Source organism: Chelmon rostratus, chromosome 4 (genome assembly GCF_017976325.1).
Source record: "Chelmon rostratus isolate fCheRos1 chromosome 4, fCheRos1.pri, whole genome shotgun sequence".
Classification (NCBI taxonomy): domain Eukaryota; kingdom Metazoa; phylum Chordata; class Actinopteri; order Chaetodontiformes; family Chaetodontidae; genus Chelmon; species Chelmon rostratus.
Genome location: NC_055661.1, coordinates 12,205,051 through 12,421,003, shown reverse-complemented (window position 1 = coordinate 12,421,003; position 215,953 = coordinate 12,205,051). Strand labels below are relative to the sequence as shown.

Below are 215,953 nucleotides of genomic sequence, written 5' to 3'. Positions count from 1 at the left end.
ATATTACAGCTGAATAGTTTCCTGTTCCCTGTCCACTTGTTGCATATGGCTGGGTAATAGGACACCACAGCATGCATTTGTTTCTCTGCAGGAGTGGCAACAGTAGCAACATCATCATGTTCCACAGCACAGAGTTTTCCATGGTGATGCATTGTAGCATTTTTCACCTGCCTCAGAAGATGTCTACATTAGCCAAAGAGTAACAGTAATGTAAGGAGAACAGGAGAAAACCAGAGGTATCCAGCATGACTGCAGAAGTAAAAACAATGATCCAAGCCCGTCCTGTGGGCAAAGAGTTTCTCCGGTCTACCAACATCCCATTTCTGGACAGCAGTCCAGATGCTTTCTCAACCTGTTTCCGGGAGGACTTTCAGCCTTTTCCTTCCAAAAAGGCAGAACCTAGTCAACCCACCCAAGCTCAGGTGGACCACACGGAGTTGAGACACATCGAGGAATACCTGACAGAGGCAATGTTGTCATACCAACGTCACCCATTGCCACAGGTGACCCACACCCCACGCTGGACCATGCTTTCCACCAACTTCAAGATGCATACTGACACACGGGAAGTTGCTTTCCTCACCACCCACTCCCAGAAATTCCAGCCCCAGCCCTTCCAGCCCCCTCCAGCTCCCATCCGACAGACACTGGACATCAAGAAGATCCAGCATGAGGAAAAGCTCCCAGAAAGCACCAGCAAAGCCTCCTTCATCCCACACCGTGGTTGTCCTGTTGTAAAAGCCACGGTTAAACATTTAGGTTAGTGACAACATTCTTATTCTTGTTGTGATTCTTTATCCAAGTGAAACAATGAAAACATCTTTAGATTGTGGGTTCAGTGTTCAGCCATAGCCTATTTGATCAATGTTAAAATCCATCGTATTCGATTAGAAATTAACTCTCTAAGTGGGTGAACACCATCAGCCTATCAAACATCATCTCCTTGTAATGAATAACAGCGAAGGAATCTGTGTGAAGCTGAAGCTGAATGTGTGGTGGTAATTTCTTTTTTCTGTTGAAGAGGGCTTTCCCACAATCAAAGGGGACGAGCAGGATCACAGTTTTGTCTCCCAGTACAACAACACTTTCCAGGGAGCCTGGAGCAGCGCTGCTCAATCAGTGGAAAAGGTAATAGAGCTGCAGCAGCAGCAGCTGTTGGTCATGAGCTATTAGGATCAAAGAAGGGTTTTATTCCAACCAGACACTACATGGCCTGAATGAAAACCTGCAGACTCTTAAGGAAAACGGTTTCCATGAGACTTGCACACTGATTTATCCAGTGGAAAAAAAAGAAAAAAGAAAATCTCACAATACCATCCTGTTCATTACTTAGTACTGGAAGCCATTTCAACCACTGCCTTAGCTCCGATACAATAACTGGGAGCTTGAAAACTGCACCAGAAAGTCTAAATGTACTGAACAGTGGTGAAAAATAGTACAGTACAATTATTCAAATGTTGTACTGAAGTCCATTTTTCAGATAATTATAGATTAGACTGTTCTTGAGTATTTCCATTATCTCTTGCTTTGAAGATGTTGCACTCTGTACTCCACTACAGCTACAGTATAGTCACGTATTAATTTGAAGATTAAGATTTTACATTCAATATCAGTTTAGTAAATATCAGCTATTTTTACAGATTCAGCTATGCAGGAGTGTACAACCGTAAAGCAAGCCAAAGTCAAACTAGACTGAAAAAAGACCAACTTAAAAAATGACTACAATTGGCAACATACACACACAAGGGAGAAGGTTTAGGAACTACCTAAACTGATCTTTAATCTGCTTTAAAAAGTAGAGTTAAACTGTCTTTAATCAGTAGTTCCAAAAAAAGGCATTTCCTTCTAAGTAGACAGATGCAAGCTTAAGCACCATATGCTCAGCTGTGTGCGTGCTAGGGGAAGTCACTATGACCTGCAATACCAGCACCGTCAGCTTTAAGTACACACAAGAGCAACAAGGGCATTGACCTTTTCATGAAGCTTTCCATGAAATGGCTGTTATCAGCACAAGAACGTGACTGTTTTCATCATCTTTCCACAGCACACCTCCTCAGTGGCTATGGGCGATCCTGAGAGGATCGTAGAAAGAGGGACGACCCACGCTGCGTCATTCAAACGGCCCACTGTCTGCAGGTCTGCAGCTTTTCTGATGGACCTGGTCTCCTTTCAGGTCTCTTTTCAGACATGTTGGATCACTGCATGTTTTGACTCCAGATGTCAGGAGGTTTAAGGTGTCTTGGATGCAAAAGCTGATGTTTGATTGACTCAGAGCCCTCAAAAATCCAAATTACGAAGACGCCCAAAATAATAAATTGCAGAAATTTCATTTATCACTCAGTCAGATTAGTCAGATTATCTGGTGTTGAGTTTATCCCCACACTAAAATAATCAAAGCATTATCTGTGTTTGTCATGCAGGCCACCTGTGGTGAAAGAGCACCTGAAGCTCAGCCTTGGTAATTTCTCTGAGGACTCGTGGACGTCCACATCCAGAGAAGCCTTTTGTTATCGCAAACTGGGTGAGTGTTTTCTGTTGCTAACTAACAATTCAAATTTAGCAGTTCTATTTGTTATGGTGAAGATGTCTTCGTTTAGTAACAGCACATGGTTTAAGCAAACTAAGCAGCTGCATCGGGCCTTCAAATACCAAGAAGGGAACATGCAAATAATAATAATAATAATAATAATAAACCTTATTTGTATAGCACCTTTCATACAGGGATTGCAGCTCAAAGTGCTTTACAAAAAAGAAATCACAGGCACCAAGTGAGTGCTTTACATAAAAGAGACAGAATGGACATAAAAATAGATAAAAGATGAATTTTAAAAAAGGAGAATAAAATATAAAATCATATGTTAGTTTTCTGTCATCTTTACATAAATGATCTCATGTTTCTCTTGCACTGTTTCCTGTATTTGAGGAAACTTGACTGAGCGGATATTGTTTAGTGCTAATTCTACTGAACAGTGTTCTTTTCCATATATAAACATTAGCAATAAAGTCCTCAATCTTACCTTTGTTCACACACAATCAAACACTGCTTTATGAATCTATCTTTGTTTATCCTGCCTGGGTCAGTCTGGATCTGTCTATGTGGTTTATTTCCCAGGAGGTCCAGTTGTTCTGACAAGGAGGAACCCAAATTCCAGTTCCTTACCCAAGGGGGACACTGATAGGAGGCGCAACAAAGAGAGGATGTCGGTCACCACCAACAGAACCTCCTTTTCTGATGTGAGATAACAGACCTCCTACTTAGTTCATTTTTTTGTATTGATAATATTACTGCTACATAAAGTCTAATAACTCAGAAAACTGAACATTTTCCACTTGGAGTTCGTCATGTTAAAAGATCTTACTGTGTCGTATCGCAGCTAAACCACACAGAGCGTCCAGTGCATGTGTCCGAACCTGAGCTGATCACCAGGAGCCATGTACAATTCAGCCCGCCCCGTCTGTCAGGCCTGTACTACACAACCACAGCCAGAGAACACCACAGCAAACAGGATGGAGAGCCAGCCAGACCGGCCATGCAGCTACCAAGCAACATACTGAGTGGACCAGGTGATGCTTTGGTCGTGTTTGTGTGTTTAAAGGGAGGTGCGTGTAGATGTTAAACATGTTTAATCTGTTTGGCAGAACATGGGCTGAGCCTCAGCACCACCAGGACTGACTACCTTCCTTTGGAGACCTGCAGACAGAAAGCTTGTCTGTCACAGCAGAGGGTGAGAGATAAATAAATGTAGATGAACATAAACATAAATCAAAAAACTCCCCACTCACTTGTATAATCCAGAATCGGGTCAATATAGCCCAGATGCAGTACTGGTGTCATTTTAACCAATACACAGTAAACAGTTGTACTGGGGTGTTGTGCTGGTGCTGTATTCACACCAAATTGGGTAAAATTTTAACCCACTGTTTTTTAGTGTATATTGCAACATTGTCTGTCTCTCTGTCTGTTGATCAACTAGAGCTTTGTCAGGTTTCCACTGGCCCATCAGCACTTCAGCACCACCTACAGTGAAGACTACATGGCCAAACCTTTGATCTTGCAGCGTCCTGGCTGCAGCCAGCTCTGCACTCATTTTACCATGCAGTGACCGAGAAACACAACTTGGTCACTTGCTCTTCTGTTCTTGTTGTTCTTTTCAAGCTCTTACTAAATGATATAGTCAACTGTATCGTCTGAGCAAGCTCAATATTGCACTTTTCAAAATGAGCACATGTGAGCAATTGATGTACAGGCAATAAAATGCACAAGAAAATTAATTTGCGGCTTCACGCTGAAGGTCAGACCAAGTTCTGCTCAAAAGGTAGCTGTTATAACCAAATATGTTGTCTCAAAGTGATGCAAAGAATTTTTTTTTGTGTGACTGGTTTTAGGAAAAAAAAAGGATTGAAAAAAAATCCTTTGTGAGAAAAGGAGTGAAAGTGATATGAAGATTAATGACTATCACTAGAATTAAACAGGTTTCTCACTGAACTCTGAGCTGAGTTAAATCTTTCCTAGGTTTCCCAGATTTTTTTTCAACAACCACAGCAAGAGAGGTGTAATGTTTTTCTATTCATGTGCAGAACTTTAAGCCTGATCCTCAGTCTGCCAGCTTATAAGAACTTTTGAGCATGCATCCAACTAAAGCCATTCTGTCACATCCTCCCTCAGTGCCGAGTGTTTTTCACTGTACTGCATAAGAATGCTCCTAATCTTACTGGGCTGATAAATAAACGTTTACCCAGATCAGTGCAGGGGGCATCAGAGCGTGAAATGCTGAAGCGGTGTGCAGCTTTGGCAGTTAGGTGGCTTAAACATGAACCATAGCCTCGTCTGTCGTATTTAGGCCAAGGAGGGAAGAAATCGTGGGCTTAACTGCGCTGCTTCCACCGTGTTTACAGTGTCAACGCTCACTGCTAAGAAGAAGGTTAGCATTCCCTCCTTCAAGCCCGATTGACCCCAGAACTCCGTAAAAACAACCTATGTTGTAGCAATAACACAGCCTTGACCCTGATATGCAGGCTCTGCTGATTAAAAAAAAAAATCGTTGGCAGGCAAGCCGATGTAAATGAACTGAATCTGGAGTTCACCAACCAGGCGAAAAGCCAGAAGTCCAGGTATGGGTCCAAGGTTAATAATAGTTTAAGCTCCAGAATAGACTAGACAGCTCTCTTTTGATTTGTCCTCTCTGTTGCACCAAGATGCATGCCAAATACACATTAATTTTCATTTAAGACCACCATAAGACCTTGGAATGTATGAAACATTCAGAAAAATTTATAGAATTTGGAGCCTTTTTGTGCAACTGGTCATTTAAAATTGTGAGTATTAGTGAACACTTCTGGATCACACCTATAACCTTTCTAATTTGAATGATATTCTTATATACATTTGAGCACAATACATATAAGAGCAATGTCGCATGTGAGTGATGCAACCTGATAAGATGTTTATTTCTGACTGAATTCTCCAAGTGCTTTGATTTATTCACCATATGGAATTTGATTCTATGAATTGGTAAACTCCTGGTTTTACAGTTTTACAAAGACAACTGCTTCAGTGATGTGATCATGTCATGTTCGGCCAGCCAACATGTGACATAGTGATCATGTGATGGACTGTCTGACAAGTGAGGGCATATGACACAAAAAACCCAAACAGAAAAAAACAGGTTATACTGAGGTAATTCAGAAATCTCTTCCAAAAATGTTTTTTATTAGTTTTCATTTTAGTTTACTTAATTCTTCCGTTTGGTTACATGCTTTTTGTACTACTTTCTGATATACTATTTTTACATAATATCTCACCATACTTGTATGTTCTGTACCTGTTCTTGTTCTATGTGTAGTTATGATATAGAATAAGGAACGAGATTAAATTACTTCATAGGCATTGACCGTTTTTAACTGAAAACAAACGCTGCCTTCAAAATAAAAGCCTACGTTCAACGTCAAAAATCGAGTTAACGGTCAAATTCAAGTATTTTATGTGTCCTCATGTTGGACATCCTTCCACAATGGCGTATTTTTTTAAGATCCTGTTCACACACAGATCTACACCCAAACAATTAATAAACGGAGATGTGAAACACGGCACACGTAGTTTAAATTTGAAAGGTAAGGCCGGAAATGGAAGTTGTTGTTCTGCGTCACTTGACGTACAGCCAGTCCACGCTGTCCTCCTCCTCCTCAGCCCTTTTAAAGTGGGCGGGCGTGACTCGCATGTGCTCTTCATCATTGGTGTATAACAGTGAGCTGCTGTGTCTCTGGGCGTCGAGAGCTGCCGCCGTTTATAAAGTCTGTGCTTCCATTCAACGTCCAGTCAGCGTAAACACGCAGTTCGCTTCCTCTGCCGCACGCTTCGCCTTTGAGAAGACCGCTGTTCGCTCCCTTCCTGCCGGTGAGTTTGAGACCTGTAAACGTGAGCTCAACGCTCACAACTGTATTTAGAAAACGTAGTGCCGCTTCTCAATCCTGATTGGCTGATTGGCTCGTGAAATTCACCATAAGCAAGCATAACGGAAAACAACCACCGAGCAATGCTGTAGCAGAGGTATCCAGCTGCTATCACAATATTACTTCAATGATGTAGACTTAAGGTAAAATATGAATTATTTGCTGTTAATTGACGTCATGTCTGTATGAATATTTGTCTGCGCTTTCAGATATTCTTAACATTCACACAGAAATTGTTTAACGACCATGAAAATAAATAAATAGAAGTTTGTCTGAATATTAAAGTTGTACAAAACACGGTAAACTACACTGGACTTCTTCAATAACCAGGTTGTTTAGCAGTGTTGAAGCTTGATGTTACTAAAGACTTCGGAAAACGCGTTTATAAACAAAAGCAAACTGCAGAGCAGTGACTACTCTCAGGGCTGGCCTTGGCATGTCAGGGACCCTAAGTAGAACCACCCAACCCCACCCCGAAAATAAGATCTCTGAGAGAAAATAGCAAAAACTAACATTACAGTCTGTTTAATGGAATATGCATAATGAAAACCACTCCAATAGCAGTGCAACATAGTATTTAAAAAGTGAATACAGGACCTTGGCTTGATTTGGGGTCCCCTCCTTTCCACAGGAGCCCGAGATGCATAAATCATGCCTCTAACTGGCTCTGGTTATTTGCAGTGTGGTTTTTGCAGCACCTGAAAACCAGTCTACACACACTTCTAACATTACTGTAAGCCACAGGTTAGTGTTTAGCCATCAGCACTGTCAAAATGTGTGCTTTCATTTACTCTAACTGTCTTCACTCATAGCGATGACGGTCAGCTCCATAAAGTCTTTCTCACTGGAGCTGGATGGTCCGGCTGATGCAGCGTTCACCGGAGGGGAGGTGGTGTCCGGCCAGGTGGTGCTGGAGCTCCGGAGGGACACCAGAGTGCACTCCATGAAGGTGCAGGGAAGAGGGGTGGCCACAGCACACTGGCTGGAGAACCGGGGCATGAACTCTGTCTACAACGACTACACCTCCAAGATCACATACTTCAGGAAGAGACAGCATCTGATCCGAGGTCAGTGGTGAAAGCTTCAGATGGCGTTAGTAACCTGGATGGTTAATATTCAGTACATTTACTCTGTTTATTTATCATGCTGGTTGTAGAATAATCACAAGTGAACCCCAGGTGAATTATAATTGGTGAGGCTTCTTCTAACAAGTAACCAACTAGTCTTTTTTCCATTTTAAATGTACCATTTGGTTTGTTTTCATGCTTTTGTTGCTGAAATACGCAATAATTCTGCATAATAAAATTTGCATATAAGGTTTTGCATGTAATATGTCATTCATTTTTCACCATAAACCATGTTAGTAGTAATTTAGCAACATTAATGTATTTTAGTAGTGCCTGTTCAGGAAAGAGAGCCAAACAGGTCCAGTGAAAGAATTTGTGCTGACTTTGTTGCAGTTTTTGCATTTTCTTTTGTTCCCTTGCGTATCTGTATAATATCCTTGCAAGATACCATCCATCGTCGTAGCGTTGCTGTGATATACATAGTAACTGTATTTCAGCATGTATTGCAGCTGGTGGGTGAAAAGGTTCTCTCTCTCATCTGAATAATGCGGTGTAAAGACTGCTGTCACGTGCCAGCTGGTGGCCACTGTGTCTTATAGTTGCTGCAGTTTGCAAAATGAAGCCACCTGGGCCAAATGTGTTGCATGGAAACCTGGGAGAAAGGTCGACACCGGCTTGTCCAGATACATCTGCCAGATAACATAAACCTAACATTAAACACAAATCCATTAGTGCTGCGTCCAAATAAACACAACCGGTTTACTGAGTCCTATGTTGTACAGGACAAAATGCTGTACTGTGTGAAAATTCCCCCCGGTGTGAAAGGCACCAGGCAGCTTAAAAATCAGAAAGGCAGAAAATATAGGCCATAGTGACTGAGTAAATAAACTGTAGACAGTGGTTAATGTTTCATTCAATTCTCCCCATCTGGTCAGACAGGTAAATATGAATGGACACGAGTCCACGTCTCCAACTAGGGGCAAAATTTGTGTTGTTGCCTCAGAAGCCAAACAAGTAGTTGAATGTAGGATATCATTACAAACAGTTTGCACAGCGCACTGTGGTTAAAGGTACACTAGGCAGGTTTTGTATGTTAATATCTTGCCTAAACACTGTGACGACCAAAAAGGTAACACATCACACATTAACTGAGGTGCATCAGTTTATGTAGGTCAACTTATTGTTCAAGCATTATTGTTGCTCAGTTCAGATGCTTCTCATTCAGCTGCAGACCGTTTCTTTTGCATCTCTCATTCTTTTGAAATAAAGCACAGAGGAGGGCGATATGACAAATATATAGTTTAAGGTGATTTCTATTTGTTATCCTTCAGAAGTTTCACGATAGCGCTGGGCGTATTAGGCCATTGCATTCCAGTTTTTAAATGGTGATACTGGATTTTTAGATGATTTTTGCATAATTTTCATTAAATAATTTGATGTGTATATCATTTTACATGCTTTTGTTCTGTTTTTTTTTTTTTTTTTTTTTTTTTTCCATTAACGATGTCTCACTTCCAGAAAATGTATTATGCCACATTAATACATATGGCTTTAGGAAATATAAACTCTTATGTCACCACACAGGACTTCTCAATCAGGCAATTAAATTCAAATGATTTCATCAATTTGGAGATACAATAAAAATGGTTTGATTAATGCATCTTTAACTTCAGGTGGCTACTAAATATTGATACAAATAAGATATGATAGGATTCCACACAGCCATTGAAAATATACAAACAACAAAACCATAATTCACAAGGAGTAACGAAACTGAAGATAAATATTTAGAATTAAATCAGTAATATCAAATAAAATCACAACGGGAAACAAAATCAAAACTATATGGTATAGAAATGTTTCAGTTATAAAATGGTATAAATGTTATGTTACAGATTTCACCAGTACAACAGAGGTCATTGTGCTTTTTCATCCCTCACCCAAAAATATCCATACAACTGAAACATAACTGAATCCAAACAGCAGTTTCATTTTCTGGATTGTGGACTATTACTGGCACCAGCAGAGGCTAAGATGCTGCCAGTACCTGGCTGGTTTGACCTGCAAAAATCTTGTAGACCCCTGTAATTTGCAGAATCTGTCCAGGAAACAACAGTGCTAATAGTTTTTGCAAAGCTTCAACCCTCTCATATGCATCTCAAATCCTCTCAGAACACAGTCGGTTTTCTGGACCTGGTAAACGACGGGCCAAAGCAGTAGATAGAAATGTGAAAAAGTAGATATGATGATGTTGTGTTTGGTTCTGTTTACTCTGGACCAGAAATGAAGAGAAAGTGAAAGACAGAGGAGGAAGGAAGGAAGGAGGAAGGGGTGGGGGCCGTTTGAAAAATGCAGCTTGCTGTTGCCTGGGCAACCAGGAAAACAACACGTGGCTCCCCCGGCGCCCGCCCTCCTCCAGCACAACACAGCCTGCTGCTGCAGCAGCTGCTGCTGCTGCTCTCCATTCATTGTACAATATGGTGTCAGCTCTCCATAAAAAATATTTTTTGACTGATTGTTTTTCCTTTAAAGGCACAGATGCATCTGAGAGTTTCAGTGAAGAGGAGATGTTCCAGTTTTAGGTGCTGAAAGCTTTTGAAAAAGAGTTGCACATTCTAAAGGCCTTGTGGGCCTTCAACGTAAATATTTGCTCTGCGATGTTGTGCACTCAGCAGCTCTTTAGGTCAACAAACAGAAACTCACCCAGGATAAATACATCTGCTTTAGTCTGCAGCACAGTAAACATGTTGGCAGGCACGAGGGTTTATCAGGACCATCGTTCTGTGCAGGGGACCCCATGTTCATCTTATCAGCACTGAGGCAGTGAGCCCCCGTAGAGCTGGGCTGCTTCTGCTGCTGGTCACCAGCAGGTGGCGTGCTGGGCTTTATGTCACACGAGGCCAGAGCTTCCTGGATGCATGTTGAGCAAAAACTGACAAATTGATGCACCGTCCTGCGAAATATGTCAGAGTTCTGCTGCTAGTTAGGACTTTTCATATTTTCGTTTGACTTATTAACTGATTATACTGGAAGAAAGATGCAGGAAAACTCACTAGTACTTTCTGTCTTTATCTTAACATGCAAGGAGTAAAATAAAAACAGTGAGGGAAGACTCAGTTGGAAAGCCCCTCCTGAAGCCCAGTTTTGCTTTATTATTCTGGGGGCACCGTCTATCCAGAGCTCTACAACTGTTCCCAGACATCTCAGTCCAGTTCAGGCTGTATGCATGCATCCCGGGCGTCCTGCAGCTGTGCACACTGCCTCAACATCGCCAGTCGGTGGCGCTGGAGAGCTAACTAGTCATCCCAGGGAACAAAGGCGTAAACAACTTTGTTTTTCTCAGACCAGACTTGATTTTTGCCTGAGACCTGAGAGCTTTTGCATTGAATGAAGAGACTAACACAGCTCAGAAAGTTTTTGTTTAGTTTATTGATTACTGCAGAGTTCAGAAGAAAGGTCTATCTTGTTCAGAATCTGCTTTGTTTGCAAATGTTGGAAATGGATTTGGTGTTTTGGGAAAAAGCTGCATGAGTGCCATATTTCATGCATGTGATCTAGTTGGTGCAAGTTTTTCTACAGTCGGGGACATGTAGTTTTCCTGTGTGCTGCTATCGACGGTAGAACTACTGTTGTTGTTTTTCATGAGGGGATTTGGTGGCACAAGTTGCATGCTTTTGTGCATAGCTGTGTGTTTTCCATGTGTGCAGCAGCCCAGGCTGTGTTACGGTATGTTCAAAGCGACATGGAAGAAGTGAAGTAAACAGCTCTGGTCCAGAGTCAAACTATTTCCCTGTGAGCTGCGCTGGGCGGATCTCTGCCAGACGGAGGCATGCTCAGTAAGCCTGTTTTCTTCTAAGAACCTGTAACCATCAATCATCGCCTGGCCCTGTTTTCCTCACTGCTGCTGCCTCCACACCCAGCGTGCATGTTTATTATGTTGCCTTCACGCTGAGTCCGGAAATATGGCAGTTGTGAAAAGAGCAGCACACAAGTAACCCAACTAAACTGAACCGAGGAAGTGGGAATTTTACATGACATCCAAAAATTGTCAAGACGTGGCTCTCAGCTGTGTGACTGTCGAGTTGCGGTCATGAAACTTCATCTTTATGGTGGTTTTCATTTTTGGTCATGCTGGCATCATTAGGTGGTTTTGTTCTCAGTCTTTGGGCTTGTTCTGGTGATTTTGGAGCTGTTGTCTCCTCCTACAGCAAGATAACAGTATGAACCTCGACCTAAGAATACAGAACAACGGCGATAATTGAAGGTTGATCAGTAAAGGAAGTAAGACATTTTCCTCCTTTGTACAATGATTCTTAAAACATCTCATTTTGTAGGCCTATTATTGGTGCCAATCCTGGGTGTTTGTTATTTGTAAACATGAATAACCTTCTTCTGTTCACCGTTTAAAAACTTTCCGTATAAGTTTTATTTTCATTTTGAGCCACTCAAGTAGCGAAATGCAGCCACATTTCTTATTCACAACTTCAGTACTGACAAGTCTGCGCCATGACGGAGCACCTGAAGGCAGCAACACCAGCCTTCTGCGCTCTCCCGAGGCCTTACGTAATAAACCCAGAAATCCCGCCCACTTCCTCAGCCTCCAAATAGGTCCGCAGTCCGGCGGAGATCAACAGTTTGGTCTTTAAACAAGTGAGCTGAAGACGTCCAAAGATCCTCTTCAGCAAACTTCACATCCTGCAGAGTAACAATAGAGGAAACGCTCTTTTTTCAGAGGACTCGCACAACCTGCAAATAAAATGATTTTCGACAAGTTGAAAAAGTTTGACATCGTCTTCGACTCTCCGGAGGTGGACTGTCCTCCGGTGTTCAGCAGCGGGGACGTGGTGTCCGGCCGGGTGGTGCTGGACCTGTCCGGGGAGAGTCGGGTGGACTCCCTGAAGCTCCATGCCGAGGGATTCGCTAAAGTGCACTGGACCGAGTCCCGGTCCGCCGGCTCCAGCACCGCATACACGCAGAACTACAGCGACGAGGTGGAGTACCTGAACCGGAGAGAGGTGCTGCTGCAGGCAGGTCAGTCCGCTGTGCAGGCTCGGTGATGGGGGAGAAACCAGAGGGTGCAGCATGTGCGTGCAAACTTGTGAAACTGAGCTAGTGTCGCATCAAAACCGGCGTCGACTCGCGGAGCAGATGCCCAGAAACAATAATGAAAGTGGTTTATATGTCTGGGGACACTGGGCTGGTTGTTTGTCTGCAGACTGGGAACAGCGTTGTTTTCATAAGCTGGTCAGCGAGTTAAAAGCTTTTTCTGGTTGCATTAATGCCCACCAACTTGGTTTTGCAAGGGAGTTGTTGTTTTTCTTGATTTATCCACTTGTTGCTACTGTAGACAGTTGCCTGAATCATCTAAAGTTCTGTGGACGGGGCAAATGTCAAACTTAAGCTTGCATGATATATTTGGGAGATAGTTGTTAACTTGTTGTTTGGTTACTCAACTTAAAAATGTCAAACTAAACACCCGGATCCACACTGCTCAAAACAAGCAAGTGATTAAGCTCTTACAGGACCCTGTTTTTTGTTTCCTCTCTCACATGAGGCTGTATGAAAGTCTATATAGAAGCGTAAAAACCCTCACTGTGTAGGAAGAGAGCAAAACATGCTGCAACATCTGTCTCTGCGCTCCTTTCTCATTGTGAAAACATCTGTTGAAAGAAACTACTGACTTTAGACTTTACTTATTCGAAGAAAGTCAGGGTTGTTTTCCCCCCTCAGCTGCGTGGGAGAGCCTCGGGTTTTTCTCTCCATTCATTGGGCACAGGGTTGTTTTGGTTTCAAATTCACAGCCGGGGCTTCAGCAGTTTTATGATGATTTCCTGCAGAGTTCAGTCTCACTGCTCGATTCTGTATTCTACAAAAATATCCTGTCATGTTGAGGAACTCGTGTGGCTTTTTTGCACATACAGCAGGAAGCTCACAGCAACCCACTTGACCCATTATGAGGATTTGACAGTGACAGTATTGTTATTTAAATCAAGTTGGAGCTTCCGGCTAACAAAGGGACACAAAACACATTGAGGCTGTTAAACGCAAACACGTGTTCGTGGACCTGTGCAGCAAGAGGGGGAAAAAAACAGAGCAGTCGAGACGTGCTGTGTAATACAGCTCGAGGAAAACATGTTCTCAGGCAGCACAATGGAGCAGGAACCGCCCCTCTGAGCAAGCACAGGAGCCATGTGATTGCAGAGACAGACAGAGAGATTTCTATTTCAACAAGAGTCATGCTTAAAAGATCTGTTCGCACCCTCTTGCTAAGTCAACTTTATTCATCTGGATTTCTAAAGGTCTCTTGTGTTTGTTTTGTTTTTATAGTTTGAGCTAATTGTGCAGGCTTAGCACAGTTTTATCTTCTTTTGCTTCTTCTTAAGAAGTCATTTGCTGCCATTCTTTTTTGTGTGAATCACCTCCCACATAATCAAATCGCTAGAGATAAACGTTATGAAACTTTTATTATTGTTTTATGTCTGTCTTATATTGCTTTATGCGGTTCTTGCTGATCATCACCTGAAACCAAGTGACTGAGCTGTAACTCTAGTTCATCTGTTTTTTCTCTCCTCTCCTCAGATAATGGTGAAGTGACCGTCCTTCCTGCTGGCAGACATGAATTTCCATTCAGCTTCCAGCTGCCTGAGGAGACGCTGGTCACCTCCTTCGAGGGGAAACACGGCAGCATCCGTTACTGGGTCAAAGTGAAGCTACACAGGCCTTGGGCCACCGTCAAGAAGATCAAGAGAGAGTTCACAGTCATCGAGCCCATCGACATCAACACACCGGCCTTACTGGTGAGCATGCGGGCCCTCACGTTTCATGTGTCCTGACAGGCTTCATGAGTTTCTGGGTGTTTTGAGGCACTTGGCTCATTTGGTTTCATGACTCCCAGGCGCCACAGGCTGGAACGAAGGACAAGATGGCACGGGCGTGGTACCGCAACTTTGGGCAGGTGTCTGTGACTGCAAAGATCGACCGCAAAGGCTACACACCAGGTGAGAGCTCCCACCTGAAACAACTCCTCCTAAAAACGGCGTTTGTAGCCCACTTTAGAAGTGTCTGTAATTGCTAACGTACGTTCCCTCTCCGCAGGTGAGGTGATACCCGTCTTTGCGGAGTTCGACAACTCTACCTCCAGATCAGTGGTGCCCAAAGCCTACATCATTCAGACACAGACATTCATCGCCCGCGGCACCAAGAAGCAGAAGCGCTCGGTGGTGGGCACGCTGTGCGGGGACATTGTGGGCACCAGATGCAGGGAGACGTGGCACGGTCGCGCCATCAAGATCCCACCTGTGGGTCCTTCCATCCTGCAGTGCCGCATCATCAAAGTGGAGTACATGCTCAAGGTGAGCTCGGCCGACAGCTGCTTTATTTCTCAGAAATTCAGATGCCGCTTCCCACGCCACCGAGACGTCACTCACACTTCCCCTTTTTTTTTCTCTTCCGCCAGGTTTGCGTTGACGTTCCCGGGACGTCCAAACTGTGCCTGGAGCTGCCGCTAGTCATAGGCACCATCCCCCTCCATCCCTTCGGCAGCCGGACCTCCAGCGTCAGCAGCCAGTACAGCGTCAACCTGGAGTGGCTGCGCATGGCCATCCCCGAGCAGCCTGAGCGTAAGTGTCCTCAAATACTGCAGTGAGTGACAGACAGACATGTGCAGCTCTGGATTTGGACAGATAGTTATTAAGACATGGACAGAAACAGCTTGTTTTCCACACATTTAATTGAGCATCTATAAGCCATAGTCGGTGTTTAAGGATGTTTGCACGCTTAAGGCAAATCCTTGCCAGTGATTTTGATTCATAAGACCAGACAAATAGTCAAACAGACTGAAAAACAGGCTCGAGGGGCTTTACAGGTTTAACAGTGGGATTTCCTCATAGAGTCTTTGTCACTTATTGTCACTAAATATTGATAAATTGCTCCGGTTGGCTTTCAGAGAGCTTCTACAACCTCCATCAGTTGTTCTCCCTTTTATTTCCATGATCACTGTCTGGCAAAATATCACTGGGTCAGATGCCAACACGTATAAACAAAACAAAGGTTTCGTTTCAGCAGGGACTCGTGTTGGATCAAGTCAGTGTTTGTTAGTGCAAAAAGGCAGAAAGTGTTATGTGGAGTTTTTCAAGAGTTTTAACTGCAGTGATGACTCAGCGGCTTAGTGTTTGGACCTGTGCTGTTCTGTTGAGTCAGACCAGGGCACTAATCCTGCCTCTCTCCCTGCAGCTCCTCCAGATTACAGCTCCGTGGTGACGGAGGAGGAGGCCGAGCAGCGCAACAATGCGGTGGTCCAGCAGCCCGCCGAAGACCTGAGTGGGATCCTGGAGCGCCCCCTCATGGCTTTTGTCCAAGAGTTTCGCTTCCGACCTCCGCCGGTATACAGCGAGGTGAGTCACCAAATGCTGGAAACTACACACACTGTTTCGTTTGATTGGCATATGTAAAAGTTTAGAGAGAGGTTTTTTTTTTTGAGTAGATGAATTTTAAACTTCTTTCCCTTCCAAAGAAACTCTTGAGAACACAGCTGAATTGTCTTACAGTAACCGCATGAAAACAAATCAGTGGATGTAGGCTCAATATATCATAGCGCTGGATGTTTTGCTGAGAGAAAGATGAAAATATCAGCTTGCTTAACCTTCATCCTCTCTTTCCATTTCCTGCCTACAGATTGACCCCAACCCTCAGCCCTTCAACATGAGACCTCGCTGCATGACGTGTTGAACCACGAGCCCCGCCTGAGCGTCAAGCGACTTAAATTAATGAAACGAATCAAGAGATTTGTCTTCTCCTGGTTTACCTCTCTCTGACACATGGCGCCTGGTCCCATCAAGTGTCGTGGTGGGGGACTGGAGCGCCACGGAGAGGTCAGGAGACGGAGCTCACAGGAACTGGATGCCAGTGGAGGCCACTTTGTTTCCAGTCCATAAAGCAAAGTGGACGCTTTCCTGTTCTGTCGTGAAGAAAGCAAGCCATCAGTTCCTGTCCTCCCCATGTGATCTTTGGCTCCTGGTGACACGAGCTGCAAATACCTCCCAGTCAAGGATTCCCTCATGTGAAGCGAATTTTGACAGAGTCGTCAGAGTTGCACCTGGTGGTCTGATATTTGAAAAACACAACGCTTTTGATAAGTCGGCATATGATCTTAGAAGCACATTGTCAACTTTGAGTGGCGTAAAGAGAGAAGTGCAATTATTATCCTCGATTGCCAGCTCCCCCTGTACTGGCAGCGCAGTAGATTTTAACAACCTACATTGCTATGCATAGTGTGCCTGTGATGATTTCTACTGTTACTCAAGCACATACTGTATCTGAAGGTGGAGCAGACAAGTCAAGTAAGCAGACGTAGATGTATTTTATGCATGCAGGTCACAATATGTAAAAAGGGAAAAATGTGTATGCCTTAATTATCTGCCGTTGAAGATTGCATGAGAGTTTCAGGGAGTCGTTCTCTCATAGAGATGAATAGAGCTGAATGTATTCTGAAAGAACTTTACAACAAAAATGGTTGAATTGTATGTGGGCGTTTTCCAAGAGAAACGTTGTGTAAATGCAAGGCTTAAGGCACTGAAGTGTCAGATAGCTGTGGTCGTTGATCTTAGCACGGTGATTAAACAGGATGAGCAGTTTGTGTATAAAGCTGAACAAGGCTCGTAGATTAGCTCTCCCAGCTGCTAAACAAAAGGAGTAGGAGGAGGAGGAGGAGAAGTCTGAGCCATGTGGCCTGAAGCTTTTGATGGGAGCCAGATGCCCCGGTGCCGTGGGGCGCTCTGTGAAGCTCAACCCGAACACACTGCTCAGCGTTCAAGTCGAGCCTCAAGCTGGAGATGCCACTGAAATACACGGACGAAAATCCATTCCAAAAAACTGACTCGAGGATTTGTCCTCAACTTCCAAAAAGACTGTTCGGAGTAAGAAAGAAGTCTTCAGGGTCAGCTGTGCGACTTTGGTGGCACGCACTGAAAATAACGAATGTATTTTTATACAAATGCAATTGTTGGTTCACAATCTTGCCAAAGTTTTGTAATTGTTTTTTCTAATAAAAAAAAAAAAACTCAAAAGGATGTTTGTCTTCGGTGTATCCTTCGAACCTTGGCTGGCATGTAAGCTGCACACTTTGTTAGGGAACTGTCAGAGGGCCTCTGTGTAGCACGTTGCTTACCGCTGGAATGGTACATCATGTTCAGCACTATGAGTCAAAACTATATTATTGCCAAGGGCAGGGTTCAGCGGAAAAACAAGCAACACTCAGAGGATCAAAACCGTAATTACAAACTGAAGTTTCGCCAGTGACAGCTATAATATTGTGCACTTCCGTAATCCAGTTTATCGGGGCTTCTCATTCGCTGCTCAGCGGTTATTGCTTGTCCTCACCACTACGTTATCTGTCACAGTGAGTTCAGCTGATATATGGAGCTCATCTGGTGTCCTCTGGTACAGTTTGTACTTTGCTTGCATGAATATGCAACAAGGCCCCCCGGTTATTTTTTTTTTTTTTTTATTTTTTTGCCACATGTAAACACAACACATAGGAACAAACAAGCAGTTCAGTGAATTCAACAAAGAGCTACACAAAGATATAAACATGGCTGAAGGCCAGGCTGAGGAAGGAGGCGTTCAGGGCAGTGCTGAGGAGGGACGAGCACCCAGTGAGAAACTTTTATACTCAAAATACTTTCTGTCAGAATGTCAGACCAAATTCATTTCAAATGAAACCAGATAACAATGTCGGAATATTTTCTCTAATAGTTAGTAAAATAACGAATCCAGTAATTCATCAAGCCTTATTATAAGAAGTTCCAGCTTCTTCAGTGTGAGGATTTATTGTTTCTCTGTTTTAAAACTGAAAACCTTTGGATTTAGAACTGTACATCAAACAAAACAAGCAGTTCTATAGAGCGATCACTTAATTAAGAAGAATCAGAAAAATGAACGGAAGTAAACATTTGGACCAGCCTTAATTAAAAAAAGGCTTCCCTCTTGCCTCTCACCACAGGAGGCTCAGAGGTCAGAGCAGCAAATACAGAGGTGTTGATATATTTGTGTGTGTGTGTGTGTATGTACTGTAAGTAGAGGGTGCTCATTCTGTTCAGCTAACCTGTGCGCACGAACATACTGACACCTGACGGGACTCTTTCAGTACCTGATTAGGACTTGGAGGAGTTGCAGTGATGTGGCATCATCTCACAGGAGCTGTCACATTCAAGTCTCTCTTTATTCATGAAAACAGTTTCTATCAGTGGATTTAAAAACAGGAAGGGTTTTTCTGCCGGCCTCTGGCTCAGACACAGCGAGGGAACACAGTCTGAGCTCAGCTTTCAGCAGGTGGACGTGAACACTCAGTACACCTGATCCAGGAATCAGATCTGAGTGGACAGACACCTCAGCAGGGAGGCAGGCTTGAACCTGGCCACTCTGATGGAGCTTCAGCTACAAACCCTAACCCCATTAAAATTACAACTTTCAGTTTCCCTCTCATCATATAGACAAAAACAGACCAAAGCTGTCACAAGTGCAGAAAAGTTTTTTTTTACTAATTAAGTCTTTGTTCATTTATGATAATCACATTCTGCAAAGCATATTTTTTTAGTATAATGTTAGTTACTACATAGATTTTGACGATTACTTGGCAAAACTGCCAAAAGTTTAGATTTCAGACATGGCAATAGACCTTCAATAAAAATAATACAGAATTAAAGCCGACGTGGTGCTGGAAAAAATGCAATGATGCCAAACTCTAGCAGGAAAAACAGTCGTAAAAACAGTTTACAATGTCTTTACCATCCCAGAACACACATCGAAACATAATGTTCCTGAAATTCTGTGACCATAACACCTTAGCTTTCCTTTTGACAGTAGTCCTCTTTAACAACTGGTTTAACCCCCTAAACACAGACAGCGAATCATAAGAAACAGACAAGGCTTCAGTTCAGTCTTTTAACGATTAAATTCAGTTGTTTTCTTTTACCAGACAAAGACTAGATTTAGACCATATGATGTCAAGGTGGCTTTCAAATATGAACAACCTGCTCCTCGGTAAATGTAAAGCAAAACTGCATGAATGCCACAAGACTCAATCAGTGTAAACCTATTATATCCAGTTAACAAACAAAATATCCAATTGTATTTCTATCTGACAGGAGTGAGGGTGACCATCCAGCCGTCTGACACCCCGAAGTGTTCCCGGTGGTCACTGCAGTGACCTTACAGTGACCCTGTGTGTTTTCTGTGGAGGGAACAGACGTGGTGACAGAAGTGAACACAACGTTGCATCAGGTTGTCTGCCATCCCGCAATATCCACCGTGTTCCTGTAATCCTTGTTTGCGTGATGCCTCTAATTGCTGTTCTGAGTTAAAATGACTCACTTCATCTTTTAAATATTGTGTAACTTTGGTTTCTGCTATACTCAAACCGGTCCGTCCGGTTTGGTGTGTGAAATAAAAGCTCAGTTATTATGTTTGTGCGTATTCATCTAAATGGTGTGGTGTAATTCTGTGTTTTCTTGGTGTTTTTTATTTCTATAATCGTGTATTGGAGCAGACAGTCCGGTTCCAGCAGAGGCCTGCATGCAGGCTGTATAGAAAAGTGGCCTCGATGCTCACATGTACTTTTATATACACCTGCTACTTCTCTCAGATATAATTCACAAAAGCAAACTCTGGTCACATTAAAAACGAAAAACAAACACATTATACACATTCTACATATTACAAGAATGTGACTTCACTGTTACTGTAAGCTACATTACAAAATTTCCATATGAGGCTCATTAAGTTTCATTGAATATAATCATGCAATTATAATTTCCAAACAACTACGGATCCAGTCTAGAGAGCTCCTAAAAGAGACAGAGAAAGCTACCCAACAGTATACACAATTAGAGCTGAATGGATTCACTGGTGAGTTGATTAGGCAACTCTTCATGGTTCCAGCTTCTCAAATGTGAGGATTTGCTGCCTTTTCCTGGTAATTATTTTAAGGATTTCATTAAACGAGCAGTCACTTTGAGCTTTGGATAATAGTGTTGGCCATTTTCTGAAGAATGACAAACCAAACAAAATATCACTATTACCCAAGATAATCAAAATAATCAGCAACAATGAAAATAATCATTAGTTTCAGCCTTACATAAAACAGTTAAAAACAGTAAAATGCTGTTTTTACATTAATGCTTGAGTAATAATAATTTAACAGTCACAGGGGCCATTTTTGAGTACTTTTTTTTTATATTTGAAGCACATTTGTCTCACATGCTTTTAGACACTTTCAGTGTAACCTGCATACCTGCAGTCATGCCTCTGGGTGTTTTTTGGCCCAGATTCAAAGTCCGCATGTTCAACAGGTCTTTCAGCACATCTGTTTTCTTGACCTGATTAAGTAAAAAAATGTTACAAGTGCAATTCAAGAGTATAACAGAGATGGTGAATTTTCTCTTGTATTTAAGTACAATACGGACAACAACCGACAATGAAGGAAGAACCTTAGAACGCAGTTTCTCATTCAGAGTTTCAGAGTGAAGGACAAATAGAAAGACATAGACTACAGAATTATGAGGTGAGTTTAAATGTTTTTAAAATCTAGACATATGATTGCTGCAACTCTTAGGTTGCTTCAACAACAACAAAATCTGAGGAACTTTGAAGAAAAATTCAGATAGCGACGTGTTCCCAGAAAAAACGTACAGCCTGTTGGTTTCCCCCTCCTACAAATGTACAGAAGAAGCTCAACTTGACAAAAACTGCTTTAGACCACCAGTGATTATTTCCTCTAAGTCTTTGTTCACTACTAAATTAGGTTAACATAATCACATGAGCCAAAGAGAGACAAAGTGTTTCCTTTACAAAATGTTTGGGACAAGCTGTAACTGGCGCAGTGGCAGCGTATCCCCAATCCCTAATTACGTTTCTGAGGAGCAGTGAATTACATGGTGGCTGCATGACACAAACTGCAAATGAACAAGTCTCTGGATGTGAAGTGTGTGTTTGTGCTACCACTGTGTCACAGAAACATTTAGGAACAGCTCTCTTGGTGAAATATTTCACAGGTTCGGTGTAGCTCTTGGAGACATGTCAAAAGTAGGTGACCTGCAAAGGTGTCACAGAAAAGACATTTTATTCCTAGTTTGTGGTGGAGGAGGTATTCAGATCCTTTACTTAAGTAAAAGTACTAAAATTAAGTAAAAGTTTAGTACTAGTACTTAAGCAACAAAGTAAATACCCTCAGCTACATGTAAAAGCCCTGCACTGAAATGCTACAATAATCAGAAAAATGTCCCCTGTGACAACCTTATTATCACTAATGCAGTCATCTAAGAGCAGGGCTTTATACACACACACATAAAGTGTGTGTGTGTGTGTGTGTGTGTGTGTGTGTGTGTGTGTGTGCGTGTGTGTGTGTATATATATATACACACACACACATACACTATTATTATTTATGTCGTTTCAGTTGTAACTGTATCAGAATTGGCTTACATTCTCAAAAAATCACAAGACCTGAGGGAACGGTGGCAGACAAACCAAAAATAAGTACGACTTGCTTTTCTCCCAGCACCCAGGCATCTGAATGGGAGCACTTATCACAGGCTTGTTTTGAAAATTCACTCTGAGAAAAAGACTGTTGCATGTTGCTTACTTGGAAAATACACTATATGGTCAAAAGTATGTGGACACCCTCATACCTGGAGCGTTTGCTCCCAGTCACAAGAGCATTAGTGAGGTCAGGCACTGATGCCTCAGTCTAGTTCATCTCAAAGGTGTTGTATGGGGTTAAAGTCAGGGCTCTGTGCAGGCCAGTCAAGTTCTGCCACAACAAACAAAGAAAACTATTTCTTTACGGACCTCACTTTGTGCACAGAGGCATTGTCATGTTGGAACAGAAAAGGAACTTTCCCAGACTGTTGCCACAAAGCTGTAATCACACAAGAATATCATTGTATGCTGTAGTGTTGAAATGTGAATTCTACAACTGGAACCAAATGGAACAAACCATGACAAAAGAGTCCCTGACCTAGACTACATGAAAGTGTGTGCACAGGGGTGGCACACAGTCTTGGCTATATATTTTCCAGCATAACCTAATAAAGTCTTGTTTTTCTCATAACCAGCTATGCTACAGAAAATGTAGAAAACAGCTTCTGAGCAGCTGAAAGTTTTTTTTTCTCACTCTTGACAGACCTGTTGTTGAGCTAAGCTATGCTAAATGCATAGTAGGGGAAATATACAGCGACCTGGATGCACTCAGCAGTCACTAGCTGTCGCACCTATGCTGCATGTCTGGATGAGGGATTCCTCACGTGGCTCCCTTCCTGAGGTTTGTGGAGTTTTTAATGATCTAAACTGAGGATCTAATGACAGAGGTTATTGTATAAGTGTGTGATTTTGGCCTTTCTAAACCTGACTTGTATTAACCAGCTGTACATTGAAATTTCTTCATACTTGAGCAGAGTGTGTGTGTAGGTGTGTGTGTGTGTGTGTGTGTGTGTGTGTGTGTGTGTGTGTGTGTGTGAGCGTGTGTGAGTCATTATGAGCTGCCAGAGTTGTCCAGACATTGTTGACTGTCTGTTAAAGGCCTTGGTTGATCACACCACCACACACACACACATGCACACACTTAGAGACACACACAGAAACACTCAGGCCCTAATGGTCATTTCCAGCCCCGCCCTCTCAGTCACAACCGATCACAAGTCATCGCAGCCAGCGGCACCAACCAACCCATCTGCGAATATTAACTCACCTCACCTTTGTGGGCCAATGGGCAGTTGGGATCCAAATCCTGTTTACTTCATGTGTAGAGCACATTAAAGCTGAGGGAGTTTAAGACTTAATGACAACATATTGAGTTTCATGCACTGCAAGACATGTAGTCAAAGTGACAGCCTAAGCAGCTCAAAAAATTAGGTCCAGATGAAGATGAAAGTTCAATTATGTAATAAATAAGTTGTTTTTTAATTAATATTAATACTTTTTTTTGATAGTATGAACATTGATTCGCTGTCACGGTACTATGGGTGCAATCTGGTGACTCATACATACAATCAGCTGATGCGTTGTTTCACATGAATGAAGAAGTTTCTGGACAGGTTGTGTTGTAAATGACAAAGACGTCAAACTATGTTCCTGTTTTTAAGGGGTCAAATTGTGTCCAAGCATCCTCTGCAAAAAATAAACCTTTAACACCTTCCATGTGTCTCTAGTGTACACTGTAAAAAGCCTCCTGAACCATGAGCAAGTGAAATCACAGACTCACACACCTCTTTCCGTCTGGCAGCCATCGTTACCATTGCTCATCACGATCCAGGATCTAGTTGGGAGTTTTTGCTGACTCTCCATGGTCTGGCTGACATTGGTGTTGTCATCAGTGTTACAAGGGGAGATCAGCGACGACTTAACTGGACTAAACCGTCTTTACCAAAAACTGGAGAATCAGCACAACTAGTTCTTCAAAATTATGACCAAGAACACAAAAAGCGGTGTAGTCAGTATTCTGTGTAACTGTGCCATGAACTTCCCTCATTGTGACAGCAAAGATGAGTCACTGAGTCGCTTGATGATGAAAAAAGTCAAAAAGGCTAATTTGGTAACACTAATTCTCTAATGCGATTTGCATCTTATTAGAACAGAGATAACATATAATAATATAACAGGGTGCACATGGGCCTTGAAAAGTCTTGGAAGTCTGTAGAAGTTTGTGTCTGTGAAAGTAAATGAGTGGATTTACAGTCACTTAAATAGCATTACAATATGAATCTGATTTCCCCACTTGGGCTCTCATTCTACATTGCAGTACTTCTCATCCTGAGGAAAACCCAGTGACTGATGGTAGTAAAGTCATTTTCAAAAGGACAGAATCAAGTAAAGCCTGAGGCCTCATGCAGACTGTGGCCTTCAGTTTTACGTTGACAGGACAGGACATACAATATGTGCAGTGAAATACAGAGTAGAAAAAAATATGCATAGGATAGAAGGATAAAAAGTGAAAGATAAAAAATGTATGCAATAAACTGGTACCATTGGTATGTAACAGTAGTTTTCAGTGCATTCAGTCTCCTCATTGTGTCAACAACACAGTTGTCCACATGACAATGAAAAATATGACCCCACTTATTCAGTAGTAGTAGTATTAGTTCAATAGTTATCAGACCCTAATGATGCTCTGTAGAAACCTGGGAGCGTTACTCTCCACAGGCCCAGAAGAAGACAGGATGTTTTGCTGATTTTCTACACACTACATTTTTAAATGTGTATCTATTACTAGATGTTTTTTTTAACCCTGTCTGTAGTGCACTTGGAGTTACATTGCTTTGAGACACTGTGGTAGCCAAACAGTCAGCAGACCAAGGGCCCTTAAATATCACACTTCCTCTTTCGGGCCTTCTTGTAACAGAGCTGTTGAGCTGTGTAATGCTGTAATGTGCTAGAGTGGCATCAGTCAGCCTTATCAGGACACATTTTGCGTCATTGTTTCCTGTTTCTTCTGCAAATATAAGTGAATACAAAGAGAACACAATCAGGATAAGACTGAGAAGAGAAGACTTGTCAAGGTTGCCGGGAGGAAGTCAGTCGTTCTGACTTGCTTTCCTTCTTACTTTTGCAATCATTAAATCAGAATTGGCTTACATTCCCAAAAAATCACAACAAGACCTGAGGGAACGGTGGCAGACAAACCAAAAATAAGTACTTGCTTTTCTCCCAGCACTCGGGCGTCTGAATGGGAGCACTTATCACAGGCTTGTTTTGGAGACATCATAAGGCTTTGTTCTGTGCTGTGTTTGAAGGGAATGCAGGGTGTTTGTTGGGTGCTTGAGTGTGTAGATCCATCCATGGCCAAATGCAACATGTTTTGTCTTTAGGGCCCAAGAATTGGCTTCAGTCTCTGTTCTGTGCAAAGTTTTTGCATGTCTTGGAGGTTTTCCTTGCATGGGTCTGAGTAATATAAAACACTGTTCAAACAAAACAGGTTTTTCCTGTTAAAAGTTAACAAGCCGACTAACTTAAAGCAAAGAAGTAACCAACAAGCTATTGCAAATGGCTAGAAAGTGTTGAATGATTCATCCTGAGGGGGGCATGGAAGCGTGTGCCGAATTTCATGGGAACAAACTAAATGAATGAAAGGATGATTGAGATTCTAGTCTCATAAGATATTTTTCATATCCTTGAATAAGATGTGTTGATTTTGTTGATTATTGTTTTTTAAAAAGCGTGTCCAGCACATCTCAACACGTATGCTCAAAACCTCTCAGTTCTGTGTCTCATAATTGAACCGTGTGTCATGAATTAATCCTCAGAAGTCAACATCAAGATGATAATCTGACCCGTTAAGTGTCTCTTCCGACCATGTGATGCCCGCATGCCTGGGCGTACGCGCTGTCACATCAGGATGTCCACGTTGGTTTACATCAATGCTTTGTTGATGCTAAAGAGATGTGGTGGGGGGTGATCAGCTTGCAGCCCCTGCCCCCTTTCAAGGCTTCATGGATATCAGTGTAACTTCAGAGCAGACAGCAGAGAGCTGCACGCCATGCTGCTCTCCAGAATATTCAGGAAGGGGAGAAACACCATGTAAGAACAAATATCATCCCAAACAACATGCAAAAAAGAGCAGCTTTGTTTATGTCTGCTCCTCCCTCGGTTGTAATTCAGGGCTCCACAAAATCTGCTTGTTGCTTTGTGTTGCTTATGATCTGTCTCTCTTTGTTTCAGGCCTCTGTGGTGCTCTTTGTCCGTGGATCTTCCTCAGCACAATGGAGGCTCCACACGGAGCCCAAAATGCATGATGTGATGAATTTTAACAAATAAGTCAATCCTCAGTATCTTGAGGTGCCGTCACCGCAAGCCACGGTGTGATTCTATGAGACATGAAACAGAAGGTGAGCTCAGAGCCTAAAGTATGTGAAAATCAACACCTGCTAACACTAGTAACACTGACATTTGAGAAGGTTTTCATGTCTTAGTTTTTACCCATACTCAGCCATGGAAATTACTGCAGCGCTGCTGCTCCATCTATGAGGAGGATCATTTATCCATTGTTATTTACTTCTGGTGTCCATTTGTCAGAGAGCAGAATAAATTTATTAAAATCTGGTTTGAGATTAAGGCCTTTACATCTGCAGGTTTAATTAACAAACATATACAGACAAATTATTAACAGAATTGATTGCAATAGATCATTTATAACAATGAAGATGAAAAATGAGATAGAAATTATATATCTGTAAGGCCTATTTATGCTCATAAGGTATGGTCCTAATATATTATTAGTGCATTATAGGTCATTATGAGACTCAGTGTGATGCACAATAGACATTGTAGCAACATAAAGTGTCCTGAACACAACTTTAAACTAAGGGAAGAAAAACTGCTGAGTTTTCAGCTTTGTGACAAATGCATTTTTCAGATAGTTTTTAGATTGTGGTTACCTGTTCAAACACACAGCGAACTGGTCAGATAGTGTGAATATATTCCCTCTGTGTTACATGCGTAGAAGGCATATGCAAGCCATTTCCCCTCCCATGCGACGTGCACGTGGCCGAGTTGTTTGGTTGGGAGAGCTGGCTGCCAGCCAGGTCTGCAGGGAGAAACTCTCTCCTTCGTAATGTGACAAACATGAAAGCAGCGTTCAGGAATGTATTTTTCTTGGAAAGAGCGTAAGATTAGCACATAGCGCTCTCTCTCAGAGAGCGGAGCAGAAAAACAATGGTGGGGGTAAGCTGATGAGACGAGTAAGTTTTGACTTGAACGTATTGCCCAATCGTCTTGCTTTCCATGGCAAAAAGAACACAATGTCCCATGAATGCAAGACAATACGGTCGTAAATACTCTTAAAGCATGTAGGGGTTGTGGCCGAGCTCAGTGTCATATATTCTGGATAATGTTGAAATGCATAGGAGGCGGAGACTTGAGCTAAATTAAGGCCTCCAAAAGCAGTAAATCCTTTGTAGTGTCTTTGCCCATTTTCATGCCGCCACATGTTGCACAGTTACTTTCACATTTTGTATGTAAAGTTGTCTGAAAGCAACTGAGCAAGCAAGGATCTTTGCTTCTGCACACCTTGAGAGGGAGGTTTGTAAATAAACACTATTAGCTGGATGGTATTTCGAATACCATCAGAGTCAAGTGTCAAACCTTGTGACGCCAAACAGCAGCTGAAACACGCAACCAATAATTAATCAAATTTCCGCTTCTGTATCAAGCTGGCCTCCTTCCTTCAGGAGGGGAGAGGTTTGTTTTCACACAGCACAGACTGGATGTGTCATCTGAGATGTGTGGAAGAAGATTAATAACTGAAATCAGATCAATTATCATCATTTCAGCCTGTCTGTGTCTGTGCCAGCTGCTGGTCTGAGTTGTTGTGACTGCTCTGATTCTTTTGAATGTGGGCTTCAGGTATTGTTGGGGTCTCTGACATCAACACTGCCGTATTCAGCAGTACCTGTATCAGCTTGTTAAAGTTCTCCCTCCTCTTTACATGACTGCTCCTCAGAAGTGAGACAACCAAAGTAATCAAATGCAGGCAGCGTGCAATGGTTTCTGTGTGCAATTATTTTGTCTATTTGATGCATTAAAAATAAAAACGTGTACGGATAATTGGAACAATGTGTGTAAATCCGTTAAACTTGTCCTCCCTTGATGAAATAAAGCTGTTGTGGTCAGAACATTCAGCAGAGTATGTGGAAAGGCTGGCATTAGCTAGCGGCAATGAGCCAAAACTGTACATCAACTGAATTAGGAACTGAAAAGTTACGTCTGGAAAAAGCTGAAACAGAAATAGCTCAGAAACCTAAACAGAAAATAAACTGAAGATAAGATTTAATACTCAAATACTCCAGGAAGTAAAACAATTCTTCTGTCGAAGTGGAAGTAAAACCCAAATATAATTGCCGTCTGAACTGATGGTTGTTTCACTTTTCTTACTCGCTGCTATGGCAATTATAGCATCAGCGCTGGCAGAAACAAAGGAGGAGCCAATTTTACTTCTATAAGATATCAGTCAAAATGTAAAGACTATAGGTACACAGCCCTTTAAATAGCAGCCAATCAGAGCTCTCCCCTGTGGAGCCACACACACACTGGTGGCTTAAAGGTTCGCAGTTTGTAAAGTTTGTCCTGAAACAATCATCAGGTGCCTGTGTGTACATTCGAACATTGTTTGCATGCTGTAATCATTCCTCCTGTTCCTGGCTGTCGCATCAGGCCACTCTCTCTCTCTGACCCTTGACCTCCTCACTTCTGGTTCCCTGCACTGCAGATTTACTGTAGGAAGCGAAGCTTACTGTACTCCTGCGCACGCTGCCAGTGGCTCAGCGGGTGTAAGCTAAATGCCTAAAATGTAAATATTATTGTGAGAGTAATTTGATTCGGCCTGTCTAGGACTTGTTGTTGCCCCTCCATGAGAGACTCCTTGTTTGGAGTGATCCGATCTGCTGAGGGGAGGTGTAACTCCCTGCAGGGAAAGACGACGGGCTGTGGTTGGTTGAGACATTAGGGGTCGATGTTAAGCTGCTCTGCCTGTAGTCAACATGAGCTGATTGAGAGGACAGCCACAAGGAAAAGAAAAATGAATGACTTTAAAGTGTGTAAGTGGAAAAAGAAAGGCTTGCTATTGTTGATTGTTATCTGGCTCAAATACTGGGGGTGGGGGCACATCAGTTGTGGTTTTCTTGTCACATGTTAATAGGGAGTGTTGGGGTAACGTGTAACAAAGTCATGCATGAGAGTACTCAGATTACTTTTTTGTTATAATGAGTTCTCTAACAAGTTATTTTCTCTAAGAATATAAACTCATCTAACTTAAGTGTCTAGACTATTCATGCTTTGTTTAACGGGTGTCAGGGACTTTCACGCGTCTGTAGCTTATGGAGAGAAGAAAGTTTTTGCTTTTGTCTGTGCATAATCAATGAACCACAGCCCTGTTTCACTTTAGTTGGATGGTTTGATTTCATATAAGAGGAGACCGACTGAGATGCTGACCTATAAATGTTTATTTTTGTGACCACAATGGTAAATGGAGCTAACGTTGTACCACTTGGCTTCTACATTATGTATGTTAAATGCTGTATGTGCGAAGGAACAATATATTTTAGCAATTATTTCCTTGCTTAAACAGTCAAGGTTGGAAATGATTAGATAATTATGCTATCGGGTTATTAGCAAAGAAAACTGCAACACTTTACATTAATTTCCTCTATTTGGCAGTTCTAAAAAGTATATAAATATGTAATAAACAGTTTATCATGCACTAGAATGTATTTGTCAACAACTATAACTCCTCTTGGGCAGCCATAAGTGTAGGCTAGTGTATTAACAGATAATGAATGACAATATAGTAAAACACAGGTGTAATAACGTAAAATAGAAGAGAGCTTCATAAGAGAAGTTACTACAATTATTGGCAAATACTGAACTTAAAAATGTCCTCATATTTACTAACAACTACATGACAGTGTGTTATAAACTACTTATTACAAGTTTGTCGGGGGACTATTTGTCTCACTCTAAGTACAGCATGTTCATTGAGATGGTCCTGGTCACTATGGTATCCCACAGGGGTCAATTTGGGGTCAACTTGATTTTGTTGTTTTGTGAGTTCTGCAGGTTACATAACACGTCCGACAAAGTGAAGGGAGAAATGAATCTCCTTGTGGGTTTTTTTTTTTTTTATCATGCTCACTTCTCACAGCTCATCCTCTTGTGGTCGTCCCTCGGGAGGAAGTGCTAGCCTTTCTGACGTCAGGCTTTATGGGTAAGTAAAACAAAGACTAACCAAGGGAAGAGCCCCCATGTAAACAGAGCTGTGTCCACTGTCAATAAGATTTAGATTAAGAGACAAACATGGGCTAAGATCAGGTTTGGATATTTGGGAAAAGAAGACGAATGGGAGGAATAGCATGAGATTTAGTGTTGTTTCTTTTCCCATAAGAACTAGTGTTTAAATGGAAATGGTGGAAAATCTTCCTTTTATATCAAATGCACCCGTAAAGTCATGTTTAAATGAAGCAATGAAGCCAAAGATCTGGGTGAGCTGCCTTGCTCACAAGCACTGATACTGAAGTCACTGAAGGACTGAGGAAAGCTAGTTATCGGTGAATTATTTCAAAACAGGCCAAAGAGGTCAGAGTCATGCAGGTCCAGTCATTCTTATGCATTAATTACAGATTGCATAACCTACAGTTTCCCTCTCATATATGTTTACTTCATACTCTAAAAACCTTTGAACTATCCAGGTGTTGCACAATTTGTCTGCTAATTTTTCAAGAAATTTTGCTATGTAAGATTTTAGGTTCTGCCAGTATTAAATTTGTAACAGACCCGTAAACAGGAAATGTGAAACAGCACAAACTGAATACCACCAGTTCTACTAACTCAAAACAAAACTCAAACTCGAAACAGAAGAGCTGAAGATAAACGTAGCTGGCTCGTCGCTCGTCTGACCTACTCTCTCCACAGTCTTCATCTGACTGTGTCTGCTGTTATGTGAACTTCTTCTTCAGAGTCATGTCTCCTCCACATGATCCCAATGCGCGGTGCACTTTATATATTTTTAGACAACACTAATTCTAGAAAGAGTTTAGGATGTTCTGGTTGCAAACATTTACTTTGTTGTCTATATTCCCAAAGGCTGTGAACCGCATAATGTTTTCAGACATAACTTACAGTGGTCTTGAATTGATAATACTGTTTGTTGTTGAGAGCGAAAAGTGGAAATGTATTGACTTGCAGATAAAAGTGAATAGTTCCAGGAAACAGTGACTGTGCTCCTGTGAGCAGCCTCCTCTGGATTAGGCTCAGGTTGACTCGACTGGTTATCAGTCAGTGAACAATGCAGTTGTCTCAGGTTTATGTTTTCTGTACGGGATGCACAGTGTAAACAAAGTGTGATGCTATGTGTGGTGTCTATGCTCTAGTTTTAATGCCAGATGATGCTACTGTCCCTCCCCTGTGTCTCCTTACTGTGTCCTTTCCCACAGAAAACTTATTTACAGCAGCACTGACCTAAAGCTCAGAGAAGCAGGTTCATATTTGGAAAGTTGCCGGTTTAAATTCAGACTTGCTGGAGAATCTATGCAGGGAAAGTTGATGAGCCACACTCTCAGTCCTTAGTGCCTTTTCAAATTTTGGATCATGCAACAGTTTAGCAGGAATATTGTCATTTTGGAATAAAGGCAAAGCGTGGAATATCTTCTGCATGTTAATATTCCAGGTTTTTGCCTTTATTGTGAAAAAGACTCCACTAATATTCCTGTGCATACTCCGATTAATGAGCACAGCTCCCCTCTTTCATTTGTTCAGCCGCCCTCTTGAAAAGGTTGGCATTGAGATATTGGCGCATATTCAAAAACCTGTTGATATGGAAGTCTTTTATAATGTTTCAAAGTAGCTGAGTTTCTCCTGCAGACCAGAAATCTGGGCATGTCTTTTGTGCGTCTCTACCCCAGCCATGCAAACTGTTGGCTAGTTGGTTTGTTTACAACACACAAAGCTGAACGTAAACAGGCAATGAATGCATTGCATATGAGCTTATCCCACATGTATTAACAGGAACATTTCCAGTCTGAATAACTAATATTAAAATCTGAATATTGTAATACTCAGAATAATAGTGGAATATTAGTGTGAATGAAAACATAATAAACCTTAGTGCTTTCAGGTATAAAGCATAACATGCTTTTTTTAAAGATTTTTTGGGACGTTTCTGCAGCAGCATTGAACCCAGGCCACTGCATTCTGGCCTTAATACATGCTGCACTCTAAGCCTTGTCTTAATTGTATTTCCTTGTCACTGGGTCTCGTTGTGCCTTGTGGGGCATCGTAGCTGCTGTATGGACATTAGGAAGGGTATAAAGGGGTTTTCTGTCCTGACTCACCTTAGACGTAAACAAACGGAGAGGCAGTAAACAGCTGTGGCAGCCTGTGAGGTGTTGGATACTCATCTCCCTCATGCCTCAGAAAACTCATACGTGGCCAAAACAGCAGTGAAAGTAGTGAAACTCATCTTGAGTAACTGACTCATGTTGGTGGTCTTTGCTATTTTCCCAAGGAGGAAGTAAGTAGGAAACTTGTTTAGCTTTAATCAGCAGTTTTTCTTCCCAAAGGATGCACTTAAGGAGGGATTGAATCCCATCATTTCTGCCTACGAGACAGATCAAACTTCTTCTAATTTCTGCCACTTTTCTCAACACTGACAGACATCCACCACCCAGTTCAGAACCAGAAGTTCAAAAGTGACTTTCTGTGATGTGACTGTTTAAAACGTCTCACAGTGGATGCTATGGCACTAAAGGAGGCAGTATATTTAAAACAAAAGTAGCAACACGGTCTGACAATGAAATCTGACAACCACAACAGCTCATTCTGAAGAACTGTGTGATATGTGTCTAATCAAGATATTGGCATTGGACATACCATGCAAGTGAAAACACATCTTTCATTCTTACGACAAACAGCACATCACATGAGGTCTTGTCAAAGTCATTCCACTAAGGTTTTCAAAAGGTTCATAACATGAAAATATGGTAATTTAAGCAAAAATCACATTACTTAAAATGATAGTTTACTCTTATTTAGCAGTATTTCATTGGTTAAACTTCCATATTTTTTGCAGTGTGTGTTTGTTTTGTGACCTCAGGCAGTTTTGGTATGTGGAGCTCCGGGAGAGCAGAGCACAAAGGTGTGCTGTGCTTCTCCCATTGGCTCATGTGGGATGAGGTGGTGTGATTGGGCAAGCGGGGGTGGGTTTGGTGGTTGCACCCCTGACTCATTACTCAGTATTTATGTGTGCACGTGCAGCTGTGCACTGGCTCGCGTGCATCCTGGCGTAAGTTCACTGTGTCACCAGCTGTGTGAGGTTCAGTGTGCAGACATGTTGCCAGGTCAAGGCTGTCCACACAAGGTGTTTTATTAAGAGTGTGAACAAAGCTTATTCGCTGAAAGTTTCCCTGTTTTCCTGCCATGTGAATCAGGCCTGTGTGAACTGCACAAATCTGCACAGAGAAGCATTGTTTAACTTCCTTTTTGGACAAATGGATGATAGAGGTGTGGATCCAGCCTGTTCAGGTCAGTTCTGGGAAAAAGACTCATGAATTTGTGGTTCAAAAGTGCATTTCTGCACTCTAGATGACATTTTGACTGAAGCATAAGATATTCCTGACCTCCTTTTAGCTCAGTCCTGTTTCCTCTGACTCTTCTTGTGATGCTTTTTAAATGTTCATGTTTTCATGGATGCAAAGGTCATGGCAGTGTTTTCATCATTTTGTAAACTGGGCTGCCGATTTATATTACAATAGCCTTGCTCACACAGCTAGTTGAAGGTGAGAATGTTGCACCTATATAAAAGGTACAAACATGGAATGGGGGGCATTGTTCAGTGAAGGTAGTAACAGAGCAAAATCACTGTTTGTGTAAAAAGAGTGAGCTGCGACATCCCAGGACAGGGGTGTGTCGCTTTGATGACATGTTATGTGTGCGACCCACCGCCGGGGGGTTAAAAAGCAGCTGTCAGCAGTGAGCAGCTCATTCAAAGAAGGCAGTTGTTATTGTTTAGAAAGCGCAGCATGATGCGTATGTCATATGTCATACTGTACGGCGACACCGATGTCTTGCACGTCACACCCGTCACGCTTCTTGTTCTTCTGGAAAGCCGGCATGCAATCTAAAATCCCACACTGGGACGACATTGTGCCGCCGTTGTTTGGTTCTGCATTAAAAAGGAGAGCCGGCATAATGAAGGGTCTTTGTTGCAACAGTATTGCGGGTTCTCTGTGTAAAAAGGACTTGTAATAAAAGACCTTTAATGGTCACTGAGCCCTGCCCTTTGTGCTTTTTTAATGTTAGCATAATGTAGCTGTTACGCAACAACTGTACACGACCTTAAATCCATTAAGCCATTTTCACTGACCTCGGTTTTTGTATGCACTATCTCAGGTGCTTTCCACCTTGTGGGAGGCATGCAGGGTATAAACTCAGCTGTGCGGCGCAATAAAGTTGACTGGTGTGTGAAATTTAAACAGCATGTGCAGAGAAGAGAAACAAAGAAAGAGATAAAGAAAGAGAAAGCAGAGGATTTAAATGGTCCTGGCATCACGTACAAGCCCTGAAATACGTCCTGTGTTGTTTTTTTTTAATTTCCAAACCACAGACTGTATTTTTAGTCTTTGGGTGAACAGAGACGGTGCGTGCTGTGACCTGACTCCGACTGATCATCGGCAGCTTCAACATGTGAGTTCAGGAGGGTAAATGCTTTGTTTGCTGTACATTTTGTTCTGTTCTATAACCAAATCTTCTCCTGAGAAGAGGAAGTAAACACACGCTTTGCCAGTTTTACCACATCCGCTGAAATGAAATTGTCATGAAGAGGTGATAACAGACAGGATTCAGATTTCTACCTAATCAACAGCTGTCTGTCATTCCTTTTCATAAAGCACTAGTATTACATATCAGTGCCAGGACTGGAAAACACTGCTACAATGCAAAATGTCATGTCAATGTACTGTTAACTGCAGAAACAGTAGCTCTGTCTTGTTGAAATGTTCTCAAAATAACTCCAATCTATAAAGCTGCTTCAATCAATGTTTTTAGTAAGCGGCAACCTCCAGGGTTAAAAAATGAAGCCGCATGCTGCCAAAAACTGCAGTTCCTCGAATGGCCACTCGGGGCTGCCTCCAAAACCAAGTCAATCCCCATAGACCTCCATATCAAAATGTCCAACTTTGCAGCAGAAATAAACATGTTTACGGTCTTGGTCTCTTAGCTAATTTGCCAGTTTATGACAACTGCATGGGGGGGGATTTCTATATTACTCACTCAAGTTATAGTTGAAGGCTCAACGGTATGCATAATTATGGGCATGGCCGCCATGGGTGATGGCTAGCTGCTAGGTTTTTTTGTAATATTAGACATATTTTGCATCTGTTGTCTATAACCTCTGACCTTTGACAACCCCAGCCTCAAGTGCTTTTAATGACATAGACATCTTAAATATCATTTGTTGGCATGTTTACCTTACATTTAAAGCACCTCAGTCCAGACGTGAAACCAAACATGTGACTCCACTCAAACACCCATTCATCAAAACAATAGTGATCTCCATAGGGAGACGGAGGAGGCTGTGGATGCTGCTCGTACCAGCTCCTAAGATTTATTGGGCGTCTCCTACATAAAACACAAGCTCAAAATAGATGCCAGATGATTTTCTACATAGCAAAACTGTCCTCTCGGGGCAGTGGAACATATGTGACATGTTATGTCTTCTTACATTTAGTAATATGAGAGGGAGAATAAGATGCAAATGAGAAGCCTGCTTTATGCTTGATTTAAAGAGAAAACAAGAGACCAACACGAGAAGCTTGAAAGTGCTCAACTATATTTTTTCCATTTATGTGGAATACAGACTGGTTCCATTATCCCAAATCAGTAGAAAGTACGATGCTTCAAGTTTCTTTCATGCCTGCTCTGAAAACAAAAACCCTTGCTGACATGAAAGCAAAACTTGATATCAGTGAAGCAAACATCTGTGTTTGGGCCTTAACGCTCTGCAATTACAACTTGTGAAAAGTGAAACTAAAAGTAGTCACTGTTCTCCAGGCTGTTGATAAAGATAAGATAATCCCATGTCTGCAAGTTCATGCAGTGCTGTCAAGGAAGGTGTGTTTTGACAAAAATAGACTGTTGTGATGCAAACTATCCTGACCGGAAGACACTGCAGGCGGACTTTGTGTGAAAGAGATGATACGTCTCCAGCCCTAATAAAACCTATCCATAAATCTGCTCCAGATCACAAATTAAATCTCTAAAGTGTCATTGTGCCAGACAGGACATGTTTAAACAGATTAGCACCTTGACTCTGACTAAGGGAAGATTTGCTGTTGTTCAGCTGGCAAAACTAATGTGAGTGTAAACACAACTTGGGGCAGTTTTTAGTGTCAGCTCACTGTACTTAGACCTCTGTATGAGGGCAGACTATTCTTTGTTTTCATTTACATCTGAGGTATTTAGTTGAGTGCAAAATTAAATGAGCTTCTAGTTCTACGTCTCAAGCAGTCACAGGCAGTGTCAGTACATTGGGAAAGACATCAGTGCCTCCACAGACACTTCTTTTTAATTTAAAGTGATTAAAAGACGGATGGATGGTTGCAGTATAGTTTGTCCATCATTTGATTGCCTCAAAATATGCACAGATTATTGGGACATTACAGCTTGTCATTAAAAGGCTGCAATATCTCTCCGTGGCTGAGGGCTGCTGCTGTAAACAAGTGGCTGTAAAATGACTCTGCACTGCTCCTCCCGCGTCACCAGTGGTGTCAACATCACCTTTGATCCTGATCACTAATGAAAGAACAGACAAAGAACACCTGCCAGCTTGCTTGTGACAGAATGATGGTTTAAAGGCAGCTTTTCAACACACTAACTGTAGATACTACGTCTCCACCTCAGGGCTCCAACCACTCATTTGTTTTAGTACATTTAGTAGATTGGATAACTTGAATCATTTGGGTCAGGTGATTGTTTACATCATCATTTTACAGGGTTTACTGAGTCAAATTAAACCTATATCTTCAGCCACAATACAAGCATGGCTCTAGATATGCCAATTTGGATCTGTTGGTTGGTCCGCCACTTTGGTCCAGATTGATGCACTGCCCCGAAAGTTTGTACAGACATTCATGGTCCCCAGAAGATGAATCCGTCAGACTTTCATCATCCCCTTATTTTTGCTCTCGTGTTACCGGACCCCTGATGGTTTACCTGGTGCTATCAGCAGGTCAAAGTTGCCATCTATCCCCTGAAATATCTCAACATCTATTAAGTGCATTGGCACAAGCTTTTTTAGACAATGTGTCCTAATGACTTTGATGGTCCCCTGACTTTTCATCTGGGGCCTCTATGAGGTCGGTGCTTTGGTGATTTTTGCTTTTGGGGATTTCTCATGTAGTGCTGTCATCGGGTCAAAAAAGTTGTCCAATGCTTTTTTACCTGACACTTTCAAAAGTCATTCCCATCAGCCTCATCTGCGCTTTGTGTTTAGTGCCAATTAGCATGCTAACACACCATGGTTAACACATACGCTAAACATCAGCACATTAGGGTTGTCATCATGAGCGTGTTAGCATGCTGATGTTAGCATTCAGCTCCAGCCTGTCCCAGCAGCTAGTGTGGCTGCAGAGTGTTGTTGGAGCAGCACTTTGCTTTTACTAACTACTGCTCATACTTACTGCTGCCCTTTCTCTATTTTCTTTATCTCTTCATCCACATGAAGCCTCCGCGCTGAGAGAGCAACAACAACTGGCTGCGATATCACGACCGGAGGAGTGGGTTGTTTTTGTTCGGCTCATCCCCCCGGAGAGGCTACAGTGTCACAGGTTTGCGCAGTTGTTATTGAAGAACCAGCGCAGCAACCTCAGACTGGGAAACAGTTCATGAGGTTGTTTTTATGCTTTAGGAAAATCCTGTCGGCCTCGGTTACCAATGCCAGCTGAATTTAAATTTCTATGTACACAAAAACAAGTTTATGTTGAAGCAACCAGAAAGAAACACAAGAAGAGGGGATGGCACATCATCATCATCATTATCAGGCATAATGGGCATATTATCCAAATAGTTATGATTTAGATTATTATTATTGTTGTTGTTACCAGTGATCATGAATAGTTAACTCTTCCCTTTACACAAAATAAAGCACCTCACGATTTCTGTTCATAAGATTACAATATTTTGATATATTAGTAGATTTTAGAATATCATCAATAACTGGTTAACATCAGTTATTTTTTTTGCAGATGCTTGTGATGTTATTTGGTATTTTTGCCACACTTTCTAGCGTCGTGATTGATTTTCCCCTCAGTGTTTTTGCTGTTGGCACGTGCTGAGGAGCCGATTCCCTCGAGCACACCCTCAGACTTTTGGAGAGTGGATGTGACTTTGTGGAATTATAGCCTGTTTGCGAACGATAGAGGGGGTTACACAGAGGACAGCCTCCCTCCTCGCTCATGACCACAACCCTTTGGGCCCGAACCACCGCCCTCTTCCCCTTTCCAACCCTCCAGCCCACCACCACCACCCCCACCCACAGTCTCACAGCAGACTGCTACTTCAGAGGAAGTCCTGCTGGTAACGTGTCGAAGGGCAACAAAACAGGCTTTTCTCTCAGCTGGTGAGCATGAATGTGAGGCCCCTCATCCTCACCCCTCTGCGTCTCCCCAGCTATTCCTCGATCCCCCTGCCTCAATCTCTCCCCGTTTGTTTTTCATTGAAAGGAAAGCTGAAACCTGTCTGGTTTGTTTTTCTCCTCCTCTTGGCCAAGTGCCTGCTTTTAAAGCCCAGGTGTTGGCGAACAGGGAGTCATCTTTCAGAAAAACACGAGGTAGATCGCTGGGTCACCAGGGTGGAGGGAGTAAGTGCAGGGAGGCTGACGCTGCTGGATTTTGACGTCTAATGTTTGGATGTTTTCATCTTTCAAACCGGTCGGACTGTCTGTCAGCTGCCAGTCAAACAGTGAAAAACACATTCTTCTTTGCTGACTTTATTTGTCAGGACAGTTTGTTTTTCACAATCCTCTCATGACAGGGAACTTTTTCTAAAAATAAGACAGGAACATTTGTCCTACAGGGTCCTCTGAAAGAAACTACCTCAAAGTTAACATAGGACATTTTCTGGATAGCATTTTTTCTAACAAGATAGAAAACCTTTCTCCCACCGTATACTATACCTCATCTTGTTGTTCAAAAACTGACAATTTAAATCAAGAAAAGATATGACAAGTGCAGCTAATAGTTAATTTTATTATCTTTTTTCCTCGATTGATCAATAATTTTGTCTGTCTGTCAGAAAATAGTTAAAAACGGCCATTACAATTTTCTAAAGCCGCAGGGGACACCTGCACATTTCTTGTTTTGTCCGACCTGTCATTGATATAAAACAGAGAAAAGCATGTCCATCAACGAATAAATGAATTGACGAATCATTTCAGCTTTACATACTACAAGATACTGTTTTCTTTCTTTTTTTTAGATCGTCTTTGTCATGACTTTGTTTAGGCACATGGCAGACTACACTGTCAGTTTTCACTGACTTGTGTGATGTTTGTAGGTGATCAAAGGTGTCAGGGACTAACTTCAGTGTTTTACCTGACATTACCAATGACATAAAACAAGCATTTGTGGCACCTGATGCTCTTTACTGTTCCGTTCACCCCAGTCTGTCATGCTGGGCTCTTATCAGTCTAATATGCAGCCTGATTCCACATTAAGATCCTCTTAGGATCTTTTCTTCCCACTTGAGTGGGAACATTTTGCCTTGCAGTGTGGGATTTATTTGGTGTGTGTTAACAGGATTAGTATGTTTTAACTCAACAGGCATAGATTTTCACCTGAGGTGAATTTTTTTTTCACCTTGAAAAAGCTTGTCATGTTACATGACAAGATTTTTTTGTCATGTAACATGAAGTAGAATGTTTTCCAACATACACACTTTCTTTTAAATGAGCTGCACTTTGCCTTTACATGAAAGGGAGGCGTTTCCTATAATGTTGTAGGGAACTGTTACTGCTGACATAACAAAGAACTGTTCTCTTACATTAACCCGTATGATTCATATTTTCATAAACATTTTCCCAAAACACCCCAGTGGACTTTTGTGTGTTGTGAAGTAAATACCTGCAATTAAAGCATAACCACATGACACCAGAGTTAGACATTAGAGGAACAGGCAGGTCAGGAAGGGTTTCCCAATATTTCAGGAACCAGTTGAATATCTTGATACTTGGATGACGTCCCTGTTAAAGCATCACGTGTTGTAGGAGTTCCCCTTTGATTTCAGCCAGACAAGCAATATTACTGTCATGTTACCTCATGAGGACTGTGTGTGGTCTGTAAAATGAAACAGAAAATAAAGCTACATGTTAAAGTTTGATGGTTTTGCACTCTGTTGCCAGAGTAAGTCGTATTATTTAGAGTCTTTTACAATAACTGGAATAGTTACACATGCAGAAATATAAAGAAACTACAAACACAGATACTGTACTTTCAGCTGAGGACTTAAAGAAGTGACACAACTGTCACAGTGGCTCAGTGTCTTTGACAGTCTGGATCTTCTCCTCTGGAAAGAAAAAGCTCAGCAGGGAATCTTTTAGGGAAACAGAACTGGGAAAACAGATTCAACCCCTGTTGTACCCCTCTGACATCCATCCACCAGAACCCCTTGGGAAAACCCAGAGCCTCCTCCTCCTCCTCTCTGCTCCTACAGCCAAAAGCCCAGCTGGAGAGTCATAAGGTCAGTCATCTGATTTAATAGCCGGCCCAGGTCACATAAACACACAACACTGGGAAAACGAACAGCAGAAGTTGACGTGGATGTCCTGAAGATTGTTATGAAGCTGAATTTACTCATTTTTGGCAGCAAAAATATATTTTTTTATCCTGAAGCAGGAGCCACAGAAACAACAGCTTCAATAGATGTAGTTCACAAATGTAATCGATCCATCAGAACAAACCATGCTGGAACAAACCATGCTGGATAAAAACAGATAATTATTTTGACCTCTTTTTACTGCATTACAATATAATTTGAACTCTTAAAATAAAGTCAGTTCATGGATTTCAAGGATTCAACATTTGTAGAAAACATTTTCACTTTATTTTGATTTTTCTTGGCCTTATTGTCAATAGTATGGACAGCCATACAGGTGATTAAACTTGTTTCACCACTGTCTCACTGTGTAGTGACAAATAGAGGGAGTGGACCAAAACACAAGTACACCTGACGATGCTATTATAGCTGAGCTGTAAGTACTAGCCCTGTCTCCTAGAGATTACGTTTACATGTTACTAAACTCTTATGTGCTGACTAACATAATCACTGCCTGGATTATATTCACATGCAACCTTTTTTCTGGAGTAAATGAAGTGCTTAATAAAGAAGTGGATATCACAAAGGAAATGTATTGCCAATTAACATTTAACTGATGCATTTGCTGTTAACATTTTTAACAAGTTGCCAGATATGTATATTAAGATTTTCTCATTAGGTTAATGGAAAACGTAATCTGCATTACTTTTCTTTTAAAGGGCATTTATCATTGCAAATTAATTGCATACAGATATAATTTCTAGGAGACAGGGCGGACTATAACAGTGTGAATCTCATCATTTTTATTGAGATTGTGTCAGTGAGGTTTTTCTTAAACACACATACCTCTCATTCCACGCTGTTGCAAAATCCATAGTTTCGCAAAAGCAGCCACATTTTCGCAGGATGAGCACTATGTGTTTTGCAAATATGTCTTAAACCAGCAAAATTACTAAAATGCAAACATACATTACTCTTTATTCATTCTCTCACTCTGTCTCTATTGTTGTTATGCATCACTGACTCTTTCCTGTCCTCATAGTATTCATCCTAAAGCTGCAGCCAACCTGCAGGGTTTCATAGAGTCATGCAGGCCTGCATCTGGCCTACATTACACTGTGACCACACCATGCTCATTTTCTTGTCCATCAAACATACAGCAATGCTTACAATGCAGAGTTTTGCAAAACAACTGCTAGGGATTATGTAAGAAGCCTCTGGTCACGCATTACTTTAACCCAAGACAGAGAATAACACTGTGCTGATGGTGGAGAAATAGCAGGGGTGGAGGAGAAGAAAGTGATGGAAAAAGTAGTGAAAATGAGAAAAATAGAAAGAGAAGGGGAAGAGAAGATTAAGAAGAACAGAAAAAGAGGGTCAAAGACGATTGTGTTTGAGAGAAAGTTGGAAAGACGTAGAAAGAGAGAGAGTGATGGAAAGATGGAGTGAAAGAAGGGGCGTGTAAACTAATAAGAAGGCTAAATAACAGAGGCAAAGATTGTGAAAGCAAAGAAGACAGAGAGAGAAAATCTATGGAACTAACTCAGAAGAGAAGAAAGAGTAAAATGCTAAAAAGATTGAGTGACCAGAGGTAAGTTTGTTTAATACACCTGTTTTTCCTTATCAGAGTGTCTGTCAGTTTGTGAACGTATCTTGTGACGAAAGCATGGGCAGGTGATGCCATCTGTGGGACTGAAGCACAACAGATAAGGGCTCCCTGTACCTGAACCAGGAATGCGCCTGACACAGAGGGCCTATTGTGGGTTCATATCTGATCTGAAATCATCAAACTGCAACCGAATAGAAAAACAGACTGCCTCTTGGACGGTGGAGGAATGAAACAAACAGTGAGAGCGCAGTGAGAACACGAAGTGCCAGACTGCGCTCTGACAGGTGGATTAGCCGTAAGAACATCCGGTAAACAAAACCATGCAGGTTAGCCACTGCTGCACGTTCAAGGCCTGCAGAACAGCAATCCATGCTGTGTAAAAGGATGATAGAGCATGATACATAAAAAACACATATGAAAAGCTGGTTCAAACAGCAGAAATCTGATCAGTCTTTGCAAGACTGAAGCTGAATTTTTGTATTGACTGAGGTCAAATCTGACTAATAAAAATATGTTGAGATGGAAATCTTCAGATCTGAGACTGTTTTCACTTTTCAAACAACTTTTCAAACCTTTAAAATCTACTTTTAGCTTTGAAATGTCAGTTTTGATTCCATGATTTCGGACAAATTTCCCTTCTCCAAACAGAGATATCTGTCCTGGATCAACCGGAACATGTCGGTGATGCCGTCAACACACACTGGATGCTTGGTGAGCGGACGGTGAGCCAGGTGCAACAAACAATCCAATTTGTGAAGAAGTCACACACCAAGCTTTCACACTGATGTCTGAGGTGGTGAGCCCACTGTCATGCTTTAGGTGACATGGACACAGGTGAGTTCTCCTGGGCCTGCAGTAAGTCACCTCAGATGCAATATGTCCTATAAGCAGAAAAGTGCACATATTGCATTTTATAGCACATTCAAACACACACACACACACATACACACACACACACACACACACACACACACACACACACACACACAGACACACATAAGTTCAAATGCATGCTGTAATGTGCTGTAATTTGATAGGCATCAAATGAACACGTAACACACCAACACATGCGCTGTACAACCCACTAATAAATACAGCAAACTCAGTGGCAACTGCTCATCTGAATACCAGGCATACACAAGGGTACACACACACACACACACACAGGCTTCCTCTGTGCAGGACCAGCTGTGTTAAGGCTCCAGACATTTAAGCGTAATAACATATGGAGGATGTGCGTGCCTAGCTGTGTGCCAATATGTGCGTGTGTGTATGTGTATGTGTGAGAGAGAGAGACAGTGTGTGTGTGTGTGTGTGAGCTGCGTTCAGTCAGCGTGCACACAAACTGTCACTGTTGTTCATCCTACTTGTCATTGCGTGTGTGTGGAAAGTTGAGTCCCGGGGCAGTACGAGCAGGGGAAGATGAGACTGTGCCAGAATTTGCTTTTTTGCAAAGACACAAGCAAACACTGGATCGACTGCAATAACATGAATGGAACAGGAACGATGAAAACTGAGGAAAACAAAGATTCTGAAATTAAGAAACTTTGCTACACTTCAACAGTAAACACAATAAATAGAATAGAGTACAAGCCGTGTACAGTCATTAGCTCAATCCAACACAAAGCCTAAAGGTGTGTTTCTAGGGTGTGTAACTGTGTTGAGTGTGCAAAGCTCAGCAAACCTCACACAACGAAAAAAAGTTGCATTCTAAAGACGCCTTCCTGCAGCAGTCAGCAACGAAACTAAAAGCTCTGACCTTTGACCTCTTTACTGCAGACTGTGTGCAATACTTGTGATGAAGACGTTTACAGTGATCCTACAGTCTTAACCTAGAAATCAGTTAAAAAAGAGCATCAAGAGGCTTAAATGTCAATAACTTATTTAATTTCTGGAGCCAATAGACAGTGACACTGTGCATATTGTCTACATGTTATCTCTGTGTAGTCTAATTAGAAAAGATTTTATCTCTATTTAGCAAACTTGCGGGACAGACTTGTCCTGATGGGCCTTGATATGACTCTGATGCACATTTAAACAGCAGCAATTTCACATACAGTACGTGTTTCTGTCAGACTCTTGTATCACGCTCTCACTTTCACTCTTCACCACAGCTCATATTATTGACAACAATTTAATACTGTGCATGTTGTCTTTCTTTTCCTCCTGATGCTACTGTTCTTGCACTCTGTAATCTAACTTTGCAATTTGCATTTAGCACAAATTAGCACTGACACTCTTCCATTTGTTTTGTTTTGTGCTCTTTCTATTTGTTAATCTTATTGCTTATATTAGCCATATTATATATTATGCTCCTCAAGTTTCTCTGTGGATATTACCCGTTGAGATTGTGAAAACACACATGACAAAAAATAAACTGTCGTGTGTTTTCACCAGGCTGACATGTTCAAACACGAAGCTGCGAAACTTTGCAAGGCACAGGAGAAATTCACTTTCAGCACCAGCTTCAACAACAAAGAGGAAGTGAAACTAAAAACTTTCTGTGTGTGTGGTGGTGTGTGTGTGTGTGTGTGTGAGGACACAGACAGCTGGGAACATCAGGCCCTGCCCATCCTCACCCTACTCTCATTGGCTGTGCTGTTGTCAAGCGCATTTAATAAGAAAACAAGTTGCTGCTCAGCCAATCAGGGCAGACGTAGAATTTCCCCATCTTATCTGTGGTGACATCGCATGGCCCTTTAAACGTTAGACCGCAGACAGAGTTTAAATGGCCTGATGAGACGGAACACGCCTAGAAAACAACATTCATGTTTTAAGTTTATTTAATGACACATTGTGGCATGTTTCACCATAAGGCATTTGGCATTATTAATATGTTTTTAAATGTATATAGCTCTCAAAGGAGCTTTTCATGTGTGTCTGTTGGCTCTTTAAGACACTCATTCATGATTCAATGGCTAGAGAGGGCCAATAAAAATCCAGTATTTTATTAAAAGTGGAGAAGAGGGTGAGAAAAACTATCCATTCGCTCGTTATGATTCTGGATCTGATAGTCTACTATATGTATGAACACTGATGCACAGCATACTCCATCTTGTTGTGTTCTGCACCCAGTTGTGTAAATGTTTTACAGATTTTTGGATTAAAGCGAGACATGATTGGTCAACGCCGTCCTGGGGCACCAATAGGAATTCTAATCTTCCATAAAAAGATCTTAAAAACAGCTCTAAAGCAAACTCTCACATGTGGCATGAGGCAGGAGCCCTCTGAACAGTCTGCCTCCTCTTATCGTTTGAGGTTAATATAAAGTTATGTTATCTATGTAGCACGACTAGCACTATTTTTATGTCCCTAACTGTAAATATATTCAAGAGTCAAACTGGTGAATAGTGGTTGTGCAATCCCCTGTAACTTCTATTCATCAGTTTTCAGGGTAGGTGGTTTTGTTTTAATTCACAATAAGACTACAGTGGTCTTGGATCAGTTTAGTGAGTGTGTCTCTACTTTTGTTATGTCAAAATATGAATAAAAACACACAAACTGGGTCAGCACTTTATAGTTTGCACTATAAAATGAAAATTAAACGTAGCTTTTTATCACAGTAATGACCAAGCTGGAAATCATCCTCTGCATTTAAACAATCCTAATTATTTTGTAGCTGTCGGCAGCCGCAGTGCAGTTTTTAAGAGACCGTTCGGGGCCAGTTACTTGGCAGGCAATGAGAATGGCAGGAGAATTCCAAATAGCCAACATACATGTCTGGTAAAAATGCAGAGACGTGAACATGAGGAGAATTTGCTGTACACAGAAAAGAGCAGGGCTGAGATTTGAGTTACGAGACGACACTGCTAAGCCGTGAGCCAGTGTGCAAAAATAGTCAAAATCTCTCTGATTAATTACTCTAAACAGATCGAGGCACGTTATAAAAGATTGCAGACTCTGCGTCACACCAGTGAAACCACATCTCCTACAAACTGTGTTTGCCAGAGGTGGAATCCAGGTGAGGGGGCAGATACTTTGTTTTTGGCCTTTCAGAGGGGAAACTCTGGGCCGTCCAGGCACTGGGTGAGAGGGCGCAGCCAAGTGGATGACCGGTCAGGAGGACCAACTCTGCAGCCTCTATTTGTCTGACGGGCTTCTGTTCCAAAATGCTATTTATATCCACTCAGGAAAAAGAGATGATAGCTGGGATTTATCATAACATTAGTACAATTCATTGACAGATAATTTGAAATTGACAGTTTTTCAAAGTTGACAAGTTGAGTCTATGGCTCTGGGGCGATTTGTTAAATCTGTGCACCTGAAGAGATAAGAACAATGTCAATTTTCAACAGATCAGTTCGTATTGAACATTCGCTGAAAGGACCTGCGTGTTTTCTGCAGGTGGAGATAAAATCAGCTGCACACGCCCCCACACAAACCCACTGTGATGTACGTCACACACAGGGAGAGGAGAAAACTGTTTCCTGTGTTCTTCGGCTCTGAGCATGTGACCGATGAGCTCGTCTGGAACAGGCCCCTCCCCCACGCTGCCTCCACACTGTATATAGACTTCTGTACTCCACATGAAAACATGCCGACTTGTGCCATTTGTTTTTCTCTGTCACTCTACACTTTACTGATGCTTGTGATTTGTTTGTGAGCTTGCGTGAACACAGATGGATGTGTTTTGATGTGCGTGTGAAACGAAAACAGTAGGTGAGGCAAATATTGATTTACTTTGGAGTTATAGTTTCTAATGAGGCCTGTAGCATTTGTTTGTATTACTGGGTTTGCGGGGACCACAAATATAGGGAGGGGCTGCAAATTGCTTCGGCATTGTTGATCAGCCCCTGCATCAGAGCAGTGGCTCTGCAAACTTAGGTCATAGCAGTGCAAGTGCCCAGTCATTCCAGAAAGTGGCACAACAAAATTAATTCATGCTGGAACCTAGATGACATGGTGATGACTCCTGGGTCATGTGACACAGCTAATACAAAGCCTTCTTCCACTCTAAACTCTCCATTTGTCTCTGTTTCCTCAAAGGTCAAGACAATTTGTAATTTGTCAATGTTGGAAAAGTTTTGTGTTGATTCCTTTCCAGTGAACTGACTGCAATCTGAAATTTAGATCATATAAATGCTGATGTAGCAAACTGAGCCAAAAAACATAATTGTTAAGTAGCCATCAAACTATGCACATTTTTTGCTAAATTATTTCCCTGCACGGGCAGAGAACTGCTTTTAAATGAATGCAACTTGGGACCAGTGTAATGTATAATTCATATGACCTTTGAATAGACAGAGATAGCAGTATAACGATCTGCACCGACCCTTCAATCCTGTGTAAATATAAGACAGATATGAAAGCTGATAGCAGTGGTCTAATTCACTCTGTGACACTGGGAACTAAATATCTCCTTAAACTCACGAGTTTGCAAAACCAGATTAAAAATCCATTTTCATTATGCCACAATGTCATGTGGTGAAGATATGGTCAAACTTAACCTTCAACATGCTCTCCTACAGTAAAAGCCAACAACACTTTTCATAAAAAGGGGTTGAGACTGGTGCAAATACATGAAAAGTGCATGCTGTGCAGCTTGAATTTTTACATTGTGACAGCATCTGTGCTAATTTGAGGAGGTTTTCTCACATTTTCCCTTTTAAACTCCAGAAAAAGTGGCAAGCTAAAAGAGTGTCCTTGAGCGAGTGGGAAATTGGCTCACCGAAATACCTCTCAGCTCCCCAACAACAGGAAAAGGCCTTGTAAACTTGAACCACTCTTGGCTAAACTTTGTGTTTGCTCCCAGAGAAACACGTTCTCTCACCGAGGCTAAAAACATTTTACCGTCGTTAATAGATGCCATTGTACTCACCAGCCTTACATCCAACAAACAGATGTTTTAGTTGCAGGAAAATCTGTCCCTGACACAACCATGACCAACCCCACAACAGATGGTTCATTAACCAGAGAAAACACACCTCTGTGTTTGTGTGGCAATGCAAACTGCTTGCTGAAGAGATCATCTTCTTAATGCAGAAACTAGGTGGGATTAGATTTTTTCATCCTGTTTCAAAGGACTGGTACCTAACAGCTATACATCATACTTTCTGCGACGGTATATATGCAGCTAAAGATAGTCCCGTCTCAGAGCGTGACTGGGGGACAGAAGAGGAAGTGTGTACACATGTGAGCGTGCAAGAGTAGTTTTCTCCCTTTGTGCGTACCAGTTTGAGTTTTAGACCTCCACAGGTAGAACTGAGGATATTTTGACAGTCTTTACAAAAGGGAATTATAGTATAAAGTCTTGTGTCTCTTCAAATTATATTAGAAATATTGTAAGAGGTTAGAATTAGAATTACATTCTATCAAAATTTCCGACTATAAACTGCTAGAAGTTACAATTTGTTAAGACTTAGGGGCACAGTAAGATTAGAGCTATGATCTTTAGGTTCGGCATGAAGGGGTGAGAGTGAGTCTTGCTGTTCATATCATGTAAGGGAACTGACTTTAAAAAATAATGAAAAGCATCAAACAAAGTATTGACAATTAAATAGTCAAGCTTCTAATCAAACAGCTGAATGCTCTTTAGACTGCGCTGTGGTCCATCCAATGTCAGAGAACGATGTTAAGTTGTGGGTTAGATATCACAGAGAGAATACAGACAATGGCTAGCCCTCATAAGTACGCTAATCCTGATATGTGTGTGTGTGCCTGTGTGTATGCACATATGGGAGGAAGAAGTCAGAGGAAGGAGGAGGCGGGGGTGATGTAGCTCCCAGCACTGGCTCACGCCGGTTTGCGCTGCTTCTCGCTGGCCCAGCCCCACAGCGAGGTTGCGAGGTTAGCGGAGAGGCGAATGGATTTGGGGTGGGGAGGTGGGTTAGAGAGGGGGGTAATTTAGCGCCCAGACTGCCCTTTGCAGCACTGAGGGCTGTAGCTGGGGCACCCGCTGGCATGCCAGGCAGATATCTCTACGTAGAGAATGCATGGAGCGGCCATCACCCATGTGAGGTGATGTGATGAATCAAGGCTATGACACTCAGACGTGTCATATAGATACTGGTTTGTGCATCACACTGTGCAACGGAGGCACATAAAGACTGTTCTCACGTGCACAAACATACACGTGCCCTGAAAACTTACTGTCACTGTGTGGTAATTTTTTTTATGGATTTCCCCTTTTCATGCAGACTTGAACTGACTTTAACACAGATGAAGCAGAACTGAAAGTTAAATGACTGTGACTTCTGATGAGTCAAGATCAGTCACTATTACAAAACTATAACAACGTCAAACAACAAATTCAGCTTAGATAAGACAAATAAAAGTATGATGAGCCTGTTTTCGGCCCTTCTTTAAGGAAAATTTTGTGTCCCAAATTACCCGACAAACTCCAATACAGACCTTTTAACATGCAGTACAGCACATGTATATAATCAGTGGAAAAAGAGTGATTATTTTCAGAAGCTACGATAAGAAACTCAATATACCCAATCTTTATTTTTCATGTGTGTATGTGCACTTGTCGCAGTGAGTTGAACTGACTGACACGACGGGTCACCAGCGGCAGCAGTTGCTTCTGCGTTTGGTCATTTTTATGAGAGCAGGGCAGAGACTCGAGTGTGTTTGTTCACACTGTCCTTTGAGACTGCAGAACAATCCTGCGCATATCCAGCAGTTTTGTTTACTTCTGCAGTCCATTTGTCTGTCCAAGAGAGAAGAAGGATGTCTGAACTCTGCTGGCACCATGTAACAACATTGACATGCCTAAAAATGTCAGTGACCAATGATACTCTTGCTCATATTAAACTGCTTCTTCACATGTCTGATTGCCAGGGAGGATAACCTTGGACTGCCCATTGTGCTAAGTTTAAGTTGCAGCAGCATTTGTTTTGACTTCCTTCTTCCTGCCTAAAAGTCTGTCTCTGTCTTGGCAGGACGACAGGTTTTCTGTCTAACGAACGGGCTGCTTCTGAGGTCTTCAGGCTTTACTTTACAAGCTCTGGTTCAAATGTAATTGCGCAGCTTAAACAAGCCAAGAGCAAAAAATGCAACAAAGAGATTTGCACAATGAAGCTGGCCAACAAAAACCAGGTGCAGGTGGTGTCTCACCTTAAGGCTCCATTTAAATACAAACAGAACATCTGTAATCTGATCATAAATGGTCCTGTCAGGCTTTGGATTGGAGGTCAGTAGTTCAACTTTAATGGCTGTTGACTCCCTGGTAGTGAATTTACACAGTTTTTATATTCTGTAGGCCTTCTTCTGCTAGTTTCTTGTGTAGCAAATCAAGATCCATCTAAAGAAACACAGTATTCTAACCGTTACTAGATAGAACCTTTCTTTTAAAGTCTGCCAGCTGAAAATGCCACTGAGCACTGGCAGATACAGCAAAAATACAGCACACAGAAAAATGCACTTTCAGTGGATACATCAATATCACTATTCACTGGAAAAAGAATGTCTTCCGCAAGATTTTCTAGCTCTCAAATCAATAAAATGCAGCTGGACTTATGCAATGGAAAAACTAAGTAGTACCGCCTCGCCTCTGTCCAGGTGGAACTGATTTTCAGCTGTGGCAGATGGAGAAATTTTGCCCAAGTATGCTTTACTTGGATTATAACGCATGTTTTTCCAATCAATGAGGTGGTGAGGATTTAGATTTGGAGAGGAGACAATGGCTCAGAATTTGTGCCTTTGGCCTTTCCTTTAAACAGTATTTATCCACGAGCTCTCGCATGGCAATGCCTTGCTCCATATCTGTACACTTCCACACATTCAAACCAGCTAAGCCTTTCCTAAGTTTTCTACTATTGGCAACTCAGCTTCGTATTGAGATGTCTTAGTCAAGGGCAGCTTGACTGTCGCTGTTGATGGATGTAAGAGGTTGATTTATCACCACTCAACTGTGAGCTACCACCTTTAACAAACTTGCTGCTCAAGTTGAGTCTGACAATGAATTTATCAGTCTTCACCACATGCATCACATACATCAGCCAAATCAGCCAACTGTTTTCATGCCATTCATGTATGTACGACTTTAGCAGGAACGTCCAGAGAAGGTCTCTAATGTGCGTGATACAGGGCCCGAAATGCACAAGCTCGATAAAATCCTGAAAACTTTTTTCATTCATTGGAATGAACTGGGTTTTGTGAAATGTACACACTGGACTGTGTAAGAGCCGCACAGGATTAAACTTCTGTGGCACTTTCAGTGAAAGCAGATGATCTGGGCTGCTGCAGCAGTATATAGCTGCCTTTGGTCATGCGTTATAAAACCTGTGAGTCAGCACAGAGCAGTTACTATCTCACACCGCAGTGGATTGATGACCGCTCAGCATGTAGTGAGGCTCCAGGCAGAGTTATGGGGTGAGGTCAGAGGTCAGGAGTCTGACCTGCAGAACTGCCTCCTCCCCTCTTTCAAACATCCAATGAGAGCCTCTTGCTGTGTTTGAAGAAAACACTGCATCATATCTGAACAGGCGAACAAAATTATTATAAATCTAAAAAAAGATCAGACTTGTTTGCTTCATCTGTCTAACCCCAACCACTAAAATGGAAACCGAGGTGAAGCGCAGTCAATGTGTGTGTGCAGTGATCCCGTGTTTGCTCTGATGAGTGAGGATTACCGGGAATTTATTGTGTATTAATAGAACATGTGTGATCTCCAGTGAAGACAGCAGCCAGCATTAGTTGGTCCAGCAAAGTAAGTTTAGGACTTGGCAGCTGGCTGAGTCCAGGAATAGTGTCAGTTCTCATGAGCTCTGTGACCGACAGCCAGCTTTACATCAGGCTGAGCTGGTCCCAGAGACGAGACACCGCTGCCACTGACCCCACTGCCCTCTCTTATCAAGGTTTTATAATGACTCTCACCTACTAAAAAAACAGACCAAATGTCGGTGCAACCGCGAGGCCGCAGCCCTCCTGACATTTCTTTGCAGTCTTTTCTGTATTCCTCCCATGATTAATTCCAAGCCGATCAATATTTTTTCTTTTCGTTTTCTTGGGTTCTTTCCAACTCAAGAAACCAACTTGTTTGTGTCTTGTTTTTCCCGAGACCCCTCCCAAACCAGTCATTGCATTTATATCCTATATTCCCATTGTTAAGAACGTTCTCATCATCTTCATCACCTTCTTCTTCTCCTCATCACCACCATCATTCAAGGCCTAAACGAACTCAGCAGGGCCGGTCAGACTTGGTGTTAAAGGTTAGGTTAGAATTAGGTTTAAGTCAGGGTAAGGGTTTGGCTTTTTTTGTGATTAGGGATTAATATTTTTCCTGAAAATTAGACACAAATTAGACAGAAGCACACCATCCTGGGAATGTTAGGAACTGCTCTTGTTCAACACCACATGCAAAAAGAAGAAATATGCGTAAACCTGTGGGTTCCCAACCCGACCGCTTTATTGTATTATTTGGTGGTATTAATAATTATGAAGGCAGCACTATTTTTGTCAGTCAACACTAGAATGAACATAATCTGAACTCGTTTGCAGTTTGAACTTCGCTGTAGCTGCGAGGAACATGAAATGCCATGTTGATATTGCTGTGATCTGTCGGCTGAGGACAGAAGTGATACTTGACAGTTCTTCTGTGTATAGGCCGAAACAAAGAACGATTTGTTACAGCGAGCAGTTTTTTCAAAGATATTCTGTTAGGCTGAGATGGAGTCCATGTAGTTTCTTTTTTTTTTAATGGTGCAGGTCCATGTGTACTGAAAGAGTACAATGTCCCGGACAAATGGGAGAAATTTTGGTCAAATATAGTACACGCTACACATCAACACATTTCATCTTTATAGCATCAGCATATAGATCTACAACTTATAGCCACAAAGAGTTGCCTGAACAGATTGTTCTAACAGAAGTATGTGTGGATGCCCACTAATGCCAAGCATGTCTGCCTGATAATCAACACACCCAAATCTGTCTCTGGCTGACAGTCTCCTGATGTCTTATGTAACGTGCAGGGGAACACCTGCACGTCCTGGAACATCCTGGATGACCACCGCTGCCCCTGCCCGCTCTCTGCTGTGGATCTTCTTACACTTCGGGGGAATGTGTATCCAAATTGTTCCTGGTGACAACAAGCGCATGACGGAGCGCTAAAAGAAAATGTTCAGCCAGTCTGAGTCAGAGGAAAGACGAGGAGGAGGAGGAGGAGGATGGAGGGAAGTTAGGAGGGGTATATAGCCCCGAGAGTCAGCCTACGCTGGTTCAGACCGGTTCCTGCCCCCTTCCCCTTCTCCTCTCTTCTTTCTTCTCCTCCTCCTTTCCTCTAGTATACTCTACTCATCTCACTGCCTCTCCTGCTTTTTCTTCCTTTCTTCTTGGGTCTTATTTATGTTTTTCTCCCTAGCTTCATCCTCTTATTTTCCACTTCTTTCCTGCTTTCTTATTCCCTCTTTTCTTCTTTTCCTCTAATTGTTTGCCTGCAAGTTATCTCACAGCTCCATGGGTATGCACTGCTAAAACCAAAATTACCTTGATATGGGTTGAAAGTGTAAAATCCAGTTAACGTTTTGTCTTCATTTTTATCAGGACCATTAGTGACACTGTTTCTGGTATACAATCATGAGTTGGAGAGAGTGAAAGAAGCCATAGAGAAAATAAAAGTGCGATGAGAAATGCGTGTGTGCATGAGAGAGAAACAAGATGGAAAGATGTTGTCCTTCGCATGCCCCTTAATGCCAGTGAACTCTTTGCATATATTGGCAAACATCACAAAGTATGAACATGAAAACACGTCATGACATACTCTGCTGCAGTGCCCTCAGTTAAAATCACCTAAGGTTTAAACAGCACACTGAGGGGTGGGTCAGATTTACACTGCAAGCTGTTGATATTCTAAACAGACATAGATGGACTTGGTTTCTCAGCAAAACTGCAGACTCTTGTTTTTCCTGCAGGGTTTGCTAACCCAGAGGAGGCAGGAGATGTAAACACTGCAAGGCTGAACAATGTTTCCTCCTCCAGGCTGACGGCCAGACGGATTAGAGACTGTCAGCAGTGAGATCTGATGCAAAGCAACAGTTCAGCCAGCTGGAGTGAAACAATGATGGACGATTCTTGAACCGTAGATGTAGTTTTGCATGTCCTGTTTTCAATGTTTTTCAATGATTTTACAGACGTGCAGCACAGAGAAAAAGGAGACTACATAAATGGCAACAGAACTCATTCAGACAAACATAAAGGATTATATTTTGCTCCATAAAGAAGCTGAAGTAGACGGTGAAATGAATGCACACCTCCTAACAGCGACAAATCCTTTCTTGCCCAGTTATCTTTGGCTATATGCTTAACAAAAAAAACAATACAAAAGTTGTTTTTACAAAATCTCGGAGTGACCATTGAGAGAAAAAAACAAATATCGAGACCATGTTTTACTGCATCAAAGTGCTCGAAATGCTGCTACCCATACATCTCTAAAACACTTATTGTCTATGAGTTTGCTCTTCTACACCCTAAGTTAGTCATGTTCACGCCTTAAGCCCTAATATGCCTTCAGAGAGGAAGGCTGGTATGAGCTATAACTGTTGGACAAGTTGTAAGAAAATGGACCAAGGTTTCTGGGAAACTGTTCATGCATGGTGGGCAGACTGAGTGTTGATAGCCTGCGTGGTGTGGTATGTAAAGTTGGTTCATTTTAGGGAAGAATTAATGTCATGATTTGATTTTTGATTTGATTGTGTCAAAGTATGTACACTTATCTCGTGCGCAGGAATTAACCAAAATGTGGGACCGAATTGTATCACGTACTCATGCAAAAGCATTTCAAGCCCTCGATGTAGTAAGACGTGGCCTTAACATAGATTTTTTTTCTGTCTATGGCCACTCTGGGGCTCCATGTGTATAGAGGGTTATTTGTAGGATCCCCATGCCAAAGTCCCATGCACAAACAAGCAGCTCTGGTGACAGGGTGACATTTGATAGCTTGACTTACTAATTAAGGCTAGTTCACAGTCTGTGTGAGGTACAAGCCAGATTCACTGAGCGTGTTGACCAGCAAATACACTATCTGATAATGTCATCGACCTCCATCACTTATTTAAGAGCAAGGCCTTCCTGTTGTTTATCATGTTGATTTTTTTGTCCTTTTATTTGCCCTCATCATCCTTATTTGGCTGTAGGGATATATTCTCACACTCTGGAACTGACTGGATCTGACCTGTATCATATATGTATAGAATAATTTGTGTCTGTTATGTTTTTTTTCACCACTAAAGTTTAACCCATTCAAGGTTCTTTGCAAAGACATGCACTCCTCCCTTACTGAAAAATACAGAATCTGTGAAAACATAATTACATCTGAAAGGTTTATCTGTTGGATGCAAGATGACTGAAAAGTCCATTCTCAGTGTATGTGCACTGGAAGTTTCAAGTGTCAACGCCACACCTGTGTAATTTAGATAAACTTTCTGTGCACACCTGAAAACAGCCTTCTAGTGTCAAACTCTGCACATACACCATCCTGCACAGTTAAAGTCAAACATCCAAGTGAAGCAACAATTAAAAAAAACATATTTTAAGTGAAGGGGGACTAAGTATGCCAATAATTGTTTTCTCCAGTTTTGATCTTCCAACAAAATAGCTGACAGTGTGGTTCTGCTCCTATTGCTCCAGAAACAGACCTGAGCAATTCTGACTGAGAGTATTTGAATGAAGATAACTTATTGAGGAGGAGATGAGGTGGGAGGTTGAGAGCATTAAATTGACTGGGAAGCAGGCGGGAGTGCAGCAGCCAGAAAGCAGCTTTAAGCATTGTAGGATGTAAAATATCTGCAAAATCTGTTTATGTGGACTTGTTCAAGGTCGGGAGAATGCATGATTGGACAGTATATGAGACTGTAAATGCAAGTTGTTCAGTATCCATTGTGGTAATTATGATCTGGATCCACCACCAAAGGTGATCACTCCAGATTTCAGACAAAGTCACTCAACCTTCTTGCTTTACAGAGAATGAGGAGGGAAAGAAAGGTGTGTAAAAGTAGTTGTTTTGTATTTCTACTCTTTCTCCCTAACATGCTTAGCTACACAAATCCCAGTCAACATTACTTTTTCTGTAACTGGTGGATGTTGTTATCCCATTCATTATCACTGGTTGCACTAGAAGAAATAATAGCTCTAACCCTGGTGGCACTGCTCCACCTGTTGAACTACAGGACCACCAGCACCCTGCAGGTACATGTTTACTAGACAAATGATGATCTTCTTATTTGCAATACTGGGCTATGATTTAAACTACGCGTCTAACCGAGACAGGTATAAAGAATATTTTTGTCCTTTGTGGCCAACACCAGGTATCGACTATAATGACAGACTAGGTGTCCAAAGGTGAGTCACAAGCAGCTGTCTGCCTGAGACAGCATCCACAGCAACCCAGAGACGATCAAGTGACACCATCAAGCGCTTCCTGCCGAAACACATAAACATCATTCGCTGTGTCATCACACGTGGCAATTTTAATTCCCCGCCCGTAAGCAAACTGGCAAGAACTGCTACTCTGATTATGATAGTTACATTTGAGTAGCACAGTTGGACAGTGTAAAAATTGAGGGAAACAAAACAAACATGTCAACAAACAACATGTAATCCAGCAAGCCCCTGTTAAAAGTTAAAAGTTAGGCTTTGTGTGGCTGGTCGTTAACATATCTGAAAATGATATCTGGAGAAGAAGGTGGGAGGTGGATACAAAAAAAATGGTAATTTTTAACATTATTGAAAACAACTTGATAGAAATAACAGTGGATGATTTCAGCGCAGATTTTTCCTTTAAATATACTAACTCTACAGACAATCTGAAGATCTGTGACCGTATTGGTCATGGTCTTAAGAGACAGACTACCTGTAGCTTGAAAGGGAAAACAGCAGAGTCATGTTTACCCATATTATATACCCATTCTAGCATTTAAATTATGTTTTCATTCAAAGCAGTTAAAAAAAACAAAACAGTGAGAGGTAACCCTGTTTTGCTCAAGGACACTTTGACTGTGAGGACTCAGACCTGAGACCTTTCAGTTGCATGATGCTCTGCCAGCACAAAGTCACCCACTGAGGCGGATTCAGTTACTGTCACACATGGATCATCCCGTGTGACAGGCAGAGCCATGTAAATAATCTGCAGCAGCACACATAGGGTTGAAGTCATTAAAACACCCTGAAAGTAGTACAGACAGTACTGGGAAAGAGAAAAAAACTACTATTTTTATGTTCCATAATGTACAAGTTTTCCTTGAAAGCACAATCTTTTCCACCCCTGATGGCTAACAGGAAAAACTGAACATGGATTTTATGAATAATTCCCTCCAGACATGGCGTTGCAGAGCAGCACGCAGGCTGCAGTGAAACATGCAGCAGGGCAAACACAGTCATGCTAGTACCTGCAGTGGCCTGCAGGAACCTTTGAGTCTTTCATTCTTAGAAACTGGAATAAGTTTCACAGAACGTAAAGGAATCCATGACACTGAAACTGTGCTCAGTTTATGAGACGCACCTCAAATAAACAGGAAACAACGACAGCGTTGTACCAGCTAACAAACATTACGTTGGGACGATGCGATGAAAATGCGATGTACCAAGAGGTACATCGCATTTTCAGACAGCTTTGCTCAGGGGCACAGTGGCAGAAGAAAAAGGATGATGCAGCTCTTTCTTATCTCAAATCCATACACTGGCTTCCTTAGCCGCCATACCCAGCAACATTACAGTCACCAACCAAAGTGATTTTTTGAAACATGACTTGTACATTCATTCTTGTAATTTTAGACAAAACCATACTGATGAATAAACTAGATGACCCACTTTATGCTGAGGTGTAGTGCCTCTACCTGGCTGTTGTCTATGCATGGCACTGCATCATTCAAGGGGCAACTTTTACTTTTTCATTAGGTGCAATAGTGGACAAAAAGCTAAAATGCAAACAAACAAGCAGGCATAATATCCTCTTCTACCTTCTCTGAGATGGAGATCATCAAGTTTTCAGTGTTAATCCTCCATATATGCATATCCATGGAGGTTAAATCATTAATTTTTTCTGACTTTTCACACTGACTGGAAAAGCAAACAGTCCATCAGAAGCACACAATGTGTTTTTAAGTTGTTATTTTCCTTGCCCTCTCTGTCTGACCTGTTTCATCCAGATCACTGCAATGCTTTCATTTCAACCCTCCATGCACTTCGTGTTATTGAGGCTACTGGAAGAGTTACCAGCAAAGAGAGAGAGGCATGTGTGTCACCCGGTGAGGAAGCGTGCTGCTGGTGGTGGTGGGAGGGGGGGGGGGTTGTTGCCTGTAAAACAGACTGCTGTGTCACACGGCTACATACTCAGCATTGCTCCCTGTTTAGCTGTCTCACCCCCTCCCCCAACTCCTAACCTGTAGATATCAGCTGGAGCTGCTGAGTCAGAGCCTAATCAGTCTGAACTTCCTCAACTCACAGCCCCAGCTGATGACGAGGAGCTGCTGTGCAGGTGTCAGCAGCACTGAGAGGTCTGGGCCCAATTGTTAGAAATGTTTCATCTGTGCACTAATGGGCCCAAGGTAGGGAAATTTTTTTCCAGGTAATGATTAGAGGCTATATCAACATCTATTTTGAAAGGAAAAACTCCAGTATACATGATTCTTTGGTGTACATGCCCTATTCTGTTGTTTTTCGATGTGGTTTACAGAAAACGGTCAGCACAAATGTCATTAATAAATAAATCAATAAATAAATAAATAAAAATAAAACTACTCTCCATACATCTATGCTTTCATTTTTTCTGAAACCTTGCAGCTAGCTGTCAGTCAAAATTATACATAATTTTAAGCCTTAATATAATTTGAACAGAAGAGTTATATAAAAATTCACCCCCTGTACAGTTGTCACAAATGGGGAAATTAGCTACAGACCAAAAACGTTCTTTGTACCAGGCTGTAAACGTGTTTATTTCTGCTGGAAAGTTGGGCATTTTAATAGGGGAGGGTCTAATGGGATTGACTCACTTTTGGAGCCAGCCTCAAGGCTCCAGGCTTCATTTTTCAGTGCATGTTAATGCACATGTCTGGAAATTATCCCATAGTATAACCAGAAGACCAAGGCAAAATTGTCTTTTAAACAAAAAAGGGCAGCAAAAAAAGTTTCTTATCCACATGAAGGACTCATGAGCCCACTGTTTATGAAAGCCAGGCCACAGCCCTGATAAATCTGCACAAGTTATTTAAGTGTACATTACACAAATTTGCAAAAACATGCACATAAATACACCTGTTTTCTGGTTACAGGACAGTAAATCATGAGGTCTGTTTTGCAAAGTTACTGTGTTTTGGTTTGTGGGATTCCAGTCTCCATCCACAGATAACAAGCTATAGATAGTACTTGCTGTTAAACCATCAACAGCTACACTCACTTTTAATGACAAGCAGTCACAACCTCAAAGCCGCAGCAGGTTGTATTTTTGATTTGGTTGTCACCCTCTGATACCTAAGCAGCTCCAATGGTGACATTAACTGATGTGTCAGACGTTTCTGTTTGGGAGCATCAAGTACAGGATTCTTTCCTTCCAGTTTGAATGTCCTAACCTACCACTCATGTCCCTACCGAGCAGCAGCTCAGCATCTCACAGTCTACATGGGGCTCAAGAAGTAAAAACTTTTTAGCTGACATAGTCCATCACAAAGCAAAAGCGTGGCATGGCCACAAGGTCATAAAGATAGCTGTACCTTGTTTTGGGCTGTAATCATGGCCGATCAGTCACAGGCCCCTAGCCAAAACAAACTTGGCCAGCCGAGCAGGACAACAGACAACTGAACTCAGAGAATCCGGAAAACAAAAGGCGTGTAAAACGTAAATAAAAACAGAATGCAATGTTTTTCAAATCTTTTTTTGACATATGTTCAATTGAGTAGAGCATAAAGACAAGATATTTAATGTTCAAACTGATTAACTTCATTGTTTTTGTAAATATACACACAATCTGAATTTGATGCCTGTAACACGTTCCAAAAACGCTGGGACAGGGGGCATGGGGTCACTTTTGACTTATTTTGTGCTTCGTAATGCACCACACATTTTGAATGCGAGGCGGGTTGAGTACCTGCACTCTTTTACTACAAAGCCATCCTGATGCAACACATGCAGACTGTGACTTAGTATTGTCTTGCTGAAACAAGAAGGGACGTCCCAAAAAAAAGACATCGTCTAGATGGCAGCATACGTTGCTCCAAAACCTGTTTGTTCCTTTCAGCATGAAAAGTACCCATGCCATGGGCACTAACACACCCCCGTACCATCACAGATGCTGGCTTTTGAACTTTGGGCTGGTGACAGCCTGCATAGTCCTGTTGCTCTTTAGCCCAGAGGACACAACACGCATGACTTCCAAAAACACCAAATGTGCCACGTTGCATCAGTCCACCTCAGATGAGCTTGGGCACAGAGAAGTGAGCAGCACTTCCAGATGTCGTTGATAATGTACATGGCTTTCACTTTGCATGGCAGAGTCTTAACTTGCATCCATAGATGCAGCGACGAACTGTTTGCCAGCAACGATTTTATAATCACGTTTTTAATGCAGTGCCTCCTGAGGGATCAAAGGTCATGGTCAAACAAGTGTTTTTTGAGACCTTCACAACCTTCCCAGTCAATTGTTCCTCCTGTCACTATTTGTTTGAAATGTGTTGCTGGCATCAAATTCAGAATAAGCAGATTTTTAGAAAAAACAGTAAAGTTTATCAGTTTGAACATTGAAAATAGGTTGAAAAGGATTTGCAAATTATTGTCTTCTTTTTTTATTTAAGTTTAACACAGCGTGCAGACTTTTTTGGCATCAGGGTTGTGGCTTTGAGGGGTTTTGTTGAGTCAGCATGCTTTTCTCAGGTTCATGATTCCAACCACAACAAAGGAATGTGAGGCGAATTACTATTATTATTAATATTATTGTTATTGACAAGAAAGGTGACGATGGTGATTGATGGACACCGGAGGTGGAGGTGGAGCATGTCAAAAAGTACTGCAATGACAGCAGGGAGGGGGCCAGGAAAGAACAGTTTTAATGTCATATAGCAACAAGACAATCAGTTCACAGAGATTATGAGGAAATCAGACTGGTTGAAGTGAATAACGGGAACACCCAAAGTCTGCTGACTGTGCTGACAACATGGGAAACATGTATAAATATAGAAGTCCTGAATGAACTTTCGCTAAGTTCCATTTCCTTTCATTCACATTAGGAGCTGAACATTAAACAACAGTTAAAGGCTGGTGGGAACTCAGCAGCCTCACTGCAACAGTTAGTATGTTAATTTGAATAAAGGTATAGTATACAGAGGACAACTTTTCAATATTTTCATATTGATAAAATGGAGATGGTCATGTATGACTGCCTCTGTTCTAAGACCATGGTTTTATTTTCAATATGTAAATAATTTGCAGCTGAATGACACCATTCAGTAACCACAGCCTGCTATGTTTTGGAAGCTGAACTCATTAGTGTTGTGATTTTGAACATCTGTTTGACACTTTTTCTGTTTACACCCATGCACTCACAAACCAAGTGTCTTTGCGACTTAAAGGTTCTATGTATGAGATTTGGAACATTTATAAAGACACAACCTGTACATTAGCTGTAAGTTAGCAAGCAGCGGCAGACACTGATTGTGTGTGTTTTTGTTTCTGTTCAGTTCAGCCTCTGACTGAACTCAGCACTCACCAGAGACTGATTATTTCTGTTATTTTAATCCGGCCTCTCTTCTTTTTCTCCTCTCTTCTCTGTACACTCATGAAGTAAAGTGCATTTCCATTACAGTCAGCAGTCAGCATGGACGGAGAAAGACTAATTTCATTATAACACAGTAAGACAGTGGAGGTCGGCACCTCAGCGGCACGCTGCTGCAGACAGGTTGAGACCCTGATGAGACCCCGGCTCTCTCCTCCAGAGCTGTCCAGCGCTCAGCAGCTGTCTGTCGGTGAGCACCAGCTTCCCCCCCCGGCCCTGCCCAGTCAACTCCACATAACAAAGCCCCAGCTTATTGTCAGACCCGACTGAAGTGACTTAAAAGTTGGCCGGGAGCTTGGAGCTTGGGGTCCAGCGAGGTGCTTGTGATGTCCACCATGAAGACCAAGTCATTTGCTGTCGCTGAGTTTCCATGACAGGGTTTCCCTTCATCTCCACTAATTCCTCAAGACAAAATGACACTTTTTACTTCAATTTTACTTTTTTCGGGGCTATCAGCTTTGCAGCTACAACAAGGCACTCCTTCACAAATTCTCCTTCTCCCACCGTGTCTGTCAGCATGTGTGGTGAAAGCTGCCTATTGGGCATCCAAACTCTGCCGAAGAGCTTCAACTTTGCAAGCGCATTTGTCCTTGCAGGTCATCCGGCTGAGCATGTTTGTAGCTGTAATGACGCTCGAGATTAGCCTTCTTCATCACATTGCTCATCCCCACAAACTAGCTTAGCCACACTGGCTTGCCTTTTACTTCAACAAAAAAAAGATAGTTTGTCCATTTCTCTGAAACAAAGCATCAATTGCTATGTGCGTGTTGCGTTCAGGGACCACTCAGAAGGACAACTAAGTCTACCATTTTATATTATTTTCTTTTATTACTGAAAAAGAAGATTGCTGTCAAGAGATTTTTTTTCTGAGCTTCTCTTTTGTATTTATGAATTGCCTCAGATCTAACCCCTGATATAACAGCTGTTCAACGGTGAGGGGGGAGGTGTGGCCATTTGTTTTGGTCTGAGATTTCAGTACTAGTGTGAAGTCTAGTGGCAGTGAATGTTGTAGCTAGATCCTTGAAAGGTTACGTTCACAATTTTTTAAAATTGTCCTAAAGCAATAGTATTAGCAGAAAAAAGTAATTGACAGATACAAATTTGACATGTCAGACTCAGACTGCTGATGCCTCATATTCACTTCAGAAATACTTTAGAATATTTTTTACACAGAATGATGACGGTGGATTCTGTCCCCCTTCACTTACATCGGAAGCACATCAGAACACAATCTCTTAATGGGCAGTATGAACAGAAAGAATGAATACAGCAAGCAAAACCAGTTTCAACGTTCATATCGGCACCTCACTATTGTTTTAAGGTAGACTTGAAAAATTGTGAACCTGTCCTTTAATGAGCTAATAAACATCATCTCATACTCATATTCAGGTTTGACTTGCTGCATGAGTTTATGAAAGCAGAGTGTTTTAGACGGAAGTAAATGATTACACTGAATGATAAAATTTGACCATTTTAATCCTATAAAATATCTAAAATCATCCTCTGATTGCTGCTCAAATGACACACAATCCAAATGCCTCTACTCTTGGGTTTTTTATGTTGAACCCTTTCTTTTAATAGTTTGCACTATTAAAACACCATGACCAAAGATCTACAATTATAGAGTTCGATTCCACCAAGTGTAAACACAAACATCAATACGCTGTAAGCGCAAACAATAATAGCTGAATGTGCATAATTACAATGATGCTTGTATTAGAATGAGTTCAGATGAATTCTCTCTCAAAGAAGCTATTGGAACAAATACTCATGAACACAGGCATCCCCAAACACACACACACACACACACACACTCGCACACATTCACACACAAAGCAAGTTTCTCATCCAAGGAATGGCAATCACCACCATGAACAATTACAGATAAATATTCAGATCAAGACATTCATTTATTAAAAGCTACTGATTGAAGACAGGGATTGTGTGTCAGAGCACATTTTCCTCGGCTGTAGGAGGAAGTTTTGGCTGTCAGGCTATGGAGTCCCCCTGTGGACGAAAAACACGAGGCAACCATGGGTTGACCTCTGCTGTCAGCTGGCAGGTGAGCATCTACAGCTTCAAACACAAGACTAGACCTCCCTCTAGTGGGTATGGAAAGTAGGAACAATGGAAACATTTAACATAGTAACGGTGCGTGAAGTGTGTTACTGCTTGTAAATGTTCACACACATCTGCATATACAGTACATATACTGTCCATTCGATTATTTGTCAGCATAGACCTCTTTTGCAGTTATAGATTTCAATACAGAGTAAAACCTGGCAAAAGTTGGGCTGACATTGCAATGGAAGCCCAGCATTCGTGTTTAATGATATTTTGACCTACCATATGGGCCTGCGGTGTGGACGTGACTCTGCTTGGCCCTCTGCCAAGACATAAAGAGCAACTGTCACACCAGTTTATACAGCGTAGCATAACTCCTCATTGGTCCTGCAAATGGCCATCACTAACTCAAAACTTTTAGCTCATAAATATCAGTTCAGAAGTATCACTCAGTTCATTGCGGCCACCAAACGGACATTTTCACTTTTCATTGATTTGGTGAAGACAGTCAAATGCCTAAAGAACTGCAGTCTACAGAAATTGTGTTTCTGGATTTCATTTTTTACAGACTTGCATGTAAAATGTCTTCTACTACCAGCTGAACTGTATCCATCACATGATCTGCCATGCACCAATGTCATCAAAAACTGTCTCATTGCCAGAGTGCATTGCACCTCTGATCACTTCAAGTTCAGCACCAAAGCAGAAAAACTGTCATAACATTATAACAACATAACAACAATGTCTTCATGCAACAAATTCAATGTCAGTTAGAGACTAGTGTACTGCTCCTGTCTGTCCACAGCATTTCAACATGCCTCATGTCTGATATTTGCATGTCCACTAACACAGTGAGTGCACTTTCACACTTTAACTCTATGATTCAAGCAGCCTGTCATTCCTCTCTGAGGTCAGTCTGCTCCACATTAAAAGCTGCACACATGCAGAATTTAAAACAGTCAGTGTCACCCCCTGCAGCCTTCATGTGCTGGAGAAATGAAAGTGAATGCCTTGCACAGATTTTACAACATGCGGTCATTTCCACTGAAATTTGAGGATGAGCCTGTTACTAATTGTGAAACTCCTCCTCCTTCTAAGCAGTCATCCTCAGGTGTAGAGGATGTAAACATCTGGAAGAAACATTCACAAAGGCAGAAGCTGCTGCACGGCCCTTGTGTTTGAATGCATGGCACGTTTTTACACATTTTCCACGTTATTTACACTTGTTCCCAAACACAATCAAAGTGTCCTTGTCTGAAATGATACTGGAGTGTTATGAGTCATGCCTTTGATCGTTTTGTAAAGAGATACGACAGCATAACATTTACAGTGTTCATGTCTGAGATTGCGCTGTGCGGACTTCATTATTTGCCATCCTTCCTCTGTGTGAAAGTTTCGTTTTCACTTTCTTTTCTCCAGAAAGGGCACCGCCTGTGTTTTTATTGTCCGCCCGTCTTATAGCTGGTGTAGTCCGGCACGTCTAACGATACAGCGGTCGTCATGCAGAAACCAACCAAAGACACATTTCGGTAGGTCAATATTTCACGATGCGTAAGATGACTCACTTAACTTTGCAAAGTTCAGTTTCACAAAGCGTGACAGGTGAGATAATAGTTAAATTACAGCTAAATTAATTATAAAATAAATAATTACTAACCTGTGGTAACGCGTTGGGCTGTACTGAATGTTGAACGCTTGCAGGCCGAATGGGTGATATTTAAGCAAGCATTAGTTAGCTAACATCAGCTATCTTAATGTTAGTTTTACGTTAGTTTGCTTCATTCTGGTTTTTACAAAGAACTGGGTCTGTAAGATTTGGTAGACTTAATTAAAGTTATTTCTTATTGTCTAATTTTTGGATCAGTCTTTGCAGAAAATAAAGCTATTGTATGTAGTCCGTACTGTTTATTGTGTATGTCAGAGTATAAAGAAGCTAGCTAACTGTCTGCTTAGCTAAGCTAACGTTATGGGTCACTGTTCGTCCAAGACAACTAATATCAACAGCAGCGCATCGGCGGGTAATAAGAAATAATGGCAATTTTCTAAAAAAAAAATAGTAGCTATTTTCTACTTTTATACTAGCCCATAAATGTCTGCTTTACGGGGAAGAAATCTCATGATTGTTGGAGGTGATAGAGACTTAATCTGTTGCTTTTTTTGTAACGATTGATTATTCATGTAATGCTGTTCCATTAAAAAACAGATGGAGGATAAATGATGAAAATTGCCCTTCAAAGAAACTTAAATCATTTGGTCCAAGCACAAAAGCCCCAAATGTTTTATTTACAATGATAAAACATGCGTTATTTAGGTGGTCAGTGGTATTATTTATTGCAGCTGTGGTGAGGGGACTGTTTCTCATGAGGAGCAGTGCAGCCTGCCCCACCTTGCCTTCCCACTATCCACAGTCATGCGTGCTGCACCAGTGTACATGTACCACTGGGTGTCCTCGAACGCATCAGAGATGTTGAGAAACAGCCTTTGTTGACCTGGCTATCATGCATCGTTTTCACTTAGTCCAACAGTACAATTCATGTAGCTTTATCAAGTCCTGTGAAAGAGAGAGTCCATGCCACACCACACATTTTAAGGCATTGGCCTACACTGCACTCACAATTTGCCTGACATGTCAGAGGAGTTGGAAGTCAGTGAGGACGGAGATGGATGCTATATTCAAACAGGGTTCGTGACAGACTCTTCGAGCAGCAGTGCCATATAAAGTCTTTGCCTTATTTGTTTTTGGGAAACTCACTTAGATTTCTCTGTCCATCTCAACAACACAGCTATTTTCAGATCACATTTTTAGGTCGTATATATAGTGTTTTACGTGGAAGACATTTAACCAAGGAAGTTCATTTCTGCTCCTTTGCTTTGTATTTACTCTTCCTCTGACACATGTGATTGTTTTTCCTCTGCAGCAGCGTATTTGCTGAACCCAAGTTTGTCATACCTACTACAGCCCAACCTGCTATCTGCACGGCACTAGGCGCCAAAGATGATCGCAGCGTTACAACCACCAATTCAACAGAGAAAACGGAGAACAGCTCTGTGTTTACATTCTCGGGTAAGTTATGAAACAGTTCCTTACCAAAAAAAAACTGACAAAAAGGTTGCACTCAGTCGAGACAGAAAAAAGGACATCTGCCTTCTTTTTCAAGAAAGTGCATCAGACTGACCACCGATGACTCCTGGAATCACACTTGGGGGGGTCATAAGTTCAATACTCCTGCATTTAAATGAACAGGAAGTGAACTGAGCTTTCTCTTCAATAAGAAGATGTTGAGCAGAGGAGTCTCCAGTGTCTGTATTCAAACAAGTCTAAACTTGTTTTAAATGTTTGAAAACTTTGTGTGAAAAGTCAAATTTATTGAGTGCTGCTGCTGCATTTGCAGTGTGACAAATGTGTTCAGACAAAGAGGAAAAAACGTACTTCAACCAAATTATGAAGTGGTCATTGATTTCTGTCATTTTCTGGAAAACATTTCGATAATTGGATGATGCCTGATTTGTGATGTCACTGAATCGACCTGTCTCGTGGCTCTGGTTAAAGACACTTACACTTTTTGTGCTAATTAAGTATCTAGATGGGACATCACTGTAGAGGACTGCACTGGGATTGGGATCCAGTGGGATCCATCACAAATCTCATGGGAGCGGGTGGTTTAAACCTATAGGCCACATGCTTCATTAGGCTACTTCATTAAGTTTCTTTATTTTATGTGATTTATTAGTGTTATTTTTGATAAATTAAAGCATAATGTTTTAATGCAGAGAAGAACGTAATTTCACTACATTATTACCAACAGATTTGCATCGCTTCATTAATACTACATGTAAAAAAAAAAATTTCCCTGTGGAACAGGAGAAAACACAATTACTTACTAAACTAATGGAACTCTATTGTGTGGGAAATGGTCAGAAATTCAGCGGGAGCAGGAGCAACAAAACAGGGACAGGGTCAGGATCTCTTTATATTTTGCTGCTTATCCAAAAAATTAAGAAAAATACATCTGATAACATGCAAATGCAACGTCCACATTAATAATAAGCTTGGCACACACTGGTTATTTCATCAAACCTCAACTCTTTAACTTTCCTCAACAGTTCAAACTATGTTGAAATCTCAGTGGAGAGACATGGAGTGGACAGAAGAGTGAGTACAGCTGTGACATTCAATAAAGTCAAGCTTTCAGCTATTAGTTATTTTATTATACTGCTCTGATGTCTGTATTATACTTCAATAAAGTATTCTGAACATTAAGTGTGTTCAATTCTAATCTAGACAAAAGACAAACCTGATGAAGACCATCAGCTCCTACAGGCCGAGCTGTGAGGAGGTGACTCAGGCTCGGGTTCTTCTCCTTGGTCCGGTCGGCTCTGGAAAGTCCAGCTTCATCAGCTCAGTCCAGTCGGCATTTTTTGGAAGAGTCACCAACCGGGCAATGGTGGGCTCCTCCTCAACCAGCTTCACCAAGAAGGTAAAAGTGGAGCACTAACATGTAACTGAGAGAAATTACTAAAATTGAAATTCATGGTTGGGTTTCCTCAAAAAAAAAATCGGGCCTCTTGAGCAAGGAAGTGAATCCCAAAAAAGGAAAAACACCCACTTTATCTTTCACAGTGCTTTGTCACATTGAGACAGACGCTGTGTCGAAGCGTTTTCAGTCACTCCCATATAAGATAAAAGTAGAACTGTAAACCAAAAAAAGCAATGTTTAGGTTTATTTTTTCCTTTATTGGTGAGCGGAATTGTTGCCCAACACCTACAAACCATTTTTACTCCTTGGACACAAGTTCTCTCCAAGGCCAGTTTCAGGTTTATTCCTGAACACCATCTCATACACATTAATTTAAAGTTTGACGAGCCTGACTAACCTTTTTCAAGCTTACAGTCTCAGGGTCTTAAACAGAAGTTTGGAGTTGCCTAGTTGTCCAGGTCAAGAATGAACTGTCATGCTCGATTAAAAATTAATTACTGAATGACAACAAAATAACAAAGATTACAATCTAGATACATTAGAGGATGTGCCAGCCTCCAATCAGGAGGTGTGCTGTTCCCTTGCTTGAGGCGTCCATCCCATTAACTTTCGTTTTGTTTGTCAGCTGCAGTCCTTCAACATCCGTGGACAGAAGGGAGAGGATCCTAATGGACTGGTGCTGTGTGATACTATGGCTCTGGGGGATGGAGAGATGACCGAACTGACCCTCCATGACATCCTGTCTGTCATTAAAGGTCATGTGCCTGAGGGACACAAGGCAAGAAGGATCAATATTGTAATTCGGGAAGAGTTTTGGTTAATTTTGCTTTCAATAGCCTGATAACCATTAACCAGTGACTAACTGGTTAATTTTGTGCTGAGGAGCACGCTGGACTGCATCTCCCAGTCAGTCATGTCCTGGAATATTTTAGTGCCCAGACAAACGGGGGAAGTTTAAGTAACCAATGGAGACAGCAACTTTTGAGATTGGTCCAGCATTGTTGTGACGCTGTAGCCGTCAGTGAAGTAGGCTTCCATGTTGTCCTTCCAGGTGTTTGTTTTTGCCACTCACAGGCTCAGATTGTTATTCTAAGTGTTTGACATCCCAACAGAGATAGACTTTTGTGTTACGAGTATCTACAGTAATTCAGGAATGATTTTTGACATTATGACGAAAGAGATTTTATATATATGTCAGACTTCAACAGATTTTCCTGGTAAATGGGTAACAGTAATTGTCAGATAGCTGAAACCCTGCCATGTATTACGAACACATTATGCTTTAATTTAAATATGTACATTAATAAAATGCCAAGTTTAACCGACGAGTGCCGATGAGCCTAGTGTTAGTGCTAGTTAGCAAATGTTGGCATGCTAACACGCAACAGGAGTTGTGCTCATTTTTCTGTCCCAGTTCAGCCCAGATCAACCCGTGAGGTCTGAGACCACGGGCTATGTGAAGAGGCCAAGCCTCAGTGGCAAGATCCATTGTGTGGTATTTGTGGTGAACGCCTCAAAAATCCTGACCTACCCCAAAGGCCTCAGCAGGATCTTCCAGCAGCTCCGAGAGCACATCAGTGACCTGGGTAAGAAAAGCAGCAACTAAGAAGCAGGACACAAAGATATTTTCACTGATGTTAAACTGACCGTCTGTTGAGGTTGTGTAAGGTGACGGTTGCCACATTGCAAACAGTAATATTTTTTCAATTATTGTTCCAACCACATCAGTAGCATTGCTGTTGTGTGAATCAAAAAACAAAAGTGGAGGAGCTGCAGTTCAATCGCTCTTCACTTTTTACCGTAATTTTGTTTTATTTACTTTTTCCTGCATTAAGATTTCACTGACAGTCTGTGTTTGTTGGATTTTACTGTTAGAACTGCAGAGGGACTGATGTGTGTAACAAAGCGCTTGAAACTTTGAGATCCACTGAAAGAAAGCGCTGTTGAAATCCCCACTGTCAGCAATTTATTTCTCTGAGAATGTAACAATTAAATGCTGTTTGATTGCTGTGAAATCATAATGACAGCATTGTATTCTGTCCATCAGGTGTTCACCAGGTGGCTCTGATGACCCACATAGACCAAATTTGTAAAGAAACGGCCAAAGATGTCACCCAGGTTTACAAGAGCCGCGTCATTCAGGACATGGTAGGCTGAAATAAACCGTATGTCGTTTGGTTGGGGTGGTACGATCAAAACCATTTTCAGCCTGTAACTATTGGAACAGAATGTGCACACACATTATTTGGGCCTGCAGATCACATGCAAGTCTAACAGCTGGAGGCAGCAGATTAATGCCAGATTAATTCCCATGCCTCCACCCAAATATCCAGCTGGGATGATAGTGACTGACAAATGGCAAAGTTATATGTTTTCCAATAGAACTACATGATATGTGTCTATATAAGATGTTTCTATTATTAAATTAGTTAATAAAACCGAAAATTTTGCATCACAGCTTGGGTTTCTGTAAATACTTGAGCATGAACACGTGTTGCAATATACAATAAATTATTATTAAATTCCATTTTCATTAAATATTTGAATGCAAGTCACTTACAGTTATCAGTTTGTATAATCACACATACCACACAATGAAATATTCATCATGAAAATAAAGGCTTTAAGTAGGTGTGCTCAAACTAAAGGAATTCTTCTCAAGAACATGTGATTGTAATGTTTTCTTAAAGCTGATTTATATGTTGAATAAATGATGATTTGACGGTGAGTGACGAAATGACCATGTGCAAAACAAAGTGGCACAAAAGCATGCAAGCACACAATTGTGGCACTCAAAATGTATTTTCCCAAGGTTAGCAGGTCTGCATTATTTTAGGATTTTACAATGCTTAAATTTAACTACAAGTTATCAAATTCCTCTCAGTCTGGATTTTTTTCAAATTAAGAGCAAACAGGAGTTTATTTCTGTCAAAGGTGAGAACGACTTCACTTCACTCTGCCTTCTCACAGACTACGCTGTTTTGAGATGATTATTTTCATGTGTCTGTGTCACCCAGTCTGTGTAGTCTGTTGAAAATCTGAGGGTCCCGTGTGTTTGTGTGTGTTTGTAGATGGATAAAGCTGGAGCTCTGTTGGGTATGTCCACCTCCTACATCGTCCCAGTGAAGAACTACTCATCAGAGTTGGCCGTGGATGTGAACACTGATGTGCTTCTGCTTAGAGCGGTCGACCACATCCTGCAGTATGCTGATCTGTATTTCCAGGACAATGTACCACAACTCACAGGGCCAAAGATAGACGACAACATTCGCTTCTGAGCTTTTAGAATATGCCTTTCAAACAATGTTAAATCTTTCTCTTTTCTAATTTCCTCACTGAGTTCTAATAGACAAAACTGTATCATTCAGAGTAAAACCAGAAGTCTGTCATATTGTATCGGCTCTCATGTAAGAACCATTAGTACGAACACAATTGGTCTTGAAAACTTGCTTACTTTTTCTTTCCTCAGTTTTTCTTACAGGAGGTAGGAGTCAAATTTAAAACTGAAAGTGGTCTGGACCTGTCATACTTATTATGTACAGATGGTCTGCCTTTCTCCAAGGGGGAGGGCTTACCTTGTCTGACACAAGAATCATGACACCTTTTGATAGGAATTAATTGATGTGAATTCATTTGAAGTGTACATGTGTCACAGAAATCAACTAAATAAATAAGTCTTTATACTCAGTTCTCAATGGCGTCATCATCATGTCCATTTTACTGTGAGGTTCAAAAAATGTATTTTATATGGTATGATTTTACTGGCATCTCTACTCTGACAGCTGCCTCAGGGTCTTTATGCAGGTAGCTCCCCAGGTGACCATCCTCCATTGTACAATAATGTAATCCACAGTCTCTGACCGTCTCTGTCACGTCTCTGACTGCATCAAATATAAGTCATGGATCTCTTTTTCTTAGAAACACATTTTATAGCATCAGCTGTAACTTTCTAACTATTTTTAATTTCTGTCACTACCCCGCTCTGTTGGCAGCTGTATTTATATTTACTAATTGTTTTGATTTCAAACTCAATAAAAAAAAGTTTATTTCTATTGTGCCATATCTCAACAAAAGTAATCTCACAACGCTTTTCATATAGAGCAGGTATAGACTATCATCTTTAATTTGCCGTAACCCAGCAGTTCCCCCATGAGCACACACTGGGAGAAGGCAGAGGGGAAAAACTTTCAACAGGCAGAAACCTCAAACGGGCATCTGCCTCGCCCGGTTGGCTGAGAGAGAGACAGAGATGTACATTAACAACAAAAACAGCTATAATCATTTAATAATAATGCTAGTATTACTACTACTGAAAATAGTATATGATAGTAGATGTATACAGTGTGTATATATATATGAATGTATGATGTATATATGACAGTATATGTATGTAATAGTAATAGAAATATGACTATGTATATAGTCTAGGTATGATGGGATAAATGTATGATGATTTGTATGATATATAATATGTATATGACAATTAAAAATATGAATAATAATAATACTAGCAGTGGGCATCAAGCAGGACCACAGATGTCGGTGCATCCATGATCCCTGGAAAAGACTCCAGGGATGAATCCAAGTTGGGTCAATGGGATGTGAATGTATCATGGGAAGTCATCCAGCAGTCTGAGCCTATAGCAGCATAACTCGGGGCTGGTCCAAGGCAAGACTGAGCCAGACCTCACCGTAAGCTTTATTAAAAAAGGAAAGTTACAAACCTACTCTTCCAGGTGTTTGCATCCCAGACTGAGACTGGAAGACGGTTCTGCAGGATACCAGGACACTTGATGGCTGAAGGCATCTGGACTCTTTAGGGAACACAAGTAAGTGTGCAATCTGGGAGTGCAGCGCTCTAATGGGGTAACAGAGTACAATGAGCTCTTTGAGATATGATGGTGCCTGACCATTTAGGCCTTTGTAGGTGAGGAGAAGGATTTTAAATTGTACTCTTGATTTTATAGGGATGCAGTGAAGAGAGGATAATATGAGGGAAGAAACTATTTGGGCTGCAGGAGTTGAAACTGCACATTGTGAAATCCTTTAGCCATTTTGTGAATGAAACTTAACAAATGGCTGGAGTGGTTTTGGGGGTCGTTGACGCCAGTGGTCAAATCTCATGAATGTGCACTTCCTTTCATGACAAGTTTTCCACAAACAAGCTTCAGAAAAAAGGAGTGTTTTAGGATAAGAATACTATGTATGAAGCCTGCTGTGTGCCAGTTTAGTGCTTTCTCAAATGCACTGAATTCAAGGTACCTTCCGTTTAAGGCAAAGGGAGGAGCTACACTGATCACAACCAAAAATACACTTACGCTTCCATTTGTTCTAGACCGTCTCCTGCAACTAGAAGCTGGTCACCTCTCTCTACTGTCCAGAAGACCAGGAGGTAAGGATGAAAATACTGAAGGGTTTAATATTTTGCCAAACTTTAAAGATAGCCAGTGGGATTTTTAATGATGTAATGATTTATTGATTGGTGTGATATTTATTTATTTATTTGTATTTTTGAAGAAAATTTTAAATACTGTGTTTCTAAAGACAGTATGTGTAAAAAAAATAAATAAAATAAAAAAATAAGTTGAAATCAGGATCATGTTGAAAAATGTCATGAAAAATATGGCAAACTGGGTCTTGGGTTTTCTTCTGCCACATGTTCAGTTTCAGTTTTAAGTTTCAGAAACTTAAAACTTCCTTGAGATAATCTGTCACGGTGAACATTGAGATTATCATCTGTTTATTACTCCACTTCACGACTCTGCTTTCCTGATGTGAGACAGATTTATCAGCTCGTTTCATCATTTCCATCACTCAGCTTGATGAAGAAAAATGTGGTGAGCATTTTTCGTTTTGGCAGGAAACCGAAAGTAACTGTTCAACCTTATGATGTACCAGGGAGTGGCACCTACTTCCTGTTTTAACTTTTTTGATTTGCATTGCAGAGAAAATCTTTCAGAGTCTGTTTGAATCTGTGCCAAGGTTGCAAAAAAAAAGAAGAAAAAATTAAATACATGACTTACAGTCTTTTGCAGTTTGTTTGCAAGAATGTAAACTAAGAAACACCTGTGGAGGTATAGTGGAGCAGTAATAATAATATTTTTTCTAAATATAATTTTGAGTACAGTTTGTCATGGTATTGATCAAATGATTCTTTTATCCCTGTTTTATTATGTTTTTGTGGAATGTAGCTTTATAATGATTTTATCAATACTTTTATCTTGTTATTTGATTTAATCGGTTGATTAGGATTGGAAGACTACAATTTCTATGATTTTACAAACAAATCAAACCCTGAACATTGGGTGCAACCTGCATGGTACATAAATTGGGTTTGTCCAGGGGGATTAACCAAGGTCAGTTAATCAGAACTTGATTTAAAGCATCTGTGCCACGTTTTGCATTTAGGCACCAAAGTGAGTTAACATCAAAGGTTCATTCCGCATCCTTTACACACCTCAGCAGACCAACTGTCCACTATGAACCCCAGGCTAACCAAGAGCCAGCAGAAAACAGTCTGCGCCCAGCTGGGAAATGTCAAACTACAGCTGCTGTACAAGGCCAGCATCCATGGCTTCACCGGAGCAGCCTTCCACCAACGATGTGACAACTGCTGCCCCACAGTGTCTGTGGGCTACAACGCTGCTGGTTATGTGTTTGGAGGTTTCACCAAACAACCTTTCGCTCAGTCTGGACAGTACGTGCACGATGACCAGGCCTTTCTTTTCACTCTCAGTGGAGAAAACCTCCACATATATCCAGTCACTAGTCCAGGTTATGCAGTGAAAATGATCAACAACTCGGGTCCGTATTTTGGGGAGGCTTTGGCTCTTGTCAATGGAAGCCAAGCAGCAGTCTACAGCAGTCCAGGAAACTACTACAACTTTAATGCTGCAGAGATGCATGGCAACGACCTCACACTGACTGAGTGTGAAGTCTATCAAGTGGAGGGTGAGTTCACTAGAAATGACCAAACATTGATGCTTAGCATGTTTCAAACAGATTGTATCTTTCATCAAGCACAAGGCGAGCCTCATGGCTGTTTTTCCTGTCACTGTCCTGCAGCTGATACAGTCAGACCTGACGCTGAACCTATGAACAAGAGCATTATGCTTTTCCCGCTTTCATAAATCACAGATTGTTGCACTTTAAACAATGGAGTCTCTTCTCAGGCTATGATGTTCTTATGTTGTTGTTCTGCCAGGATAAACACAACGAACAAACACCCTTAATTTAGTTACCAGGACCCTGACTTCTCTGTGAATTTAGTTAATTAATTTAAACACAAGATACTTGTGCTCAAAAAGAGGATTCATTCTCAGTGAAGAACCTTGGAGCTCTAATCTGCCTCTATACCTGCCAAAGAGCAGTGATTCCTAACACGTCTCTGGGGGTCATCAGGTGGAAACCTCCCTTCAACAGTGTTTCGCCTACTTAGTCCCACTACACCTCCAGGAGGTTAGGCAGTGAACTCCGGCGTCCCAGAGTCACCCCCCCTAGTGCCAGTTCACACTGCTCCTACACAATCCAAACAGCACCGCCACGTTCAACTGACCCAGAGATGCTCCAGGTAGTGGCCAGTACCGATGCTACCATTTAACTATTGCTAATGCTAATGCTAACCGCTAGGAAGAACAGAAGAAGACAATACAGTTCCGATGCTACCATTTAGCTAATGTTACGTGCTAACCGCTACCTGCTAAGAGGAACAGAAGAAGACAATAAAGCTAGATTCACCTATACTGTTAATGTTAATTGCTAGCTACCAATACTAACTGCTAAGATACTATCATACTCTCACCGCTTTAGCTATTGTTAGCTGCTACAATGCTACCACAGGCCTAGATGCCACATGTAACTGCCGATTGCCACACTACCATCATCTACCCCTGCCTCTCACCAACTGCACCAAGAAAAAGCGGGGTGGGAATACAAACCCTGGTTCGGGTAGGGGATAGAAAATAAAGAGGTAGAGTCAAAAGATGGAGGTAGGGATTGGATACAGACCCTTGTTCGGGTAGGGGGTGGAAAATTTAGAGGGTGCTGGAGGTGGAGGCCTAAACCACAGACTAGATTTAACAGCCTCTTCTAACATTTCCTTCAAGAAGCAGCAAACCCTACCATTTCCTTCAAAAAGCAAACAGAGCAGGAAAACAAACCCTAACATTTCCTTCAAGAAGCAAACAAAACAGGAAAACAACCAAAAAGATCAAAAAACAAGCCAACTCTGTATCTTACCACGCAAACTCACCTGAACAGGCCGCATGGTCCCAAAGAGAGACTCTAGCTGGCCACACCCCCACCTTATCTAAACTTCCTGGTTCTCTTCCTATTGGCAGAGCGAGAAGATGGGGCGGGAAAAGCAGAGCAGAGGAGAGGTGTCTTGTTAAGACTTTAACCTCTTCTCTTGCCGGGTTAGGCATGCATGTCCTCTGCCCCCCCCCCCCCCCCCCCCCAGTAAGGGAGTGATTTTAGTGAACTCCAGCCATCGAATGAATACCTTCTTCAAACTAACAAAGGTCAAAATGATAGTTTGTTTGCGGTCATGTTGGCCGACATCTGACCTGGTGCTTCTTAATGATTTCAATGCTCCTCACTTCTATATGTACTTTTTTAACGGGCCTGTCTGAGGGACGCTTACTTGTAGATTTACTTGCTTAATCATTTTATTTAGTTTATTAATGACTGATTTTGTTCATATTCACCATGTTACACACTTAAAATTGAAAGGCTGGAAGATAATTTATTATAATAAAATAACATTATGAGCAGAATTAAATTTTTTGAAAGCTGCCTTTGCTCTTCAACAGTGATCCCAGAGTACGAGAAGCCGTGGAGGCCGGTGGTCTGGGAAAATGAGTAAGCTGGACCATGTGCCATTACTGCACTATTCTTTAATATGTTCCAGTATGCTGCACCATGTCATACTATACAAACAGACTTGAGGAACTTCTGATTATGTATTGTCTTATGTGGCAGTATGGAAGCCTTAAAACTGCTTGTTTCTACAGGCAGAGGATGGAGCTGATGGAGAGCATTAAGAGCTACAAACCCACAGTCAGCTCAGTGTCCCAGGTTCGGGTCCTGCTCATTGGACAAGTTGGAGCTGGAAAGTCCAGCTTCTTCAATTCTATCAACTCTGTATTCAGAGGCCACGTCACCAGCCAGGCCATCGCTGGCTGCTCGACCACCAGCCTCACCACGCAGGTCAGTGTCAGCCTCGTAATTGCCCTGACTGATTTCAAACTGTGTCCCGTCCTGTTTGGGATCTGTTACTTCATCATCTTGCACTCCACAGTTTCGTTCCCACACTTTGAAAGCTGGGCGAGAAGGAAAACCCCTGCCAATCATCTTGTGTGACACCATGGGACTGGAGGAAAGCACAGGGGTGGGGCTTAATATAGATGACATCAGCAGCATCCTCAATGGTCATCTGCCTGACCGTTATCGGGTAGAGCTTTTCGTTACATTGAGCAGTGTATTGAATGTATGAGCCACTGATTTGGTTGTAGTTAACACAAACTGTTCCTGTCTTTCCCCTCAACTGTGTGACTCAGTTCAACCCCTCTGCTCCTCTGAATTCGGACACTCACGGCTATCGTAAGTCTCCAGGCCTCAAGGACCAGATCCACTGTGTGGCCTATGTTGTTGATGCCTGCAAGGTCTCCATCATGCCCACAAAGCTGGAGGAGAAGCTGGATGCGATCCGCAGAAAGGTCAACCTAATGGGTCAGTTAAAATCAGTCCCACCTCATTATGATGAAGACATGTAGTTCATGCACACTCTTAGAAAATATGGTAGATAGACCTGAGTAGATCCACAAGGGGGCCTCATAGGGAGACCCCTTCATTTCAGCTTTTTACAAATACCTTAAATCCACTTTCCAGCCTAACTTAACGAGGCAGTGGAGAGTGAGAGAACAGGGGGAACAAATGAAAATATTTCGTGCTCCACTCACATGATGATGAGTAAGTGTCTGAAATCTCAGCTCACTGCAAAGCAAAATGACTCACAGAAGGAAAAGTGAATGAGAGAACAAGGGAGTGATTTTAAGCTAATGTTTCAAGTAAAGTCAGCACAGGGTATCCATATTGTTTCGAATGATCCTTCAGTTATAGAGGAGACATTTAAATGGCAAGAAAAGTATTTTTAAAGTACTTTATAGGAGCAGCGTCAGTATTTTGATTTCTGCAGTGGTCTGCAAACGTTCTTTCTGCTCTGGTGTTTTCAGGCATTCCTCAGCTGGTCCTGCTCACTAAAGTGGACGAAGCCTGCCCTTTGGTGACAGAGGATGTGAGAAATGTTTATAAGAGTGGCTACATTAAGCACATGGTGAGGATTTTAGGCTTTCATACAGAATCAAACTATTCTCGAGGATTTGTTGTGCTGTAGGTTTGCAGTGTGTTTTTATGTATTGTGTATTCAGTCGACATCTGTTTTTATTTCCATTGATTTGTGCCATCTGAATCAGATGGCCTCAGATGTGAGCGGTGTAGGATCCAAGATGTTTTGACACTAATTTGAGAGACTTTGTTTTCTTCTCTTTGAGTCGGTCACACCGTGGCGTCACATGAGTAAGGCCTGATGTGGCAGGGTGGATCAGACCTTAATGACTCACTTGTGCTGTTGTTCTTCAGTGCTAATACACGAACAAGTGGTTGCAGGTTATCAAACCAATACATTCATGATTTATTAGTCGTGTGACTTTACTTTAAGAGTTATTGGCTTTTTAATGGGTAGCCATGACCAAAACAAACACTGCCAATATAACAACTTTTCCAATGTTGAGAAGACAAAAAAAAAAAATTAAGCTCTTACTGTCTGCAGTCTGTACAGAAAAAGTATGACCTTCCCTCAGCTGAGGAGAGGAGCATTCAGGTCACAGGTGGGTGTAATCTGCAACCTCACCGCTAGATGCCACTAAATCCTGCGCACTGGACCTTTAATCTAAGGCATTTCTCAGTTTTGTGGCGTCAAAAAAAGCATGAATGACACTCATCTGAGTCCTTTGTGATCCAGATGGAGGAGGTCAGTGGTCGGATCGGTATGCCGATGTTCTGCATTGTTCCGGTGAAGAACTACAGCCAGGAGTTAGAGTTGGACCCAAACTGCGACATCCTGCTGCTCAGCGCCGTCATCCAGATGCTCCGCTTCGCTGACAACTACTTCGATGAGATCAGTGATCGATTCAGCAACAGTGACGTCAAAGGATAGGAAGTGTTTGAGCATCAGATCCAATGACCTGAGCACCTGTGATTGAATGTCCCTCACGATGACCCATGCAAGTAACAGCAGGTGATCCTACCCAGGCAGAGTTCACTGTGCCCCTCCTGCTCAGACTTTTCCAAGCACCCCTTGGAATGCTGGGAGTTGTAGTTCCTCCAGAATGTCACCTCCAGTTTCAGGCTTGACAAACTCAGTGAACCGCTGTTCACTTTAACTGTGTCCCTCAGCTGCGAGACAATCACTTTTCCTCCTGATTCAGTAATAAATTCTTTATATTACTAGAAAAAGATGACATTATCAAGGATGCTATTTCAATCATTCACTGTCTACATTTAAAAGTTTTCTGACAGTGCTGGCTCATGTCGAGGGATGTTTCATCACAAGCAAACGCAAACATATCTGATGTTAACTGTTTACTGCATTATTACATGATTAAGTTTTGGATAATAATAATATCTTTTTGTTTCATGTGATTGAGGCTACAGTCACCGACAGCAGGTTCAGAGCAGTTCAACAGAGCTCATCTGCGTTGCTTCCTTCAGTCTGAATCGTGTGTTCAATGAAGAATGTTGATTTTTGAACTTTGGTGGCACCAAATAATGGCAAACATCTGATAGACTGAGTCTCTCTGTCTATCCCTTTGACTGCTAGGTGTACGCATGGTGCTGTGTAACCTAGCACAGTATAAGCAATTAAGACTGTCAGTCATGCATAACTGAAGGAGACCTTTTTGGTTTAATGCAGGTTTACTTTCATTTTGGACTGAGTTATACAGTCTGGGTTTTGGTGTTTTGACATGTATCCATTTTACTTGATAGCAAACCTCTGCTCACAAAATAATCACTTGTATTCAAGCATACAAATGACCAGTTTAACTAGTTTAATCATGAATGTTTTTTGTCATTTCCTTTTTTGGTTTCCAATTGTTCTTACAGATTTTACAAGTTATATGGCAAGTTACACATGTATAAACTTAACACCCCAGGTTCTCAGATGTTTGTACTGGCAGATATCATTATGTTTATGGCTGTGCTGCATGTTATGTACATTCAACCTGTACTTATACTAGTAAACACATTGATGGATAATAAAAGCTTTTGCTGGCCAGACTGGATGTGAGGGACGATTTGGAAACTTAGAAACTCTTGCTGTGATTAATGACTCCTAAATCAACTAATTCAGATCAGTATTCTGCAGGTCAACAGAAACTCAAAGGGCATGAAGGGATCAACACGGCGCGGGAAACGAAAGTGAAAGTAGTGACACCTGTCAAGGCAGCTAAAATATGTCATTAAGTTCCAGTGATAACCTTCAAAATAAACCACTAATCGGCTGTTGGGATTTGAAGCGACAGTGAAGAGGTAAAAAACTAAAGACAGCATTAAAATGGGTTGAGAAGGGGATGATAAAGTAAACGCAATAGTTTGCAGTTAGTTTAGAGAGTTACTCTATGACTGAGTGCATGAAGTTTGATCCTTTGCTTGAACAAATCAGTCTCATTAACAGTAGGAATTTACTTACAAAAAGGTTTGTTTGGATTTTAACCACGAAAGTAACAATCAGATTAAAAGTCTTAAATGGTTTGTAAGATTTCAGTCATGCCGGTAAACATCCACCACACACTAAAAACGAACACTTCTTTAGAAAATGTTTACTTTGAAGGCAACGTCCCGCTACTTCCGGACTTATTTCGGCGAAGTGACTCAATTAACGTGTGTGCTGCGTCAACTGCTTACACCCAATGCTCAGCTCCACCTGAATGGAAAGTGACTCTGTTGCTCTTTCCTGAACCAGCTCAACGGTCAGTGAAAACTTAAATATGTGAGTTTTTAATACTTTTCTACATTTAAACATTTCTATGAAGTCGCTCCTTACTAGACCTGAGATGTGGGACAGACATGTGCCGATGCTGCTCGAATCTCTCTCTACGTATATATATATATATATATATACTTCTCTTTATTTCGTGTTTTTGTGTGTAATTTCTCTGTGCTGTTACATATTTTTAGGATGGAGAAACTGTACAATGACCTAGTTTCACTTCGGGCATGAATGAAATATTTCTGACATTCACAGTTAAACCAACAGCAGTTAGTTCACCCAGTCAAGCCCAGCCGTTAAATTGTATTTTGCTTCTCTGTGGGTTATGGAGAATGCATGGTCGAGCTGATCTGGTACAGCAGGGTTCACCTCGATCTGTGCTAGACTACATGTAAGCTGCAGTTTAATTTCCAGTAAATGTCACCACACACACAGTGTAGTGTGTAGAATCAGAAAAGTGTTTTGTTATTTCCATTGAAATACTCATCGAAAAACTAAATACAGTGTGCTGCTGCCCGTCAAACAATATACAGAGTATATATACTTTACATATATCTCATTTATCATGTGCTCCAAAGTCACGTTCAAATGCCAAGTATGTTCAACTTGAGAAAGCTGTTTTAGAGTCTCAACTTGGACCCTTAATCATACTCAGTGAGTCCAGTTTACCCCATGGGTCAATTAATCTCAGTCATTAAAATCCCAAACTGCATTTATCTCTAATGCAGCTGTCTGTCTGTGTTCAGACAGAGAACTTTAAAGGCTTCAGACGGTGAGGAACCTCAGCAGAACAACCATCCAGAATGAACCCCAGGCTAACCAGGAGCCAGCAGAAAACAGTCTGCGCCCAGCTGGGAAATGTCAAACTACAGCTGCTGTACAAGGCCAGCATCCATGGCTTCACCGGAGCAGCCTTCCACCAACGATGTGACAACTGCTGCCCCACAGTGTCTGTGGGCTACAACGCCGCTGGTTATGTGTTTGGAGGTTTCACCAAACAACCTTTCGCTCAGTCTGGACAGTACGTGCACGATGACCAGGCCTTTCTTTTCACTCTCAGTGGAGAAAACCTCCACATATATCCGGTCACTAGTCCAGATTATGCAGTGAGAATGATGAGTAACACTGGTCCGTATTTTGGGGAGGCGTTGGTTCTTGTCAATGGAAGCCAAGCAGCAGTCTACAGCAGTCCAGGAAAGTACTACAACTTTAATGCTGCAGAGGTGCATGGCAACAACCTCACACTGACTGAGTGTGAAGTCTATCAAGTGGAGGGTGAGTTCACTAGAAATGACCAAACATTGATGCTTAGCATGTTTCAAACAGATTGTATCTTTCATCAAGCACAAGGCGAGCCTCATGGCTGTTTTTCCTGTCACTGTCCTGTAGTTGATTAGATTAGATTAGACTTTATTGATCTCACAATGGAGAAATTCATTCATGGATACAGTCAGACCTGACGCTGAACCTATGAACAAGAGCATTAAGCTTTTCCCGCTTTCATAAATCACAGATTGTTGCACTTTAAACAATGGAGTCTCTTCTCAGGCTATGATGTTCTTATGTTGTTGTTCTGCCAGGATAAACACAACGAACAAACACCCTTAATTTAGTTACCAGGACCCTGACTTCTCTGTGAAAGTAGACCTGGACACAAACATGCAGATTTATGTGGATAGAAGACACCTGGTCTGAGGAGCCAATACCTGCCTTTGCTTCTATGCTCGCAGTACTTCTGCTACTACTAATACTCAGTGAGATCCTGACAGCTCAAATTTTCTTCTTAATACTAACAGACAAGTGCTAAACAGCAGTGCAAGTCAATGATCCATAAGTGTCAAAGTCATAGTGAGGTGAAGGGAACAGTAAGGGAGTGATTTTAGTGAACTCCAGCCATCGAATGAATACCTTCTTCAAACTAACAGTTAATTTAAACAATCATCAGCCCCTACAAGGCAGCCACCTACCTGCCTTCTCCCTGACTTAGCAGCTCTATTTTTCTCCCCCTCTCGAACAAACTGCACACCTAACCTCTCCTTTCTAGAACTTCCAGAATTCACCTGCTTCTTTCTCTCTTCAATGCCTGCGGCTAAGCTTCTCAGCACCTGATTATGCCGCCATGTATACCGGCCTTGTGATGAGCTAATTCTGCAACCTGACAAAATGTGCTTCAAGCTTGCTGTACCTGAGCAGAGTGGGCACGATTGTACCCAGAGACTTAGGTTCTGCGGGGTTGGCAACACATCGTATGTCGCCCCTATCAGAATTTTAATACGGCCTTCCTCCATATTCCACAGGTCCCTCCAACTAAGTTTCCTCTTCTCAACACCTTCCCAATTCAACCATTGTCCCTGTTTGGCTTGACCAACTGCTTTTGCCCCCCTTAACAACCCCTCCTGCCGACGCACCTGTTCCACTACAAGCTTTCTTTTCTCCTTTAGACCTGCTTTGTTCCACACTGGTTTGCCTGGGCCAAGCCCCAAGCCTCCCCGACCAAATTGGACATTTCCTACTATTTCTACATGCCTAAGCGCTGCCTCTGCCTCCTGCACTGCTGCCCTTGGGTTCCATTTCCTCCCCCCAGAAAGATTCGGAACCACATTGCTAACTAACATGTCCTTACTCCCAGATAATAAAAGTTCTGTCCTAACCTTAGTGCATTTAAACTCCTCTGTTAGACTGGATACTGGCAGCTGAAGCATTCCTTTCCCATACAAAGCTGCATTGCTTAAGCACCTGGGAGCACCCAACCATTTTCTAGTATAAGAGCTAAGTAGCCTTTCCATTCTCTCTGCTACAGATAATGGGACTTCATATACTGACATTGGCCACATTAACCTAGGATACAAGCCAAACTGCAAGCACCACAACCTCAGTTTTCCTGGGAGCCCTGATTTATCTATTCTCTCCAGCCCTTCTGCAACATCCTTTCTAAATTGCACAAAGGATGTTGCAGAAGGGCTGGAGAGAATAGATAAATCAGGGCTCCCAGGAAAAGGTCAAAATGATAGTTTGTTTGCGGTCATGTCGGCCGACATCTGACCTGGTGCTTCTTAATGATTTCAACGCTCCTCACTTCTATATGTACTTTTTTAACGGGCCTGTCTGAGGGACGCTTACTTGTAGATTTACTTGCTTAATCATTTTATTTAGTTTATTAATGACTGATTTTGTTCATATTCACCATGTTACACACTTAAAATTGAAAGGCTGGAAGATAATTTATTATAATAAAATAACATTATGAGCAGAATTAAATTTTTTGAAAGCTGCCTTTGCTCTTCAACAGTGATCCCAGAGTACGAGAAGCCGTGGAGGCCGGTGGTCTGGGAAAATGAGTAAGCTGGACCATGTGCCATTACTGCACTATTCTTTAATATGTTCCAGTATGCTGCACCATGTCATACTATACAAACAGACTTGAGGAACTTCTGATTATGTATTGTCTTATGTGGCAGTATGGAAGCCTTAAAACTGCTTGTTTCTACAGGCAGAGGATGGAGCTGATGGAGAGCATTAAGAGCTACAAACCCACAGTCAGCTCAGTGTCCCAGGTTCGGGTCCTGCTCATTGGACAAGTTGGAGCTGGAAAGTCCAGCTTCTTCAATTCTATCAACTCTGTATTCAGAGGCCACGTCACCAGCCAGGCCATCGCTGGCTGCTCGACCACCAGCCTCACCACGCAGGTCAGTGTCAGCCTCGTAATTGCCCTGACTGATTTCAAACTGTGTCCCGTCCTGTTTGGGATCTGTTACTTCATCATCTTGCACTCCACAGTTTCGTTCCCACACTTTGAAAGCTGGGCGAGAAGGAAAACCCCTGCCAATCATCTTGTGTGACACCATGGGACTGGAGGAAAGCACAGGGGTGGGGCTTAATATAGATGACATCAGCAGCATCCTCAATGGTCATCTGCCTGACCGTTATCGGGTAGAGCTTTTCGTTACATTGAGCAGTGTATTGAATGTATGAGCCACTGATTTGGTTGTAGTTAACACAAACTGTTCCTGTCTTTTCCCCTCAACTGTGTGAGTTCAGTTCAACCCCTCTGCTCCTCTGAATTCGGACACTCACGGCTATCGTAAGTCTCCAGGCCTCAAGGACCAGATCCACTGTGTGGCCTATGTTGTTGATGCCTGCAAGGTCTCCATCATGCCCACAAAGCTGGAGGAGAAGCTGGATGCGATCCGCAGAAAGGTCAACCTAATGGGTCAGTTAAAATCAGTCCCACCTCATTATGATGAAGACATGTAGTTCATGCACACTCTTAGAAAATATGGTAGATAGACCTGAGTAGATCCACAAGGGGGCCTCATAGGGAGACCCCTTCATTTCAGCTTTTTACAAATACCTTAAATCCACTTTCCAGCCTAACTTAACGAGGCAGTGGAGAGTGAGAGAACAGGGGGAACAAATGAAAATATTTCGTGCTCCACTCACATGATGATGAGTAAGTGTCTGAAATCTCAGCTCACTGCAGAGCAAAATGACTCACAGAAGGAAAAGTGAATGAGAGAACAAGGGAGTGATTTTAAGCTAATGTTTCAAGTAAAGTCAGCACAGGGTATCCATATTGTTTCGAATGATCCTTCAGTTATAGAGGAGACATTTAAATGGCAAGAAAAGTATTTTTAAAGTACTTTATAGGAGCAGCGTCAGTATTTTGATTTCTGCAGTGGTCTGCAAACGTTCTTTCTGCTCTGGTGTTTTCAGGCATTCCTCAGCTGGTCCTGCTCACTAAAGTGGACGAAGCCTGCCCTTTGGTGACAGAGGATGTGAGAAATGTTTATAAGAGTGGCTACATTAAGCACATGGTGAGGATTTTAGGCTTTCATACAGAATCAAACTATTCTCGAGGATTTGTTGTGCTGTAGGTTTGCAGTGTGTTTTTATGTATTGTGTATTCAGTCGACATCTGTTTTTATTTCCATTGATTTGTGCCATCTGAATCAGATGGCCTCAGATGTGAGCGGTGTAGGATCCAAGATGTTTTGACACTAATTTGAGAGACTTTGTTTTCTTCTCTTTGAGTCGGTCACACCGTGGCGTCACATGAGTAAGGCCTGATGTGGCAGGGTGGATCAGACCTTAATGACTCACTTGTGCTGTTGTTCTTCAGTGCTAATACACGAACAAGTGGTTGCAGGTTATCAAACCAATACATTCATGATTTATTAGTCGTGTGACTTTACTTTAAGAGTTATTGGCTTTTTAATGGGTAGCCATGACCAAAACAAACACTGCCAATATAACAACTTTTCCAATGTTGAGAAGACAAAAAAAAAAAATTAAGCTCTTACTGTCTGCAGTCTGTACAGAAAAAGTATGACCTTCCCTCAGCTGAGGAGAGGAGCATTCAGGTCACAGGTGGGTGTAATCTGCAACCTCACCGCTAGATGCCACTAAATCCTGCGCACTGGACCTTTAATCTAAGGCATTTCTCAGTTTTGTGGCGTCAAAAAAAGCATGAATGACACTCATCTGAGTCCTTTGTGATCCAGATGGAGGAGGTCAGTGGTCGGATCGGTATGCCGATGTTCTGCATTGTTCCGGTGAAGAACTACAGCCAGGAGTTAGAGTTGGACCCAAACTGCGACATCCTGCTGCTCAGCGCCGTCATCCAGATGCTCCGCTTCGCTGACAACTACTTCGATGAGATCAGTGATCGATTCAGCAACAGTGACGTCAAAGGATAGGAAGTGTTTGAGCATCAGATCCAATGACCTGAGCACCTGTGATTGAATGTCCCTCACGATGACCCATGCAAGTAACAGCAGGTGATCCTACCCAGGCAGAGTTCACTGTGCCCCTCCTGCTCAGACTTTTCCAAGCACCCCTTGGAATGCTGGGAGTTGTAGTTCCTCCAGAATGTCACCTCCAGTTTCAGGCTTGACAAACTCAGTGAACCGCTGTTCACTTTAACTGTGTCCCTCAGCTGCGAGACAATCACTTTTCCTCCTGATTCAGTAATAAATTCTTTATATTACTAGAAAAAGATGACATTATCAAGGATGCTATTTCAATCATTCACTGTCTACATTTAAAAGTTTTCTGACAGTGCTGGCTCATGTCGAGGGATGTTTCATCACAAGCAAACGCAAACATATCTGATGTTAACTGTTTACTGCATTATTACATGATTAAGTTTTGGATAATAATAATATCTTTTTGTTTCATGTGATTGAGGCTACAGTCACCGACAGCAGGTTCAGAGCAGTTCAACAGAGCTCATCTGCGTTGCTTCCTTCAGTCTGAATCGTGTGTTCAATGAAGAATGTTGATTTTTGAACTTTGGTGGCACCAAATAATGGCAAACATCTGATAGACTGAGTCTCTCTGTCTATCCCTTTGACTGCTAGGTGTACGCATGGTGCTGTGTAACCTAGCACAGTATAAGCAATTAAGACTGTCAGTCATGCATAACTGAAGGAGACCTTTTTGGTTTAATGCAGGTTTACTTTCATTTTGGACTGAGTTATACAGTCTGGGTTTTGGTGTTTTGACATGTATCCATTTTACTTGATAGCAAACCTCTGCTCACAAAATAATCACTTGTATTCAAGCATACAAATGACCAGTTTAACTAGTTTAATCATGAATGTTTTTTGTCATTTCCTTTTTTGGTTTCCAATTGTTCTTACAGATTATACAAGTTATATGGCAAGTTACACATGTATAAACTTAACACCCCAGGTTCTCAGATGTTTGTACTGGCAGATATCATTATGTTTATGGCTGTGCTGCATGTTATGTACATTCAACCTGTACTTATACTAGTAAACACATTGATGGATAATAAAAGCTTTTGCTGGCCAGACTGGATGTGAGGGACGATTTGGAAACTTAGAAACTCTTGCTGTGATTAATGACTCCTAAATCAACTAATTCAGATCAGTATTCTGCAGGTCAACAGAAACTCAAAGGGCATGAAGGGATCAACACGGCGCGGGAAACGAAAGTGAAAGTAGTGACACCTGTCAAGGCAGCTAAAATATGTCATTAAGTTCCAGTGATAACCTTCAAAATAAACCACTAATCGGCTGTTGGGATTTGAAGCGACAGTGAAGAGGTAAAAAACTAAAGACAGCATTAAAATGGGTTGAGAAGGGGATGATAAAGTAAACGCAATAGTTTGCAGTTAGTTTAGAGAGTTACTCTATGACTGAGTGCATGAAGTTTGATCCTTTGCTTGAACAAATCAGTCTCATTAACAGTAGGAATTTACTTACAAAAAGGTTTGTTTGGATTTTAACCACGAAAGCAATAATCAGATTAAAAGTCTTAAATGGTTTGTAAGATTTCAGTCATGCCGGTAAACATCCACCACACACTAAAAACGAACACTTCTTTAGAAAATGTTTACTTTGAAGGCAACGTCCCGCTACTTCCGGACTTATTTCGGCGAAGTGACTCAATTAACGTGTGTGCTGCGTCAACTGCTTACACCCAATGCTCAGCTCCACCTGAATGGAAAGTGACTCTGTTGCTCTTTCCTGAACCAGCTCAACGGTCAGTGAAAACTTAAATATGTGAGTTTTTAATACTTTTCTACATTTAAACATTTCTATGAAGTCGCTCCTTACTAGACCTGAGATGTGGGACAGACTGATGTGCCGATGCTGCAGTTAGCAGCAGCAGTTAGTTCACCCAGTCAAGCCCAGCTGTTAAGTTGTCTTTTGCTTCTCTGTGGGTTATGGAGAATGCATGGTCGAGCTGATCATGTCTGATCTGGTACAGCAGGGTTCACCTGGATCTGTGCTAGACTACTTGTAAGCTGCAGTTTAATTTCCAGTAAATGTCACCACACACACAGTGTAGTGTGTAGAATCAGAAAAGTGTTTTGTTGTTTCCATCGATAGACTAAATACAGTGTGCTGCTGCCCGTCAAACAATATACAGAGTATATATACTTTACATATATCTCATTTATCATGTGCTCCAAAGCCACGTTCAAATGCCAAGTATGTTCAACTTGAGAAAGCTGTTTTAGAGTCTCAACTTGGACCCTTAATCATACTCAGTGAGTCCAGTTTACCCCATGGGTCAATTAATCTCAGTCATTAAAACCCAAACTGCATTTATCTCTAATGCAGCTGTCTGTCTGTGTTCAGACAGAGAACTTTAAAGGCTTCAGACGGTGAGGAACCTCAGCAGAACAACCATCCAGAATGAACCCCAGGCTAACCAGGAGCCAGCAGAAAACAGTCTGTGCCCAGCTGGGAAATGTCAAACTACAGCTGCTGTACAAGGCCAGCATCCATGGCTTCACCGGAGCAGCCTTCCACCAACGATGTGACAACTGCTGCCCCACAGTGTCTGTGGGCTACAACGCCGCTGGTTATGTGTTTGGAGGTTTCACCAAACAACCTTTCACTCGGTCTGGACAGTACGTGCACGATGACCAGGCCTTTCTTTTCACTCTCAGTGGAGAAAGCCTCCTCAAATACCCCGCCACTAGTCCAGGTTATGCAGTGAAAATGATGAGTAACACTGGTCCATATTTTGGGGAGGCGTTGGTTCTTGTCAATGGAAACCAAGCAGCAGTCTACAGCAGTCCAGGAAACTACTACAACTTCAGTGCTGCAGAGATGCATGGCAACGACCTCACACTGACTGAGTGTGAAGTCTATCAAGTGGAGGGTGAGTTCACTAGAAATGACCAAACATTGATGCTTAGCATGTTTCAAACAGATTGTATCTTTCATCAAGCACAAGGCGAGCCTCATGGCTGTTTTTCCTGTCACTGTCCTGTAGTTGATTAGATTAGATTAGACTTTATTGATCTCACAATGGAGAAATTCATTCATGGATACAGTCAGACCTGACGCTGAACCTATGAACAAGAGCATTAAGCTTTTCCCGCTTTCATAAATCACAGATTGTTGCACTTTAAACAATGGAGTCTCTTCTCAGGCTATGATGTTCTTATGTTGTTGTTCTGCCAGGATAAACACAACGAACAAACACCCTTAATTTAGTTACCAGGACCCTGACTTCTCTGTGAAAGTAGACCTGGACACAAACATGCAGATTTATGTGGATAGAAGACACCTGGTCTGAGGAGCCAATACCTGCCTTCGCTGCTCTGCTCACAATACTTCTACTACTACTAATACTCAGTGAGATCCTGACAGCTCTAATTTTCTTCTTAATACTAACAGACAAGTGCTAAACAGCAGTGCACGTCGATGATCCATAAGTGTCAAAGTCATAGTGAGGTGAAGGGAACAGTAAGGGAGTGATTTTAGTGAACTCCAGCCATCGAATGAATACCTTCTTCAAACTAACAAAGGTCAAAATAATGGTTTGTCTGCGGCCATGTTGGCCGACATGTGACCTGGTGCTTCTTAATGTACTTTTTTAACGGTCCTGTCTGAGGGACGCCTATTTGTACATTTACTTGCTTAATCATTTTATTTAGTTTATTAATGACTGATTTTGTTCATATTCACCATGTTACACACTTAAAATTGAAAGGCTGGAAGATAATTTATTATAATAAAATAACATTATGAGCAGAATAACATTTTTTGAAAGCTGTCTTTGCTCTTCAACAGTGATCCCAGAGTACGAGAAGCCGTGGAGGCCGGTGGTCTGGGAAAATGAGTAAGCTGGACCATGTGCCACTACTGCACTATTCTTTAATATGTTCCAGTATGCTGCACCATGTCATACTATACAAACAGACTTGAGGAACTTCTGATTATGTATTGTCATATGTGGCAATATGGAAGCCTTGAAACTGCTTGTTTCTACAGGCAGAGGATGGAGCTGATGGAGAGCATTAAGAGCTACAAACCCACAGTCAGCTCAGTGTCCCAGGTTCGGGTCCTGCTCATTGGACAAGTTGGAGCTGGAAAGTCCAGCTTCTTCAATTCCATCAGCTCTGTATTCAGAGGCCACGTCACCAACCAGGCCATCGCTGGCTGCTCGACCACCAGCCTCACCACGCGGGTCAGTTTTACCTCGTGCTACAACAATCAGAATCAATGCATCAAACTCATTACAACTATACACTTCCTCAACACCTTGCTCTATTGTGTGGTTTAAAGAGTGAAAGCAGAAATGCTGCTGCCTTTTCAGCATGTTGGGCAGCTTATACGCATGGGCGTTTTGTGTGATCAACTCTTGTTACCTTACAGTTTCGCACCTACTCCGTTAAAGTTGGACGAGGAGGAAAACCTCTGCCGATCATCTTGTGTGATACCATGGGACTGGAGGAAAGCACGGGGGCGGGGCTTGACGTGGATGATCTCGTCAGCATCCTCAAAGGTCACCTGCCGGACCGTTATCAGGTAGAGTTTTTTGTTACATTCAGCAGGGCAGTAAACACAGGATGCTGGTGCGCTGGTTTGCTTGTAGTTTTGTTTGCTTCTTTGACACAAATGTTCCTTTTTCTTTCAACTGTGTGACTCAGTTCAACCCCTCTGCTCCTCTGCATTCGGAGGCCCAAGGCTATCACAAGTCTCCTGGCCTCAAGGACCAGATCCACTGTGTGGCCTATGTTGTTGATGCCTGCAAGGTCTCCATCATGCCCACAAAGCTGGAAGGAAAGTTGGAAGCTATCCGCAGAAAGGTCAACCTAATAGGTCAGTTAAAATTACACCATCTCTACACCTCACTGAGTAAAGCATTTTCAGATAAAAGATGGTGAGAACTACACAAAAGATGATACTTTGTTCCCTGTAACAGTATACATGTCTCTCCCAACAAGAATTTATGTATACGGTGCATGTGCAGTACTATAAACAGTTTAAACTTATGTTGACCATTAAAACATAAAGGCCTGCTAACACAGTGTTTGCAGTTCATACTAATGCTGATGGGCAGACTAGTAGCTTTAGCTATGCTGTCGAACAATACAGAAGATATGCATTTGAGAGGCAGAGACCAGTTTTCCCAATAGATCAGCATTAGGAAATTGTTTTGTTTTGCTGGTTTTCAGGGATTCCTCAGCTGGTCCTGATGACTAAAGTGGATGAAGCCTGTCCTTTTGTTTCCCAGGACGTCAGGAACGTTTATAGGAGCTGCTACATCAAGGAACTGGTGAGACCACCCTGAAACTCTCGTGGAGGATTTTATTCTGAAAGAGAACATTTAAACAGGCTTGTTTGCTGTTTGAAACGGCTAACTCAGAGTGTAGCTCTGTTCAAGTTTTTTTTTTCTTTAAAGAGTCTAGACCTGTATGCAAAGTTTGATGACATGAGTTTTGTGATTTGGTGCTTTATAACTGAACTGAATTCTGCACTCTTTTTCTGGTTCTGGTTTTTGCCTTGATGGAAGAATAAGCCACACCTTAACATGAACTCTATCTGAATTCAATTTTATTAAGTATTTGTCATCTTACATACACTCTTACATCTGCTTATTCTGAGTTTGATGTCAGGAACACATTTCAAACAAGTTGGGACAGGAGCAACAACAGACTGGGAAAGTTGTGGAATGCTCCAAAAACACCTGTTTGGATCATTCCACAGGTTGATAACAGGTGATAGTATCATGATTGGGTATGAAAGGAGCATCCATTGTACTCTTTGGACTCAGAAACACTTTGTCAAACTGCTTTTGGTAAACACCGTTTGTTTGTTAATGATTACAGTCTTATTTATGTTTCAAACAGCGTCACAATTTTTGAAAACAAGGAGAAAATTTCACGCGATTGAATTAAATGGTCCAGTTTGTAGGATTGAGGGGGATCTGTTGGCAGAAGTGGAGTTTAATATTCATAGTCATGTTTTCATTAGTATAGAATCCCCTAATAAAATGATTGTGTGTTCATTACCGTAGAATGAGCTCTTTATGTCTACAGAGAGGAAACACAAAGCAAACACTGGCCCTACAGAGGGCCTTTCATGTTTCTAGTGGCCACCGTATGTTCTCCTACACACTTAAACCCCTTTCAATTCTGTTTGTAGTATCAAAAAAAGTATGAACTACCCTTATCTGAGTCTTTTGTGATCCAGATGCAGGAGGTCAGTGGTCGGATCGGTGTGCCGATGTCCTGTGTCGTTCCGGTGAAGAACTACAGCCAGGAGTTAGATTTGGACCTGAACTGCGACGTCCTGCTGCTCAGCGCCGTCATCCAGATGCTCCGCTTGGCTGATGACTACTTCGATGAGATCACTGACCAATTGTTAGTTGAGGGTCACTAATGGCCAACTGACAGAAAATTTCGATAACCAGAACCGATTGTTGTTAACACTGAACAGATGCTTGAATGAGGAAGTCTTCAAGGAACTGGTCGATTTTGTCATTTGCATTGCATGAGTCGAGCAACTTGTCTTGCTTTGTTCTGTCACTGTATAAGGTGAACTCTGAAAGCGTGACAAAGAATGCTATGCACTGGTCAGCGTGTCAACAGTCACATACCACTGTGTTGTATGATAGAAATGAGTAAGCAATGTGATTAAAAAAAAATGTTAGGTTAGAAAAGCAAAGTTTCTAATTATGCTCGTATTCAGCTGTTTCTCAGTGGTGGAAGAAGTGTTCAGATCCTGAAGTGCTAATACTCACACTGAAAATACTGCAAAATACTGCATTGAAAGCAAAAGAATTTGAGTATAATTGGAAAATTGTACTTAAAGTATTAAAAGTACTCAATGCAGAAAAATGCCTGCTGTGACTGTTATCCTGTTATATCATTTAATTCTTATTACACTTGCAATGAAAAATGATTAAATCTAATTTAAACAACTAATTTTGGCAACAAATTTTCTGTCATTCAACTCAAATCATCAATGATCAATCAAATACTCATTTCAGCTGTACTTATATATATTATATACTGTTGAGTAACCTAATTCATTACAAAGTTATATGTATGTTTTGTGTGAACAAATCTTACTGCAATGTAACGAGGAACGAAAGCTGTCAGATAAATGTAGTGAAGGGAAAAGTACAATGTTTCCCTCTGAAATGTGGGCAGTGGCATGAAAAAAACTCAAGTAAAAGTACATGTACTACTTTTTTTCTTAAGTACTTGAGTAAAACATACTTTGTTACATTCCATCACTGCCTTTTCTTCATGTGTTCTTTACTGGTACACAAGACACACCAGAGAAGAAGAGTTCACACAGGAGCTGAAGCCTTGAGGCTGGAATCGGATCAGTTTAAACACTAATAAAACCGGGTACAGATTGCACCGCCACATTTTCAGTTACGTTAGTTTTCTCTAACAATTTCTCTAATCAAACATTGCCTTTTACATTCCTCCATGATTCCTGGTATCCTCTGTATGTGCTCCACAGACACCAACAAACCTTCACAAAGTCACATTTATCATGTTGCACATTATGCATATTCAGCCTGTGCTTATAGTTGTGGCAGTGACAATAGATTCATGCAGAATTTGACAACTTTTTAAATGTTTAAGAGAATTGAATGTGTGGGTTCCCATGTCGATCCTTTCTTATTCCTAAAATGTGTGACACCACGTAGTGTTCAGCTGTTCAATAAAAGCTCAAAGTTCATGAATGAACAGAAGAACTGAAATTTATTAATGCAGGTCAGACAGTTACTGTACAGCAAGCGGTGTTGGCGTCAGACCAGCTCAGGAGAAGTCTCTTACTGTGTAACAGGACTGTGGGATTACAGCAAAGTGTAAACTGCACGACACACATCACACCTCTAATCCCACTCACCGCCTGCGTTCGCATCATTGGAACAAATAATTAGAGTGGATTATAAATTGGCAGCTGTCCTCTCTGCGACAATAATCATCAGTTAAAAAATAACTACGCTCTGTGATCAGGATAACTTTTGAACAAAGAAAAAAAACACATCTCGAAATAGTGTTTAAAATATCCATGTTGCTTTAGTGCACATAAAAGACGAGGAGCTTTCTCCACCTTGGCCACAGTTTACATTAAACTGGTTGTACGAGTCTGTCACAGCTAACCAACAAGACTAATGAACGCTAGTGAATTAGGAATGTTCTGGAAATGCAAAACACACCTGGAATTCAATGATATTCAGCCATCAGCTCCCTTTTTCCTTCCCGTCCATGACACTGGTGCATTTCCTCCAGTGGAGCTGCTCGGTGGCCACACTGGGAGGCTCCTGGCGGAAATGTGTTACAGAGGCTGCTGAAAATGACACTCAGCAGATCTGTCTATGGGATCAGGTGACATGGTTGTTGTTGAGGTTGGTTCAGGTCGTTGGGAGCGTTCAGGAAGACCGATGGGGAAGGAGCAGAGGGGGAGGCTCTTATGGCACAGCTGACGCTCTCCGACGTTTCAGACAGTCAGATGGCTTTCTTCTCATTAGCCAAAGGCTTCAGTCATCAACAGAAAAGGCAGCCACGTGAAGAAGAAACCATTTCAACTTCAAACACTTGAGTTACAGTGCAGAACACACCCATCCAAACACACACACACACTCACTCACACACAAACAAGTACACATGGAGTCAGAGTCCAAAGGCTGATTTCAGTGACAACCCGAGTGGAGCATGGAGCAGGACATATGGCACCTGCACCGCAGCTCTCTGCCTGCTAACACAGCATCAACATGCATTCATGTGAAAAAATGTTTGGCTAATTGTTGTATCTATCACCTTAGTACACAGAAATCATCAACAAACCCAAAGTATTCAGGTTGGGCTTTTTAGCTAATTTACATGAGGCGCCGTCTGCTTTTCATCTGACACCTTCCCTTGCTGAAGCATTAGAAATCCCACAAGTGAGAGGTCTATTTGTCGAGCATATGTGGATTTTATTGACTTCTTACAGAGGGAAGACTTAGGAATCCACATGCTCTGCTCCTTGTGTAAAGAATGGATTGGAAATTGTTGTTTTAACACGACAAAGGGTAAAGAAGGTGTTGGCACAGCCGTGCAAATGGCTTTGTTTGTTTGGCAATGATGGACGAACACTGCAACTTAATCTTGCTGATTAATATTATGTCAGGTGTTTATCTAGGGATGTAACAGACACTTTAGAGCCTACACTGTATTATAATATTGCCTAATTTGATGTGCTGACTCACTCATGCCTACAGTGTACTTTGAGGAGAGTAACAGGTATGAACGGGTGAAGACTTTCAAAATGTCCTGTGGGTGTTGACTGCATAGCCTTACATTACACAGACAGACTCAGTTTCTCTGTGATTACTGAGGTGGATTTTCTGGCTCTCTCCAGTCTGTAAAAAAATAGACAGAAGATATCAGGGCCTTTGTTCTGAGAGAGCAACACAATCCATGATATCTCCAACCATACCAGCTGTTTGCAGACACCACAGACAGCTGGTGCAATTTAAAACAAGATTAACAAGGATAGATTATAAAAAACTAAAAAAAATTAAATTAAACAGAGGTCAATCTGTAGCTTGTACGCCTTTTAAAACCATTTTGGATACTTCACATTATCACTGAAGATGTGTGCCATTGTGTTACGCAAACTGAATCACTAGAAGTATAAAAAGGACGGAACTGACACAGAAGGCGAAGCCTATGACTTGTGACCACAGCTAACCAAACTGTGCACGAAATAATGACTGCCTGTTAGAAATCTGCGTGCAGTGACACACAGGCGCACACACATAAAATAAAAACAGCAACTAAATACAGGCACGAGCTGGAATGAGGATTAAAAAAACAAATCAGTGACATTGTGACAGCGATGTGACACACCTCGAGTGAGTTCAACACATGACTGAAGAAACAGTGGGGACGTTAACCACATCTCTGCAGGTTGTCACTTTGGCTCTCAGCGTTTGGACTCGACCGACTCGATCACACACTATGCTTATGTCAACATCTAGAGAGATGACATTCAAATTCCAAACAGTAAAAAAGAAAAAAAAGAAAAAAAAATTAACAAAGAATTTTTCCTTGTGTTTTTTTTCTTCTCTTACAGAACTGTACAAGATTATTACAAAAATCAATAATTAGTTATACATATTTATATGACAACATTGTTTACGTTATATTACTATAAAGAAATACAACTTTCTGTGTTGTTCTTTTTTAAGACTCTGAATGCAGTATTCCTTTTTCAGAGTGCTGCGGCTTTGCTGCGCTGAAGGTGGTTAATGTAGATTGCTATATTTCTGTGCAGTAAACATATAATATCTCTGCAGCTGTAGCTGTATCACTATCAATATTGTTCAGATTTGTGAGACTGAATGCAGGTTTCATTCTCAGCTAAAATGACTATGCAGTAGCAATGTCTGGCCACAGGGTGGCGCTAGATTATTCACTTAAATGTTAATGTGTATGTTAATTCAGCTTCCTTGCAACGAGAGTTCAGAGATCTAACTCAACAAAACAGTGTCTGCATTGAACACTGAACTGTAAATCAACTTCAAGATCAGTGATGATTCGCTGTCTCGTCACCTGTGAAGGTCGACGGACACTTTTTAGTCTAAGAAATGTAAACATTAAGTAAAAGACAGGTGGCTGGTCCAGTCCCCTGCCTGTTTCATCCCTCATCTTTTCAGCAGCTTGCAGTCCAAGAAGCCGCTGAGCTCTGCTTTGCCACTGGCTGAAAGAAGGAATACTGCATTCCTCTGCTGCTTGTTTCTTCAACTTGTGTTCCTCAGCTCTCGTGTGCATCCAGCGGGCGACGGAGAAACGGAGGGAGGGTCGCCTAGGCAGGGCCCTCCTTTGGAGAGGATGGGGTCTGGGACGTGGAGCTGGAGGAAGAGGATGCAGAGCTCTTCAGGGAGCCCAGAGTCTTGCTGAGCCAAGAATTCTTGGCCGCCTGGATCTCGTTCATCAGGACTCCCCTCTGGTGCTCGAGCTCCTGCAGAGTCAGCGAGAGGAGCACGGAGGAGGAAAGCACACAGCTTGTCACGTTTATCCAACACACTGCCCCTCACGATGTGGCTCTGTATTTTAGCTCTAATATCCAGACAATTCAGTTGCACACAACACGTCAAATGATAATTCAAATTAGCAACAGCCTTTTCAGTACACCTGTGTAGTCTAATACACTTAATGGACTTGTATCTCCTTATTTGTGTCACATCCACGGCTGCATCTACTTTCCTTATGGAGTGGGTTCAGGTCCGTTTGTATGGACTTTATCACATCTTTATTATGGTAGCAAATTAGCAAATGCTAGCATGCTAACACAATAAGATTAGATGAGATACTGATATTTAATGTACCTACTAAACATCAGCATGCCAACGTCAGCACCGTGAGCATGTTAGCATGCTGATGTTAGCATTTAGCTGAAAGTGCAGCTGTACCTAAATAAAGCCTCACAGAGCAGCTAGCATGGCTGTAGACTCTTAGTGTTGGAAGTGTCAGAGTGTATCTATGATCCCCTTTAAAAGCCAGGTGTGTCTGCTTTTATAGGCGCACTTTATTTAAATGGTGGGATTGGCAAGTGGGAGAGGAGAATGGTTTTCTGCAGAGGAAATTTATGTCCTCATGTGCGAGCAGACCATCTACAAAAGCAGCAGGAATCCACCCTCTAAATAGCAGGAAAATACTGTTGGCCGATGGCGCAATCGCTCTCTGCTGCCTTAGGATAGCAATGCGGCAACAATGCACCTGACTACACCTCATATTGCTTATTACCAATCGACCTATTCCCTTAAGAGTCCTCCAACAGACTTTTATGTATTAGTTGTTATTATGCTGTTGGCCAATAAAGCCGATTCTGATTCTGACTGTAGTTTTTGTTATCACTGTCTCTCCATGGTGCTGCTGACCTGGATGCGACACTTGGCCTCCACCAGCTGCAGTTTGGTCTGTGCCAGCTCCAGCTCCAGCTGCCTAAGCTGCTCCTTCAGTCCGTCCTTCTCCTCGTCCAGCGGCTCGGTGGATGTCTTATCCCTGCCGGGGGACGACGTCTGGAGGGACCCCAGGGTGCTGAACAGGTCCCGGCAGTGCTCACAGCCCATTACTTTACTCTGCACGGGCACACAAACACACACGCAAACACACACACACATATGTTTGCAGAGGTTGGTGGGTGAACAGACTGTATAGACATGTGAATACAGGTAAGAACACACTTTACTTGGGGTTTGACTCGTGCCGGGTGGCCAGGACCTCACAAGCAGACACATTAAAAACGGGTTTTTATAGATTATTCCTGCCATGTACTCATTGCTCAAGGGGAAGTTTAATTTTCACAATTCATCCATTTCATCATCACTTAACGCACAGCTCCACCCTGCCATCTACAACCTAACAATGTTTGTTTAGTGCAATAAAAGTAATACACAGTTCAGGTGTAGCTAAGCTGCTACAGCAGTAAATCATAGCACATTTAACTGGTCATGTTAGACATTTACAATAATCTCTGAATCAGGTTTCTCTTCTCTCTCAGCTTCCATCTCTTGCTCGTCCTCATTAGTTAATTGTGGTTTATTATGGCTACACTGACATATACAGTATCTCTCTCCTAAATACTGAATGTGTTATGTCCCACTACAACTTCCTATTTCAACTGCTAATACATTACATTAGGCAGAATGTCCTGATCTTTATCCATGCCTGAGGTGATACACAGCCACACCAACAAAGAGCAACATGTCATGTTTGACAAACGAGCAGCGTGGGATAACCTGTGCAATCCATGTCTCTATCCATGTCTCTGTGGGTGTGATAGTATACCAACCCAGGCTTGTCTTAACTGAAAGATAGACCAATCCTGTAAATCCATTTGTTCAGTGATGCAACACATTGTGTTAGGAGCTTGAAAGTCTCTTAACTTGCTACTGCAACTTTTTACAGTAGCTGTGCATTCATCTCACCCTGACGATGTCCAGCTCCTCTTTTGTTGCCGCCTGCTGTTTTTCCAGCCTGGTGCTCAGCTGGGAGCAGATCTGCAACACGGAGAGGAAACATTTCAACTACAAGACAGGAGAGACGCTGAAGAATCCCAAGCTAATGTTTCTCCACAAAAAACTCAAATGATGTCAGTATAATCTTTATCTGTGTTTATCGTTTGTGTATTTCTCTTTGGTCTGTAGTTCCATCTTTATTACCCTGTTCCGCGCGTAACCTTTACTTTTTATAGCAGTGACGGATGTGTAAAACAGTAATACATGTTTTGCATTCTGTTATTAGCTAGTCGGATGTGAACAGTCAGGGTTTCACTGATATGTTACTGCCAATAATATGAGTTTTATTTACAGAAAACTCATAAACTCAAAAACTGTAAACTACATAACACACATCACACCTCTAGTGTTCAGTCCTAACTCAAACTCAAAACTTGCCAAGTACAGACCAAATAAAAAGACGTGTGAATAATATAGGAAAAATAAAAATGTAAAGATTATTGCAGTTAACGGTTTTGTAAAGTCTACAGTTCAATACGCTTACTGTTAAAGCCATGACTGGTCGAGCAAATGAGTGAGGATGTTAATTATTTTCCATTTTAACAGCAGATTTGACAGCAGAAGGATTTGGGGTATTAAAACTGTCCAACCTGTTTATATTCAGCTATGATCGCTGTGGTTTTCTTGATCTCCAGCTCCGCTTTTTCCAGCTCCCTCCTGAACACTTCCTTCAGCTGAGAGGGAAAAACGAAGATGACAAAACTATAAAAGCGCACAGTAATGAGGAGGATGAGCTGACAGAACAAAACACTAGAATATAACGTTTAGTAACGCTATAGTAAAATATAAGTTTAAAGAGTTTAAAGAGGCTCTACATTAGAAAAGAGAGGCCATGAATTGTCATTGAGGGCTTATTAAGTTGTTGATCAACACTAACCACACTAAACTACTGAGCGTCATTCAAAAAGATAGTATATTGCCTATTTTCAAGACAAATCTGTTGGATGTCGGCTCTAATTACATTTAAATCACATACTTATTCCGATGGGACAAGGTGAGCCAAAACCATTATAAGCCACCTGCTGAGGATGTTGAATTTCCTTTGGTCAGTGATTTAAGTCACTATTAATGACCTAATTCTGCCTCTCAGTGGATTCATGAGGATTTGAGTCATTAGAAGTATAACACAGTGAAGCCATTAATCCAGCTTCACAGGATGCACACACTGTGTTGCCTCATAAACAACACAGTTGTTCAGTTTTTTTTTTAATAACAAGTAAATACCATACCAACCAAAGCTTTGGCTGCAATGACCATTGCATCATGTGACCAATAAGCCCTGTAGTTCGTTAAGGCTGAGCTTAACGAGGTGAGGGTGAGCAGAGGGCGGATGTTACCTGAGCCGTCTCCTCCTCCTGTCGCCTCTTCTCCTCCTCCGTCTCCACCAGACGTTGCTTTGTGCTCAGCAGCTCTTTGTTCAAAACGTCGGCCTTATCTTCAGCCTGAGTGCACACAAACACACAGAGACCCTTCATTTAACATCAAAATGGTCTCAGTAGCACAGTGCCGTTTTCACACAACCACCAGAGTGCACAAACACTTTCAAATGGAAACCTAGAAGAAGCAACGAGAGGTTTACCAATGCCAGATTTGGGATTTAATGTGACTTGACGCACTGGAACATCTGCACTTTTCTAACCTGTCCTGTTGACTCATTAATACAGTTGCATAGATTCACACTGAGAACTGTCCCGTACGGCTGCAGCTGCTCGGTGGTCTGTTCAATGAAATGCTTACATTATGAGCACCACAACATTAGCTGTTGGAGAAGAGTGTTTAATATCCGGAAATGTTTGTCTGCTTACAGCAGCATGTCTGTATGTTGTTGTCAAAGTAAGGGTTTTTAATCAACTCAGCATATGTGTTTGGAGCAGAGCATACAGTGCTTCTCATGCTCTATATATAAAACAACCAATGTTGGCAGATGGGGACATACTACATTTAAACACAGCCCGACTAAACAATTAAAAAAACCCAGCTCCATTACATCAGCTTTAATTTGACACACAGTACACAGAATACACTGTAGGTTTGAAAAAGTCCTCTGGAGGTGCTGTGTTACCTGGTCAAGGTCGTTCCGTAGGGCAATCTTGCTGGTGACCAGTTCATGGGCCAAGTCGTCATTCTCCTGTTCCAGCCGCATACTGGCCTCCTGAAGACGACGGTTCTCCCTCTGGACAATCACACACACACACACACACACACACACACACATAAACACACACACAGAGTTATACAATGTATTAGTGCCTGTAATGTAAAACCAAACCAAGTAGACAACAGAAAATATGATTATATGTTAGCTGTACTTTTGACAAAATGATAATGTCAGGAATCTGGGAGGTTTTTCCTAATTGCAATTTAGCTTCTATAAAGTGAACACTGATAACAGAAGACAGACAAAATCATTATTACGTGCATGACAATGCATTGAATGTTTGCTTGATGTTTAATACAGAAGAGTAATTCTGAAATAAAATGAACAGTTTAGTATTTACTGATTAGGAGCAGCAGCTCCTGTTCTATTTATACACACACACACACACACACACACACACACACACACACACACAGACACACAGACACACGCGCGCACACACACAGACACACGCGCGCGCACACACACACACACAGACAGACAGACAGACAGACAGACAGACAGACAGACAGACAGACACACACACACACACACACACACACACACACACACACACACACACACACACACACACACACACACCATCTAAAATTCCCCATTGTAGACCCTTAGTGGAGTCTCATGATGACTGGTCTGCCTGTAAACAGTCTCACATGACGGCCTCAATGGGACAAAACAGTTGTCACAGTAACAAGCTGTCACCTGACTCTGATATCCTGTCACTTTAACAACAATGACCTCTTTTAGCCCTAATTAAATAATTAACCACACACACACACACACAGACACACACACATGCACAGACAGACAGACAGACATGTGTGCACACAAATAAACTGTGCAGTAAAGTTGAATCCCTGGGGTACCTCTCATATAATAATGTATAAGAAGGAAAAAGCAGATCACAAAGTACAAATACATGTGCACCTGAACATCTAAACATATAGACACACATACAGTCACGTGATTTAGAGACAGCTTGTGTGCCGCTCTTCAGATTAAGTTAATCACTTCCTGTGAGCAGAGAAGTGATGGATTTAATTTGGGCAAACAGAGGAAAACCTACAGTACATCATCTTAGTGTACTTAGTGCTGCAGTCATCCACAGATCATGTTTTAGACTGATGAAACATCTGTGTCTTCATACTAAAATCATACATAGTCTTTTTATGCCTTATGTTGGAAGGTCTACGTCAGTCAACATGGCCAACGTATATCAATCATAAAAAATCTAAAAACTCACACATAAACTTTTAGGATTAGTTAAAGCCATAAGCATAAGAACCTGTAGAAAATGTCTCATATTAAAGTCTTTGTTGGAGCAAAAGCAGCTTACCGTGCTGCAGTCCACAGTCACAACAACGTCTTCATATCGAGCCTCCAGCAGCACAGACTAAACTTAAACACATGGTCCTGACAGGAGTTTCCCTTCTCTGGGTGTCACTCACCAGACTCACTCTCTCTCTTTCTTTCTGCAACGCTTATATTTCACATTAATGATAAACATGGAAAGCAGCCAAGAGAAAGTACGACTGGCTGAAAAAGTCACACAAACAACACAAATACACACCCGAAACAATAAAAGACAGTGAGTGCATACCTGAACCTGGAGCGTAAACCTGCTAAAAATGTTGAATGGTTGTATCGCAGAAAACACAAAGTAACTAAAATCCAAAACATCAACAATTTTATCCTGTATTCATTTATAAGCAGCAACAGTCCTGTTCTGTCTCCTTTTTGTCCTCTGACTCGGACTAAGTAAGAAAGTGTTTCCATTGGTTACAGAGGAGATGGCTCTGATCCAACGCCTTATCTACAATAAAGTCCTTCCTTCCCTCCAGAACAAGCAGCTTAGTCAGCAACACTGTGTACTCCAATATAGCACTCCTGCCTTGAGGAAAAACCAACATTTGTAATTTGTGGTGTTTTTTCTTGAGATGAAACTTTTCGTGTGTTTCATAAATTCACTTGAAAGCTTAATAGAACTCTTTCTTTTATTCTTGTCTCATTTCATTTTATCCTATTCAACTGCTAGATTTTGAGAATTGTATAAGAACGAAAAAGCAGATCACAAAGTACAAATACACTTATAATAGTGCTTATAATTGTACACATGTGATATGGGTGCAAAAGCTCATGCGAACATTTTAAGGCCTAGATTAAGTCAAAACTCCATTCAATTTCTATGAATAAGCCCCAGATTTTACATAATAATGATGGAAGTATAACACTCAAGGTGTTCTTGAGCCCATGTAGTAACATCCTTCATACAATCATGTGTTTCACAAAGTGGTGAACCTCACTCCATCCTTGCTTGTGAATGACTGAGCCGCTTTCACACACAATCATGATAGTATGCTGCTAATAAATACTGTATGCCCCATAGATCTCAAGAGCTCGCACTCGCCACTGCACTTCCTTGGGTCCTCAGCAATACACCCGCCAATACACCCCCAATACACCCAGTGTAAAGCTCAAAGGACATACACATAAACAGACAGACAGACGGACAGACAGACAGAGACACCCTCCAATTTATTTAGATGTGGATTAAAACAATGAATCAGCAAACCAAGTTTGAAACATTAACACCAATCCAGTACAGTATGAAGGAAGGAACGCCTGGCAGTGAACCTCCCTCTCTTCCACCACCACTACTGTATTGCTAGGCGTCACTAGGTGATACAGCTGTCATATGACACAATTACAATAACCTCTCCATACCATGATAAAAACTTTCCTTTAAGTCAGTCAGTGGTTTCTACCCATTGGGTATATATTAGAGTTACCTTAACTAGGCCTTTAAGTTTTACAAAAAATCTGCAGACAATAAAAATGCATCTGAACCGCTCTAATTGTGTCAGTTTCAACTCCAACCTCCCAATTTCAAAAACAAATTAAGAAAGACAAATTAAACTGTGCCCTGAGCTGGATTGGGAAAAACAAGAATGACAGATTTAAACCAAGAGGAAACGAAAGAAATGCTGACACAACAGAGCAAAAGAAAGGCAGAGACGCTGCCTGTTGAGAGTTTGGGTTTGTCTGAATCTCTAAATATCTGCCTCATCTCTCCTGTTTTAAAGTCACTTTCAGCAGTCAGAAACCTCTGACAACATCCGGTAGCTTCGCCCAAAAATAAATGTTACTGATGTTTGGGTGGATTGTGCTGTGTGAAAAGTCACATTTCAAACAAGAACAGTGTCACAAATATTAACAAAGGTACGGTTTGACAAATCAGTATTGTATTCAAAGGAGAGTTCTAATCTTAGAAACGTGGATAATTTTAGCAAACACTAAGGGGTTTGTGTATTGATGTCTCCTCACTGCAAGAGAGAATGTGTGTGTGTGCGTGCATGTCTTACCTGGTATCGGTCAATGGGGTCCTCTTGTTGCAGCTGGCTCTCTCTCAGTGTCTGATATTCCTTCTCAAATTTCTTCAGCTTTTTGGTTGGAACCTGAAAAAAGCAGACAGGCTATTGTCATCTTTATTTTAACTTGCCTGATAAAATCTCAGCCCAGCCCATCCCAGTGACTGAGGGGAGACTGTGTATGGCCGCAAAGGAAATGGTCATGGTTCAGTAGTCGCCACTGAGATGTCTCCTCTCTGGCTCTAAAGTTCTCAGTGGGATTCAAACTAGCAACCATCTAATTGCCAGCTTCTCTCAGCAATAATTATACTTTACTGTCTTCTCCCTGAGACACAAAGGGGTCAGAGGTCAGTCACAGCTAGGAGTAAAGGCAAAGTGTCATCTTTAAGGACAGGTTTTAAAGAACATATTTAACTGGTCAAATATTTCAAGATGCTGGGTGATTTTACTCAATGTGACCTTGACGTCAGCAGTAAAAGACAGCCTCAAGTTTGAGATCACCAACATGAAAAGAAACGGTTACAACACGCAGCCGACACATAAACAGATAAGTCAAAACTGAACTCACTCTGAAAATTGCAGCTGAAATATTGTGGTACTGTGGTTCATGCTGCACAGTTTCTATTTTCTATTGCACAATCTGCTCTACATTCGTTTATGGCCAGCACATGTCTCTGCGTGTGCTATTTCACACCAGAAATCAAGTTAAAAAGCAAGAGACCCACATTGCTCGGATAACAAATGAGGCACAGCACGATCAACTGTAAACCAGCCACTCAGAATCACTCTACAAATTCTTCTCAGACAGCAGAAACTTTCAGTTCACACTACGAGATACACAACCAACAGTCACTCATTTCCTGCTGAGATGAAAGACAACGGAATATAATAACAAATACATATAATACAATTTAAAATTTACTGATCTATTTTGCCGCTGTGGTTATGGTTATGTAAACATTTTAGTAATTTATTTGGTCAAAAATACTGATTGTAACTAAACATTGTCTTACAACACTGGCAGAATAGCTGAAACTGTTTCTTCTGTTAACTTTAATTAATGCTAAATTAAGAACTCCACAGCTAGTCTCATTAACTTGTTGCAACAATGGAACTGGATGAAATCAGTCAGGATCAGTTTTGTAGCTGTGCCCTTCAGTTGTGGCCGGGTGGATACAGAAAGGCCACAGAGAGTTGAACTGTGCTCCCTGAAGCCAATCTGCTGTTAACATCGCTTTCATCTCAGAGACTATCACGCAGTGCAAACACAAAATCCAGACCTGTGACTTCCTTGTGCATTTTTCTGCATCTTGGAAACACAGTTCACATGAACATACCACATAAAAGTGTCCGCCAGAGCACAGGAAATTCAGTTAGTAAGCAACAATATTGCTGTGTGGTGTAACTGTCACTGAAATTCACTTTCAAAGCAGCACTGAGAGTTTAAAGGTCATGTAACTCCCTAAAGACATAAAATACTACAAAGACCTTCAGTCTCAGTTATGGAAAAACATCCAAAATATCAGCTGAGTGGTTTTAAACTAACAGCAGTGAAATATGAAACAACATTGACTGACTGATACTGTACTGCATCTGTGTGTGTGTGTGTGTGTGTGTGTGTGTGTGTGCGTGCTGCAGGTGGGTGGTAATGTTATCCCCCCTGTGTGGAAACAGCGTTGCCATAGCGCCAGCCGTTAGGGCTGGGGATTCCAGTCACATGACCCCTCCTCTGAGACAGGCATGTGTGTGTTTGTGCGTGTGTGTCCTTTACTGTCCTGCGTTTAAATCCAGCCAAGTACCTGAATTGCTCTTACCTGGGCGCAGTCGTCGTGTGCTGATAGGTGTGGTACGTGTGAAGGGATAGAAAAGAAAATTAAATAAGAAGAAAGCAGAGTGTTGTACTGAGGCTCCCTTCATGAATAAAACCAGATGAGGGAAGTCATTACCTGTCCTCCTCAATGACCTGTGGATTAACCCTTGACCTCTATGACCCTGGAACCGCTGAGGTGAATGAACGTCACACTGTAATCTACCTAACACACAATTCCCCTGCAGATAAGAGCTCAGGCTCATTCTGTTGTTATCTGTGTGGGAAGAGCAGCTTGGCCTCTGCAGGCTGGTTAATAATCATTTTATTGTAACAAAACAATGCAGACAAATTGAACGCGGTGTTCCCCTGCAGGCACCAATGCATCCACTTACACATCGATGGTGCTGCGAGGTGTTCTACAGTCCAACAATCTAATCTAGGAGTCCAATACTTTAAATTAATGACAATCACACTTATCCTCAGCTATTGGCAAATGAAAGGTTGTCCATCGTCTTGCTGGTCAATGTGATAAAAGAAAAAGTGATATTTAGCAGATAAGATTTTTGCCTGGCAGTAACATTATGTCAATATATGTGCTTTAAATATGTTTTAGGTGAATTGTTTAAACTAACCACTTTAATATCAAAAACTGTCATGTTTGCCTCAGAAATCTTGTCCTTGTTCGGTTGTTAAAAAGGCCTCTGAAAATCAATTTAGCCATCATGGTACACTTCATCTCTGTTCTGAAATGGCAGCGATGGATTTTTTTTGTGGACCGATACATCAGTCCAACGTTAAATCTACACAGTGAAATATGACCAACAGAGCCCTTCCAAATTAATTTGAGTAGGTAAATGTAGTTTCTGTTGTTAGCTTCTCTGGCACGGAATTTTCCTAGTGATGAAAAACATTACAAAATTATATTTAAAAGGACCAACTTTGATCTGGTTGTGTGTGTGTGTGTGTGTGTGTGTGTGTGTGTGTGTGTGTGTGTGTGTGTGTGTGTGTGTGTGTGTGTGTGTGTTGAAACCTGTGTGTATGAAACAGTGCTAGATTATTGCCCAAAACGTAAATGGACAGGAGACAGAGAAAAAGAGGGCGAGAATGACACATGTGTTTCCTGAGATTTTGAACACCTCCAGATATGCCATTTTGGTTTTGAGAGTGGAGGGCGCCACTAGTCCCTCAAACTCTTTGGCGCTTTCACTTCCTCTCACAATCTCATTTAATGCCTTTAAACATTCTCACGCAGCAACAACAGACATTGGTGGTGTCATATCTTCCAGGCTTCCTGTATGTGACATGATGGTTTGATACTGAGTTCTGCAGATTAACAAACACAAACTGCCAGTTAGTATGATTTCCTTCTCCCTGGTGTTAAACTTCCACTCACACTCATGAAATGACGTTTTAAGAAAACCATTCGATGCTTGTATTAGGAAAAATTACACTGCAAATCATTTCACAGCCGTGGCATTTTGTATTTTTTGTAAAGACAAAATACACATGTGGCATTTGTTGTTAAAGATGAATGTTTTGTTTAGAACAACTTTGTTATTTCCTCTCTACCAAGCATGATTTTGTCTGTAAGAATAATGTTAATCACTATGAGTCTAAAATAATTGTCCTTTTGTTCAAAAAATTAGTTGAACTGAACAAATGTGATGACTAAGTCCTCATAACACTGAGCCCTGACTGGCTGAGGAGAGCAGATTTTAGGGATCGGGGTCAGCTGTTTGAGATTCGGTGCTTTGCTCAAGGACACTTTAGCATGTTCAGGGGTTGAACCTGACTCTCCTGGATTGACAGCACCCTGCTGATAGCAAGTGTAGAATTTCAATAAGAATGAAGCTCCTTCTCAGGAACTGCACAATACAGTAAAGACTTGGTGGTTCTGTAACAACCTTGATTTTGTTTTTCTAACGTACAGCCATTCAGGGTGTGACACTGGCCACCCCTGAAATCTGATTGGCTACCCCATTATCCTAAAGCACGATAGGCCATCTGCCCAGGGAGAGGTGGGACCATAATTTAAACCATCTGTTTGAGGAGTATTTTTGAATGTGTTTTTGAATTGTTTTCTTTTGTACATAGCCTAGTTTAGGAGGTACACTTTCTTTTTTATGACTTAACGAATAACGTATGAAAGCTTTGTATTATATTAAGATGGTGCCACTCTGTTTTGTTGTGTGATTGGCAGGACTATTTATCTTCTATATCAAAATTTTAAACTCCAGAATGTAAGATACTGCAAGGTTAGTCATTAAAGCAGATATAAGAAATTGCAAATTAATGTAATTCCTTTGAGTGTGTGTATGTGTGTGTACACTTATTTCATGCCATCCCTGTGTAAGACAGTGCCTCACTTGGGCTACCCCAATTAAAAAAGTCTGGACACGCCACTGCAGCCAGTGAAGCTTACATGTGGTTCTCTTCGAGTTACACATTAAACCAGATATCATCAACAGACGAGCTGAGGTCTAGTGACTGATTACGCAACCTGCTACTCTCCAACACCCCTAAAACACACAAACACTACAGCATGGCTGTGTAATGAAATACAAGGAATAACTCGGCTATGCTTGGCTGTTAGAGGTAAGGCCTTTATTCAAACATACAGACCCACTAAAGCCACAATCACACGAGATCCCCAACTCCTTGACCTCCGTAAGAGCTGCATCAGAGTGCTTCCATTTCTCTAAATGTGCTGTTTCTTCCAACCTGATGATTGATGTTGTTTTTTTTTTAGGTTGTGACTTTAGTTGCATTGAAAACCATCTGATGAAATAAATACATAAATACGTTGGTAAAAAATGACACAAATACAAATACAAAACTATGTGATATCCCCTGACTTTCTTGGATAATTCCTTGCCTTCAGACAGCCTGCAGCCCTTTACATCGATATTTTGTTTTTATCATGGTGCTGATATACAGTATCTATCCAGAGACTTACAGCCACTAAGACTGTAATATAAGTTACAATTCTCAGGTCACCAACATAACAAATTGCCAACAGTAGATAGTTTAAACTTCATTTAGTGATATTCCTGAAATTCCAGCGTAAAGCCTGCTCTGCTGAATTACAACTAGTGAGCATGTACAGGGCTGAGCATCTTGCTCAAGGCCGCTTCAGACAGCAGCACTGACACACAAACACATGCGGACTTGCAAGTTTCATGGCTCAATCCAGCTAGTGCATCCTCATTTACGCTTCCCAAAACTTTAAGTGTAAATATTAGAGGCCAGTTTGAGGACAGAGAGGCCACTCTAATTAAGGCGAATTAAGAAGCTTGTTGCCGCAGGAAATGGTACCAGGCCCCCATTTAGATGCCTGACCTGAATCCCTGCAGCAGAAAATGGAATTGGTCCCAAACCTCCAAGTCACTGTAGTGTCATACTGGGTATTATACAACCACAAAGAGATTTTGTGTGTGTGTGTGTGTGTGTGTGCATGCGCTCGCAAGGTGAGCTGCTCTTACATAAGGTGGCAGTGCAACAGTTTGAATATTAAAATTAGGACAAAACCAACTCATCTCAGGAAAAACTAGGCCATTGAATTCAATTACCCACGTGAGGAAACACACACCAACATCCACACACACACACACAAGGTCTCCATTGATTTCCAGATTTCTCAGTAATTGAAACAAACTGACAGCCGCAAACAAGCTCTGTGTCTGGACTGACTAACAAAGCTCTGCAACCTCAAACATGCGACACGCTTTCAGTAGGAACACAACATACACCCACACATTTCCACATGAGTCTACAACGTCTACCTCATGGAAACGAACATGATGCTTCTGTGAAATCTCCATCTTCCACCTCTGTTTTACGAACAAATTTCTAAGCAGCAGAAAGATAAGGACAAAAGAGAGAAAAACAGCTGACAACCAACAGCATCAGATGAAAAGAAGCATCCATTTCTTTCACCTAAAAACTGTGAGAGTGCAGGGCCAGTAGGAACAGTTGGGAATGTCGCCCGTCAGTCAAACAGGAATACACTCAATGCACCCAGAGAGGGACAAAGGGATGAAAGAAGGAGCAAAAGACAGAGAGGTGACGAAAACAAGTGACTAGAGGAAAGACCTACCACCGTTCTGGGAGTTCTGAGAGGTCTGGAGTGGGCAACCAAGCGAGCCAAGGTGTCCTCCTCCCCCGGTCGGTCGACTACATGAGCGTCGTATGCCACCATGATGGACACCTCCTGCATCATCTTGACTCCTCTTGCCCCCAACAGCAAGGAGGAGGAGAGGATGAAGAAGAATGAGGAAGAGGAGGAGGAGGAAGAGGAGGAGGAGGAAAAGTGGTGGAGAAGGAAAAGAAGAGGAGTGTCGCTGACAGGTTTTGTTTCTGTCTGAGAGTGGAGGAGGAGACTGGCTGCTTTCAAGAGTCTCTCAGGAGACGGACCCCGCCCACTGAGAGGAGGAGGGGCGAGGGGACGAGCGAGTACAACACACCTGTTTGTTTCTCTCTCTCTCCCTCTCTGTAACGCTAGAAGTGTGTGACAAAGCAGGATGAGTTTGCTTTTTCTTCTTTTCCACTGGGTGAGTACTTCCCTCTCCCTTTCTCTTATCGTGTCTCTCTCTCCCTCCCTCGCTCTCTTAGACTCTCTCTTTAGCTTGCAGACTTTGCTGCCGCTGGTACAAATAAATATACAGGCTTGTTTACACATCTACACTGTGTGTGTGTGTGTGTGTGTGTGTGTGTGTGTGACTTTGTTTGAGGTTAAAGGGAGATAGGAAGGAAGTTGTCAGATCAACCACTGTGACTTGTCGTTCGTAGTTGTACATCATTCCACCAGTAAAACCCAGGAAGTGAAGTGAAAGCAGCTTCAAGGCTGTCCTGGAAGATGCCTAAATACTGTAACAACCTCCCAATCCACAGGGACCCCACAGCTAAACACTACCTGACAACGTGCTACTGCGATAGCAACAGGCTCCTCCTGTTTCCTCCTGACAGGAGAAGTGCTTCAACAACGTCCGTTAACTATGAGCTGACTTTGTCTTCTCTCTCTTACGATGTGTTCTCCTGCCACTGTGCTTTCTCCTCTGTATGGCTATATCATGGAGGTACATCATAGAATTCTCTTTTTGCAAACAGAGACAAGTTACCAGTCATGTTCACTTAGACCCAGTAAAGTGTCTTATCTTTAGCTCTAAATCAAATTTACTGAGTCTTCTGAGCCCTGCCACAATTATGCATTTATTTGCATTATGCAAAAGTGCCACCGTAAAGTACATGCTGCTGGAACTGAGTTAAAAGTCGGTGTAAAAGTGTCCAGATAAGCTCAGGCTGCAGCCTAAAAGTCTAGCAGCCTGTGAACTAAAGTTCCTGTTTATGAACACCACCACAATGTCTTGCTACCGTCCTTCATCAGACTGCTCTGCTCCACTAGTTACTCCCAGTGAATAATAAGAGTATTTTTGCTAGAAATGCCTATCCCTAATCCGCATATGCATTTAGGGAGACTTATAGACAAATAACAGGGAGAGAGTCAACAAGTGGGATTAATTTACTAAAGTTCACACAACTTCAAGAGTACCATCTTTTTCATGAAAGCATCTCCACTGCTAATGAGCAGATGCACAGGTGCATTAAAAAGAAAGGCAGTGGCAGCAAAAGGAAAATTCAAAGTAACCTGTGTTCTAGTCTCAATGACAGGAAAGCACGAGCACATTACAAAAATATCTACTGACCTGCAATGAATTATGCAAGTAAAACCTATAAATAATATAAGTAACATATAAATAAAACAAGATTTCATAAATATATTTAAAAATAACATAAATAATTGATGACTAGAAATGCTTTTGATTGCTTGACAGACGAGGGGGGCGGGTACTTTCCTCTGTAGATCTGGCCTCGTGACTTGTAGCTTAACAAAAGTCAGTTTACATAATATAAACAAGCTCTTTGTAGCTAAACTGCCAGCAGGTTCATTTAAAGCACAGCATCCCTGCTCTGCTGCACGTCTGCACTGCGCTGGGATTTCATCATACTGGACGTGTCTTATTTATTCTTTTCATTGTTGGATTTTTTTACTGAATTTCCTATCTGTGACGTCTTTGTAACTGTTGAGTTCTCCAGGCAGACATTTTCTGCTGGAGTGAACAGAGCTGAGCAGTTTCATGCAATTTCTTGGTCAGCCATGTTTTTAGTCTCAGTTTACCCAGAATTCATTGTAAATCAGTCCTACTTAAGACGTAGCCTTGTGGGACAGCTCTAGCCATGGTCAAAATCTTCTATTTGATCAATCTTGCATGTTAACAGTTATTTTTATTTGAGCAAATACTATGTTTAGCTAACTTACATGCAAGATATCTAAACACAAAGTCAGACAGCACAATGATTAAATTATTAGTTCCTAGAGACTGTGTTAATGGGATAATGAACTCTGACAATTCTGTCGAGATGGCCGAGTTGTCTGTTATTGTCACCTACTACTGTCCTGAAACGCCGATCCGTCAGGCAGCAGGGGTGCTGTGCTAAATGAAAACTCCTTACATGTCCCTCTGGACCTTTTTGTTATGTATTTCTCTCTCGCTCCCTCTAATACGAATATCTTACATTATACTGTAAATTCTTCTCTAAATCTGGCTGTAAGACTTTTTGAAGGTGTCTTTGCAGCCTCTGAGTCTTCATCCATCCATGTAGGTCTTTCTCTGGGACTCTATATCTTTCCTTCTCTGTAAATTATTCTGGCCGTCAGTCTCTCTACACGCATCCTTCTCTCTTCTTTCTCCTCAGTCTCTTAAAGTTAAGCTTTTCAGTTGGAAGGATTTGGTAAAAAACGGATTAATCAGTCAAACCCTGAGCAGCAAATGAATATACGACATTTCTCTCCGGGAAAGTCATCACTCCAGCTGCGGTCCGGCGGATGTTTAAGAAGGCTGAGAAATTCAAATTCTTCCGATAATCCCCAGAAAGGCTAAGCCACCGCACTGCCCGTTGTGTTCATCAAGCCAAGGTGCCAGTGAATTCTTTCAATGTTTTAAGCAGCTTACAGAGTTCAGCTGATCCGATTTAGACTGAGAAAAATATGTAAAGGGGGGGGGGGCTAACCGAGCACAAAGTGACTTGGACAGGCTGGTTCTCCCTTTTTCTGTGATGGTGGTTGAACACTAGCAGGTCTTCCAACACTCTTCCAAGGAAAATACTACATCTACTGGCTCCCTTAATCTAAAAGTCACCATTAAACGTCATTTACAAATGATAATGGTGTTATTTGTTCCAAAAGTCCCTTTCCACACTAGATCCTCTCTTTCCTTCTACTTGATCTCAGCTGACTGGACAGTAGATCTTCAATAGATGCAGCCGTGGTGTCAGCATCAGCTTTGCCAGTCTGTGCTTTTGTTCACTTTTGATAGCTCAAGGCATCAGGTGGCCTGGACAATCAGTCCAAAAACACATGTCACTCATTTGGCAACAGTGTGTGTAGTAACGTGTTGTGTGTTGTGTGTGCCATGGAGAAACATTTAGTGAAACTTTGATCACTGATTCAGCAGTGAAGGCATTTATAAACAGAAAGGATGTAGCTTCTCATATGTGATTATTTGCTGTTTCTCTTTACATCACTGCAAATGTGATACCTTTGGATTTGGGGCTGTTCGTTATTGTTGGACTGATTACTTTGAGTTCTGGGTAACGGTGACAGGAATTTCTCATTAATTGATGACACTTTATAGCAAACACTTGATTAAAAATAAATAATTGATATGGTACTGTGACAAGTAATGGTGTGGTAGGACTGGTATGGTCTGGTGATATATAGAGATGTAGTATGGTCAGGATATGGGAGTTGATGTATCGTTGTGCAAGGTGGTGTGTCAAGCTGATGTGACATGCTGCGGTCTGTTGGTGTAGTCTTGGTTGTCTGGATGGTCAGAGGCAAAATTGGGCAAAAGTGAGGAGTGAAAGGAAAGGAAGAATCTTTCTTCTTCACTCTCAAGTTCCTTTTTTATCTCTCTCGCTCTGACTGACTTGCTCCATATACTTTTTATCCACAGGGAATATTCTATTTTAAAAGTGAAAAGAGCGACTGGTTTAAAAGCATGACAGCAGAAAGAAGATGTCTTTGAGGAGAAGTTAAAGACCTCAAACAGAAACACACACACACACACACACACACACACACACACACACACACACACACACACACACACAGTTATAATGTGTAAACTATGACTATTACGATGTGTTCATTATTTGGATTTTTCAAGGGTGACAAGATGTTTGGGATATTTCTGTGAACTGAGCAGGAAGTGATAGATACTCAAGACCCAATCAGAGTTCAGCACTCCAAGTTTATGTATGTGTGCCAACAAGAGAATGACCAGGCAAAGAGAAAACTCAGTAAAAACTAAAGAGTAAACTTGTGTAAGGCCTATGTAAATAAAAAGTGTCAAAAATAGATCTGCCAATACTAGAGGAAGCTGAGGAACAGCAGTGGAGTAAAAGATCGGAGAGGGATGATCAAGAAATGAGCAGAGAGAGAGGCACAAAGTGTTCCTGTCTGTCCTGAGGCTAAGTCACCCAATCAGACAGATGGTTTTAGCTCACTTCGCCTGCTTGAGGACAGCCTCCCTTCATTCAGTATGTGTGTTTTGATGACACTTCATTTAGTCAGCTGCTTCTGGTGTGTGTGTGTGTATGTGTGTGTGTGCGTGTGTGTGTGTGTGTGTGTGTGCGTGTCCATAATCCTGTAAATGTGTTTGTCCATACAGGCAGGTGACAGATAAAAGGAAAAACCTGAATAAATGAGTGGAGAAACATAATAAATGCAGATGCTGAGAGGGCAGGAGGGCCCGCTAAATGGTTTGATGACTATGAAAATGATGACCCTGGTAAATCATAGGCTATGGAGTTCACGGTCCCCACATTACGATCCAGTTGAACACCTATGGGAGAACATCTCCACCACAATCAAACATCCCTCCAGTAGAGCTCTGGAAACATTTAACGTCTATGCAAAGGAGCACTGAAGCTGTGCTGGTGGTTAATGAATTTGTGTGTTGATGCTTGGTTAGTGCGTTGGATTGTGTGTGTGTGTGTGTGTGTGTGTGTGTGTGTGTGTGTGTGTGTGTCTTTTTATACAACGTAAGGCCTGACATGACAGACTGTGTTGCTGCAGAATTGTGCAAGAGTGCCAAAATGCTACCAAACCACGAGAGATAACAGTGAGTCACAGTGCAGGATATCCTGTATGTAGAAAAACACAGAAATACACATTAAACATGGAGGGATTGTAAGCAATAACAGCCACGTGTCCTGCCAACATGCCCTTGAGCACAGCATGACATCACAACCTGGTTACTCTCTGAAGGTTTTTCTTGATAAGAAAGTTGGAAAATGCCAAAAACGTGAAATATTAACTGTATATAGATACACAGCGACATGGACAGAGAGCGAGCAGGGGACAGAAAGAGAGAAGGGTGGAGAGAGGATGATTATCTCTTCCATCTTTCTCTGTATACTCTTTCCTTCCTCTATCACAACACACTCTGCTGACACACACACACACACACGCCCTACATCATATACACTGTGTATTACTTTTGGTCTCTGGTGACCTCAGCAAATTCCCTAAATGCCAGCGGCCTCATTAAGGTCAATAGGAGGATCCTAACGTGTGAGTGTGTGTGTGTGTGTGTGTGTGTGTGTGTGTGTGTGTGTGTGTGTGTGTGTGTGTGTGTGCACACATGTAAGGGACTTTTAGTCACCACATGAACTGGTAAGCTTTTAAAAAAACTGACTACCAGCCATGGAAGCCATCTTTTATCAGCTATTGCCAGATAACAGTCCAGACCGATAAAGGACAACATACAAGAACAACTGATAAAAACAAAGAAAAGAAACAGCAACAATGAATTATATGGCACACTGCAAAGGGTACAGACAACATAACTAAACTATATGTTAGACGGTGTGTACGTGCATCCAACAGCGGCCTACTGAGCGCTCAGTAGTGCTCACTGTAAAATGTACACATTCTTCCCATTTTATGTTTGCCTGCTTTATTTTACCTAATGTTTACCTTAAGTGTTGCAATATAGGGGTACAGTGATTCGTGACTTATGATTGTGGGACAAAGTGAAGTGAGGGACGCAATGGCCCCCTACTTCCAGCGCCTTTGCTCCATGCCACAGGAGACAAAGAAATGACTTCATGGGAAACAAAAGTAAACACTTTAGCAAGAGAAATCCTAGAAAAATGATGTCACAGTCCCATCTACTTTTTGACTGACAGCGTCTCTGTAAACTGCTGTGCAAATAAAACAGAAGTAAACTGAACTCTGGGCACCAAATACACAGACAGAAAAAAACCTAAGCAGTCAGTGCAATAAACCATTACACCTGAGATCCAGCGTACAAATGTATGACAAACCTGTGGTAGAGCACACCCCATACTGTAACCAGAAGGTCAGGCATTCAAGCTCAACAACAGCCAAAACTGTACTTGACATGCTCCAGGACCTCTGACCCCTCTGGTTAAAGGTATTTGTGCCTCAGTGGGAGATGCCAAGACAGGAATTCCTTATTGTGTTGCTGGGGCTAATAATAATCTCACTCAAGGAATGATTAGTGTGCATTTCTACACACTAGTACTACAGAGTTAGGGGGTTGTACAGTTCAAGTTTGACATTAACATACAGGGAGTAAGTAATAAAGGACATATGTAGTAAACGCCCATGTTTGTATGTAAAAGTCCTTACCTTGATGTTGCAGGCCTGCTCCATAAGCCTGCGGGCGTTCTCTGCAGCTCTGTAGCGTTTAGGGAGCTGAACTCTGAAGAACTTGAGAGCCCCTTCAAAGTCTGCCTGCAAGAGGTCCTCTTTAGATGTCTGGAGTGAGACAAGAGGAGGTGGGAGGAGAGGAGAGGCAGTGGTGGAGACAGATAGACAAGAGACATCATTAACAGTCCGACATATAGAGCACAGAGTAATCAGATGCCTATAATCAGGTGGGGCAGAATATGTATGACAGCCAGTCTAAGGTTCCTGTGCACCAAGGTTGTAATAGTTTTGAATTTTCAGTTTTTGTGCTATTAAAGGTTTGACTTTTAGATTTCATTTTGGTGTAGCTAGTTTTCAGAGTAAGTTTGCTACTTTTAGTTTAGTTTCAGTTTTTCATAAAGGTTTAGTTTTCATATATTTACTTTCACAGTAATTTAGCTTGATTTTACGACAACTTTTTTCACTGCTTACTATCATTTTAGTTTACAATAATAACCCTGCTGTGCACATACTGAGTAAGATTCTCTACAATAACAGATTTATGCTACACGTCCTGTTTCTCGCTCGAGTTATGTCCATTATGTCAGTTTTTTTCCTTTTCATCATTTTGAGTCTAGAGCAGGGTCTTCAGCTGTTTGAGCTGTCAGAGAGTATGTGGTCAGCAGCGGACTGAACAATTGGACTGCTGTTTTTGAATAATCATATCAACTTTTCTCTCTAGCAAGAACAGCAGATTCACTTTCCATTATCCACAAATGGAAGTTGAAAGCTAAGAGATAACCTCACATCTCTAATCGAACGCAGTCACATCCCATCCTCACTTTTACTTGCTCTAATCTTGGCAGCACTCTCCCTCCTGCAATTTAGCTTTGGATTGTTTTTCATGTGCCTCTCTTACATGAACCTTAAAGTGTTTCATTTATCATTTGTTGTTTGAAGCAGCTTGAAATTTTTCTAATTTTAACCCCATGGTAAGTCACAGAGATGCCAAAAGTGTAAAACAAAAATGATAGTCTACCAAGAGCTGTCACCAAATACGTTACTGTAAGACGGTGGGAGCATTGGTATCAGTGGTTAGAGAAGAGGGCATTGACTGGAAAGTAGTTTGAGAGCACTCCTCTCCATTGAAAACAAGAGTCACACCACGCAAACAAAAGCCCTTACTGGGCAACTGAGAGTGTGAATTTGTTGAACTAAAGATGTGGAGCATGGTGCCTTTGGAGAAAAAAACATAACAACTGTGGAGCTGAGAAAATAAATGTTAAAAAAAACAAAAACAAAACACACACACACATGCACACACACTCACACCAATAACACCATCTTGTGGTGTAAGGATGCACTGTCATGAGAATCTATCCAGAGACATACAAGATGTACTGTACATGACTGATCAACTCAAAGACAACACCTCTATGAACATGCTTTTTCTGTCAACTTGGTCCACACTAGGTCATGTGTTTGGCTGTTCTAATCTAATCTCAAATGAGACTATGGGGTCAACTATTAGGAAAACGTCAAGGCAGGATGAATAGGAGACAGTGGACACAAGTATCCCTTTAGAGTTGACATTTGCATTACAAGAGCTTCCTGTATGAGTTTTCCGTATGAGTCCTGAAGGTTCATTGCTTCCAGCATGCTAACAGGCTAACCATCTCTTGTATATAAAATACTAGGCAATTAGCTGGCACATCTATGCAATGTCACAGAGAGGTCCACAGCAAAATGTGCAAGCTTCAATTTCAAAGGATGTCAAGTGTTAGAGGTCAAACTTTAACCACAAGATGTGATGAATATTGCACTTGGGCAGGGTCAGAAGTGGAGCAACCTGCGTGCCTATTAACTCATCATCTCGACACATCACGAGTTGTTTTCATTATCAACACAACTAAAAAGAAAAAAGTTTCTTTCATCCAGCGTCAGTTTCCCTGTTCCCCCTCTCTCACCGCCAGCAGCTTGGGGACGAAGAGCCGGTGACCCATGCCAAGGAGACCCATCACCTTGCAGAATGAGTCCGCTGAGGCCTGACTGCTGTGAGCCCTCTTCTCCGCCGTTCCCTCTCCGTCCTCCACAGCCCTGCGCACTGCTGGAAGGGGCAGATGCGGGGTCAAGGCAGGTATAGGGGGAGGAGAGGGCGGAGGGGAGGATGGGGGAGATGGTGGCGGGGTGGGGCAGGGTGAGGGAGAGGGGCGGTCCCGCTCAGGGGCCAGGGTGGCAGATGACTCCAGGGTGTCGTCCAAACGTCCCAGTGGGTTTTTTGGAGATAAAGGAAGAGTGGACTAGGAGCAGAAACGTTGGCAAGTGTTTTCAACTTAGGGGAGCCAAGATTCACTTTGAGGCCACTGTCAAGCCAAACTGGCTGAGTCCTGATGAACTAGGTGACCGACCTTCTGGGTAGAGAAGCTGACAACACCACATCAGGCGGTATTGCAACAGACAGCTGGGAAAGCAGCGCAGAGATGCTCAAAGAAACATGCAGCAACTCAACACAGACAGCCCATGCATCGAAGGCATGCAACGTTGAGACTGATCCAGTTCATCTAGGCACCACAGAATTTGGACAAGTGGACAAGACGTCAGTGGAGGCCACTCAGCTTGTACCACTGTCAGAGCCCAGTAACGGTCACAAGGTGCGACAAAATAACAGTCAAAAAGTGATGTGATGCTGCTGCTTTTGGCATAATGCTGAGTCTTCCAGCTACCTGCCAGACTCACTTTGAAATCCAGTCACACTACCCACTCTCATCTTCCTGTGCCAAGCTCTCCCAGCAAATTTAAATCCAGTACGCCGTTGCTGAGCAACAAAGCTGCTCAACACGTGGGCTACTGCTCCGGCGAACAGCAGCGATGGATAACTACTCCACCTTTTTTATTTTTCCTTCGTTGTTAGAATTCAAAGACGGAGAGAAAGAAAATCAACTAGTCGGCATAACGGAGTGGCCTTGGCGCTCCAGGCTTGGTGCGTGTGAGCCGACACAAAGCAGTCGATACGTTTTGTATCCTTTTTCCAAATGAGAGGCTGCACCTGGTATGAAGCTGACAGGATTTTAGCTTTCTTTGAAATGCAAAATTGCCAGAAATAACAGTATGAATCCTTTCATCTGAAGAGCCCCAGTCTAAGCCTGAGCAGGCGGTTCTGACGAAATGGCAGAGGCAGTCGAGATGTGGTCTGTTAGAATGGGAGTACGCCACTTTTCTGCCTTCAGGAGATGATGATACATTTGTGTTGGTTTATGGCTGAGTGGATGCTGAACTCGTCGAGTCAGATTTAAGACAGTGATGCATGAAAGACGAGTTTGGAAAGAGGTAGTAAAACAGAAAAAAAAGTGAATCACAGTAGCCTCTATGTATCTTTGCCTTTCTTCTTCACTGATATACCCCTCTGAGCTTGAGTCTGACCAGATCCAAACCACAAAGAGCAGTCCAGTCCAGTCAACAGTTCCAGCATGGACTCCAGTGTCTGTCCCTCCGGCAGATTTCCATTAGTAGCAGCAGCCAGATATCCGGTCTGTAGCGGTCAGTAGATCCTTTAGATGGGAAGCCAGCTCCTTCAGATGGAAAGTCACTTCTGCCTCTCAATAACAAGGCTAAATGGATGAGTGTTTGCCTGAGTGTGTATGTTGTTGTGCTATCAGGAGTGATAATCCTGGCCAGCAACTGGGGTGAGGCAAAGCAAAGAAGCCACACGCTGTTTCCCGTCCACCGCCTCTTTCTTTTGCACTCTCTCCGTCTTCCTCCCTTTCTCTTCCGCTCTTTTGCTCTGTTTGTGATGCTAACAGCTAATGGCTAGCAGGGGCGGCTCCATTGCAGAGGTCTGGGTGGTGGACAGAGGTAGTGTGTTGGAGAAATACATAGCCAGCCAACACAGAAGGGGAGAAGGCGGAGGTAGACGAGTAGGAGGTAAAGAAGAGAGAGAGCGAGGAACTGAGGGAGAGAAGAAGCTCCAAGCAGGCGTCCATGGGAGGTAAAGATGAAGAGGGGAAAAAAATGAAAAAAAAAACCAACACTGAGCTTTTCTCCTCCAGGTCCAGATTGCTAACGCTCTAGCTTATGCTCCTGTTGTGATGTGGATGGCGGCTGCTAAGCAGGAGAGGGAGGGAGGTGAACACAGATGGAGGGAGGGGTGATGAGAACAGCGAGGAGAGCAGGATGGATGGAGGAGGGAGGAGGAAGCCTCTGGGGAGAATGCCGTCATGCCTGGCCAATGAGAGGCAGACAGTGGAAGCCCCTTCCACCCTCCTCTCATCCTCATTTGTTCTCTATTCCCGACCATCACATGCACCACATCTTTCTCTCTCTGACACACAGAATACATTACTGCTAAGATATAAAGCGGGAGGGCTTTTTAAAACCAACCATATATGATTCATTTAGAGAGGAAAGCCTGAGTGCAGCTGCATTATTGTGTAAAGCCAAAAACACTTTATATCAACACATCATATTTATCAGTATTAATAATATCCGGAGCCAAACTGCAAAACTGGATTGGCTTTACTAGTTCTAACGTAGGCCTGTTTTAAGCTATGTCGATGCATTCAAATATATACTGTGCAGCTGTTTTATGTAGGAAAAATAAATATTAGAGCACATTATTGGCAGGTATGTATTATTAAAGGGTGGGTTCGGGGGCTAAACAAACCTGATTGGGGCATCCCCTGTAATATCTGAATTTGGATATTCTTCTGCTTCTGATGTTTTAGCCTGCCATTTTTTCCATCAGCATTTGTAAATGAGCACTGTGCAAAACACTGAGGGCCTGACAAATACTAAAAATTAATTACACAATAAATTATTAATTGACTTGACATATTGAGGCTTATGAGACAATTGGGGACAAAAAAAGGCATATCTAAGTCTGGGTAATAAAGGTCTAAGGTAACAAACACCTTTCCTGTCATAATTGGCTGATAGTAGAGGATAATGTTAATTGACCATAATTCACTTAATAGCACATTTACTACTATAGTTAAAAAAACCTTTTCTACTTGTGTATCGTATTAATGGGAGCAGAGAATGACACTTCAGTGTGAATTTACCTGATATAGATTAGCTAGATGACAAAGTTTTCTAACATGTCTAAAGAAATTAAATTCTTTATGTAAAAAAAAATGTTTTCAGACAGAAAATATTGCTTTCACTCATTAAAACGTACAGATGTACAGAGACACTTACATATACCTCAAAATGAATGAAACCAAACTACAGAATGAAACACGCTGCTTGATGATTTGTTCTTTTAGTTTAAGTAGCCAGACATGGACTAAATGACGAGACAAACAATCCTGTTCTTCACCACTGAGTGTTTTAGAAGGTTCAGCATGACTTTGATAGGGTCTGTCCAATGCAATTAATGCCCACATTGAACAACCAGACAGTGAAATGCAATGTGACGGCGTCATTGGCAAAACTCATTGATCCATCCCACCACAAACAGATCTGATAACACAACAACAAGTAATTCTACACCACTCTGCTCTGACGACAAAAACTTGCAGTTCGGTTTAAAAATATCTGAAAAAACTCCAGCATTATTTTATTAAACTACCCTTAAAATACAGACATCGATTGCATTTTTCTGCATTCATTTGTTGTAACTTGTTTCATTTATTTATTTTTTTCTTTTGTACTTGTTTCTTTTTGAATAATGCGACTAAAATCATTTTTGAATTTAAATAAAATAGTAGTATTTGCTATTTTTATCTTGTTTTTGTTCTATATCTGTTGATTTTTTAGTATGTGAGCCTGTTTGTTAGTATTAAACCACACCATAAATCTTTTTTATGGAAAATGAAATTTCCTGAATCTAAATGCTACACAATTTTATCAACCTCTGTGGAAACCCTTTATGCATAACATAACTGTATTTCAATGCTAAATATGTAGAGAAAAAACACATATAACATAACAGCAATGTTATAAATTGAAAAGTATCTAAAATCTTTAAAATAAATCCCCTTCCACAGACTGGCAGCTGTTATGACACATACCGCATTACATTCAACTTGATGTTTAACATAATGAGTGTTCTTTAACCATTTGTCTAATTTGTCTTTAAGAATAAATCAGTCTCCTCCCTTCAAGATGCAGTTTCTGATTTGAGCACTAGGGGGCAAGAAATGCCAACAAACAAACTGTTTAACCTCTGGCTATCACATCAGACCTTGAACTAATGCCTGTTCTGCACAATCATGCTCATTACAACACTTTGTAACATTCTCACTAATAGCAACTCTAATAAACTGCTCAGAAACATGACGCTCCTTTATTGTCATGTGAAATTAATATTTTTCTGAAATCCAGATGGGTTTATCTTTGGTATCTAAAACAAAATTAACATGTAATAACACGAATTTTTTTTTTCTCTTCTGTTGCAGCAAAGTGAAAAAAACTAAACAAATTGGCTGGGTTTATAAAAATTTCAGAACCTGTTGATAGAATTTCAACAGACTGTTACAGATAAATGCATGAATGAAGTAAGTACTAACCTTGAGTAGGGCCAGGGCTACATTGAAGATGATGTTCAGACCCTGGAAGAGAGAAAAGCAGATGATTAGTGAACACAGAAATAAGTGGCAAAACCATAATGTTCATACATATTAGCAGACTTTTAAAAGTTTCAATGTATCAGTGTATATTGATGCATGAATTTCTTTTTACTTAAAGGTATTTTTTTTATTCAGTAAATTAACGGCAATTCATACCTGTACTTTGCAGCTTCGGCAGCTTCTTAGAGGACAATACAACTAACCATCTCAAAACTATTACTGAGATGATGAAATCCTGCAGCCTTAGTGCCACAAAGAAGTAAAAGTGAGGTAAAATATCAGACGTTGGTGAGTCTAACTTCCCTCATCCTGACTTCTGTTTAGGAGTTTTAATTTCTTTCCTAAATGTGGATTCAACAGTTCTAAAAAAAAAAAACCAAAAAAACGTTTTCCCGCTGGCATCCATTCTGAGAATATACAGCGTCTGTTTATAGCGATGGGATATTCCGCTGCAGACGCATTTCCCGATCTTCCTGATTTAAAATGAAAAGGATGGATTTTCAATGACAAATAGTGTCTTTTGCAACTTTAACACCAACTTCAAGAAACAAAGAGAGCAAAAAGTAATTAATGATCTCATAAATGGCATCTTCATTACTTTTTAAGTAAAACATTTAGTAGAAATTTGATGAAGAGAGAGTACTTGGAAAAAAAAACAAACCTTAATTAAAAAAACAGAAAGTTTGCAAAAAAGTTAACTTTGTTTTGTTCATTGGATGTATTATGTTTCTAAATAATTCACTGATCGTTGTGTGGAGCACACTATTGTTTAGTTCCTGTTCACTGATATACGTACATTCTTGCTTTGACAATATGCTTCTCCTTCCTCTTTTGTTTGGACAATGCCTCTGATTTTGACACAGAAAGAAAGAAAATGGAAAGCTGATGTCAGCTCTGCATGGGAACACCCGTCTCCTTGGTCTCCGTGACAACCAGTTCACATGGCAACACAGAGCTAAAAATATCTGGACAGCTCCAAAAATAACTGGAGAACGAGAAAAGAGAGGGGGAGCTCTGCCTTTACACACCTATCTGTGGAGGCCTCAAGATGGTGCTACAGTGCTGAGGCAGGATCAAAGGTGTGTATAGGAGAAAGGAAGATAATCTCAGAGTGTGTGTAGCCGAGCAAGACCGATTCACACAGGGAAAAGAGAGATAAACATACAGTAAGGGGAGATATGATGACATGGACTGGAAAGGTGATGAGGCAAGGGACAAGGGAGGAGTGACGGCTCAAGAGTACATGATGATGAAAAGTGTACTCAATGGAAAAAATAACAGCAAAACTCCATTTAAAGACAGACATGTTTTTAAAGCGATGGGCTCCTGTAGCTGCTTATTTTGGATTACTGATGAGATAAGGTGCCGTACTGACTGAGTTTTGAATTTCGCCAAAAGTAACATCTGCTTCTCTTTAGATATTTCAATTTTTGTGTGTGCGTGCGTGTGTGGTTTATTCGCTTTGCTGTGAATAGTTTTTCATTCTTCTTTTTTTTATTTCCTGACGAAGCAGCTGTGCATAATTCAAATGTGCATAAGTAGCATAAATATGAATAAACATGACAAGCACAAAAAAAGAGAGAAAAGATGCGAGTCGAGCAGAGTTAAATAAATACAGAGGTCGGATCATTTAGCAGCTTGTAACCACAGCAAATGTGATATTCTTTGTTTAAAATAACAGTGAACAGCACTGAATGGTTACTGATAACTAAAGTGGTAAGAACCAATGAGTCTAAAGAGACTCATATATAATCTAAAAAACCCTCACACAACACGAAGGTGTGAGCCTGGGACTCCCCACCATCCAGTAAGACTCTTGGTTAGTAGTCTCTTTTATCAGTGGCAAAACACAAGAATTAAAGTTTCTAGATGTTGAACGAGAAAAAAAGAAAAGACAGTTGGGTGAAGGGAAAGAGCAGTAGAGAGGAAAAGAGTAACAGAATTATCAAAGTAAACTGCTGAGGAGACTTCATCAAGGACAAACAACAGCTGACTGAGGGAGCGATAAATAAAAGGGATGAGAAAAAAGTTCACACAAAGAGAACGAGGACAGACGGGATAAAGGGAAACAAAAAGAAAAGTGCAAAAAAAATGAATAAAGAGCAAACAAGTACACCTGGTGAAGACAGCGAGCAATGACAGACAGCTGTATAAAGAGAGAGAAAAAGGAAAAGATAAGAGAAAAAACAAAAAAAAATGATACAGAGACTAGTGTGTAAATAAATATTAGTTTGAGCCAAAGAACACAAAATGAGAGACAGAAGAAGAGAGAAAACATACAGCAAAAAATGTTGTTCAAGAATTGGCAAGAAAAGAGAGAAATGACGAGGACAAGATGATGGAGAAAGTAAGCAATAAACAAGCAGGAGAAGATGATGGAGAAAGCCAAAAAGAGGAGGGCAGACAGAGAGGGAAGCAGGAGATGAGAATTCTGGTTTAACGAGCAGATTCTCATCATGCGGCTCATTGGGTGAGAAAGACCTGGGAAACTTTTAATTGTTCTGCCTGAGGCCAATAGGAGGACAGAGGGAGTGAGTGAGGGAGGGAGGGGGAGAAAGGGGGAGGGATGGATGGAGGGGAGAAGAAACATAAGACTGACTTTTGATGTTTTATGTAATGAACAACAAGGCAACTTCACACATAAATATACTCCATTAGCGGGAGAGACAAGCAGACAGTTGTAGAATATTTGCTGAGTGATGCCTCTTCTTCATCTGGTCATGTTAAATGTGGTGTTCCTCAAAGCCTTGTTCTTGGTTCACTTTTACCTTGGGTTTACATCCTCCAAACACAATATTTATTTTCACAGCTGCATGTTCCACCTCTAGACAAGAGCCTGAGTCAGACAGTCCCAGTACACCCTCATTACACATTTGGCTTCATCAGGTCTATCTGGCAGCTTCAGCTGCCACCTGATCCGACTCACCAGCAGGTGGTGTTCAGCTGAGAGCTCTGTTTCTCTCTTCACCCGAGTCCACAAATCATACAGCCACAGATCAGATAAAAGCATCAAACAAAAACTACCTTATGTTAGGGTTCAGAAACCCCTCAATGTTCCTTCATTGTTATCCAGATCATGAACTACTGAGCCCTTAGGGGATGCCCTCTCCAGGACCCCTGCAAGACTCATTTTTATAAAGCATATTTTATCAGCATCTTTTTGTTCATATATTGTTCTACTTGCTTTTAGTACTTTTATTCTTGCCTATTCGCCTCTGTTTTACTCTCTGGATTTGTATTTGGTGCTATATTGAATTTATCCATCATTTTGTTTTTACTGTAAATCATTATGCAGCATTGTAAAAAAGGCACTATACGATTGTAGTTGTTATTATTACTTACATGAACTCCACAAAGACTCAAAGTGTTGTTGACCATTGTGTGATAAGCAACATGAGTCTGCCTTAGCATGCTATGATTTACAAAAGAAATTCAGCTCTTCAGAGGATTGTAGGATTTCTTTTTTTATGTTTTTTAAGTTTTGTATCCTCACCATGAATGCCAGCATGTCAGAATGTTATTTTAAGAAGCTGCATCAAGCCGCATGGCTTTGTAATAACAAGCTTTGAAGGAAAACATACAATTTTAATGTTCACTTTTTTATCATTCATCCTCTGTGATCTCTGATCTCAGATGAGCTTGTGCAGATTTCTGTCAAGTTAATAACAGTTAATGTAATGGATGCAGAGTATCGCAGAATTTGACAAAATGAATAATCGTACAGACTGTCACAGCATGATAATAATAGCATGAGGGATGGACATGAGGTAAACTCCTGGCTTTGGGAGAAGGTCCCACTAAAGAGAAGCTTTCTGTAAAAATGTTTTAGAACAAGAAGCAAGCAGTGATTGGTATCAGGACAAATGATATTAAATCAGTGATCGTATCAACCCTTAAAAGCCTGATCAGTGCATCCCCACTGATTATGTTGGGAAGCTCTTAGATCAAACCACAGAGCAGAATGCAGATTGATCAGTACAGATGCTGGTATAGCTTTACCCTCTACTTGTGGCCACTGACTGCTGGTCAGTAAAGAACAGCACACTTGAACTAACTCCTCTATCCATCCTTCTCCTTCCCCTTTTCCTGTCATGTCTCCTTCCTCTTAACCTTAATTCCTGCCCTCCTTACTTCCTAGTAACCTCTGCCACTACTACTTTCCTCCATGACCTCCTTTCTACCTCCTTACTACTCCTCTGATCTTTCTAGGAGGATGACCCTCCCCTCATTGGACTCTGGACACTGTTGAGCAAATCACTCTCTGTACTCCCAGAATACAACAGTGCGGTTGTACCTCACAGAGAAGCAGGTCAGTGATGTGGAAAACCATGCACAGGGGGAACTTGGCAGTAAAGAGGGTGAGGAACCACTGGGAGGCGTACATGTGTGCCTCCAGGTTCAGCTCCTGGAAGTGGGACCACAGGTCTGGAAGCTGCTCCTGTAGGAGCAGATGGAAGAGGAGGAGAAACTTATGAGATAAAACAGCACTTAAAAGCATATAAAGATATGGCCCTGCTTGTCATTTCAATTTTACATAATTTAATTTTCACTCATACTTTATTAAATCACGCCATCTCACTGAGATGATAATCTCTTTCAAGAGGGACCAAAGAACAAAGAAAAGTTAAAAAACACACATAATATATTTCAGTGCCACGTCCCAGCTGCCAAACAGTCAGAGACATTATTCATACATCACACACGCTGCTAAACTTGCAGTAAACGCATGAAAAGGAAAATTTACTATATCATACAAAGCTTTTAAACTACATTTATAAATCTGTCATGAGATGAGTGATTATACGTTTGTATAGCAATTTCATTCATACAAAGTGTATGAGCCCCAGAATTCAGAATTGCCAGTGTTATATTATTTTCTGTACTTCATCAATTGAAGAGGTTTCCAACATTTGTTCTTTTTCCCCACTTATCATTCTCTTTCCTCACTCTCCTCACGCTCTAGTTTATCTGTCTTTATATACTTCTGTTTTGGTACAATAACATTGAGCACACGTGGAGGACAGTGGTAGCTTTTAAGTGGAAACATGTGCATGTGTGTCTTAGTGTTCTTACATGTACAGTGAATAAAGGATTCAATTAGCCAGACAGCGATCCACTCTGGCAGCTGACACTTACCATGCCACATGACACCTGGCTGGATCAGATAGTGAGCTCCCACCTGTGCACTAATAATTAGCAGTCAATGCTAACGTCCTTAGGTTGAGCGCATTTGGTCGATCCTAACTGAGTTGATCTTGATGCCGAGAGACGACTGCCTGCAGGGCCAGGATGGATTTCAGGGCCAAATTAAACTCTACTCAGCGAGTGGATTTCGGCTTTAATACCTGAGTGGGATGGGACTTTAAAAGCACCGGGATCATCAGCCTGAACAGACAGGAAGAATGCTGTTTAGCCTACAGAGAAGGCAAGTCTCACACAGACTTAGAATAATTTCTTATTATATTCTATTACATTTTGTGAGCGAAAATGAGTCAACAAGGTAACAACAAACACGCCGTCCCCCAGCGGATGATGCAATCATTGGTAACATGCTCTACATATTAGAGTATTATCAAACTTTTCTTGCTTTTATGGAAAATGCAATACATTGTATAGCGGGCTGTTTGACTGTCGGCTGGTCTTTTCTTTTTAGTGGCGCCCAGTATGATAAACTGTCCAAACCATGCATTCACTCATTAACTAAACGAAACATCCGAAGGGCCATTTATTCTCAAGAAAGTCAAAATGTTGGAAAATCAAGTCTAGTGTAAATTAGTGGTCCTCGAGACTAGTCTGTACAACAAGGACAGTCAGATATGTGAAGTGAATTTCATGGCATTTAAACAAAAAACGACTGATTTACCTTTTTTTAATTTTAAGCTGTAATTGTAGTGCCCCCGAGGCCAAATCCTTTGAATTTCTGCCGCTTAGTGAGGTGAGAATTATCATTTTCTTCAACTATGACCAGAGGTGTCCGAAATCAATGAATGAGCTGGAATGACTCGTATAGTCATGTATCCGCTGCGAATAAGTCGGCACTATGAGCCAGTTCCTTTAAGTGAAAGATGGGAGCGATTTCTGTCATTTTTGTGTAAATCAATACAAGACAGAATAATATCATGATCCTATAATGTATTTGATATATATCATCCAGAAATGTCTCACTTTGGTAATAACACTAAGAGCCAAGTATAGTCGGTGGCTACTGTATATTGGTCCAGTCGCCAACATACAAAACATGGTTCACTATAAATACATTGTTCAATACACATGTGTAATAGTTTTTGACGTTTTGACATTATTTAAGGTCTTTATTTCAGAAATAATGTAAAATTCACAAAATCATAAAGTTTAGTATGATTATATCTAAAAAGTGATATATGAGTGCACATACCAATCATAGGTCAAAACATTACTTATCTTGGTTAAATTAAAAAAGCCAGAAGTGGTACTAAATGAAGACCCGTTTGGGAGCCGAAAGCTACTCTTACTGATGAGCTCAGTCAAATGGTAACTAAAAGAGCTGGAATCTCTAGACTTGGAGCTGAAGCCATATAGAGGGAGCAATTTCGAGAGCCTTAGGCTCTGGAAGGAAAATTCCCATAAATGTTTCCCACAGTCAATGTTTGTAAGCCACAGTTGACGCACTTCTATGACTCGGATTGAAGTGAACTGTCCCAGTTAACTGATCAGTCCTTCAAAAAAAAAAAAAAAAGTTGAAGCTTCAAGCCTGTGAAGGTAAAAACTTCAAGGTAGATGTTACTACTTATGAGCCCTCAAAGTGCATTTCAGTAAGAACCATCTGATCACAGAGTTTCAAATTCTGAGAGAACGCTAAAGATCATGCTGTTGAGAAAAACACAATCTGCAGCTTAAATCAATTCTGGGTGATTTTTGGATCAAGTCAGCAAATATGGCCTGATGTTTATCAACTGCACCTAGAAAGCATTTTGAATTCATACCCCTGAGTGGCTTCTTCTAATTGGTAACAGCGGCCGAAGATCATGGATATTGCAGTATTTATGGCCATCCGCATGTCAAAATGACGAACAAAGCATGATTTCTCAAAAATGAAGTTCAAATGATTAAAACTGGTGGCCACAAAATGAACCTGTAGGATTGTTACATTATCCAGGAGAGTCCAATGTTTCTAAAACTGAAATGGGAACAGGGAACAACATCACCAGCAGCCACTTCACAACTTAATTACATCCACCTGTCTCTCCATCCATCCTGTCAGGGTCGTCCTCTAAGCATTATGTTGCTTTCCATTGCATTGTAATATTCCACTACATTTCAAATATTATAAAACATTGCATCACTAACCTGCATCAGCCTCTCCAGCTGGTAGAACTTGCAGTGAAGATCCTCAAAGTTGTTTTTGTAGAGAGCTCTGAGGCCGTACTCATACATGATTTTCACCAACACACAGAAGGCCTGTTCCTCAGGCATCTGAAAGCACATGGATAACCATAAACGACAGCTAAAACTCTGAACAGCTGGCTGTCCAAACTGTAGGTCTGTTGCCACAAAGGAAACCACAAAGGACATTTTGTTTGGCTCCCCAAACCACATTTGGCGGTCACGCAGTCTTCAAGACAAGAAACAGATTCATTTTTTTATCTCTATCTGCATTTCAGCTGCAGTGAGACACTGTTTTGCTACCAGACCAGGGCTAAATTATATTTACAAGGTTTTGGTAAGCCCCATCCATCTGCTCCTTCAGGACGATCAAATGACACGTATTATTTTCTGGCATTATTTGACTGACTCTAAATAAAGGCCAAAGAACACAAAAAGAAGAAGCTGGAGGTGTGCATGACATAAAGGGACAAACTTCAAGGTGTTTGCACATGCAAGTTCAAGTGTGCGCAAAAACATGTTTTTATGTGAGTGCTTCACTGCCTCTGTGTGCTTCAGTCAGTGAGTGTGTGATACTTGGATAAATGGAGATAAGAGGCACGAGAGAAAGCTTAAAACTATGCGTGTCTGTGTGGGTTTATTTCTCCACACACGCACACGCACACACACACACACACGCGCGCACACACGCGCACACACACACACACGCACACGCAGATGGAGAGGTGATATTTAATCAGAGTGACAGTATGTGTTTGGGGCTGAATGGGCTCCTGCAGGTAAACCTGAACCCCTATTAATATTCCTGACATCTCCCCCATAACCTCTCCCTTCTTCCTCCTCCTCCTCTATAACCCGTCTGCCTCCTACTCCTGTATAACCTCTCTTTCTTTTACTGCTGCTGTCCCCTTTATCTCTCCTCTTCCTCCTCGCCACCTTAATTCCTCTATAACTTTCCCCTGTTTTCCTCCACTGTCTGCTCTCTTTTACTCCTGTCTCCCCTCTTCTGCACCTCATCATTTGTCGTCACTAAACCCGTCCATATCTCTCCTCCATGACCCTCCAACAATCTCTCCTCAGCCCACCTCCTCCTGAACTCTCTTCTCTTCTCTACTCTTCCTCCTCTCTAACCTCTGCTGCCCTTGTCATTTGGACCTCAACCAAACTTCCACCGCTCTACCTCCTCCTTTTGGGACTCCCGCCTCCATCTTACTCCTCTGCCTCTCCTCCATCTGTCTTTCAACACCTTCCCCAAATAAATTTTCAGGTGTGTTTTACGCAGACAAGTTGCAACACACTTTGAACAGAAAAGAAACACTGAACAACAGAAAAAAAAAAAAAGTATGAGGTGGGAGATAACGAGCAGGGGTTCTTTAAGAGTTGTGTGTCTGCCAATGTCCTTGAAAATAAATGTGAGAGTGAATAAGTGTCTTGTCCACCTCTTTCCCACTCCTCATTGTCTGCTATGGTCCTGTCTCCTCCTGCTTTCAGCTTTACCTTGTTTCACACTCTCTCACTCCTGCTATTCATCCACATAATTCTGCTGTAGAATGTTTTCATTCCACTGGTCAGCAACTTTCCTTTCAGCCAGTCGTTCTTTATGTCTCTCTCTCTCTCTCTCTCTCTCTCAGCTTCTATTTAGTCTCTTACATCGTCTCGATATTACAGTTAGCACAAGCTAACAGACTTAATTTCTGTAGATGCAGTGAGGTGCAGGTGCATTGCACAATGTTGACATATTTTCTTTGTTTAACTGTTAACCTTCCTTTAAAATTGTCAGGCTGCTGTCCTCAAACACAGTCTGTATTAGCACCAAGGTACATGAATGAGGAAAAGCGACAGGAATATGGAAAGGGCAAGCACATAATCAAAAGTAAATTTAACCCAGCCATAACAAACTCAAACAAGCAGAACTGGGTAAGAAGTAAATGAGAAAGTCAATATGAGAAATCTTGCTGTGAAATGCACCGGAGCTGAAAGATAGGAGAAAGCCAAACATCAACAGGAGTTGACAAAAACTGGTGAGCTTCAATGAAACAACACACTAACACTACGTTAATATATGAGACAGAGCTTTGTTCATGTTTGGCTAGTTAGCGACATCAAATCTATACTCTCTACCAGTTACGCATCACTCATAGTGTCCAGAGGGTTCTTCCTGTTCCCAAAAATGTGTCTTCTTATCTCCCCCTCCTTCTCTTTGGTCAACATAAACTCAGCCACTGTCTCACGTTCCACACATGATTTGAAGGAAAATGGTTACTTAAGACCCTCTAGCTATGGGCAAAACACTAAGCGATCCAACAACATTCAAAAGGGGTGGGATTACATTATTTATCCTTATGGTGATTATATACAATTCAATTTTTTAAGGCATCCTGAGATGAATATTTAAGAGCAACCTTAGCCTAAATGGTTTTATGCAACCAGGCACAGAGCTTTTATTTTGAAAGCATGGGGCTTTTTCCAGAAATGTAAAGGAGGTAAATGTAATAGTTTTATTTTTAGGCTTTACGAGTGATGTTGCTGAGAATGTGTAGTATGTCCATTTACAGAAAGAAGACAACATAACAATAAAATTGTTCACGCTGTGTCACAGATTAATTGACCCAGCAACACTTTTGAGGTCATAGTCAGTGTTGTATCAAATTACATGAAGTGTTGTTTGGCTGGAACCCAAGCTTGGACGATGTGTGTATGTATTGTATCTATCTATTCATCTGTGTGGTGCACTGTCTTAACCATGAGAAGGCAGGCTCGGTGGTTGGATGGTTGAAGAGTTGACTCACGTGCAGCAGGAGAACAGCAGCGAGGAACGACTGACCCTGGCAATAACCAATTTCCTCATCATAGACAGAGTAGGCCTGCCAGAGAGAAAAAGAGAGAGAGGACAAATTCAGTATGGTTACTCTATCAGCAAGTTATCAGAGGACACTGACATGAATCAAGGTTGTTTACGATGTACAAATGAATGCTGTAATGTTAAAAAAAACTTAATGATAGCTCACCGACTTTGGGACTTAAAAGCTGGAGTCATATGTATTATTACCTTTTCATTTTTTTTTATACCTGTTATTAATCGGCAAGGTATGTTTTACGAATACTTTTCTGTCACTCGTTATCTTACACTGTCACAAACATTCACACTGAGGGGCTGCATAGTTCAGCCACATGTAAAATGTGAGCAGAGCAGTAAAAAAAAGTGTTCATTGTGACCACATGGTACAGTAATATTTGTAATATGCTCAGGAATTTCAGCTACCTGTTCAGAGTCAAGAACAACTCATCTCAACGTCTTTTGATCTTAAAAGCTTAGTGCCTTGTTGATCTGGACCATCAGCACAGACAGAGGACATTTCCTAAGAGACAGTTTCTCTCCAGTACCGGCGTTTTTCTTTTTTCAGAGGAATTTCCCAGGGAACTGTCTCTCTGTCTGTGCCTTTGGTTTTCTCTTTGTCAGTGTCAACCTGTCAACCTCCATCTCTCTTCTCTCACTCTTTTCCCTTTCTACGAAGCAGCTATTTGGCAAATGCTGAGTTAAAAACATAACAAAAAACAAAACTCTATGCACACTTTGAGATTGACGGAAAAGTGCAGCTGTGACTAAGGAATATTATTGTTCAGTCAATGAGAAATTATTTGACATACAGAAAATTACCTATCTTACCTACCTATCTGGAAGACTTTGCTTAATTGTACATACACTGGCACAATTTCTGCATCGTGTCTTTATAGCCACAAGGTTTCCAACTTTTAGAGTATAATGTTCTAATAGAGTTACGGCTGCAGTAGAAACAAGGTGCGAACACAACACTGACATATCACCGTTTAAGTTGCTACTGCCAACTTGTTGGTGATCAAGAGTTACAGATCAATATTGTCATTCATTGTGAATCCAAGTCAATCCTGTCCAATATTCTAGTTTTGCGTCTCTAGCAAGACGGAAATATCTGGTTATTTGGCTCCTACTGTGTTCAGCAGCTTTTCACTAGCTGTGTTTGTCTGTTTGGTGGGGAGCAGTATAGGGTTTTTCACCTTAGTGGCCCTCTGCTGTTGGAAACCCCACTACGAGAGTGAAACAAAAAAGTAAAGTTGCTGGCCGGACAGCTAAACAATGAGGTGAAATTTGCTGTAAAGGTTTGTAAAGCTGAGGGGAGCTACAGATTTGAGTAATCATTCTGTCGGTTCATCCCCTTTCACATTGTTTTCACACTGTCATTTGAAGCTCTTTAATTATAAAAATATCAATCACAGCTGCTTTAAAATCAGATGCCTGAACTCACTATCACGGCACCAATAAAACATACAAAATGTGCATCAGTCACCACCAAGACTAGCTACTGTTAACAAACCAAGCTTGGCCTGGGGTAGGGAGTCCAAATCCACTGAAACTAAAAGAAACTAAAATCACACAAGACAAATCTTCTCACCACTGCAATAGTAAGAGAAGAGGAGGCCTGGAAGATCGTGTTAACCTTCAGATGACCGTTTGGGCGTTTGGGAGAGACGGTGTCTCAAAACGGTTGGTAGTTAACACACCCCACCAATCACGCTAATGAGCAAACAGATAGGTCTTTTAGCAGCGTAAGCAAGGATCCAGGCAGAGGCAAAAGTGTCTAAAAGCGTTCCACCTACACTTTTTTTTTAATGTGGAAGACCGCAGCACACAGCTTCAACTCTTATTAACACTGAACAGCGTGTAATTCTAATACCAAGTGGGCACCAAACAGGGCAAAACATAACCCACCTCACCTGATCTCTACATATAAACTGGTGGGAAAAAACAGCAGTCCTGCAGCTTAAAATGTTTGCCAGGTCAGCAGCACCAGAACTCAGCATGCAGATATCCTATAACCATATTCCCCTGCACAAATATTGAGCCAGTGGTGCACCTGGTGGAGTGCAACAGTGTTAGGACTTCAATGAAACACACTACTTTAGCCATCCTCAAATATTACGTGTTTAATTCAGCCCTTATCCAGAGCCACTTGAAATGATTAAGCTGGTAGTGGTTCAATATCTTCCTCACAGATATTTTGGCAGGATGTTCACGCTTTGATGGCTACATTTACTTCAGCAGTAGTCAAACCAACATACACTGGGTTAAAAGATTCTCTCCCCCTCTCCATGCTTGAATAATGAGTGTGGACAGTCAGAGCTCCGCTGCTGATCTGTTCAGCTAATTTGGGGTTTGATGTGGAGGTAATGGAGAAGTCTTGTGGAGCTGTCTGGAGTGTAATCTACAAGCTGACATGCTTGATGGAGTGTGGCATTCACATGTCCCCAACTCGGCTGGGAGAAGTGCATGCTGACAGATGGATGGGGGAGGTCCTGGTGGGTGAAATCTAAATTTGTTAGCCTGAGCAGATAATAGGCTCAGAGGGGTGGATTATTACAATCTATATGCCTAGTTTCTCAAATCAATAAGCACTGTTTTTTTCCTTCTATATGAGTACAATTTTGGAGAAAACTTTTTAGATTGTACAAATGTTTTAATTATCGTTGTGTGAAAGTAGTAATGTATTTGTGGGTTCTTCATGGCTGGGAAAATGTACAGTACTGCACTGATAACCCTGTCAGGAATGATTACTACAAAAGGCAATAGGACTGTTTTGGTTCATTCAGCCAGGGCATCCTGATGAAAATATATGGGTCACACGTTGATCCTGAAGCTGCCAATGGCACTATCAATGATCATCTGTGCTGTTAAAGTGTCCTTGAGCAAAAACAATGAATTTCTGAACACCACACTCCAGAGAAGCATTTCACCTAATGATACATGACTAAAAGATATGGAAATGAGCTGAGAAAGATATTGTGCCAATGCTATAAGAAAGCTAAGACCACATTATCATTGTGATATTATTGGAAAAGCTGGGCATTATGAATCAAGTTCAGGTTTTGTAGAAACAAAAAAATTTAAACCTCAGTTAAAATATTGTAGGGCAAAAAATGCGTGTGCTTTTGTTATTTGGAAGCTGTTCTGTAATCTCATGTATTGCTTTTGCAATTTGGTTGACATAATAAAAGTAGAAGGTCATATTCTTTCCTTCTTTTTAAAAGCTATTTTTAGGCATTGTATGCAGGTATTAGGTTGACCACTGTAAAAAGATAATGGGAAATTGGCGCATGAAATGCAGCGATGGTCCCCAGCTGGACGGCGGCTCGTGGTTGAAGCTTTAACCCTTGAGCCACGAAGGAATCCCATTCATAAACTTTCTTTTTATGAAGTGCTCAATAAGATAAAGTGACATGTGAGAACACTGACGTTTTGACTTTTAACACTTTGTAGCCTGACTTAGGGTTAGGGTTACTTACTTCATCTGTGCAGAAACAGCTTCTGGCTTCTATAGATTAAAGGCTGGTGTCAGCTTCAGAACAGAACAAGGCAAATTTTTATTCTAACAAACCCTGTTGGCATTGTCTACCGTATATACACAAATCAGATCAGGATGGTGGTCACCAGGATATGAGCCAGTATCCTTAATCATGTGTGCATGGAAACACTCAGTGATCACTGGGATACACAACATTAGCTTGGTTGATGAGGCGTTATCATGTTTGCTTTTTTCTCCATCTTCTTTCAGCTCTGTTTCAATGGAAACATAAACGGTATTCTCTTTATCCTTTAATCTGAGAGTCACAGGTTTTGAATCCCACCAGTAAATATCTGATGTTGCACAGGTTAGCTGGAAGAGTGACTGAGTTAAAAGAATGAAGCAAATTATCACCAAAAAAAAGAGCACAGAGCTCAGGTGACCTTCCCCGAAGAGTAAAAGTTAGAAAATAAAAGACTCCAGGCTTAGTACTGAGTAGGATATGAAGATGAATATAAACTTTGTCCTGGATCCTCTGTGCCTGTAACCCACTCATGCCTCAAGATCCAACCAACCTTATCAGCAGCAAATCTACATGGATTTGCATACAAATGAAGGCTGGCTCGCCACTGACCTAGTTGGGTCCAGACTGGATGCTAACCCTTCCCGACAGGTTCTCCCAGAGCGCTGGCCGGCCATACTCTACTTCTGCAGTGCCAGGAAAATACATAAGGAACAAAAGTCCTACTTCATCATTCTAAAACTACCTTGGAATTTAATGAAAAAACAAAACACTTCTGTGATATTGACTGTGACTTCTGTGTATTTCTGTGAAATCCTTATTCGTGTTTGGTGTATACCCTCCTTTCATCTGATTGTGCTTTGTGCTCACAGATTTATGTTCATTGCATAATTACTGAATGCAAGCTTTTTGGATCTAATTACTGTTTCACTTAGGTAGACTTTATAGAAAGAAGGTCTTATGACTGAAATATTCTAATAATATCAACTTTGTGCTTGTAGATGAAGGCAACTTCGTTTTGAATATGGAGAATCTCTGTTGGTGGTCAGGCCTTCCTTATTTCAACCCGGAAACTTTTCAGGATCACTTCTTGCACTGCTTGTTGTTCACCAGTACTTTTTAACAATTTCTCCTCCATGTTTTCTTGTTGACACTCTTCTTTGGTGGCGGATGGCAAACCAGGTTCGAAGTACATTACTGCCCCAACTGTTGCTCTCACGTCACATGACAACATGGTGAGCTGTCTGCCAAAATCATGCTACGTTATAATAGAATTTGTGGAGTTAGACTTTATTGTATCTTTATTCTGTATTGCAGTATCAATATATTTGACAAATCCCTAACTGTATGTTCAAGAAATTGTCTGCAATACTATTTTTACTTTTTAAGTGAAGTACTGACTCAAGAAAAGTATCTGACTGATGAGACTCTAACTCTAACTGCTGTTACTGAATACACTAAATAGGTGTAAGAACTACCACTAATGATTGGTAATGATTAGAGATTTTGAGATTTTGTTGTTGCACAGTATCGAGGAATCTATTCTGAAAAAGTAATTTATAAGAACTCTGTAGCATTTATATGCAGATCACTTCCATGCTTGTTCAACTGTTAACATGAGTATCCCTTTATGACTATTTTGTTACTTCAAAATGTTACTCTGTTTGAGACAAAGCTGTTGGATATACTGAAGGGCAATGCAAAGACGGCTGTGCATAAGAAACCGTCTTGGTTGAGTTCACAGCTGCAGTCAAGCTACAAGGAGGACAGTGACAGAGATTAAGACTGGCTTTAATACAGTACAGTAGTGCTGACCTTGGCTTTTGTCTGAATAAAATGTACCGTGTGTCTTAACAGATAATTACCTCAGGATGTGAGTCCACTGGGACCCCCTCCATACAGCACTTACTTTCCTCATTCATTTTAATGGGAAGGAGGTACTGCTGCATGTTTTTTATGGTACCAGGCTTGTGACTGACCCACAAAAGGTCAGCGGGAAAGACTGCTCAATGTATGTGTAAGTTCATATAGATGATATTTAATATACCATGGTTGCATTTGATATTATCCACTGTTCTGAGGGTTTTAACATGGTGTATCTTTAGTAAGGATGCATGAACATGGGGTCGGTTAAGTGTCTTCTATCTATCTAATCACATCTTTATGTTGTCAAACTGAAATTCAGGAGTTACATAACAAATTATTGGAAACACTAACCTAACTCACTCATAGCCACAAATCTAAAATATTCTGATGTGTGACTACTTTGATATTGCGCCCTTAGCCTCGTTGTTTCCAATATATTTGGCAAGCACCGCAACTGACAGCCTGTAAATAATAGCAATGAAAAATGCTGCCTTTTAATAGAAAATGAAAATGGTTGAATCTGACATTGTTTTGGATGTAGTTTACAGTCCTCTGCAAACTCAGGTTCCATCTCAACAAGACCTTAGAGAGTTAAAAAAAAAAAAGCCTTCTGCACCTGAATGGTCTGTTTCTCGCCCAAAAGCTTATATTCAGCAACCATTTTTGGGTGGTAATTTGAGAGAAATCTGCCACCTACAGAACAGATTCCACATTTTTCCACTTAGAAAACTGGAGGAAAAGATCAATGACTGTCCGCTGAGCGGTGGGTATGTCCGGTATGTCATGTGTAGGAAGGGTTCGTGTTGATGTCTCAGTAAAGGCGGGCACTGTCAATCCTATATTGTAGAGCCAACTTAAAATGCCAAGCTAATTCCTACTGAGCCTTGCCAGACCACAAAGAGTAAATAAATAAATAAATAACGTTCGAACACGGCATGATAGAGTGTGTATCAAGATTCGCCTTCTGTTCCATGATGCCATGAAGAAAGTGAGGCAACATTGTATAATCCAGAGCTGATCAAAGTCACATCTCACCTTGCAGATCTTGTACAGTGAATCCTGTCCATCTCCGTCAGAGTCCTTGAAATAGTCGTGCGCGGGGAAGGTGCGATGGATGTCCCGGGTGATGACACCTTCCTGAGCCGAGTCCTGCAACACACATGGATTATACACTTCAGACAGTGCTTGATATCCTGTTCATTTGTGAAGGTAGTGCAAGTTTAGATTCTGTTTTTCCTGATTGATGCACTAGTTTCCAAATGGATTCATGAGATGAAAGGAACAGCAAAGAAAACTGCAGCCTAGCACAGACAGCTTTTGACATTTTCATGTCATTTCCCATCTTACATATCTTTTCTCTGTTTATAGATGTTCATATAGAGTAGAAAGAAGGCAGTGTATTGTGCTCAGCTCAGAACACAGCTATGATACAAAGTAGCAACACACTGCTATGTCACTGTGTTTGTCCCTCTCCTCCAGCAAGAGCACTCCCCAGGCCTCAGTCTCTTAGTCTGTGCTGTCTAATCCACAGCCAATGCAGTTTTCACACATATACACACACATAGCAAACACGCCTGCTTGTTTTCCTATGTGCGTCTCACTCACAAACACACATACTGTACATACGCAGGCATTCTGCTATTTCTGCCTCACACTCTCTTTTCTACGCACGCACATTGCAAACACTACCGGAGAGAAGACTGGCAGCACAGCATTCTCCAACAACTCACTGTAAGCTGCAGATAAACCAACCCTGAGCCTGACTGGCCTTGATGTGTGTTTGTGTGTATCGGGGAGAAAATGTGTGGGACTGTGTGCGAGAGTGAGTGTGTGTGAGAAATTTCATCTCGCTTGCTTCGTTCGTCTCCTTGTTTCCTGACAGTAGAGAGAAAGGAAGGAGGGAATATAAGTTATGAGTGTCTAACGGAGAGGAGAGGCAGTATGCTGCATGTTTGTGGAAAACACTGCAGAGTATAATGTTCATATGGGGGAAAGGTCTCGATCCGGAGGTCCTTGATTCCTTCATTAGATAGTATTAGACATGATGTTCAACAAAGTTCCAGACGTGCACCAGGGATTGTACAGTGCTTTGAACCCTGGGCGCCCAGAGAGCCCTGTGCCAATGTTTTTATTACATAATGTGCTACTTACAGTGTTTGTGACCTATGTTAGATGGTAATTTGTGTAACTTCTATGTTTTGTTATAGTTTATTCTTGGATACTTTTGCTAGTAAATTGAACTTGGTGAGAAAAATGTAGTAAAATAAAAGAAACACAGCCACAACCAACAGCTTATGACACATTGACTGTTAACAGCTGACTTACATTCACCCACTTCATGTCACATTTTTCTTAAAAATCAAACAAAGACAAAATGACGGCTTGCAATATATGTATATGCACGCACTACGTTTAATTTATCTTTACTGTACTTTGATATTTCAGGCAACAATTAGCTGAATGTAATTTCTTGTTTACCATGTTACCACTATTCTACACTATGTTTATTTTGTATGAATGTATGAATGTGCACACGCACACATGCACACACGCACACCCGAACACACGAACACACGCACACACGCACACACGCACACCCCAAAGGATTTGATAGAAGCTGCTGGCACAACTGTGTGAAATGCTTTAATGAGATTTGTAGTGTGGAGGTGGTGTGTCGTTCATGTGTATCATGTGTTGGAAATTAAACAGTTTTTTACATTGTGTTCCTTCTGAGGCCCCCAAAAAGGAGAAAAAAGTGCAGCTCTTCAGGAATGAAGGCAGCGTTGTGTGAGATGTTTTTTCTCACGTGTTCATGGTTGTCTTAACCTGACAGCAAAACAAATTTCCTAAATGGGACACATGAGATTGCTAAAATACATTTTAAACTTTGTTTAATCAGATTTAAATTCAAATGACTGAACATAGGATACATCTGGATATGTTGTTTCTTGTGCTGAAAGGTTGTTGACTTGACCAGGTTTAAATTAGGGCAAAAACAATCTGTCATTGAACCAATTAGCTTATTAACAGAAAATGTATTGGCACAACTTTAATAATCAATTAATCAGATCAGGTAACCAGGTAATTTTCAAGCAAATATTTCCTGCTTTCTTTGTCTCGTGTGATTATAAACTGAATATCGTCGGATTTTTAAATGTTAGTCAGACAAAACAAGCAATCTGATGACTTGCTCCACTTCAGTGAACCGTGACGTACATTTTGTACTATTTCATGACGATGGTATCCTGAAGATACCAAATGATTGATCGATTAATGAAGAAAATATTAGTCAGTTGCAGCCCTACTCACATTCGACTGATACAGTGGTAGATTAAAGACTGACACAACTGATTCCACCGCCATACAGGTTTGTTTTCGTCAGCACAAACAGCAATCAAAGAGAGAAACAGTGGAAACTTTTCTTACAAATAGAGGGTGTTTTTCAACTTTTACAGCCTTCAGATACGTAATGTGATGAGCGCTGAACATTTATATGGTGTGGTTTCTTTGTTACTTGCAAGAGAACAGAGAGTACAGACGGCCACACAAAGAACACTTTCATTAATTACTTAGCAAGTAAAAACATTACTTTTAAAATAATTACACACCAATGATTAATGCATTACATTTTATGAGTTAGCCCATCAATCACAAACACATTTATGACAATGTAATTACCATGGCAACATCAGCGAGGACCAGCAAGAATCTAGATGACAGTAAAAGTTGTAAACACTTTGATTTAATAAACCATGCATGCCTCTGCTAATTAACAGCCTCATTACTCAAAAAACACCACAAAAACGGGGAGAGGACGTCCTCTATTCTGCGTAATCTCCTTCCTTCTTGTCTTGAATCCTTTCTTCCTCTTCTCTTCAATTTTCCACAGCATATTTCCTTCTCTCCTTGAATTCTTCACTCCCATCTTTTTTTTATTCCTCCTCACTTGTCCCCTCTCATTCAGTATTTCCATATTCTCCCCTTTTTCTGCTTCATCTGGTACTGTACCACATATTCTAACGTTTTCTTTATCTCCTTCTCTTTTCCTTACATACTTTCATCTTTTATTCGCTTTTCTACTTAATTTTCTTTCCTTTCCTCCTCTCCTTACACCTCCATGTGTCCTCCAAAATATTTGCCTCATCTCCTCTCATTTTCGATGCAGAAAGCAAGCATGCAAAAACGTTTAAGCCCTGTGGTCTCGGTGTGCAGGCTTACAAGACTAGCCCTTTCTCTGACAGTGATTCCTTGCATATTTCATGCGGCAATACTCTCTTTCTGCTATGAAATTAAAAGAATGCTGGTTTTATCTGTGACACCAAAATTTGTTCAGGAGTCCTGCTAAGATGAGAGGAAAAAAGCACATACTGTACACACAGAGATAAGTGCATATAGTGCATGTAGTTTACTAGGTCTAATGCAATGTGCCATTCTTCACAATGATTCTGATATATCCAAAAAGTAAACAGTAGTATTTAAAGTGCAATCTTGAATATTTTTATTTAAATCAATTTCTCTGAAGTGACTATCTATTACCGAATGAGGCAACACACAGTTGATTGAGCCTATGGCCCACTAATCAAGGTATTGCAATATCTATAGTGCACACTTCCTCAATAATCCTGTATTAAGTTACTGGTAATGTGAATTGAATAATTCCCACTGCTGATGCTTCACATTAATTTAACTTACCAAACACGAGTTGACTTTTATTATGAAGTAGTCCCAGGAAATGCAATGTGCTTGTCTGTGAACTTTGCAGCTACTGCAATCGCTCCTCAAAAGTTTTCAGTATTTTTTTACAGCAGATCAGTTTTGAAATACTGCAGGCAGGGAGTAATGGAACAAGAAGGAGCAGCCACAGCGCGCTGTTAGATGAAGAGCTGCAGACGACAGGCTGCACACCTCCAACTTCGCAGTGAGGTTACAAAATCCTTTCTGTTTCATTGTGCCCTGCCTTTCGCAGACTTTTCTGAGTGCAGCATAAAATTAGATCACGGTTGCTCACAGAATGATGGAAAAAGGCCAATTATTGCCTGACTTTATTAATATAATAATGTTTTGTTTTGCTGCACATTGCTGAATTATGCAACCTCTAGAATTAAACCACATTTGCTGTTACTACCAGTAACTACAGGTGTTGCCAAATCAACCAGGACTGAGATCTTCAGAGAGCCTCTTTAAGTCATTTTTTAAGCAAAAACAATACCATCTGGAAACAGTGTGGGTAGTATTTACTCCATTTGTTTAAGTTAATATTCATTAATATATATTCATCATTATTGCGGGACTGTGTAAAATGATTGAATTATTTTATCGTCATCTCTGCAGTCACCATGACAACACTCTGTAGGGTAGACAGAGTGAATTGTGGCACTACAACATCCAACTTGCACTATGTTCAGTAGAGCACAACTCAAATTGACAATGGAAGTTTGTTCAGGGAATAAGAAAGCTACAGTTGCTGTAGCTGCTTCCCTGTCTCATTTGCCTGTTCATTTTGTTTTATGGTGAACTCTTCCTTAAATTCACTGCAGACCTGAGCTGATTAGTGTGTACCTTTTCTTGCTAACTGCTTGCTGGAACAGGAGTTACTGTATATGCTGCTGATTTGGATGGAGGCTGAGGTGTATGGATGTGCTGCATGTATGCTCAAGCTCGCAGCTCTTTGATCTCTGCAGGGAGGCTGAGGTGTTCAGGAGGAACTGCAGCCTCATCAGCTGCATCAGTTCTCCGTCACAATGCCCCAGTTCAACATCCCTGCTGCACACTGTTTATACAAACACAAAACAAACAGAATAGTCCCTATTCAGTACCCTAAAACCTTAATTCTGTGAGCACAGGTCTCTTCAATAGGCTCTATAGGTCTCATTCCTGCACCGAAAATGTGCATGTACTACTTTGGATAGTCAGGACAGACCCACTGATTCCTCCCAGTACAAAGATGTCAAAGCCTAATCAGGTCAGTAGACCTTGTCTATATGTATATGTATATGTATATGTATATGTATATGTATATGTATATGTATATAACTAATGATATATTGAGTGATTTGCTAGCAGGCTTTATAGGATTAATGCAGCAAACCCAGATGTTTCCCCTTACTGTCATGTCTTAGGAGTGCAACACCGTAAGGCACCACAAGCTCAACATCCTCTGAAGATAGAGCTGGGTGTGGACATTGTGTGCACCACAGCTAAAAGCAGCGTACTCAACATCATTGCCACTATTGCCATCATCCAAAGAATCTTCAGCCTGAATATCTTTGCACTGCTGCCACAGGATAATCAATGGAACAGACAGTCAGGGGGAACCAGGAGGCTGTTGTTGTTTGTTCCATTTCCAGACAGGGATAAGAGAAGGACAGGGGATCTGTGGCTGCGATAAGACCATGGCAGGAGCGGAAGCATCATATCTGAAGAGAAGACAAGGCTATTCTTGACTGCAGGTAATGCTCTTAGTTTACATGTTGATCTTTTAGTTGTTGAATGGAAGTGGATGGTGGATGTGGGTTGTGATGATTTACACAACCGGTAACAGGATGGATTGTTGGATTATTTTTGATTGGCAAAACAAGTACCGGTACATGCAAATTTCAGTAAGCAGCTTCAGAGGAGTGAAAATGCCAGCCAATAGAGCGTGTTACGCCACAAACCCTGTGTGAAGCAAAACTATGTACAAATATTCATGAGGGCATATACTCTGGTGCACATACATGCATGTAATTGTACACTGATGAATGCATGAAAGCACAAATGTCAGTGCACCAAAGTACATTCAAACACACAGACAATAAACTTTTGCACAATATTATCTGTGTGCTGAAGCTATTTAAGGGAAATATTAAATGTTGGCCCACATACATACACTTCCCCTTTCACCTGTGCACAAATAAGCAGGGATGTTACACATCGGCACAGACTCCTCCAGCATTTCGCAGATGACATAATAAATATGAAGAGATTAAAAAAGCATTAGCACAGGCAGGGGGATTACATCAACACTGTCCACCATCAGTCTGAATCCAGCGTTCTGTGTGTGTGCATGTGTGCATGTATTGATGTGTGTATTCTTCAGTATTGTGTGTACCCATTGGATTTATCCTCTGGAGGCTTTTAAACTGACTGACTGAAGGCAGAAAAAGAAGACAGAATAGGAGATGGAAAGAAGGAGAGAGGGAGTCTGAGAAGCAAAGAGAAAGGTGGGAAGACAAAGAGGCAGAGACGGATCAAGATAGATAACAGAAAGAGAGAGAGACAGATTGAGACAGAAGCTGAGGAAGAGAGCGATAAAGTGAGGGGAGAGAGATAGTATGTACAAAGAGGGGAATGAGAGGCTTCCTCTAATTGTAGCCTGGGGGCTTGTTGGGCAGACATTCCATTACTCAGACCTCACCGACAGGTAACCTACTTAACACACGCAGCTAAAAATAAAAACTGCTGATGTGTCCAAACCTGCACTCCACCTCCACATCCCTCTACATCCAACAGCATTTCATTTAACCATACTGGCCTGACTGGTGAAAGCTGCCACAGGCTCACAGAGTCAAGAGGCTTTCCTCTGCACACACACAGCAACACTTCTGTCTCTATACAGTCAAACCAGGTGTATTTGTACACAAACACGTTTGCTTAATATACTATCAGGACAGACACTTTACGTTTGCTTAACAAAAGGATAACTTATTGTGATCATAAACAAATGAAAATCAGATTTATACAGTTTGATCTATTATATAACTTTAACATAAATGTTGTTGTGTGTATGATAATATAAACATACTCAGATTTGTATTGCTCAATCAAAGAATAATACATGGATGTTTTGCATAGTAAGAGGTGTTATGTCCTTGCAACTTAACACTATGGGCAAATAATGAAAATGTTTGTCTTAAAACATTTCTTGTTAAGGTCTGGATGGTGCTCTATATGCAACATTAACATCTTCTGTCAGTCACATGCCTGTTTTGTACTCCTGCTACAATTTTGTGGCCTGTGATACAAGACTTTTAACCTCTGTAACACTAGTGCTATGTGTAAAAAAAAAGTTGCTTTACAGCTCTGAAAGCAAGTAATAAAAAGGCTGCACTCAGCAACAGAAGCAGTGCTGAAACAATTAAATCACTGGCCAACTGACAGGAAATCAATCGTCAAGAATTGTGATAGTTGAGTAATTGTTAAGTCATTCATCAAGTAGCGCCCCCGGAAATTTTTCATTGGGTTGGCTAGATGGGGGTCAAGGGGTCAGAGTGTGATGCAGTGACGAATGTGGGCCCCCCTGGTCACCCCTTGATGATGCCACTGACATCAACAAAAAGTACCTAATAATGGCTGGTTCAAGCTTTTTTAAAAGGGAGGATTTGGTGATTTTTATGTGTTTTTATGTGTGTATGTTTATGTTTTATTTTTATGTTTATGACATTGTAAATTGAATATATTTGGGTTGGTGGGACACAATTAGCAATCTGATTACGTTACCGTGGGTTCAGGAAATCCTAAAGGGCAATTTTTACTAGTTTCTGATATTTCAAATAGTACATGACTAATAGATTGACAAAAAAAACCCCTCAGATTAACTGATAATGGAATTAATTCTAGGTTGCAGCACACACATATGCACACAATGATGGCAACATAAATACATATTGCATACTATATGAGGATGCTAAACTAAATAAAAAGGTCTTGACGTTGCACTTAAATGAAACTAGCATGGGTAGCAAGTCTCAGATCACCAGGTAAATATTTGTGTTACAATTTTGGTTCTTGTTACAGCTACGAGAAAGAACATGCTCTGATGTCAGACACAAAACTGCTTCTGCTGCCATACGAGCAGAGGAAAGCAGTAAAAGGGCAGATGCTTGATGGGGGATATTTGAAATGTTAATCACTGCCTAGGGAAAAGTTTCTTAATTCATATTAAGCTTGAGGGCAATATGAGCAAACACCTGTCATTTTATGATAAAAACTAATTATCCAGAGGCTTTTAGAGCTCAGCTGACACTGGAGTTGTTCCATGTCAAGTGTGCTCCTGTAGCTGACAGGTTAAGTCCTCTGTCCACTTATTGTTTACCTTGCTGGCTATTAGGCTCTGTTAGCTTTCCTCTGTCTCTATAGGGAGGAAAGATGAAACCAGGGACCTTAAGGGCCACTGGTCACTCATCTGGGGCTAGCTGACATTGGTGGCTAGTGACCTTGGTGAAATTCTGTCATGCTGTCCTGCTGTGAGAGTCCACCGTATCAGGTAGACAGGTCGAGTTTTTCCAGTGAAAGAATATCGTGCTGGATCTAATACTACAGTATACTGTGGTACAGTATCAGGAGTCTGTCTGTCCCTAAGCAGGGGAAAAGAGAGCAGACATTTGCACTTTTCAAGGCACCAAAACAAACCTCATGTGCAGTAACAATCTCATATCACTTTCTATCATAAATAAACATCAAACAAAGAAATGATTTACTTATGAATGCAACTCAACACAATCCAACTGTTCTGACATTAAGTTTAAAGTGTTCATTTTTTGATGACACTTTCAAGCTGTGTTCATTCAATTATATGTTTGAGCATTGAGTCATAGTCATAGTCATCAGGAGGCACAAAAAAAAAAAACGATAAACACCTCTCTATATCATGTAATCCAGTACAACACCTATGAGCTATAACCTCAATAATAACCACATGACTGAATTCACACATTTCCAAAAATGTCACCACAAATGGAGCATTATGGGCTTCCTAGACAGATGTTATGACAGGGCTGTTGTACTGAATTGGCAAAAGTGGTAAATCTGATGTCAGTGACCCAATCTGTCAGACATCTCACACTACGGACAGATAAATTGACTTTTGGGGGTTTTCGGCATGCTTTAAGGTCAGGGTAATTTTTTAACATAAGGCATGTTAAGCACAAATTGGAGTAAGGTCAGAAAAGATATGCCAACACTTATGGTAGGTGTACTTCACAGCACAAGGTGAATATGTCAACATTTTGCTTCAGAAGCATGACTCACTCTGTCCATCAACAGCACTGAATCCTGTCAAAATGTCCTTGAGCAAGATAATGAAACACCTACTTGCTCTCATTTTTTCAGGCTCTGGATTAAAGTGCTAGTTAAATGCTTGAAATGAAGAAATGTAAATGCAGAATTTTAGGAGCAGTTCTTTCTTTCGTCTTATTATACCATTCTGGTGAAAGCAGTGAGCTCTCAAGTTACCCTTCTCTTCTGACAGTGTTATGTAACTCCCGCGTGTGGAAGGGGCCCACGGGTGCTGGCTGGTGAGCCCTTCGACAGAGAGGCAGCCACGCTTTGCTAAACCGATGAGGCTGGAGAGAAATACGCCGGGTTCAGACAGCTGAACACTCAGAGCCCACTAAGTCCTGAGGTGACAGACCAGCCAATCAGAGAGGATGCTGCTAGCGTTAAACCGCTGGAGGCAACCATGAAGACAGATTGCTGGGTAAGAAGTGAAACTGTGTGTACAGAATAATTACAGAGGGAGCACAGCTAGTCACAAAACCTAGATGTTTTACCTAACAACACCAGCAACTGCTACTTGTAGGGAAACAGTGATCAGCCAGTCCATAGCTGGAAAGCGTTTGCTTTGGCACAAACAGAAGTCCATCTGAATATGATGGTGTAGGTTGTTAACAAAACAGACTGCCATTGTTTTGTACTAGGATACGAAGACACTTCCAAAATATGTCTTAAAAAATTCACTGTGATCTAGTTCGGGGTGATATGGCAATATATACTGTGAGATTTTGCCATGCTGTTTATACTGCGGCAGCTGTCCCTTTGACATCTCTGGGTGTACTGGACCATTGTGAACAATGCTGCAAATCAATCCACATGACTGCTTTATGGTCAACTTGGATTTTTATTATTTCTTCATTAATGTGACGAAGGACCATAAAATGTAAGGTATTTAATTTGCTGAATTAGTCAAAAGCAGACTATTTATCTTGTTATTTTATCCATGAACAAATCCTCAATGGATACATATCAATATTGTGATATAAAACTACTGTGATAGAGGATTCTATCCATCATGTCTATCCCTTCAGTGTTCTGTGAAACATTTAAATAGTCCCAACATATATTATCTAACAACAGAAGGAATACAATATGTTTAACTCAATAAGAATGCAAAAGTAAGGCTACGTAAAATGAGGAATGAGCATGGTGAGACGTAGCAAAGGATTGCACCAAAATGACATCCCAGAATGGCTTACTGTGTCGTTATTACCAATATATTAAGTCCAGTATATCTCTGGACAACAACAAACAAATAAATACATCTAAATCCATTCATTTGGACACCAGCTGAATTTCTTTATCTATAATATTCTCAACAATAGGAGCACTCTGTTGGTGTGTGGACAGTCAATGCTGAAGGAGGAAACACAGCAGTGTTAAACCAGCACAGGTTTCTGGACTGCAGGTACAGAGAGACAACGTTCGGTGCAAAAATTCAATACTTTTAGATTTTCATTCCTTTAAAATTCATTTATTCCGTGTTTCTTCCCTGGATCTTACTATTATCAGGGTTAAAAATAAGCCTTGAACAGTAATAAGCATCATGTCACTAAAGCTTTCCATTAAACCAAAGAGTAATCAAATTCTCTTCGGTAGGTTAACTGCTCCCTAAGGCAGGTTTTACAGTAACACACACGCCTAATGTTAATGAGAGAAACATTACAGTCCTGTTTACGTGTTACTCATCTGCATACACTGGCAAACCTAATTATTAGTTCTATTCTGTCATAAGGCTTCTTTTCTCCCTCTTCTCCCCCTGGCAGAGTGGTGGATCAACTGGGTAAATTCCTTCCATCCTCTGATAGGAATGAGGAAACAAAAGCCAGAGTTGTGCCATCTGAGGCTGGCTTCAGCATGAGTGGGGAGTGGTGCATTATGGGTCATGTTAGAGAACAGAGGCTCTGATGAACCAGCAGGATGGTGTGCCAGAGCACGTCTGTTACAGGGCTGCACCCTGCAGCTACTCCAGGCGGGAGTCCACATGAAGTCTCTAAACTGCTTGGAGAAAATTTCTGCCTCAATGTGGAGCACCACCGTTTCTTATTTATGGACATCCAACACGTTAACACATTACACAAAACACATGAGAAAAATATAGGGTACGCATAAAAAAGGGGCCACGGCAGCGAGAAAAGGGACAGATGGGGTCGTAGAGAATGTAAAGTACAAATATGAAAGGATGGCGAAATGACTAGCAGGAGGCAGGATGACACAAGGGGAGAGCAAGACCAGAGTGGTAGCAGAATGACTGACAGCCAGAATATTAGCTAGCCTTCGCCATCTTTTGAATAAATTGCTGCCCCCTCAAAAGAAGGCCAGTAGTGAAAGTGACAAACAGGCTGCATTTGAATCACAAAAATCTCAAATACACCAAAAAGGAGGAAGGAAGGAAGAATGGATGGAGGGAAGATGTGTCATGTGTAAAAACATATGCCACTGCTTCTTTTTCAATTTTTTCCTGATACTGTATTTGCAATGACTTTCCGATGACAACAGTATTTTACTCAGCCAATTAATTGTTAACGTTGGCTGAACATTAGATGCTAAATGTTTGCACATTTGACCCTCATTCAAAACAGGTCCGATACTACTTCATGGCTCTAATGTGCTTTCTGAAAATGTGATTATTAGGATAAAACGACTGGATTCGTCTGTGAGGTTTGCATTTTTTGATCAGTGGAACTGTGTGTCTACAAAGACAGATACTGTTAAGGAGAAAAATGTGTGCTCAGCAACCGTCCCTTGCAGAGGTAAATATAACGTTATCTCTTGGAAATTCAAAGGTCATTTTCACTTCTGGCTTCCTTAAATGGTTTGCGAAGGTATAAACTATGTCTTGTATAAACCAGAGGATCAAAACAATTACTCTGTTAATAAAATTTGAAACTTTATTTGAACTGTGCCTATTTTGTCTGACATCTATCAAAAACATAAGATTAAACTTGAAGTTCCACCTTGGGAATTAGGGTGATACCAGAGTTTGCAGCTCTGAGGCCAGAGGAACAAAACAGGTCTGAGATAAAAACAATCTTTCTTCTTCAAAAACTCTCATTGCCACATTAATGAAGAAAACTGAAAAAATGCCTTCCTCCACTTGTGTTTGGATTCCAAAAGGTGCTAATATTGAAAGTACGTTAGACCAAAAGTCTGGCCTCTGGTCATAACAGTCACACAGCCGGTCCTTATGATGACATCACCCCTCTCTGCTGACACACCTGGCTCCCCCAAACACTCCTCATTCCTCTTCATTTCAGTGGGACACAGCCAGATAATCTACTGGTGCGATATTCAGAGGATGGGAGCCCTGTAATTAAAAACCAGCTCCCCCTGAGGCCTTTGTCCTTGGTTGCTGGCAAGGAAGTTTCTAGAGGCTTCCCTGGAGGGCTGAGGGTGGGGGGGGGGGCAACAGCTGGCCCGCCTGGCAGATTGCAAATTCATCTGTCTCTGTATCGCTGCCGTGGCATTTTAATGGTCCGGCTGGTTCTGCATTTCAATAAGCAGAGCTGGGAGTGCAGACACATTGTTCAGACAGAAAGCAAAAAAGCTAAATTTCTCATTTTGCTTGCAGTGAAATTGGTGACAAGCAAGTAGGTTGGAGAAAACACTTGACACACTAGAGACTTGTTATTAGGAGTAGTGGTTTTCATTAACATCTTTCTTTACTTCTCTTTTTAACTTAGGCGGAACTACTGGAATGTAATATTGATCAGTATGTTTTTGTTACCTTAGACTGAGCAGGACCGTTTTTAAAAGAATCCACACACACCATGCTTTTACAGTAGCCCAGAATAGACAAACCAAACACTGGCTCTACAGAGCACTTTCCCCGTTTTTCACAAGTTTGGCTTTGGTTGGCGAGTTATCCTGATGCTTAAACATCCACTCTGCAACACTGACTGCCTTAATGGAAGGGTCCAGTCTTTACTCAACAGACAGGTTTCAGCAAAAAGCATTCATCATCCCACTGAAAACACGCAAGACAGTTTGTGCTACGCAGTAACTTTCACATTAGATATCAGCTTCCTGAAATCTTAAGGTTTTAGACAGTCAGACCAAAGAAGCAATTCAAAGACATCAGTTTGGGTGCTGGAATATCATGATCACGTACTTTTTTCTCTTTTTTTTTTCTGAAAATAATTGAATAAGGAAATCGATAATGACTAAATGATGATGAGTCATTGGCTGCTGCAGCAGTAAAATGAAGTTTCACTGAGCTCAGAGAAGCCTATTTTGCACTATGGAAAACAAGATGACAAAGACCTTTTCTTCATGTTACAAACTGAATCTCCTCTACATGTCAACAAACTTGAAACAACACCTCATCCTCTCGTTCCGCGCGGCACCAAGGCTGTGCCACTCTCTCAGCATCTGACACCTCACTTTTCCAGCAATAATGCCACTCTTCCTTGTGTTATATTTGAACAAAGTGTTATAGCTTATTCACTGCTAAAGAAACTGCTAATGCAGTGCACCTGAAGGTATTTCTAGGACATACTCTACACCAGTACTATGTGTACTAAGTGCAGTGCCCTTTGAAATTTTGGGTGCCTATGCAAAATGATTTAAAAAAAAAAAAAAAAAAAAAAACTCATACTCATACTGAACTGCACTAAAAGTAATGTGAAAAACATGCTGTACTGTTCCAGCCTGTATTTGGTAGGGAACAATTTGGTGTTGGAGCAGGATGAGATGCCCTCCTCTGTCTCACAAACAGGCACGCACAAACACACACACAAACACACACACAGACACACACACAGACACACACACAGACACACACAAGCAGCACTATTGAGAGAGGTCAGTGGATAAAGTGCATCCCCCTAGATATCTGACATTTTCTGTGTGTTGTGGTTTTTACTGGAGGATATGAGTTGAGTCTCTGTTACTATGTGGGGACAGAAAACCCAAAGGGATGACAGAAGTGGAGGGAGTGGAGGGTCAGACACTCCGGGGGTCAGTCAATGAGAGAAGACTTGTGTATGGATATGTTTAAAGGTATGTGAATTGTCCTATGTGTGGGTGGGTTGTTATGCTTCTGTGAAACAGTGTAGTACAGTACAGAGGTAGAGAGGTATGCATGCACACACACGCACACGCACACGCGCCGCACACGCACACACACAGTGTTACACTTCCTTTTCTGGCAGCAGTTTCCTTCCCCTGCATCTTCAAAATAAAAGTGCACATGAATGAATAATGAAGAGGTTTCTATTTTAGAGCAAATGCTAACATCCATTTTAATTGCACCCTATTTATAAACTTCAAATAAACTCTCTGGAACCTTGTTGCTTCTACAGAATCAGCTCAGGGTTTCCATAGCAACACAGTGCCTCTTAAGCCCTGATGTTCAGTTAGGAAGAACCAGAGAGACAATGGAGACAACTGTAACCAGGGAAGGAGTAGTGGATAGCTGGCAGTCTCATCCATCATTACATACACTGATTGACAGCTAACCAGAAATCAAATATTAAACATTTTGTAGAGAAAATGCCATTGACAACCAAAGGTTGACAACCAAAGGTTAAACATACAAGCAGTTGCGTTTTCAATCCAAATACAACAACTACGTGGGTGAAAATAAAACTTGTTGCTAAGTACCAAATGCTCACACCACAACCCTCCTCTCCAACTGAATGGCCAAGCGAAAGTGCATGTCTCGTCTGGATAACACTGGTCACAGTCTTCTGCAAATAAAATCAAAAGTTTGACAGCACATACTCAGGTCTGACAGGTTCAGAAGAAGCTGGTCCCAGTGTTTGGATCTCAATGTGGACATTGAAGACACATAATAATACCAGGTGTAAATATAATCAGGTTAAGTCATATCTAGATACAATCTGGATATGAGATGCAATTTAATGACATGGCAGTAAACTGGATCGCAGTGGATCTTGTCTGGTGAAGACGGGTCACCTCTTGGCTACGTATACACTGCTAAAACTCATCTAGAAAGATAAAACGCTTTTTCATCTACTTGTTTGTTTGTCCATGTTTGTCATTGGCTTTACCTTTTGTGACAAAGAAGCTGTGAACCAAGCTGTCCATGTGACAAGTATTGTTAGGATTACTGCCTGATAAACACTGGGTGTACAGATTAGACTGCTGGCTTGGGCCTAATACAGGTTATTGAGGTTTGATGTGGTTTCAGTAATAATGTACTTTTTTTTTCTGCATCATCACAGCTTGTTTCCTGACTGGTGTATTTTGCCATTGATGGACTGACTGACTGACTGACTGACTGATAGGGACACACTGGTCACACACCTGAGCAAACACTTAAAACAACTACTTTTTATTTTTTATTTTTTCCATTCATTCATTCATTCATTCCCCTCCCCCCGCTTTGGCAACAGCAGCAAAGCTAAATGCCACAGAGGAAGAATTAGCCATATCAACGATGGCCTGAGGTGAGCTGCTGGACCATCACTACTAACAACACAACACAGTCTCAGGCCTGGTGGCCTACTATGGGAAACACTGCCTCAGGATAGAGTGAGAAAGGAAGAGAAAATGAGGGGAGGTGGGAAGAGGGAAGAAATATGCTAAGGAGCCAAGGGGGTAATTTGACTGTCTTATGGTATTTAATTCAGCTAAAATGCCCTGAGAGAGAATTAGAGAAGCTGGCTGTACATCTGCTGGCAGCGCTTTAGTACCCCAGGTCTGCAGGGAGGTTAACAGTAAGAAACACGTTTGTCCTCCACTGTCCATCAAGGTGCTTGTCTTTGTCCTCTACGTATGAATAGCTAAAGCAAGAATATTGGTGCAAATTATGCTAAATCAAATTAGAGAGGATGAGGAAAAAGGAAATTTAAAAAATCGTGACCTTTAGTACCACAGTCAGGAAAGTGGATTGAAGCAGTTTCAAAGCCAATACTTTAGTGTGCTCCATTCTGTCACAATAAACTCCTTTTCGAACAGGAGAAAAACTGTCGTTCAATGTCTGAGACCAGAAGACCAGAGATGCAAGGATTCTTTTTCACGCCAGAAAGCAGAAAATGTTGAACCATCACTTTTATGAACACTGACAGATGTCATTCATTGTTACTTAAAAAACTGCAACAAATGTAATAAGGAGTTAATTGGACTTAGCTTACTTGATGTATTACAATAAGACTCAAGGAATTCCTTTGTTTTGCTTGTCAGACAGCAAGGAACTAATAAGCAATAATAGGATCTTTATCATGTCAATGTGATCGCGCATGTTGCCTGTTTATGCAGGTGACAAAAACCCATGTTGTACATATTTCCGTCTTCACCTTGGCAGACTTTCTATTCAGCAATTTCTGCCTCGAATAAAAGGCAAAAATATAAATTTAGTTGGGAAGTTTAGCTTTTCTTTTCATTTACCTTTTCAAATCCGGCATATGATAATGTAGATTAAAACTATTTGACTAAAATGATTATTATGATCTAGTTCCTGCACATTTACTGGTGTTGAAATATTCAGTGCTTCTGACCATGAGGCATGGTGTGCTCGTCTGTGCTGGAAAGGACAGAGAAGGATAGAGCTGGTACTGCCGATCACTCCTGGCAGTTTATCAATAACAGATTTAATGATCATTGCAGTGGTCCAAGTGAATCAATACCTAGTTGTACAGTTCACCACCTGATGTGAGGGCTGTCAATCTATATTTCTATTCTGTCAGATTCTTGTTTAATATTACATTTATGGTTTTTAAATATGTAATACTTGAGTCCTTTAATTGCAATATAACTGAACAAACAAAGCTATTTTTACTTTAAATCACCTTGCTGGTGTATTTACCATAAATGTGGCCATTGTGACACTACACACTAAGTAGTTTTAGATCACTGTGCAGTTAGCAATAACAGTCTTTTCAGGGGGCTACTTTCTGTGATCAAGACCCAGTCAGTCAGACCCAAAGACAAAAGAAATGATTCATGTAAAATTCATGTTAAATCAGAAAGCTCTGGGAGGTTTGTTTGTTTACCTCACCCTGATATATGTCGTCCTCGATTATCTGAATCTCTGCAATGGAGGTGGCAAGTGCAAAGTTGGCATGACCCCTTGAGTCACAATGGAAATACACCACCAGGTTGAAATATACCATAGTTTTCCAAGTGGAAACAGGACAAGTATTCCTTGTTAAGTTATAAACAACCCATGCAACTTTATCACCACAGAAAATTCTTCCTGACCAGGCAGAGAGAAGCATTGCCTGTCAAATCAGCAACATAGCCAATGTGGTCCCATCACAGAGCAAATAACAAGCCTGACATAAATAGGTTTTCATAGTTGCTGTTAGCCTTTGAGATGCTATGGTGCTCAAAGTGGGATTTCAGAAAGTGGTTTCTTAGCTGCAGAGTCAGCCTTATTCAAGACAAGAGAGAACAATGATGCAACAGAGACCAAAAGGACAATAAGAGAAAAATTGCACAATAAGACCTTTCAAACTGAGAGTGAACCAGTGAAACCAGTGTGCCCATTCGAGAGATTCAAAGCATTCAAAGATGGAAGAGTAAGGTTTCAGTCAAGTGGCCACTGATGGATAAAGGACCTACCTATGGCAATCACCAGGTCCAAAGATGAAATGGAAGTACTGAACTCTGAAAAGCAGCTGATGAAGACTTCTTGAGATTTGACATTTTAGGCATTTTCCAAGTTCCTATGCAGGGCACCCTGCAATGATCGAGCAGGTAAGTGTTCTGCTTTTTACTCTGGGGTACTTTGACAGGATTCAGGTCCACTGTGGTAACTCGACCCACAACCGTTTTCTTACTGCATGTACAACTCTTAGTAACAACGGCAATTAGAACAATGGTATTTCTAAAATAAAAGATACCAAGCTGTGATAAAATGTCAGGTCTCTACTGTACGCTCTGCTGAGAGGTTCTCACAGTATAATATATAGGAAACTGCAGCATTGCTGTGTGCTTCCATAATCACTGACTACATTTACTCTGCATTATAGCTTGCTTAAATAAGATAAGATAAAACTTTACTGACACCAGCATGTTATAGCAGTGGGAAGAAAAATAGCAGCAGAGATAGAGAACATGTGGTCCCATCACAGAGCAAATAACAAGCCTGACATAAATAGGTTTTACTGATTGCTGTAAGGATGTAAAGAGAATTTCAAAAACATAAAGTGAGTAGTGGGACACTCTAGAGGTCATGCAGAAAGCCCAGAGCACCACAACTACACCAGACTCGTAACCAGAAAATCCCTCCTGGCTGCGCTAGGAAAAGATGAAGAAATAAGAAATTGCCTTCCAACTACAGCTACTTTTATTGTGTTTTTAACTGAGACATTAAACCCACAGAGCCACTACAAGACAATGGTTATTAGGAAGGTCTGAGCATGTGCTCTTACTGAAGAAAAGCCAGCACGCTCACTTCATAGCCGTGCTAGAGGCTTTAGGGATTGTTATCATGGACTGTCAGTTGGTCAGTCCACCACTTTGGTCCAGACTGAAATATCTCAACAACCCATGAAATTTGATACAGACATTCGTGGGCCAGGAGGATGAATCCCAATGACTTGATGATGTTCTGCAGATATTTAGCTCAAAGCACCACCATGCCCAACTACAGCCTCACAGAGCCACTCGGGTGGCTGTAGCCTCAGTCTTGTTAATGGAAAAATAAAAGTTTAAAAATCTTGAACACTGCACATTACATACTATATGAGCGACGAGCGCACAATCAGCTTCACCTAGATCAACACCTGTCAGCTATCAGGCCTCAGTCGCAGCAAACATTTTCAAAGACCGACTGCCATGCAAGATGTATGAGGGTGTGTTGGTGTGTGGCTGTATGAGTGTGTCCTCCTTATACCATCAAAGGTTTTGGTGGGCGCCGCAAGGCTCCACCATTAGCACAAAGAGGCAGGAACTGGCTTCTCCTCCACACTATGACTTCCCCATCTCAAAAGAGGGTCAGGTGGTCTTTTCTCAATGAGGACGGAAAGAGGAGGAGGAAAGTGGCAGGGTGGAAAGAGAAAGAGGAAGTGAGGAGAGTACTGCCATTTGTGGAAATAAAAGGGAATTCCTGATATAGTGTCGGTCATGAATATTGAGCACGCCTGGACCGGGAAGCTGCTCTTGGTTTGGCTGAAGAGTTAGTGTGGATGAAATGCTTTCTGGTAGGAGGAACAAATACAAATTTACGTTCCAAAACTAGACCTCAAATGCAAGAAAAACTGTTAAGCATCCAAAAACTGAGTGCTCTGAACGTGGCTGCTGACATGACTAGAAAACACACTTGATATACACAAACACAACATAAAGGACTCAATATTGTAGATTATGATATTATTAAATAGAATATTAAATAGAACATCATTTTGATTCCATGAGCATTTTTCATACCGTTCTGGTTAAACAGCTTAATACAAAAAGTTCACAGGGCTATAGATAATTTTGGAATGATTGTCTTGTGTTGATATGCTTATACACACAACTTTTATGGTAATGTAAAAGCTACTAAGACCGGTGTAAATACAAAATGTCTTGTGTCGTTTGTGCATGAAAATAAGAATACCTTCAACCAGCATTTTAGGAAAGGGCATAAAACTGCTTTCACTTTCCTCCTCGTTCTTCATCCTCTCTCTCCTGCTCCTTCCTTCTTTTTCTTCCCTCCCCTCCTCCTTCTCCCACCTAGAGTATATAATCCCTTCTTTCCTCTCTCGCTCTCATCTTTCATCTTCTTCTAATTCAGGAAGTCTACCAAGCCACTTCACCTATCCTGCCATCTTTTCTCTCTCTAACCAGTTCCTTTCCGCTCTTATTGTCAATCTTCTTCCAGTACCCCCCTCCATCTCCTCTTGCTCATTTCTCCACTAAGCTACTCGGTGAAGACAGTGGGGTTATGGCTGTTTCGAAGCTCACCTGCAGTCTAAGTGAGTGCATGAATTTCAAAGGCCAATTTTAAGACCAAGAACAAAGGATCGGGATCTATAATGAGGACACTGTTGACAGAGAGAGAGGACATGATGGTGTGCATTAACTAAAGGAGAGACTACCGGAGCTGTTACCTAGAAAACGCCTCCTGATCAGCCATCTGCTTGCTTAGAGGAAAATGAATAGCTCAAAACCTGAAAATTAAATCTTCGCTTTGTTTGTTTCCATATTCTTAAGTATTTACTGTTGTCATATTTCTGTAGTGCATTTGTTTTAAAAGTTTGCTGCAGTAAAGGTTAGGATAAGAACATGGGATGGATATCTGCCCCTGCATTTAAACATATCACAACTGAGCTGAGAAGACAAAACAAAATACATTTAATCTAGACTGAGAGTTGCATTAGTCACACACACACATACGTATCATACGTCTGTGATTATTACTCTTCACAGTCTTTGCATTTCAAAAGTAACCACTGGTGCTGTATATCAAAACAACTTCCTCAAGTGCACCTTAACAATGTTTGCTGAGGCAGGTGCTTGCACTTATCCATTCCATCTGATCTGGGGATTCTAACTGGCAGCCACACAGTCACAAGCCCACATCTCCACACTCCTCATTACTCCTTAAAATAGGTGCCTAATGAAGGAAATCTGAGGGTGACTCTGGAGGGCTGTACTGGTTATGAATGAACGTTGGCTAACTGGCTGCTACAGAAACATACACATTTCACAAAAGCAACTACACAGACATGTGAATGTCTACTATTTTCATCTTTATTGGGTTGGCAGCAACAACAAAACCATAGCCTTTGACAAATCTTAAAAATAAAAAAATAGATACTGTGTAATTTCACACACTCTGCCCCCTACTCAAAACATCAGCAGCCTAGTTGATGTAACATAAATGGGTGTGCCATACTTTTGTCAGAATTGTCTGACTTTTTTGGCTGTACAGCAGATTAAAAACAGACACACACACTTTATATACAGTATACTCACATACAGTATATTGTGTAAAGGTTTCAACATAATTTAATAAATAAATACATATTACTCTGTAATTAATTTAACTCTCTTTACTAAAAGCCAATGCACTTGAAAGTAAGATGACTTGTTTAAACAAGATAACAGTTTAGATTTTTTTACCACTTCAGTTTGGTCAGTGTAATACAGACATGTACAAACAATTTAAATATTCATTCAGCGGCTCTTGGATTTTTGAAACCTTGAGCCAAGACACACATTTCACATAACCCTCTACAAAAAAGCTCACCAAAGGAATGAATATTTGTGCAACTTCTGACCAAATACTGTAATCTCCACTTGAATGGAATATTCCGACTACATTATATGGTAACAACTGAGCTACTTTATTTTAGGTGATAACAGAATTTTGTTTTCTTTTGTCTTATATGTTGTTGTTTGTCACCACATTGTGAAGATAATACAGCACTAACTCAGACCCTATAAATTTCTCTACTACCCCACTGCACTATGCTCCAAAGGAGCACCAAAAACACAAGCTATCAAAATTAAAAAAATATTATTGGAACACTAGTATTTGACACGACTATGCTGTGGTTCCCTACTGTCATTTCTCAGATTTGCCAGGTCACATGGCTACAGAAGGGAATTCACAACACTTAGACAAATCTGCAGCCTCCTCTTATCTTACAAATATGATGTAGATGTCAAGTAGTAGAACACTTGAAGGCCAAGTCAGATCGACTATGATAAATGAATGACTTGGCCCATTCTTGGTTCAAGTGGAAACCTCTCTGAACTTATCACAAAATCATCAAAAACTCAGTCCAATGACAATGTACCTACGGATACACGGTCATAAGGTATGTTCATGTAGCTGGAAAATGTTTTAAAAAGTGCAGCATGTTAATGTAACAACAAGTACTTCTCAACATCTTTTTTTTTTTCACTTTTCCTACAAAATACATCTTTAGGCACGTATACAGAACAATCTGTAATGCATTAAAGCTGCATAAAGCAATATTTTTTTTAACACTGAATCAAACAACTCTTAGTTATGTTAAAGGGTGATGAACACAGATGATCCAATCAACACCCCATACAGCAGCTTTACACAGCTGCTTTTACCTCAGCGATGGCTATCTTACTTGTCTGAACCGACAAAACCAAAACAATGACGGCACATACAGTATAAACCATGGGCAGCCACTCCCAGCACATGATTATTTCAAGTTAACTGTAGGCTACCTGCCTCATGTGAAACTGTTGAGAGCCAAAGTAAATGAGCAGCTGGTAAAGAAAGTAGAGCTTGTGGATAACCCAAACAGAGAGATTCTTTTGTTGGTGGTGTTGGTTTACCAAACCCTGATTTCACAACAATACTGTACTTACATTCATCTGGTGTACCAGAAAGACCCTGGAATTAAATGCTCCTGTAGATTATTTCTGGTGGATTTGCAAGTAGCGAAATGCTTGCAAACATGCCACTAAAATAAAAATAAGCTAAAGGCTTGTTATATTAGTCTCTCTGCTCCTAGTAGTCAAAAATCACTTCATGCAGCTTTAAAATGAGGAATGAGTTACACAAGGTACTGTTAAGCAGCATAGAATGCAGTTACAATATCAAGGGGCTGGATTTGCTGTGTCACTTGGTTTCTAGCATGGACATATATACACTACAAGCAAGGCCTAAACCACAGATGACACTACTACATGAGCGAATTGGGAGATCAGTATAAGTCACTGGCTATAGTACGTGGCTGTATTCATGTCAAGTGAATTCTGCTTTCACTGATCCAAAGATCAGGGGAATGTACAAGGTAAACTGACTGGAATGACTTTACTACTGTGTTGTAGCAAAGGATGAGTACCATAACCAAAGGCAGTCTGAAGGTTCCTTAACAACACACTTTGTATATCAAAAGCCCCAGACCAGGGAACAGTCTTCAGATTTTACCAAGCTGGAATGTGCACAGTAAAAGAACAAAGGACTATAATATTTTAGCAGATTGGAGTTAACAAACATCTCCAATGAGAAGCCCACAAACAATCCATTAAGGATATGCTTTCTAAAACCTGTGCTTGGCCCATCTAAGCACAGTCATCTGTTGCTCAGGCACAAACATCATGGAATAAGACAATTTAACAAGCCCAGTCACCAATTTGTTTCTCCAAATTGTCTGTGTAATTCGCAGTCAGGTCTGACCCTGTGAGAAGTGCACACTAAGTACTGCATTCATTCACAAAAGCACTGTGAAGTCTGTATGATATTCAGGGCTGTAGTTTGAGACAACAGTATTGGTACAGCTGATAGAGAATTAAATGTAATGAGGACTGTCCGGCCAGTAGTTTAACACAAGATAAGCTATTGATAGCCGTAAACCTTTATCTCAACTAAGCATGTAATTTAAGATCAGTTAAGTTATAACCTTACCACGACCTCCAGACAGATCAGATCACATTAACCTGTGCCCTGTCCACCGCTGCTGGGAAATAAAATCCACTGCAATCTATAAAAGACAGATAACTGTGTCATACATGCAAAGCACCCAAAACCAAGCCACATCCTCTGCCTATACTATCACTTGTCTTAGCTACAGGTGACACAGCCAAATTTGTGAGTCGGTTAAAAGGAACAATTAGGAGGTGCACCTGAAAATAATATCCTAAAGACAGCTCATGTACAGGATTCTGTTTCTGGAGTAAAATGTTAGAAATTTAACCTGCTTTAAATTACAATAACAATATGAAATTCATAATTAAATCATGGCATTTTATTTTTCCAATTCTGTTTGTTCACTCTCCAGTACATATGGCCCTCCATATACAAGGGAAGCAGGATGTAATATTTTATAGAAAAGGCTGTCATGCATCAAACAGCAGAAAACTCATAACACAGCCGTATCAGGAATGACACGCCCACAGTGGGAATCCTGGCACTGATGGGCCATTTCATGAACACAAGGGGGGACAATTGGGGGGAAAAAGAGTATCAGCACACTGCCCTCAATATAGAGGCCTTTGAGTCAACCTGACACATCTTGTGTCTGAATTCTGGAAATAAGTTGCTTTTTAGAAGAGATGCGCCAATCAATTGGTGACCCATAATCAGCTGTGATTTAAATTGGTAAACAATGGAAGCAGCATGTCATCTGTGGAAAATCTGATACACGTCACAAAGTTAAAGCTGTTTAAAAAACTGTCTGTCTACATTATGGATTAGTAATTAGTCATGTGACAACTTAATTAATTCCCGTTAACAGTCCTTTGGTTAAAAGTATGTTTTGCATCTACACAGTGCTATGTTGGAGTTTTATCATTTAAGACTGCTGTGCGTTATATCACATACTATATCTTGCAGAAGGTCTAAAGAATTTTATCCAAACTTCAACCAGCTGTTTGAACGGCGATGGGTCAATCAATCTATTAATAGAAAAAATGTGACAGAACACTTGACCAGTACATCACTTTTTGCATCTCCTTTCCACTTGCCCACATGATGTTTTTAGACTCAAAACAAAATACTTTGCAGAAACAGACTGCTCTCTCCTCCAAAAACAGTCAAGGCCATACATCATCTGTTATTTATCAGCAGCATAATGGCTGTTGTCATTGTCACTGTGTGTTCGTATGGTTAAAATGCCAAATATTCATCTACAACCTTTAAACAGGTTGGTGGCAATGAGTGTACATCATCTTGTCTCTGCTAAAGACAGTCAAAGACAGTATGGAGACATCGAATATTGGATTGATTCATTTTACAACCCCAAACACAATTTAACAGGCATGAAATAGTGTGGTCACATTTATGTCTGAGGAAATATGTGTGAATCTTTTTGAGTTTACACGTCTGTCTTCCCACTATGTCTGACCTGGTTGATGACATACAGTGAGATGTGAAGGCTTTGAAAGCCACGGGGAGACTACTTTTTATGTGATCCACAGTTAAGTTACATACCATACAATAAAATCCATCACAGAGTGTCCATCTCATTGAATCTCTGTTTAGACACTGCACCCATCTACAAGAAAAGCTTGTAATGCAATAAACCATCGTTTATTGTGACCAAGGCAATGTCACTGGTATCAGCTGACAGTTTGGTTAAGCCCTGCCAATTTAACTGAAATTTAACTAGCTGCTAAGCTTGTTAAGATTCATGTTTCCCATTCGTAGATTCCAGGAGCGTCCTCGTCCTATAAGAGTCATCCCTTCAGATGGAGCATGAGTTTGCCCTCTTCCTTGGTTTAGGCTCCCCAAAGTCCCTGTCATCTGCCGCGCAGTGGCTGAAGGAGCACATCGTCTGTGAGAGCCTACGCATGCCCAGGCGGAACACACTGTTAGACAGGCTGTAGATGACACAGTTGCAAAAGCTGTTGCTGATGGCCAGCCAGGTGGTGATGAAGGAGAGGGCAGGGCTATCCAGCACATGGGAGCTCTCTAGCAGGAAGTAGATTATGTAGGGCAGCCAAAGCATATAGAAAACACTTGTGATGCGGAAGAGCACCATCGCATAGCGCCGATCTGGTCCATGCCCTCCGTGATGCCCACCGCCACTCCCCTCACCAGCCTCCATCTCCTGGCTGGGGAAACGTGCCCGCCGTTCACTGATCTCCCTGTTATGCTGCTGGCAAATGCGAAAGATATGGTAATAGGTAAAGCAAACCACAAGTGCAGCAGGTGCATAGAGCAAACACACCACAAAGCCTGTAAAGAGGGCAGAGGTGGGCCAAGAGTGAGCGCACCACTCAAAAATGTCCCCATGATAGCCTGGCTTACCCCACCCAAAAAAGGAGGGCAAGAAAACCAGGCTAGAGTAGACCCAGATTAGGGTGATGCAGCCTCGTAGCCGGCATGGCGTCACCAGCTGGTTATAAGATAGTGGTTTAGTTATGGCCAGGTAGCGGTCCACACTGATACAAGCCAAGCAGGCCATTGAAACACTCTTCAGAACAGAGATGACATAGCTGAAGACCTGGCATGTGATGGGCTCCTGGACACCTGCTGGGTAGTGGAGCAGAGACAGGGTGGGCACCAGGCAGCTAAGACCCACCAGCAGGTCAGCATAGGCCATGGTCTGAATGAAGTAGCTGGTGGTGTAGTGGTGTAGCAGAGGGGCACAGTGGAACACAAAGATCACCGTCAGGTTCCCTGCAATAATGAGCACGGTCAGAAGTACAATGACAGCAGTCTCCAGTACGCAAGCCCCGAGGCCTTCGTTCAGCCCCCAGCCCAAGGGGCATGAGAGGTTGGAGGCCCTGCCAGCAAAGGAGTCTCCATGGCTGCTGTTGGCAGTGAGCACCGGGTCCGTTGTCAGTTCAGACTGGTTCATTGTTCTGGGTGCTATCCAGGTGGGTCAGGTTTGTGGTGTGCCACCCATAAGGCAGCTGGCCTGAAATTGGAGAACTGTCTGCCCCCCACCCACTCTACACCGGGTGTCTGCAGCCTCCCTTGGGTAATGGAGCTCGATACTCTCTCTAGCACACTTACCCTCTCTTTCACCTTACTCTCACATAGCTGGGTCTCAATCAAATGAACACTGACTGCAGAAAAATCAATACAGCCTCTGGGAGGGTAGGACAACCCGTTTAGCTCTCCTTTCCCAATCACTCATGGTTAGTGAAAGTAGTGGGTGGGTAACAGTCAGGAGTAGGGAGGAAAAAAAAGCTAGATTCCTTCAGTAGGCCTAAAGCATGGTAGCAATAGCGCTGTGGCTAGTATCTATCCCAAAGGCGAATTTCCCTGCTGCTTTGCCTGCCAGTCTGTGGCCTCATCTCCTGATTCTAATGAGGGTTGCCACCAGGAGGCTGAGGGCACAAGCTGTCCTCACAAGGGCAGAGAACACAGAAGATCCAAGCGGGGACACCATATGAAGAGGTTAAATCATGAAGCAAAGCACAATGCTCTTCTTTCTTGACGGATCCTGACAGGAGATCAAATAAGAAAGCAGCATGTGGCTCCTATTTCACACCAAGAGATCAGATTAAGTTTGCTGAGTGTAGTTAGCTTTCAAAAAATACATTGCATGGAACCATTGCTTAGGGAGAAAAAAAGCTTCTTAGGAGTCATTCTTGGTTTATAGCAAAGTCTGGAGAAGAAAACTACATCCATCTTTGTGAATCAACCCTTGCGTTCAATCCAAAGTTTCACTGTGCATTGGTGCTAGTGTGTTTACTATGTAACTGCAGGCTTCCCTTATTTTGGTGGTCCTCTGGTCAGTGTCTGGAGCCCATGTATGCCCAGCTATTGTCTGAATCAAAACACAGACACAGGCTAGAACAACACGGGGATCTCCGCAGGAGATAATGTCACAGCTCTCTCAGCACACATGGCGCTGGGGGGAAAATGTGTTTACAATGCATCCCTCGGCAGAATGAGGTAAAAACCAAGTGCAACAAAATGTCTGGTTGAGTTCTGCCATTAGAGCGATTTAAACTTCAAATCAAAATGTGCAAACTTGCCTCTCAGTGTTCTCGACTGCAAGTAGCGAAAGACAAACAAATGTAAAAGCACGGCTGTTGATGAATGTGTTGAATGTCAGACTCCCATGCCGGCAGATGGAAGGACTCTCTTGGAGCAACGAGAGGCCAGCTGAATAACTCAGCGCTCCACTCACTTGGACTCCTCAGCAATCCTGTGGCAGACACTTGCAGAGAGGGGTGTGGGGATCAATTGGCAATCCACTAATTTATCCCATAAACTTGTTACTTGCATTTTTGTTAGACGTTCTCAAACATTGGCAAGAGAGGCTTAGCACCTTCTCCTCAAGTGCTTGTAACCATAGATCTTCTAACTTGCCTTGGTCCATTGAAATATGCATTCTGTTCAGTTGAAGACATATGGGGTCCTACAACTCCTCTCTCAGTGTGTCTGTCGCCCTGAACAAAACACTGGCAGCGCAACAAAAGGGAAATCCACTCTAGCAACATAAAGAAAAGACCCAGTCCCAGTCCGAGTCCCAGTTTTAAGCACTGTCCTCTGCAAACGTCCCCCTTTTAATTCCTTCAAACAGGACAACCCACATTTTTGAAAAATAAATCCTTCGATTTCGGCAGAAAGAAAGATGAATGCAATGCATCTGTCAAAAGCAGCAAGTAAAAAGCAAGAAAAAAAGATGACTGCGCTGATGGAAATGAGTTAAATCTGCAGCGAGGGAAGCGAGGGGACGAAGAGTCCCTCAGCCCTGGTGCAGTGAGAAGGAGAGATGCTGTGACTGGCTTACACTTCCCTCCCTCCCTCTCCACACAATCTCTCTAGCTTGCACACTCAATCTCTCTCTCTTTCCACACACACACACAGACACACACAAAAACACACACACATGAACCCTCCCTCTTTCTCGCTCTCTCTCCCTCAGCTTCTCGATCATTGCCCCGCCTCCTCCCATCCCAGCTGCACCTGAGGCTCCCTGCCACATTATTCTGTCTCTCACACTGGCTTTCTCCCAGAGGTAAATTTGGATACATTTCCTATTTACATATTGCTTATCTCTCACACTTCTATAACACCCCCCCCCACCCCCTTTCAGTCTCCCTTCTCCAAACATCTATCTAGCCCCTAGTGCGTTTAAAAACCCAGGTCTATGTCATTCCTATATAAAACAACCAACACCATTGAAAATATAACATGAAATAAAGTACCACAGCAAAGTGTACATTTCATGATGTCCTTATGGGTCACTCATAACACATTGGCTCTGCTTTGGAGGAAAAAGGAAAGACAATGCTTGTGTCAGTAGTCATCAGCCTCAGCTTCAGAAAGCCACAGCTTTCTTAAATACTTTAGTATATAATGTGTACAGGATGACACTCAATCTTCCTAATCCCATGGAGCATCTTAGACAGTTAATCCTAGTAAAATGAGTCCACCCCTTTATCCAGCCAGGCTCCAGGTTCTTCTGGATACTTTATTTATTCTTTATTTAACCAACTGCTTAGCACGCTTATGCCTGCCTCTTAGTTACAGTTGCTCTGCATTTCAGACAGTTAGGCACATTCTCTGGCCAGCAGATGATAAAAAGGATCAAGTGACAGTGAACTGGCTAAACTGAAGGAGAGATGGAAAGAGACTGTCGAGCATTGTGGCTGGAAAGCAGAATCTTGCAAACAAGAAAATTGGACACAATTACGTTAGCTTTATTGTTTTCTCCTTTTTAGCAATTAGAGACAATTAGAAGCAATGAGGAGTAGCCAAATGCAAGTTGGACGAAAAATATCTACTTTGGAAAACCCCACTGCACCTGGCCTCTTCCAGGAAGTGTACAGTGCTTTGATTATTTGGAAAAAAATATATGTTTGAAAGGAGAAAAGATGACAAGAACGACACCAATCACACAGGAGGTTTTTGGTTTTGGTTTATAGTTTTTCCAGCTTGTCAACAAGGTGAATTCATAACAATAGTGTAACTAGATTTAATGGGAGTAGAAAAAATACTTTGTCACTAAATTTAGAATAATGCTTATATCATAAGCTCTCTGTGTCAATTTATAAATGAGTAAGTACTGCCTCATATTACTCCTCTTGCAAATATAATAAATATTAAACTTCAAGTCATTCCTGACCCAGTTGAAGCAATTCACAAACTCAATAAAAGGTGCAACACACGATACAACATGTGAGTCATATCACCATGATTATTTACTGGTACTTTGAGTTAAATGTTGTAAAGAGAGGGAGTGAAAATGTCCAACACAGACAATATAAAATGGACTTGGGCAGCTGCTACACATGTTAATATGATAACTACTTTATCAAGCTAAAAGCAGCAAAGCAATGATGCAACTTAATACACCAATGGAAGCTGATGCACTTGAGGTTTATTGTCTGGTCACCTATGTTAATGAGGGCAAAATCTGACAATAATCCACTTATGTGATGTGGAATATCCCTTTAAGGTTTAATATCGTGTATTTCTTACAATGTGATTGTGAACAAGTAAGTCTGCTTTGTATTGCCATGGAGACCAAATATTCTCCAGCACCTGTGTTGGTTAATGTTGGTAATTCAAGAGAAACAGTGTGATGGAAAAGCAGAGAGAGGGGTCAGAAAGGGAGGAAAACTAAAAATAAAAAGAGACAAAGTGAAGACTAAAAAAAAAGTTCTGCTGTCACTATGGAAGGAGCCAGTCAATGGAGATCTCTCAGCACACTGCTCTTTACCTTTGTAGGTGGACACTGATGAAAAACACGACCAGAAGGCCACCGTTAATAATTCATTCTGCTCCAAAACAAAGCCAGCGGGGCCACTTGGAAACAAAGGTGGAGGCTGATTCACCTTTCACTGCCTTCCAGCATCCCACCCTCCTCCACCCCCTGGGCTCCTGCTGATTCCAGTCTCAACAGCAATGTATTAGTGTAAGTAGGGAGTTTACATCTACATTAAAATGTGTTTAGCTGAAAGGCATATCTGCAGAAACGTGCAGTACAGTAAGTAAGGAAGTTGCCAGAAAAGGGTGAATAAGAAATTAAATGAGTAAAGGTATGGATCATCTTTCTCGAGCAAGCATGGCATAATGCTCAATCAGCAAAACAACCAATAAAAACAAAACAAATGGCGAACTTCACAATCAAAGATAACATAAAAAAAAATCAGTTCAAGACCCGTCTGTATAAATAAGCTTTCAGACGGTGTTGAAACAAGCTGCATTGCTGACCCAATGTCAACAGAAAAGTTGTTACAGACATGACCAAGGGACAGCCCCTATCGTAAACCTTTGTCCGATGACATTATAAGACTGTATACAACCTGCACAGGTTTCTGGATTGAAACTTGCAGAGAAGCAGGTAAAAAAGAGAGGGTGAAAGAGACATGGTTTGCTGCACAGTTGTCACACAAGTGAAGCAGATAGTTTCCTTTTATGCAACCGCTGGTGGGATGTTTCCCAAATTATGTCTGAAGTCTCTTCACTGACATCAGACTACAGACTCATCAGATTGTATGACAACATTATGAGGGTATTTCTAATTTATTTTCTTTATGTGAATGAGCTGCATCAGCTTTGATGGCCTGAATAGTTTACAAACTGTTGTTTGTGAGGCTGGTTATGAAGGAATTCCAGGTCATTTGATTTGCCTGAAAGGCAGAATTTAAATCTAGTTGCTTCTGTAGTTCTGATCAGGGACAACCCTCTTGTCAAAGGGTCTGGAGGGTGGAATAGGGGGGGATAGATGTTAGCAGGACAGTTTAGAGCTGGTTCACTGCCTGGACGCAAACATTCAGTGAGCACCATCAACAGACCAACACTAAACCAGCTTAAAAGGCAGAAGCCAGTATTTATATTTTATCAACAGTGGGCTAAGCTTAGCTTGGATTCAGTTCTCGGGATGAAGGTGCTGAAGAAGAAGATGCACTGACAACATTAGTAGTCACTTTACTTGCCTGTCATTAAAACCAGATTGGAAATTCAGATGTCATCGATTGACACAATTTGCAAAAAAAAATTAAATCCTGGTTTTCAAGTGCATGCTGCGACAATTAGAGAACTCGTTCCATTGAAGCCAGACTGTTGCTGTACTTTCTGTCTCCCTTGGCTCTTTGGTATCCTGGAGTATAAAAGTATTACAGACAAGCACAATACCATGGAAAACAAGTCTACTGTGCACACTTTACAGCAATTACTGCAGTCAATGTATGTTCAAACTTTGCAGTCACCTCTCTTGTGGACAACAAGGCAGCTATAAATATGTAACAAGTTGTGATTGTTGTTTTAGGAAGTAATGTGAGATCACATTCTATTACTGGCTAACATAATAGAAAAAATATATGAAGCAGACACAGTGTGAAGGGGAAAATGCCAAACATAAAGATAAGCGCTCACTCACGGCATGCGGAAAACAAAGTAACAGCTATTATTATCACATTTAACATGACAACAATTTATGATCAACACCCTTAACAGAAAAAAACACCTCTACCATATTCAGCTCCAGCACAATGTCAGCACGTATACAGCATACACTGAGATGGCTGCAGGTGAATGGTAAAGAGAAGCTAAAGGTCAAAGACTAGCTGCCTACTGAAATCACCATCTATCATCTTCATTTAATCTCACACCACATGGCGGTGAAGACCTGCCTGACCGCTCAGGTTGAGACATTTATATTCATTATTCTGAAGCTCCTATTGTCCTTGTTCCATGTAGGTCAGGATGTAATGTGCATCTCTCGGGTCATCTGTAAAGGCTGAATGTAAACAATACGTTGTTGTACATTGACTTGAAATTGACCTTTTTTGTCAAAGAAAAGTACATAAATGCTTTCGGAATGAATGTCATTGTATAAGATGCAGGTCATGGCTGCATTTTCATTTTCAACACTATTAACACATGAGCAATACTTCTGTCAGAGAAAAACATAAATTGCTTCTTCTGTTAGCAGCCTGCTGTATGTACTATGTATGTATGTATGTCACTACTGTATGTTCAGGGCAATGTAGTACAATGTTGTTGATTTTACAAAATGTAGCTTATTTTCTAACAAACCAGAGCAGTTTTGAGCTTTTTCGGGCTTTTAACTGCAAACACCTCACAATATTTGTATACCCTTTCTGGACAAATCCTGCCTAAAAGTTACTCAGCACCGAGATGTAAATGATGTTGTTCATGAAGATTCCTGTACATTTATCGAACTCGACGACACAAGCTGGTGTGACTCTGCAGTGAGGAAGAAGAAACAGAGCATTACTCTAGCTGTGAGGCTACAGTTGGTATGAGGACTGAGACACGGAAGAGTTGTGACCAGAGAAGACGCTGTAGGCTGGATCTCCTTAATCCGAGCTGTCATATCAGTGTCAGCATGACTAGGAGGCTCAGCTAATACACACAGTGGATGTACTCACTACTGTATGGCAGCACAATTATGTCTATAACAAACACACTTATTTACAAAATGATTCTATAAGCCCTTTGGAATGGCATGTCAAGCTCAATCAACAATCAAAATTGTTAGACTACAGAAATTATAGGTCCGGTTTTTGTTTTCCTTTTCCAGATATTGATTTTCCTGAAGTTATGCAAGAAAGGCAGTGTGTCCTTTTGTGGTGCCTACTGGGTTTCTGCTGTGGATATGTGAATGGGAGCTGAAGGGCTGCATTATGGAGACACACACAGAGCCGGGATGGGAGGCTTGCTGTGAATAGACCTATATTGTGAGGAGGGGAGAATGGAAGTGGTGTTGCCTGGCTGTCTTGTGGCCATGCAGTGCAGCTGGTCCCTACAGATACTATGAAGCAGGGTGGGATAGTGGGCAGTCTATGTGTGTGTGTCTTAGTGTGAGAGGCTGTGATTGACAAGTCTTTAGACCCTCAAGGGACTTTTTTCATCCATGAATGATGGGAGGCCTCAAACCAGCAGCAGGGCACACAACTAAGCCAGAGGAATTATGTTTATGCATGTGCATAATGTGCATCTGTGCATACATGCATACTGTATTTTCAGCTAGGGGTGAAAACCTTGTATCTCTAAAATGTCAATGTTTGAAGACCTAAGGAAAACAACTTAGTGCTTTGATCACACTGCATGTTTTTCAGCTACCTGGTGCAGCTATCTGCTATCATATTTTCTTTCTTATTTACATTTGGCCGCTATGCTGTCCAGTAGCACTGACATGTGATTTGAAAACTAAACTGACCTTATGAATATAGCTGATTGGGTAGATGTGGCCAATCAGCAGCTTAATTCTGTAAATGTTTCTTATTGGCCAATAGCAGTCATGGTTGGCTAGTCTGTGCATTAATCTGCACCCACCTAAATCAATGGGTTATGAAAGGATTTTTGAGGTCCGCCAGATTTGGCAAAGGTGCAAACATCAACACCCCAAAGTTGGAGATTTGTCTTTCAGGATGTCAGGATACACTATTTACATACAGTAAATATCACTGAACCAAAATACTCTCATTTTAGACTTCAGCAGAACAAACATTAATTCCAACAACGTATATTAAAAAAACACTCAAACTACATAAGTACTTTCACTGTATTGACAAAATGCATGGTTTTGTGTTCAGACAAATGAGATAATCCATTTTTCAGTGGCTCATATATCTATAAAGAAATAAGTCCTCTTCTGTCCTTATACGTTAAGAACAGTCCCTACAAGTACCAATATGCTTTGCACTCTCACACTGAACCCTGAACAGCTCTCCACCTCAACAGATGGTAGAGCTGTCTGCTTTTCATTTAAAATTACAGCTAGTTGCAGGTGTACACATACACTTTACAGCTGTGACTGCAACCATTGCCAGAAGGCTAAAAAAAAGTAGTAGGTAAAATTAGGGAGTGTGTATCCATAAGTAGCTGGCCACCTACCCGGGTTCCAGTCATCAAAACATCAAGCACTTAATGAACCAAAGCAGAAGCTAAGAGACAAAGGTGAAAGGAGACACAAAATCGTCATGGAGACAACTTCAAGCACAGAGAAGTCCATAGACCCTTGCAGTTACCATGGCAGCCTATCTTATGTACATTGTACTCCATGTATTTGTATGTGGGTTATCAGCCGTGGGTGTAGTATTATTCCAGCCTGGTTGCATGGCTGATGCTACCTTTGATTGTACACCGACGTTAAATGTCATCGCTAAGCTGGCGCCTGGCTTGAAAATGACTCATCAAAATGTAAAGCACCGGACATCCTTGGTCTAAGAATTAAACGGTTACAGTCATGGGTGGGAATTCTGGCAAAGTTTTTTAGTTGAAAAGAAACGAAAAAAGACAGATATATTCAATCTTTACAGCTCAAATAAGATAACCTTTTAAATGTGAACCTTCCACTTATTCCTGTAGCTAGAATAAGCATTTATCTATCAGACATAATCATACAGGGGTCACAATGTGTCCTCACATTTAGTGGGTGCCCATGTAACCAATAAAATGAAGGACAGGGGTTGATGCCATTGCATAGCCACAGTTCCCAACTGGTACAAGATTGTATGTAGTAGGAATCAAGAAATACTTCTGAAACTGGATAAGAATTAATAACAACAAGGATTTATTGATTCCATTTCTAAATTTCTGTCTAATTTTCTGTCATTTTCACTTCATCTCCATCTAAACAGCCAAAAATGTACGCATCGACCCAACTGTAGAATTTTGATATGTTTCTGCAGAAGGATTAGAATCAGCATTTATCCTAAATATGCAATACCCATTGCTAGTAATTAGTACAAATTCCACTCACTGGTACACACTTGTTTAGCCAGGGATAAAATGGTGGGATATTGTGCAAAAGCACTGAAAAGAAAGGTTCAGAATTAAAAACGAATTCCCTTGGAAGACATTCAGTTTCATACAGTACGGTCCTAACTGCCTGCTGTTCCAGGCTTCTGGTTACAGCCGTTGTACCTGTGGTGAGATGCTGACCTCGGTTAATACACTGGCTGTGCTACGAGTCAGATTGGTCTTTGGAAAGGCAGGCCTGGAAATAGCTGGCTGAGCTTTTTAAAGCTGTGGGTTCAAGCGAGGCAGCACACCTTGGGCTTGTTCGGCTCTAGGGAGACGAAAAGGTTGTTCAAATGTCACTAGCAACCCCCCAGCCCAGACCCCAAACATAGACCTACGCCAGCCGAGAAAAGAGTTATTTGTGAATGTCTCAGATGCCCTAAGGCCATGGTGTGTGTGACAGAGTGTGTATTTGTGACTCTGTGTGTGATGACTGTAAATGAGAGCAGTACAACACTGAACATGACACTTACGATCTATGATATCAAGCTAGACGGCCACGGGCCACATGCAGCTAAATGCACAGCACGTTGGTCTAACCCAGTGGTTCTCACCCTGTGAACGAATCCCTCAAGAGGTCACAAAGATCAATTTGGAGGCTTGCAAGAAGATAAATGAGAAAATTAGACATACAAAAGTGATAAAAAAAAAGTAATATTCTTCCCTGTGAAATACTGAGTAGTTTTTAACTTCTCAGTCTCCAAATAAGCAACTGTACATGGACGGACAGATGTGATCTCAATCACATTCTAAGTCGTAGTATAAATAGGAAATTTAAAGCTCTTTGGTGATTGTGGCAAATCCTGGCATAAACAGAATACAAACCTTAGATACGTTTCAGCCTTAGATAAGGCCTGCAGCCTTTTACTTAATTTCTATCTAAATCTAGCTTTTTTGCTGTGTCACTAATATGGGCCTGCTACAGCAAATTATACTAGAAAAGAAGAGCACAGGATTCATTCCTAAGGGTGAAATATAAAAGGCTGAAGGACATTTAATTCAGAGTGCCTGTAGTTTTATAAATATAAACTTCTGACTTTCACAATGGGAGTTGCCTGTTTTATCCACATACAAATGAAATACAAATAAATCACACTGTCTTTCATCTTTTTGGGTATAGAACCCAAATGCTTAAGCCAATTTTTTGTTACAAATGCAGTGCACTTTGAAATTAAAATGATGGGTGTTGGAAATTTTGTTTTGTTTTTATGAATCAACAACTCCAAAATCACAATTCGAATCAGTTCAATCATCAAGCACAATAACCAAACAAAAATCTGTTTTGGTGATGTAGGTTCAGGACCAGAAACTGCACATGGTTTAACACCCAGTGGCTGTGGGTCACTAACATAACGCCTGTCCAGAACCCCTGGTGATACACAGTGCCGATTTACGACACTGATACCACTTCCATAAGGGCGACAGTCCAATTACTTAAAATTCAATCAGCATTTGAGTTGTCACTGAGCCCAGACAACAGACATTAATAAGCTCCGCATCGCCCTCACCGGTGCTGTCATTTGCCTTGCTTCCCTCCTCCCTCCCTCCTCCATCTTCCCTCAGTTCCATTCGTTTGGTGTAGCTATTAATAGCCCGGCCACCCGCCTATCAATACCATCACTACTCCAGCAAGACAGAGGATGTGGGCATGGCTCAGCCAGTGGAATGAGAATAAATGAGATGAACTACAGAAGCTTGGGCTTATGCAACGAGAGAGAGAGAGAGAGAGAGAGAGAGAGAGAGACAGAGAGAGAGACAGAGAGAGAGAGAGAGAGAGAGACAGAGAGACAGAGAGAGAGAGAGAGAGAGAGAGAGAGAGACAGAGAGAGGGAGAGAGACAGAGAGGAGAGAGAGAGAGAGAGAAGAGAGAGAGAGACAGAGAGGAGAGAGAGAGAGAGAGCGAGACAGAGAGAGAAGAGAGAGAGAGAGAGAGAGAGAGAGAGAGTGAGAGTGAGAGAGAGAGAGAGACATGGCTCATATGAAGAAATGCGTGTGAGCAGTGATGTGAGATGGCACAAAAGACAAAAAGGTGAGGAACTGTGAGGGGAAAAAGAAAGATACTAGAGGAAAGAGAAAGAAGGGCATGGAGAGAAAGGCAGATAACAGGGTCATAAAGAGCAGAAGACAAACAGTACCAGTTTACCAGATAAAGATGATGACAGAAAGAGAAAGATGGATAAAGACAAAGAGAGAAATTTACACAGTATGCGAAAGACAACTAAAAATATGGGACTCGGGAAAGAGAGAAATCTGCCAGTTCTCTTGATGTTTACACACATTCCTTCTCTTTAACTCTCCTCTCAGTGCATGCAAGCTCATATTTATGGGTCCACATTCCTCCCTCTCTCCATTTTTCTTCTTTCCATCTACCCCTTCCTCTCTCAGCTTATTGATCGAGGCAGGTAGTTTCACCCGCTTCTTCGCGGCAAAGAGAAAGACTATTGTATTATCCATAAAAGCGAAGATCTCTGGCTGCTTTACGTGTTTATATCACCTCCTCCTACTGCTGCTGTCTGGACCAGTGGGGCTTTGTCACTCTACCTACTGGTTTACACATCTCTGGCTAGAAATCCAAAGATGGCTCACAGACCTAAGCTAACTGCCCGATCCCATTTTTGAACATTTAGTTTTACTATGATTGATAACAATGAAAAAAGTTGAAAAAAAAATGAGATTAATATAGATAACAAGAAACTAAGGCATTAATAATATATTCATCAAATCATCAAAATATGAATTTATCAAGCACACAATGATAGATGGTTATCTTTATCATAATCATTTAAGCCTCTGAGTAATTAAGAAAAAGGTGCTTCTATATGGCAACAGTACATAAAGCTCCTGCAGTGCTCATCTACTATAACAGTGTCTTTACATGACCAATTCTCCCACAGTTGAACTTGATTACTTTTTGTTTGAAAATGTGCAATGATGAAGATTCAGAACTGCTTAATGGCTTGCTACCCAGTTCCAATTCAATATGTATGTCAATGGGAAAGTCTTTGCATATCGGCTCTCTGGCCATTGAAGCTTTGAATAACCTAGACTATGACCTCCATACAACTGGTTGCCTGGAATATTGCTAAGGACAGTTTGGGTGTTTGTGTTATTTTTTGCTGACATGTTTACTGTTTTACTTTGTTAATAAAAATTTGATTTCATCACATGGGTCCACGGTGCCAAGATGATGCAGGATGACACTTGCCAAAACTGTCCGATCAGTGTTACCTGTAAGTTACCTGTTGTTAGTAAACACGAACTGGAGCTGGAATAAAAGGCAAAGATGAATTTTTTTGTTCCCTTGGTCCTGACCAAAGGAAACAAACTACACTACATTAGTCAGTTGCAGCTCCAAGTCCAATTTTCAGGCAGTGCCTTTGTTGCACCTGCACGACAGCATTCTCACCACCACCCAAACAAACAAACAAACTTAAACTGCACCATGGATGTTATATATAAACACATTCAACAGTTAAATACTAAAGGTCCAGAAATTCACTTTAAATTCTTGCAAGCTCTCCAGGAGGCCAAAGGGCCAACAAGGCCTGTAATAGTCCTGAGACAGCAGTACATGCATTTAAATGTCACCGCTAAATGAGAGTGTCCTCCGACAAGACACACAGTTCAGAAGAACAGCTGCATTGACGACAGCAATGTTGGTGATGCTGGTACTTTCAGACACACTATGGTAGACGCAATCACTTTCAGCAGAGTGTATGCCAAAGCTTCATATCTCCAAACAAGTAAAACTAATGAAATTATAAGCAAAATACCATCTAGACAGATAAATATCATAGTCCTGAGTACTTGCACATCGGCTTACCAGCCCTCAGACTAGGGTATCATCTTTTGTAAAGTTGTAAAGTTTGGAAATTGAAGTTACCACAAGCACAAACACCCATTGATATACGTGAGTGACATGTGTGAACATCCTGAACATGTTTTGAATCCGCTTGTATCCTTCCACATGAGAACTGCATACAGTAAATGCATCTTACAATAAGCAGTCGTCCCTCCCTGGTCTGTGTGTGTGTGTGTGTGTGTGTGTGTGCGCGTGTGAGACTTTACCTTGGTGATGAGGATGCGGTAGTGCTCAAGCAGGTCGTGGTTGTCGTGGCAACCCGCCAGCAGCTGCCAGACTTCAGCTCTGAGTGGCTCAGGAATGCCACTGCGAACCAGCGAGGGCAAACCCTTGGGACGAGTGGACAGGTTCCCATGCCTGATACACACACATGCAGAAGAAATCCACTCACTTAATCAAATTCAGCCACTTTAAATATTAATCTGAAGAGCAGCAGGTGCAGATTTCATAATTGTTTTCTTTTTTATTATGTCCTTTGCATGCAACATTTGTGAGGTGTGTGTAGTGTAAAGGCCAATCCAGTAAATTAAATGCAGACTTTATACTTATTCACACTGAAATATTATTTTCATACTAACGACAGCACCAAGTACAATACTGCAGTGTATTCAAATACAGTACAGAGTATTAACTGCAGTGCTGCCATGCTGTAAGAGCTCTCCCACACAAGGAAATATCTTGCTTTTGAAAGCACACTGTCAGCTCTTTTTAATGATGCTTGAAATCTCATCATAATGCATTTATTGAGGCCATATGAAGGCAATTTCCAGATAAACTACTTCACTTCATTGTGCTGATGCAAAAGCAAGAACACAGGCCGTGAAATCAAATGAAAAGCCAGAAACATCTTTCATTCAGTTAATTATGTCAGTGTCTGTACCTAAAGCTGTATGTATCAGCCTTAGCCAGGAAACTGTTATCATGTTTTTAGCTACCAATAGTAGAATTCTTAGAAGATAGATTAAGTCTCTGTCTGTATCTGACAAATCATCCGGTATCATGCCCAAAATATGAAGTGCAGGATCCAGATCAAAGTCAAAACCTATTATATGTTTGATTTCCGTTTGAATCCTTTTCCAGAAGTCCAGGATTTTTGGGCAGCCCCAAAATATATGTGAGAAGTCTCCCACCAACCCAAACCCCCTCCAGCATAAGTTGGATGTATTACTATATTTTGAAGTAATAATTGGAGTGTTAAAGTAGCGCATTTTCACCTTCCACTGAAACTCCCTCCAAGATGGGCTGTTCGTAAGTTTATGTCCCATTTTAATGTTTCCTCCCATTTTTCATCTGTTATTATAATATTGGATTCTAGTTTCCATTTTTCTTTAACATCTGTTATTATCCTTACATTCATGTTGTAAAGCTTTATATATTTTTGATATAACCCCCTTTTTAGTCACCATTTCAGTAAGTAACATGATTAGTTCCTGTAATTTGGAAGGCATTTTACAAATATTATCCCACTCTTCGTGTTTTTGTAAGCAATGTCGCAACTGTAAGAATTTATAGAAGTTATGACTGTGTAAATTCAATTCCTCTTTGAGTTGCTCAAATGACTTCAAGGTTTGCTCTTGAAACACCTGTGCAACATATATTAACCCTTTATTTGCTCATTTATTCAATCCTGAGTCCATAGTAGGTGGTAAAAAGTCTGGGTTAGAAACTATTTTAGTGGCCCTAGTAATAGACTTTGACAATTTTAATCTCTTTTGTACATTTGACCATATTTTCATTGTTCCCTTGATCCATTCATCTCCAATCTTCAGTTTCTTCTGAGTCTTCTCGGTCAAGAATGGGAATGATTCTATCGGTGTGTCTGCTCCATTCCCACCCCTAATGTATCTGTGTCTTTGGTTATCCACATGACCAAAGCTCTGAGTTGCGATGCCCAATAATAGTGTTTCATATTAGGTAAATTTAAACCTTCTTTCTCTTTTGGGCATAAAACTGTCTTATAATTAATTCTAGCTTTCTTATCTTGCCAGAAGAATTTTGAGATTATTTTTTCTAATGCTTTAAAAGTGGAATTAAGAATAAGAATGGGCGATGATTGGAACACAAACAACAATCTCGGTAGTACATTCATCCTTATCGTTTCTATCCTTCCCATCAGAGTTAACGGTAAAATCCCCCATTTTTCCAGATCTTTCTTAATCTCAGTTATCAGTTTCCCATAGTTTGCACTGAATAGCTGCCCTGTACAAATATCCAAAACCTGTGGTAGCCCATTTGAAATTAATGTAATTGTATTTCTAAATGTCATGCTATATTTACTCTAGCTCCACCCTCTGTTTACACTCTTTCTTTGCTATATCCCACTACAGCAGAAGTTGCTGCTGCTATGATTCATCCACAAGTGTCTTTATAAATTATAAGTCTTCTTAGGCACTGTTTATGTACAGTACCTGTTAAAGGTCCAGTGAATAGGATTTAGGGGAATTTATTGGCACAAATGTAATATCATATTCATAACGTAATAATCACTTGAAGCGACCTTAGAATGAGCCCTTTATATATACAGAGCGATCCGTCATGATGTACTGGCATGTTTGTACTGTAGCCCAGAACAGACAAACCAAACACTGGCTTTAGAGAGCGCCTTTTGCGTTTTACGCAGCCACTGTAGGGGAGTGTGAGACGGGGGGTTTTCAGTGTGTGGCCAACTGCAACCTCACTGCTAGATGCCAAGAATTCCTACACAGGGGATCTTTAAAGCTTGATTTTTTTCCCCCTTATGATGCCCCTCAGATTTTGTTCTTTTTAATAAACTGACTTATTCTAGAGGTCCTGTACAAATGTGTTTAACATTTAACAAAAAATATAGCCATCCAGCTGTATACAATTCCGCAACTCCATACAGTGTTTATCTGTATCCCATACCCTGTGTTCTCATTCCTCCTTCCCCCCGTTTCTACCTCTCTCTGTCAACTCACAACTGTCTTGAACCATCTAATTTCATTTAAATTTTAATCATCTTAAATTTCCAAATTTCTCTCTTTCCATCTCTTTTGAAGCCTTACCATCTGTTGAGGACTCCACCCCAGGACTCAAGGATTTTCTCAGGACAGTCTTTAGAAACGTCTCCTGTCCCACTGGAGATTTCACTATCGCTATCTGCAGGAAACACAAATACATCCACATATTAACAGACATTTACAGCACACATGGATCACTCCTGATATCTGTACCCTTTGTCCACATAAGAATACAGTACTCAGACCAACACCTTGTTGTGTTTTAATGTTACACAAAGTATCAAATTCACAGTTAAAGACAACAGGACATGTTTGGTCTTCAAGACGTTTCATCACTTCTTCCAAGACATTTCTCTAGTTCTGCTGACTGGTGAAGGGTCCCAAAAAAGTTGATATGCTGTGAAATATGTTAAAAAAAAAAAAAAAAAAAAAAAACAGTGAAGCCTCAGTCGTTCACAAGCACTTTATAAAACACATGATTGTATAAAAGATATTACTACATGGGCTCGGGTATGTATGTGTGTGTGAGGGAACTGTATTGCGCATTTTAAAAGCTGTTAATATTGATGCCACACACTCAAATGGAGGAAGAAGTACCTGTGCAGTGCCTACACTTTCCATTATTGCTGTTCTCCTGTCTGGTGGTTCGTGAGGCAGACAAGAGGCAATCAGCACAGTGAACCACTTGTGTTTAGATGCAGAAGCACTAATTGACTGTCTGGCCTGCTCTGCTGCAGGAGATACGAACTGATCCCCACGCAGAGACGCCCACTGGACCTGACACACACACGGTCCACACGGTTCACAAGATGTGTCGAGCACATATACTGATAACATGTGTAGTTCATAGACTACATGTCTGTATTCTGTATATGTATTATACAGAAAGCAGTGAAGAACTGCATTATAGATAGTGGAAAAAAGAGACAAGTATAAAATTGTATCGTTCGTGACTCACATGTACACATACTGTCTCTTCTGGGTCAAGGGTTAATCTTCTCCTTAACCTTAAATTAAAATGGATGCAGAAAAAGCATTTTCTATTAGTTCTGCTCAGCCTCTGTGAAAAGTAACGTATATTTATCCAGAGAATATGCAAACAGTATACAGTATATTATGTTGAGATTGTGACACCCACCAATGATTAGGATTTTCATAGCTTGACCAGTCTCTTTCCCAAATTGGTGGTTAACAAAAGAAAAAAGACAACAAACAAAAGACTGAATATCCACAAGTCTTACTACAAATGTGTCTTGCTTTGCCCTTGTCTTTAAAGAAAACAAGGCTTGCTTGATTACACTATGTCATGACTATGGCATTAACTCAATGCTAAACATACTTTAGGATTTTCCACAGTTTTTAAAACATAGCAAGATGCATCAAGTCCGATTTTATATTTTTAAAACTCTTATTACTGCCAGTGATAATGAGACTGGCATTTCACAACTGACAGAAATATGAAAAAAAAAAAAAAAAAACACAATCGCAGCAATGTCATTCTCAGCGCATGGCTTTAAGCTCCACTGACATCTAAACGAAACAGCAACGGCCCTTAACATGTTAAACGGTATCATTTACTCCCTCTGAAGTCTTCATTGAGGCCTTGACATTAAATCATGAATTAAGATATTTTGTCTGAGAAAACATGCAGCCACCAAGCTCGATGCACTGCAGCTCCTATACATCCTTACAGCCTCAGCAGGAGCTTTTAAGGTCTTTATAAATGCTTGATGAGCTCTTTCAAATGATTCAGACCTAGCACAAAGCTGCTGCCTCTGTCCTCAGATTGGCTGAGGCCACGTGGCGAGGAAGCGTGAGTCCAATGCCACTGTCACCATACCAGGTAATGAAAGAAACTGTGAAGACGAGGGACATTACGGTTACCTTTTAATCTGGAGGAGGGCTGTGCATTCACTGTAGGATTACTTTCAAATAGGATCTCTGTGATGTTGAAGCCACTAGTGGATTGGTTTTGTCTGCATTAAAGTGAGCAGATATTCCCTTCTTGTGCCAGTTCTACCTTTAGCATGTTGCCCCATTTTAATGACTTCTATGTATCCTTACATTTTTTGCAATTTGTTTTTAGACCTTCAACTCTTATATGACAGCAGTGTAGCGAATCAGTCAAGCTCTTCTTGTCTCATTGTGGTTCCAGTTATAAATGATAAAGCAGAGGGAGCGCATGAATATATGTATGATCACAATCTGTATGAATGTATATAAAAAGGAACATATAGTGTGTGTGTGTATGTGTGTGTCCACGCATGGGTATATAAAAAAAGGTAAAGAAAAAAAAAAACATTAAGCAACAATCACAAAGCATGCTGTGAAAGAAAAGCTAAGAAAAAAAAGAATTTCAGCTTCAGGCCTATTTTCCACATTGCAGCCTCCAAGAAGAAAGGAAAAAACCATCCACATGAATTGAATGTGTGTGTGCTCGCAGCGGTGGCATCTACACTGGGAGTGTATTCATTTCTGTACACAATGAGGCTGACCTCCAGCTCCTCGGCCCTGAGCGCCACCAATTTGCACCTCTGGGGGAGTAGAGGCGCGTTAAAGAAAAAGCCCTCTGAATGGCTCCCACAGAGCCAGTTGAAAGCCGTCAGCTCCGGCCTTGTTGGCTGACTCGTGACTTTGGGCGAGTCAGCAGCACAGGAGAGACGACTTTTGCCTCCCACTCTGTTAATACCTTTTAGTGCTTCAAGGTGAAAAAACGAGAAGACTGCCAACAGTGGCAAAGACGAGAGAGAAGCGACAGAATAAGATGATGACGGGCCTCCAATGTTAGATGCTCCCATGTACTGCAATTGCATCACAATGTCAAAAAACAGCTTTGATTTAATTCTTAAAAAAAAAATAATAATAATTCCGTACCAGGAAACTGGTATGGATTTTTGGGCTTTTATCTCCTGTTAAAATGCCATAGGCTAACAGCTAAATGAATGCAGAAATGTGCACCTTTATCCAAACTAACATCATGAAGCGTGCAGTCTGAATTGTGGCCATGCCTAATCTGTAACACCTGCACAACCGTGCCAGTGGTCAGGTGGAAATGCCAGTCCTGTTTATATTAGTGTGCTGAAACTGGGTCATGTTTGGGTATCACTGGAGTCTAACAGCCAGTGTTGGTGCTTTTAGTGCTACTGCTGTTTTGCCTCCATCCCTCTGGCACAGTTGCCATCACAGACAGGACAATATCCTTTCCGCTGTGGCTTGTCACCTAAACTGGTCATGTTTAAATTCAGTGTTTCAATCAAGTCACTTCCAGGATATTCATATGAAAGGCAACATGATTTCACAGTTGACTTTGTTCTGATTGATTAGAATGAGATTTTTTTTTCTTTCATTTTTTTGTTATTTCAGCACATTTAAACATTTAAAAGGGACTATTTGGCTGCTTAGGAAGATTATTATTAGAATACAACAATAAAAACAAACTGTCCATGGTCAGGTCTGCTTGCTTGATGGCAGTTTGTAGTGATAAGGCAACAAGCCCAAACAGGACTGCGCAGAGGCTCCCCACTAAACCGCCAGGCTTGACACACAATTGCACACACAAGCATTCAAAGTCACACAAACAGCTATCAAAACCCCTGAGATTCTGCCTGCAGTAACTGCTTTTCAGTGTCTCACACACACACACACACACACACACACACAAAATCTGTTGTAAAACACAAAATACGCCCCCTTTCTTTCACACACATGCAAACAAACACACACACTAAAACTCAGTCCCCACAATCCATCCACATTGCTGTTATCACATGCGTTGCCACACTCACATGACCCACATAAACACATGTTCAAACACACACACAAACACACAGATCCATATATCCCTCTCGATGTTTGTGAGTCTGAACAAAATTAAACTTCACTGTTGATTCATGTCAGCCACTGAACAGTACATGTGTGCCTTGCAGGAAAAGTGTGTTGCTAAGCCTCTATTTCAGACTGAATATCTGGACATTTGATCTCATTTAGATGAGGCGTTCATGCCAACCAGAAAAAAAAAAAAACACTGCTGGACATATGGAAAATTAAGTAAATGCTCCCCCGACAAGCTATTTGTGGTTAAGCAATTCCTGTGGCTCACATGCGTGTGAGTATATGTGTGTGTGCGAGCACGCATATTTTAGGGGAGGCACTCTGAGGAACATTTCTGGCATCTTATCAATGATGTACATAAATTAAAAGAAAGTCTAACTGGCTTCTTTTAAGATAGATAAGAGATACATAAAATAGAATTAAGATCAGAATAAAATTAACTCTACTGAAGGTACAAGGGATACAGACCAAACAACTGAAGAGAGCAAGGGTAAAAGAGAGCAAGAGCGAGCGAGAGAGCGAGAGAGAGATATATAGAGAGAGAGAGACATCCATACCTTCATCAGCCTCCTCTTCCTCAGTGGGCGAGGCCAGGCGTCCTCTTTCTTCATTGTTTCTCTCTGCCTCCCTCTGAAGACTCACCACCTCAAACACAGCATCGCTCTGACCCAGCCTCTCCGGTGCCTGCTGTACGTACGCACACATGCACACGCACACAAAATCAGACATTTGTTTGATCCCACAGGGGAAGTATTTTATGGATTTAGAAAAAAATATTTATGTATCAATAGATGGAGAATTAGAAAATCAATCTTCAGGAAAAATATATATATATATCTCAATGAGCCTAGTATACAGTATTAGCAAACTGACACTCTCAACTGGTAATAAAATGTTGCTATGTTGACCACAGGATGATTAACAGATATCTGCTGTGCACGTTTTCTTAGAAATAAGAAAATATACACTTTTGTCCCCTCATAGGTATCATCTGACTGATATAACTGTTACCACAAATTTTAAAAAACATTTTTTTCTGATGAAAAAAATCACACGTTCATCAGAAGATTAAACAAGTAATATTTTTCTACACGTTTGTTTTAGTTGTGTTTCTAAGGACGAAATGGTAAAGATTTTTCAACTAATTCATTACTAGTGAACACATGTACTGCATGCAGTTGAGCGGCCCACAACCAGGAAGTAATTCATTGACAAACTAACCCAAACAACTTTGGTACATCTGTGTTAGGAGAATATCAGATGCTACAGGGGCTGGAGAGGCTCAATGCAACAGTGAGCTTTAAAAGTTTTTTTACATATGCACATTGCTGATCACAGGAAAGCTCCAGTAAGAGTATCATCTGGTATGAAAGTGTTTGCTTGCTGTGTGAAGGGCACTGACTACATCATGGCGGCCAAAGAAGGATCGGTCATGGACTAGAACAGAGTTCATCCAACCAGCATACCATCCATGAGATTCAACCTCAACAAGACAATCAGCATGAGCACCCTTGGACCTGACATTGACCAACTGTGGGACCAATCTATCAGGCCAGAGCTCAATGTCGCATCAGATGACATCTAAGAGGAACTACGAAGCAGAGCACTACCACCAGCAGCAGAGAGCAGACCGCAATGCAACTGAGGTGGGATGGAAGAAGCTTGCCGGCCAGTCCTTCAATTAGGCCGTGGAGCTTGCAGAAGTCACAAGGGTGAACAAGACAAGCCATATAAAACCATGGACAGCCACTGGTAGCTAACAAGCTCACAGTAGCTCACTGCACAGGATCTGCCCAGAGCGAAACAGCCAATCGTTGATTGACCACAGGTGTGTTTTCACTTGGTGATCATATTGCTCAAAGACATGGCAGATCATATGTGAGCCCCCTCACACATGAGTTAAGGGATGTGATGGCACAAATCATGCTTGTAGGCCCGCCTCTTTTCAATCAGCACAGCACAGAGGAAGTTAACACAATGAATGTGACAACAGCCTTCTAGTGTCAAACTTACACATACTGCACATATGTCTTTGTACACGGTGAAGCTCAACATTCAACAGTAGGAAGAAGAAGAAAAAAACATTTTGACTGAAGTGGGACTTTAAGACTTGTCTCAGCTCCGTTCACTCATGAAATGCATTTTGTATTTTGTATGAATTTGTTGTGTTGGAAACATACACCAGAATAAACAGAACAAACAAACAATTAATTATTTTCAGTCAGGAGTTGGCAAACCCAACTAGGGATAAAAAACCCCAGTGAATACTTTAGGAAAGTGGTAGCTGACACATTAGCCAAAACATTGCAACAAGTTTTGTTTTGAAGCCTCAGGTGTAAAAATTGCTTAATGCAGCTTTTAACTACTCCTCAAATCCATTATAATGGACTAAAGAAATGCAAGACAGAACAAAGACACAAGCAGGCTTGACCTTGAGTGTCATAAGCTGCTGATGCTAATTTCTGGTCTATTCAATTAGTGTAATGCTGTTGCCTCTCTCTTCCACCTGGTGGAATGGATCAATGAGCAGCATTGATCTGCCCACTCACATGGCGTCTAATGACCAACTCAAGTCAGTGATGAGCACAAATTGGGAGAGAATATGAAGCCTGGCCATTTCCTCGAGAAAATCTGAAGAGGCTTAGGTAGCAAATGAATTATTAACACTGATGAAATTGTGACACAGATTTGAGCCCACAGTATCATCTAGTGTGGATTTAGAATAAGAAAAATAAAGGATAAGAAAAAGGATTAACCAAAGCTGTTTGTGGATACATTAAGAAAGAACAGCTCTCTGCTAAATGTTATTCTGTGGGATGAATACCATTTTACCTGACAAAATAATGGGACTGCTTCAACAGTTAATGACTCTTTGTAGCATCACTAAGTGTTTTTCTCTTACAAAGCAATTTTCAACATCTGAAACAACGACTGCCTTTTTCTTGAGAACAGTTTCCTGAAATGTTTGTAAAGCCCATATTTTGTATAGCAGAATGTTGAAGGGTTCACCTCCTGCAGATATTTTATGTTCACATATCTGTTGAACTGCAAAATCTTTATTGTTGCTTCTGGAAATACATGTATACATCATTTTCTTCAGTCCTAGTCTAAATCTAATCTAAACTAAGTCTTGACTTGATAGGACTCAAAGGTAAAATCAACTTGGACTTGGCACAGATGATCTAGCCTGCAGCCGTGGCAGGTTTGCTTCCACAGTAAAGCAGACACAAATACATTTTTCAGTGAAGCAGACAAAGAAAACATTCTGATAAGTTAGCACTGATGTTGAGTCCCTGCTGCTCCAATAGGACTGGCAATAGGACTACATATTTCATACGACAATAGGACTACATATATTACGTGTGTGTGTGTGTGTGTGTGTGTGTGTGTGTGTGTGTGTGTGTGTGTGTGTGTATCACCTCTGATTGCCATCTTCCACAAAAACCTCCACACAATATTATCTTTTAATTAGCTCTTAACCACAGCACCAGTCCAACACTCTTCCATTTACTGAGGAGATAACTAGAGAGGCAATCAGGCGGACGAGTCAGACCGCCGCTGTTAATTACCCACATGCCAATAATGAGACAGAGCCTCTTATTAGCTCCCTACAATCCAAAGCTTCCTCACACTCCACTGCTTTGCCGGCTCCCCACGGCCTACTAAAGGAGATCTGCCTTTTAAACAGGGGAGAGGAAGCTTACAGCTTAACTGTTTTTTTAAGCACCTGCAGCAATTGCTCAGGCTGGGTGTCCTTGTGTTGGTGGGAGGCAAGTAAATGTGCTTTCTTCACTCACTTTTTAATCAAAGTTGTGAAACTCAAAGGGCAAACATTTCAGGGTGTGTGATGTTTTCTCAGCACATGTTAACAGTAAGCTGATGGATACAGTTTATTTGTTTCCATCAACAAACCCACGGCATCATTGTGGTTACCATTATTCGGCTGCTCACAAGACATATGTGATAAGTGAGTTTAGCACAATTCCCATTAGTTTTCAGAGAAATTTTGATTGATGAGGATTAAATGTGTCCATACAAAGAACACACATTTTTACATCCTATATTTTACAGTACAAAGAGATCTGACACAGATTTTGTTGTGTTGTAGGAGGGAATGAACATCAATGCACCAGCTCGACAATGAGAGGCAGGCAGACAAACAGAGGAGACAAAAGCAGGAGATGCACAGATGGAAAGAGAGAAATGGAAGTCAGCTGATGAGACATTTGCATCTTTCAGCACAAATCTTACAACAAGCTCTCTTGGGTAGAGCATTTGACTGGTCACTGACACACTACCACGCCTCCAGGCTGCCTGCTCTGACCTCCTCCTCCACTCCACACATCTTGCAAGCTGCCCATCCACTCGCTTCACTTTTCATTGGCCTTTGTGGAGAGCTTGGTCTGAGTTTGTGGGGTGATGCCGTTTTGGGCTATAGAGCCCTTTGAGACATATGTGATATTGGGCTGTAAACTTGATTCGACTTAAATAACCTTGTAAGAGCATTTATTTGTGTCATTATATTGTAAAATGTAGTTTATTTTGGACTAATTTAAGTTCTTATTATAGTAAGTAAAGTGGGTGGGAATGCTGGATGGTAAATTCATTGATGGTTGAAAAAGGTATAAAATCTGCCCAATTTTACAACCAATCAAAAAAATCTACAAACAAACCATATTTATTATTTCTACTAACTGATGGGTAGTTTTACCCTCTGTTTATTATTCACACCTTCATATCACATGGGTTTTGTCTCAATGGCTGACATATGAATCAAATGGGCTATAATCTTAAGGCAAATAATCTACCACCATCCTGATCCAGCAACTGACAACCAGAAACCCCACAACTCACCAGAAATCAACCAGGTCAGACTGTGGTTTAAACCACAAATATAGCAAGAGATATAGGCGTATGTAAAGTATGAAAACGGGTGGAGGTTCTGCAGTGGAGATACCTGTCTGAGTTTCAGGTAGAAGGTCTCACTGAAAGTCTTGCGGCTGAAGTACCAGAAGCGCTCATTTGATGGATACACCCTGACCAGAGTTTCCATCAGAAAGCGAACTGGCTCCACCACCTCGGTGACTACCAGGTCTGCTGCCACTGTCATGTAGACCTGCTTATCTGGAACAAACCACGGAGAAAAAGAAAAACAAGAAAGAAGCAAGGTTACTGTGAAGGCATTATTAAAGATTTCTTTTTAATTGATATGAGTCAATTTATGTAAAAGAGAACACTGATTTTAGTCCATACCATTAAAAAGGTTGGATTACAGTGTTAGGTACATACTATGAACATGAATGAAGTGTAACCAGCAAAAACGCTTATAAACATTAGTAAGTCTGCACCGCCCTGTTTGGCAGAAAATGGCAAAAACCTTTATTTATGATGGATATGTTTTCTTTTTCAAAAAATATTCAGAGCCAGTAAAACTAACTTAAAAAAAATCTAACTTAAGCATGAATTTAGAAATTCCGAAATGTAACAGTAAGATGAAGAGATTTCACTTTTCATCAGTAGTTTTCTACTGGGAGGAAGGGAAGCCACACTACGTATCCTGTGGGTATGTCACACCCCCTAGTGGATAAGGATTTAACATTAATGTCTTCAACATCACAAGTGAAGTCAAAATTTGTTAGGTGAAAAAGTTTATCCTGCTAGATGAACTCTGGAACTTAAGCTTGTTATAATAGTACAGCAGTGGTGACATGTGAGCCTCAGACGATTTCATCACTTAATGCTTCTGTTCTGGGGAGAGTCCAATTATAAAGATGGAATAAACCAACAGAAAACAGGCAGAGGGGCTGGAAAAGTTATCTCAAGTAGGAAGGTTTCATGATCTTAATAAACTTTGATGGGACAAAAATTAAATACCAGTATCTTATTACAGCTTGCAATTGTGAAACCATCCAAGTTTCTCCTGGTTTAAAGAAATATTTCTTTGAGGAAACAGGATTTGTTTGGAGTTTAAGATACTCTAAGCACTGGTGTTGTGATAGTTTACTGTTTACTGATAATAAAGATGTCTTTCAATGGTTCAGCATCTCCAGTTGTTGTCATATTAAGGCAGATATTTACAACTTGTTAAAGAAAATTTAGCTATAGTAAATGAGGTATCCTAACCTATGTGCAGATTGGGAATAAACAAAACCATTTTGGACAGAGAACTGTATAAGTTTAATTTTTGCTACCATTTTTGTCACCAAAGGTTGAATGACTTAACAATCGCTGCTCCATTACAAAATTACTTGCTCAGCAAGAAACTGTCCCATGAGGGTTCTGACCCTGACCAGTTCTTCCAGAGGGTTGCAAACTGGTTTCAAAAGATTCACTTTGTGTGTGTATGTGTGTGCGTGGAGCCAGTTGTAGGGCTTTATTCTGCCTGACTCCCATGAGGTATACTACTGTGACAGATCTGCCATCCACCTTCAAGTCAAACTCTCAGATCCTCCAGGTCAGCAAGTTGCCAAGTAGTCTAATTTGTAGGCTGTAATGGATTTGGTGAGGTAAGCTCCCAGCCTTGATACACTCTGTGGGATCTGGTCTAAACACATGCTTCCCTTTTAAAGAGACCATAACATTTGTCTCAGGTATAGTACATAATGAAAAATCAACTCATTCAACTCCAGTATGCTTATCTGAGCAATTCATGAACCCACATAACTCAGGTAGCAAATCAGTTTCTAAAACTAAAATAAAACATTACTTCTTTAATTTTTAAATTATATACTGAAGTCATGAATGTTTCATTTTATACTCTTGTTTAATTCGGTTGCTACATGTTAATATTCTAAAAACAGTCCAAATCAATAACATAATTTAATAAGTAAATTGCATAAGAATAATCTCCTCAAAATGTTGCTTTTGATTCTACATCTCACACACCAGTGAGTGTCCACAGCTCTGTTGGCGCTGCTGCCTGACACAATGTGTTAATGCTTCTGTGTGCAAAAACATGCAAAGCTTTGACAAGTAATTGGGTCATAAGGCCAGGTACAAGACTATGCTATGCTAGAGAATGGATGAAGGCAATTATCACATCCATGCTACGATGCAAGCACTGCAGAATTCCCAGACGTGACCTTGAGCTTTGTGCAATGCCACATCATATTTGTCACAATAATGCATGGAAATAATCCCTACTTCATATGTGTGTGAACAACCAGTTAACAGGCACTGGTGGGTTCTGCTTGACACAGATCATAACTGCAGCAAACGTGCACAATTGTTGTAAAAAAAACAAAAAAAACCAAAACATTTTACTATTTTTTTTTTTTACTATTGAACTAGTAAAGAAGGAAATTTTAGATCAGCATCAACATGTCTTTATGCATGATTATGAATTTATTTTTAGGTATTAAAGCTTTAAAGTTGCTAGTTTTGCTCAGTGACACACAGCTGCAAACTTTTAATGCTACTATGAACGCAGATGAACCTGGAATTTGTGTGGTATAACAGTTAACGGGACAATAACTCGCCTCACCTTTAGGTGTGTCTTCATTCAGTAGCTGGAAGGCCGGCATGTTGGGGTTCCAAGTACCTGTGATCACGTAGGCCTTTCCATCAGAGCTCTTCCCCATCGACTCCTGTAGAAGTATTAATGCATGGTTTATTATTTACTCATAAAAATCTTGTTATTTTATCAACTGCAACACATTGAAGGATTTTGCTAAATTATTAATGTGAAATGCAAATATATGCAAATTGCACATATTGAACACATATGCAAACTTTTTTAAACATGCTTTTAACAACTCCTCTTAGAAATCTTGTTGTCTACAAGTCTTACAAACAATGTGCTTCCATGCCGAATGTTTTTGTATTTGCATCACTGTCTTTTGGCACTAGAAAGGGTCTAGAAAAGCACTTTACAAATATATATATTGTTGTCACTGTTGTTGTAAAACTGCAACAAAGAAAACTAAAAAACAAGAGTGACGTACAGTACTTCAAAATACCAAATGGGTGGATAGATTATTAATTTGTTGGGCGGTTAACTCTGGATATGCTAATTTAGTTCTACCTGAAAAAAATAAAAGGCTGGTATGTTGTTTAATAAGACTAAGGTGGACTTTGCTCACCATGTCTAGTAGATGCATGTCGCTGTTGCAGACTTTCTGTCCTGGACTCAGCAGCATCCCAAAACACCTAAAAGAAAGACACAGGAGCTAAAATAACAAATCAATAATCCCTAATTCCACTGCAGAGTTACAGTCTGCACCAGCAGAGTGAGTCAAATTAGTTAGGAGAGAAACAAAAATGGAATATAGAAACAACTCAACTGACCCAACTACAGTCATAACCATTGTAATTTAAATACTCTATTATTTTTCAGGTATTAAACTGACACTCTGAAAAGACTTCAAGAGCCTGTATTGCACATGGGTCTATTTGAAAGACTCAAAGAGACAATTACTTGGATAACCTTTAAATCTAAAAAGAATGTAGCCTAGCATGTCTAATCCCCTTCAGGCTGATAGCACACCCAGCTCTCCCTACAGCTGCTGGATGTGGTTCACAGGCTTGGAGAAGACTCTGACAGGTTCAAGGATGCCCCTCACACAGAAGAGGACAGCAAAGACAAACTGGAAGTTAAAAAACCACAGAAAACAAGTAGGCAAACTACAGTGTTACGTTAACACATATTCAAGGTCTTATCACATTACTGGGTGGCTAACTTATTGTAGTAAAGTTCCATCGGCCTTAAGTTGAAGGTACCATCAGGTGGTCAGCATGGGAATCTCCCAGAGCCAGAACTGCATTACATATGAATACATTCACAGTTAAACCAGCCCTAACCCAAATGGCTCATGTTGAGTTTGAAAGTTATGGGTCAAATGTTTTTGAAAAGTGACTTTTCTATAAGATTTTAAGAGTGAACAGAGAGAGGCAGAAGGCTTTTTGTTCAAACCAAGGCGCCATTCAGCTGCTCAATTTTGATGTACTACATCCACACAACTCATGATGTAAAACAAAATGGCAATAACCATGAAGTAGGGATGCACGATAATTATCGGCCCGATAACAGGAAATTATGACGTCATTCCGATAGGTCCGATATCATGACGAACAGCCCCGATAACATATGTGTTTTTGTCAGCACGGCAGTGCCTCGCTCCCACTATGAGACCCCAATGGCCTGCAGTGAATGCTGCGTTCAAGTGACGTTAGCATAATCAGAAAAACTCTTTCTCACTGGGAAAAATCAAGTATACCCCCTCATGCCAGAAAACAACTCGTTAACTCGGTCATAATTTTGCTAGTGGCTGACTTGAATTGACATTCGCAGTATTTCTTCACATGTTACACACAAAAAATGCAGCATGCGGTACAGAGTGCTTTTGAAAACAGAGTTCAGACTTCTTCAAAGTTTCCAAAGGAGACAGTTCGCTGGTTATTCGTAACAAATGTTCCAAGCGAGTTCCACTAGGAGCGAGAAATGGCACAAGCTTTAATACCTGATCAGTCACCTGAAACATAACCACCGTTTTGACGGAGTTTGGAAAGTGTATGAGGACGCCCGGCCTGCTAAAGACGCTAACGTTAGCAAACCAGCTGCAAAGAAGCCACCGGGACTTACGCGTCGGCGAGGCTTTCGAAAAGTCCAAGAAATTTGCCAAAGATGTCCCACGGGCTAAGGTTATTGAAGATTTAATCATGGACGTGATGGTGCTTGACTTACTATGGACTGCCCTTCTTCAGTTTGTTTACATAGATAAGTCTAAGTAAGGGATCATGTATCTTCCTTCAGGATGACACAAGCCCGACGCGACGCTTCTCCGTAGGAAACTGCTCACTATACGTTATCCCGCTTAGGACACGGCTTACTACTAAAGAATTCAATAGTGTAACACAAAATACTGATTAAAACATATTTTATTGATTTAAAATGAGTCTACTCTCGCCTGTCACCGCTCTCACTGCGCAGCGGCTCTGAAAGTAAATACGCACGTTGCCTAGCAACCGCCTCTCACTGTGCGCAGGCCGGCAGGAAAACTTATTTCTTTACAGCTATTCAGCGAAATCGGGCTGCCGCCATGGAAACGACTAAAACATCTCAGCAGATGTTTGATGACTAATAAATGTGGTTCAGAAGTTCATGTTCCCCTCAAGATGAATATTAATAAGTGAATTGATCCTTTTCATCAGCGCCACCATCAGGTCAGCGTTTTAGTGCTCATAAACCAAAGTGCTAGGGAGCAAATACCTGCAGAAATAAAGACACTCCCATCAGCCTCAGCTGCACCTTTTGCTAATTAGCTAAATATTAGCATGCAGTCTTAAAAAGCTAAGCTAAGATGGGATGGTAAACATTAGACGTAGCTGCTAAACATCAGCATGTTAACAAAGCCAGTGAGGCAGATCTTACTCCTCAGAGGATGAACCCTGGAGATCTGAATGATCGGGTGCTGTAATGAACCCAGCTGCCTCTAGAGGACACAAACACGACTATCCTGTTTTCAGCATTGCTAACCGGTGAGTGGCTTTTACTGGTTTTAATCGGGCAGTCAGTAACACACATGCTGATCAAAAACTGTGGATTTACAGACGTTTCAGTGTTTGGTTCAACTATCGGTTAACTGGACTGAGCAGAAACTACAGAGACCCACCATCACTCGAACGCTGCGATGTTCAGGGAAAATACATATTCTGCATGTTGGTGTTGTTGAGCTCACAGCTGTTTGTTTACCAAACCTGAATGAACAAAGTGAATCTGAGTCAGTTTTTAATTCTGATGTGAAGCTGCAGCATCCAGAAGGTTTATTTTAACATGTTGGAAAAGAAGCACTTCATTTTTTACTTTGGAGGCAGAGTTACAGAAACAGAAACTGAGCTGTTAGATCAAATGTAAAGAAGTTACAACCACTTCCTGTCAGTTTTCACTTCTGATAAACTGGAAATATTTCATGTTAAACCCTGTTACCGTGGTTACTCAGTGTGATCTGTGATGTCACAGTGTTGTCTGTGATGTCAGTGTGTGATGTCAGCGTGTGATGTGATGTCAGTGTGTGATGTCAGCGTGTGATGTCAGCGTGTGATGTCACCGTGTGATGTGATGTCACAGTGTGATGTCACCGTGTGATGTGGTGTCACAGTGTGATGTCACCGTGTGAAGTGATGTCACAGTGTGATGTCAGTGTGTCATGTCAGTGTGTGATCAGACCTGATCAGTCACCTGAAACATAACCACCGCTTTGACGGAGTTTGGAAAGCATATGAGGACGCCCGGCCTGCTAAAGATGCTAACGTTAGCAAGGCAGCCGCAAAGAAGCCACTTACGCGACGGCGAGGTTTTCGAAAAGTCCAAGAAATTCGCCAAAGATGACCCACGGGCTAAGGTTATTGAAGATTTAATCATGGACGTGATGGTGCTTGACTTACTATGGACTGCCCTTCTTCAGTTTGTTTACATAGATAAGTCTAAGTAAGCGATCATGTATCTTCCTTCAGGATGACATAGAAGCCCGACGCAACGCTTCTCCGTAGGAAACTGCTCACGATACGTTATCCCGCTTAGGACACGGCTTACTACTAAAGCATTCATTAGTGTGACACAAAATACTGATTAAAACATATTTTATTGATTTAAAATGAGTCTACTCTCGCCTGTCACCGCTCTCACTGCGCAGCGGCTCTGAAAGTAAACACGTACGTTGCCTAGCAACTCTCTCACTGTGCGCAGGCCGGCAGGCAGGAAAACATTTCTTTACAGATATTCAGCGAAATCATGTCAAATGTGGAGAAGTGACGGGATATCCCAGACAGAGTTTGGTTTACCGCTATTTTTTTCGGTCCGATGGATGAAAGTCCTGCATCAGCTGATTTCTGCTTTCAGCGTCGGACATTAAAAAATCTGTCTCCAGTTTTGTCTCCACTCAGCAGTCTTTTAGCAGACCGTTCGTCCATGCTGTGTTTCTCTTGGTGTTTTTTTCGTGTCTGTCGGCTTCAATCTGGTCAATCTCTGCGTCCTCAAGTCTTTTGTGTCTTAATATCGCTCCTGCTGTCGGTCCAGCGTTGTTCTTTACTTTTCTCATCTTTTTTGCTGGGGACATCATTCTCCAGCCAAGTGTTTGGTCCTCTCCAAACAAATTAAAAATAATGCACGGAAAATGCTCCATATTTTGCCTCTCAAATCAGCTGGCGATTTGTAATTGAGCTTGGTACATTAAGGGATTGCCCCTTTAGTCTGTGACTGTTAGGAACACAGCTGAATTTTCGCGATTGACCAATCAGAATTGAGTATTTAAGAGTGCCGTCTTCTAACTTCTGTCAGTACAATATGCACTGTGCATTATTTTTGTTGTCATTGAGGAATGCACTTTTTCAGTTTGTTTAAATAGAAATGTTTGAATCTAACTTGTGCCAGTGCATTAATTTTCTATTTATATTTATTTTTTGTAAACTTCTGGAATGCACTTTTTCAGTTTGTAATCCTGACGCATGTATTTGCATCATTTCAAGGGGCCTTTATTTTTTTTTATCAGTAAGTAATGCACCTTATTTAAATTGATGTGAGATATCAAATATGTTTGTTTGATAGCTTTCAGAACATGTTTGAGAGGCTTACCAATAGTTTTTCATTGGAAAAATAAATATCTCTTCATTTAAAGAATCAAAACTGATTTTGGTTTTGTTCGTGGTATTGATGTCATGATGTTAGGTATATGTGTGTGTTATCGGTTATCGGTATCGGCCTTTAGGAGCTGAAAGTTATCGTTTATCGGTATCGGTTTTAAAAAACAGTTATCGTGCATCCCTACCATTAAGACAGATGCTTTTACAAAAATGAATATAAACAGAATAAAGTGTTGTCAAACGGAAGCTGAACACCTCAGAAAGATCAGTTCTGAACACAGTGGGGGTTTCCATTGACACTAAAAATGAAGGAGAAGCCAGGTGTCTCTCTCCCTCTGACAGCAATAAGAGGTGAGGGAGTGAAGAAGAAAAGGGGGAGTGATGAAGATGACCCAGTTCTTTGGTGCTGCTGTGCTGCTAGAGCATGTTAACACATAAAGGTAAAGAGTCGAAAGTGATTTCAGTTCACTAGTATTCCTCTGCTGGTGCGTTATTATTGCCATGCTCCTTTATTTTTTTGCTGTTGTTGTTTGTTCCCTCTGCAATATTTTGACCACTGAGTGCATGTGCTGTCCTTGTGAAAGCAAGCCATTTCAAGCAGTCTGGTTCATTCATCTGGAAAGTCATTGTATAATTTACCACAATGAAGTTTATAACAAGGCATAGATTTTGTATGCTGTGTGCATACCCAGCATGTTTAAAGCAGTGTTTTTGAGCTCTACATCCTTACCACCTATAGTTCAGCTCATTAGTCCTGGTGAAATAGCTGCTCTCCAAACTACTTCCTGGATTAAGACCTTGCTAAACATTTTTTCCTATGTAATCTATTTTTAACTTTATTGTATTACTATTATTCAGAGGTTTTATTTTCCACCTTACCTTCCTATCCCTGTTTTAATGTTAATTTTGTCTTTTTTATGTGAAGCACTGTAGTGTCTTTGCTGTAAAGCACTTTTTTAGCTGCATTTCTTGTATGGATGGTGCTATACAAATTAAGTTTAATAGTAGAAATGCCAAACCTCTTTTCAAAGTATAGTAAGTTAGGCCAATCATGTGCAAAAAGCAACCACAAAAAGCACAGGGTTAGTGGAGGGAAGGAGGGAGATATTTGATGAGTGCCAATTCTTGACTTTTTTAAAGCCCAGTACAAGATTAATGGAGGCAATCCTAAACTATACAGTAGATAAAATGATAATCCCTCCTGAAAAATGGGGTGAGGAATAAATGCAGTATAAACACCTGCAACACAGAACCCAACCCCAACACAGGAGCCCTGTGGAAGGTTACTAGGACCTTGTCGTGCATCATCTCTTCTTACAGTGATCCTCACCTCTCGATGCCCAGCTCCTTGTTGCACATTTGTTGAACTGAAACAACAACCTTCTTCTGAACGCTCTGTCGCAGCTTGAAGTAGAACTTATCTCTGTCTTTAGGCACTGGACTGTAGAGAGGAAGACGAGGAAGGCAGGGTTATTATTCATAACCTTAGGGGTGTGATACCATTTTGATTTGGGATATTGCTGTGCTGTGAAGTTCTTTGATGTCTTGACTTTAAGAATATTTTGAATTTACTTGGTTTTATGTTATTGTTCTCTCTCTTAATGCCAGTCTCTTTACTATGAAAAAATATTCTTTACCTTAGACCTGGGATACTCACCTTGCTTTGCTAAGGGGCCACGTTGCAAAATGACAGGCCGGTTAATAAATGAACATAAATAATATTTATCAAAAGAAATGCATAAACATTAAAAGGCCCATGACTCATCTTTTCTTTAACTCCTTTAACTTAACTAAATTAACTTGGGACAATTGATGCTAGACCTTTACGACAGATAAATCAAATATTTTACTGCACTTAATAGCTGAAAATGCATTTTAGTTATGCTTCCAGTAAATGCTTTGGTTACAATTGAAAAGGTTTATACAACATTTGTAACCTCTTCCATCATGCAATCACTCTCACTTTTAGACTGAAATATACATTTACGGATCAGCATCATAACCTAATTTCTGTGTTAACTCCTCTTCAGCAAATAGTCTTCCCATGCATAGCTCACTGTCTGATCCTACTGCACTTTGCACAGCCTGAAAGGCCATCAGGCAAAGATCAGCCTCCTGTCCGTTATTGACAGCCTAATTTATCTCAGCACACAAAACTGGCATACCTGTCCGTCTGTACAGCCCTGACTAACTGTTAAAAACAAACAAAAAAAATTCCCCATGTGAAGTATTTTCATTGTGAATTAGACCGTGTGCCCTATCAGGGGCCAAATCTGCAGGCTGCAGATCGACTATCACTGTCTTAGACTAACCCACTAAAAGATAAAACATGACCTGTCTTCCCTCAAGTCTTATTTCAGAGAACAGAAAATGAAAACCCATCTCTAAAATACTCTATGGCTTGTGAAAATGGAAAAAGTGTCTTACTGTGCCGATAAGCTTTATGCTCTTTATGGCTGAACAATAATAGTCAGATAAAACATTATTGCGGCAGCACATGAAAGCTTTCCAACTACCAACATAACTGTCATACCAACAGTCCTGAGCTGATAAAAAACACACAGTGGGTAATATTTGTGTGTTTGTGTATGTGTTGTTGTTGTTCACAGGGCTTTCCTCAAATAATTGAATAATGGTATCACAGGATTATACTATACTGTAGCACCATCATGTTTCTTTTCACATACAATGTAAAAGATATGAAGGTAACACACTTTGTGTAAAGTTACAGAGCCATCATACTCAGAGACACCTAAATCTCTCTGCATGTGTGTGTATGTATGGACCAAGTACCTGTAGTTGCCCTTGCCATCATCCTCTTTGATCTCCAGCGTGACAGTGAAGGTGTAGAGGTCGCTCTCGGGCGGACTGGACTGCGCTGCGTCCCTGATGTCTGCCGGCCGTGAAGAACGCCGAAAGGCTGTGGAGAAACTGTACAGGATACGACTGACCTGGAGGGAAAAGGAAAAGAAAAAACAGAAGCTTTATAGACAGAAAGAGAAGGAAGAAGGAAAGGTTAAGTTGTATGATTCTTGCTATTTTTGGCTTTTATCCACACGGCTGAGTGCGGAAGTTGCTTTGGATAAAAGCATCACTAAATAAATGTGAAGTAAATTGGAGGTTGTGAAGAGAAGAAAAACAGAATAAAATCTAAATGGAACAGACTCATTTAAAGAGCAAGCAGAACATAAAATATAATATGTTGCAAAGGAAAATCAGTAAATGGAATCAATATATAGAATAGAAAGGAACAGAAGATGAAAATAAAAGGACAGTAATAAAGGCAAGAATCAACTGGAGATTATTGAGAAAATACAAAGACAACAGTGCCCTCAGCTGGTCTACCAGTGTCAGTGCAGAGGGCTGTATAAGCACGTATCATTTTTTCACCAGCACACATGCTGAAATTACATAATCAAATTACAGTGATCATATTTTTCGCTGTATCGCTGAGCCCTATGTATCAACACTGATTACTTCACATGACATCATATAATACATAATATTTTCTGAAGCAAATCAGAGGCACTATGTTTGGCATAGCTGCCACAGACAGTAGTACCACATTTGTCTTTGTCTTTCCAACATTGTACTTTTAAATGATATGGTGTCTAAAGAATTGAATGTAGAATTTTGATGAGTTTTTTTTTTTTTTTTTTTTTTTTAGTATTATCGCACAAAATACAGTCTAACACCTTACGTCACTGAACATCCAGTCATCTCATTGGGTTCTGGTTCACACAGCCTAAAACAAGTGTGAACACCATGCTGAGCTGCAGTTTGTGATATTCTGTGTGGATGAAACTCACGGCCTCCTTAATGTGGCAAGAGAAGACGTGAATCTGGAAGTCCTCAGAGCTTCGGTAACTCTCGGTGAAGGAGAAACAGTCACTTTCCACTGAACCCTCCTGTCCACGAGCGCAGAACAACACCTTGTAGATGGGAAATGAGGCAATCTCTGTACCTGAGGCCTGGTCCACAATCCTGCAAAGAATAATTCTATTTTACATGTGAAAATGATGCTTTTGCTCCAGACTTGAAGTATAATAGTAGATCACAGATGTGAATTTGTAATTTGTAAATGGAATTAAGATAACATCTTTTTTGGCAATGATTAATTTTAACATTCATTAACAAGTTTTCTACATCACTTTTTCCTATAAACCTCTAACATTCTGACACTTTTAAGATGTTTTATGTTACATCCAAAACTGGTACCACTCTACATTACTTTGAACTCAATAGACAGCAAGTTGTGTCTGTTAATAGTCTACCTCAATAAATGGCATTAAACTCTATATTCCACCATACTTCCATTCAAAAAAGGGGTTTAAGGGACTCGTGTCAGTGTTGTCTAGCAGAGCAGCGATGTCAATATTTTCAGCATGGTCAGAAAAAAGCCACGTCTCATTTCCTCTGGTGTATCTAAACAACTCATCTTTTCATTTCATGACTCAGGATAATTAGAAAGTTTCTCTCAGCTTATGTGATATCCATTTCATCAGTACATTCACTTCTTCTGGAAGCATCTAACAAGCATTAGAGGTGATGGCTAATTTCAACTTCAGGCATGTAATTCAGGATCATCTGTTCTGGTTGATCTCCTAGCTTGTATATACAGCCGCTTTACCAAACAAGTAGTGATGTAGAGGTCAGGCTGAGAGTTTAACACAATTACCAATGGTTTCTGTATTGACCATACTGATTATATGACCTATGCCCATTGGTTTCAGAATAAGTCCATGAACACTGTATTGTCATACTTCCTGAGTTATAGTTTCTTTCCTGTCAATCTGTAGTTTAAATGTGTTAATATCTCAATAAACCTACCAATTTTGCTTTCATCATAGGCCATTTTAATAGCCCAAAGTCTCAATATTCACGATCTCTGTCTCAATGCGTGCCTGACCTGACAGAGCCATCTGTTCCACAGGGGACATGCAGGGTGATGGGGATGGGAATGGCGCTTTCAGCTCGCAGGGTGGCCATGGCCCTCTGTGCCTCTGCCTCATTGCGAGGGGCTTTGACCCAGGTGCAGCCCAGGTAGGACAGCTTGTTGAACTGCACACCGTCCTCCTCAAGCACTGTGGGGCTAGATGGTGCTGGGCATGATTCTGTGGACAGGCAGAAAGGTTGTGATGTTATTGATTTTTGTCCTTGGGGGCTTCTTTCCTGGGTTTTCACATCCTGTAGCCTGACAGCTCTACAACAGACTGGTGCACTTAAACAGATGATAGAAAACCACAAAAAGACAGCTGAGACAAAATAAAGATAAGCAGAAGGTAAGAGAGAACCACAAAGGACGTCGGGGGGGGGGGGGGGTGTTCTCTGAAATGGCCTTTGACCTGCTACTTTCACACTTTGCAAACAGGAAGCAGAACAATGAGAGCAGCAGTTGGACTTCTTTTTATTCTACACCACGCTAACCATTTCCTCTAAGTTCACTCAGCAGTAGTGCAGCACAACACACTGGTCTCACTGGAGATGTGAAAAATTAAGCAAATACAAGTAAATAAGTAAAGACATGTAGTTCTAAAGCTTTCTGTCTTGAATTACCTACAACACAAATAAAATCAATGGTCATTATTATTCTACAGCACCCAAAACAATATTTTCAATAATCAAATTCTGATAAGGCAGTCAGATGAGCAGGTGAAAGTAAAGGTGTAATTTTCAATGTTCTATATTTATCCTGATTTGTTTCCCTGCATTCACCAGCCAGACCCATTTTAGACCATAGTATTATAGTATAAAGCAGCAACAATAATCATATAGTACTATGCAGAGGTTTTGACACACCTTGATTTCTTGCGGTTAGTGCTGCTGCAATTGTTAACAACAGTGGCAATTCCACTGTAGGCCTGGACAGAGAGAGAGGGAAGCATGTGCTTCCTTCCTCTTTGACACACGGTATTATAAACTGTCTCATTTCACCCAAAAGTGAAGAGCTTCACCAGAAGGGCGACAGGGTCACACGCATACATCCCCAATCCAATACAAAAATACACACAGAAATGCTTATTGGGCTTTGGCAAGTACCTTTGTGTAGTTTCTGAACAGAAAGAGTGGGCTTAAATCACACTCCAGACAAGCACATCTGATGTTTGTTTAGTTAGGCATACTAGATATTTTCAGCTTTAAAACTAAGATCAGGACTGTACGGGGATGGGCATAAAACCAGAGGGATTGGAACCTGTAAGTTGTAACCCTGGTCATGCTAACGCCTGGCACCTGCCACTGAGCAGTGTATGACAGTGTATCAGTAATATTAGTGTATGTGTTGTTGTTGCACAGATGTTTGTTGAGCTGTCCTTGATGATATGCAGAACAGCTAAGCCAATGTCAAGAGAGTTCAGATAGCAGCCTGAAAACACTGCACTTTAGTGTGCTTCCATTATGGCCTGCATCTGTAGTTTTGCCTGAGCTGATCCATTCCATTTGTTGTGATTAACTGTCCCACTTGCAGAATTATAGTGATCCAAGCCCACTAAAATATGAAAAACTAAATATGCATGCTGTCACAGTGACATCGGTAGGTTTCAATTTAACTGGTTAAATGCCAGTAGAATTCAGGAAATGTTCAGCTGTAGTGTGTATACTGTCAAACACTAAGACTCACAGCTGCTTTCAAGATTTTGTGAACTGGAAGGATGATATATGCCCTAAGGACAGTATAGTTGATATTTCAGTTTTCTATGTTTAGTTGGGTGAACGAAAGAACAGCTGACAGGCAGACTGTAAATGGATCTGAAAAGTCTATACCTGCAGGTCGGTGCTCCTGGACTTTGGTCTGTGGGTCGTTGTGCTTCTCCATCTTTTCCACACTGCTCTTCTCCACCTTCACCTCATCATCATCATCTAACACCTCCTCCATAGCTTTCTCCAGCTGCTCACTCCCGTTCCAAGACATCTGAGGGAGAGAGGGAACGAGTAAAAGATTGGGTATGAGGGCAATGAGAAACAAGGACAGATAAAACAGGATGAAAATAAGGATACAGAAATTGATAAAGACAGAGTGGAGCTTCCTGGACTAAGTCAGTGCTCAAGTGTTGATCACCTTGTTTCCATTTGCTATCAACATGCTTTCATTGGCTGTAATCATTGTGATCTAATCAGCCAGGCCAGCTCTGGTGGCAGCCAGAGACACATTTGCTGAGTTAACAAGAAAAGGTAGATCACGAAACCCAGGACGAGGGTGATGAGGAAAACTGTGTTTTAGCTGCTGTGTTTCATAACTGCAAAAACCAGCGGCCTTCAAGTGGCTTCATGTTGAATCATGTTGTGCTACGGGGGAATGACTACTACACATTACACCATTCTGACCTTGAGTCTTGGTTTGCCCCCAGACGCTTGCGGTGACCCAGCGGCACTGGTCTGTACCAGAACAAACTCCTCACTGGTGACGGTGGCCACGGACTCTGTAGAGCTGCTGACTTTCCCAAGTGAGGAGCTGTCATCCATGGCTGGCTGGTTTATTCAGAGTCAGCTGGGGAGACCAGGGTCAAAGCTCTCCCCTTCCCACTTCTGTCCGCGCAGCTCTGTGGGAGGCAGCCTGCATGCACAAAAGACAGGCACATCTTAGACACCCTATTAAAAGCTAAAAAAAACAGCAGATGAGATGGTGGATAATCTTATTTGTGAATCTTAATCAACGACTTCGTAACAATATCCTCGTGATTGAGGGAGCTTTGTATACACAAAGTAGGTGCATCAGTCTGAGACCTATTAAACTGATAAAACAAGTTATATTAGGTTACAGTTAAGGCACTGTGTGCAGTACTGTCACTGTGGAAGGCAACACCAAAGTGCACCATGCCCATTCGGAACTCGAACAGACCAAGACAACTTTCAGGTTTTGTAGGCCACATTTTAGGTTTGTGAGTTCAGGCCAAAGTTATTCTAAGCAAACTGTCATCTTTGAGTTAATGAAACCAGCACAAAAATGAGCACAATTTGTATTCCTAAACACAAATCTGCTGTTTTGCAATTCCTAAAATTGTGCTTAGTGCTTAGCCAGTGCTTAGGGTGTGATTGGAGTCTTCCAGATCACTCTGCCAGGTGTCACAGTGTCTGACAGGCCTTAGCTGGCAGCAGATTTTCTGAATGGCTCTATTTTCAACATGCTTTTGATACTGAGCTTTTCAGAATCAAACAAGAGTGATATGTAGAATTCTGGTGCCAGAGTTGAACATTCTCTTGTTTAGTCGCAACCTCTCCTGGAACAGATCTATAGCAGTTTAACTCACAATGTTTACATCCATCAATTTGTCTGATCTGTCACTAATACAAGCAGGCATCTTTTTATCTACTCCCCAAATGTGGGAGCATTATGTGTTGGCACTCTTTTTCATAACTGTTTTGTTATTGTTGTTATTGTTATACTTTTTTCTGTGATCAGAACAACAACAGCTAACTAAGCTAGCAATTCCACTAGGTGTCAGAGGGCGGTAACATTCTTAGTAATTGCTGGGCTAGCTTTTATTGTTAAGTATTTCACTCACACACTTTTTACTTGTACTCTTGTGGACTCTACGTGTACGATTACAAGCACAGCACCAAAAGACAAGCACTGACAAAGTCTGTCTGCACATCTGTATCAGCCCATTGTCTCTACATGTTACATCCTGCTGGCTGCTGCCGGCGTCCTGATGAGCTGGACGACACTAAAAGCAAACATGTCTTCATGCACAGCTAGCTGAAACTAGGCTGTTCCACAGTAAAGACAGAACACATTAGCATGTGATTAGTAACACAAACCTTTACCTCCTATTAAACACATTCACAAATAACCAGAAATTTGTTGATATACAGAAAAATAAACCGGCATTTATTTTAGTAATCAGTTAATCATTTGAGTACATTTTTCTCACAAAATGGTGAATGTCAATGGTTTTTAAACTTCTAAATTGTGAGGATTTGTGTTTTTCTGTTTCATATCATTGTAAACTTTGGACTTAAATTTGTGATGGTCTTTGTTCGTACAGAACACCAACTTACTACTATGTCTTTAATAGATTTTATTTTGATTAAATCACATACAAACAAACATGGTGCATCTACATATCTTATTCTATTCAGATCACTACTCATCCTGAAAAAGTCACTACCCCAAAAAAAGGGAGTAGATTATCCGGGCCAACGAGGTAATCGCAGAGATTATCTGAAGGCCAATCAGCTACAAAGCAGCTAGAGTTTGAGTGACGCAGCATTTATGATGATGCCATGGAGGAGCATGCACACATTCAAACACGTACATGCACACACACACATGCGCACAAATAAGCAAAAACACAGTTGAGAACAAATGCATAAGATTCGATTAGATAAGACTTTATACATCTCACAATGGAGAAATTCACTAAAGGCGGCATTCATTCACACACAGTGACACGATTACATGCATACAAAAGGCATTCATACGCACTTAACTCTGGCAAATTATATTCATACCTGCGTGTACACACGCACACGCAACTGACATACGTAAGCAAGACAGTACAGAGAGCAAGACAGTCATGTGCTCCAATCACACTTATTCAATTACACTGAGCAGAACAGCGAACACTCCCACTGATTCACTTATGACAGAAGCTGGAATGAGAGGAACCCAGATAGGAAACACAGACAGAAACAGGGCATGTTGGGAGATTGATATGGTTGGATCTCTTTGTGTCTTTTCTTCTAAAGTCAGACTGGTCTTTCTATTTGGTAAACACACTCTAGGCATACACAACTGGCTATTAATTATAATTACTTAATGTTAACTGTACAAGTACAGAACATCCCATAATCTCCCTCTCACATGCACAAACAGATTTGTACAGATAGTCAAAATGTAACACAGTATTTTGTATAAGAAAAGGGTAAACTTCAACTTCATGTGATGGAATGTGTTTTTTACCTGCAAAAAAGAAAAAAGAAACAAACAGACTATAACCACCAGACTGGTTTCTGAAATGTCAGCACGTCAAAATTATTATAATACAATGTGGTCAGTAACTTTGACTGATTTATCTATTGAAGACTAATTTTACTGGCATCCTTTGGTTGCCAGGTGGCCATTTCAAACCTGCATATTACATCCTGTAAAACAACCGTATTTATCCAGATTACACTGTTTTTAGCATCTCTCACTCTTGCTGGGCTTGTGAGGTTAGACAGTCACTTCCTCACTGACAGTACCTCAAACTGTAGACACAGCAGCAAATTTGCACCCAGTCATTACCAACCCACTCCTCCAGGACAATCTCTGTTGAAATCCTTGCCACCAAACCACTGCCCTTATGGAAACTGTGAGCAGCGAGTGGCATGGACAAACTGAAAAACAGCCACAGGCACCAGGCTAACCAGATTACGTCTATGAGAGGGTGTGTGTGTTTCTATGGCTCGACTCGCCCTGCTGTTTTGTTAGAGTTACAACTATTGTCATAAGACACACATGAACACAGTAATCCCTGTAGTAGTAGTCAAAACAGTAAACTTCACCAGCATGGACACCAAGAAAGTTAGCTGAAACAACCCAAAACATATTATCACATTGTATTTTGATGCCATTTCTATACATGACTCTGTGTACAAAAGCATGATGAAAAATGTTGCTTTTGATCTGTTGTCTTTTAAAACTTGATGATCTTATGCCCTGTATTATTTTGCTGCCTTCATGAAGCACTTGGTAACACGGATTTCGAAAAGTGCTCTATAACTAGAGACAATTGTTATTCTTATTATTGTTACTAAATCTCTGACTCGTGCCTCAGTCTAACTCCATCTGCTTTATGACCCTGCTGACCCTCCTGTGAAGAACACAGCTAAGTCTGCTCAACCTGCTGACTGCATCTTTCTTGCCTCTCATTTACTGAAAGATTATGGGTCATATGCACACTGAACAGACCAGTCATTGCAGTATGGAAAACCTGTTCAGTAGATTTGGATGAGACTGACTAACTCTTCTAAACAGTATCAAGTAGAGAAGTACAATTCTGTGCAGTTTTGTTATCTGTTTACTGTTTTTTGCCCTCCTCACCACTGTACACCATCTCTGACTGTGAGGCAATCCAATCACAGTATACAAAACAAGATAATTACTAGTCTTTGGTGTCAGGATGGGTTAAGTATACTGGCATTAGACTGTGACTGTCAGGGTTGGGAGGTAATTTCCCTGTATATCCATTTAATGTTCCTGGAAATCATCATGTTACCAGTAACCTCAGCCAGTCCTAGCACATGAACAAGATTAAGACAGGTGACTTGCCACACAGCTCCACAAAGAGAAACTATTCACCCTCTTTTGCAACTGTGACTGAAACCTGCTCGGAGACTTTTGAGTGTGTTCACACATTGGAGCGTCTGCTTTCTCGTTACACCTTACACCTGTCACAGAATCACTTCCTTTTAGGTCTGATGCTACAGCCATCCGAGTTATTTTCATAGTCAAATACATGGTGACATCTGTTTTGTCTGTTTATGGTTCTTAGATTCAAATGTATGACTGTTAACATGAATTAAGTACACTGTTGTGAAAACCTGTTTTATACACTGTACAACACAGCAATAACACTGTTTACAGGACAATGAACAGACATTTCTGTAAATCTGATGAATCAATGTCCAATATAACAGAATTAATTCTTGATATACTGGTTACTTTTCTGGCTGGCTGTGTTCAGTGTATCTCCTTTGTGACAAAGAAACAACTTTCCATCAAAACACATAACAAAAGGCTGCTTTGGTTTAGTGCCAATGCTAAAGACCAGCCTACATCAGACACCTGTTTGTTCATGTTCGTTCAAACAGCACAACACAATCTACAGCCAGTCAACCATGCATACAGAAGCTCTACAGTTTTCAAATTACAACCAGTATTTCTCCATACCGGTCTTTACAGCCATGTACTCTCCTAATAACATCAGATTGAGGCTGCAACTACCTGATTAATCATTAATCACAAGTCTGCAAAATGTCAGGAAATAGTGATAAATATACATCCCAGTTTCTCTAAGTCCAAGGTCATGTCCTCAAATGTCCTGTTCAAAAGTTCAAATCCAAAATGTGTTCTCTTTATAATAAAACAGAGAAGAGCAGACTATCTTCATACCTGAAGGGCTGAAAACAGCAACTGTTCGGCACTATTTCTCATAAATTGAATTAAACAATTAATCAACCCTGCAACCTTTGGGTGCCCTAAGGTTGCATTTTACCTCCTGCACTCTTTCCAATGTATATAAATGAAATACAGATTTATGACAGCAGCTTTGGCCTTTTAAAGTTTTTAAAGTTTGCAGGTGACATGGCAATGGTGGGTTTAATGCTCGAGGGCAATGATCTAGACTAGAACTAGAGAGATTCTACACTAATCATAATAACATGGTGTCAAGAAAGTGATTTGCTCTTAAACGCTAGCAAGACCCAGGAGCTTGTTAACAACAGGGGTGGGCAACCAATGGGTCAGCCAATTAAAATTGAGGGCCAAGCTAAGATATAGAGATGGTAGGTAGTTTCAAATATTTAGGGATAATTTTAGACACCAAGTTTAATTTTAATGAACACCCAGACTACATTTTTAAAAAGGCAATGCTGCGACTAACGATTATTTTCATTGTCAGTTAATCTTTTGATCATTATTAGAAAATAGTGGAAAATCTTGATCAGTGTTTCCCAAAGTCCAAGATGACATCCTCAAAGTTTACAGTCATAGAGGAGAAAAGAAACCAAAATAATACTCAAACTGATTAATCAATTATCAAAACAGCTGGAGATTAACTTCTAATGCTGCAGTTGGTTTCTTGTGAGGAAATTAATAGCTTTGATGTGAGCAAAGCAGTCCTGAGGATGGTTTACACCAGTCCTTATTAGATATAAGTGACTTCTGTTATTTTTTTTTTTACAATGTCTCTGAAATGTCTCTGAAATTCAATGTTACCACTTTTACTCCAACTGTTTATTATTACAGGCCCTTTTATTTCTTGTTTTTACTTCATGTACTCTGACCCATGGCAGAGGAAGCTCTTAAGTTTCATGTATGTCTGTGTGTATGAACTGTCTTCATCATGTCCCTTTGTTTTACTTTCTTTTTCCACATAATGTGCTTTGCTTTGAAGCCAAAGATGAATTTCCATGTGAGTTGCAAATAAAGATGCAAAAGGTGAATCATCGAAATAGTTGCAGATTCATTTTCTGACTATTGACTAATTAATTACCAACTAATCACTGTATGTCTACATCAACAACTTTACTTTAAAATATAACCAATATCAGCTGGAGCAGCTTGTGCATTTCAAAACAAAGTCAAACTCCAATGGATGGTTTGTTTCTTAAAAAAGGGCTAAAAGAACAAGTCAATTTACCAGCCAGAGCCTGATGCTTTCCAAAATAATAAAATCTGCTACTAATCCCCATAAAGAATTTGAGACTTCAAATCACATATATAATATTGTGGAACTCAGTTTACACCTAGGGGAGATATAAACAATAACACAACAGCAACAAAAAATGTTACTTAATGACTTTCTGTTAGAGATCTGCTTTAATTGCTAAATGATACAGACAAACGTTTGAAACTGCGGCAATGATTTGGTCCATTTTTTTGGAGTAAGTCGGCTCTTACAGTGTTAAATTAATTCATATGGTTAAATGAGTGTTTGTAACTAGGCATGGTGCAAGTGTGATAATGTACTAAGGCAAAAAGAGTATGGCTCTTCTCTTATTGTTGGATTCTTAATTCATAACAAATCAGGATAAGTTTTAAGTACTGTGAGTAATGTAATGGCTGTCACATTCTTAAAGCATCCTTTCACCCCCAAAATACTGTCAGACATTGACCATTTCAAGGTCAATAACACAGTGATATGTTTGTTGCTATCACCATGCTGGGCTGCAGTAACAGTTTCTGTATTTGAAGGCTCAAGCCTCTTCTTCAGGTTAACAGCAAGGACACAGACTGCCGTGACAATGTCATCCAGAGACACATTCTGGATCTGATCCACAGAGGGTGGAACAAATGCTGTGACACCATGACAACAGCCGCAGTGGTGTTACTGAGGTCTGGGTACACTTCCTACTTCACAGCTGTAAGCCCTCCAGACATATAAAACTCAACTTGGAGGGATATGTCAAACAAGAGCCCTCTCTGAATTAGACACCAATGCTGTGGAAATAGCTCAATACCAAGCAGTCACCTGATGGCTTCATTAATTCATATGTTGCTATGTTTTCCAGCAGAGAAGACAGTTGTCAGTGTTTGTAGGTAATACCTTAATTGTCCACAACTCAATTAAGTTTTATTCTGTGTTCGGGTGTATTTTCACATTAATTACTCTGGTAAACTGTCATTTCTGCTCTCACTGGTGTCTGCAGGCCTGAATGGACATCAGTCTCTCAGCATCAGCAGCAGGCTAGCTTACTATGGCAGCCTTCCTCTTTAAACGGCTTTTTAGCGGACATTTCGTAAGTTAAATGAAATTGGCAAGCCATTCTGTCTGAAACGCCTTACTGAGTGGTCATGCACGGATAAACAGCAGACTTGTAAAGCGGACAGACTCTTCCCACAGCAGCTAGCTAATGAACACAACACACATAGTGAAAGACAAGGCAAAATTAGCTAGCGGCAAGCCAACTTATCCGTAGTGTCACCACAGCCTCTTCCTCACCGCGGGAATAATAATATGGGTTTATCACAAGCGGACCCAAAGACAAGAAGGTAGCTGTCAGAACGGGTGAAAGCAGGCTAAACAGGAAGTAACGTTATGTGTCAGGTTGGAGATGAGAGCTAAAGCTAAGTTTGGCTAACGCTAACCAGCTCGCAGTCCAAAACAGTTGGAGCACTATTCGGAGGAGCGACCGCACTCAGCAACACCCCGCCCGGCTCCGGCAGAAAAAAACGAGAAAGAAAAAGGAAAAGAAGATTTTTCTTCTCACTGCATGTAAACGTGACACTAAAATGGACACATGTGTTGATAAAAGAGCTGTCAACTTACTTATTTGGAGCGTTGTGTAGTTGCTTGCTAGCTGTCAGAAGAGTTACTGCAAAGATCGTATCTGTTTAAGAAGATGAATCACTCGGGAGTTTAATGATACGTCTTCCGGTTCGGAACGTTAGCATAATTTCACGCATGCGCGGTACTCCTACAGATTGTCTTGCCCACGCTTTTGCATCTACGGGACAAATATTTCTGTGAAGGAATTCAGATTTTTTCCCACCTCCTTATTGCCATATGGGTGTATTAATATGCACAAATACATTTATTTTTTGATCTATATAAAAATGTGCTTCTGTGCATTTTATATAGATTGTATTATACTTTCCTATGAGGCAGGATAATTTCAATGTCCCTCCTTTCTAGTTGGATAATCAAATTGTGAAAATATCAAAACTTTTAAAAGCTATGATGGCTTACGTTTTACCAGAAAGGACATACTTCAGGATAAAACATAAGCTTGCTCTGGAAATTAATTCCAACATGTGGCTGTAGTGACTGTTTGCCTCATGACAATGATTAGCTGAAGATCAAAGTTCACACTGCCTTCTGAGTTAATGAACCTTGTGTGTGTGTGTTTATAGTCTTGTCAATCACCACACAAAGAGCCATTTCAAGCAGTTACAAATCTTTAATTGTCAAAAGTTAACACTGTCAAATATTACATTTTCTGTATTTGTCAGGTACGATATCAGTTTTAACCACATTTCTAAAAAGCTTTTTTTTATTTTAGATAAAGATAACTAGTTAAGTAAGTAGTAAAATAAATAGTTAATACAATACATAAATAAACAATGACAATGAATCCTTATCTGTGGTAGTGGAGAAACAACAACATGGAGAAACACTGGTTTTATTTCACTGAATCCTTTTCAGATATTCTAGACTTTTCT

General features: G+C 41.1%; 7 protein-coding genes and 1 long non-coding RNA gene across 17 annotated transcripts; 6 read left to right on the top strand and 2 right to left on the bottom strand.

The window, feature by feature from the left end:
• The first annotated feature begins 6,271 nt into the window (after positions 1-6,271).
• Positions 6,272-17,584, top strand: arrdc2 (arrestin domain containing 2). 2 transcript variants are annotated; one of them, XM_041935145.1, is made up of 8 exons: positions 6,272-6,394; positions 7,263-7,517; positions 14,097-14,314; positions 14,413-14,515; positions 14,613-14,869; positions 14,974-15,136; positions 15,750-15,910; positions 16,191-17,584. In XM_041935145.1, the coding sequence occupies exons 2-8, from the start codon at positions 7,265-7,267 to the stop codon at positions 16,242-16,244; spliced, it is 1,209 nt and encodes a 402-aa protein (XP_041791079.1). In that variant the 5' UTR covers positions 6,272-6,394; positions 7,263-7,264; the 3' UTR covers positions 16,245-17,584. The 2 variants fall into 2 exon arrangements, with proteins under 2 accessions (XP_041791079.1, XP_041791078.1); XM_041935144.1 differs by lacking the exons at positions 6,272-6,394; positions 7,263-7,517 and adding an exon at positions 12,137-12,548.
• A 15,875-nt stretch (positions 17,585-33,459) lies between these two features.
• Positions 33,460-55,792, top strand: LOC121605324. Its single transcript, XR_006006792.1, has 5 exons — positions 33,460-33,575; positions 34,657-34,736; positions 37,774-37,876; positions 43,117-43,179; positions 53,385-55,792. It is a non-coding gene; the product is annotated as an uncharacterized LOC121605324 (long non-coding RNA).
• Positions 55,793-65,650: 9,858 nt separating this feature from the next.
• On the top strand, positions 65,651-72,396 carry ifi44g (interferon induced protein 44g). The gene is made up of 8 exons (XM_041935195.1): positions 65,651-65,760; positions 67,150-67,295; positions 68,336-68,384; positions 68,514-68,709; positions 69,335-69,487; positions 70,124-70,295; positions 70,757-70,857; positions 71,781-72,396. Exons 1-8 carry the CDS (start codon positions 65,732-65,734, stop codon positions 71,985-71,987), a joined length of 1,053 nt encoding a protein of 350 aa, XP_041791129.1. The 5' UTR covers positions 65,651-65,731; the 3' UTR covers positions 71,988-72,396.
• Positions 72,397-74,049: 1,653 nt separating this feature from the next.
• Positions 74,050-81,043, top strand: LOC121605134 (interferon-induced protein 44-like). Its single transcript, XM_041934925.1, has 8 exons — positions 74,050-74,101; positions 75,172-75,660; positions 77,520-77,568; positions 77,721-77,916; positions 78,008-78,160; positions 78,267-78,438; positions 78,942-79,042; positions 79,730-81,043. The coding sequence occupies exons 2-8, from the start codon at positions 75,189-75,191 to the stop codon at positions 79,922-79,924; spliced, it is 1,338 nt and encodes a 445-aa protein (XP_041790859.1). The 5' UTR covers positions 74,050-74,101; positions 75,172-75,188; the 3' UTR covers positions 79,925-81,043.
• A 598-nt stretch (positions 81,044-81,641) lies between these two features.
• Positions 81,642-88,572, top strand: LOC121605133 (interferon-induced protein 44-like). Of its 3 annotated transcripts, none has more exons than XM_041934923.1 (8): positions 81,642-81,737; positions 82,504-83,032; positions 85,047-85,095; positions 85,248-85,443; positions 85,535-85,687; positions 85,796-85,967; positions 86,471-86,571; positions 87,259-88,572. In XM_041934923.1, exons 2-8 carry the CDS (start codon positions 82,561-82,563, stop codon positions 87,451-87,453), a joined length of 1,338 nt encoding a protein of 445 aa, XP_041790857.1. In that variant the 5' UTR covers positions 81,642-81,737; positions 82,504-82,560; the 3' UTR covers positions 87,454-88,572. The 3 variants fall into 3 exon arrangements, with proteins under 3 accessions (XP_041790857.1, XP_041790856.1, XP_041790858.1); XM_041934922.1 differs by having other exon boundaries at positions 81,655-81,757; XM_041934924.1 differs by having other exon boundaries at positions 81,672-81,757; positions 82,486-83,032.
• Positions 88,573-89,170: 598 nt separating this feature from the next.
• LOC121605534 (interferon-induced protein 44-like) lies at positions 89,171-95,218 on the top strand. 5 transcript variants are annotated; one of them, XM_041935478.1, is made up of 8 exons: positions 89,171-89,266; positions 89,869-90,397; positions 91,315-91,363; positions 91,516-91,711; positions 91,900-92,052; positions 92,175-92,346; positions 92,703-92,803; positions 93,721-95,217. In XM_041935478.1, the coding sequence occupies exons 2-8, from the start codon at positions 89,926-89,928 to the stop codon at positions 93,907-93,909; spliced, it is 1,332 nt and encodes a 443-aa protein (XP_041791412.1). In that variant the 5' UTR covers positions 89,171-89,266; positions 89,869-89,925; the 3' UTR covers positions 93,910-95,217. The 5 variants fall into 5 exon arrangements, with proteins under 5 accessions (XP_041791412.1, XP_041791411.1, XP_041791413.1 ...); XM_041935477.1 differs by having other exon boundaries at positions 89,184-89,286; XM_041935479.1 differs by having other exon boundaries at positions 89,187-89,286; positions 89,851-90,397.
• Positions 95,219-95,226: 8 nt separating this feature from the next.
• Positions 95,227-215,133, bottom strand: rabgap1l (RAB GTPase activating protein 1-like). Of its 3 annotated transcripts, XR_006006798.1 has the most exons (27): positions 215,061-215,133; positions 207,412-207,640; positions 206,851-206,998; positions 204,998-205,202; positions 203,898-204,072; positions 202,882-203,039; positions 201,419-201,529; positions 195,594-195,660; positions 194,996-195,098; positions 192,470-192,636; positions 188,070-188,199; positions 183,727-183,820; positions 180,910-181,060; positions 141,780-141,893; positions 135,329-135,403; positions 132,504-132,629; positions 129,472-129,615; positions 125,118-125,159; positions 118,612-118,740; positions 106,079-106,171; positions 102,621-102,731; positions 101,896-102,000; positions 101,149-101,232; positions 100,469-100,540; positions 99,419-99,619; positions 97,386-98,499; positions 95,227-96,895 (listed from the first exon to the last, which is right to left on the bottom strand). XR_006006798.1 is itself a non-coding variant. In XM_041935475.1 (26 exons), exons 2-26 carry the CDS (start codon positions 207,547-207,549, stop codon positions 98,344-98,346), a joined length of 3,099 nt encoding a protein of 1,032 aa, XP_041791409.1. In that variant the 5' UTR covers positions 207,550-207,640; positions 215,061-215,133; the 3' UTR covers positions 95,227-98,343. The 3 variants fall into 3 exon arrangements, 2 of the variants coding, with proteins under 2 accessions (XP_041791409.1, XP_041791410.1); XM_041935475.1 differs by having other exon boundaries at positions 95,227-98,499; XM_041935476.1 differs by lacking the exons at positions 118,612-118,740; positions 125,118-125,159; positions 129,472-129,615; ... (14 more) ...; positions 207,412-207,640; positions 215,061-215,133 and adding an exon at positions 111,991-112,261 and having other exon boundaries at positions 95,227-98,499.
• Positions 166,844-167,962, bottom strand: gpr52 (G protein-coupled receptor 52). Its single transcript, XM_041935482.1, has one exon. The coding sequence runs from the start codon at positions 167,960-167,962 to the stop codon at positions 166,844-166,846; it is 1,119 nt and encodes a 372-aa protein (XP_041791416.1).
• Positions 215,134-215,953: the final 820 nt, after the last annotated feature.

Coding starts and splice junctions, on each gene's coding strand:
- arrdc2 (XM_041935144.1), top strand. CDS start 12,275: ATGATTTTCGACAAGTTGAAAAAGTTTGACATCGTCTTCGACTCTCCG. Junction 12,549..14,096: donor AGAGGTGCTGCTGCAGGCAG/GTCAGTCCGCTG, acceptor TCCTCTCCTCAG/ATAATGGTGAAGTGACCGTC. Junction 14,516..14,612: donor CCGCAAAGGCTACACACCAG/GTGAGAGCTCCC, acceptor CCCTCTCCGCAG/GTGAGGTGATACCCGTCTTT.
- ifi44g (XM_041935195.1), top strand. CDS start 65,732: ATGCAGAAACCAACCAAAGACACATTTCG. Junction 67,296..68,335: donor CTCTGTGTTTACATTCTCGG/GTAAGTTATGAA, acceptor TTTCCTCAACAG/TTCAAACTATGTTGAAATCT. Junction 70,296..70,756: donor AGAGCACATCAGTGACCTGG/GTAAGAAAAGCA, acceptor TCTGTCCATCAG/GTGTTCACCAGGTGGCTCTG.
- LOC121605134 (XM_041934925.1), top strand. CDS start 75,189: ATGAACCCCAGGCTAACCAAGAGCCAGCAGAAAACAGTCTGCGCCCAG. Junction 77,569..77,720: donor CCGGTGGTCTGGGAAAATGA/GTAAGCTGGACC, acceptor TTGTTTCTACAG/GCAGAGGATGGAGCTGATGG. Junction 79,043..79,729: donor GTGGCTACATTAAGCACATG/GTGAGGATTTTA, acceptor TTTGTGATCCAG/ATGGAGGAGGTCAGTGGTCG.
- LOC121605133 (XM_041934923.1), top strand. CDS start 82,561: ATGAACCCCAGGCTAACCAGGAGCCAGCAGAAAACAGTCTGCGCCCAG. Junction 83,033..85,046: donor TGAAGTCTATCAAGTGGAGG/GTGAGTTCACTA, acceptor GCTCTTCAACAG/TGATCCCAGAGTACGAGAAG. Junction 85,688..85,795: donor ATCTGCCTGACCGTTATCGG/GTAGAGCTTTTC, acceptor GTGTGAGTTCAG/TTCAACCCCTCTGCTCCTCT.
- LOC121605534 (XM_041935478.1), top strand. CDS start 89,926: ATGAACCCCAGGCTAACCAGGAGCCAGCAGAAAACAGTCTGTGCCCAG. Junction 90,398..91,314: donor TGAAGTCTATCAAGTGGAGG/GTGAGTTCACTA, acceptor GCTCTTCAACAG/TGATCCCAGAGTACGAGAAG. Junction 92,053..92,174: donor ACCTGCCGGACCGTTATCAG/GTAGAGTTTTTT, acceptor TGTGTGACTCAG/TTCAACCCCTCTGCTCCTCT.
- gpr52 (XM_041935482.1), bottom strand. CDS start 167,962: ATGAACCAGTCTGAACTGACAACGGACCCGGTGCTCACTGCCAACAGC.
- rabgap1l (XM_041935475.1), bottom strand. CDS start 207,549: ATGGATGACAGCTCCTCACTTGGGAAAGTCAGCAGCTCTACAGAGTCC. Junction 195,661..201,418: donor AAGGAGCTGGGCATCGAGAG/GTGAGGATCACT, acceptor TCTTTCTTTTAG/GTGTTTTGGGATGCTGCTGA. Junction 100,541..101,148: donor TCATAGCTGAATATAAACAG/GTTGGACAGTTT, acceptor TCCGTGTTGCAG/ATCTGCTCCCAGCTGAGCAC.